The sequence below is a fragment of the Rhinatrema bivittatum genome, chromosome 3, assembly GCF_901001135.1.
Source record: "Rhinatrema bivittatum chromosome 3, aRhiBiv1.1, whole genome shotgun sequence".
In the NCBI taxonomy this organism is placed as follows: domain Eukaryota; kingdom Metazoa; phylum Chordata; class Amphibia; order Gymnophiona; family Rhinatrematidae; genus Rhinatrema; species Rhinatrema bivittatum.
Window position 1 is genome coordinate 493,196,614 of NC_042617.1, and position 288,358 is coordinate 493,484,971.

Consider the following 288,358-nt stretch of genomic DNA (forward strand, 5'->3'; position numbering starts at 1 on the left):
CTGGCCTGCACATTCTCATCGCATTGGGGGCTTATCTGTCCCTGATGCCCTGGATAGCACTGCTTTCACAGCGGCAGCTTCCCGGGGCTGCATTATCTGGTTTCAGCTACTCGGTGATGCCAACTTTTATATACCACTGCCACCTGGCACTAAGGGGAAACCTCAGAGTGGTAGCAGCAGCTAAATCAACTGATTGTTTGAGTGTCCTCCTTTCCCAACTTCCTCAAACATTCTCCCCCCTCAGCTTGCACAGCCCAAGCTTCACCAATGCCGCAGGGAGTTCTCCAGGCTCCCACGAGTCACTGGACCAATGCAGCACTCAGCCACCTCAACTACCCTGCTAATTCCATCTACCCGGGGCCTCCTAAAATCCATTGGGTTCTCTACCCACCAGTCCAGAACCAGCATAGCACCCCAGTGGCAGTTAATTAAAATATTATTTCTATTTTTTATCCCATTCACAAATACTAGGGAGAAGTATGATAGCTATGGTGAGACAATGATTTAACTCAAACAAAAAAAGGGATCTCCCATATATGAAAGTAATGAGTGAAAAATAACAAGATAAAATGATTGTTCATTCAGTATATTTTTTGAAAATACCAAATGAGTTTGTTTGAGGTTTGCAGTAATGGCTTGGAGTTTAATTTTTAAATCCTAGAGGGTCCAGAGCAATTCTCAAGCAGTGACAGATTTAGGGTGTTGCCACTGCTAGGCACTTACCCCCTATAAGATAGGACAACAAGGTTAAGAAGATCTAAGACATGGTCCCTTAATTTGCTGTTGCAGCTCAGGGATAGATTCTGTAGCAAAATCTAAAAACATTTGAAGCACATTGGCAAACATTTACATCCTTTATATTAAGTTATAAACATAAGAACATAACAAATTGCCATGCTGGGTCAGACCAAGGGTCCATCAAGCCCAGTATTCTGTTTCTAACAGTGGCCAATCCAAGTAAGAAATTTCTGGCAAGTACCCAATATTAAATAACCCCCCAAGCTACTATTCCTTACTGATTAATTCCAGTTTATGGACTTCTTCTCCACAAACTTATCCAAACCATTTTTAAACCCAGTTACACTAACTGCCATAACCTCCTCTGGCAATGAATTCCAGAGCTTAATTGTGTGTTGTTCTCTGATTTGTTTTAAATGTGCTACTTGCTAACTTCATGGAGTCCTTCTATTATCTGAGAGCGTAAATAACTGATTCACATTTTACCCGTTCAAGTCCTTTCATGATTTCGTACACCTCTATTATATCCCCCTTCAGTCGTCTGTTCTCTAAGCTGAACAGCCTTAACTTCTTTATCCTTTCCATATAGGGGAGACATTCCATGCCCCTTATCCTTTTGTTTGCACTTCTCTGCACTTTCTCCAGTGCAATTATGTCTTTTTTGAGATATTAAGTAATTTTCCAGCTTTGGTTGTGCTTGTATAATATAATTTTTTTTCTATTGGGTGCTAAAAAGAGATCTCAAGCATCAGTACATGGCGGAGATCTCAGGGATGGGGAGAGGATAACAAAAGAGTAAGTGGATCAGGGATAGAGAAAGAAGGGAGGAGGACCATGAAAGGAGTGAGAAGATGAAAGGACTGGGGATGGAGGGAGGAGAGGGAGAGAAGACTAGAGATGGGGTAAGACTGAGGAAGAGGGCATAAATCAGGAATCTGGTTTGGGAGGAGGGAGGAAAGTTCTGGGATTGAGGAAGATGAGGAAAGAATAGAAGAGGTTGGAGGGTGGATTCCAGGATCCAGTGAGAAGGGAGAGGTAGAAAGGAGGAAATATACCAGTATCTGAGGGATAGAATCTGAAATCAAGGAAAAAAGCATCTGATTTGCACTGGTGGAGCTGGTGGTGGGTGGAGGAGGTGGGAGCAGGTGTCCCTACCTTGCTTCAGTCCTTCTACTCCTTGCATGCCATCTACATCCTCCCACCCAGTCCAGCATACACATAAACACATATACACCCGGCAACAATCCCTTCTTTCTCTCACATACAAAAAGTACCCCCTTGCCTCTGTTTCCTTTCTTTCTCCCTCTTTCTCTTTCTCTCTCTTTCACACATACACACCTGGCAGATTCCATCTTATTTCCCTGCCCGTCTCCTCACCCCCCAATGATCCCTATTCAGCCCATCCTAACCTCCCCCAAATGATCCTCTTTTGCTTTCTCTTCTTCAAGCTCAGCTCCTCTCATCTTCTTCCCTGCGTGCTGCCTGGGAGGAAATGAATCGGGAAGCAGATAGCTCTTCTTTGCTGATTGAGATCCAGTACAAATGCAAGGCAGCAAATCTTCAGCCAGCGTGCTGCTTCCCGATTTTTGCTGCCCTAGACATAGGCCTAATGCGCCTATTGACAAATCCAGGCCTGTCCACAAAAGACTGGCAACCTACTTGGGGGTTGATTGGGGGTGGGGAGAGAAGAAGGATAAAGAAAGCAGCAAAAGGAAGGAAGAGAGAAGGATGATAGGGACAGATGACTTGGCTAAGAGAGGTGTAGAGATGAAAGAAACCTAAACAGACCCAGAGAAATGCAGGAAACAAAAGGGGAAAAAGAGAAGCTGAGGAAATGAGAGGGAAATAGGAAAATATAACACATTGTAAAAGAAAAGAAGGGATAAGGATAAGACATGCAAGCATAGTGTAATGCAGGGTTGCAGTTGGGGTTCAGATGATCCTAGAACTTGACTCATCAGATCCAAACTTGGGATTCCTCCACAATGTCCAGTAGACAACCACCATACCCACTTTCAGGTAAATCTTTACAGTGATTGTGCCACTGTAATGTGTACAGTTTAAAAAGCAGGCAATCGACAATCTGTGCTTTGCACTAACATGCATCTAAAAAAGAGCAAAACAGTTTAATTGTGGATAGTTTTGCCTGTCATGTGATATTTTCCTGTGCTGGTAATTTGGCTCAATTTATGTTTGTTTTTTGGAGCTATGCAAGAATATTAAGAACTTCTCAGGTTTTGTCAGTTGCCTTGCCTACATTTAATCTGATTCAAACCCAGAAGCAAGTAAAATGCTAAGACTGGCCTTTATGAATGTTTTGGAGGGCAAGAAAGATACAATTGCATTTGTTTCTATTATTTTCATTCATGTTTTGCCCATTGGCATATTCAACATGTTTACACAAGTATAATTGCAGATCAAAGGCTTTCTAATTTTTTTGCTTGTATATATTTAATCATTTAAAAATGTCTCTTGGTCACAAAAGTGGAACTTAAAAACGTGGTACAGCACAAATCCTTTGGTACTGGGGAGGAGCTGTGAATCCTGTGTCTGGGGCGATATGCACATGGGTCACACCAGGAGGAGGAAAGAACGTGAACTTCTGAATCAGACTTGTAAAGAAGATGAATAGCTCCATTTTAGCAAGAGTTTCACCAATGCATATTCTCCGACCTTTAAAAGAAATAGATTGTGTAGTTACAAATTTTGAAAGTAAACCAGAGGCACTCTGAAACCTGAATTTAAGTTATGATGGATAAATCACAACCAAAGTTTTACCTAGTCTGTTGAAAGCTTATCAGGGTTTAGCGAAAATCCAGTTTCCAAGATGGCTGTAGTTGGCAAAGATGGCCAGCTAGTTTCCAAGATGGCTGTTCGGATCACTCCCATGCTATTCATGGGAGTGATCCGAACAGCAGGCTGAGAAAGAGGGAAGCCTGCTGTGAACTTGGCAAGTCACTTCACCTTCCACTGCCTCGGGTTCAAACTTAAAGCCCGGTTTGTTAAGCATTTTTCCCATAGGCACAAAATGGGAGAAAATGTTTAGAAAATAGGCCGCTTAGAATGTAAACCCTCTGGGGACAGGGAATATATCTACTGTACCTAAATGCAACTTGCTATATAACCTATCAATGAAGATATGCAAGCAAAATATAAATAATTAAAATAAATAAACAGAATTCAAATTTTCTCATACTGAATGGCAGTTTAGCCTACTGAAAGGACAATCCTGCTCAACCATGCTCAGATTCTGTCTTTACAAAATTACTGTGAGACACCAAGAGGCTGATTTTCAATTGGCCACCAGTAAACTACAATTGATAAGGCATATTTCCTGATAAAAAAAAGATTTTAAATTTGTTTTTATCAACACATAGGATAGAACTCTTAATTAAGAACTTATCTTTCATAGGACAGCATAACCTCTTAAATATCCAAGTTAAGCAGCTTTTATTGTGCAAAACAAATTTAGCCCTTACAATACTAACAATTATGTTACATTAATATTATATTAATAAACTCATATTATAGTAGATTTTTACTTTGGATATTTCATGCATTCCAACTTCCTTATAGGTATTTCCTTAAAGAAAATGCATGTTCATTAGGTAGGTGTATCTTAATTGGAAGGTGGGGTGAAATAGGTTAGAGGACCAGTTTGAGAACCACTGTGTTAGATAAACCATCTCAAAATCAGAAAGAAAAAAATTCTCTGTACCTGCTGAAAAGGGCATGAATGCCTCTCTCTTTACAAACTTGCCTTCTGTGTCAAGAAAACGCTGTGGATTAAATTCATTTGGTTTCTCAAATTGAGTCTCGTCACGTAGTACAGATTCCAACAGTGGAATAATGTAAGTTCCCTGTAGTAATGCCAAATATAAAATTAATCTTGACTCACAGTCCAAGAGTTATAGAATTATGATAATTCAGAAAGAAAACATTCACCATCTCCAATTACAGAATAGTTTAATAACCTGAGAAATTTTGGATGCATTAATGTATGGTGAAATAGGTACGTTACCATGTGCAACCTACCTAAATTATCAAGTGAAAAAAATGTGCTTGCTATGGAAAGTATGAAATTAATGAAATGCAATAAAATTGTGTGGTAATTTTCCCAGGTTTCCACATGGTGATAACTTTTATCATGAAGTTAATAGCAACACTGTACATTATTTGATCTTGGAATACCGGAAAATTATCATGAATTATCCTACTCCTTGGGAACAGGGTCAGTGCCAGCTTTTCTACTGCCCCCCTCCCCTTTTCATTCAGTCTCTGTCTTGGAACTGCTAATAAAAGCCCAGCTCCTTTCCGCAGCCTAAACTTAAAAAATTCCCCCCCACCACCCTCCGGGTCTTTACCTCTTCCCCCAGAACCCATGGCCGGTGCTAGAGTATTAGGTGCCCTATGTGAACCTTGTATCTTTGCACTCCCTACCCTGTCCACACATATGGGGTCATTTATCAAAGGCTTATCGCACATGATACGGCTGTATCGCGTGCGATAGCATGCAAATTAGGGGGAGGGGAGGGGTCGGGGTGGGGAGAGGCGGAGTCGGCGGTGTCTTCTCTGCTGGCGATAACGTAACCATCGTTATCGTCGGCAGTAGCTCGCCGAATAGCATCACCTTTCACTGTGCATTCCGAATTAGGCAATTTTGTTGACATTGCCTAATTTGGGAAAAATGATTGCACATCCCTATTACAGGCAGGAATCTGTGCAGCAACACCCCAAACCAGACCTTGAATCTGCAGCATTCAGTTCAGCACTAAAGAAAATGACCAACTGTTGGAGTGTCCAGGAGAACTACACAGTCTTCTTATGGAAATAGTACACTAAAAGCTCCACATCTGGAAAGGACACAGTTTGAGGGATCTTTGCAATGGATGTCAGCAGCTTGGAGATGTAATGCAGGACTGACGATCATTTCCAAAAAAGCTACCAATACTGCAAATGACTGCTGCAATAGAAAGTGGCAAGGATTTTGGCTCATCAGTAACAGATAGGAAGAGGGAGGCTGCCACAGAATAATGCTCAGAATGATGGAAGGATGAAGGCTTTCCTAGGGCCAGAATGATTCGAAGGTCTATTCAGTGACCATGACTATTCGGTGTCAATGTCCTAACTGCAGAGAAAGAACAGGTGAGAACATGCAATCTATCTACATACTACCATTCCCAGAGCATGGGAGGGTGAGGGGGTTCATGAGACAAACATCTCTGATATAACACATCAACAAATAGCAACAGTAATACAGATAATTAGGAAATATTATGTGCTCTAATTCCATAAATGATCAGGAACATTTTTTAAACTTTTGTATGTCTGGTTCAGGGTGTATCCCATCACATGTGGATTCAAGGTATAGATTGAAAAGAGTCTTAATCTAGATCTCAACTCTTTCCTGCAACTTCATTTAGCACTGAGGAGTGAGGAAGGACAGCATCAAAACATCACAGTTTAGCTTCATATGCTAGTTCATCATAAAGTCTAAGTCAGGGCTTCCCAAACCGGTCCTGGGGACTCCACTGTCAGTTGGGTTTTCAGGATATTCACAATGCATATCCATGATTTAAATTTGCATATACTGAGTCTCTATGAAATGCAAATTAATCTCATATATATTTATTTTGGGAAGGCCTGGTCTAAGTGCTGAGATAAGTAAATCCATGATGATTGATTACTTCTGTCGCCATTTCTCAGGATGTATCAAAGGGTATCTTCTTCCCAGTGCCATTTTGAAAAATGATACCTGCAGGGCAGGAGTATGTAGGGATCACTTCTATTCTCATTGCCCCACCAGGATTTGAAGTGAGAGTTGGGAGGGTCCCATAGGGGAGGGGGAATTTTTCTCTCGCAATGCTTTTAAACTGAGTTGGCGGAAGGATTCAGACTAATTTTGAATTTTTCAATTGGGTAAGATAAAGGAAGGGATTAGAAGACAGGGTCCCACTATAAAAATAGGGATTTTTTTAATACTCCACTGGGATGCGTTAATGAGGCTATTTGTTTACTTTAAATTCTAACTCCAGTGACACTGGAATGAAATGAAACTCTAGTAGGGATGACTCAAAACTAACATCAGGAACTATTTCTTCATGGAGAGGGTGGTAGATGCCTGGAATGCCCTTCTGGAGGAGGTGGTGAAGACAAAAATGGTCAAAGAATTCAAAGGGGCATGGGATAAACACTGTGGATCCCTATAGGCTAGAGGATGGAAATGAAGAAAAGGGTACATAGGAGTAAATTGCTGGTGTGGAAGTTACTACCCTTAACCAATAAGCCTTTATACTTTTGATGCAACTGCAACACTGCTCTCCACTTCAACGGCAGGGGGAAAAGGGGAGTTGGATTCAGATAGCAACCATAGGGAACTGATTTTACAGTCTGGGAAACTGATAAGCATGTGCGTAACTTGCATGGAGCAGCAATTACTACTCTTAACCAATACGTCTTTATTCCTTTGATGCAATGGCAACATCACTTTCTGCTGTGACGGCAGTGGGGGTAAGGTGGGGGGTGGAAGAGGAATTGGATTCAGACAACAACCAACATGTGTCCTGACTTTTATGTTATTTGGTACTGATATGCATATATAAGGGGAAAAAGCTCAGGACTGCTTCTAAGGCCAAGTCCATAAGCAAAGCACATCAAGCAGCTCATCACCCAGTAAAAATGTTAGCAGTACATTTTTAAGGGGAGGCGGGGGGGGGGGGCAGGGGGGGAAGGATACAGAATACTGTCAGTTGTTGATCCACTCAATTACTTGGCTTTCAAGCACCCCATCAATATCCTTTGTTTTCTAAAATGTTATTTTAACTATCCTCATAATGACATCAACCGCAGCCTCTCTCATGCAGTTTTGCTCTTTATCACAACTAAAGCCTTTCTAATAGAGATGTGAATCGTGTGATCGATCGTCTTAACGATCGATTTTGGCTGGGAGGGGGAGGGAATCGGATCGTCGCAGTTTGGGTTTTTAAAATATCGTGTAAATCGTGTAAATCGTGTAAATCGAAAACCGGCACACTAAAACATCCCTAAAACCCACCCCGACCCTTTAAAATAAATCCCCCACCCTCCCGAACCCCCCAAAATGCCTTAAATTACCTGGGGTCCAGTGGGGGGGGGGAGGGCGGGAAAACCGGCACACTAAAACAACCCTAAAACCCACCCCGACCCTTTAAAATAAATCCCCCACCCTCCCGAACCCCCTCAAAATGCCTTAAATTACCTGGGGTCCAGAGGAAGGGTCCCGGTGTGATCTTTTACTCTCGGTCCTCCGTGCATAGTAGAAATGGCGCCGGCGCTACCTTTGACCTGTCATATGACAGGTCAAAGGTAGCGCCGGCGCCATTTTGTTTTTTTGTCCCCCGACGTCAGGAGCGTAGGAGATCCCTCCCGGACCCCTGCTGGAACCCCAGGGACTTTTGGCCAGCTTGGGGGGCCTCCTGACCCCCACAAGACTTGCCAAAAGTCCAGCGGGGGTCCGGAACGACCTCCTGCAGTCGAATCGTGTTGCCGTACGGCCGGCGCCATTTTGCGCAAAATGGCGCCGGCCTTACGGCAACACAATTCGACTGCAGGAGGTCGTTCCGGTTCGTGTTGCCGTACAGCCGACGCCATTTTGCGCAAAATGGCGCCGGCCTTACGGCAACACAATTCGACTGCAGGAGGTCGTTCCGGACCCCCGCTGGACTTTTGGCAAGTCTTGTGGGGGTCAGGAGGCCCCCCCAAGCTGGCCAAAAGTCCCTGGGGGTCCAGCGAGGGTCCGGGAGGGATCTCCTACGCTCCTGACGTCGGGGGACAAAAAAACAAAATGGCGCCGGCGCTACCTTTGACCTGTCATATGACAGGTCAAAGGTAGCGCCGGCGCCATTTCTACAATGCACGGAGGACCGAGAGTAAAATATCACACCGGGACCCTTCCTCTGGACCCCAGGTAATTTAAGGCATTTTGGGGGGGTTCGGGAGGGTGGGGGATTTATTTTAAAGGGTCGGGGTGGGTTTTAGGGTTGTTTTAGTGTGCCGGTTTTCCCGCCCTCCCCCTTCCCCTCCCTTCCCCCGATTTACGATTTTTTAACGATAAATCAGGGGAATTGTTATTGTATCGCAGCTCTAACGATTTTTGATGATTTAAAATATATCGGACGATATTTTAAATCGTCAAAAAATGATTCACATCCCTACTTTCTAATACATATTCACCTCCACACTTCCCCATAAACATACAGCTTCCTATCTTATACATATACATACAGCTTCCTCTCTCATAAACACGTCCCAAACACACAACCTCCTCTCATACACATATACATTCTACCAAACACACATCCTCCTATCTCATACACACATACACACTCCCAAACACACAGACTCCTCTTTCAGACACAGGTGGTTCACTCTCCCTTTCCTTAAAATCTTCCCAGCCTTTCATTTGTGTCTCCCTTGTGCCATCTGTCTCTCAATATGCCCTCCCTCTTGTGCTGCCCTCTTATCTTTAGTCCCCTCCCACCCCATGCTCTTATCTTTATTTCCCTCCTTCTTCCCTTGTGTCTCCCTCTTCTCCCAAGTACCTTTCTCTTTGTCTATCTTGTTTCCTCCTGTGTCCCCCTGTCTCCTTTGTGCCTCCTAATCATTTATAATTACACAGCAAGTCAACCAAACTCACTTACAAAGAAAAAAGAAATGCATTTATACATCCAATACAAAAAGAAAGGCAAATAACCACATATTATATCTTATCATATGCAGTATAAAGCATTCCCCTTTTAAGCAATTCAGTTAGGGGCAGAATATAGGAAGATAATAAAACTAACAAAATGCTGAAATGGCTTTACATAGAATGATGACCATCATTCAAGTTTTTGATCCCTGCTTAAGGCTTTAATCCAGGAGTAACAATTACCCTCCTTGCATTCAAAAATGATTTTAATTGCTCGGGGTAAAAAAAGATATAACATTCTTTTGGTGATTTTACCACAACTTACATGGATACTTAAGAACATATGTGAAACCAAGAGCAATAACTTGTGATCTCATGGCAAGAAATGCCCGTCTCCTATCTTGAGTGACGGGAGCGAAATCTGGAAATGCACGAATCTTAGATCCCCTAAATTGGAGATCAACATTTTAAAAGTATCTTTTCATTATTTCTGTAATATCTTTCTCTGTTATAAATGATACTAAAAGTGTAGCACATTCATAATATTCAGAAGCTGAATCCTCTAGAAACCTAGTCAAATTACCTTTATCCATATCAATTTGCTGTTTTTCTCTATTTCTAGTAGATATAGGTAAATAGTATAATTTATTCACTGATGTTAAATGATGTTAAATTTTAACACCTCTTTGAAATACTTCATAAGAGTAATATAAGGTAATTCTCCAACAATTTTTGGAAAATTCAAAAATCTTAGATTCAAATGTCTCGAATAGATCTCTAAAAATTCCAGTCTTTTAGATACTACATTTAAATCCTTTATAATTTTTACATTGCAATCTTGAATTTTTCCCGTCTCTACTTCTAATGTTTCCAGTCTCGGTTTCATCTCTTTCATCTGCGTGTCGAAAACCACCAGTTTTTGTTCTACACCAACTAAATTATCTTGAAAGTTCCCGATTGATTATATCCCAAATTGCCTCCAAAGTTATTTTGTCCAGCTTACCAGGCATTTGAAAACGGGGTCTAAGAACTGACTCAACCGTTCTCTGCACTGGAGATAATCCTGCCAGCAAAGCTTCCCTTCCAGGGTCAATCAGCACTTCTCCGAACCCCTCAGCCTCCCTCTCCAAAGTCGGGGTAGACGCCGGGAACGCTGACGTCAGACTATCGGCTCGCGCTGTCTCAGGGCCTGCTGACGACTGCTCCAGAATGCTGGCATCTTCTGTCCTCTGGCCTCCTCCTACCCGGGTTGCATCCACCTCGTCACGATCTTGCGACTCGGGTTTCAGAGGGCTCTCGGGAAGCGGAGTTATTTTGGGTTTGTGTGGATCCGGGGGAGTAAGAGTGACTTCTCCAGGTAGAGCCAATGCTTCCTCAGTGAACTCCACAGCAGAGCTTTCTCCTCCCATTTCGATGGCCCTTCCAGGTACGTAGGATGTTATTAAACGATGAGTGGCCATAATTTGCAAATCAGAAGGAAAAATTCGGAGTTTGCCTTTTCTTTTTGCAGGCATAGTTGAGGAAATCTTTGCAGAAAACGAGCTCAACACTTACGTGTCTGGTTACGCCGCCATCTTGCCCCCTCATCCTCCTTTCTGCCTCTTGTCTCTTCTTTGCCTCCCCCAACTATGTCTCCTACCTTCCCTCATGCACCCATTGTACCTCTCTCCTTCCCTGTCACCTTCCTTCCTTCCATACCCTCTCTGTGTCTCTTTCTTCCCTTGCTCCCTAAGTGCCTATTTTCCTTTCCCTCCCCTTTTGTTTCCCCTCTGTCCCTTCCCTTCCCCCCTGTGACTCTGTCTCTTTCTCCACCATCCCCTGCTCTCTTCCTGTATCCCTTGGATATCTTGCTGTAGCCCTTCTCTCATGTCTTGGCCCAGCACTCAGTGTAGAAGGGGAAGGGACCAGTGGGCATTGCTGCAGAGATCTGTATAGTGCCAGGAACAGAGAGCTGTGCTGTGCCCCGCCTCCTCTCTCCATCCCATCCAGTCACAACACAGGAAAGGAGGCAAGAAGGTGGGGATATAGCTCAGCCCTCTGCTCTGTCTTTCCCTGTCACCAGGAAGCTGTGGTAAAGAGGATCCTTTTGCAAAATCCAGATTTTCAGTGTCTGGTCAGTACTTCTAACTGGACACTGTACAGCACAACTGAAAACCTGAGTGTCCGGTCCAAAACTAGGCAGTTGGCAACCCTAACTGAGCCCAGCATCTTGTCTCCAACAGTGGCCAATCTTGGGCATTAGGAAGATCTGGCAGATCCCAAAGAGTAGATACAATTTCTTGTTCTTTCCTTTTCTATGGATTTTTTCATCCAGGAGCTTATCCAAATTCCTTTAAAACCCAGATATGCTAGATATGTTTTCAGACACAATCCAACAGGTGTGTTGCAAAATCAATTGCAAAGGACCATGTAAAACAAACCAGAAAAAACAATTTAAAAAGGAAAAGTTCAATAATTCCAAAATGCCAAATCTTTATTGAAATGTATTCATATTAGTTTGTTTGCCCATCGTTTCTCACTTAAATATGTACAGCACAGCTGAAAATCTGGCTGTCGGTCCAAAACTAGGCAGTTAGCAACCCTAGGGGGGTCATTTTCCAAGGAGATAAGTTTGCAAATTGCACTATCAGCTGTTAATGTGATTGGTGAATGCAAATTTTTAATTTTGTATTCAGGGGGTGGAGCATATGTATAGTTATCATGTGCAGCCTGTTTCAATATCAGAGAGAGAGAGAGAGAGAGAGAGAGAGAGAGAGAGAGAGAGAGAGAGAGAGAGAGAGAGAGAGAGAGAGAGAGAGAGAGAGAGACTTGCTATTATATCTACTCCCTAGACAGGTATTTGTATCCCTATGGGAGGTCCACCTAGTAACTCGAGGTGGGGATTAGGTATGAGTGTAGGGGGTTGGGGCCACTTTCACATTCAACATGAGACGTACAAACAGAACAGTAGTCTCTTGTGAAGATGTGATGGCCTTCGGAGTGAGGAAACTCACTCCAAGATGAGATTTGGCCAATGTTCTCTCCAACTAGCTTGTTGTTGCCCAGGTAGAGTGTCCATCAAGCTAGGTGGAGAGAACATTGGCCAAATCTCATCTTGGAGTGAGTTTCCTCACTCCGAAGGTCATCACATCTTCACAAGAGACCACTGTTCTGTTTGTACGTCTCATGTTGAATGTGAAAGTGGCCCCAACCCCCTACACTCATACCTAATCCCCACCTCGAGTTACTAGGTGGGCCTCCCATAGGGATACAAATACCTGTCTAGGGAGTAGACATTATAGCAAGGCTCTCTCTCTCTCTGTCTCTCTCTTCTCCAGGATACTGAAACAGGCTGTCCAGAAATGTCATGAACCCCAATAAACCTTTCATGAAACAGCCTGTTTCTTGGTTGTTTTATCGTGCACCACGAAGACGTTTTCGCGATTCGTGAATACATTTGCGCAAATCGTGAACACATCGCCGCACGCGAAGTTTCCCCGCTGCACGAAAAAAGCCTCAAATGCATGGGAAACGCCCCTTAATGCATTACCAATGCGATATTGGAAAATGAGGCCCCTAGCTCCCACTCACAGTCATAATATATAACATTTTTCCTGCATTAAGGTTTATGAAAAATCCTCATATCTCAGAATAAAGAAATAGGAAACCGACTGTTAACCTCAATGTGAGCATATTGCACTTAAAAGGGGAAAAAAACAAAGTTCAGTTGGAACTGGAGCCAAGTGAGTGTCAATGGATCGGCCTCAGAAAAAGAGGTAGACATCATAATATTTAAATGCGGTGAGAGTGAATTGACATAAACAATATCATATATCTCAAACGATCATCTGCATAGGTTCCTCCCTATGACAAAATTCAAATATTACAGACCCCCATATATACTAATAAATTTCACTGCAAAATATACATCTTGCAAACTGTTCTTAAATTATATAAAGTGAAAGGTAATGGTTTCATATGTTCTTGAGGCAGGAAACACCAAACTTATCCCGTCCTTATGGTATTTAATCATTAACGCACCCACCTTCCACCTCTTTTTTTTGGAATGTGTAAAATGCTGTGAAATTTATAAAATAATCTAGTGCACTCATAACGTGATTAATTTATTTGTGCCATATTCGGCTTCTTTAATGTATGTTCAGGCCGCCCAAAATGTTACTGCGATTAAATGGCTTCTTTTACCAATTCTTCATTGAACCCGACTTACGCAAGTTTCGAACAAGAATCCTTCTTCAGGAGTTAAACCATCTTTATCTTCGTTGTTCAAACATGACAGTCCAAATATTCACAGTTTTTTTCTTTTGTGCTACAAAAGCCTCCTCGCCAGTGTTTGAAAATGGAGGTCCGAATAACAACCCTGTTCATACAGAATATAAAGTCACCTGGGAATACTTGGAGGACCAACGAAGATAAAGATGGTTTAACCCCTGAAGAAGGATTCTTGTTCGAAACTTGAACAAGTCGGGTTCAAAGACACCATTTAATTGCAGCTAAGTAACATTTTGGGCGGTCTGAACATATATTAAAGAAGCCGAGTATGGCACAAATAATTAATCACGTTATGAGTGCACTAGAATATTTTATAAATTTCACAGCATTTTACACATTCCAAAAAAAGGAGGTGGAAGGTAGGTGCGTTAATGATTAAATACTATAAGGACGGGATAACTTTGGTGTTTCCTGCCTCAAGAACATAATGAAACCACTACCTTTCACTTTTATGAACAGTTTGCAAGATGTATATTTTGCAGTGAAATTTATTAGTTTAAACAATATCATGCAATGTTTGCAGAGGAGATTTCTAAGAAATTAGATGCTCATCTGGGTTAATGATTGAGAAAATCACTCAGTTGTTGAGTTTGATGCAGTACAATGCAGTTCACATACAGAAGCACAAAGTGAAAATAATAGATCTTGAAAAGTGTCCACAACACAAGAGGGCAAATTTGACAAATTGGAAAAGAATCAGATAGCATGCCCTGAAAAATTGGCAATCTTGAAAATAGGTCGAGGCAGTGCAATAGAAGAATATTGGGTGTGCCAGAAAAGATCAAGGGTAATGACGTAGCAGCATTCTTATCAAAATGGCTCCTGGACACTCTCCATGTAACTCACTGCAAAGACTCAATCAAAATAGATAGAGTTCACAGAGTGCTTGCTCCAGCTTCTAATTCTGGGGGCTATGAACTTGCAAACGTTCTCTGCTGATCAGTGTAAATGATGATGGTTAAGTGGGAATTGCAGCAGATAAAAGATATGCGATGATATATCCAGCATGGCTGCATGTGTTCTCAAATGGTACTCTGCTGTTATTTGATACCGTGCAGGTGATTGAAGCTTGATTAAAGGACAGAAAAGCCAAGCATGTATCCAAGGCTCACTAGTGCTAGCAGTTAATCACAAATGCAGTAACCCTTTTATTTTGGCGGGAGCAGCGGCCATGGATTAGTGGGTCAGGTATAACCTACTTGCTGAGACAAAGATAGTTCAAACCCAAGAAAATTATCTTTCAGGCTAGCATATGATAATGTGGAGAATGTTTCTTGCAAAATCTATCATTCGACTTCTTGAAATACCAGTGTTATTTTTCTTAGCATTTATTGCGATTCAGAACTTTGACCATTTCTTTGCCTGCCTTGAAGGTAAATGTAATGCTAATTAGGCTATGCGTGTTAAGTCATTGATCTGTGTGGCACCATTAGTCTGCCAGAGATATTTTCTGCTTCTACTTAATGATTGCCTCATGCTCAGGATGAATCCTTATATGGATGGTACAATAGCTAACATTCCAAAAAAGTGTGGGGTATGAGGAATTTGGTGAAAAAACATATTGACATCCTTGAGAGATTCCTATGTTTGGGATATTTTTACAATATCTTGGATGAATAATGTCCATGCCAGCTTGCTACTTCAAAATTCTGGAAGGGAAGCAAAGGGACATTGTGTATATCTTCTACAGCATCGCTTATTTGGCAGCATATCTTTTCTCATTTTGTATGTTTTTATTGAACATCTCATCTGCTGAACCGCTCACATCTTATTGGTGGTGTGTGAATTCTCTCTCTGCTTTGGAAGTGCTCCAGGCCTTTATATTAATCCAGCATATTCTGAATGTTTTTCTAAACTGGTTACCTTTGTTGTGGGCAAGTTGGGTGAGGAGGAGTGGAATGGGAGGGCAGTTGGGGGATCTGTCCTCATGATCTCAAATATTGTCCCACTAGAGGGATAAAGGATTATTAAGGGGGGTTTAGGGGAGGAGCTACAGGAAAGTTGGGGCAAATGGAAGGGTTAGAGACGGAGAAAAGGGGAGTATGCATTGGGGTAAAGTTTCTCAAAAATTCTGTTTTTTTAGGCTCAGGTGTTGACACCATGACGTAGACTGTGGACCATTGGCCTGAGTTGGTGTTAATGCTACCTGAGGGGGAGACCCCCGCAGGTCACCAACATCAGGAAGCAAGGCTGGAGGAAGACCGGGGCCAGCTGGAGCTTTGCCACTACCAGCCCACGTTCCCCGCAGGTTGAGACCTTGGGTATCGGGGCCGACTGGTCTTAGGTGGACCCCTGTGGTGATACCCCGGTGTATGGTCAGTGGTCCGAGGGTGCTGCCCGGAGCAAGGTTCGGTGGCAGGCGGCTGTCAGGCAGAGTGATGTCCAGAGAGGTTCGATGGCTGGCAAGGTACAGACCAGACCGAGGTCCAATGGCAGGCAACTAGCAGGCAAGGTGAAGTCCGGTCTGAAAGTCAGAAGCCAGAGAGATCTGTCTGAGGGGAGGAGGCACAAGGAGTAGGGAGCTAGAACAGGAATCAGGAATTGGATCAGGAGTCAGGAACTGGAACTGAAGTACTTCAAGGAAGCAGTGCAGGTTCCCAAGAGGAAGCAATGCAGGAGACTCGATGCCAAGCCATTTGGGTACAGCGCAGAGGAGCCTTAAATAGGCCCGAGTTGATGATGTCATCCTCCAGGGCGGGTGCAGGTTTCCCACCATTGGCCCTTTAAATCGCAGCCAGAGCAGTGCTCGCACGTGCATAAGGGAACCCCGGGCAGGGCCGGAAGCTGGAAGCGTCCCATGCGCCAGCGAGGCCGGGGTGGCCCCGGCATCAGAGAGAGCAAGTGGAGTCGAACAGGGGAGGTAGGCGGCTGAAGCCATGGACCAGGGACTGGCGGCACAGCAGGGAGGCGTTGCTGAGCAGGTGGAGCCGGCCTAGGGGTTCCACGGTCGGTGAGTGCAACATCAGGTTGGGGTTGTGGCTTATATTAAATAAAATGAGTTGGCATGATCTATACTCTTAATATTCAAAACAAAAAAAGGCTTGGGAGACTAAATGGATATGTTTACTATTCATCTGTTTTCCATAATATACACAAGCAGTTGCTCTATGGCTAGATCACTCTTTTATTATGATCTCCCAGTGCAAAGGTCTGGTCTGTGGGTACAAGCATGGAATAATAATGTCAACTTTGGTTTAATCTATCTCATTGAATTGTATGGTTTATCTTCTCCTATTAAATGGAAGATAATTTTGCTATTTGCTCATCAACACAAAGCCCAGATATTGATGTTACAAGAAACACATCTCACAGACCTTGAACATGCTAAGCTGAAATTTGGGTGGATGGGGCATATATTTGCATCCTTGTATAACACTAAAAGTAGTGTTGTATGTACGCAAATTGATAAATACATTCCTCTTACAATACATGATTCTATTTGTGACCCTGAAGGTAGATATGTTATCTTGACATTACCTTATATCCAGTGATGTTTGCATTGATAAATATCTATGGCTTGAATGTTAATCAGCAGGCATTCTACCAGTTCTACCAGACTGGAATATTTGTTTGGATCCTATGGTAGATATAACATCTTGCTCCAGAGGTGGACAGGGACTGGTCAAGGAGCTAGGAGGTTTGATTGAATCTTTTCAACTGGTTGATGTCTGGAGAAAATAGCACCCTCACAATAGAGATTATATTTTATATTCTCTAAGACACAAAATATATAACAGGATTGACTTTTTTCTATATTCAGCTAATTTAATATCTTCAGTCTTGGATAGTGATATACTGATCATCATCCTGTAGACATCAAGATAGATCTGGGGATGCTCCTCCCACATACATTATTATGGAGACTTAATTTAGCTTGGTGACATACAGTTTCCTGCTTTACTCAAAGATGTGATTCATAATTTTAATTTTAACCTGCAGAATTCTATGGGAGAATATGAACCTGCTTTGTATTGGGAAGCTTTTATAGCATACCTTTGGGGCAGAATACTCATATTTGCTAGTTCAAAATATATAGATTGTAGGCTAGCTCTAGTCAAATTGGAGTGAGGGATTTATGACCTGGAGTGTAAACACAAGAAAGATTGCTCCCCCACCACATTTCGACATTTAGAGAATGCTAAACATAAACTGAAATTATTAGAGATGGCAGAAATAGAGAAAGTACTTCGATAAACTAAACTTAAATTCTATGCAGGTGGCAATGAGCCGGGAGCTTTACTAGCTAGAGCTGTTAAAAAGAAAGCTTGAGGGCACATATATTGAAAATATGAAATTCAAGAGGTGAGATATCCTATGACTTGAAAGAAATAGGCGATGTTGCAACACTTTCAGTCCTTGAACTCACAACAGACAGCGGTATATATGAGGGAAATTCAGAACTTCCTAGAGATGCTAAATCTTCCTAAATTGCAAGATGGTCACAAAGACAAACAAAGCCTCCATCTCTTTACTGGAGATTCAGATGGCAGTTAAAGAACAACTTCTGGAAAGTGCCCTGGCTTGAACAGGTTCCATATGGACATCTATAAGAAATTTTTGATTGACTTGGCACCCTTTTTATTAGAGCTTTTTAATTCTGCAGGGGTTGGAAAGGGGTCTCTGGGTGACCTAACAGATGTGAATATCTTACTGATACATAAACCAGACAGAGCAGAAGAGGATAGAAGCTCATATAGACCTATATCCCTTCTCGATTTGTGATTTAAAGGTTCTGGTGAAGGTGTTACAAAAGAGATTGGAAGTAGTTTTGCCTGAACTGGTCCATGGTAATCAGACAGATTTTGTTAAAGGGAGATGTTCCATTTTCAACATTAGGAGATTGTATATATGGCTCGAAAGAAGGTCATATCTGTGCTGGTGGTCTCATTAGATGCAGACAAGGCCTTTGACAGACTCTCTTGTCCTTTTCTCTTTGCAGTTCTGGGTAACTTCAGGCTGTTAGATAGATATCTGGGTAAGAACAATGTATGAAAGACCTCAAGGGCATCTATTAGTAAATGGCTTGCTATCTCCTTTCTTTTTTATTACAAGAGGCATTCATCAGGGATGCCCACTTTCACCACTCCTAATTTATTTGGTTATTGAACCCTGAATAGTTTCAATTAAGTAAAATGATGCTATTCAGGGGATGTGATTTGGGGGATGAGAATACAAAATCTCCCTCTATGCAGACAATGTTCTGCTTTATATGACTACCCTATCATATATGACTAACCTATCATATTAATTTGCTGACCAGGTATGGCTCATTATCAAGCTATAAAATCAATTATGAAAAATCAGAACTTCTCCCTATAGAATGTAAGGTGACAATATCTACCTATATGACCTCATTTAAGGTATCCAAGGAAGAGTTTAAATATTTAGAGGTGTATGGAAACCCATTTTGTCAAGACCTACAGGAAAATTATAACTCAAATTAAGAGGGATATTATGGGTGGCAGGATCTGGCTATCATATGGTTGGGTAGATATAATTTACTAAAAATGAACATGTCCAGATTAATTTATCTTTTTCAACATCTCCTATATATTATCCCAGCTAAGGGTTTCATATAATTTCATGGAATTTTCACCAGATTTATTTCTAAAAATAAACAGGCCAAAATTCAGTTGAGTTAGTTGAGGTCATCTAAAAATATAGGTGGTGTGACTTTGCTTAATTTGTACGTGTTCTACTAGGCAGCCTGGATTCTTTGTTTAAAATATTGGTTTAATAATAATGATGATAATTGGCTGCCTTTTGAGCAAGAACAGGCAAGCATAGTAGAACTGGCCTCTGTAGCTTTTCTTCCCAAAGCAACTCTCCTTAGTAGTGTGGTATGTCACTCCAGTACCCTACTAGCTCACACTGTAAATGTTTGGAAACAGGTTTGCTGGTTCTTGGGTATCTTTCATGAAAGGCGACATGGCTTGAGAATTATAGACCAATGATGGGAGGATGGGTGTATTTTTACTTTTTCAGACCTTCAGCAAGAATTAGAGCCGAATAATGAGTCCTTGCAATGGTATTTACAACAGGCAGGTACTGAATGGGATCTGCATCATCCACTATGGGAAATCAATGCAATGGAAGATTTTTTTGAGTGAGGAGGGCCCTCCTATTAAAGGTATTTTGATCATATATTGGGGTTTCATACATGCTAAATATGGTAAGGGTACACCTTCCTCCTTAATTGTCAAATGGAATGCTCACTTTGATTTAAACTTAACTGATTTTTTTCTGGAAGACAATATGGCAAAAGGCATATCAAGTGGATATACTTATAAAACTTTTACACTGAACCTACCAAACACCAATTTTTTTGTTAACCTTTTTCCTGAGGTGGATGTAAGATGCTGTAGGGGATGTGGTGGACCTGGTAAATAGTTTCATATATAGTGGAGCTGTCTGGAGGTGAAGCATTTCTGAGTGGAGGTAAGACAGGACATTTCTGATTTTATTGGGGAAAAATGCATTTGACCCATCTTTTTGGCTTGATAGAGTGTTGGGAGGGTTTGTTTATTTCATGACAACACATGACATTGGTCAGTCAAATTCTCCTAGCAGTGAAATTGACCATAGCAAATTTCAGGAAGTTCACCCGAAAATGGAACACTGGCATCATCAATATAGAGAAACAGCAGTCTGAAAGGTGAAAAGTTCAAATATGACCGTGTGATGGAGTGACCCTATTTCCCCTCTGTAACCTATACAGGACCAGGCTAGATTCCTGGCCAACCTTAAATCCCATAGAGGGAGAGAGCTCTGGTGGGTGGGACCTTGCTGGGCAGGTTGAGGCAGAACCCAGCAGGGATCAGGAGGCCCCCATGTCTCCAGGAGTAGGAGCTCCTGACCCTCACTGAGAGTTGTGTAATGAGTATACTCCAAAGGTAGGCAGTTATTGCTAGTATTATTAGATGATTGTAGGAATAAAAGTTGAAATTGCACTTGAAAAGGCTGGAGTCAGTGTGGTTCCTGCTGCAGCCCACAAGATTTTGCTCACTTATCCACACACAATGGTGTCAGGTCAGGGATTTTCTCTACACAAGACACAGAGAAAAAAAAAGTCTCCAAGGAAGATTGTAAAAGAAAACTTGTTGGGTTTGGCTGCAAGAAGTATGGAGGCAATGTAGTGCTCTTAGAAATTTGCAGAAGAGCACAGAAATAAAGCAGTTGAAAATGCTGGGGCTCAGGGAGCACACAGAAACAAAGCAGAAAAGAGAGAAAAAAAGGTTTGTGTAACCCTGCCTGAGGAAGGGGTCTGGGCAGAAGAAAAGTGCTGCTAGAGCTGCAGAGTACTGGAATTTTAAAGCTTATTGGCCCTAAGATGAGCACACTAGCACACCTGACTGTTCCACCCTTAAAAAGAACACTGCTTCAGAGGAAGCTGAAAGCAGCAAGGCAGCTGATATTAGACCAGATCCTGACTAGAAGATCCCTCGGAGAAGCATGCAATGGGACAAGTAAGTGCTATGAGAAACCAGGTGATCTGGGAAGCAAAAGCAGTGCCCCTAAATCTTTGTCTGCAGGGAGCAAAAACAGGATTGGATTCAATACAATTGTAAACAAAGGGAGCACAGTAGCTCAGTAAGTCACATGACTGCAGTTCTAACCTTCATAGAAATAGCAGGAAGCAGCAATAGGGCTGAGGCAAAAATAGACCCTGAGTGGTAAGAGCCTGCAGAGGAGATTGCAATTGAGCAGAAGGGGTGCCAGAGGAATGATCCTTCAGTGATTGCGTTAAAGGTACCAGAAAACCAATGATGGAGCTTCATAGCCTGGCCTGGAAGAAGCAACACAGACTGCCCAGAAGAGGCAATACCGAATGGGCTGCTAGATGCAGCACCAATTGGTTTATGGAAGGCAGTGTAAAAAGGCCTGAGAAAGACACTGTCGTAGATCCAATGAGTGTACTACAGAACTGGAGGCTGGATGAAGAATGTTTACAGCTGTTGGATGGAATAGAGGAAATTCTGTCAGTCAGAGAGGACCCACATGGAGAGCATATTGTGGCAATTTGTTGAGGAGACCATGGTGTTAAAAAAAAACAAAAAAAGGATGAAAGAATGAAGTAAAGCCAAGAAAGGGCTCAGGGCACCTGGAAGCTGAGGAGGCCCAGCAGCCATTTGAATCACAGGACTGGTGCTTTTTCCTCCAGAGAGACAAAGCTGCAAAGGAAGAGAGAGGTAGCAATGGAGCAGATGCTAGAAGGAAATCCTAATTTAAAAAGGCAGATACAGTAGCAGGCAGAAAAGAGAAAAAACGTCTTCTGAGTGAACTTGCAGTGATTGGGACTGGTGTGCAAGATGGATCACGGTGGAGCTTTGGAGAATGGCCTGAAGATGGCAACATAGATGACCCTGGGGGTGGCAGTGCAGCATGGCCTGTGGGACACCACACTGACTGGTCACAAGAAGCCAGCATGGAGGCCCCAGACAGAGGCACTGCTGAAACCCAGAAGAGGGGCCACAGAAAGCCCTGATAAAGAGGGTATGGAGAGCCTAGAGATAGATGCCATGGAGACCCCAGTGAAAGAGGCTACAGAGGAGCCAATGTGTGCCATTACATAGAAGCCAGAGAGTGGTGCTGTTGAGAGCACAGAAGTAGCCTCTGCATAGTGGCCAGAGGGAGGCACTGCAGACTGGCCAAAGACAGGAATTACCAGGAACCCAGAGGGGGGTCGCTGCAGAGGAATTGGTGGCTGCAAATCAGACTCAGTATGTCTCACTGTGGAAGCACACTAACTTAAGGAAATCATATGAGGTTACCATTGCTGATCTAGAGGCATAGTTGAAAGATGCATCCAGAAAGCATGACCACCACTGGCTAGAAAATGAAACTGCTTTCCTGCAAAGCAACCTGGTACATATGCAGAAACAACTGGAGGAACATGTATGGAACCAGAGCCTAGAGCAAGCCAAGGCTTTGGAATGGGAGGCTGCCAACGCTGATCTGCAAACCTGTGGGCAGGAGGTACTCATCAAGAAGGACACTGATTGAGAGGAGGCAGTCCCTGCAGATCTGGATTGTCTGAGGAAGGAACTGGACACATTACACAAACACTTTGAGCAGGCGGAAGATGAGATGACCAAACTTCCATGGGAGTTAGCCAACAAGGCATACCAGAGTGAGGTGCTGGCTGCAGAATGCAAGCAAATCCAGGTAGTGGCAGATAAGCAGATCTGAGAACTGGAGAATGCATTCAAGGATGTACAAAAACACATGTTTGACTTGAATGGAAATGTCAAGGAGATGCAAAGTCAGTTCCAGGCACTGAAGGAGCACCTGAGCCAGGAAGCACTGGAAGGAGGTGCCTGGCTGGATGAAGAACTGCTGGGACAGCTCTGTGGCATGAAGAGCAAGCATAAGTGGATGTCAACTGAGGTGGACCATTTGTGCTACCTTCTAAGGCTGCAGGAGTTACAAGAATAGCTGAAAGATTTGGTGTCCCAGCTCTCCTTCTGTGACACATCTTACCACTTTGGGAACATGAAGAGGTGCCTGATAACAGAAAAGAATAAGAAGGCCAAACAGGTAGCAGCAATAGAGAGGGAGCTTTCAGAGCAGCATCAGGAGGCTAAGATGCTCAGAGACCAGATCTCCATGTTGGGTACTCAGGTCTGGAGCTCTTGGGCAGAAGTGGAGGATGCATAAGCTGTTGATATAGTGAAAACCCGGATGTGGATCCTTAGGCCGACCGACCCGAAGGAACAGTCGGTAGGCAGAACTCCCACTGGGCAATTGGAGCTTCACCTGGAAACCCGTGACTCCTCCAGAGGAGCTGTGGAAGCCCGGGTTGCTAGGACTTAGGAGTCTTCGCCCTGGAAGCCCGAGGTCCCCCCAGGAGGAGCCCGTAGGGACCCGGGCCGCTGGGACTTAGGCGAGAACGAAGAATCCGGACTGGAGTCTGGGCAGGCGGCGAGCAAGCAGCAGTCGGGGTCACGAACCGGGGTCAAGGCAGGCTGAAGACAACAGGAGACGAAGTCATGGACCGGAGTCAAGGCAGGCTGAAGAGAAGCAGGAATCGTAGTCACGGACCGGAGTCAAGGCAGGCTGAAGAGAAGCGTGGTCAAGCTATCCGAGGTCAAGGCAGGAGACAAGCAAGCGGAGTCAGGCAAAGCGGAGTCAGGCAGGAAACAGGCAATCCAGGAACGCAACTCAGAGCTACCAGAAGTAGTGAACCTCGTTGCAAGGCAAGGAAGGCTAGGAACTGCAGGGCTTAAATAGCCCTGCAGCGTCTGACGTCAGAAACAGGAGGAGCTGAGTTTTCCCGCGCTGGTCCCCTTAAAAACGGAGGTCAGCCGCGCGCGCGCGCCTGGGGGCGGGGCTAGCCGCGAGAGAACGCCGGCGGCAGTGAGGGAGCTGGCGCATGGCGTCTGAAGGCCCTGTAGAGCCGCGGGGGGTCGGAGCGGCAGGAGGAAGCAGCGGCTGAGGTCCCGAGTCCGCGGAACGCGGGAGGAAGCAGTGGCTGAGGTCCCGAGTCCGCGGAACGCGGCAGCTCTCCGGGACCCGAAGAGAAGGTAAGGCCTCGGACGCCACGGTGGCGACCGAGACCGCAACATAAGCAACCAGTGAGCAGCTGGGCCAGGACCATCAGAATGCAAGAAAGTTTAAAACCTGTTGCAGAGGATTATCAAAAGGAAGTTAATGCCCATAAATTAAGGTGGAAAAGATTTCTAGAGAGAAGAAATCTGTGGAAAACAAGCCTGAGTATGCCAACAAGGAGAAGACAGAGGTGGTAGAACTTTCGAAATTAAAGCTGAAGTCAGAACAGTAAAATGTAATGGGAAATTTAAAAATCAGCCAAGAAGATGAGAGATCCATTCAGGCAAAAGAGACTGATGTTCTGAAAAGTATGCCTTTAGACACCATGAAAGGTGTTTTGAGCAGACTGCAGGTGACTGGAATTAAAATAAAGAAACTGGAGACATTACAAGTAAAAGGCAAGTAAAAAAATGGGTGCTACAGACCATTTTGCAACTTAGTTGGAAGCAGCTGAAAGAAAATTGGTAAACCTTGTCCTACTACAGGAAGCCAAATCTGCAGGGAGCTTGCATATTTGGACACCGAAAGAGAAACTCGAAGCAGCAGAGATGTCAATAAAGAAAGTGGAAATGGGAAAGATTTTTCAGAGAAGCCAGGCATCTGAGGTAGGGAGAATAATACAAGAGCAAGATGAGAAGGCTGCTAATCCTGAGAACAATATATCTGCTGAGTGTCAGTTCCAAGATTCTTTGGCAAAAGAGCCCCACATTTGGAAAGAAAATTGGGAGCTAAGAGCCTCCAGGAAAGAATGAAAAGCTGTGAGACATGTAGAAAAGAAACCAGATCAGCAGCACCCAAGAGAAGTCACAAAAGTCCCACGGGAGGAAAAGTGGAACTCAAAGCACTAGAGGGATTCCAATAAAGGACTGTAGGTAGACACTGGGCAAAGAGAGAAGTGGGTGGTATTACTAGTGCTATTTGGGATAACCCTAATGTGTGGGAGTGAGTGTGACCCCAAGCCTAGCTGGCAGGAGGCCAGATGAAAGGGAGTGGGATTATGTGGTACTTCCCTGGATGGGATCAAGGAAGAGTAATAATGTTTGGATTGACAGGTCCAAGCTGAGGGTGGGTGGGGGGGCAATATGCGATTAAGTGACTCTATTTCCCCTCTGTAACCTATGTGGGACCAGGCTAGATGTCTGATCCACCCTAAATCCCATAGAGGGAGAGAGCTCTATGGGCAGGATCCTGGTAGGCAGGAAGAGCTCTTTAATAGGACTCTGCTGGGCAGGTTAAAAGGCAGAGCCCAGCTGGGATCAGGAGGCCTCCACGTCTCCTGGAATAAGAGCTGCTGAACCTCTCTGAGAAATTGTGTTACAAGTATACTGCAGAGATAGGCAGTTATTACTACTATTATTTGCTGATTATATTAATAAAAGTTGAAATTGCATGAGAAAAGCATGAAGTCAGCTGGTTCCTAGTCCAACCTACAAGATTTCACTCAGTCATTCTTACAGACTGATTAAAGAAATGTAACCTGCAATTTTATAATTTAAATGTTCATTTATAAATCTATGTTCATTTTATTACTGTTGGTGATCTTGTTATGTATTTATGTTTGCTATGCTCTTTTTTATGATAATGCATATATCAATTTTCTACAAATAAAGAGTTTATAAAAACAGGTCTTACTTTTGGAATAAAATAGCCTTTGAAAGTAACATCCACAGTAGTCTCACGGGGCAGGTTCAGTGGCACAATATTAGCAATCCTCTGAATTTCATGAATAACAGCATCAGTGTAAGGCATTTGTTTCCGATGCTCAGTGCGAGGTTGGGCCTTTTCAATCACTCTTTCTATCTCTTCTTGGACTTTACCTAGCAATGTATGGGTAAAAAAACCAATATTATTAGAGTAATGGAAGTCCTTCTCTTGTCTTTGTCAAACCCAATATTATTTTGTTCATTACATGATGAAAGCCTCCAGTTAGCAGTAGCTTACCTGTAGGCTCTCAACAAAAGTTAGAAAATTCTGCAGCATATTTTAATACATTTTTTAAAATTTATTTTTATTGATTTACATATCAATTTTACAAGATAAATTCTTGATATAGGAAATACACTTAAACCTAAGTAAATAACTAAAAATAAAGAAAATAATTAATATAGAAATTTCTGTTAATCAGACCACAATAAAGGGGAAATATAAAGAAAATTATAAAAGAAAATTATAAAAGGAAAAAAAAACCAGCCCTTAATTTAACCTTGAAGTCAGTGACTAATTGGATTAAACTTAATCAATATAAAATCCTCCAGTTAAATAGGGTCAAAAAATATATCATTAGAACTTTTAATTTTACCAGACAATTTCATGGGTATTTTAACAAAAAAATGAACCAAAGGGCCAACAACCTTTGGGGTAGATTTTAAAAGGAGTGCACGTGGCCTACATATGCGTGCACACATGTAAGCCCAATTTTATAACTTGCAGGTGCACGCACATTAAAACATCAGGGGTAGGCGCGCGCAAGGGGGTGCACAATTGCGCACCAAGCCGCACTGCCTTCCCCTGTTCCTTCCCAGGCCGCTCCGAAATCCCCTAACCTTTCCCCCATAGCCCTACTCTAACCCCCCCCGACCTTTATTTTACCTTTTGCGCCTGCCTCTGTACCGGGAGCCTGACCCTAACCCGCCCCTTTAGTAAAGCCCCGGGACTTACATGCATCCCGGGGCTTACGTGCATTGCCGGACCTTTTGAAAACAGGCCCGGTGCGCTTAACCTTTTGAAAATCCGGTCCTTTGTTTCTTCTCCAAGAATACTTTCCTTTGGATTTGTGTATTCCTGACCACATCAGGAAATACAAAGATCTTATATCTGAAGAAGTACTATTCTCTGAGATGAAGAAAGACACAAAATCCATTGTTGTTAGATTCTTGAGCATACTCAATAAAATAGCATTATCTTTAATAATGAACTATGAATCTTCCAAAAAGCCAGTAAGATTGAAAGAAGCACCATGAATACTCACATTATCATAATCTAATCTAGAAGAAATTTTAGAATCTGGGAGATAGTACATTTAAGAATGTATCGATGTATATATTTATTTATTTATTTGAATTTTTTTATATACCGTCATTCCAGGTGAGAATCATTAGTTCATAATGGTTTACAGGTAAAACATTCATAAATATAAAAGTCACTTTTGAATTTATTTTTATCTGTTAATGATCGAATATCTTCTGGCATAGAATTTCAGAGTTTTGGGCCAGCAATAGAAATCACTCTGGGGCAGATTTTCAAAGGGGTACGCGCGTAAGATACGTGCGTACCCCCCGAAAACCTGCCCCAAGTTCCCACTGCGCGTGCCAAGCCTATGTTGAATAGGCTCGGTGGTGCGCGCAAGCCCCGGGATGCGCGTAAGTCTGGGGGCTTTCCTGGGGGGCATGTCGGGGGCATGTTGGCAGGGCGTGTCATGGTGGCGTGTCATTCGGGGACGGGGCTGTGGGCGTGGTTTTGGCCCGGGGGTGTTTCGGGGGCTTGGCCGAGGCCTCTGAAGCAGCTCCTGGGCCGGGGAATTGCGCGCCGGCCAGCTGGCCGGCGTGCGCGAGTTACACCTGCCTCTGGCAGGCGTAACTTTTAAAACAAAGGTAGGGGAGGGGTGTAGATAGGGCTGGGGGGGGTGGGTTAGGTAGGGGAAGGTGCAGGGTGGGGTGGAAGGAAAGTTCCCTCCGAGGCCGCTCCGATTTCAGAGTGGCCTTGGAGGGAACGGAGGCAGGCTGCGTGGCTCGGCATGCACAGGCTGCCAATTTTGGGAAGCTTTGCGCACACCGACCCCGGATTTTAAAGGATACGCGCGGCTACGCGCATATCTATTAAAATCCGGTGTACTTTTGTTTGCGCCTGGTGCGCAAACAAAAGTACGCACAGGAGTACTTTTATAAAATCTACCCCTCTATCTCTAGTTAGTGTTACATGAGAATCTCTTTGGTTTGGGATTTCTAGGAGACCTTTGTTCTGCGATATGAGGGGTCGCAGGGGGTTGTGTGAATTATATGTTTTTTCTAGCAAATCACTTTTGTTCAGGTTAATGTTATTGAACATTATTGTTAGAACTTTATAATGTATTCTTGACTGTATAGGCAGCCAATGCAGAGCCATCAATATTGGGGTGATGTGATCAAATTTTCTTGCTTTAGATAATAGTCTAGCTGCAGCATTTTGTAGAGGTTATAGGGGTTTTAAGTGACTAGTCGGAAGACCTAAAAGTAAGGAATTACAATATTCAAGGTTTGAGAAAATGAGAGTGTAAAACTGTTCTGAAATCTGTTGTGCTTAGTAGAGGTTTTAATCTGCTCAAAACTGCAGCTTGTGGAAATCACATCTAATCAGTTTACTTATGTGGGCTTTCATTGTTAAATTTTCATCAATTTGGACTCCTAGATCTCTCACTTGAGCTGCAGTTGTTACTTAACAACTTTCAAGATCCATCCCTGGGGGTATAGTTTTTTATGGGTTGTGGCTCAACCAAATTATTTCATTTTTGGGGGGTTCATTGAGAGTTTCCATTGAGCTTGTTTTTCTTTTCTTTTAATCATAATTTCAGAAATTATAGATGTTGTATTTTCAAATTATTTTGTTAGAGGGATAGAGAATTGAAGATCATCCGCATATAGGAAGAAGTTTAAGTCCAGGTTTGTTAGTAATTTGCATATGGGCAGCATGTAGAAATTATATAATGTTGCTGAGAGAGCTGATCCTTGTGGTAATCCAGTTGTGCTTTGGAAAGTATCGGACAAGTAATTGTTGAGTTTTACTTGAAAGAAAGAGGTGAACCATTTTAGCACATTTCCATCAAGGTCAATGTTGGCATAGCAGGTTATGGTCAACGGTGTGGAAAGAAGCTGTTAGATCAATCAGGGCTAGGTACGTAGTATGATTCATTTGAGTCAAAACCTCGTAAAATAGGATCAGTTAAGGATTGAAGAGGAATTTCAGTTGTGTGGTTTATCCGGAATCCAAATTGGTTAGGATAAAGTATCTTATTGTCTTCAAGATGATTTTTAGTTTGGGTAAGGTCTGCTTTTTCAAGTATTTTTCACAATGAAGGTTAAGATGGAGATTGGATGAAAGTTATTCCAATCATACGTTCTTCCAGATTTAGTTTTTAAAATTGGTTTTATAATTGCCTGTTTTAGACCTTGGGGCATATAACCTTCTGCAAGTGTGAGGCTGACTAGTATTGTGATTGTAGGGGTTAGGGATGTGCATTCATTTTCAACGAATGTGCAATCTGCAATATATAAGTCCCTATTTGTTGTATTCATGGGTTCGCGAAATGCATCGCGATCCCCCATGAATAAAACATATCATATTAGTTTCATTCTTTTGATTCACAGTGATTTCTTAGTGGCTGTTTGAAATAGGAGAAGGCCATGTGGGAGTATCCACAGCAAAAACCAGCCCTTTCCTGTGAGGTCATAAGTGACCTCACAGCCCTGTCATGGAGTGGGTCAGACAGGTTGGCAAGGAGACGAGAATGCAACCTATCAGAGCTAAGCATTTTTCTAATGCAGCCAATCACCGCTCTCACTCAGTGCTCTGTGACGCTATTCCTGATGACACTATACTATTTATACTTTAAGCACGTGGCGTGCCATGCTCTTTCTTTGCGGGGGTGGGCTGGGGAGGTGGCTGTACTCAGAGCTAGTTTGAATGTTTCAAATCTGAAGTCAATTGCTAGCTACTTTGATAGAATTTTCCATTGAAAAATATATTTGTTCGATTTTGCTGCAGTGCCAGCTAGCCAGGCTTTTCTTGACTGCACTTATTTTTATTGATCTCAGACAGTCTCTCTGTCTATGCCACTGAGACAAGCTGCTAGCAGTGGCATTTTGCTGCTTATTTTACCCCCTGGGGTAGGTTGCAAGCAGGATTTGTGTGTTGTGGGTGGGATATATATTCAATTTCTAGCTAGTTTGATAGAATTTTCAATTGAAAAAGATATTTCTTCATTTTTCCTGCTGTGCAAGCCAGGCTTTTTTTTTTAACCAGTTTGTTTTTTTTATTGAACTCAGACTGTCTCTCTGTGCTCTTTTAAGCCAACAAGGCAGTGCACTGGTTGTCAGTGGGCAATTTTGCAGACTCATGAATATTTGTTCAGCAGTGTTCTTTGAAGCCAAATCCCCAGTAGGCCTCTTTAGTAGTTACAAGTTTGGTGTGTGCACATACAGCAGTCCCTGTAATAGTATACATCCAGTCACTGCCTTGTGGGCATTGTGGGCAGTTTTGCAGACTCACATATATTGAGACAGCGGTGTTCTTTGAAGCCATATCCCCTGTAGGCCTCTTTTGGAAATAATTCTTTTAATTGAAATCCCTAGTAGGCAGTGACATTAAATCCATGATGTCAGGGAAAGCTACACATGGTCGAGTGATTGAGAATGGCAGAGAAGGCACTTCAAAAGGCAGTGTCAGTCCCCCATTAAAGTTAAAAAGGGACCTGTTCCAATCTAAAATCTCTGGAGGGCAGGCAGTTCCATCCGGAAAAAACAGAATTTTAATGATGATGCATCGCCACAACCTGTTTCTGACCCTGTAGTTTTAGAGGTGAGGGAAGGGGAGGCTGAGTCATGCAAGATAAAAGGGTGACACCCAAAAGCAGCAGTGCTACAACAGATTCAACTTAGCGTTGAAAATGTAGCACGGGCACTGTTTGCTTTTGATTCCGATGAAGAATCATCTTGTGTGGGATTCTCATCATCAGAAATGGAAGAAGTAATAGCTGAAGAAGGTTTTGGAGGATTAGTTAGTTCTCTCTTAGCCTCCACTTCAATGCTGCAGGGGAGAGATGAAACTGATGATGATGATGATGAGGAAAAGCAGTCAGTGCAGGCACAGAGTGTGACTGATGCCCCTGGCATTGCTTCTCAGGGTGCACCCACTACTTCAGCTCTAATGCCAGCATCCACCCCAAAGGCTATAGAGAAGGGATCACGAAAGAAATCTGCGATCTGGAGCCACTTTAAAGTGACAGAGGACCAGCATTCTGCTCAGTGTAATTATTGTGCCAGAGCCATTAGCAGAGGCAAGCAAATGGGACATCTAACTAATTTTGGCATGATGCATCATATGCAGAAGCAACACCCAACAGTACTGCCATCTGGGGATGGTAGCAGTACTAGTTAGGGGACCCCTTTTTCCAGGCAGCGTAAAGTGGTTGAAAAGGATCAGGGTCACCCCATGCCCTCAGCCCATTCTAGCAGGCAGGTGACAGGCCAGCAGCCCCCTGCCATGTGTCAGAAGTGACAACCCACCATGGAGGAAATGGGGTGGTGTTCGGTAACACTATCCCAGCTTCAAATGTTGTAAACAGGAGCATTGGGGAAATGATTGTCCTTGATGACCAGCCCTTGCAGTTAGTGGTGAATGTGGGTTTCAAGCATTTTCTGAAGGTCGTAGTTCCAAATTGCAAAGTCCCCTTCAGAACCACATTTAGCAGAAGGTCATCCCCAGCCTGTTCAACCAGTGTCACGGTCGCATCCAAGCACTGCTAGCTAAGGCAGAGGGGAGTGTCAATTTCACCTGTGATATCTGGACCACACTGAATGCTGCACAATCTTACCTCTCCCTGACAGCACACTGGTGGGACCTGGTTGAGGCAGGGGCAGGCAGCAGCTCTATTAGTGAACAAGTATCATGGTGGAGGTGGGCTTTACTGCACACCCACCTGATGGACGACGTCCATACCTCAGCCAATATTCTAGCATGCATCAGACAAATGCTGGTGAGCTGGCAGCTATACCAGTGAGACAGGAATCTTCAGGCAGGATTCTTTGTCACAGACAATGGTGCAAACATGGTAAAGGCAATATCAGATGGGGGCTTTCAGAAGATCTGATGTTTTGCACATACTCTGCACCGGGTAGTGAAGTCAGCTCTGGGGTTAGAGTCAAAGCACTAAGAGAATGAATACCTGCAAGACTTAATACACAAGTGCAGGAACATAGCAGCTCACTTCCACAGAAGTGTGAAGGCGGAGCAGGTTCTCCGACAAAAGCAAACTGATTTGGAGATGCCTCACAAGCGTCTCATTCAAGACATTGCCACCTGGTGGAATTACACCTATATGATGCTGCAGAGGTTAGTGGAACAGCAGACACACCTTCATGAACTTTCTGCGGCAATGGACATAGGTATGCATAGTCCCCTAGGGCAGTGATGGCTAACCTATGACACGCGTGTCAGAGGTGACACGCCGAGCCGTTTTTGCTGACACGCGTAGCGTTTCGGGACTATCGATTTTTTTTTTATTGGCTGTGCCGAGCCTTTTTTTTTTTATCGGCTGCGCCAACCCTTTAAAATTAGTTTTTTAATATCCCTCCAGCCCCCCCCCCCCCCAATGCCCCCGGGCGCAGGGAGGCGCAGCGACAGGCAGATAGGCAGGGCCGTGGTGAGGCTCACTTCACCACAGCCCAAAGAAAAAGATCGTGTTGAACACGCTGATGCTCCTCCTCCTTCCTGCCTGTGCGGCCCCGGAAGTAAACGTTGCCGGAGCCGCGTGGGCAGGAAGGAGGTGAAGCATCAGTGCGTGCAGAAGAGGAGCATCACTTGCGCTTACAGGCCGCCATGAATCTCAAATCGCAGCGGCCCGAGAAGAGGAAGAAGCCCGGTAGCAGGGCCTCTGCAGAGCCCATCCTGCGGCGACCCGCGAAGTGGAGGCCCAGAGGTGAGAGAGAGGCTGAGGGTCTGTGTGTGTGCGTGTATGAGATGAGTTGAGAGATTGTGTTTGAGAGTGAGGACCTGAATGTTTGCAGAGACTGCATGTGCTTGAGCAAGACAGCATGTGGGAGTGAGAGAGAGCCTGTGTGTGAGGGTCAGACAGCATGTGCCAGTGAGAGACTGTGTGTATGAATGGTTGTATGAGAGAGAGCATGTGACAGTGAGAGCCTGTGTGTGTGTGTGTGAGAGAGAGAAATGCATGTGAGAATGAGAATCTGACTGTGTGTTTGAGGGAAGAAGATGGAGCGAAAAGAAACAGAAAAAAAGACAATATAAAAGGAATTGGCAAAAAAAAATAAAGGGAAGGTGGAAAAAAAAAGCCTGTGACCAACCAATTAGAAAACTAAGATCAGACAGCAAAGGTTAAAAAAAATATATAGTTTTAGTGATTGGCACATGTAATCTTTGGGAATGTGCAAGAATAGTAACATCCCCAATAGTCATGTGGCAGCAGTGACAGTGGCAGCAGAGGAATGAGAGAGGTTCGGAGTTTGCTGGCAAAAGAGAGGGGGGTCTGCCTTTAGTGTGTACATGTGTATGAATGGGACTCTGCCTGGAAGTGTGTGTGTGTGTGAATGCATAGGTGCCTGCCTGGGGGTCTGTGTGTGTGAGAATGAATTGGTGCCTGCCTGGAGGATGGAGCGGGAGTGGTGTGAAAATGAATGGGAGCCTGCCTGGGTGTGTGTGTTTGTGTGTATGTGAGGGAGCCAGTGAGTGTGAGAGCATGAGTGTGTATGAGAAAATCCAGGGGAGTAAGAGTCTGTGTGGGAGGGGGAGAGAGTGTTTTAATTGAAGATTTAGCCGACAAAATTCAGCAACAAAAAAGTCACTAAGCAGGCAAGGTAAAGAATTATTTGTTTTTGCTTTATTAATAAATACAGTACATATATTAAAATTATAACTTCTTGTTATTAATTAGAGCTACAAATATCACAATTATGAATTTTTCTAGAAGTGACACACCACCCGAGTTATGCTCGGTTTTTTATGAATTTTGACACACTGAGCTCAAAAGGTTGGCCATCACTGCCCTAGGGTATCATGATTGGTTAGTCATGAGTCAGCTGGTAAAATTCCTGCAGCCCTTCCAGGATGCCACGGAGGAGCTGAGATCCAGAAGTGCCACCTTGGCTGACATCATCCCTATAGTTACTTTTCTGGAGGAAAATTTGGAGGGCTTTAAACAGGAAGAGGGAATGACAGCAGAGGTGCTGCATTGTCTGGACTTTTTTCAGAAGCAGGTGCAAGAGAGATTAAGTCCTTTAACAGAAGACCAGACATGCATTCTCGCCACAGTCTGTGATCCCCATGTGAGAGGGAAACTCGCCCTATAGTATGATTGTCTCACATTTGTGAAGGACCTGCTGTTAGTAAAAGTCCGTGAACAGGAGCTCCATAGGCAGAGACAGATTAGGCATGAAGCAGAAGAGGAAACAGCAGGCACTTCAGAGAGTTGTGCTAGCCCAAGTAGGAGCAGTACTCTGTCAGCGACAGCTAGTACTTCCTCCTCCACTTCAGTATGCCAAAGCCATGTTGCCCATAAAAAAAATCATCTGTTCTGGGATGGGCTAGAGAGAAAGCAGCTGGCATGAGTGATTCTCAGCCCACCCAAGCAAAGAAGACACAGCACAAATGTCAGTGACACGGTATCTCTCATAGCCCACTGAGAACATGCAGCAGATCCGTTGGCATATTGGACACACATGTCTACTGTCTGCCACACCTAGCCAAAGTGGCTCAGTGATATTTGTCATATCCACCAACCAGTGTGTCCAGTGAACATGTATTTTCAATGACAGGGGATATCATTAGCTCTCACCACTCAAGGCTGGCATCAGAGTTGATGGAAATGCTAGTATTTTTGAAAATAAACATGCCTTTGCTTGTGTTTCCATATTTTCCCTGTGAATGGCAAGATGAATAAAAGCAATTGAAAGCCTTGTAGCAGCTCCAACTGCCTCCTATGCTCCAGATAATATTAGCACATGTACCTGACCTCAAACGCTGTGCCTGTCCGTCCAGGCCTTATGTCCCTACAAGGGCTAGACCTCTAATGCTGTACCTGTCTGAGTTTAGTTCTAGTATTTCTAATTTCAGTTTCTTATATTTGTGCATCGCTTCTTGCCAGAATATTCTTTTTCCTGTTTTGTAACATTTGGAATGTAAGAACATAAAAAGCTGACTTAAGATGCTTGGAGCTTGCATATTTCATATGCTCAGTAGTTTTCATGACCTTCATAATATGGGCCATTTTCACTAAATTTTTCTTAGGTGCCAACATTAACGTTTCTAGTACTATAGAAAACTGGTGGTAGTTATACTCTGGTTCATCCTCTGTATTCCCATAGTTTACCGAGGCACTGTACGGTACAAAATCAACATAGGTTGATATTGTAGACTTGGACTTGAGTAGCAGTTTTCTTATTTCTAAAAGCTCTTCAAATTCCTTTGTCATCAGCTGAAGTGCATAAATACAGTTAATAGCTTCTGGGTATTTATAAGGACTTGACCTCTAATGCTATGCCTGTCCGTCCAGACCTTATGTCCCTACAAGGGCCTGACCACAAATGCTGTGCCTGTCCATCCAGGCCTTACATCTCTACAAGGGCTAGACTTCTAATGCTGTGCCTGTCTGTCCAGGCCTTATGTCCCTACAAGGGCTTGACCTCTAATGCTGTGCCTGTTTGTTAACTGTACAGGCCTTACATCCCTACAAGGGCCTGACCTCTAATGCTGTGCCTGTCCATCCAGGCCTTACATCCGTACAAGAACTTGACCTCTAAGGCTGTGCCTGTCCATCCAGGCCTTACATCCCTACAAGGGCCTGACTTGAAATGCTTTGCCAGTCTGTCCACTGTCCATGCCTTACTTCAAGGGCTTGACCTCAAACGCTGTGCCTGTCTGTCGAGCTTGGAGCTTGGATATTTCATATGCTCAATAGTTTTCATGACCTTCATAATATGGGCCATTTTCACTAAATCTTTCTTAGGTGCCAACTTTAATGTTTCTAGTACTATAGAAAACTGGTGGAAATTGTACTCTAGTTCATCTTCTGTGTTTCCATAGATTACAGAGGCACGGTAGGGTACAAAGTCACCATAGGTTGATATATTGTAGATTTGGACTTGAGTAGCAGTTTTCTTATTTCTGAGAGCTCTTCAAGTTCCTTTGTCATCAGCTGAAGTGAATAAGTACAGTTAATAGCTTCTCGGTATTCACTAGATGCCAATGGAACCACCACACTGTAGGGGCCAACCCATTTCAGGGAGCCCTTTCCTGCGCAAAGGAAAGGGAACTCTCCTGGGTGTAGCCAGCCTATCTCTTTGCACCCTCTGACCCATATTGAACTGCTGTTCAAATGGAAACCTCCTCCACATCGACTCGCCACGCTTGAAGGCTCGTGCTCCACTCTAGGGGCCAACACTCCATTCTAGGGAGCCCTTTCCTGCCCAAAGGAAAGGGAACTCTCCCTGGCTGTAGCCAGCCTCTCTTTTAACACCCGCTGACCCATGTTGAACTGCTGTTCAGATGGAAACCTCCTCCACTTCGGCCTTTAAAATTCTAATTTGTATATCTGTTACTTCCACCAGATTTTAAAAGACCAACGGAAACACCCCACTCTAGGGCGAACCCATTCTAGGAAGCTCTTTCCTGTGCAAAGGAAAGGGAACTCTCCCCGGGGCCAGCCTGTCTTGCCCCTATCAAAACCACAGGGACCTGAGTACCTCAGCTCTGCCAGCCTGTCTTGCCCCTATCAAAACCACTGGGACCAGACTACCTCTGCTCTGCTAGCCTGTCTTGCCCCTATCAACTGTCTGCCACTCTGCCTTGCTGCCATACACTAGATGACTTACTCCACTCCTTGTGGTTTTCTTGCCACTATCATGGTTCTTCAGTGAGTCTTTCTGCTGCTTTGTCCCTTTATCGGTGCCTTGTGGTTTTTTCTGATACTTTCTGCTTGCTATGTTCCCGCTTCATTGTGCTGTAAGATGTTGATGCCACTTGTTTTGCCGCTTTGCCTGTTGTGCTGCCTTCGAGGGTTCATGCAACTGTTATCGGTGCTCTCTTTTGAAGCTGTAGTGTGTTTTTGACACTCTCGCTGCTGCTTTGCACCTCTGTTAAAGCACTCTTGCCACTCCTGGTACCCCTTTGCCGCTTTATAGTGCCTTGGGCTATTCATGCCACTTTGGTGCCACTTTGCCACAGTCTAAGTACCTTGGAGCTCTTTTCTCGTTCTGATGATTACTCCCCAGAATTTTCATCAGAATTGAAAAGAAAACTCCAATTCTGCAGCCTAAAAGAGACTGCAAATACTTTCACCATTGATTTAATGGGAAAACGGACAACGAATAAAACTAATCAATGAATTGGTTTTTCCCCCTATGAAACTAATGCAATGAATGTGGGTCCCGGCAAAATGAAAACCAAATCGAAACAAATGTTTTCCTTCTGCCCATTCCTAATGTTACATTTACCCAGTCAATATTGGGGTAATTGATATCTCAAATTAATATATAGGAGAGTTTACACAAGTTACCCAGATTAGATCAAATTTGATAATGAAGGGCACAATGTAATATTTTTCATTTTAAACCCGCCTGTATGAAGATGTCAGCAAGCCTGACATTGTGTATCTCCACAGACACCAATCGGTCTTTTAATCATCCACCTTCATATATTTATTTTATTCCAAAAACATTTTTTTGCTTTTTATATATATACAAGCCGTTAAGCCCGTTAAAACGGGCTACATCCCTCTGTCTCTCACCTCCCCCTCATTCTCTCTCCCCTCACTCTTCACCACCCCCTCCCTCACCCACTCCTCCCCACCCTCCCTCTCCTCTCACTCAGTCCCTCCCTCCCACTCAGTCTCATTCACTCCCTCCCCCTCTCTCCCTCCCTCTCACTCACTGTCCCACTCCCTCCCTCTCTCTCCCCCTCCCACTCCCTCCCTCAGTCCCACTCACTCCCTCTCACTCAGTTCCCCCCTCCCTCTCACTCAGTCCCAGTCCCTCCCCCTCACTCAATCCCTCCCTCTCACTCAGTCCCTCCCCCCAGTCCCTCCCCCTCACTCAATCCCTCCCTCCCACTCAGTCCCTCCCTCTCCCCCCAGTCCCTCCCCCTCACTCAATCCCTCCCTCCCACTCAGTCCCTCCCTCTCAGTCACTCCCTCCCCCCTCTCTCCCTCTCACTCACTCAGTCCCACTCACTCTCCCTCAGTCCCACTCCCTTCCTCTCTCTCCCAGTCCCACTCCCTCTCACTCAGTCCCCCCACTCCCTCCCCCTCACTCAATCCCTCCCTCCCACTCAGTCCCTCCCTCTCACTCTCTCTCTCCGTCCCTCCCTCCCACTCAGTCCGTCCCTCCCTCTCTCTCTCTTCTCCCTCCCTCGGTACTGGCCGCTACCGCCGCCGCCGCCGCTACCGCCGTCCGCTACCGCCACCGCCGCCGCTCGCTACCGCCATCGCCGCCCGCTGCCGGTACCGCCGCCCGCTGCTGCCACTGGACGCCGCCATTTTTTTTCTTAGTGTCAGACCGACGTGCTCGCCCGCACATGCGCGGTAGAGCTGGTTTCTACTGCGCATTTGCGGCACGTCGGTCAAGCTTCGTTTATAGGTATTGATTTTTAAAAAGTCCCCAATCCTTAGAGAGCTTGGCAAATAGACAGATATTTTTTATGAAAAAGCCCAATACAGCCAGTGTTTCGCAAAACGCTTCTTCAGGGGCATATGAACAAAAATATCAGAAGAGTCTTAACCAATTCAAACATGGACGCGGCGTCTCATCAGTCTCGTTATCGAATCGGAAGAGACCGATTGGTGTCTGTGGAGATATACAATGTCAGGCTTGCTGACACCTTCATACAGGCGGGTTTAAAATTAAAATATTACCTTGTTCTGTCCCGTTTCTTCCCGTGATTTCCCCACCACTACACTGCTCCTTTTACTAATCCTGAGCTATGCAGTGCCATCCATATTTTCAATTTTCACAGATTACTGACAGAGATGCATTGTCAGAATCTGGAATAAGGGAGAATCATGGCTTCAGGAAGACAGAGAACTGTGATGGGGCAAAGAACAGCAGCAGTGGACACCAGGGAGAAAGGATGGGTCCAGCAGCTGATGTGTCAGTTGTATCATATCAGACAAATTCTATAGCATTCATTTCCATTTCATTTAATTTATTAAAATGTTATATTCCTCACATTACATAGATAGTTCATGTTGGATTTCATCAATTGCCTTAGCTGCAAAATCACAGGAGACTGGAAGCCCTGCTTAAAACCAGTATGATATGCACAAACCTTGGAATTCTCTGGTATACTCTGGAGACTCCAGGATTTTAAGAAAATACCCAGAGACACTTGAGGAATATAAGGGAGGAGCCTACTGCTGAATCGGCTATGTGGGCCAGAAGATGTTGGATATATCAATCCACAAGGCTGCAAGTAGTCCTCAAATTGCAACCAATATGAGCCAGAAAAAGGAACAAACATCAACTTGCACAGGTGATAAGAAAACAGAAATTCAGCAGTTGAATCAGTCTGTGTGGACTAGAAGAATGCAGAAACAGTGGCAGAAGTACAATGTGAAATCCAGAAAAAGTAGGAAAGAAGAAGTGGTTGAGATGGCAACTTCAGAGGTGGAAGGTTAGACGGTGGTGAAATAAGCCAGGTGGCAGTAGTGCTTGAGACTTGGCATCAGCAACTCTTTCAATCTTCATATAACAAGCAAGCTAGAGATGCAAGATTTTATGGTAGAAAAATTCAACAAGTCAGCTGAGAAGTGCTGGGGATAGCTCATGTTCTGCACTTACTCTAAAAGTGTTCAGTGTATGTAATATACAACTGGGACTAACACAGTTTCTTTAAAAAAGTGGATGGGCGATATTATATAAAAAATTTGGCATGGCATCAAACAGGATTTCCTACAAGAAATAAAATGTATTGTGGAATCCTTATAGACTGAAATTCCATGTGTGAAGAGTAAAAGTATAACAATGGGTGTATACTACCTTCCTAAATGAAGTTCTTGGAGGAGAAGTCCATTACCTGCTATTAAGTTCACTTAGAGAATAGCCACTGCCATTAGCAATGGTTACATGGAATAGACTTAGTTTTTGGGTACTTGCCAGGTTCTTATGGCCTGGATTGGCCACTGTTGGAAACAGGATGCTGGGCTTGATGGACCCTTGGTCTGACCCAGTATGGCATTTTCTTATGTTCTTATGTTCTTATGTAAGAAACAGATAGTGAAATGCTAGCAGAAATTAGGTAAATGAAATTGACAAGAAAATAAAAATATGTGAGATTTAAATTATCTAGTATTGATTGAATCAGTATGTCAACATGACATGACAGAGAGGTTAAGTTTCTAGATACCATAAATGACCACTTTATGAAGCAGCTGGTCCTAGAATTGACGAAATGCAGAGCTAATTTAGACCTTGTTCTCAGTGGAACATAGGATCTGGTGCAAGGGATTTCTGTGGACGAGCCACTTAGCAACAGTGATTTTACTGCAATCAAATTTGACATAATCACAGGAGAGGGGACATTAAGTAAAACTACTTCAGTAGCATATATAACTTTAAAAGGGAAACTATGATCAAATGTGGAAATTAGATGGAAAGACACTGCAAGGAATATTTGACAAATATTTGTAGGGATGTACAGTCCCAACTTTTTTTGTTTTTGGAGAGATTCATTTTTCATGTCATTTAAAGTATTTAATTTTTGGTTGAATTCATTTTCTGAATGAAAAATATTAAAAACAGAAAAAAAAAATCAAAAACCAAAAATTGATGAATCTATTTAAAAAAAACACTGTTTCCTGTAGATTTGGAAGCACCCTCATGCCTTGTATAAAGTGAACACAGGGCTTGGGCCTGCCCAGCTGTGATTCCCTTGACACAGAAGAACCTCCCTGTGCCTCTCTAGCCCCACAATCAGCCCAAAATTCTAAACTAGCTCAGGCTCTTGGCCTACCCAGATGGGTGTCACCAGGCCCAGCTAAGATTACCTCTGGCCTCGTCTATCACTCTGTTCTTCTGTGTCAAGGGAATCACAGCTGGGCAGGTCCAAGCTCTGTGTTCACTTTATACAAAGCATGAGGGTGCTTCCAAATCTACAGGAAACAGTGTATTTTTTTAATAGATTCATCAATTTTTGGTTTTTGATTTTTTTTTTCTGTTTTTAATATTTTTAATATGCTGTGTTACATGTAAAGCCTGTTGCTGTATTACGTTCCATTGTAAACTGAGGTGATGTTCCAAACGTGCCGCGGTATATAAAAATCCTTAAATAAATAAATAAAATAAATAAATTTGTCAAGGTTGGGGAGTTATCACCCTGGCCCCAACTTAGCCCTTTCCTGGGTTCTATAAAATTCAAAAGGACAAGAGAGAAGGTCACTCACTCCCACCTAGGTCACAAACCCTTAAAAATAGTGCTTGCTGCACCAGAAAAAGGCAACAAAATGACATCATTTTGGTGCAATTCTCCAGGTAGACAGTGCCATTTTTAAAGTTCTGGGACCCAGGCAGGAGGGAGTAGGCTATTGCCTTTTATGACTTTCCAGGATCCTGAAAATTCCCACCTAGGGGCTGATCCAGGAGCTGCTGGACCCTGCAGATTTAAATGAGGAGGGCAAGAAGAGGCAAGGGAGGCCCCAGCTAGGCCTGGAACATTAGCCCAGGCTCTGGGATAGACTAGTTTTATGGGCCAGAAGTAGGGGTCAGAGACCAGACATGTCTGGACTGCAGGTTCACATTTTGCAAGGCAGGAAGGAGTTTCAGGATCATAGGAGATGCATGTTTTAAAAAATGCATTGAATAGGAAAATACCCTAAAATTTTCAGAACAAGCTGAAAATGACTTAATTTGTTATATGTGTATGTATGTATGTATATATATATATATATATATATATATATATATATATATATATATATATATATATATATATATATATATAATGCAAATTGCATTTGTTATAAATGAATGCATTTCCTTATAAGTTTCCACTAGGAGTGAACATTGTTTAAAAATGCCATCTTGGAAGACCAGATAAAATGTATTCCATGTATTAAAAAAAGGTTTGAGGAAAGATAAAATGACTGTCAACTTGGTTTAATGGGAAGGTGAAAGACAGTTAAAGCCAAAAGGGCATCTTTCAAAAAATAAAAAGCAGACCCTAATAAGGAAAATAGAAAATAACATAAGTACTGGCAGGTTAGATGCAAAACAGTGGTAAGACAATCCAAGAAAGAATTTGAGAATAATTTTGTTAGAGACAATAACAAATACATATTTTAACAGTGCATTTGAAGCAAAAACCTTGTGAGAGAGTCAGTTTGGCCACTAGATGTCCCTGAGTTCCTCATGAGAGTCTTCTAGGAAAAGTAAAAAGTCATGGGATAGGTGGTGATGTCCTTTCGTGGATTACAAACTGGCTAAAAGACAGAAAACAGAGTAGGATTAAATGGACAATTTTCTCAGTGGAAGAGAGTGGGCAGTGGAGTGCCTCAGGGATATGACTTGGGACCCGTACTTTTCAATATATTTATAAATGATCTGGAAAGGAATATGACGAGTGAGGTAATCAAATTTGCAGATGATACAAAATTATTCAGAGTAGTTAAATCACAAGCAGATTGTGATAAATTGCAGGAAGATCTTGTGAGACTGGAAAATTGGGCATCCAAATGGCAGATGAAATTTAATGTGGATAAGTGCAAGGTGATGTATATATGGAAAAATAACAGTGGGCAACAAATTTTCGCAAAAGTCATGTTACTGAAATGGAATTAGTCAATTCTTATACATTTCCGTGTGCTAAACATGAATGTGGCTGTGAAAATGCAAAATTGGCTCTATTTTGTAATATGCAATAATATAATTACATCTTGAATTGTATGCCAATAGTAGGAGACCTACGGTTAATACCATTTGAAAAATGAAGTCATAGACTACGTCTTAGATTTCTTTGCTTGTCTCTTGTACACCTGTTCGGGAGCATCTCTGCGGAGTGTCCAGCAGTAGTCAGCCAGCATGAATATTTCAAATGCTCACCCTTTCTGACTGGGCTTCATATAGAACACTGCTGACGTCAGCTTACTCAGCAGCAGCATGGCAGTAGAACTGCATTGCATCAGAAAATGATGTAATAAACTCTGGATGATGTGTGCATGATGGTATTATGCAATATGATGCAATATTACATCATTCTAGGCTTATTTACAGTCCTACTGGATAAATTTACATGACTAAACATAGAAAGTGAACTATATTAAATATCTTCAAAACGAGAGCCAATAAAAACTTTTCATGGTCATATTCGTGTTCAGCACATCAAGATACTACAGAGTAGGACATTTTTAATGTGGCAGTCAAAAAAGAAAACAAAATGTTGGGAATTATTAGGAAGGGAATGATGAATAAAATGGAAAATGTCATAATGCTTCTGTATCGCTCCATGGTGAGGCTGCACCTTGAATACTGTGTACAATTCTGATCACCGCATCTAAAAAAAGATATAGTTGTGATGGAGAAGGGCGACCAAAATGATAAAGGGGATGCAACAGCTCCCCTATGAGGATAGGCTGAAGAGGTTAGGACTGTTCAGCTTGGAGAAGAAGGCTGAGAGGGGATATGATAGAAGTGTTTAAAATCATAAGAGGTCTAGAATGGGTAAATGTGAATCAGGGGCCAGTCCATGAAGTTAGCAGGTAGCACATTTAAAACTAATCGTTATGGAGGGGGGGGGGGGCAGGAAGAAAGGACACAACCTAAAAACACAACCTGACCCTTTAAAATGAGTTTGTTAGTATCCCCCCACCCTCCGGACCCCCCCAAAAAATGTGGAAAAGTGAAAAAGATAAATAATCCCAACAGTTACACAAAGCCAGGTTCCTATTTAGGAGTCAGCACCCAGAAAAAGAAGTCCCTGTGGAAAATACATGGAAATCCTCAAATCAGTGTGCAGCAGTTATCAGAAAAGCAAATATAGAGAATGAAACTGCTCCCCTATGATGAGATGCTACACAGGGTTCTTCAATTTAGAAACAGATGGCTAAGATGGGACATGAGGAAAGTTTTATAAAATCATGAATGAGATGGAATGAATATGTAGGGGTCCTTTTAGCTTCCTACTAGGATTTAGTTGTATATACCATTTGTCTGGAGAGGAGACATAATAGTAAGTTGTAGAAGCTGATAAATGGAAGGTGCCTTTGGTATGTGAATCTATGCCTCTATCATACAGGCCGATACAATAAATTGCACCCAGCCTTAAGCACAGATGTACACATGGTTGGATGTGCGTTTTGGACATGCTAGACAAGTACCTGATGCAATAAGGTGATTAGCGTGTAGAAAACATGCCACCAAACAAAAGTGTAGTTGATAGTGCTCATCACATATAAATTCCATGTAGATGAGGCTATTAGCTATTAGGGATGTGAATCGTTTTAGGACGATTAAAATTATCGTCCGATAATTTTAATATCGTCTTAAACCGTTATGGAACACAATACAATACAGATTCTAACGATTTATCGTTATAAATCGTTAGAATCGTGAGCCGGCACACTAAAACCCCCTAAAACCCACCCCCGACCCTTTAAATTAAATCCCCAACCCTCCCGAACCCCCCCCCTAATAACTTAAATAACCTGCGGGTCCAGCGGTGGTCCGGAACGGGCTCCTGCTCCTGAATCTTGTCGTCTTCAGCCGGCGCCATTTTCCAAAATGGCGCCGAAAAATGGCGGCGGCCATAGACGAAAAAGATTGGACGGCAGGAGGTCCTTCCGGACCCCCGCTGGACTTTTGGCAAGTCTCGTGGGGGTCAGGAGGCCCCCCACAAGCTGGCCAAAAGTTCCTGGAGGTCCAGCGGGGGTCAGGGAGCGATTTCCCGCCGCAAATCGTTTTCGTACGGAAAATGGCGCCGGCAGGAGATCGACTGCAGGAGGTCGTTCAGCGAGGGTTCCGGCGCCTCGCTGAATGACCTCCTGCAGTCGATCTCCTGCCGGCGCCATTTTCCGTACGAAAACGATTCGCGGCGGGAAATCGCTCCCTGACCCCCGCTGGACCTCCAGGAACTTTTGGCCAGCTTGTGGGGGGCCTCCTGACCCCCACGAGACTTGCCAAAAGTCCAGCGGGGGTCCGGAAGGACCTCCTGCCGTCCAATCTTTTTCGTCTATGGCCGCCGCCATTTTTCGGCGCCATTTTGGAAAATGGCGCCGGCTGAAGACGACAAGATTCAGGAGCAGGAGCCCGTTCCGGACCGCCGCTGGACCCGCAGGTTATTTAAGTTATTTGGGGGGGGGTTTGGGAGGGTGGGGGATTTAATTTAAAGGGTCGGGGGTGGGTTTTAGGGGGTTTTTAATGTGCCGGTTTTTCGATTTTTCGATTTTTCGATTTTTAACGATTTTTCACGATATTTTACCCCCCCAAACGGCAACAATACGATTCCCTCCCCCTCCCAGCCGAAATCGATCGTTAAGACGATCGAGGACACGATTCACATCCCTATTAGCTATTACCCACATGCAGAAAATTGCTAGGCATGCAACTCATGCTTTTTAATGCAGAAAATTTAACTCTAATCCCAGAGCCAGCATTAAGTCAATCCACAAGTGAAGAGCTCAGGAGAAATTTTAAAAACACTGTTTTTGTCATTCCTCCTACTTAGTGTCCTTCTGACACTTAAATCTACTGCTTGCATTGTTTAAGAATAATGGTATAATGCAATGGCTTGATGAAAAAAAAAAATCTGGACTCACAATAGACATACTCCAGGATGGTTATACCCCTTGCTATTGTGCATTTCTATTGTCCGTCCAGAATTTTTGTTTTTCATCAAGCCATTGCATTATATGAACTAAAGTGGGATAAAACAGACACTCTTAATGAATGTCCATTGTAATTCTGGGCACCCAATGCATTTGAGTGCTAGGGACACACAATTATTCTCTAGTGTGTCCTTTTTGCTGCAGCGGCTCATTTAAATATTACATCGGGCACCCAGGAGATGTGGCTGTACATGGCTTAGAAAAACGGGCGCTCAATATGAGTGCCTGTTTTAAAGTGCATCTTTTTGTATTAGCCTGTTAGTGTGTAAATTTCCTACTTTGTTTTGGAGAGTAAGCATGTCTTGGCTATCTTCTAGTTTTCTATGTTGAGTTGCTGTCTCCGTAAAGCATTTTGAGGTAGATCTTCAAAAGATACGCGAGCGCGTACTTTTGTTCGCGCAGCAGGCGCAAACAAAAGTACGCTGGATTTTATAAGATACGCGCGTAGCCACGTGTATCTTATAAAGTCCGGGGTCGGCGCGCGCAAGGGGGTGCACATTTGTGCAACCTGCGCGCGCCGAGCCCAGCGCGCGCTGCCTGTTCCCTCCGAGGCCGCTCCGATTTCGAAGCGGCCTTGGAGGGAACTTTCCTTCGCCCTCCCCCCACCTTCCCCTACCTAACCCACCCCTCTGGCCCTATCTAAACCCCCCCCTTACCTTTGCACGTGTCGGCCGGCTGCCCCGCTCCGTGGTCCGGTCCCAGGGGCTATTCCAGAGGCCGCGGCCATGCCCCCAGAATGGCCCCAGGTCGAAACCACGCCCATGTCGCCGCCCCCGAAACGCCGTGCCCCGCCCCCTAAACGCTGCGTCATTCCACCACGCCCCCGCCACGCCCCTGACAGGAAGCCCCGGGACTTACGTGCATCCCGGGGCTCTGCGCGCGCCGGCGGCCTATGCAAAATAGGCGCACCGGCGCGTGAGGGCCCGGCGCGCGTAAATCCAGAAGGATTTACGCGCGCAGGGGTTTTAAAATCCGCCCCTTTGTTTGGCTGGGAGTTTCATTTTACTCTCTTCATCCCTGTTGTATTTTAATTTGATTTATTTATATTTGAACTCCCCTTAACTAAGGACTCAATTAAGTTAAATTGTTTTCTCCTCTACCATGAAATGGGAGAGGTTCCCTCCATGTAAGAGGAACCTGAGATCATCAAGATCCAAGGAAAAGGATGATTTACAGCCATCCAGGTGAGAAGAAGGAGAGAGAAAAGAGGAGTAGAATGGACCCCCTATTAGGCCCAGGAACATCTACTGGAGATTTGGAGAAAAGAAGCAACAAAAATATCATTCTGATAAGGAAAGGAATAGGAGATGAAGGACTAGTGCATTCAGGTACTGTGAGGAGATTAGAGATGTGATTCGGCCAAACCTTTCGGTTCGGTCTTCGTTATCGGCCCGCCATGGGAAATATCATTTTCCTGCAGTTCGGGCCAATTTTATTTTGGCTGTGCCAAAATGAAAACCAAAACCCACGCCAACCCTTCAAATTTAATTAATTACAACTTCCCCCCCCAAAAACTTGCCAAAAGTCCCTAGTGGTCCAGTGGGGGTCGCGGGGATGATCTCCCATTCTCGGGCCGTCGGCTGCCAGTAATCAAAATGGCGCCGATGGCCCTTTGCCCTTACCTTGTGACAGGGGTATCGGTGGTAAGGGCAAAGAGCCATCGGGGCCATTTTGATTAGTGGCAGCCGACGGCCTGAGAGGGGGAGATCACTCCCAGGACCTTGCTGGATCACCAGGGACTTTTGGTAAGTCTTGGGGAGTCGGGAGAGTGGGGGTTGCAATTAATAAAATTTGAAGAGTTGGGGTGTTTTGTTTTTTTTAATGTGCCCTTACTGTGCCCTTTCTCACCCCCCAAAAAATGATGATAAAACCACACGAAATTTCATGTGTTTTCTTATCATTTTGTCGGCCCCCCAAAACACAACAAAATAGGAAATATTGTCTCTACTTCCTATTTTGTTGCAAATGAATGCACATCCCTAGAGTGTAAGGAGATATCTTGGAAGAGGTAGGATATAAATGACTTTGTAACATGAATTTTGTCTTTGAATTTCACCTTCATTGGGAAGGAGAAGTCATTAACTTGCCCTAAACCAATGGATTGGGAGACAACATTAACTTAAAGACTATGGGGCAGATTTTAAACTTATGCGCGCGGCCTACATTTGTGCGTGCTATCCTGCGCGCAAAAATGTATGCCCAATTTTATAACATGCACGTGCAGCCGCATGCCTGTTATAAAATCTGGGATCAGTGCACACAAGGGCTGCACACTAGTGCACCTTGCGCATGCCGAGCCCTAGGGGAGCCCCGATGCCTTTCCCCATTCCCTCCGAGGGTGCTCTGAAATCAGAGCAGCCTCAGAGGGAATTTTCCTTCAGCCCCCAACCTTCCCCTCCCTTCCCCTATCTTACCCATCCCCCAGCCCTACCTGAATCCCCCCTACCTTTATTTTGTAAATTACGCCTGCCTCTGGCAGGCGTAACATGCATGCGCCAGCCAGTTTCCGGCATGCAATTCCCCGGCATGGCCGCTGTGCTGGAGACCTCGGTCCCGCCCCTGCCCCACCCCCACCACACCCCTTTCACAAAGCCCTGGGACATACGCACCAGGAGTGGTTACGCGCGTAAATCCTTTTAAAATCTGCCCCTATATGAATTGGCTGTAACATCTCAAACATGATCTGACATGGTATCTGTTCTTCTTTCCTTTAAAAAATGAAAACCAATAAACTCTGTTCCATTAAGAATTAATTTAAATTTTTTTGAATCATTTTTTATCCAAAAATGACAGTGCACAAGTTGTATCTAAATGTGAAGCAGGGTCTAGTTTAAAAGACTACATTTTGTTTTCTTCAGCCAGTGCCTTAGGTGTGATTTATGTCCCAGGCACAGCAGTTTCCAGTCACTGCTTTACAATTAATTCTGGACCTAGTTAAATAAATAATTCCTTATAACCTTTTGCACTTAAGAAGAAAGATACTGTATCTTAGAATTGCATGATGGAGAGAGAGAGAGAGAGAGAGAGAGAGAGAGAGAGAGAGAGAGAGAGAGAGAGAGAGAGGAGAGAGAGAGAGAGAGAGAGAGAGAACCTTCCTATAGTGCCTATGCCCTACATAGGTATTTGAATCCCTATGGGAGGGCTACCTACTAACTTGGGGTGGGGATTAGGTATGAGTGTCGGGGGTTGGGGGCCACTTTCGCATTCCACATGAGACCTAGGGACAGAACAGTGGTCTCTAGTGCAGATTTGCTGGCCGTCGGAGTGAGGACGCTCACTCCAAGAAGTGGTTTGGGCAACGTTCTCTCTACCTAGCTTGATGGACACTCTACCTGGGCAACAACATGCTAGGTGGAGAGAATGTTGCCCAAATCTCTTCTTGGAGTGAGAGTCTCTCTCTCTCTCACAATACACAGGTTCCTGCTTTACATATACTCCACCCCCTGAATACCAAATGACTAAATTGCGTTAACAGCTGTTAACATGATTTGCAAATTTATTGCACGCGGTAAAGTGCTTGGAAAATGAGGCCCTTAGTCTGAATTGATCTGACCTAATCAATTAAATTATTTAATTGTATACTTTTCTTATGTAAAATAAATATATATTCTTCTTTAGAGAATATGTCTCGGACTATATATATATATATATATGTGTGTGTGTGTGTGATTCTGATTTAATAATAATTAACTGAGCTCAGTAAAATGCATTAACTCTTAGGAGCTCAAATGTTTTAACTTATGTGGCATGGTGTTTCTAATGCTAGGAGAGTAACTTTTAACAGGTAATCTGTTAATGATGATTCTCCCCTTAGAGATATCTATCAGAACAAGGACTGAGACAGATCAAGACTGTGAGAAGTCACACATTTATTTAAGAGCACTTGTACAATCTAGAATTGAATCAGCTTTAAAGAACTTTACTGCATCATCTTACAAACTATCAGTTAAAGTATTGTTGGAAATTACCAAAGTCGCCTTTGCTTTTCCTTGCTTAATAACTGTGATGCTTATCTGTGCTGTTATCATCACTGCAGTATGCAAGAACTTTAAACTAGGAATTAAGAGTAGCAATGCAAAGACCCTAGTGAATAAAGGATGGTTATTTACCCTTTCAAATAATACTAAAACAAGGGGATTGAGGGAAAGATATCACACTTCCTCCCTGTTACTTCTTTCTATGGAATATCTGCTGCTCGGCTGGGGAGCTCAGAGACACTAACATTGACGTCATTGGAAAGTGCCTGGTCTCCTCTCCAAAAGGTGACACATCTAAGGGGCACACCCCTGGTACAATTTGCTTTTTTTCTTGTCTTGCAGTAGTTTATTTGGTGTTGACATTTTGAGAGGCTCTGTGATGATAGTTAGCTTTAGTCCCTATGCCTCAAAAAGAAGGACCATTTATATATTTCTTTCAATAGGAGCCTATGGGGGAGTTGAAAATATGTTACTAAAAAGGCAGCCAGTAAGAAGTACACCTCCCAGAAGTCCTGCATCAGTAAAAGCATGTAAAGTGACATTTGGAGCATGAAGCTAGGTTGCTAATGGAGCTGGGGCATTCCTGTAATTCCCAAATAGCTTAAAATGAGACAAAATGCACAGTCTTTGTTGGAATAAGATGACTGCAGACAAAAGGGTTAGTTCTGCTGGCTAATACTAAAGAAAGAAGAGGCACTACGAGTGTTGTGGTCTTCTCTTGAGGACATTTGACTCCAGGGTCACTTTTGAGCACAAACATTTCTTGTTTTAGGATGGGATCATGATCAGTATGTCCTAAGTAAGTCATTCCTGACGCAACATTGTTTTTCTCTTGGTAAATGCTTAACTACTTGTCCATGCTGTCACAGAGCCAGCCTTCTCTCAAAAATTACCCTACAGGTCAAGTTTCACAGAACCAAAGTATAAACCTCGAATCTCCCCCCTCCCCCGGCTTTTCACAGGCTCCTGTTCACTTAGGGGCGGATTTTCAGAGCCCTGCTTGCGTAAATCCGCCCGGATTTACGCGAGCAGGGCCCTGCGCGCCGGTGCGCCTATTTTACATAGGCCCACTGGCGCGCGCAGAGCCCCGGGACTCCCATAAGTCCCGGGGTTCTCCGAGGGGGGCGTGTCGGGGGGCGGTCCCTGTCGGCGCGCCGTTTTGGGGGCGTGTCGGCAGCGTTTTGGGGGCGGGTACGGGGGGCGTGGCTACGGCCCTGGGCGGTCCGGGGGCGTGGCCGCACCCTCCGTACCCGCCCCCAGGTCGCGGCCCGGCGCGGAGGAGGCCCGCTGGCGCACGGGGATTTACGCCTCCCTCCGGGAGTCGTAAATCCCCCAACAAAGGTAAGGGGGGGGGTTAGACAGGGCCGGGCGGGTGGGTTAGGTAGAGGAAGGGAGGGGAAGGTTAGGGGAGGGTGTTAGAAGATTCCCTCCGAGGCCGCTCCGATTTTGGAGCGGCCTCGGAGGGAACGGGGGTAGGCCGCACGGCTCGGCGCGCGCCGGCTATACAAAATTGATAGCCTTGCGCGCGCCGACCCAGGTTTTTTAGTAGATACGCGCGGCTCCGCGCGTATCTACTAAAATCCAGCGTACTTTTGTTTGCGCCTGGAGCGCAAACAAAAGTAGGCTATTCGCGCGCCTTTGAAAATCCGCCCCTTATGCTTTATAATTTTGAGTACAGTGAAGAGGGAAGGTCAGATGCATTACCTGACCCTTCCCAGTTAATTTTGAGTACAGTGAAGAGGGAAGGTCAGATGCATTACCTGACCCTTCCCAGTTAACTTCCCAGTTGATGGGAAACATTAAGCAGTTAAATTTGGGTGATGTCTTTCCTACAGCTAGCGCTAAAGGGACAGTGCTTAACCTTCCTGAGGCCGAAACATCATTGAGTCCCGATTTCCGCTTACCTCCTATTGTATCTGAACCAGGATAGAGACAGTCTCATATCATCTGCAACAGCTGTGCCTGGGACTGAGTCTAATTTTGTGACACCGGCTGCAGTGGGATTTTCATCTATTAATTTTCCTAATGCCTTGCGAAAGTCTAACCTGGAGAGACCTGTTGCCATCAGTTTGGAGGATATATGGCAGGTCATATTGATGGGAAATAACAGCGAGTAAAAGACATGAAGAATTTTCCTCTTCAGCTCAGTTAGTGAAAGGACAATGATCTACTGTTCTGCAGAGCCGTAGCCAGGCCATTTGGCACCTATGGCCACATGAAAAAGTGTTCCCGCACCCTTAACACAACATGTAACACCAAGGGGCTGGAAGATTTTGATTTGTATTTCGATCCAGCAGTTTCATCCTGCTTATTTGGGCTTCCAGCTCAATCTGAACCAATGCAGAGATCCTGGAGCCATGAGCCTTCATTCTCAACTTTCAGGGATCTTTCCCCCCCTTATTTTATAGTCCCTCTAAATTTTATTAACTCCAGGTATTCTAGTATCAGTCTTAGGCTGGGGCCATTCACACAAGCTGTCTTCAGAACTATGCAATCATAGGCCCCCAATCCAACCACTAGGTGCCACCCTCTCCCATACATAATTAAAAATTATGCATTTATAATTCCAGATTTTACATTTAACAAGGTCATTCTGAGATAAAAAAAATATCACTTACAACAACATGCATTAATGAAGTGCCAACTGGAAAACTCTGCAAAAAAAGTAAAAAAAAAAAAAAAAAAAAGTAATATGCCATTTGGAACCCATATAGCGGGGTGGCCAACTCTGGTCCTCGAGAGCTACAAACAGGCTAGGTTTGCAGGATATCCACAATGAATATGCATGAGATAGATTTGCATACGTTGGAAGCACTGTATGCAAATTTATCTCATGCATATTCATTATGGATATCTTGAAAATCAGTATTAGGCCATGGTACTATGTGTGGGTATAGGCTTGGCCCTCAGAATGCCATGAATAAACTGAATTACAATATAACAAACCTCCCTTACCAAAACACTACTAACTGTCAGCACTCAAACAGTAACAATCTACCTATGAAAAGACAATATTATAAATATTACACCAGGCCCAACACAAATACACCTCCTATTAGGAAAACAGAACAAGCCAGGCTGCTATAGATCATAAGAACATAAGACGTTGCCATACTGGGTCAGACCGAGGGTCCATCAGTCACAGCATCCTGTTTCCAACAGTGGCAAATCCAGGTTACAAGTATCTGGCAAGTACTCAAGCGAGGTCGCCCGTATGACATAGTGAGGGCAAAGGTAGCGCCGGTGCCATTTTGAAGATTGGCAATACGGCCCGCGTGCAGGAGGTCGCGGCGTTGGGTGGCTTCCCCCACGGGACGGGAATCCAATATGGCTGCCGCCATTTTAGGCACGAGGCCGCACCCACTCACTAGAATTAAAGGGACCTAAGCCATTTAATTACCTACAGCTGCTTCCAATGAACCAGAGCAGAGGAAGTATAAAAGGAGGCTTCCTCTGCTAATTTCTTCACTTGGCAACGTCCCACATAGTCAGGTCTTCTTGCTTCGGTGAGTTCTTCTACTTTGGATCTTTGTTCCTGTCTTGTCTTGGTGTTCCTGGTTCCTGACTTTGGATTGGATAGTGGTGATTCCTGGTGTGTGTGACTTTGGATTGGCTAGCGGTGATTCCTGGTGTGTGATTTCGGACTGGCAAGTGGTGATTCCTGGTGTGTGACTTTGGACTGGCAAGCGACGATCCCTTGGTGTGTGACCTTGGACTGGTAAGCGACGACCCTCTGGCACTTGACCTTGGACTTCTTCTGGACCATCGTTTCCAAGGGCCCACCTAAGTCCCAGCAGCCCGAGTCCCTATGGAGTCCTCCTGGGGAGACTGTGGGCTTCCAGGGGTGCAGCTCCAGTTAGCCCTTGCACCGAACTCTCGACTCCTTGAGCTCTCAAAGGTCCACCTAAGTCCCAGCGGTCCAGGTCCCTACGGGCTCCTTCTGGGGGGACCGCTGGCTTCCAGTGGCGAAGACACAGTTCCTCTCCTTGACGTCACGACTCTTCATCTGCCTCCACATTCGCCTCAGTCTCCAGTGCCGAGGGTCAGCTGGTCACATCTTCTGTTCTGCCTTGCCACCCGATGGGAGAACCTACGGATCTTCCTCCTAAGGTATACCATTCTCCCGTCGGCCCAAGGGTTCACAAGCCTGAACATAACAGCCTATTTGAAAAAAAAAATAACCTGGATGAGCTAGCCTCTTCTCTCTACCTTCTCCTGTTTGTGAGACAGATGCTGTTTCTCCTCCTCCTGAGTACCTACTGACATTGTTTGTCTTCTAGTCAGCCAACATTGTTCCTACATCTTCAGGCTCTATGTGGCTGAAAATTCTGATCTTCCTCTCTTCTGCCATGGGGCCTAACAAGCCAGCACTGCTCCTGTTCCTTTACCCTGCATGGCCTACCGATGCTCCTCCTGCTTCTTCAGGTGGCATTGACCCCATGTGCCTAGAGACAATCCTCCTCTCTTCACTGTGTTACCTATCCAACACTCTGTCTTCTAAAGCCCAAGCCTTTCTTCCTGCCCTGCAGAGCCTATACTAATACTTCCTTCTCCTGCCAGTGAACATGATTTGGCTTCCTTGTTTCTGCTCCCACAGACCAGAGGACAATACTTCTTCCCCAGGCTCTAGTGAGCAGGAAGTGCAATCCTCACGATCCTGTGTCTTCTGCTGGCTTGGAGATCACATCTGAGCAGAGCTGATGGAAGAACTAGATATTCGCTCCCATATCTGTGGTGCTCTGAATGGCTGCCTAGTTTGCCTAGTGCTTCCACTGGCCTTGCATTTGAGAAATAAAATAACCTTGCATTTTCTACCAATTAAAACACAAGAAGCAGAGTAACAAAATCAAATCTGGAAAAAGCTATGTTTGAGAATGGAAATGAAAATCTTGTTTCAGTTTACTGTTCTTAAAGGAAATAATTGAATTTTCAAAAAATAGCTTTAAAACTCAGAGAAAACATATGGGAATATTTTGCCTACCAGGATACATTTTGTGGAATTGTAGGTATATAGTCACTTTTCTGACCATGATCTATAATTGTAGTATGACACACCAAGGTATATGTACAGTCTGAACAGCAGTTATAACAGGCAGCTCAGAATAAATGTCTTACTCTGAATCTCTGGATATACAGCCATAAGCAAAAGTCCCCATCTGAGAGTGCCACTAATGGTGTCTGTCCCAGCCATGAATAAAGCAGACAATAAACTGAGCAGATTTCCATCATGAAAGTATGAATTGGGATCCTCTTTTTCCTGCCAATTAAAAAGTACAATTTTGCTTCATTATCAAACCTGTTTTATATAAAGAAAGAATGAAATAAAGCCGGCATTATTTTTAACTAGATTGACATACAGAAAACTTTAATGATTTGATCTAATTCCACAAAAAGTTTTTAAATTTCTTAGATTGTCATTTTGTGTATTATGAAATAGGATATAAATTGAAATAAAAACTATATTTCTTATTTTCAGTACTTTGGGAGAAAACTCATTTTCAGTTAAAAGTATGTGGGTATGTATTGAGCAAAGGCAAGACAGGGGAAGACTTGAAAAAGCCTAGAAATCAGTTTGCTTCATAGACATGAAATAGTACATTCTTCAGAAAAACAACATGTTAGAAATATATTCAATACAAGCAAAAATATAAATCAGTATGGGACATTTTACAAAAGTGCTACAATTAAGAATTTGGCAAAGGTTCCTTAGTTTTTTGCAAATATACAGGGTCATTCTTTATTGTGTGCAGGGAGCATGTGCACATGTGATAAGGCGCTACCGCAAGTGATACCAGCCACATCGCGCAGTATTATTCAAATTAGGGGAAGGGGAGAAGTGTGGGTGGCATTTGGATGGTGTTATCTCCTGGCAGCGCTGCAGGCGATAATGATTTTCACATTATTTCCCATGGTGCTGCAAGCGACAATGACACCCTTCCCCTATCTAACCTGCTACAATTAAGATAGGGTTAGATAGGGACCCTGGATTTTATAACATGCGCGCAGCAGCATGCGCATGTTATAAAATCGGGCGTAGATTTGTTTACGCCGGGTTGCGCAAAAAAATCTATGCCCACACGCATATTATAAAATCTGGCCCATACTGTGCATACTCTTCCCTGAATACAATGGTGATCATTTTTTCTTTTTTTTTTTTTTTCTTTTAAAAATAGTTTCCAATATGGGACACATGGTAACAGACATGCAAGGTGGTTCAATTAGCACAAATCTGAAACTTCTGAGCAGTAGCGCTAATCATCAAGACTTCAGTCCTAGTCACTGTCCACTTTGCGTATCTTTCATAAATACAATTCATGTACCTTCATGCAAACTTAATTTTATCATCAGTTATCTCATGCTTAGATTAAAAAAAAAAAGGGATGGATGCATTCAGCACCCAAGTGGGCAAATGGATAATGGTTAGTTTTAATGCAGTGAGCAGTGGCGCTGCTGCTCACAATTTTCAAACCTGTGCTAATTCAAACTCTTCCCATGTCTATTTCAATGTTCTATGACTGCTGACATAAGCTATGTTTATTGTTGGTATTGATCCATTCACACAGTAACATTTTATTCTTGTGTATGTCTGTGACTACATTTTAAATAATTTATTTTCAAAGCAAACTTACGCATGTAAGTCTGCTTTGAAAACTGGTATAACTTATGCACATATTTGCTGTGCAATTAGGGGCAATGTTACAGAATTACCCCTACGAGGTAATCACCTGTTATAAAATAACCTGCTTTTAATTACTTATGTAAAAAGGATTTCTAGTCCATATACTATGAAGTTTCTGGTGGAGTGCAATAAAACATATATAAGATAACAACATGTAAAATGCATAAAACATACACAAAGAGGTGAATTTTTAAAGCCCAGAGCATGCCAAAGCTGGAAGATGCGTGCGGCTGTTTCAAAGTTAATGGCAAAATGAATAAACAAATTATCATTAAAATAATGACACAAAAGGGAAACTGAGGATCTCATCCATAACATAGTATAAGATTGCCATGCTGAAGAAGGTCTTAACTGCTAAATGAAAAATACACAAGCCAAAGAAAAAAGAAGATTGAATAAAAGAGTTAAACATATATATGCTGGTAAATTTACAAGTGAATGTCCTGAATGCATGCATTTTTTACCAGGTCTGAGCAGAGGCATCCCTAGAGGAAAATTTGGGGAGCGATTCGGACCTATGCATATACTTTTGGATTTTCAAAAGTATGCATCTATCATTTCCTGAAAACGTTCTATATAATGAAAGTGCAATTGTGTAATTTTGATGTGATAATTTTCAAAGCAAGCATACTTTTGTAATTTCACCTTGAAAATTGGTGTTACATAAGTATTTTTGCCCCTTTTATTAAGCAGCTGTTATAAAATAATGCCCCTACTGCTAAAAAAATAGTTAATGTTCATTAAAAAGGTAAAGATAATGCATGGTAAGCAACATTTGCAAATATCCATAGATTTTCTATGATTCTATATTACTATGAATAAAGATATGAGGAAAAAATGTTATGAAACATAATTGTGAAAATTATAAATTGTAATAAAGGTTGAAAAGCGTGATTTGATTTTTCTTTGGTGCAAGATCATCTTTATTTGAGTGATTGTTAATCTATATGGAAAAAATATTACCTTATGTTGTCTTACTAGGAAGACATCAGTAAAACTTCTCTGGTTATCTATATCTATATCTAGCTTTTGAAGGTGTTCTAAATAGGTTTTCCTCAAGAAAGATTGCATTTCATCCACATACTTCATAACAGTCTTATGATCTCCAGGTAGAAATCTAATGGCTGGAAGCACATTGTAAAGCTACAAAAATAGAAAAAAAATGTGAAAAAACAAGATTGTGAATTTGTGTACTGTGGATAGGCTAACATTGTAAATGATGACAGATAAAGACCAACTGATTCTTTCATTTTGCCTTGTTTTTCCAGTTCATGCTGCTAGTGATATATCCAAGTTATAGAACCTTAGCAGTTTGAAGGATATCATCTCATATCCAAATCAATTGTGTTGCGTTGCTCTTTGATACTTTAAAATTCTGGATAGATATGCTTGCAAGTTGTCATATTTAATCCAATATTTAGAACCCCATCCCTCACTCACCCACTACCATGTCATATCATGAAACTTTGTGATTATCTATGTATCTACCAAACCAATGAGGTTGCTGTCTTAACATTTATTTAGTATAAAACAATTTTTATCATAACATATAAACAGTGGTTACTCAGAAAATCCAATGACATCTCACATGTTGGTAAATATGGAGGCACCACATTTGAAATGAACAGACACTCATTACATAAAACCCTTCTTCCCCTTCTTATTCAGAATGGAAGACATGGTCAACCCGGGCTGTGAACACTCCATGAAGGCGCTAGCGATGTGGAGCTCTGATACATCCCTCAGCACCTCTGAACAAAAAACCAAAGTCCAAGACCATCACATTTCAGAGTACGAACTCTAAGTAAACTTCTCCCCCCCCCCCCCCCCACCCACCCCTCCACCCCAGGTCCAACCAATGTAAACCAACAACAATTCAACAGCTGAAAGCATGGTCATAGCTAGTCCTCGGACTGCGAGTTACTCATCATATCCAAGTCCAGTGGGCTTTCCAGTACAGTCAGTCATTAAGAATCAGACTCTAAACATGGTGTGGCAGAGCTTGGAGATAGACTTCCCAAGTTCCTAAAAAGGATCTGCGTTGCAGCGGTAATAGTTTGGAAGTGAAGTTGTCCATTTGCAATATACAGTGGAAGTGTATACGCCAAATCCAGTATGAGGGCGCCGTTAATTCTTTCCAATTGAGCAAGATAACTTTCTTCCCTACCAGCTAGGCCTTCTTGACCAATAAATGAGGTCCCGCCCCCCGAATCAAGGTCTGGGGAATGCAATCAAATAAAATCAGATGCGGAGTAACCAGGATCTGCACCTTCAATAGTTGTAAATACTTCACAATCTTCCCCCAATATAATTGGATCAGTGGGCAAGCCCAAAAGACATTAGATAATGTCCCAACTGCAAGGTGGCAGAGAGGGCAAGTGGCGTCCAAGATTAGTTGTGCACGCCAGGCTAACTGCGGGGAAATAAAGGCTCTCCGCAGGAATTTGTATTGCATTTCCAGGAACTACGTGTTCCCAGTAGTCTTGGTCAAACTTCTCATACAAGCAGAGAAGGCCATCATTGACACAGAAAACACGCCATCCTGTCCCCAGCGGTCGACAGAGATAGTATAGGGTAGTACGCGACTGGACTTGAAAGAGCCCCTTATAATATCTAGATTGTGAAGGGGAGTGCTGTCTCTCCAATTGAAAAAAAGGTTCTAAGAACAGGGAATGGGCAGGGCTATGAGTATCTAGCTTTAAGGATATAATATAATGCCTGAGCTGCAAATAGCCAATGACATGGGCAACCATTAACCCATATGTACCTTGCAATATTGCAAAGGGTAAGAGATTCCCCTCCAGATCGAGCAAATGGCCCAAGTGTGTGATGGCCCGCTGCTCCCAGCCTTGTAAGCTGGGAGATTGAGAACCAGGCAGAAACTCCGGATTCCCCTGAATCGGAAGGAGGTAAGAACAGCATCTAGGCAGCCCAAGTCACCTCGTGAGGTAAAGCTAGGCCTTTCTAATAGGGACAATTAAGGGATTTTGGGATAGCGCAGTAGGTAGTTCCCTACTCGGGCCCATCAAAACAAATTTAAGATCCAAGGGGGATACCAGAGTTAGTTCTGCCAAAATATTCGTATAAAAGGATGTCCCTAAAATCCACTCATGGACAAGACGGAGGTTAGCCACCACACTAGTGGTTCTCAACCTTTTTTCTGTCGGGACACACCTGACAGATGGTTTTCACATGCATGACACACTGACCCATGTTCATCACAGGGCTAGATGTAAAAGTACAGTTTGCATCCACGGGAACCCCCTTGACCCACAATAATGGATGTAAAGCAGAATTATGACATTCCCCATACAACTCACCCTACATAAAAGATATTCTGGTTCTGGTGTCATCTTAGTAACAGCATCTCAAACACTTTCTACTTCCAGGCTCAATAGCCCTACTTATGAAAAGATAGCAGTTTACCACCAATGCATGTCCTCTTGAGAAAACACAACAAATAAGACTGATAAAACTCTTACATGCTAGTAAAATATCTCATCTCGGTAACAGACACAGAACCGACCTAACATACTCCCAGGATCTGTAGTAATGCACATAAACTAATTCGCACACAGTTACACCTGTATTATGACTGGAATACACTCAAACAGGAGCAACCCTATCTATGAAAAGGCAACACTACAAATATTAAATCAGGCCCTAAAAACCAATATACCTCTTATTAGGAAAACAGAACTAGCAAGCAGCTATAGATCCCCACTGAGAAATAATTGTAAAACTATACTAATAAGCAGAATAAATGTTTCAAAACAGCTATGAACAGAATAACATCCATCAATTAAAAACTCATAAAAACTATTAAAAATTCTCCAAACACCAATAAAATATTTCAAAAAAGCAGACACATCACATAATATTAAATAATTAAAATGGCAGTCAATCAAGAAAAATAAACTTTAAAAGTCACCTTTACTTACCCCCTCCAGCAGCTCTCCTACTCCTCTTCCATGCAGGCCGTAGCACACACCAGAAGCAGCAGTAGAGGCTAAACTCATAGTCCTCTTCCTTAGGCCCATGTCTCTCACACACAAACCATACCAGTCATGCCCCCATGACCAGTTTCTGTCTCTCACACACCAGTCATCTCCCAAACAGTCTTTGACACACACCCGAGTCACTCTGCTGAACAGTTTCTCTCATGCCATACACACACACAGGCTTCCCACTCCCGTGTTCTACTTACATATATGGGCTTCTCACTCTCTGTCTCACACACACACACACACACATACACACAGACACTCACCAGTCTCACTCCCATGTGTGTTCTCTCCACATGCACAGGCTTTTCATTCCCATAATTTCTTTCTTTCTCTCTCTCACACACACACACACAAATGCACACCAGTCACCTGATCTCTCTCATGCATACACACACACACACACACATGCTTCCCACTCCCATGTTCTCTTTCAGATATACAGGCTTCTCACTCCCATGTTGTGTCTCACACACACCCAGGTTTCTTACTCCCATGCTCACTCTTTACATGCACAGGCTTCTCATTCCCATAATCATGTTCTTTCTCTCTCACACACTCACACAAACACACACCAGTCACCTGATCTCTCTCATGCATACACACACACCACACACACAGGCTTCCCACTCCCATGTTCTCTTTCAGATATACAGGCTTCTCACTCCCATGCTGTGTCTGACACACACCCAGGTTTCTCACTCCCATGCTCACTCTCTTCACATGCACAGGCTTCTCATTCACATAATCACTTTCTCTCTGTTTTACACACACACACACACACACACACACACACACACACACACACCAGTCTCTCTCTCATTTCCATGCTTGCTCTCCACGTGCACAGGCTTCTCATTCCCTGAATCACATTCTTTCTCTCACATTCACACACACTAGTCTCTTTCTCTCACACACACCGTCACCTTACCAACCAGTGTCTCTCTAATGCATGCACACACACAGGTTTCCCACTCCCATAATCAGGCTTCGCATGCCCATGCTTTCTTTCACACAAGCCCCCCACAACACCTGGCTTCATACTCCCATGCTTTCTCACATACCCAGATTTCTCACTTCCATGCTTTTTCTCTCTCTCTCTCACACACACACACATCAGTCACCTCCCTGACCAATGTCTCACACTCTCACATACACATCAGTCATCTCCCTGAGCAGTCACTTTCATTGTCTCTTACATATACACACACATCAGCTCTTTGACCAGTTTCTCTCAATGACACACATGCTCTCAATCAAATACATTCTCTCACTTACACACTGGCTGGCTGGCTGCTTCTCTCTCTTTCTCTCACTCACTTCCTCTCCCCCCACCCCCCCGAGCACAAATGGTAGCTGCAGCAGCCTGCTCCTTCAGCCCCCGCAGGCCAAAAAAGAAGAATCCCATCAGCCGCGGGAGGCTCATGTTGCTGTCTCCTTTCCCGATTACCGGCTGCTTCGATTGCTTGGGGGCCGCTGCTGCTGCCGCCGCTGCTACTTTTCCACGCTGCTACTTTTCCACGCTGCATGACTCTTTCTCCTTCCCGCGCACCACACTATGTATCACTTCCTGTTCCGGGTCACGGGGAGGGGAGGGAGGTGCGGGAAGAAGAAAAAGCCAGCCGCAGGTGCCACAGCTTCTTCTAGCACCGCTGCTGTTCCCACTGGGCTTGAATGTGCTGATAGCCCGGCGGTAATGACAGCAGGGAAGGAAGAGGAGCGGGAGAGACAGGGAATACGCGACACACCTGCTGGTGCTTGGCGACACACTGGTGTGTCGCAACACATCGGTTGAGAAGCGCTGCGCCACACAATAGTGGGCTAAATCTGGTACTCCCATACCACCGTCACCCCACCTCAAAGTTAGCCAGGAAAGCTGTATACGTGCTTACCTCCCCTGCCAGAAAAAGACACGCAGCAATTTATTCAGTGTTTCTATATCACGGTGCTTAAGCAATGGGAAATTTTGCAAGACATACAGCCACATTGGTAAGAGGGTCAATTTGAACAGATTGATATGCCCTCCCAGAGATACCGGTAGACCCTGCCAAAGATGCAGCTTTTCCTGGGTATGTTTGAGCAGGCCTGGAATGTTAAGGTCGTACAAAGCCGCCAGGTCCAGCGATGGGTGTATCCCCAGGTATCTAATAGTATCACCTACCCAGTGTAGGGGAAAGGGGCCACCCCACTGCTCCCGAAGGGTCAGTGGAAAAACCAGGGCCTCGGATTTATCCCAATTAATCCGTAGACCCAAAAATGTACCATAAACCTGGACCAACTCTAGCAGTGCAGGCAAAGAGTGATGGGGTTAGTAAGAAAGAACAAGATGTCATCCGCTAAAGCAGCATATTTGAAAACCTTCTTATGTTCCTGAAAATGAAAGAGTCCCTGAATAGCAGAGGAGGCTTGGATGGCAAGAAGCAGAGGCTCCAATGTCAACAGAAAAATAAGGGGGGACAGAGGGCATCCGTGATAGGTACCCCTTAGCACCTGGAAGGGGGCAGAACACTATCCATTCACTAAAAATGAGGCGAGTTGTACAACAACCTAAGGGCTTGATAAAAAAAAACAACCCCAAATCCCATTAAACCCAGGAGATGGAACTTAAAACCCCATTCTACCCGATCGAAGGCTTTTTCGGCATCCAAGCTGGCGATGAGGTAAAGAGCATTATTCCGAGTGCATAGGTCCATGGCCACCGCCAGTCGCTGAATGTTAGTCAAGGCATAACGCTTCTTAACAAAGCCCACCTGTCCAGGCTTAATAAAGTGGGGTAGGATATCACCTAGCCTATCAGCCAGTATCTTCGCCAACAATTTATGATCTACATTCAACAAAGAGATAGGGCGATATGAAGCTGGCAGGAGGGGATCTTTCCCTGGTTTAGGGATAAGAGTCACATGAGCCACATTCCCATGCACCAGAAAAGCTCCTATAGAAATCAAAGCATTAAACACTAAAGGAAGGAATGGAATGAAAGGTTCGAGAAGGCATTTATAAAACTCCAAACTATAGCCATCTGGACCGGGGGCTTTAAACTTTGGAGAATTCCGTATGGCCAGCTGTACCTCCTCGTTGGAAATGGGTTTATTCAGCCATTCATTCTGTGCAAGAGTGAGAGAGGGAAGGTGAAGACGAGCACAGAAGGCCTCACATTGAGTAGGACTCCACCCCTCGGACTGATAAACGGTAAAATAGTGAGCCTGAAAAGCTTTCACTATATCTGAAGTATCATTGACTATCTGTCCCCCTGAGGTTTTAAGGGCTGAAATATGGTGAGACCCCCCGGCCGATTTAATTAAATTGGCTAACAGTTTCCGAGATTTATTACCATGTCTATAGAGTTTGTGTTGGTAAAATAAGAGGCTACATTTAGCTCGCTGGTGTAAGAGAGAGTTAATCGCCGTTTGGAGAGCCAGGTACGCCTCCCTATTGGCTTGGGAGTCAGACCCCAACAATGCCTTCTTAGCTTTGTAAAGTTTCCCAGTGAGGGTTAGCAACCGGCTGTCCAAGGTTTTCCTCCTATGTGCCAAGTGAGAGATGATGTCTCCCCTCACCACAACCTTGACTGTATTCCAAAACAAAATGGGGTCTCCACTGTGTTAGGCATTGAGTGTTGCAAAATCTGTCTATTTCTCCCTTAGAAAATCTTGAACAGCACTGTCCTCAGCCAAAAAGTAAGGGAAGCACCAATGGCCAGCTGTGAGTGTGTTGGGGAGCAACGCCAGCTTCACCCATATCGGGGCATGATCTGAGAGGACAATGTCTCCAATCCTCGCCTCTAAAACTTTGGAAAAGGAATGTGTACTAACCAACAAATAGTCTATTTTGGAGTGTGTCGCATGTGCTCTGGAGTGATGAGTGAAATCTCTCTCAAATGAGTGGAGAGTGCACCATGTATCAACTACATGCAATGTTTCTTCCAACAAGTGGATCCCTCTGCCAGAAACCCCCACCCTGTGGGCAGAAGACTAACTTTCCCACTCAGGGTCTCTAAGTGCCTTAAAATCTCCCCCCACCACCACCAAGTGATCCAGATAAGGAAGTAATAATTTGTGCAAGGTCTGAAAAAAAGAGGCCTGCTGGGAGTTTGGGGCATATATGTTACAGAGCACCAGAGAAGTCTGGTTAATCTTAGTCTCTAAAATGAGGTATCGACCTTTTGGGTCTTTAATCTGTTAGAGAATCTGCAAGGGGAGGTTCTTGCGAATTAACACCACCACCCCTGCCAATCGGGAGCTTGCAGAGGCAAAGTGTACCGATCCCACCTAATTTTGGCGAAGCTTTCTATGTTCGAGATCAGTCAAATGTGTTTCCTGGAGGAAAGCCAAATCTACTGATTTCCATTTCAGGGTCTGGAGAATCTTGGACCATTTTATAGGTGAATTTATTCCACATACATTCCAGGAAATCAATTTAGTTCTGCGACTAGCCATCTATCCTATACCGTTGGATTTTGAGAGTAAAAAAAAAAAATAATTTCCATATTGAGAGGAAGGGTGGCCATCCCATCTTTGACCACCCCCCATCGCCAGTATCTACCACAGCCCACTGACCAGCATCATACCACAACCTGTAAGATGTCCAGGACTTGTACCCACCTCTCCCCACGTCCACCCACCCTTTCTCTGCCCACCCCTTACCTTCCCCCTTATCCCTACTCCCACTTCCCCACTTCCCCAGCCCCCTGACTTCCACCATATCTAACCCCAACAATTGAGATCACTAAGATCCTAAAGGCACCCCCTCCCCCACCATCCCCCATCCCCGTTCATCATGACTATAATATTTGAAACCCTGAGATATCCAAAATCCAAAGAAGAGAAAGAAGGCCTCACAGGTACAAAGAAACAGTCATCACCTATGCAACAGCATATATTCGAATTAATGCATGGAATATAACTTGAACCAGTTACTTACAAAAGTACAGATAGGATACAAGTATTATGTCAAACAGTAAACTATTATGGGAGGTTGAGAGGCTCACCAGGCCTCAAACCCCCCCCCCAAAAAAAAAAAAAAAAAAGACCAATTGTGAGCTTTATCTCTCCCAGGAAAGCAGCAAGCACCAAGTAGCTGCACTTAACATTTATTTAATTTTCTTTTGACATACTTTGCCAATATTTCACTCAAAGCTGGATACAACAAACCAATGAGTAACAGTAGACTCAACAAGGCTTAACAATTGAACCAAATAATACACAATAAAAATCACAGGACCAATATTCAGCCAAAGAGCAGTTAGTCAAGTTATTTGGATACATTTATCCAGCTAACTTAACCGGGTTATTCAGCAGTATGGCAGCGCCACTGAATATATCCAGCTATCTTAAAGTTAATTGGATAAGTATATCTGAACAATATAAAAAAAACCTATGTGTATATTTTTAAAGATTTATTTAGACAAATTGTATCAAAAATTAATTTAAAATATTTAATACATACAAAACAGTATATATTATTCATATAAACTCATACACTCTCCACATTCATACTCAATACAAATTTATAACATATAAATTGCACATAAAAAATTTCTAGAACAGTTTGTTAAACACTCCCCCTTTCAATATTTTTGTTCTCATGTATCTGTCTTCCTCAGTGATACCCTCCTTTCGATTTCTTTTCCTCTTCCCGACAAGAGACTCCTGTTTCACCCAAGGTTTCATCAGGGGATATGGATTTTGGGGGTTCCTGAAGGTAAAGATGGTACCAACATGATCTCTTTATTTATTTATTTATTTGAAACTTTTTATATACCGACATTCATATGCATATCACATCGGTTTACAAGCAACAAGGTGAGTAATGCCTTTAACTGAGAAAGGGAAAAATAAAGTTACATTTAACATGGATATCAAAGGAACAGGGGGAGAGTGAGAACATAAAGGGTCAGGATGACCTAGGATAGACGTTAAGGAGAATGAACCTGATCTAAATTACAAAAACTTATAGGTTTTAGGGGGGTGGGGAGTGAGAGGCGGGGAGCTATAGGTTCATGGGGGGGGGGGGCAGAATTATGTATAGGCTTGTTTGAACAGCCAAGTTTTTAGTTTGTTTTTTTTTTTAAGTTGTTGCACAGTGTTCTTGACATAGTTCAGGTGGCATAGAGTTCCAAATAGTTGGTCCTTCTATGGAAAACACCCGTTCTTTGGTGGAGATATGCTGGATGAGTTTGTGAGAGGGAGTAGACAGGGATCCTTTGTATGGAAATCTAGTGGGTCTGTTGGAGGTGTGGTATTGGAGGGAGTCATTAAGCCAATGAATATTCTTGTTGTGCAAGGTTTTGTGGATGATTGTAAGACTCTTATGGAGGATTCTAGATGGGATCGGGAGCCAGTGGAGGTCTCTGAGGACTGGGGTGATATGGTCTGTTCTGCGTGAGTTGGTGAGGATTCTAGCTGCTGCATTTTGCAGCATTTGGAGAGGTTTGATTGAGATTGAGGGAAGGCCCAAAAGTAGGGAATTGCAATAGTTGATTTTAGTAAATAAGGTGGCTTGGAGGACAGTCTGAAAGTCGTTGTGATGTAGTAGGGGTCTTAATTTCCTAAGTATCTGCAGTTTGTAGAAACAATCTTTGATCGTGTTGTTGATATATTTTTTAAAATTGAGATGATTGTCAAGAATGATACCTAAATCTATGACATGTTGGGAAAAGGGGAAGGGCTGAGATGTTAGGGGGGTGTTGTGGTGAGCTGAGGAGATGAAAAGGAGCTCAGTTTTTGACGTGTTTAGGGCGAGGTTGAGGTTGGTGAGGAGGCAGTTGATTCAAATGAGGCAGCTATGTCAGGTCTTGAGGGCATTGGGAACGGAGTCAGTAACGGGGATGAGTATCTGTACATCATCTATGTAAATATAATGAGTAAGGCCAAGGTCCACGAGGAGTTGGCAAAGGGGCAGAAGGTAGATATTTAAAAGGGTCAGGGAAAGGGAGGAGCCTTGAGAAACCCTGTGTGTTTAATTAATGGAGTTGGATTCATGGTTGCCAATTTTGACTTTGTAATGACGGTTGTTTAGGAAGGATGCAAACCAGCTTAGGGCTATTCCTGAAATACCAATTTCCTAAAGGCGGTCGATTAGTATGTTGTGACTTACAGTGTTGAATGCTGAGGAAATGTCTAGCATGGCAAGGATAAATGATTGGCCCTTGTCAAGGCCTTTGAGGAGGGTATCTGTAAGGGATAATAAGAAGGTTTCCATGCTGAAGAACTTCCGGAAACCAAATTGTAAAGGGTATAGTAGGTTGTATTTATCGAGGCGATCTGTGAGCTGCAAGTTAACTACCCTTTCGATAAGTTTAGATAGTAAAGGGAGGTTAAAGATTGGCCAGAAGTTGGAAGGGACGGATGGGTCCAGGTTAGTTTTCTTTAAAATGGGTTTAAGGATGGCTTGTTTCCATGAGGATGGGACCAGTCATAGGGAAAGTGAGCAGTTTATAATTTCTGATATTGGTTTGGCTATAATGTTAGGGATGGTAAGGAGTAATTCTGTAGGAATGGAGTCCTCAGGATGTGTAGAAGGTTTCATTTTCTTTAGAAATGTTACTATATCGCGGTGGAGGTGGTTTCGAAGGAATCAAGGGAGATGTTTGGGTTCTTATGAATGGTGTAGGTGAGGGGGGAGGAAGGGGGGAACTGTGAGATGAGATTGGTTATTTGGTATGGAAAAAGGTAGCTAGTTCATTACATTTGTTTTTTGCCTCATAATCTATGAAGGGGGGAGGAGCCGTGATTGTGAGCTGTGAAACATATGTGAAGAGGACTTTAGCATCGTATTTGTAATTGTGGATTTTTTGGGCGTAGTAGTCTTTTTTAGTTTTAGGGATGGCGGTTCTGTAGGAGTGGAGAGTGTATTTATAGGTTGCCAGCAGGGTGGGAGTGGGGTTCTTGAGCCATTTCTTTTCTTTGGTTCTTAATTATTGTTTAAGTGACTTAAATTCAGCAGAGAACCAAGGTTTTTTTTTTTATTAAGTGTATTTATTTCTTTGGAGACAATAGGACAGAGTTTGTCTGCGATGTGATTGGTTATTTTGTTCCATGAGCAGTAAGCAGAGTCCACTTTAGTGAGGTCTAGTTTGTCCAGAGCATTTATAAGGGAGAGAATTAGTTCTTCTTGAGAGCATGGTTTTCTGTATTGTATAGTGTTGTTTTGTTTTTGGTTGGGGCAGTATGCTTTATTTATAGCTAACTTTGTTCTTATGAGCGAATGATCAGACCAGGGGACCGGGGTGCAGATGGGTACTTCAGCAGTAATGAGGTGGGAATTTGTAAATATTAAATCTAGGGTGTGGCCAGCTTTGTGGGTGGGGCTGGATATAATTTGCATAAAACCCATGGCTGAGACGGAGGATAGGAAGGTTTCATAGGAGGGGGAGTAAGGGGATGCTATCAATGTGAAGACTGAAGTCCCCAAGGATGATGGCTGGAATGTCCATGTCTATCTTATTGGCTATGAATTCAATGAGAGGGGATGCATTGAGATTGAGGAGGCCCGGGGCAGTGTAAACTAGACAGATTTGTATTTGCAGGGATTTGAAAAAAAAATTAGAAAATTAGGGGCAGTGTTAACTACTTTGGAGATTAGTTTAAGTTCTTTCTTGGCAGTCAGTAGGAGACCTTCCCCCTCTTTTTTTGTGTCTGGGGAAGGAGAAGATATCATATAGGTGGGTGGGGAGTTGATTCAGTAGTACTATGTCCATTTGATTGAGCCATGTTTCTGTTATAGCGCAGATGTCTGGCTGCGTGTCTAGTAGAAAGTCATTCAGGGTAGGGGTTTTTTTGATTAGGGACTGGGAATTGAAGAGCAGGAGTGATAGCGTAGTTAGGCAGAAAAATTGAGATAGTGGGGAGAGCATAATTGGTTCTAAGGATCTGAGGTTGGAGGGAGGCGAGAAGGGAAGAAATTGTTTTCAAAGATAGGGCTGGTAGTTAAGTGTGGGAATGGGGTAGGTTATCATGTTAGGGAGTTGGGGAGGAGGTCGTCGAGGAAGTTCTAGCGGGAAGGAAGTATGGGGGGGAGCCAAAGAGAGTGCTGGACAGGGTTGGAGTGCTTAGAGTGGAGAGACGAGGGAAGGATGGTGAAGAAGAGGCCTGAGGGAAACCTGTAGAGACCAAATAGGTTGGGGGTATAAAGTAAGGATGGAAGTGGTCTCACTTTGGCATGGATTTTAGGTGGATGGGGTAAGGGATATGTCTAAGGGGTGGTTGTTTAGGATGAAGGAGGGTGATGCAGGAGCTTCCTGGGGGGAAGTGAAGTGTAGGAGAGAAGTGGCTGCATAGACATGGCTGCACAAAGGGGCGCACCAAGGGGCAGGCCCCTTTGGTCACGCACCTTCGGCGCAAGACGCCTGGGATCCTGGCCTTGTATTTAAAGGTCCGCAGTGTCGCAGCGATGAGGTAGGTTGGGCGCCAGGCCTCCGAAAGGCAGGGGGTGCGGCGAGAGGCGGGCCTCAGAGCTGGTGCGATCAGGGCCTGGGAAGGCGTGGGGTGACTTCGGGTGGGTGGCAGATAGGCCTCAGCGTGAGTTGAGCATGTCGCATGGAGGGGAAGAGGGACGGCTCTTACCCCAATGGGTGGTGCCGATCGCGCGAGCCAGCGGTGTCCCACTTCAGGCGAGGAGAGGTCGTCTTTGGGATCCTGGCCTTGTATTTAAAGGTCGGCAACATCGCAGTGATGAGGTAGATCGGGCGCCAGGCCTCCGATAGGCCAGGGGACGTGGCGAGAGGCGGGCCTTGGAGCTGGTGTGATTGGGGCCTGGGCAGGCATGGGGCGGCTTCGGTCGGGTGTTGGGCGGCAGGGAGGCCTCAGCGCGGGTCAAGCATGTCGCATGGAGGGGAAGAAGGATGTCTCTTACCCCGATGGGTAGGTTGGGTGCCAGGCCTCTGAAAGGCAGGGGGCGCGGCGAGAGGCGGGCCTCGGAGCTGGTGCGATCAGGGCCTGGGAAGGTGTGGGGCGACTTCGAGCGGGTGGCAGATAGGCCTTAGCGCGAGTTGAGCATGTCGCATGAAGGGGAAGAGGGACGGCTCTTACCCCGATGGGTGGTACTGATCGCGTGAGCCAGCGGTGTCCCACTTCAGGCGAGGAGAGGTCGTCTTCGGGATCCTGGCCTTGTATTTAAAGGTCCGCAGCATCACACCGATGAGGTAGATCTTGCACCAGGCCTCCGATAGGCCAGGGGGAGCAGTGAGAGGCAGGCCTCCAAGACGGTGCGATCGGGGCCTGGGCAGGCGTGGGGCAGCTTCAGTCGGGCGGCAGGTAGGCCTCAGTGCGGGTTGAGCATGTCGCATGGAGGAGGACGGCTCTTACCCAGATGGGTGGTGCCTATCGCGCGAGCCAGCGGTGTCCCACTTCAGCCAGTTCACATCTGAGCCATGCTTGAGATCGAGCACGCCCATTGAGTGCCATCACGGTTGCTGGCTAAGTCGAGATATCCTTGGACAGTGATCTTAAAAATTTTCTGATACCAGCAAGCTCTAAACATCTTGACAGCTGCAAAGGTGAACTCGCAGGTGATGGTGTACAACTCCATGAGGCTGCTTTTCACCCCAGATCTGGCTAAGATAACGGCCATTTGTAAAAAAGGTCTTTCTTTCATTACGGCCGCAGTTGAAGGAAGTTGGCACCAAGTATGGTCTCCTGTACCTGGCTTAGATGCAAGTTATGCATCAGAATACACCAAAACGTATGATTCACCAGAAGATATCCAACGATATCTGGATTCTCTCAAATTGAATTCAGTAATGTATTCTTGATGGGCTGGTACTTCGAGTACTTGAGCTACCTATTCACTCAATGTTCAGTTGTCAGATGGTGTAGTTCTTTACATACACTTTCTTTTTCAGTTGCTGATGGACTTTCAACATTGTTGTACTTTTGTTTCTTTCTCTTGGTGGATAGCAGACGCTGGCAGCCATCCAGACTTTGATGTTTTTAATTAAGACAACAGGATTTTGAGTACTGCCTTCCTCTCTTCAATATATCCTTTTTTCCTACTTGCAGGGATGTTGGTGTGGTGCTTTTTGAATCTGCACTTTCTAATTTGGTTTTCTTTTTTTCTTTTTAGCTATATCATGTTTCTTCCTATTTCTCTAATGCTGCTTCCAGGATATGCTATTACAGACTGATTTTGTGGGATTCCTTTTCAGTGGATACAGTGTTTGTTCTTTGTTCTCTAGGGAACCATGGCCACTGATCTAACTTTCTCTCTCAATGTCAATGGCCTGAATCATTGCATCAAATGCAAGAAAATGCTCACATATTTCAAATCCATTCACCTAGATATTTTATTCTTGCAAGAAACACATTTATCTAATCTGGAATCCCAAAACCTCTGACATGATTGGATTGGACAAGTTATCTTCACTGCAGCTTCCCAGAAAAAGTGGGGTATTGCAATTTTGCTACATAAATCCCAACCTATTACTATTTTAAGTCAGGATGGCAGATGGGTTGCAGAGGCAGTAATATCAAAGTATCACATATGTGATACTTCGATATTACTGCTAAATGTGTATTCTCCAAAGATTAATGTTTCTTCTTTTTTCAGGATTTTCTGCATTACTTTATAAATATGCAAATCTCCAGATGATTATGGGAGGAGACCTTAATCAACCACTGGATCACCTATTATATAGTCAATCAGGCTCCTAGTGCAGACCTATACTTGATATTATTAAAGTTCATGGTTTGGTAGACCCCTGGATTTTGTAGGTAGGATTTCAGCCAGGAGAGTGCAATTCCAGTGATACCAATACTGTTGAGGATGTTAAGGAGGATGGTGTGGTTAACAGTATCGAACGCTGCAGAGATGTCTAACATGGCAAGGAGGTAAGAGGTACCTGTGTCAGTTCCCTTGATAATGGTGTCAGTAAGGGAGAGGAGTAAGGTCTCGGTGCTCAGATGCTTTCGAAAGCCATGTTGCGTAGGGGGTAGAATGTTGTGTTGTTCAATGTAGTCAGAAAGGCAAGAATTAACAAGCTTTTCTAGAATTTTAGCGAGGAGGGGAAGGTTGGAAATGGGTCTGAAATTGGAGAGGGTGGAGGGGTCAAGAGTAGGTTTTTTAAGGATAGGTTTAACTACCGCATGTTCTAGTGAGCAGTTCAGTATGAGTGACAGGGGTTTGGAAATAGTTTTGGGAATGGAGAGAAGAAGTTTAGACGGGATGGCTTCAGCGGGATGGGAGGATGGTTTCATTTTTTTTAGGATGTTTTCTATTTCAAGGGAGGAGGATGCGTCAAAGGTAGACAAGGTTGCCGAGAATGAGTTGAGAGGGGGTAGGTTCACATTAATGGGGTTAGGGGAGAAATGTGCGGTGAGGGAGGAGACTTTGTTTTTGAAGAAGTGTGCGAGTTCATTGCAGCGGTTCTTAGAGGTGGGGACTTGGGATTGCCTTGAGGAGGAGTTGGTAAGGTCTGTGATCAATGTAAAGAGGGCTCTGGGATTATGTTGGAAACCATGTATCTTCTTGGAATAGTATTCTCGTTTAGTGACGAGGATGGTGTTCCTGTATTCATGCATAAGTTGGTAGTAGGTTGTCTTGTGTGCTGGGGAGGCGAGTTTGTGCCAGCATCGTTCAGCCTTTCTAAGGCGGGACTTGAAATTTCTAAGCTCGGGTGAAAACCAAGGTTTTTTATTTGGATGGGCTGCTTTGATTGTTTTTGTTGTAATGGGGCAGAGAGTGTTAGCGATGTTTAGGGTAAGGTTGTTCCATGAGGAAAAGGCATTGTCTGGTGATGAGAGGTCGAGTTGGTTGGTGATGGAAGAGCAAACCTGTGAGAGGGAATCTAAGGAGCATGATTTACGGTATTTGAGGGATAGGGGCATGGTAGGGGTGGCAGGAGTGGGTGTGGGAAGTGCAAGGGTGGTACGAATGATAGAGTGGTCAGACCAGGGTACAGGAAGACATGTAGGAGAATGGATGGTTTTGATGGGTGAGTTTGTAAAGATAAGATCTAGGGTATGTCCAGCTTTGTGTGTGGGGGTGTGTATGGTTTGGGTAAAGTCCATTGCTTCGAGGGAGGAGATGAAGGCTTCACATGCCGGGGCTTGGGGGGTGGCATCAACATGCAGATTAAAGTGTCCTAGGAGGATAGTGGGTAGGTCGGTGAGAGAGAGTTGGCAAAGAATTCGACCAGAGGAGAGGAGTCTTTTTCTAGTAGTCCAAGGGGGGGGGGGGGGGGAGGGGGGTGTAGATAATGCAGACTTGGAGAGATTTAGATTTAAAGAGACCAATTTCATATTGGTTGGTGAGGTTGCAAGTCTGGGGTATAAGCTTAAGGTCCTTTTTTGCAGCTAGGAGTAAACCACCACCTTTTTTGTTCTTACGCAGAATGGAAAAGAAGTCATATGTATCGGTGGTTTATAAGGGGGGTGTCATGGGGCCTGAACCAAGTTTCTGTTACTGCACAGATTTCTGGGTTGGAATCAGTTAGGAGGTCATAGAGGAGATGTGTTTTCTTTTGTAAGGACTGGGCGTTGAACAGAAGTATAGATATTAGTGAGAGGCCTAGGAATTGGGTTAGGGGGGAAATTGATATTGGGATAAGCCTTCTTTGGAGTTGTGCTGGCGAGTAGGCTAAAAGCGGCATCTGGTTTGTGATGTATTTGCGTTGTGGAGGTAGGGGACAGTTGCAGTGAAAGGGTGGCATTGTAAAGGAATTTGGGCGGGAGAGGGGGAGGGGTGTTAGGGGGTACGTAGTACTTTACTGTAAGGGGAAGGATAAGCGAGAGGGGATGTGGGAGAAGAGTGGGAGAAGATAAGAAGAGATATGACGTTGCGAGACGGTGGTGCGAGGCACTAAGGAGGCGCACGAAGGGGCACACAAAGGGGCAGGCCCTTTTGTCGTGTTCCTTCGGCGCGCGATACCCGGCGCGCGACGCCGGGAGGAGAGAGGATTTTTAAGTCCGTGGGATGCCGGTGGATGACGTCGGGTGCGGCTCCAGAAGGCCGATTGGGTGCTTCGTCTGTGGTGGAGGACGGCCGGAAGGAGCGGAGGGCCCAAAGACCTGCCTCGTGGTCGGTGGGTGAGCCCGTGTGGGGTAAGTGCAGAATTTAAAATGGCCTTACCCCGACGGGCTTAAGCGCCAACCGCGCAGGCCTTGTCTGCTGCTGCCCTGAAGCCGCCGGTGCTGAAGAGGACGTCGCCGGGAGGAGAGAGGATTTTTAAGTCCATGGGACGCCAGTGGATGACATCGGTCGCGGCGCCAGAAGGTCGATTGGGTGCATCGTCTGCGGTGGAGGACGGCCGGAAGGAGCGGAGGGCCCAAAGACCTGCCTCGTGGTCGGTGGGTGAGTCCTTGTAGGGTATGTGAAGAATTTAAAATGGCCTTACCCCGACGGGTTTAAGCGCCGACCGCACGGGCCTTGTCTGCTGCTACCCCAAAGCTGCTGGTGCTGAAGAGGACGTCGCCGGGAGGAGAGAGGATTTTTAAGTCCGTGGGATGTCGGTGTGACATCGGTCGCGGCGCCAGAAGGCCGATCGGGTGCTTCGTCTGCAGTGGAGGATGGCCGGAAGGAGTGGAGGGCCCAAAGACCTGCCTCATGGTTGGTGGGTGAGCCCGTGTGGGGTAAGTGCAGAATTTAAAATGGCCTTACCCCGACGGGCTTAAGCGCCGACTGCGCAGGCCTTGTCTGGTGGCATAGATTTAAAGGGCCCACGGCGGGAACCTGACGGCGGACTCGGATGCTGACATCAATTCCCTCAGAGCCTAAATGCTCAGGCCTCACACTAAAGCATTGCCTTTGCAACAGGTCTCCTTGGTCTCCTGTTTCTGGTTTCCTCGTACTCGTTGCTTCTTTGTGAGCTTTGCTTCATGTTCCTGTTTTTCAAAGTTCCTGGTTCCTGTTCAGTGTTTGTCTTGTCTATATGCTGATTGACTTACTGGTTCTGACCATCGATATGCTTGACCTTGCCTGTCTTCTCCAAGCCTGACCACTGCTACGCCTGACCACACCTGCCTTCTCTGTGCCTTGACCATTGCTACGCCTGACCACGCCTGCCCTCTCTGTGCCTTGACCATTGCTACATCTGACCACACCTGCCTTCTCTGTGCCTTGACCATTGCTACGTCTGACCACACCTGCCTTCTCCATGCCTTAACCATTCCTACAAAAGACTTCGCTTCAGACTTTCTTGAGTCCAGAGTTCCACATTGCTTGCTACACCTTCCAAGTGCCGCCAGCTTCCACTCAAGCTTGACAGTGATGCCTCTGTCTCTATCCTCTGGACACGGACTATTAAGGCTTTGGCCTCCCTTTGCTTCAGTTTCTCCTTGGTGCTTGAGTTCCTGTTCCACATCCCGTACGGGATAGGACTATGCCACCTGCTGGCTGCTGTCTCTGGGCTGAACCATCTACTACCTGTACCTAACCTTGAGGCCCGCCTAAGTCCTGCTGGCCCTGGCACCCAAAGGCTCAACCCAAGGGGAACGTGGGCTGGTATAGGTGAAGCTCCACTGGCCTCCAGCTTCAGCCTACTCCACCTGCTGATGGTGGGGACCCATAGGCCCTTGCCTACGGGTTGCATCAACCCCACCTCAGCCCAAGATCTATCTCCTACGCAACAGGTTGCATAGGCCATGGATTCGGTGGAGCTGCATGCCCTCCAGGCCATCCTGGTCCTGGCTTCCAAGGTGCAAGAACAGCAGCAGTTCCTTGAGGCACTGGCCTCTTCCATGGATTGTTTTCATGCCCGGGTCGATGCCTTCATCAATGACTCAGCTTCTCCTCCTCCGCAGCCACCTCCATTGTCACCACGTGCCTTGTTGGCACTTTCAGTGCCTCCACGTTTCAATGGAGACTCCAATCTCTGCAGAGGCTTCATAAACCAGTGCTATAATGCAATTTGCTCTGCAGCCTTCTGTCTTCCAGGACAACTTAACGAAGGTCACGTTTATCCTGTCTCGCCTTGAAGGGAAAGCCCTGGCCTGGGCTTCCCCCCTGTGGAAATGCTCAGACTCCTTGCTAAGAGAACTGGTTCAATTTCTGACTGTATTCAAATGGTCTTTTGATGATCCAGGGCGGCATGCTATAGAAAACACCAGTTTACTACATCTTCGTCAAGGATAACAAAGTCTTTTTGATTATACAATAGAGTTTCGGACTTTGGCTACTGAATCGCTTGGCAAGAGGACTGCCTTTAAGCCATTTACTTGGATGGTCTCTCTCCACAGTTAAAAGATGAGCTGGCAGCTAGGGCGCTCCCTCCCTCCTTGGAGGACCTTATAGATTTGACAGGCCAAATTGACCACCATCTTCAGGAGCGTCACCGGGAGAGTTGGATGCACAAGAGGCCCATACAGGTTGCTCCTGCTCACCACCCATTACTAATTCCACATCTAGTGACATCAGAGTGGACAAGGTGGAAGAACCCATGCAATTGGGTTGAGGGCGACTGATACCGGAAGAGCGCCTCCAGCGAAGACAGGCCAGCTTGTGTCTGTATTGCGGAGCTCCAGGCCACCATCTACAAAATTGTCCAAAATTGTCCCATCCGTCCAGGAATTTCCAGGGCCCAAGTTCAGTAAGGGTCCTGAACTTGGGTGCAACGTCTCCGGCCCCCCAACTCTCAATTCCAGTCACACTAATTTGGAACTCTCGGTCCTTGCTCTGGTAGACTCTGGAGCAGGAGGTAATTTTATCCTCGAAGATCTTGTGCAACTCCTGGTATTAAAACCCATTCGCTTAACCCTTCCTTGTGTATCGCCTCTATCTATGGAGAGCCACTTCCTGGCCATATCTCTTTCACCACGGAACCTGTCCAGTTAAGTACAGGGGCCTTACACCTTGAGGAACTCGAGTTACTGGTATTGGATAAGTCAATCAATCCCATTGTGCTTGGACTTCCTTGGTTACAGAAACATTCCCCCCAATTTAATTGGGCTTCATTACAACTCGTAGCGTGGGGTCCAGCCTGTCACCAATCGTCTTTGACGATTCCTTTGGTTACCACATCTTCTGGCATACCTCCTCCATATGCTGCCTATGAGGATGTATTTTCGAAACAAAAGGCCTATCTCCTCCCACCTCTCTGATGGTTCCATTGACCTTCTTCCTGGAACCACGCTTCCTCATGGATACACCTAACCTCTGTCGTTACCTGAGACAAAGCCCATGACCGAATATATTCGGGAGAATCTGGCAAAAGGGTTTATCCATCCATCCACGTCACCTGCTGGAGCAGGATTCTTCTTTGTGACCAAGAAAAATGGATCACTCAGACTGTGCATCGATTACTGCGGTCTAAATGCTATCAACCATAAGGATAAATATCCCTTGCCATTGATTTCTGAACTATTTGATCATCTACAAGGTGCTACCATCTTCATGAAGCTGGATTTATGTGTGTTATGGTTATTGGTGTTTGGGTGGATCCTTGGACACTGTGGCAGCTGACCATGCCCACGGAGGGCAGTCCCGTGAGGGACCATGGTGTCAGGCTAGACTCTGGACACACAAACATAGATTTGAATCTTTTATTAAACAGTCTTGGAAACCACCAGAGGTGGCAGTAGTGAGTAGTAGATGTGAAGCCCGGCAGGGCGCATCTCCCACAGAATGCTGGAACAGCAAATCCTTTGCAAGGCAGTGCTGTAGTGGAAAGAGACTGAGAGTTATGAGTACACAATGAGAAGCATTCAGAGTCCCAGGTAGAATTAGAAGAAGCTCCAAGACAGGGAGAACAGGTCCTCAAAGAGCGAGGGCCTGCTCCCTTAGAGCATAGAGACTCAGTTGTATTGTACTCATATAGCAGTAACAGAGATTCCACTAGGCGAGAGGTCTGGCACTGGAGCAGAGGGCAGGCCCTCGAGGAGCAAGTACCTGGTTCCAGTGAAGCAGTACTGTGGAACAGATGGTAGCTGTACTCACTGATGGAAACAGTTAGTGAAGTCTTCCAAGTAGAAGGGTTTGAAGATGCAGGCAGTGACTCAGGGAACATGGGCCCTCGAGGAGCGAGTACTAGTTTCCTGATGGCACCTGAAAGAAGCAGAAGAGGCCCCCGAGGAGCGGGTACCCCGTTTAGTAACCCCGAAGGGTGTAAGAGTTCAAGAAATGCTGGAGTGGCAGAGTAGCTTCGGTACGGAGAGCAAATCCCATCCATAAGAGTTCCGTTGCAAACTCCATGAGCTACCAAATGCTATAGGCTTAAATATCTGGGAGGCGTGACGTCAAATCAGGGGGATGCCCCTGAGGTTCACGCCAACATGATAATAAAGATGAGGGCGGTGTGCGCGCGCACGCCCTAAGGACCATGGAGGAGCATGGCGTGAGGCAGCACCAAAGCCGGTCCGGAGATGCCGGAGAGGATGGCAAACAGATGCCGCGAAGGCCATTAGTCTGAGGTGAGCGGGAGGAGCCGCAAGAAGTGAGAGGTAGGTGGGGCGAAGACGTTGTAGACCGACAGTCGCAACAGCACCCCCCTTCAAATGGCGGACTCCAACTCTTTTACCAGGTCTTGGTTTTTGAGGATGCATCTGGTGAAACTGAAGAAGCATCTCTTTATCCAGGATATTAGCCATCCTGGACATCTTCTTGCATCTAGAATAGCTTCAATATTATATTCAAGGTCTTCTTCTGTATTGATAGAAGTTAATTCTGGAGACTTCGAAGAAAACTCACTGAGAATGAATGGTTTCAGAAGTGAAACGTGGAATGCGTTGTGGATTTTCAATCTAGGCGGTAGCTTCAGACTGTATGTAACGTTGCCAAGACGTTGGAGGATTGGAAATGGTCCAACGTAGCGAGGAGCAAATCGAGTGGAGGGTAACTTTAGTCTCAAATGCTTGGTTGATAGCCAGACTGTCACCAGGTTGAAATAAAGGCGCTTTAGAATGGTGATCGTCATAGGATTTCTTGGCTCGTTCACCCGCTTTGATTAGCATATCTTTAGTCTGAGTCCATAATTGATGGATATCATCAGCAGTGGATTGAGCTGCTGGGGACGACACTAGAGCATCAGTAGAAGTGGCGGTGAAGGTAATCGTCCATATACCACTTCAAAAGGTGATGATCCAGTGGCTGACGCTGGATGTGAGTTAATGGCGAATTCTGCCCATGGTAACAGCTCGGCCCAGTTATTATGATGGCAAATCACACAAGCCCAAATGAACTGTTTCAGGGTCCTATTCTTCCTTTCAGTTTGGCCATTAGATTGTGGATGATAGGTAGATGTATAATCCAGAGAGATATCAAATAGCTTGCACAAAGCCTTCCAGAATTTTGCCGTGAATTGAGATCCTCTATCTGAGACTATGTGCTTCGGTAGGCCATGAAGGCGAAAGATGTGGGCGATGAAGAGCTTCACAAGCTCCAAGGCTGAGGGTAGGCCAGGCAGCGCCACAAAATGAGCCATCTTGCTGAAACAGTCAACCGCCACCCACATAGTATTCATTCCTCCAGAAAGAGGTAGATCAACTACAAAGTCTGTAGCAATGTTAGTCCAGAACTGACAGTGCAGCAATCCCCAAGTGGTTGCAGCAATCCCCAAGGCTGACCAGAAGTAGGCTTATGTTTTGCACAGTTGGTACATGATGCTACATAGGAGTATGTGTCTTCCTTGATAGTAGGCAACCAATAGTACTTCTGTAATTTCAGCAGGGTACGGCATTGACCAGGATGGCCAGCCAACTTGGAATCATGAGCCCAGTGTAGAAATTTCTTTCTGAAGTTCTTGGGCAAAATCGTTTTACCGGCAGGCACCGAATGGGTAGCTTCCAAGATGACTTTCTTTGGGTCAATGATGTGCTGAGGTTCTTCAGGAACATCCTCAGAGAGGAAAGAGCGTGACAGGGCATCAGCTCTGGTATTCTTGTCTCCAGGGTGATATTTGAGCATGAAGTCAAAGCGATTAAAAAACAAGGACCATCGGGCTTGTCTGTGATTAAGATGTTGCGCATGACAGAGATAATCTAGATTCTTGTAGTCCGAGAATATGGTAATTTGATGTTGGGTGCCTTCGAGCCATGGCCACCATTCCTCGAATGCTAACTTAATAGCCAGGAGCTCTTTATCTCCAATCCCATAGTTCTTCTCTGCAGGAGGAAAACGTCGCGAGAAAAAGGAGCAGGGATGTAAGGCTTTAGAATCTCCAGTATGGCTTAATATGGCACCTACTCTGACATCCGAAGTGTCAACCTCCGTGATGAAGGGTCTATTGGGGTCCGGGTGACATAGGCATGGCTCAGTGGAAAAGGCAGTCTTTAATTTCTTGAATGCGGTAATGGCCTCTGCAGACCATTTATAAGCGTTGGCCACTTTCCGTGTCATCGCAGTTAAAAGCACTGTCAAAAAAGAATAGTTCTTTTAAAAGCTTCTATAGTAGTTTGTGAACCCCAATAATCATCTCAGGCCATCAGACTGGTGTTGCGGCTGTTGCTGCTCGACGCCCTCACTTCGCCCTCTTTACTTCTGTGGCGACTCCCTCCGGGCCTGATGGACGGCTGGCTGCCGCAGCATCTCCATGCTGTCTCTCCCTCCGGCGTCCCCGGACCGGCTCAACATTGCAGATCCACCATGTTGCCTGATGACCTAGGGGCATGCACTCTGATTGAAGTACCAGCAAGGGCGAGAACCTCAGGGGCATCCCCCTGAGATATCATCTGCTTACAATATTTAAAGGTCTCTAATTCACTATCTAACTGAGTTAGCAAGGGGATTGCTTCTGCTTTGCTCCCAAGCTACTCTGCCTCCTCGGACTTACCAGAGGTACCCGCTCCTCGAGGGCCTCGCTCTTTTCTTTACTTTCAGATTACGGATAGGAACCAGTACTCACTCCTCGAGGGCCCATGTTCTTAGACACTCTGAAGATTCTCTACTGCTTGGAAGCTATCGCTGCTACCAACAATTGTGAGTTACCATCACTCTCTCAGAGCTTTTCCTGGAATTAGGTACTTGCTCCTTGAGGGTCTAAACCATTCCAGCTCCTGAGCTTCCTTGAGACCTTATGTGAGTTTTATCATCTAGTTCTGTTCATAAGAATGCAAGAACATGCCATACTGGGTCATACCAAGGGTCCATCAAGCCCAGCATCCTGTTTCCAACAGTGGCCAATCCAGGCCATAAGAACCTGGCAAGTACCCAAAAACTAAGTCTATTCCATGTTACCGTTGCTAGTAAGAGCAGTGGTTATTATCTAAGTCAACTTAATTAATAGCAGGTAATGGACTTCTCCTCCAAGAACTTATCCAATCCTTTTTTAAACACAGCTATACTAACTGTACTAACCACATCTTCTGGCAACAAATTCCAGAGTTTAATTGTGCACTGAGTGAAAAAGAACTTTCTCGGATTAGTTTTAAATGTGCCATATGCTAATTTCATGGAGTGCCCCCTAGTCATCTATTATCCGGAAGAGTAAAAAACCGATTCACATCTACCCGTTCTAGACCTCTCATGATTTTAAACACCTATATCATATCCCCCCTCAGCCGTCTCTTCTCCAAGCTGAAAATTCTTAACCTCTTTAGTCTTTCCTCATAGGGAAACTGTTCCATTCCCCTTATCATTTTGGTAGCCCTTCTCTGTACCTTCTCCATCGCAATTATATCTTTTTTGAGATGCGGCGACCAGAATTGTACACAGTATTCAAGGTGCGGTCTCACCATGGAGCGAATCAGAGGCATTATGACATTTTACGTTTTATTCACCATTCCCTTTCTAATAATTCCCAACATTCTGTTTGCTTTTTTGACTGCCGCAGTACACTGAACTGACGATTTCAATGTGTTATCCACTATGACGACTAGATCTCTTTCTTGGGTAGTAGCACCTAATATGGAACCTAACATTGTGTAACTATAGCATGGGTTATTTTTGCCTATATGCATCACCTTGCACTTATCCACATTAAATTTCATCTGCCATTTTGATGCCCAGTTTTCCAGCCTCACAAGGTCTTCCTGCAATTTATCACAATCTGCTTGTGATTTAACTACTCTGAACAGTTTTGTATCATCTGCAAATTTGATTACCTCAGTTGTCGTTAGGGATGTGAATCGTGTCCTCGATCGTCTTAACGATCGATTTCGGCTGGGAGGGGGAGGGAATCGTATTGTTGCCGTTTGGGGGGGTAAAATATCGTGAAAAATCGTGAAAAATCTAAAAATCTAAAAATCGCAAAACCGGCACATTAAAACCCCCTAAAACCCACCCCCGACCCTTTAAATTAAATCCCCCACCCTCCCGAACCCCCCCCAAATGAGTTAAATAACCTGCGGGTCCAGCGGCGGTCCGGAACGGCAGCGGTCCGGAACGGGCTCCTGCTCCTGAATCTTGTTGTCTTCAGCCGGCGCCATTTTCCAAAATGGCGCCGAAAAATGGCGGCGGCCATAGACGAACACGATTGGACGGCAGGAGGTCCTTCCGGACCCCCGCTGGACTTTTGGCAAGTCTCGTGGGGGTCAGGAGGCCCCCCACAAGCTGGCCAAAAGTTCCTGGAGGTCCAGCGGGGGTCAGGGAGCGATTTCCCGCCGCGAATCGTTTTCGTACGGAAAATGGCACCGGCAGGAGATCGACTGCAGGAGGTCGTTCAGCGAGGGTTCCGGCGCGATTCAGGAGCAGGAGCCTGTTCCGGACCGCTGCCGTTCCGGACCGCCGCTGGACCCGCAGGTTATTTAACTCATTTGGGGGGGGTTCGGGAGGGTGGGGGATTTAATTTAAAGGGTCGGGGGTGGGTTTTAGGGGGTTTTAGTGTGCCGGCTCACGATTCTAACGATTTATAACGATAAATCGTTAGAATCTCTATTGTATTGTGTTCCATAACGGTTTAAGACGATATTAAAATTATCGGACGATAATTTTAATCGTCCTAAAACGATTCACATCCCTAGTTGTCGTATTTCTTTCCAGATCATTTATAAATATATTGAAAAGTAAGGGTCCCAATACAGATCCCCGAGGCACTCCACTGCCTACTCCCTTCCACTGAGAAAATTGTCCATTTAATCCTACTCTGTGTTTCCTGTCTTTTAGCCAGTTTGCAATTCACAAAAGGACATCGCCACCTATCCCATGACTTTTTACTTTTCCTAGAAGCCTCTCATGAGGAACTTTGTCAAATGCCTTCTGAAAATCCAAGTACACTACATCTACCGGTTCACTTTTATCCACATGTTTATTAACGCCTTCAAAAAAGTGAAGCAGATTTGTGAGGCAAGACTTGCCTTGGGTAAAGCCATGCTGACTTTGTTCCTACTCTACCTACTCACTTTCTACAGTTTCTCAACAGCTCAGCCTTCCTGGATCACAGTTCCAGTGCCTGAGGGACTACAGCCCTGCCGGGCATATCAGCTCACTATAGCCACCTCTGGTGATTTCCAAAAACCTGTTTAATAAAAGAACTAATGTGTGTCTTCCATATTCAAGCCTAGCCGGTGGTCCCCTTCGGGATATCCTCCTGGGGGCTTGGTCATCTGCCACCGGCCCAGGGATTCACCACTACTATCTCAGATTCTTAACAGACTGCTAACTCCTCCCGGAGAACCCTAACCGATTGCTAACTCCCAACATAGCAGAATATACAGAATCTGAGACACTACAAGAAAGCTGACTCCTCTTTCTTAGGAGCCATTTATTCAAATTGCTCCTCCCATATAATGCCCAGCTTTCTTAACAGATTTACATCAGATTGCTATTCCTTAGCAGATTTCCAACAGATATATTACAACTGGCAGGTTGAGACCAATTCTTGATACTCCCTAATTTTTGGGAATCCATCCAGAAGCCTTGATCCGAAATGATATAGCCAAGGAAAGGCACAGATTCTTTGTGAAATTCACTCTTTGACAACTTGGCATAGAAGCGGTGTTCTCGAAGTCTCAGTAATACTTGATGTCATCTAGGTAGACTACGACACTTTTGTATAGAAGATCCCGCAGAATGTTTTTCATCATGTTCTGAAACACAGCGAGAGCATTGCACAGGCCAAAAGGCATTACCAAATATTTGAAATGGCCATTTCGAGTGTTGAAAGCTGTTTTCCACTCGTTGCCGTTGCGAATGCGAACCAAGTTATAGGCTCCCTTTAGGTCGAGTTCTGAAAATATCTTGGCTCCTTGGAGTTGATCAAAAAGGTCTGAGATCAGAGGTAAGGGGTATCGGTCTTTAATCGTGATCTTGTTCAGACCTCGATAATCGATACAAGGACGCAGAGTGCCATCTTTCTTCCCCACGAAGAAGAAGCCTGCACCCTCAGGAGACTTAGAAGGTCTAATGAAAACTTTTTGCAAGTTTTCCTCAATGTACTCGGACATGGCCTTGTTCTCTACTACTGACAATGGATAGACACTTCCCTTAGGAGGTGCAGCATTAGGTTTCAGTCTTATGGCACAGTCATAAGATCTATATGGCAGAAGGATATCAGCAGCTTCTTTAGAGAAAACATCAGAAAATGATGCATACTGAGGCGGAAGTCCTGGCATCACTGGAGTTGTAGGCATGCAGGGGATAGGAGAGACCTCCTTTAAGCATTTTCCATGGCATTCTGGGCCCCAACGGGAGAGTTCCAATGTAGCCCAGTTGAATTGTGGCATATGCAGCTGCAACCAGGGTAACCCCAGAACGATAGGGTGCATGGCCTTCTCTAACACAAAGAAGGTAATTGACTCTGTATTGAGAGCTCCGGTGCGGAGGGATATCGGTTCGGTACAACAGGTAATATCACCCGGTAAAGGCTCTCCATGTATCGATGATAAGAGTAGTGGAGTCTTCAAAATGGTGAGGGAATCCTCAAATGTTCCACTAGTCATTGAAGAATAACATTACCTCCTGCCCCTGAGTCCACCAGGGCAAGAGTCTGAAATTCCAGAGGTCCACAGCTCAGAGAGATAAGGAGAGAGAGCGGAGGAGAGGGCGTAGTAAGGTCTAAGAAGAGTCCTCCCGCAGGACTTAGGCCTGTCCGTTTCCCAGACATATGGGGCATGTTTGGACTGCATGACCAGCTTGTCCATAGTACATGCACAAAGCATTCCTCTTCCGTAGTCTTCTCTCTTTTGATATCAGATGACTGCACCCAAGTTGCATCGGTTCTTCACCACTGGCAACAGACTTCACAGGAACCATCCTGAGTGCAGGCTTAACACGGTCTTCTTTCTGAACAGGTCCTTTACAAAGCTTGAGCTCTTGCACCTTGTCACGAAGCCAGTGATCAGTTCTAGTAGCTAAAGCCACTAGTTCATCCAGCGAGTCAGGTGTCTCACGAGCGGCCAGCTCGTCCTTCAAGCGTGAATCCAGACCTTTGAAGAAGAGAGTTTTCAGGCACCTAGGATCCAATGTCATTCTTTCGCAAGTCTTGAACTCTATAGAGAAATCAGCAAGTGGTTGGTTGCCTTGCTTCAGGTCCACCAATGCAGAACCAGCAACAGTATGTCTGGCAGGATCATCGAAAACGGATTTGAACAAGTCCATAAATCAGTCAATATCCTATAGTATGGGTCTTTGTGTTCCCACAGCGAGATAGCCCACGTCAAAGCCATTCCATTCAGGTACGATAGAATATAAGTAGTCTTGGCGAAGGCTGTAGGGTTGTAATGCAAAATGCATACAACATTGGTTTAAGAAGCCTCTAGTTCTCTGAATCTCCCTAGAGAACTGTACTGGAGCAGCAAGAGGCACAGTAGTCTTTACTGTTACTACAGGTAACTGACCTTCATTACTGGAAGTAGAACCTTGATTCTTCTGTGCGTGCAACTGATGAAACGCAGTAGTTAATTTCTCCAATGCGTCTTGTTGCTCAGCAATGTGCTGGGCCAGGCCTGGAATGGCCTGAGCCAGATCCATGGAGTTAGCAATCTGTTATGGTTAGTGGTGTTTGGGTGGATTCTTGGACACTGTGGCAACTGACCACGCCCACGGGGGGCAGTCCCGAGTGGGACCACAGTGTCAGACTAGACTCTGGACATACTTTTATTAAACAGTCTTGGAAACCACCAGAGGTGGCAGTATTGAGTAGTAGATGTGAAGCCCGGCAGGGAGCCTCTCCCACAGAACACTGTATCAGCGAATCCTTTGCAAGGCAGTGCTGTAGTGGAAAGAGACTGAGAGTTATGAGTACACAATGAGAAGCATTCAGAGTCCCAGGTAGAATTAGGAGAAGCTCCGAGACAGGGAGAGCAGGTTCTCGAGGAGCGAGTACCTGATCCCTTAGAGCAGAGAGACTCAGTTGTATTGTACTCATATAGCAGTAAAAGAGATTCCACTAGGCGAGAGATCTGGCACTGGAGCAGAGGGCAGGCCCTTGAGGAGTGAGTTCCTGGTTCCAGTGAAGCAGTACTGTGGAATAGATGGTAGCTGTACCATCTAATGGAAACTGTTAGTGGTCTTCCAAGCAGAAGGGTTTGAAGATGCAGGCAGCGACTCAGGGAACATGGGTCCTCGAGGAGCGAGTACCGGTTTCCTGATGGCACCTGAAAGAAGCAGAAGAGGCCCCCGAGGAGCAGATACCCCGTTTAGTAACCCCGAAGGGTGTAAGAGTTCCAGAAGCGCTGGAGTGGCAGAGTAGCTTCGGTACGGAGATCGAATCCCATCCGTAAGAGTTCCGTTGCTAACTCGATGAGCTAGCAAATGCTGTAGGCTTAAATATCCAGGAGGCATGACGTCAAATCAGAGAGACACCCCTGAGGTTTGCACCAACGTGAGAATAAAGATGAGGGCGGCATGCGCCCTAAGGACCTTGGAGGAGCATGATGTGAAGTAGCACAAAGCTGGTCCGGGGACGCCAGAGAGGATGGCAAACAGATGCCGTGGAAGCCAGTAGTCTGAGGTAAGTGGGAAGAGCCGCAAGAAGTGAGAGGTAGGTGGGGCGAAGCCGTCGTAGACTGATGGTCGCAACAATGTGGGGCGTATAACTTGGTGAGAATCCACCCTGATGACATCTGGAAAACCGCCTTTAATACTAGAGACAGCCACTATGAATATGTGGTGACGCCTTTTGGTCTTTCTAATGCACCAGCTGTATTCCAGCAGATGATGAATGAAATTTTCAGAGATCTGCTATATATCAATGTCGTGGGCTATCTGGATGATATCCTCTTTTTTTCGAAGGACTTTGACACCCACCAGGCCAATGTACGAATGGTACTACAACGACTACGAGAAAACCATTTGTTTGCAAAACTGGACAAGTGTTTGTTTGAGAGGTCCAGTTTACCATTCCTTGGCTACATAATCTCTCTTCAAGGCTTCTCCATGGACCCAGATAAATTGAGGGCAATCTGGGATTGGCCACAACCAGTGGGACTCAAAGCGCTCCAGCGCTTCTTGGGATTCCTTAATTATTATTGCCCACTTTATCCCGCATTACTCCTCACTGGCTGGTCCTCTGATGGCCCTGACCTGGAAGGGACAAAATACAAGGAATTGACCGCCCGAGGCCGTGACCACTTTCCACCTTTTGAAAGAAGACTTCCAAAAGGGATCCGACTTGTCCATTTTAAGTCGAGGTGGACGCTTCCGCCATTGGGGCTGGAGCTGTTCTAAGTCAGCGCACCGCTTCTGATACCACAGTTCCATGCTCATTCTATTCTCTAAAATTTTCATCGGCAGAGCAGTACTACAGTATTGGGGACCGTGAACTGCTCACCATTAAATTGGCTCTTGAAGAATGGCACCTGTGGCTTGAGGGCACACAACATAAATTCACGGTGTTCACTAACCACAAAAACTTAAAACATCTAAGTCACACCCAGCGCCTCAATGCTCATCAAGCTCGATGGGCCTTATTTTTTTCAAGGTTCGATTTCGAGCTCCTCTACCACCCTGTGGATAAGAATCTCCGGGCAGACACCTTATCTCAGTCTTTTGAACCTGAAGACATCTCTGAAGAGCCAGCTCACATCATCAACCCAGCTTGTATTTCCTTGTCTGCTATCCATCCAGTTCCTACTGGGAAAACCATGGTGCCCCGATGACTCCAGGAAAGAGTTCTTCGCTGGGCACATGACTCCAAATTTGCCGGTCACCCAGGACGTGCGCGAACCGTGGCTCTGCTCCAGAGGTTTTTCTGGTGGCCTACTTTGGTCTCCGACACTAAGGCATAAGTCGAATCCTGTAATGTGTGCGACCCGACCCCCTGGTCGGGTCGCACCTTGGGGACCCTGGTCGGGTGACCTTGGGGACCTTTACAACCACTTCCATCACCCGAGGAACCGTGGACTCACATATCTATGGATTTCATCGTGGATCTGCTCCCTTCTAAGGGTAATACCGTGATATGGGTCACCATAGACTGTTTTTCAAAAACGGCCCATTTTGTACCTCTTCCAGGCCTACCAACTGCACCAGAGCTAACACGTCTCTTTTTTCACCACATTTTCAGACTGCATGGCCTACCAGTGGATATTGTTTCCGATCGAGGTCCTCAATTCCTCGCCAAATATTGGCGCTCCCTTTGCTGAAAATTCAGTATTAATATCAGCCTCACGACTGCCTATCACCCCCAGCCAACGGGCAAGCTGAATGGCTGAACTGCTCCCTGAAGGCATTCCTGCGGGCCTTTATCAATGACCAACAAGACAACTGGTTGGACCTCTTATCCTAGGCAGAGTTTTCCCACAACACTCACATCGCCACAGCTACTGGAACATCACCATTCTCTATAGTCTCTGGGAAACAACCTCGAGCACCATTACCCATTAGGGATGTGAATCGTTTTTCAACGATTAAAATTATCGTCCGATAATGTTTATATCGTCTTAAATCGTTATAGAACACGATACAATAGAAATTCTAACGATTTATCGTTAAAAATCGTTAAATCGTGTTAGTGCGCACTAACTCGAGTTAGTGCGCACTAACTCCCCGTTAGTGCGCACTAACTCGATTTAGTGCGCACTAACTGAAAATGATACAAATAAACACTTTCCAGGTCACGGAAGGTCAGTTAGGAATGAATATGTGTTCCTATTGGCTGGCTGCCCTCTTATCTATTGATATTACCAAGGTTACCACTGAGGTGATGGTTGGGGGGATGGGAAATGGAACTGGAAACTAACGAACACCAACAGAAAATGAAACAAAGTGTTCACACTTCCCAGGTCAGTAAAGGTCACTTAGGAATGAATATGTATGTATGTATTCCTATTGGCTGGCTGTGCTCTTATCTATTGATGTTACCAATATGGTTGGGGGGATGTGAAATGGAAACAGTTGGAAGCTTGACAAAAAAAGTAATGTAATGATCAGCACTCACGTGACTAGAACTTGTTTGTTTATTATTTTTGTTAGCAGGCACCTGAAATGCTAGTGCATGTTGAATTTGCCAATCACTGTGCATTTTAGAAAGGTGGTCCTGGCTGGAACTGTACACAGTTCAAATATATGTAATTGATTGTTGGTAAGTGTATTTTTTAAGTAGCCACACTGGCACCAGTATGTTTACTTTTCCTCCTACTTAACTCACTAGCTCAGCTTTGTAAGAAGGGCTTCTCTGCTTGTGTGTTGTTTTTGTTTGGTGTGAGGAGAGCAGAAACATCAGATCTTTATTCAATCTACTACAGTCATCTCTTACAGTGCCCTATCCCTATTAATACCAGGAGTGTTGTGATCTTCCTGCACACAGTGCCCTAACCCTGATACCAGTCTGAGACAGCTCCCTCCCTGCATTACTAGTGAGAGGCTGGCTTCACAGACAGGGGGGAGCTGCCTGACCCTCACTCCTGACTTCCCCCATGTCCCAGCTAGTGAATGGTGTGTGGGTGAGGGGGGGGGGGGGGGGAGGATGGTGAAGTCTGAGACAGCTCCCTCCCTGCATTACTAGTGAGAGGCTGGCTTCACAGACAGGGGGGAGCTGCCTGACCCTCACTCCTGACTTCCCCCATGTCCCAGCTAGTGAATGGTGTGTGGGTGAGGGGGGGGGGGGAGGATGGTGAAGTCTGAGACAGCTCCCTCCCTGCATTACTAGTGAGAGGCTGGCTTCGCAGACAGGGGGGAGCTGCCTGCCCCTCACTCCTGACTTCCCCCATGTCCCAGCTAGTGAATGGTGTGTGGGTGAGGGGGGGGGGGGGGAGGATGGTGAAGTCTGAGACAGCTCCCTCCCTGCATTACTAGTGAGAGGCTGGCTTCACAGACAGGGGGGAGCTGCCTGACCCTCACTCCTGACTTCCCCCATGTCCCAGCTAGTGAATGGTGTGTGGGTGAGGGGGGGGGGGGAGGATGGTGAAGTCTGAGACAGCTCCCTCCCTGCATTACTAGTGAGAGGCTGGCTTCACAGACAGGGGGGAGCTGCCTGACCCTCACTCCTGACTTCCCCCATGTCCCAGCTAGTGAATGGTGTGTGGGTGAGGGGGGGGGGAGGATGGTGAAGTCTGAGACAGCTCCCTCCCTGCATTACTAGTGAGAGGCTGGCTTCACAGACAGGGGGGAGCTGCCTGACCCTCACTCCTGACTTCCCCCATGTCCCAGCTAGTGAATGGTGTGTGGGTGAGGGGGGGGGGGGAGGATGGTGAAGTCTGAGACAGCTCCCTCCCTGCATTACTAGTGAGAGGCTGGCTTCGCAGACAGGGGGGAGCTGCCTGACCCTCACTCCTGACTTCCCCCATGTCCCAGCTAGTGAATGGTGTGTGGGTGAGGGCGGGGGGGAGGATGGTGAAGTCTGAGACAGCTCCCTCCCTGCATTACTAGTGAGAGGCTGGCTTCACAGACAGGGGGGAGCTGCCTGTCCCTCACTCCTGACTTCCCCCATGTCCCAGCTAGTGAATGGTGTGTGGGTGAGGGGGGGGGGGTGGATGGTGAAGTCTGAGACAGCTCCCTCCCTGCATTACTAGTGAGAGGCTGGCTTCACAGACAGGGGGGAGCTGCCTGACCCTCACTCCTGACTTCCCCCATGTCCCAGCTAGTGAATGGTGTGTGGGTGAGGGGGGGGGGGGAGGATGGTGAAGTCTGAGACAGCTCCCTCCCTGCATTACTAGTGAGAGGCTGGCTTCACAGACAGGGGGGAGCTGCCTGACCCTCACTCCTGACTTCCCCCATGTCCCAGCTAGTGAATGGTGTGTGGGTGAGGGGGGGGGGAGGATGGTGAAGTCTGAGACAGCTCCCTCCCTGCATTACTAGTGAGAGGCTGGCTTCACAGACAGGGGGGAGCTGCCTGTCCCTCACTCCTGACTTCCCCCATGTCCCAGCTAGTGAATGGTGTGTGGGTGAGGGGGGGGGGGGTGGATGGTGAAGTCTGAGACAGCTCCCTCCCTGCATTACTAGTGAGAGGCTGGCTTCACAGACAGGGGGGAGCTGCCTGACCCTCACTCCTGACTTCCCCCATGTCCCAGCTAGTGAATGGTGTGTGGGTGAGGGGGGGGGGGGGAGGATGGTGAAGTCTGAGACAGCTCCCTCCCTGCATTACTAGTGAGAGGCTGGCTTCGCAGACAGGGGGGAGCTGCCTGACCCTCACTCCTGACTTCCCCCATGTCCCAGCTAGTGAATGGTGTGTGGGTGAGGGGGGGGGGGGGAGGATGGTGAAGTCTGAGACAGCTCCCTCCCTGCATTACTAGTGAGAGGCTGGCTTCACAGACAGGGGGGAGCTGCCTGACCCTCACTCCTGACTTCTCCCATGTCCCAGCTAGTGAATGGTGTGTGGGTGAGGGGGGGGGGGGAGGATGGTGAAGTCTGAGACAGCTCCCTCCCTGCATTACTAGTGAGAGGCTGGCTTCACAGACAGGGGGGAGCTGCCTGTCCCTCACTCCTGACTTCCCCCATGTCCCAGCTAGTGAATGGTGTGTGGGTGAGGGGGGGGGGGTGGATGGTGAAGTCTGAGACAGCTCCCTCCCTGCATTACTAGTGAGAGGCTGGCTTCACAGACAGGGGGGAGCTGCCTGACCCTCACTCCTGACTTCCCCCATGTCCCAGCTAGTGAATGGTGTGTGGGTGAGGGGGGGGGGGGGGAGGATGGTGAAGTCTGAGACAGCCCCCTCCCTGCATTACTAGTGAGAGGCTGGCTTCACAGACAGGGGGGAGCTGCCTGACCCTCACTCCTCCGGGGTATTGTGATCTTCCTGCACACAGTGCCCTATCCCTGATACCAGGGGTGTTGTGATCTTCCTGCATGCAGTGCCCTATCCCTATTAATACCAGGAGTGTTGTGATCTTCCTGCATGCAGTGCCCTATCCCTATTAATACCAGGAGTGTTGTGATCTTCCTGCATGCAGTGCCCTATCCCTGATATCGGGATGTGTGCAAGAAGATCACATCACCCCCGGTATCAGGAATAGGGCACTGTGTGCAGGAAGATCACAATACCCCCAGTATCAGGAATAGGGCACTGTGTGCAGGAAGATCACAACACCCCTGGTATTAGGGATAGGGCACTGTGTGCAGGAAGATCACAACACTCCTGGTATTAATAGGGATAGGGCACTGTGTGCAGGAAGATCACAATACCCCTGGTATCAGGGTTAGGGCACAAGTTCTAGTCACATTGACTGATCACATTACTTTTTTTGTCAAGCTACCAACTGTTTCCATTTCCCATCCCCCATATACTGTCAGTGGGAAGCTTGGTAACATGAATAAATAAGAGGGCAGCCAATAGGAATACATATTCATTCCTAAACTGACCTTAACTGACCTGAAAAGTGTCAAATTGTATCATTTTCAGTTAGTGCGCACTAACTCCCAGTTAGTGCGCACTAACTCCCGTTAGTGCGCACTAACTCGAGTTAGTGCGCACTAATCGGAAAAAACGATTTTTAACGATTTTTTAACTAAAAAATCGTGCCTAAGACGATTTTCTTGCCCTGCCACACGATTTCTATCGTTAAGACGATATGGAAAACGATTCACATCCCTATTACCCATACCTCTCTCTGTGCTTTCTCCTGCGGCACAGGCTTATGCGGATACCCTTAAGACATTGTAGGAACAGACAAATCTTTGCCTGTGCTAGACCGCTTCCTGGGCCAAGAAAACTGCTGACAGTCTTTGCCGCACATCTTCTGCTACAGGCTGTGGAAGGGCTAGCAGCAAACAAAAACTTTACACAATATTGTAATACTGGGGTTTGAGACACTCAGTACATGAGCAGCAGCACAACAGCAGAATGTATATGTGAGTGTCTTGGAATGTGAGAGTGTGAATATGTCTTTGCATCTGAGAAAGAATGTGTGTCTGTCTGCTGGCTTTTTCTTTTATACGTGTGTGTGTGGGGCGGGGGAGTATTATCTCTCACCTCTCTGTAAAAGGCACATCAGTTTTCTCCCTCTGTAAATTCTGGTTTTATGGATCTCAAAATGTGAAAGGTTGGCTATCCCTGCACTAGGTAACCCTACTACTGCTTTCAGCAGCTCTGCTCAGATGTGGAAGCAACATTCTTCCTGATGGCAGGAGCACAGTGATTGGGCTTTCTTCTTTCTGATCATAATGGGATAGAAAATTAAGTGTGCCATAGGATCATAAAGGCCAGAAGAAGGCGGCCAAATTGCAATGAAAGGAACAGGAGGCCTGAGTCCCACAGGATGGAAGAAAGTAATATGCCTTGGGACCTCGGGACAACAGCATTTGCATTGACCAGCCTGGCCCTGGTCCAAAAGAGGAGCCAGAACAGTGGCTAGGCCCTCCTGTCTGCCAAAGAGTAGAGTAGGTACAGTGGCTGGGCCCCTTTGGCCAAAGAGAAAAGCAACACCAGATGCTGGCCCTTCCATGTGGCCAGAAAAGGAGGGGAGCAGCTGTCTCTGGTTGCTTCTGGCAGATAGTGTCAGCAGCCTGAGGAACAGGAAAAACCCATGGAACTATCTGTGGAAATTATTCCGCTGGCAGCCAGAAAAATAGGAGAAGCCTAGCCTCAGTGAGTGAGTGAGAGAAAGCATGTATATTTGTGTGTATGTGAAAGCATGAATATGTGCATGTATATTGTGAGCATGCATGCATATGTGCATGTGAATGTGAGAACATGCATGTGTGTGTCTATGTGTGAGAGAGGGATCATGCTTGAATATGTGGAAAAGCATGTGTGCGTGTATTTGAGTAAATGTGAGTGCATCAGGGCCAGATTCCAGTGGCATGCACCCAAAAGGAATTAAGGGAGGGGGAAGAGGATGATATCCTCCCCTTTCAGGGCACACCCCTTCTCCTCCCCTCTCAGCCCCTCAAGTCACAGTGCTGGATCTACAGCAAGTGCAGCAGTAGGAAATTTTGAAAATTTAGCATGAAGCCTCCTGCAGCCCTTACACACTGGGAGAACCCATGGCACCCTGCACCTTATAATGTTTTTCAAGGTAATAAGAATCCCATGCAGGAGGAGAGAGTGGAGTGCAACAGGGTCCTTCAGTATTTGAGAGCTGTAGGAAGTTCCATGCTGAATTTCTTTAATTTCAAGTTGCTGCTGCTATTACTGTGGACTTGGTGCTACTAGAAGAGACAAGCAACTTCACAGTAGCAGGCCCAGATGAAGGCATAGCAGCAGCAGTGATGCTGTGGTGCCTATAAAAATTGGGCACTGGAGGCAGTTGCCTGCTTTGCCTATGTCTAAAGCCGTGCCTGCATAGCGGGTGTGTGAATGTGTGCTTGTGGGTGCTTTTTGTGTGAGACAATGACAAGTAGCGTGCATGTGCATGACAGTGACAGAGAATGAACATGTGTGTGTGTGAGACATCAAGCATATGTCTATGAGAGCGTGGATGTAAGAGTGAAAGTATGCATATGTGTGTGTTTGAAAGCGAGTGCATGTATATGTGAGAGACAGACAGAGAGCATATGTGTATATATGAAAGAGAGCATGTGTGTAAGCAAATTGTGTACGAAAGGGAATGAGCACATGTGGTAGATACTAGGGATGTGAATCGTTTTTTGACGATTTAAAATATCGTCCGATATATTTTAAATCGTCAAAAATCTTTAGGGCCACGATACAATACCAATTCCCCCGATTTATCGTCAAAAAATCGTAAATCGGGGGAAGGGGGAGGGCAGGAAAACCGGCACACTAAAACCCCCTAAAACCCACCCCCGACCCTTTAAATTAAATCCCCCACCCTCCCGAACCCCCCCCCCCCAAATGCCTTAAATTACCTGGGGGTCCAGCGGCGGTCCGGAACGGCAGCGGTCCGGAACGGCCTCCTGCAATTGAATTGTGTTGTCTTCAGCCGGCGCCATTTTTCAAAATGGCGGCGCAAAATGGCGGCGGCCATAGACCAACACGATTCGACTGCAGGAGGTCGTTCCGGACCCCCGCTGGACTTTTGGCAAGTCTTGTGGGGGTCAGGAGGCCCCCCCAAGCTGGCCAAAAGTCCCTGGGGGTCCAGCGGGGGTCCGGAAAATGATCTCCTGCCGCGAATCGTTTTCCGTATGGAAAATGGCGCCGGCAGGAGATCGACTGCAGGAGGTCATTCAGCGGGGGTTCCGGACCGCCGCTGAACGACCTCCTGCAGTCGATCTACTGCCGGCGCCATTTTCCGTACGGAAAACGATTCGCGGCAGGAGATCGTTTTCCGGACCCCCGCTGGACCCCCAGGGACTTTTGGCCAGCTTGGGGGGGCCTCCTGACCCCCCCAAGACTTGCCAAAAGTCCAGCGGGGGTCCGGAACGACCTCCTGCAGTCGAATCATGTTGGTCTATGGCCGCCGCCATTTTGCGCCGCCATTTTGAAAAATGGCGCCGGCTGAGGACAACACAATTCAATTGCAGGAGGCCGTTCCGGACCGCTGCCGTTCCGGACCACCGCTGGACCCCCAGGTAATTTAAGGCATTTGGGGGGGGGGGGGTTCGGGAGGGTGGGGGATTTAATTTAAAGGGTCGGGGGGGGGTTAGGGGGTTTTAGTGTGCCGGCTCACGATTTTCACGATTTTCACAATACTTCAAACACCCAAACGGCAACAATACGATTCCCTCCCCCTCCCAGCCGAAATCGATCGTTAAGACGATCGAGGACACGATTCACATCTCTAGTAGATACTGTGTATATGAGAGAGGAGAAAGTTTGTGTGCCATCCCCTCCCCTCCTCAATGAATCCACAACAATCCCAGGTTATCTGGAAATCAAAAGTTGACAAGTATGGAAAGAGGGATTATTTTTATCCTTATTTGTTTCAGTTATTACATAGTGTTTGTGTTTGCTATTTTGAAATACTTTATTAGTGTTTGGGAAATACGGATATTTAATCATCATTTGTTTTCAAATATGTATTCATTTTATAAGTATGGTTTTACTATTATGAATGGTGTGTTATCGTTCTTGATTTTATTGTTGGATGTTTTATGAGGAATGGTGATGTTTCTGTTTTTCTGTTGTTGCACAGCATAGTGAGTTTAGCTTGTTGCAGTTTCCAATTCAGTTGTGTGCACGTTTCTATTTATACTTTATGGTCACTATTCTGTATTTGGAGAGGGTCTCTTTGTGTTCTTCATCTGTGACTGAAGTGAGGTATTCTGCTAGCATGTAGCGTGTTGCAATATAGCTCCTTGTATTTTTCCTATAGGAGATGAATTGTTTCTCCAGACCCGATGTAATATTGCAGTGCTGACTTTTCCTAGATAGGATTGTTGCTGTTTGATTTCTGGGAGTTAGTTCTGTTATATTATGGCAAGATTGCTACAAAGGTTCTCAGTGTCTTTTTTTGCTGGTTTTGTGTTACTTCACAAACTAACTTGCAGTTGAAGGTATTTGCATTTTTGTTATTGAGGTGACACCAGAATTTGAAAATTTTATTTTTTTGATGCTTGATAAGGGAAAAACATCCAAAGTCTATTGTAGGGGAAATTTATATGGATCTGAAGCATGTTATAGAACTGGAGGTGCAGGGTTTTTGAGGTTCTGTCCCTTCTTGTATAGACTTCAATTTTATTCTCATATCATATTGAAGAATTGATTGAGAATATTAAATAATTATAATTGTAGTTTTACTGGGAAGAAGAAACTGGCTGTTTTTTGTTGTTTTTTTTTAATTAGCACTGAAGGCTTTTGGGACTTTTCTTTCTTTTCTCTTTTCTAGCCAATTTAAAGGGAGGGGACTGTGCAGCAGGGATGGGTATTATTTGTGGGAATGTCATTTTGGCTTTCCATTTTCTATACTTAACTTGACCTCCTTCATCCCAACAAATAATTTTGTCTAGAGATGCCACTGCTGGATCTTGTTTTTTTTTAACTCTCATCCCATTATAGTATATCCGTTTTGGTCTTGCACATTGCATTGAAATGGATGTTAGATATCCTGCACCAAATCATTGCCATCTTTTGAAGATGCAAAATTAAGTCTCCATGTATAATAGAATCTTGAAAAAGTGGTTCTTAATCAGTTAAATTCTTTTATAAATTAAAATAATATCCTTGACAATTTTTAATCTGGGTTTGACTTTCCCATGGTACTGAAACAATTTTATTGTCTATTTCTGATGTTTTTCAGCAAGGCATTGACGCCGGAGCTGATTTTTTACTGTATTCATCTCGGCCTTTGATACTTTCGACCACAAGATTCTATTGCATCATTTTCAAGAAATTGGTTTATCCTCAGATGTTTTAGATTGGTTTCATTCATTTTTATCTGATTATTTTCAATATGTTGTTAACATCTCAGGAAACAAGTCATATTTATTTAGATTGGATGCTGGTGTACCTCAAGGGTCTGCCTTATCAACAGCCCTTTTTTAATCTCAACTTTTAGCCAACTTGTCAGTTGGCTACCACTTATATACAGATGGCATCTACTTTTATTTACCTGTCTCCTCCAACATTTTGGACACTGTAATAAGAATTTCTACCAGTTTGTCAGACATTAAGAATTGGCTTTTTGAAAATAGGCTTTTGCTTAATGTTAAAAAAAACCTGAAATTCTATTTTTGTTCTATTTTGTCCAGTTAACCCCCTCCATCTCTGTTTTTTGAAAATGTTCCCATAGTTATATTTAGGAAACTTCAGAATTTAGGGATTGTATTTGACTCTTCTTTATCTTTTAAATCTCAGGTTAGTAATTTAATCTGTAACTGTTTTTATAAACTCTGACTTTTGCGACATATTCAACCTTTACTTTTGAAAGCTGATCTGAGAACTGTAACCCAGACCTTAATTTCTCAAGTTGACTACTGTAATGTCTTATACTTAGGCCTTCCTCATTCTACTCTTAAGGCCTTACAATCAATCCAAAATGCAGCAGCTCACCTCAATACAGGCACCAAGTTAAAAGACCACATTATGCCTGCTCTGTCTACAAAGGTTCAAGTTCCACTGTCACTCCTTGTGACCTTGGGCAAGTCACTTTACCCTACATTGCCTCAGGTACAAAAACTTAGATTGTAAGCCCTCTGGGGATAGAGAAATACCTACAGTACCTGAATGTAAACCGGTGTGATATCTCAATTGAGATGAATGTCAGTATATAAAAATAATAAATAAAATAAATAAATAAAATAAACTCCATTGGTTGACCATTGCTTGCTAAGTGAAGCTTAATTAATGATATTGCTCCACGATATTATAATTATTTGACTTAAATCTATCTTCCAGTGTGTGCTCTCATATCATCTTCCAAACACATACTTAATATTCCTTCCTTCCTACAAGACCAGTTAGATGAGCTATGACAGAACTTTCTACTTTGCTGGACATATTTTATGGAACACGTTACCAGATGTTTTGAGACAGGAATCTGACATATTAAATTTTCACTAAAGTCGAAATACATACATATCTTCTAGCTGAAAAAAAGCAATTTTTCTCTTTTAGTTAGGTATTATGGGGCAGATTTTAAAAGGTATGTCACCCTATTTTATAACATGCGTGCAAAGCTGCGTGCATGTTATAAAATCAGGAGTCAGCGCACGCAAGGGGGTGCAACTAGTGCACCTTGTGCGTGCCGAGCCCTCAGGGAGACCAGCTGGCTTTCCCTCCGAGGCCACTTTAAAATCGGAGCAGCCTCGGAGGGAACTTTCCTTCCCCCCACCTTCCCCTCCCTTCCCCTACCTGTCCTGCCCCCAGCCCGAAAAAAACCCCGTACCTTTATCTCAGAAATTACGCCTGCCAGAGTCCTCGACCATGTCTCTCACCCCGCCCCCAGACTGCCCCCACCCTGCCCCCAGACCGCCCACTTTGCCCCTGCCCAGCCCCCACCTTGCCCCATCCCACCCCCTGCCTGCCCATTCAGAAAAGCCCCGGGACTTACACGCATCCTGGGACTTTGCTCGTGTCTCCGGGCCTTTACAAAATAGGCCCGGCACATGCAGGCCTGGTTATGCGCATAAATCCTTTGGATTTACGCATGTAATCCTTTTAAAATCCGGCCCTATGCATTTAGGGGTAGATTTTATAACATGCACGTGCAGTGCACATGTGCGCATGCTACCCGGCGCACGCACATGTACACTTTATTTTATAATTTGCACGCGCAGGAGCCTATATAAAATCAGGGGTCGGCGCGCCACATTCCCCCGTTCCCTTCCACCTAGCCTGACATTCCCATCCCTTCCCCTAACCTTTCCCCCCCAGCCCTAATCTAACCCCCTCAAAAATTTTGTTTTACTTTTGTGCCTGCCTTTGGGCAGGAGCAAGCTGCCCAAAGGCAGGTGCGCAATCCCCGGCACAGCGGCAAATATGGCCTGACCCCACCCCCACAACGCCCCACACTGCCCATGTCCCACCCCCTCCCAGCATGCGCAAGGCAGGTTACGCGCGTAAATCCTCTGGATTTCCGTGCGTAACCCTTTTAAAATCTGGCCCTTAGGGGTAGATTTTAAAAGGATCGTGCATGGCCTACATGTGTGCACGCTACCCGGCAGGTGCACATGTATGCCCAATTTTATAGCATGCGTGCGCATGCAAGGCAGTGCATATATATGCACCTTGCATGTGCCGAGCCGCGCTACCTTCCTCCGTTTCCTCCCTGAGAGGGAACTTCCCCATCCCCTAGCCTGACCTTCCCACCCCTTCCCCTAACCTCCCCCCCCCCCCCCCCAGCCCTACTCTAACCCCTCCCCTGACCTTTATTTTATCTTTTGCACCTGCCCGGAGGCACGCAATCCCTCGACACAGTGTCAATGGCCGTTGTGTTACAGGCCTCTGGCCCCACCCCTGCCCAACCCCGGACTGCTCCTTTATCAAAGCCCCGGGACTTATAAGCGTCCTTGGCTTTATGCTTGCTGCCGGGCCTTTTTAAAATAGGCCCCGCGTGCGCAGGACCGGTTACACGTGTAAGTCCTCCGGATTTACACGCATAACCTTTTGAAAATCCGGCCCTTAATGTATATTAGTCTAATTGAGACTGACATTCTTACATGTTATGTTACTTTACAATGTATTATTGTTTATATTGTTTGGTTTGGTTTTGTCAGGTTTTTATTTTATTAGTTTTAATTGTTTTAATACAGATTGTGTTTTTATTGTATAATGTATGTTCAATTTGTGCACTGCTCAGAATTGTAGATGGGCAGGTAATAAATGTAAAAATAAATAAATAGATTAATTAACTAACAAATAAGCCAATTGTCTGCAGTGAAACAACAAAAGTTCTAACTGAAATAGACTCAAAACAATGCTTAGGAAATTATCAAATAAAAGCAGCAAATTGATGGGATGTGTCAGATATTACCTAAGGTAATATCTGGCACATCCCATCCCATTATTTTCTGAAGTTGTATTTTGCAAGCAATATTTTTCTATATATGCAAATAAGCCTGGAGGAAAAATATTGCATTTACTTTTTCCACAGGAAACTTTGCAAAATCCTTAACTATACCTCCTTGAGGAGTAGTTAAAGATTTTGTGAAATCAGCTTTTTGAACCCTATTTCTTGAATAGTTTTACTATGGTTAATGAGCTGCTTGACATCATTTTGCATAATATCAGTCATTAACTATAAATGTAAATAAACTTTCGCTCATGTGAAATTACATGCAAAATTGAACTCTTTGCATAAACTAAAAATGTTGCTAATTCTTCTTTGCATGCTAAAAGGGAACATTTTATGTGCAATTGAAAACTACAAATATTGTTTTCCATTTTATTGAATGAATTGAACATTGCAAAGGTTTTTCTCACTTTAGGACCTTAGCCTCAAGATTTTTGTTTGTGAGAACTCTTTCTAAACAAGATGATAAATCTAGTCACATCAATTCTGCCCATTCATAATTATTTTTAAATTGTATTTATTCTGTATGTATATTTTTGTAAACATCATGTAGCAGTCTTCCTCAGGGAGTCACCAAAAACACCAAGGGAGATATCAGAAAAACATGCATCCATCGGTCACATAAACACAATTGTAAATCAATCTAGTCACATTAAAATGGATTAATGAACCTACAATGTCTGCTTGAAAATTGGCCTCCTAGTGTTATGGCTTACCCCGCCAGGAGGGCAGAGTTAGCAATCTATTATAATTCTGCTCCTCAAGATGGGAGGAGCTAGCAATCTGTCATGCTTCACTCCTCAAGAAGAGAGGAGTTAGCAGTCTGTGAGCGGTCACTCCACCAGGAGGGCAGAGTTAGCAATTTGTTGTGACTAGACTCCTGTAGAAGAGAGAAGTTATCAATCTGTTGTCAATCACCCCGTCAGGAGGCGGAATTATCAATCTGTTAGAGTGTCTGCTAGGAGTTAACAGTCTGTTACAGGTTATGACTGCTGCGTAGCAATCTGTAGTAGAAGCTGTTATGGAGTTGCTCCCCAGAGAGGAGAGGTAAGCAACCATCTAAGATCTGTTCTTCCAGAGAGAAGGAAATAGTATATGTTATGGATCTCCGCACAGAGTGGCAACCTGATATACGAGAGTTCCCCTGAAGGGAGGTGTTGGCCCTCTGTATGGTTCCTGCTAAGAAGTAGCAATTGGTTGTGATACAGTGCCTGAGGAAGAAGATGTTAGCAACAGTTGAGGGTAAACTGCAAGATAGCAGTTTGTTGTACTCAGCTCTTGAAGTGTGAGAGATGAGCACTCTAATGTAGAATGGTGAATCCTTGGGTTGATGGCAGATGACAGCGCCATCAAGAGGATGTCAAGAGACGGACCACCGACTAGCAGGTCGATACAGTAAAGTGTGCTCCGTCGGAGCGCACTGTCAGCCTGCTCTGGACGCGTGTTTTCCCTTACCCCTTATTCAGTGCAAATGCAAATGCATGTTGATGGCCCTATTAGGTATGCCCGCGCGATTCAGTAAGTAAAATGTGCAGCCAAGCCGCACATTTTACTCTAAGAAATTAGCGCCGACCCAAAGGTCGGCGCTAATTTCTTCCGGCGCCAGGAAAGTGCACAGAAAAGCAGTAAAAACTGCTTTTCTGTGCACCCTCCGACTTAATATCATGGCGATATTAAGTCGGAGGTCCCCAAAAGTTAAAAAAAAATAAATAAATTTGAATTCGGCCCGCGGCTGTCGGGCCGAAAACCAGACGCTCAATTTTGCCGGCGTCCGGTTTCCGAGCCCGTGGCTGTCAGCGGGCTCGAGAATCGACGCCGGCAAAATTGAGCATCGGCTGTCAAACCCGCTGACAGCCGCCGCTCCTGACAAAAAGGAGGCGCTAGGGACGCGCTAGTGTCCCTAGCGCCTCCTTTTCCCCGTTTTTCCCGCGTCACCTCATTTAAATACTGAATCGCCCGCACCGGCGAGGGGCCGGTGCGCGCGCAGGGAGAGCGGGCGTTCGTCCGCTCTCCCGCGGTCTTACAGTATCGACCTGTAGGCTGGAGTATGGAGACAGACACAGATAGTTCTTTACAGGTAGTAGATCCACCAGAGGTGGCAGTAATGAGCTGATGTGCCCGGCAGGGCTGAAGTCCCTCAGATCCTGGAACTGCAATCTCTGGGTTTGCTGAGCTGTAGAGCGAGACTCATAGATAGTGAGTAGACAGGGTATGCTGGATACATAACCAGAAGTAGATGATACACTCACATAGATTATAATAAGGCTCAGTAGCTGGAGAGAGTTAGGCCCTCGAGGAGAGAGTACCTGGTTCCAGGAACAGCTCTGAGAGAGCAATGGTAACTCACAGTTAATTTTCTCTGTAATGTTTTCTAGGCAAACTGTAATAAGAACTCACAATATCTGTATATGAAATAACTTCTGAAATAGAAGGGAGTCTTCGGAAGGTTTTAGGAACATAGGCCCTCGAGGAGCGAGTACCAGTTCCTATCTGCAATCTGTAATAACTCATGATCTCCGTACCTGCGATAGCGTCTTAGACAGAAGAGAATCTTCAGACTTCTAGGAATATGGGCCCTTGAGGAGCGAGTACCGGTTCCTATATGCAACTGGAAAAGACACTCACAATGTTCACGTCTGCGATCGCTTCCAGGCAGTAGGGAGTCTTCTGGGCGTTCAGGGACATAGGCCCTTGAGGGGCGAGTACTGGATCCCGTCTTAGCAATCTGAAAACAAGAGGAGAGAGGGGGGCCCCCGAGGAGCGGGTACCCTGGTAAGTTTGAAGAGGCAGAGCAGCGGAGAATGAAGCGGGTCGAGATGATCCCCGCAATCAATCCCTTGCTAACTTGATTCGTAAGCATAAGCAAAGACCTTTTATGTTGGAAGCGGATGACGTCACTACGGGGGGATGCCCCCGAGGTTCACGCCCTTACTGGTACAAACTTTGGAGCGTGGGCGCACGTGCCCTACGTCATCAGGAACATGGCGGATCCGCAGCATCAGGCCAGCCCGGGGACTCCGGGAAGAAACGGCGAGGAGAAGCTGCGTCAGCAACTGTCCATCAGACCCAAAAGGAGTCACCTCAGAGGTAGAGAGGGTGGAGCGAGGGCAAGAACAGGCACGAACGCAACACCTAGGAAAGGCTAAAAGTACACACAGGCTTCCTCAGCATAAATAGTTTTAGTCAGATTAAAAAGAAGTATACTTCCAGGGGTATTGGATCTGGGGAGCAAAATGATGCACATAGTTGGTATTTTATTCTCCTCAGTCACCAACAAATTAGCATACACAAAGGAGAAGTAATTTATGCTAATTTTTGAAGTGAAACTATGTACTCTTTAAAAATGTATATAAAGTACGCATGCTAAAAGCATCCTTGTGTTTTGCAATCATGAGGGCAATCTGAAAATTGCCCCTCATATGTACCATCATAATCACCATAATTAAACCTATAATTACCAGAACCATGGGATTCCCAAGGAGCCTGAAGATTTCTTTGACCAAGCTGGAAAGTCTGCATAACTGGGGATTATCATATTCAAACCGCTGTCCAAAAACAATAGATGTAATAATATTGGCAATAGCTAAATGCAGTGTCACAGTAAAATTAAAGTGGTTTCCTGAAAAAGAACAAATTGAAATGATTAGTGGGCATGCAGAAACTGATACACAACATACAATATTACAATTAAAAAGCTACTGAAATAGAAGCAAGACTAACAAAAGATAATTCACATGTAAGGTAAAACAAGAAAAGTCACTAAAATCACAATTGTATTCTATTTATTTATTTATTTATTTTACATTTAGCTCTTGCTTTTCCATTGGTAGCTGAAGGCAAGTTATATTCAGGTAAATTAGGTATTTCCCATCTCCAGATGGGAAATACCTAATTTATGGGCTCCTATTTACTAACCATTTCCCTATAGTCACAAAATGCAGAAAATGTTTAGTAAATAGGCGGCAAGTTTGTGCCTGAAGCAGTAGAGGATGAAGAGAATTGCCCAAGGTCACAAGGAGCATCACTGGAAAACATGGAATTTGAACCCTGGTCAAACTACCAGGTTAGTCTTTAAAGATACTTAACATTCCTTCTTCTTAAACAGTCTTTCCATAATGAATCTAAAAGGGATGTGCATTTGTTTGAAACAAATAAGGAATATAAATTTTAAAAAATGGCCAAATAAAACAAATCCCTACCAGTTCTGAAAACCCCCAAAATTTTGGGGGTGTTGTCATTTTGTCACATAATGCATGCTAGTAGCAAATAGCATACACTATTTACTAGGGATGTGCAGAGCAAAATGTTATGTTCATATTTTTTATGTCCGAAAGGGGGTCCCACTTGCGGCCAATATGGACATAAAAAAAATCCAATGAGTTGGGTATATGTACATATGTGCAAAAAAAAAATGTAAACCCCCTCACCCTCCTTAATCCCCCCCCCAGACTTACCACAACTCCCTGGTGCTCGAGCGAGGAGTGAGGACGTCATTTCTGCAATCCTTGGCGAGAAGCATGTGACGTCGGTGGCACGTCGAGTGACGCGGCGTCACGTGATTCCCGGCTCGTTCGCGCCGGACGGCTCGTTCGGCCCAAAAAGAACTTTTGGCCAGCTTGGGGGGGTCAGGAGGCCCCCCCAAGCTGGCCAAAAGTTCTTTTTGGGCCGAACGAGCCGTCCGGCGCGAACGAGCCGGGAATCACGTGACGCCGCGTCACTCGACGTGCCACCGACGTCACATGCTTCTCGCCAAGGATTGCAGAAATGGCGTCCTCACTCCTCGCTCCATCACCAGGGAGTTGTGGTAAGTCGGGGGGGGGGGGATTAAGGAGGGTGAGGGGGTTTATATTTTTATTTTGGCTCAACAATCGCGATTTCCCACATATCGAACATATCTATGTTCGATATGTGGGAAATCCGATCGTTTATGTCGAATCAATTTTTTAAGTAAAAAAAAAATATGAGTTGCGTTTTACTAATGCGGTCAATCCGAATGCACACCCCTACTATTTACTGAGAAATAATTTTGATAACATGGCCCATACCAACTCTTTACACTCCTACCCCCATCTCTAATCAGTATTATAGGACCAGTGACAGAGTCAAGCCCATATAGGGCCTACCTGAGCACCTCTGAGCCCCTGTGTCCAACAAATAAACTGAGGCCGAGAACCTCCCTCACCTCCACTTATGCCTTCTATGGTGATTTGGCAAAAAGAAAAGGGAAAAAGCAATCCCTACTCACTCATACCTCTTTTGGTATCTCTTTAAAAATGGTGCCATCTTCCCCTGAAACTGACACAAAAATGATGTCAAAATGGTGCCAGTCTCAGGTCTGGTCAGGGCCATTTATTTGTATGGCAATACAAGAAAATATGCACAAAGATAAGGGTATAACTAATGAGTAATTTGCAGGTAGATAATTATATTCAGTTTATCTCAGTCAGGGATAGCTAGCTGGATATCTAATATATAAAAAGCTTGATGGAAGAACTAGGCTTTCACTTGCTTCATGAAATGCAGGTGGTTTTGAATTAGGTGTTAGTTCTTCTGGGAGTGATGAGGATCAGATTTAAGATAACAGTGCACATAGGCAGAGGTCAAAGGCAAAGTCTTCCCTCCTTGTCCTCCCTCCCCTGGAAATCAGAGAGCAGCAAGTGAAATCCAGGAATCGGGAACTGGTCTCTGGTTTGGGTCCCAGCATTGGGCCTGGGTCTAAGCCGAGGCCCCGGCGTCAGGACCCAGTGTCCAGACTGGGCCACAGTGTTGGGCCAAGGCCCAGCTATCAGGACCCAGATTCTGGGTTGGGCCAGAGCATTGGGTTTGGGTTTGAGCTGAGCCCCGGTGTCAGGAGTTTCTGACCGGGTCCTAGCATATCTGGCCCCAGGCCCTGGCCTAGGTTTTAAGTTAGGCCAGGCCTCGGAGGGGAGTCACGTGATGTGGTAGCTGGGAGGACGTGTTTCTCCTCAGCTCCAGACCAGCCTCAACAATCGCGAGTTATCCACCGCGTAAAAATTTAAACTGAAGCAGCCGCTGCGAACAGGGGATAGAGCTTATGTCCACGGGCCGAGTCCGGAGCAAGACGTCACTCCCGTTGACTACCAAAACTAGCAGAAAAATACAAAGAGAAAATGAGGGAGGTGGAATCCAAGATGGTGACCGCGGCTGAAAGTGAGTCTCCCTCCCCCCCTCCCATTCCTCTTACTCTCGCGGATATCAAAGAAGCAATCCGGGAGGCCTTAGAGGAGAAATGGACTGTACTCACAGCGCAGTTGGGGGAGGTCCGGGATTCTTTAGCAGCACTGCCTCCGCGGCTTGAGATGGCAGAAACAAGGATATCCGAGTTGGAAGATGCCGCGGTGGCTACTACATCTAAGATGGCCGTCCACGACCATGCGATCCGGGCCCTACAAACTAAAGTAGACGAACTTGAAAACCGTGCTCGCCGGGATAACCTACACTTCCTAGGGTTTCCTGAAACCATTGACAAATGTTCCCTGTGCTCTTTACTGGAAGCATGGCTCCCGGAGGCGCTATCTCTGCCCCACTTACAAGGGAAACTGGTTGTGGAATGTGCAGACAGGTTAGGGGTGAGAAAAATGCAGTCAGGGCGCCCGAGGCTGGTAATAGCTAAAATTCTCAACTCAGCTCACAAGGAAGAGATATGGCGAGCCTCCCGGGCAAAACAAGAGTTGTGCTACCAATCTCATTCCATCAGAGTCTTCCAAGACTTTTCTGCTTCGGTGTCTGAGGTGCGACGAGGTTTTTCTCCAATCTGCTCAACCCTGCATAATCGTGGCATAAAATTTGCTCTCATGTTTCCAGTGCGTCTATGGATCTGGCATGCTGACAAGGTCCACAACTTTGAATCGGCTGAGCTAGCTAAGGTTTTTGTGGACCCTTTGGCTACATGACATAATAATCCCTGAGTTGGCAGGTAACACTGCATTAGCACAGCATTAGCCCCTGCTGGGAGCACAGAGGCCTGGCTGTTTCTTTTATCCTGACAGGGCTCTGTGGGATGGAAACTGTTTGTGCCTCCTATATGCAGCCGAAAGGGGATTTATTTTGTCCATTTCTCCCTTTATTTGCTCCGACTATCCGTGTCAAACTGCCCTGAATTATTGGGCTTTTTGGGGGCGATTCCAAAACTGTTGGGAGACGTGTTTAATCCCACTTGGTTTGAGCAGTTGTTGCAAGTTTTTTCTTGTGTGTTGTTTTTTATCTATATTCTCTGCATGCCTAGGGAGACTGCTGTATGCACTTTGGAATATCCCTGGTACATCTGGAACAGTTGAGACTTGGAGGGTATTTCCCACTGTGAACACTCAAGCCTCTGGAATGTCATGAGTCTTCTTGATTCTGTGGCTAATCCTTGGGACCAACTCTGCATCAATTTCTCTAAAACTGTTCTTATTTTTGTCCTTTGGCAGAAGAGGGCTGGAGGCCCATTCACCAGGTTTGAGACTGATCAGCCAGCCATGGACAAATTGGCAGGGACGTTTTTGTATTTTACCATGTGGAGTGACTATATATTAGCTACTGATTAGTGGGGGAAAGGCTCTCCCTCTATATATCCTTAGGGGATTTTATCTGATGCTCTTTTTCATAGCTGCAACACCCGAATTTGGCATCATACCCTTGATTACCGGGGAAAGTGAGGCTTGGTCATGGACACATATAAGCGTGATCTTCTTACTTCCTTCCTCACTGGAAGGTTTATGGGACTGGAAGATGGGGGGTTTCGGGGGGAACAGTCCAGTGGAATTGGGGGGGGGGCAGGAAGGGATGGGGGGAGGTCGGGTGGGGGGTAGGGGGAGAAGGGGGAGGGAAGGGAGACAGGGGCAAGTAATGTGGGGGTGTGGAGGGGTTGATCATACTCTGCAAAAAGCGAGTTAACCTGCCAGGTTGGTCTATTCCTTTCTTTTTCATCAGTCCTTTTGGAGGGGAGATATACCAGGGGGAGCCTCAGCTGGGAGGGCTCCCGTCGGGGAATTTTTGGATACCCAAGCAATCCTGTTTTCTCTTCAGACTAGATCTGAGTAATCCTTCACGGTTTGTATCTTGGAATGTATGTGGGATACACTCGCCGGTCAAGCGCTCTAAAATAGTCGACCCTGGTAGCCTATTTACAGGAGACACATCTTTCTGCAACGGAACACACCAAACTACGTCCTGAATGGGTGGGGGAGGTGCAGGCTGCTTCTGGGTCTACGAAATCAGCAGGAATGGCAATCCTGATACATAAATGCCTTTCCCTTACAATAACTAAAGAAATTGAGGACCCTCAATGCCGCTATCTCATTTTGGTTGCAGAGCTCTATGGTCGAACTGTTGTGCTGTGTAATGTCTACACCCCTAATATATATAACCCCAGTTTTTTCAGAGGACTTTACTCTCATTTGATCCCGTATATCAATGATACTCTGATATTGGGAAGTGACTTTAATATGATACGCGATGAAGACCTGGATGCTTCTCAGTCACGTAGCCGTGAACGGGGTATGGGACAGGGCCCACAAATGTTGGAAAGCACGTTGCATTTGCTGGATGCATAGTGCACTTTGCATCCCCTGGAACGTGATTTCACTCATGTTTCTCATGCCTATGCCTCATTCTCGAGATTGGATTACTTTCTTGTCAGTTGCCATGTGTTCTCCCTTATACAAGATGCGGGAATAGATAATATCGTTATATCTGATCATGCTCCCATTTGGGTTGACTTTCAATTTTCAAGTAGTCAGTTTTCAGTAAAACAGTGGCGCTATCCATACTTTTTGGCCACAGACATGAAATTTTGCTATTATCTACGTGCTAAATGGGAGGATTATGCGACCTTGAATAAAGCACATGTCTCCCAGCCTTCTTTGTTCTGGTATACAGCGAAAGCAGTTTTAAGGGGGGACATTATATCCTATCTCTCCCATCATTGAAAGAGTCTGAATAAGCGTATATTAGTGTTGAGCATACAATTACGTAAAGCCAGGGTACGCTTGACTGCTATAGAGAGCGAGGAAACGCGGGGAGTCTATCGATCGCTACAGGCAGCCCTTAACTCACTGTTACATCAACGAGTGAAAAAAAGTTTTATATACTGTCAGTTCCATCTGTATCAGTATAGTAATATGGCTAACTTGATTCAGCTAGGACGAACAGGTATATATCGGCGTTGAGGGCTCCGAATACTGGGGTGGTTCAAGATACTCCCTCCATTTAAAAAAGTTTCTGAGATTTCTATTCCAGATTATATGTGTTGGAAGGAGGAAGTGAGGAGGGAAGTGCACGGTTTTGCTCCACGTTGTCCCTTCTGTGTCTATCCAGAGACCAACAGGTGAAGCTTAATAAACCCATAACGGATCAGGAGGTTAGTCTGGTTATCTGTCGGCTTAAAAAATTTAAAGCCCCGGGCCCGGATGGATATACGGCTGATTTTTTTAAGCTTCTGGTAGATCGTATATCAGAACCTCTGGCCGTGGGATTTTCGGAGTTGATAACTCATGGATCCTTCCCTATGCACGATAACTTAGCCTTGATTACCCTTATACCTAAAGTGGGTAAAGATCCTCTTTTACCCAAATCCTATCGTCCAATCTCCCTGTTAAATCTTGACCACAAAATTTTGGCTAAAATATTAGTGGACCGGTTGGCTCCTCTTTTCCTCTCTCTGATTGGAGACCATCAGGTGGGATTTGTACGGCAGCGTTATGCGCTAGCTAATATTCGCCGTGTATTGACGGCCATGACAATTTGCCGACAATTAGACAATTACCTATCTGGTAATCAGCTTTGATGCCGAAAAGGCATTCGATAGGGTGGAGTGGCGCTATTTATTTTACATTTTGGACAAAATGGGGATTAATGGTTTCTTCTTTCCACAAGCCGTGCGGTTACTATATTCGGACCCTCGAGCAACCATACTTGCGAATGGGGCACGGTCGGAGCCTTTTGTGGTTGAGAGAGGCACTCAGCAAGGTTGCCCATTATCACCCTTATTGTTTATTTTACAACTAGAGCCTCTTTTATTAGCTATTCAATGCCGTCGTGAGATCCGCATTTTCACCTCGTCCTTCGTCCCAGCGCCTACCTCGCCTCTCTGCCGGGGCTCACATGGTCCTCAGGGACAAGAGCCCGTTCACCTTTTGGTGAGCCGTGCAGATGCGAACAGTGGCAGGAAGAAAAATTTTTTAAAATAAGAACGGAAACAAGAGCGGCAGGAAGAGATTTTAAAATAAGAACGGAACTTCGATGCTGCACGCCGTGAGTACAAGCCACGACCCCGATAGGCACCAGGCCAATCGGAAGCTGGCTGGAGCCCCTTTAAATCCAACGAGGCTCCCGACGGCAGCCCTTTTCACCTCCTCCTCCGTCCCAGCGCCTACCTCGCCTCTCTGCCGGGGCTCACATGGTCCTCAGGGACAAGAGCCCGCTCACCTTTTGGTGAGCCGTGCAGATGCGAACAGCTGCAGGAAGAAAAATTTTTTAAAATAAGAACGGAAACAAGAGCGGCAGGAAGAGATTTTAAAATAAGAACGGAACTTCGACGCTGCACGCCGTGAGTACAAGCCACGACCCCGATAAGCACCAGGCCAATCGGAAGCTGGCTGGAGCCCCTTTAAATCCAACGAGGTTCCCGACGGTGCCGCGCGCTGGGCGTCGCGCGCCCAAAGGAGCGCGACCTAAGGGGCTTAGTCGCGCTCCTTTGTGAGCCTATTTGTGAAGATTCCTAAGTAATTCCTCCCATCGCTATTCAGCCTTACCAGAGTGGCTCACACTACCCAATACCAACACTCCTGCACTCCTCCCGCCTATGCCTAGTTCTGGCCAACGCTCATCATTCTAAGCGCAAGCACTCATCCCGCGTTCACACTTCCACTCCCAGCAAGCATCCAGCAAGCATCCAGCGTTCATCCTTCCACTCCCAGCAAACATCCAGCAAACATCCAGCGTTCATCCTTTCACTCCCAGCAAGCATCCAGCAAACATCCAGCGTTCATCCTTCCACTCCCAGCAAGCATCCAGCAAGCATCCAGCGTTCATCCTTCCACTCCCAGCAAGCATCCAGCAAGCATCCAGCATTCATCCTTTCACTCCCAGCAAACATCGAGCAAACATCCAGCGTTCATCCTTCCACTCCCAGCAAACATCCAGCAAACATACAGCGTTCATCCTTTCACTCCCAGCAAACATCCAGTGTTCATCCTTCCACTCCCAGCAAACATCCAGCAAACATCCAGCGTTCATCCTTCCACTCCCAGCAAGCATCCAGCAAGCATCCAGCGTTCATCCTGCCACTCCCAGCAAGCAGCAAGCATCCAGCGTTCATCCTGCCACTCCCAGCAAGCATCCAGCGTTCATCCTTCCACTCCCAGCAAGCACCCAGTGCTGAACTAGGGGAAGAAATGCTAACTCACTATATACCGGTCAGACATCACCGTCTCCACAACAGCATTTATCCAGCTCTAGAATTACACCAAGAAGGCACAGATCTCTCATACCAATTACGATCACACCACTTACCCAGCTCTTAGGGCTCACCCTACTTTCGGTAACCCTATTCAATGCACAATCCCTGACTAAAAAGACGCACATCCTCAATGACTATCTACTGGACTCTGACCCAGACATCTGTGCCATCACAGAAACCTGGTTAAAAAACTCAGACATTGCGTTAATTAACCAATTACCTATACACAAGTATGATATATTATCAACCAACAGTCACAAAAAACGAGGGGGCGGTTTACTACTAGCTACTAAAAAAGAACTTAGACTTACACCGCATACAATAAGGTCCGAGTCCAATCTGGAACTGGGCCTAGTCAAATCACAACAACTCCAGCTACTATTAGTCTATGCCCCTCCGGGATTACTTGAAGCTGACGCCTCTCCCCTCATTGAATCCATAGTGAAGCACATCGATTCAGACCTCCCTACCATGATCATGGGAGATTTCAACTTACACACTAACGCCTCTCCCCGCTCCTCCAATTGCGAAACTCTCCTCAACTCCCTCAATGCTATGGGATTCACGCAGATCGTCAACAACCCGACACACAAAGCAGGACATACGCTGGACCTTCTTTATTAACTCAAAGTTCACCTGCTCTGTGGCACCCTCTTGTACCCCAGTCCCATGGTCAGATCACTCTCTGATAACCACCAAGGTCTCCACAATACAACAGACTCACAGCCCACAGTACCCGTCTACCATTCATTTCAGGAAATCATGTGCATCCGAGAACCTCAGCGACCATCTTACGAAATAACTCTCAAACCTGGATCTATCCAACCCCGATACAGCCGTTCTCTCATGGAACAACATTACGGAAGCAGTTGCAAACAATTTATGCCCCGTAGTCTCCAAAATAATAAACCCAGAAAAAACAGGAAATAAACCCTGGTTCTCTTCTGAGCTCAAACGGTTGAAACAAGTCCTACGTCACAAAGAAAATAAATGGCGCAAAGCTCCAAATTCCTCTACGCTATCGACATACAAAGGAACTTTACATCACTACAGGACCGCAATTCTAAAATCAAAAAGAGAATACTATGCAAACAAAATCCACGATTTCCAATATGATGCCAAGGCGCTTTTCTCTTATGTGTCTCAAATCACAAAGTCTTCCCCATCGACGATACCTGACGAGCAGGCACAATCGAAGGCCAACGAGCTTGCTTCTTTCTTTCAGCAGAAGATTGCAAATACCCTGGTACACTTACCAACCAATACTACCTCCAGCTCTACATTCATCAACACTCACACCCACACTGGAATCAAGCTCAACAATTTTGAACTAACGTCCTCCGGTGAGATCGAATCCCTCCTCAAGAGACAGAAACCATCTAGCCATCCAACTGACAACATTCCTTCCAAACTGCTGCTACTGATTCCAAACAAGATCTCTGGACCTATAGCGAACATTATAAACTGCTTGTTAACCCAAGGGAGGTACCCAGACAGCTTAAAAACCGCTTCTCTTAAACCCCTCCTCAAGAAACACAACTTAGACCCCAAAGAACTTGCCAACTTCCGCCCCATCTCAAATCTCCCTTTTTTAGCCAAACTAACAGAGAAATTGGTTAACACTCAGCTTTCAGAATATCTAGAAGAACACAATATCCTATTCCCATCCCAATACGGATTTCGCAAATCTCGCAGTACAGAAACGCTTCTCATATCATTAACAGACCATATCATTATGGGATTAGACAAAGGCTACTCCTTTCTACTAGTACTCCTAGACATCTCGGCGGCATTCGATACCGTCAACCACTCCATCCTCCTGACTCGCCTAGCAGACATAGGTATATCCGGATCAGCCCTCAGTTGGTTCACATCATTCCTTAGTAATAGAAGCTTCAAAGTTAAAATTAACAATAAAGAATCTCCATCGACAAGATCCTCACTTGGTGTTCCTCAAGGATCCTCTTTATCACCCACTCTCTTCAACGTCTACCTCCTCCCCCTCTGCCAGCTCCTAACTGACCTTAACCTAACACATTATCTATATGCTGATGATGTGCAGATTCTGATTCCGATAACAGAATCCATCGCAAAATCACTCACGCACTGGAACAACTGCCTAAAATCGATCACCATCCTTCTTAACAGTCTTAATTTGGTTCTTAACGCATCTAAGACCGAACTCCTCCTCATCTCCTCCAATCAAGACAACCAACCCCCACAGACCATCCTCAACATTCAGCTCATGCACCCCATGTAAGAGATCTCGGGGTTCTACTCGACAACCGCCTAAACCTAAAGAAAATGATCAACACCACAACCAAAGATTGTTTCTATAGACTCCAGGTTCTAAAAAGACTCAAACCTCTACTATTCTTCCAAGACTTCAGGACAGTTCTGCAAGCCTTACTATTTGCTAAAATAGACTACTGCAGCGCTCTCCTCCTGGGTCTCCCCAGTTCATCCACCAAACCCCTACAGTTGATACAGAATGCCGCGGCAAGAATTCTGACTAACACCAACCGTGGAGAACACATATCACCCATCCTCCATAACTTACACTGGCTCCCGGTGAAATACAGAATCCTTCACAAATCACTCACTTTAATTCACAAATCCATCTACAATCATCTGCATCTGGACCTCAAATTCCCTCTCAATGTCCATATCACCAACAGACCGACCAGAGAAGTATATAAAGGAACCCTACAGGCCCCACCTACAAAAGCTACACGCCTCACCTCAACCAAAGATCGATCTTTTTCAACAGCAGGCCCAGCTATCTGGAACAACATCCCATATGACCTTAGACTGGAACCCTGCCTATTAACATTTAGAAAAAAACTCAAGACCTGGCTTTTCCGCCAGGCCTTCTCAAATCCCTCAGACACACATTAGACGACCAAATACCCTTTTTGAACAATGGATCTCCATACTAACTTCAAGTTCTGATTAAGAGCCTACCCTGACTCTTTAACTGTTGTTAATATCCTAATCACTACGTTCCTTAGACCTTTCTTTCTAGCAGTCTTTGCTTCCAAGTTTACTACCCTTGTTGAATGTAACTTTGTTCTTCCTGTTTTTACCTACGGTTCTTGTTACAGTTCCCCCTTTCGATGTAAACCGATCTGATATGGTCCTCAACCATGAAGGTCGGTATAGAAAAGTGTTAAATAAATAAATCCGGGGAGTTCGGTTTGGCACACGTCTTTTTAAAGGGGTGGCCTTTGCGGACGACTTGTTAGTTTTTGTGACAGACCCCCAGGCATCTTTGCCCCCATTATTGTGCTTAATCTGGGATTTTGGTGTGTTCTCTGGACTGCGATTAAATGAGTCTAAATCCTCTGCTTTAGCTTACCCTCTTACTCTAAGAACATAAGAAAATGCCATACTGTTTCAGACCAAGGGTCCATCAAGCCCAGCATCCTGTTTCCAACAGTGGCCAATCCAGGCCATAAGAACCTGGCAAGTGCCCAAAAACTAAGTCTATTCCATGTAACCATTGCTAATGGCAGTGGCTATTCTCTAAGTGAATTTAATAGCAGGTAATGGACTTCTCCTCCAAGAACTTATCCAATCCTTTTTTAAACACAGCTATACTAACTGCACTAACCACATTCTCTGGCAACAAATTCCAGAGTTTAATTGTGCGTTGAGTAAAAAAGAACTTTCTCCGATTAGTTTTAAATGTGCCCCTTGCAAACTTCATGGAGTGCCCCCTAGTCTTTCTACTATTCGAAAGAGTAAATAACCGATTCACATCTACCCGTTCTGGACCTCTCATGATTTTAAACACCTCTATCATATTCCCCCTTAGTCGTCTCTTCTCGAAGCTGAAAAGTCCTAACCTCTTTAGTCTTTCCTCATAGGGGAGTTGTTCCATTCCTCTTATCATTTTGGTAGCCCTTCTCTGTACCTTCTCCATCGCAATTATATCTTTTTTTAGATGTCAGCTAACTGGCTGGATTCCTTCACTTTTAGATCGGCCGCTGATCATTTGTGTTACTTGGGGATGTACCTCCCGGTGGACCCGGCCCGCATATACCAGACCAATGTTCCCCGGCAGTTACAGGCCACAGTCGACAGTTTGACCAATTGTAGCCACCTGCCTCTTTCTCTATATGGCAGAGTCAATTTATTTAAAATGGTCATCTTGCCTAAATGGCTGTATATCTTTCAAAACCTACTAGTAATATTGCAGCGGGCAGACCTCCACCGACTAGAGAGTGCATTGTGGTGGTTCCTTTGGAGGGGGGGAGTCATGTATCCCACTAAATTGGTTGAAGGTACGCTGGGGGAGAGGTAGTCTCGGGGTGCCATTCTTGGGTGCGTATAACTTGGCGTGCAATTTAAGGATTATTCGAGATTGGCTGATGGATACCCCTGTGTACACTCCGTTATATGCTGACAATGCTCTAATGGCTCCCCTGGGTCCTGCTTATGCGGTCCAGTCCAGCTCTGCTAATCTCCCATCTTTTCTCATACACACATCCTTGGTGCGCCCGCTTAGGCAGACGTGGAGGAGATTAATCAAGTTACTAAAGATACCCTCTCTATGCGCTTATTTCTTACCGGTGGTGTACGGGAAGCCCTTAAGACCACCACTCCCTCTCGACACTTCCAGCGTTTCACCTGCTGCCCAAGTCACAGCACAGCAGCTGCGGGCACTGTGGCATGGAACCCAGCGCAAACTGCGCCGTGCAGCCGCCTCCGCCAAGCAAGTGGCCGATCGCCACCAACGGCCAGCTCCAGCCTACCAGCCAGGAGATCGGGTGTGGCTCAACACCAGGAACATCCATCTCCGCCTTCCATCACGAAAATTTGCGCCCCAGTTTTGCAGTCCCTTCTGGGTAGCTGAGAGAGTGGGCCTGGTATCCTATTGACTGAGACTGCAGCTCACCCTACGGATCCATGACGTCTTTCATGTATCCCTGCTCAAACCCGTGGTCCTTTCACGCTTCCACCGCGCACCTCCGGATCCCACCTCTGCACCCACTGATGATGACATCCGTTTCCACAACTGCAGGTGGGAGTAGCTCCTAGCCTGGGAGGGTTGCGGTGATGAGGATAATACATGGGAGCCCAGCCGTAACATCCTCGACAAGGATCTTCTGCAACAATTCCACCGGGACCATCCCGAGAAGCCCGGGCCTCTCAAGAGGGGCCGTAAAGGGGGGGGTGGTACTGTTGCGGTCTGCACCGCTTCCCCTCTCTTCCCCGTGCCCAGCGCCTACCTCCGCGTCTGGGGACGCCACACTCCGCGGTCTCCAGGACCCAAGGACGCGCTCAGTTCCATGTGGCATCCGCCATTTGCCTGCCTCTCTCACCGCGGCCTCGCGCGCGTGCGAGTACGGCCACTTTGAGCACCCAGAACCCGGAAGTCAAGCCCCGCCTGCGCTGATGATGTCACGCTCTGAGACAGATATAACCGGCGTCCGGACGTTCCATCATCGCCTTGCAACGAGGTTCACTACAGTCTTGTAGTTCTGAGTTGCGCTTCGTCTTGCTGAGTTCCTGCCGCTGACCTTGGAGTTCCTGACTACGCTCTGCCTGCTGCCTGCCTCGACCCCAGTTCGTCCCTGACTACGCTCTGCCTGCTGCCTGCCTTGACCCCGGTTCGTCCTTGACCACGCTCTGTTGCCGCCTGCCTTTGATCCCGGCTCGTCTCTGTTCCTGCCTCAGCCTTCAGCCTTGCCTTCACCTGCTGGCTGTGGACCCCGCTCCAGGTTTCTACTTGCTCCTACTCACATCTGCTCACTTAGAGACCCTATTATCTTTGGACTTCCTGGTTCTCTATTGCTGGATTCTCTCTAGTACCCAAGTCCCAAGGTGCCAGAACCCTACGGGACCCTCCTGGGGGGTTCTGGGTACCCGGGTGAAGATCTTGTGCTAGACTCAATTACCATTGGACTTCCTGGTTCTCTGTTACTGGACTCTCTCTCTGGTACCTAAGTCCCTAGGAGCCAGGACCCTACGGGCTCCTCCTGGGGGGTCCCTGGTTTCCAGGCAATCACCTGGTGAACACTTGAGCCTTGGCTCCGCCTCCCGGCCTACCCCGCCTCTCGTGGTAGGTCGGCCCAAGGGTCCACTATTCCACAGCAGTACCCAACTGCAACAATATCTCTCTGCCACATTCCCATATCCTTAGAGGTCACATTGATTGCAGCACATCTCAGGCCATGTATGCCATTATGTGCCCTTGTGAAAAATTATACATAGGTCACACTAAGCTCCCTATTCACACACGCATTATTCAACATAAATTTTTATCTGTACTCATAAATTAGAAGCACCTCTTGTCATTCCCTTCATCAATTGAAATTCTTTGCTATCCAGCGTCTAAGCAATCACAGGAGAGGAAACATTTCTTTACAACTCTTAAACTGTGAACAAAGGTACATGGTACACCTTGGCCCTAGATGGCTCAGATTCAATCAGCGAATGGGAGACATTCATCTGATATAACTAATTTGAGCAAAGTCCTTCTGACTTCATATGCCAGTTATGTAAGGATCCTTTCAGTTAATTACTTTTTCTTTTTCATCTTAATAAGGGCAGTTACTTTTTTCTTTTTTTGGGCTCACATTGGTTGATAAAATGATCCCCTTGTTTGATTGGGCATGTCTCTCAACATGCAATTCTGTTTGACACATTTAACATAGTTGAGTCTCAGCATGGGTTTGCCTCGTTTTGTTTCCTGTGAGCAGTTTGGTAGCAGAAGGAAGGAAGAGTTCACATTGTGCTATAGATATTTTCGTAACATCTTATAGTGCTAAATCTCAATTGGGTAGATTTTTATTCGGCCGCACGTGTAAATTCAGGCCTTTATGCGCATGGCCGGGCCTTGCATGCACCAAGCCAATTTTCAACAAGGCCCAGCCATGCACGTAAAGGCACGTGCAGAAGTGCTGGGCCAAAGGAAAGGGGCGGGAAGGAGCGGGGCTGGAAGTGGCTGATACAGTGGCCATTTGCTGATGTACCGGGGAAGGGACTGCCGGCGCTTGCAAGTTGCTACTGCTTCAATGAAGCATATGTAAAGCAGCTACCTGGTCATCAGTCCATACTTTCACTTTCTACTACTAATTTATTTATTTAAAAGTGTTTATATACCGCTTTATAAAAAATAAATTTTTGTCAAAACGGTTTACATTAATTAAAATAAAAATTTTAAAAAAGAACAATCAAGTTAAATTAAATTAAAATATACATAAAATTAATTAATAGCTAGAAAAAGTTCTGGCTTGAAAATAAATCAAATTAATAACTCAAAATAAATAAAGGATTTGTTGCCATGGGACTTACTATTGCAGGGAAATGGGAGGAAGGGGAGGGAGGGGCATGAGAAGAAAATTGATGACGTAACTAATCGAAAAGGAATAAAAAAGTGGTGGAGGGAATGGAGGGGGAGAGAGTGGGATGAGTAAGGTGAATGAGGCAATAGAATGAGATGAGTATTATGTTTGATCTTGAGTAAGTGTTTGAAATGCAAGTTGGAACAAATGGGTTTTGAGTGATTTTTTGAAATGAGAAGGATTTGATATTGACCGGAGAGGGTTTGGAAGTGAATTCCATAGGATAGGACCGGCTACCGAGAAAGCTCTCTTTCTGGTAACATCTAGTCTGGCTTGTTTGGGTGAGGGAATATCTAGGAGATTTTGAGTAAGTGATCTTAAATGTCGTGTAGGTTTGTAGATCCGTAATAATGAACAGAGCCATGTGGAAGTTGGATTGTGAATTAAACGATGGATAGTGGAAAGAATTTTGTATTTTATCCTAAACTTTATGGGGAGCCAGTGTAATGATTGGAAAATTGGAGTGATGTGGTAGTGTAAAGGAGTCCTAGTTAGTATTCGGGCTGCACTATTTTGGATTAGTTGAAGAGGGTATAGTGAGGAATCTGGCAGTCCTAGATAAAAAGCATTGCAATAATCGAGTCCAGAAAAGACTAGGGATTGAAGAATAGTTCTGTAATCACGGTAGAAAAGTAATGGTCGAAGATGTTTTAAAAGCCGTAGTTTGTAAAATGATTTTTTAGTGAGTGAGGAGATATGTTGTTTCATGGAAAGATCTGAGTTTATGATTATTCCTAGGTTTGTGGCTTGACGTGTTATGGGTATAGAGGTGTTGTTTATTGACAGATGTGGTGGTGGACCTATTGAAGAATCTGAGATAGAGGATAAGTGTATAAGTGTCTAGATAGCTAACTTCTGTGGAGTGTGACAGGCAGTCTTGTACCAATTGATACATAAATAGTCTGCTCTCCATTGGGAGCCTGGATTACAAAAAAAAAAAAATAATAATAATACTACAACTCTCACCATGGGACTTCCCACAGTTCAGCCCTGCTTATTAACAGAAAAATGCAAGTTTGCTTACCATAAGCACTGTTTTCTATAAATCGCAGGATGAATTAGCCATGAGATGTCTGCCCTTCCTCTCTGGAGAGCAGACTATCCTTATCCTACTTTTGGAATACACTGAGGAGATTCTAAGGCAACCTTCGGGTGTGGGAACTCCCACACATGCTCAGTAGAGCTCAAAGTTCTATTACCTTGCAAAAACAGTTCCATTGTGTGCCAACTGATGATGTCATATACAGATCATGGCTAATTCATACTGTTATCTATGAAAAACATCATTTATGGTGTGCAAACTTGCTTTTTTCTCTATCTATAGATATACATAGATACACAGATACTGTATATAAAAAAAGAGATAAAGATATGTAGATATATAAAATAAGGTTGGAAAGGTAAATATAAACTGACCTTTGTGAGATTCAAAATCTTTTATCAAAAATGTTGATTCTTCAGCAACTTTTTCCTCTAGGGTTTTCCTTCCCATGCCAAAATCTCTCAAAGTTGATAGGGTAAATCTTCTCATCATTTTCCAGTTGTCTCCATGAGAAAAAGCAACACCTATAATATAGATAGTGATTTTTTTCAGTTTAATAAACATTTTTTTCTTGAAATGAATGGGAGTTTAAAATTTCTGTTTTATTGTTGTCATAGGTATTTTTCTAGTTTGAAGTTTCCCAGAGATACAAACTTCATCATCTGGGTACCAATGTACTTTCCCTTTGAGCACAGAAGTGGTTTTGGCTGAGTGAAACAATGAGCACAACTCTGTGCCTTTTATTTTAAGGGGGAGGGGTTGGGTGGTAATTTTCTAACTACCCACATCGGTGCAATACCTGTGGTCTTTGCAGCAATTTTCAAAGAGAAAATATGGACTAGGGTTATGCAAGTCCAAAAATGAAATCTTGGTTCTTTTTTTATTTTGGGAGTGGGGGAGGGGGGTGTTTTTTAGTTCATTTTAATTTTTATTTCAATTTTGTTCATTTGCTGACCTTAAATAAATATGAACCCCCTTCCTTCTCACAGTGATGGGTCAAGGGGGTATTTAAAGCTGACTAGCAACATTTTTAATTTGATGTCAGTTCCAGGACATAGGAGGCACTTGGCCTTCAACACTAGACCACCAGGGATAATTGTAAATGTATCTGAGGTCTGATGGTGGAGGAGACAGGGGTGCCATACTTTTTTGACAAAGAGGAGAGGATTTCAGGAAGGATTAGGGCTAAGCTACAGACTGTTTTACTATTTGTTACCTTTGGCCACCTCAGGAGGGCACATTAGGTGGGAGAGAGAATCTCAATAAACCCCACTGATTATTATACTCCATCAGAAGAGGAGGAACACTGCCTGAGCATAAAAGCATCAGGATGTGTGATAATGTCCCAGTGTTCCTGGGGAAAGTTAGCTACTCATAAGACATGTAGTTAACTTTCAGTCAAATAATGCAAATTTTGAGGCAAACCATGTTATCTCAGCTGCATTAATTTAGCTTGCATGAGCTGATTTTCATGTATTTGCATGCAGTTTAGCTCTTTATAATACCAGCATTACACTGAGGGGGGGGGGGGGGTGTTAAGAAGATAATATGTGATTTTTGTAAAGATCCATGTTAACTCTGCATGGTAAATGCTGTTTACTGCTCAGTAAAGCCCTAATGCAGCATAGTAAATGATCCCAAGGTTTCTTTTTGTCCCATGGCTTTGAAGTTTGGGGCAAGGTTAACAGGAATCATATTTCAGGGGATCTGGTTAGGTTGCAGCAGAATGGAGGATTCCATGTGTTGCTGCTAGTGTTGTGCAGTTGACACCCACAGATAAAAGAGTAATTACCAAATCCGTTGTGTATATATCTGAATATCGGCACTTCAGGCCTTTCTGCAAATTCATCAGCATGGTTCACCAGAGCATCCTTCACAGTCTCATATCCAGATAGCACCACCATTCTTTTACTCCCTAAATGAATGCTAAATATGGTGCCATATTTCTTGGACATCTTGAAAAAAGAAGAAAAAATATAATTATTCACATAAACAGAAGCATTTTTTTTCCAAATAAGTATGAGAAATGGCATGAAAGTATTTCAAATAGTATATTAATAAAGCCACTTAGTTTCACAGGGGGACTAAATATATAGACAATGGTAGAACTACCACCTTTTAATTTTCTACTTACCCATTTGCTTTAATTTCTTCCTCAATGTTGCATTTGGCTGTTCGCAAGTCAGCCCTACGAACTGCCACTCTTACCTCAAGCCCCAAGCCGTGCTTTCCGGTTCCTGATGCCATGGGCCCCCGCACGGGCTACAGTGCAGCAGGCCTGAAGCAACACGAGGCAGGATGCCTCCAACTCTCTCCAAGGCAACTCCTAGGCATGTGCATACTGGACTGCAGCAAATTTAAAGGGACAAGGCGCAAAATCCCCCATGGTGCCCCCTGATGAAATTGCAGCCTTCCTCCCTGCATTCCACGTCTCAGCAATAGGTCCAGTACCTTGGGTAAAGCAAGTTGCCTCAGCATTTGTTCCTGTGTTCTTGGTCTTCGTTCCTGAGTTTCTGATCTGCCCACCTGTGCTTCTCCTTGCCTCCCTGCCTCCTTCCCTGTCTTGTCTTACCTCAGATAGATCTCTGTTGACGAACTAGTGATTCTCACATGGAATGAAGGTATATAAAACACTCAAATAATAATAATAATAATAATAATCTCTGGTTTTGACTTTAGCCTGTGACCTACACCTGCCACTGACCACTGCCTGCCTCTCGACCTCGTGTGAATTCAGTCTACCATCAACTACTGCCTGACGCCTGACTACATCTGAACACTGCTTGCCTTGACCACTGCTTGTCTCCGACTACGCCTGACCCTAGTCTGCTCCAAGACCCTGGCCTGTGACTTGATCTTCTCCCTGGACATCCAGCTTGTCTGCAGAAGCCCCTGACTAAGACCTGCCAGCCCGAGCATCCAAGGGCTAAACTTAAGGGGAACGAAGGCTGGTATAGGTGAAGCTCCCACTGGGCCACTGCCATAGCCAGCTCTACCAGCTGACAGTGGGTACTTGCAGGGCTCCTCCCTGCAGGGTGTGCCAAATCCACCTCGGTCCAAGGGTGCATGCCCACAACACTCAAATTGTCTACTGAAGAATCTATCTTTCTAGTTACTATTTACTATCCATCACCATTATACATTATTGTTTTTCATCAAGTATTTAGAAATGAAATGTGATCCATATTGGATAGAAGGTGATTAGAGGCACTGATCAAAGATCCTTCCAAGGAGTGAATAGCAGAGATGTGCATTCATTTTTCCTGAATTAGACAATTTCAACAAAATTGCCTAATTCGGTATGGTTCGGGAGAATGAAAAACGAATGAATTTTTTCCGAAATGTTGGAAAAATTCATTTTTCGGGTTAGTGCTCACTATCGGGAGTTAGCGCGCACTAATCAGAAAATCGGGGCCCCCGAAAAAAAAAACCCTGAACCATGGGAAAAATTAAATTCCCGTTGGAGGGCCCTGTAACGAAGCCCGACATGATAGCAAAACCCAAAGCACATCTCTAGTGACTAGATGTGTGCAAAACTGTTTTTGTGTGAGCAACAAATTATTTAAAGCAAGAAATTTTGAGCACCAATATTAGCATTACATTTCTGTATGTAGTACAAATGAAAATTTATGTGAGCAACCATGTAAAACCTGTGAGAAAAACTCCAAACTTTATGAGTAATCACTTAATGTTGTGCCAGTGAGTGGACCCTTGGTCTGGTGCAGGGTTGGTAGGCCCTCCGGTTGGACCCAGAGAGCACCTGCCACCAGGAGGCAGAGCCCTGGAGGAGACAGAGACTGGCAGGAACTTCGCCAATGGCAACCCAGGGTTCCCTTGGGTTGAGCCCTTGGTTACCCAGGCCACCTGGTCTTAGGTGGGCCTCGCAGGATCTCCTAGAGAGGAAGCACAAGGCCTTGACAACCATGAACAAGGGTGCAAGGTCAAGTCTCAGAGAAGGGTAACCAGATGTCACAGCAGGCCAGAACAGGAAGTCCGAGTGGATAGTGAGAACCAGGGCCAGAGTAGGAGTCAGAGTAGTCAGCCAAAGCAAGGGCAAATACCGAAAAGCAGTCCAAGCATAGACGGTCAAGCAGAGGTTGGTTCCAGGCAGTGGTCAGATGAAGTCAGTGGACAGGCAGAGGTCGGTTCCAGGCAGCAGTCAGACGAGGTCAATGGACAGGCAGAAGTTGGTTCTAGGCAGCGTTCAGATGTGGTCAAAGGACCGGCAATGGTCAGTACCATGAAATCAGTCTGAAGGGTACTACCGGGAGAGATGAAGGAACAGGAGACACTGGAACAGGAGATGCTGGAACAGGAGACGCTGGAACAAGGAACGCTTGAAGGCAAACTAACGACACTGGAGTATACGACCCGATTGCCAAGGCAAGGAACAGGAAGCAGGGTCTCGACTTAAATACATGGTATCATTGACGTCATAGGGAGGCATCCCTGCGGGTTTTCCCACCGTTGGCCCTATAAAGGGCTGCAGGTCAGCTGTGTGCGTGTCTAGGGGCAGGACCGAGGACGCCGATGACGCGGAGCCCCAATGGGAATTCCGCTGTGAGGCCTGCATGGGAGACGGAGAGCAGGGGAGCCAGGGATGCCACGAACTGGCTGCGGTTGTGGAGGAGGAGTGCCTTGAACTCGTGGACCGCATGGCGAGGTGAGCAGGGCCAGCCACAGAGCGGATGTGGCCAGGACTCGCAACAAAAACCCCCCTCCTAGGCCTCCCCCTTACCAGCTTGGGCTTCTCAGGGTGAGCCCGGTGGAACTCTGCAAGGAGGTCTTTGTCATAGATGTGGTTCTCCTCCGGTCTGAAGCCCTCCCACGACAGGAGGTATTCCCAATGGCCTCTTCAGCACCGGACATCCAATACTTCCTTTACTTGTAGAGTATTCTTGGGTTCAACCGCATACTGGGCCTGATTTTAAAAAGTATTTACTCGAGTAAAAACCAGGTTTACTGGAGTAAATTCACTTTACTTGAGTAAGTGGGTTTTTGAAAATTGCTACAATATATGCCATTGACTTGTCTATAGGATTTACTCACATAAGTGCACTTTACTTGAGTAAATGGCTTTTGAAAATTGCTACAATAGTAGCTGTATTTACACATGTAACTCCTTTTGAAAATTACCCCCACTGTGTTGTTGCAGGAGATTGTCAGGAAGGCCAGGACAGGACTAGTGGCTTTAGCAGCGACATGTGAAACATGTTGTGTATTCCCATGGAGGCATGAAGCTGTAGTTGATATGTAACCGCTCCTATGCATCGGGCGATCAGGAACAGCCCGATGAACCTGGGAGCCAGACATTGCGACTGAAGGCGTAACTTGATGTGTTTGATATTTATTTATTTATAGGCTTTTCTTTGTCGACATTCGTAAGGCACATCATGCTGGCTTACATTGAACTGAAAAGGAGGAAAATACCTTCTGGCCAGGACGTAACAGGTGAGCAGTGTGACGATGAATGTCCGTGAACTATTTGGCCCACTCTGCTGCTTGGGTTAATCGCTCCTTGACTTGGTCCCACAACCTTCGGATTGTCTGTGCAGTAGACTGGGCTGCTGGTGATGGGTCTGAGAGTGGTACTGGGAAAGGCAGATGTGGCTGGCGGCCAAACACCACTGAGAAAGGTGAGACATCGGTAGCTGAGGAGATATGGGTATTGTGTGACAGCTCTGCCCATGGGAGGAGGTCGGCCCAATTGTTCTGTTGGTCATTCATGTAGGATCTCAGGAAGGTTTTCAGTGAGCGGTTTGTCTGTTCGGGTGGCCGTTCGCCTAAAGATGGTAGGCCAACGTGAGGTTCAAGGCGATGTTAAACTTGGAGAATAGGGATCTCCAGTACTTGGCTGTGAACTGTGGGCCACGATCAGAGATTATCTCTCTCAAAAGTCCATGTAACCGGAAGACCTCTTTTAGAAAGAGTCTTGCCAGTTCTGGGGCCGAAGGAAGATTCAGAAGAGGGATGAAGTGGCCCATCTTCGAAAAACGGTTAATAATGACCCAGATGACTATGTTGCCTTTCGGGGGCAGATCAACTATGAAGTCTGTTGATATGCTTGACCAGGGTTTGGTGGGAGCTGGAAGAGACTGGAGGAGGCCCCAGGGACGGCTGGTTGGAGGCTTTTGTTGCGCACATATGGGACAGGAGTCTACATAGCTGCAAGAGTCCTTGACCACCGGGCCATCAGTAATGTCTTATAAACATTTCAAGGGTTCGGGCTCGGCCCGGATGGCTGGCCAGCTTTGAGTCATGGGCACAGCGAAGGACATGCTCTCGAAGGCAGCATGGGACCACCGTCTTCCCGGCTGGCACCATCTGGATGGCTGCAAGAGTTATGCACGTTGGGTCAATGATATGCCTTGGAGTTTCAGGCATGTCCTCTGGCTCAAAAGAGGGGGATAGCGCATCCGCTCGAGTGTTCTTGGCTGTGGGACGTTAGTGGAGTTCAAAGTTGAAACATTCAAAGAACAGCGCCCAGCGGACCTGTCTGGGGTTCAATAACTGGGCCTCCTTTAAGTTCTCAAGGTTTTTATGATCTGTAAAGATCGTAAAATTATGCTGTGCTTCTTCTAACCAGAGGCGCCATTCCTAGAGAACCAATCTTACCGCTAAATTTGCGGTCCCCGATCGTGTACTTCTGCTCTGCCAGGGAAAATTTGTGCGAGTAGAAGGAGCAGGATACTAAGACCCCCTTGGAGGAGTATTGACTCAGGACCGCCCCAGCCCCAATGGCGGAGGCGTCCACCTCGACGACAAAAGGCCGGTTCAGAGCAGAAGGTCCAGAGCAGAAGGCCTCTTTTAAGGCATGGAAGGAGGCTTGCACCTTAGGACTCCAGACTTGGAGATTACAGCCTTTCCTAGTCATAGCTGTGAGTGGAGCGGCTAGCATGGAGTAGTTCGCGTTGAACCTTCTGTAATAGTTCGTGAACCTGAGGAACCATTGTAGGGCATGGAGACCCACTGGCTTGGGCCAGTCTTGAATACCTTGCAGTTTCTCAGGATCCATGGTGAATCCGCTGTTGGAGATAATGTAGCCTAGAAATGGGAGATGTGTCTGTTCAAAGATACATTTTTCTAGTTTGGCGTAGTCGGTTGTCTCAGAGACGTTGCAGATTGGTGCGTACGTGTGCGCGATGGGACTTCAGGAGAAAAGATCAATATATCATCTAGGTATACCACGACTGACGAATATAGTAAGTGTTGCGACCATTGCTGCTCGACGACTTCACTCCGCTTACCTTTCCTTTCTTGCGGCTCCTCCTGCTGTTGATGGATGCCTGGCTGCCGCGGCATAAGCCTGCCATCCTCTCCGGCGTCCCTGGACCGGCTTGGGCACTGCTCTCCAGATACCTTAGGGCGTGCATGCCACACGGACCTCATTCTTATTTCCTCATTGGCACATTCCTCAGGGGCATCCCCCTGTGATGATGTCACGCTGCCTGGATATTTAAGCCTACAGTTTATTGCTAGCCGTTGAGTTAGCAAGGGTGATCTTATGGATGTGATTCATTCTCCATACCCAGCTACTCTGCCTTCCAACTCCTATTGGAATCTTTCTGCTAACGGGGTACCCACTCCTCGGGGGACTCATTGTTTCTTTCAGGTCGCTATCAGGTAACCGGTGCTTGCTCCTTGAGGGCCCATGTTCCCTGACTCGCTGCCTGCATCTATCTCCTCTTCTACTTGGAAGAATTCGCTACAGACACCATCAATGAATACTACTATCATCTACTCCTCAGAGCTGTCTCCCTGGAACCAGGTACTCACTCCTCGAGGGCCTGCCCCCGTTCCAGTGCCAGTGCAATCTCCTATGTGGAACTGCTGTGTGAATACTTTGCCAACAAGTCTCTCTACCTCCAGGGATCTCGTACTCGCTCCTCAGGGCCAGCTCTCCCTATCTCGGGGCTTCTCCATAATTGGGACTCTGTGAATGTTCTATTGTATTCACTTTCTCAGTTCTCTCCACTACAGCACTGCTACCAGAGAAACTGCTGTTCCAGCGCCCTGGGGAATACTAGCCCAGCCAGGCTACAACATCTACTCACTACTGCCACCTCTGGTGGTTTCTCAAACTGTCTAAATAAAGAACTATCTGTGTTTTTGTGTCCAGAGATGAGCCTGACCTGTGGCCCCTCACAGGACTTTCCCCCGTGGGCATGGTCAGCTGCCACAATGTCCAAGGGTCCACCCAAACCTCACTAACTATAATGATTGCTAACTCCATGGATCCGGCACAGCTCAATGCCTTGCAGGCCATTCCCGGCCTGGCCCGGCGCTTGGCTGAACAACAAGACGCATTGGAGAAACTCACTTCTGTGTTCCATCAGCTGCACGCACAGAAGAATCAAAGTGCTGCTTCCAGTAATGAAGGTCCGTTACCTGAAGTAACTATAAAGATTACTGTTCCTCTGGCTGCTTCAGTTCGTTTCTCTGGAGAGATTCAAAGAACTAGAGGTTTCCTAAATCAATGCTGCATTCATTTTGCATTACAGCCTTCTCACTTCCCCACACCCTACTCCAAGACTACTTATATTCTATCTTATCTTGATAGAAGGGCCTTGTCTTGGGCCTCAATGCTGTGGGAACGTAAGGATCCAATTCTGTATGATATTGATGGATTTTGGATTTGTTTAAATCCGTTTGTGATGATCGTGCTTGAGTGACTGTTGCTGGTTCTGCTCTGGTGGACCTGAAGCAATCAACCGACCACTGGCTGACTTTGCAATAGAGTTCAAGACTCTTTCTACCAATTTATGCTGGGATTCTAAATGTCTGAAAACCCTCTTCTTCTAGGGATGTGCAGCCAAAACGTTTTCGTTGCATTCGTGATACGTATTCGTGGATGGTCGATTCCGTTTCATGCGGAAGTATAGAGAATTCCATACTTTGTCGATCTGTCAATACGTTTCCCGGTTCCCATTAAAGTCAACGGGGAAAGGATTTCCTAAATAAAAATTTAAACCCCCCCCACCCTCCTGACCCCCCAAGACTTACCAAAACTCCCTGGTGGTCCAGCGGGGAGTCCCTGCACTCGTTTGCCGGTTCATTATGGCGCCGATAGCCTGTGTCACAGGGGCTACCGGTGCCATTGGTCAGCCCCTGTCACATGGTCACCGGTGCCATCTTGTGCTCCTACCATGTGACAGGGGCTGACCAATGGCACCAGTAGCCCCTGTGACATAGTATGGGCAAAGGCTATCGGAGCCATTTTGAGTCCTGGCATCGGAAGGCCGGCATGCAGAAGGTCGCTCCGGGACCCCCGTTGGACCCACAGGGACTTTTGGCCAGGTAGAGTGTCCATCAAGCTAGGTTGAGAGAACATTGCCCAAATCTCAGCTTGGAGTGAGTTTCCTCACTCCGAAGGCCATCAAAGGCCATCAAATCTTCACAAGAGACCACTGTTCTGTTCGTACGTCTCATGTTGAATGTGAAAGTGGCCCCCAACCCCCTACACTCATACCTAATCCCCACCTCGAGTTACTAGGTGGGCCTCCCCTAGGGATACAAATACCTGTCTAGGGAGGAGGCACTATAGCACGGCTCTCTCTCTCTCTCTCTCTCTCTCTCTCTCTCTCTCTCTCTCTCTCTCTCTCCTCTCTCCTCCTCTCTCTCTCTCTCTCTCTCTCTCTCTCTCTCTCTCTCTCTCTCTCTCTCTCTCGCTCTCTCTCTCTCTCTCTCATATACTGAAATAGGCTGTCCAGAAACATCATGAACTGCAATAAAACCTTTACCAGCCTCTAGCGCATAACACACCACAAATGAAAGAGGTGTAGCTATTGGTCGCATTAGGAGCCACGCTAACACTGCAGCTGTTTCGCTGCACACCATACCTCTTTCCTACTTTACATATGCTCCGCCCCCTGAATACAAAATTAAAAATTTGCATTCGCGTTAATGGCTGTTAGCGCGATTTGCGGAATTATCTCCCGCGGTAACTCCTTGGAAAATGACCCCCATAGTCAATGACAACCACGATGTAATGTTCTGCTATTAATTCATTGCTATTGCTATTAATTCATTGCTACCCAGCTTCGTTACATGCTAATATCGAGCGCCAAATTCGAGTAGACTATAACCTAGATTATCAGACAGCATGTTTGCCTAGAAGACTATCTGATCCGCAATACTAAAATAATATATTCACGATTCTTGAATTGTTACTCCGGCATGAATTTTTTCACTGCTCAGTTCCACTAAATACCGACATTTGACGCCAATTTTGAGATATCGGCACATTAGTTACACAAGCACTACACCAAGCTTTTAAGTCTGTTTGATAAGTTTATACAATATATATATTGTGTTCTTTGTGTGCAGTGATCAATCATTGATTTTTAATAGTTCACGTAATTAGCAGACACATTACTGGCTCAGGTGCTTATATAGACTGAAAAAACAGTTTTTTAGACAGTTACAGTTACGTTGTAATGCTGCGCTAGAAGTTAATTGCACCATTTTTGGTATATGCCGTTATTTAGCACCAAATTTGTGTTGATTGTGACTGAGATTAATGGACATCATACTGGTCCACAGATCTTTGAGTAGTTTGTCTGCAATACATATGAAATTGAATATATTCATGATTCTTTAGGTCAATATGATAATCATGTTTAATATAATTTTTGGATGTTACATCATCCTAGCTTTTATAATTCATATTAACTTATTTATTTTATAGTTCATTTCGCTCTTTTGAAAAAATATATATCCTGCACACTATATAACAGTTCTTGGTTTTTTTTAAGGTATGCAATAACGATACTTTTAAAGCTCTGCTTTGAAAGTAATAGATTTGAATATCATTCCAACAAAACCTCCTGTGCTGATTTTTCCTGATTGCACCTTGCGATGTTTTGAGCCAATTCATCTGGCTAGTAAGGTTCCTTTTCATTTTATTTTGTTTTTTACTTTTAAACCATCCATACACCATACTTAGTTCTTTCAACACACACCTATTCATATAATATTTTGGTTTTAAGATCCCATTATCCTAGGGTTCATTCATTGTCTTATTTTGTCTATATGTACACACTATTGAGCTTATATCTCCATTTCAAGTGTATGCTTATGTAAATAGTACACACATATACATACAATACCTTGTACAAGTCGTGATACAATATATAGTGCTGACCCTTATAGCTCAGCCTTCAATATTGATATTAAGATTCACTCCGTTTTGTTATGTGCTTTAATATGTTTTAATATTGTTTATTGATTTTAGTAAATATAATTTATAGAGGTCAGATGTACATTTTATTTGTGATTTCAATTTTATATGTATGTATGTCATTTTATATGTTTTTAATAGGCCCTGAGGCAGCTCTTTGAGCGAAACTCGGACAGAGTTGGGCAAACTTCAATAAAATCCTGTTCACACCGATCCATCTACTTGTTTTCATTGCAGACAGCCATCTTGGATCGGCTACCGATTTGTTTTCAAGGAGTTGATTTGTACAATGCAGCTAGTATCAGACTAAACCTTATAAAGAGTCTCTCTCTCTCTCTCTCAACAAGGAGCAGTGGCATGCATGCTGGCTGAGGAAAATTAGAGACTAAGGGGTAGATTTTTAAAGGTGTGCGCGTCCATGTACGCATGCTTCCCAGTGCGCACACATGGACGTGCCGATGTTATAAAATCCGGTGCCGTGCAGACATTTTCACCAGATTTTATAATCCGCGTACATGTGCAGGCCTCGGGCACAGGGAGCCTAATTTTAGAAAATTACGCACAGTGACAAGAAGGATCCTCTCCCAGTTCTCTCCCAGTCTGCTCCAATTAAGGAGCCCATACTCCCTCCCTCTTCCTCTGTCCTTCTCATCCCCTAAACCCGTTACTCTTTTTTTAAAAGGGTACCATTTTTTTTAAATTTTGTTGCTTACTGCTTCGTTGGAGCAGTAGCAACTTGTGCTTGCCATCAGTCCCTTCCCCGGTACAGCGGCAAATGGCTGTACTGGCTGCCTCCAGACCTGCCCCTCCCCACTCCCGGACCGCCCCTTTCCTTCAGTCTGGCACTTTTGCACATAACAGGAGTTACGTGCATGGCTGGGCCCCTTCTAAAATGCACTTGGTGAGCACAAAGCCCGGCCACGCGCAAAACCTCCAGATTTTACGCATGCGGGGGTTTTAAAATTCGCCCGTATATGTGTTAGTGCTGGCTCTGCTTCTGGAACTCCCATGTTCTGAGCATGTGTTCATCAATGTATGTGTGTCCTTCCTGGCTATTTAAAATTCACAGGGCTCCCACTCAGGCCACTTTTTGTGTAAATGGCCATTTTTGCGCATGCAATTCTTTTAAAATCTACCTTTAAGCCTGTTTCTCACACAAACAGGCTCTCTCTCTCTCCCTTGTTCACACAAAGACTTTCTCCCCAATATAGGCTCACTTTCTCACACAAATACACTGGCCCCTTCTCTCTACACCGTATACACACAAACACATAGGGGCGGATTTTAGAAGGGTTACACGCGTGCCAAACCTATTTTGCATAGGCCCAGCGACACGCGCAAAGCCCCGGGACGCACGTATGTCCTGGGGCTTGAAAAAAGGAGTGGGGCGTGGGCAGTTAGGGACAGGGCGGGGGCGTGCCCAGAGGCCTCCGTATGGTTGCTGGGCTGGGGGATCGCGAGCCGGCACTTGGCCGGCAGGCGCAACTTATAAAATAAAGGTTAAGGGGGGTTTAGGTAGGGCTGGGGGGCGGGTTATGTAGGGGAATTGAGGGGAAGGTGGGGGGAGGCAGAAGGAAAGTTCCCTCCGAGGCCGCTCCGATTTCGGCCTTGGAATGAACGGGAAAACCATCTGGGCTCCTCTAGGGCTTGGCATGCGCAAGGTGCACTAGTGTGCACCCCCTTGCACGCATCAACCCCGGATTTTATAACATTTGCGCGGCTGCACATGCATGTTATAAATCAGGTGTACATCTGTGCACACCGGGTAGTGCACACAAATGTAGGCCACGCGCATAGGTTTTAATATCCGGCCCATAGTCTCTTTCTCTCTACCACAAACATGCACAGACACTCTCTCTCTCCTCCCCGAAACATATGATCTATCTCTATCTTTCTCCCACATACACAGGCTCTTTTTCTATCCCCCACACATACAAGTTCTCTCCCCACACACTCACACACACAATAGCTGTGATATGATGGTTGCTTAAATGAAACCACTGCTGCCTAGAGATGTGTAGGGGTAAAAAAATTCATTTTGTTTTTTGGTTCGTTTTCAGGAGGTTTTGTCCCCACAAATTTCTCTTCATTTAATCTTTGATTGGTTTCTTTCATTTAAAAGAAAAAAAATCAAGCATTAAAAACTAAAAAAACAAAAAAAGAACATGGGGCCTCCCAAGCCTTATCAACCCCACCACCCATCCATCCCAGCCAGAAAAATGCTTGGGCAAGGATCCCACTTGGCCCCCATTTATCCAGTCTGGTGGGTATCCGCTGGTAAGACCTAGACTCAAGCCAAAGTCTTGGCCTTGTGTAGGCTGAGGCTGCAGTATGTCACCACCACCTAGGCCTAATGTTTATGCAAGGTCGATACTTGGAAGTCTGGTTCCGACACCTTAGCCTAAGCCTGAATCTGGGGCTTAAGCCAGACACCAAGACCCCAGCCAAAGTCCAGGCCCAGGCCTGATGCTGGGGCCCCGTCCAGAAGCCAGATCCTGATACCTGGGGCTCGACCTAGACCATAGCTTAGTCCCAGGCCCAGTCCTGATGATGGAGTCTCAGCCTGGACCCAGGCTGACCCAGAGACTGATCCAGAGGCCATTTCCCAACACCTGGGCCTCAGCCTCGGCCATGCACAAGCCCAATGCCATGGCCCGGCCCAGCAGCCGAGTCCTGGTACTGGGTCATTTGCCTGGACCCAAGACTCATCTCAGGGCATGGTCTGGAGACTAGATCCCGATACCTGGGCTTTGCTGTAGGGTCAGGCCCAGGACTGGAGCCATGGCCTTGGAAGTTCTCTTCTTAGGCCTTTTGTCTTCTTTCTTCTAATGTCGCAATCCACTGGGGTCACACTGGAGTAAATTAACTATGGTGGATCTGCCTCTGCAAAGGGTGCTATTTTGCTGTATGGCTTAGGACCTCAGCCTGTGCCCTAGGAAAGGCCCTGAATTCAGTCCTAGGCCTAGGCTGAGATACCGGCATCCAAATCGAACATAGGCCATGGTCCCTGCTTTGGGCATTAGCCTATGATTCTAGGTGAGGCCCAGGCCTCATGCCTAGGCCCAACTAGAAGAATTAAATTAATTAAAGAAATAAGATTTGTTTTATTCAGGGGCCCCCTCAATTAATTTTGTGGTCCCCCATATGAAACTTATTGCCCCTTATTTGTTGCATTTTGCAAATTTATTTAAAATGAATGCACATCCCTACTGCTGCCTGGAGCACCAGGGGTTAGTGGTTCCTTTAGAGGTAAAGACCTGTTGTGCACACAAAAGACTTGTTTCCCAAAAAGGGGCAGGGTGTGGGTGTGGTCTGGTTGTAGCATAAGTGTTCTTGTATTTCACAATGAAATTAATGCGTGAATACTTACTCACACAGGCATGCACTGGGGTTCCTGCAGCGTAACTTTACTTCTGCTATGGATGATGTTTAAGTAATAAAATTAAAAAAATAGTCATGTCAGCAGGGTTTTAAGGGTTGGGACTAACGGAGGGTAGGAGGGCTATTAAACCGGAGGGGTTTGGAAGTCGTATCCCTTAATTGGGAGAACTGGGAAAATGGCCAATTGCGTTAGCATGTGTGTCTTTTTATAAATCACCCAACTTATATGACAGAAGCAGCATTTGCGCACATAGGCACCCACCCACTTAAAATTGCATGGACCTGTGTGCACACTCAGGGCCTCATTTTCCTAAAGTATCGCACGCGGTAAGGGATGTTTCGCACGCGAAATGTCCCTTTTCGCGTGCGATACCAAAATGGGGGCTGAGTCGGCCCCAGAAGAGGAGGAGTCGGGGCGTCACCAGGGCCGACTCCGTGATGACAGCGCGCACAGCGAAAAGGTAAGTGCCTTTTCACTGCCTATTTTGCTCCCAATAACTACACCTCCTATGGTGGCGCTATTGGGTACGAAACCGGCAGCAATCGCACCGTGACGGTGCGATCACTACCGGCTAGCGCAGGCCTGCCCCCAGTTTTGGCCCCCCGCCCCTCATCTTCTAAAGTATCGCAGGCCTGCGATACTTTAGAAAATGAGGTCCTCAGTCTACTTTATAACATGTGTTCATATACATGCGTATTTTATAAAATAGCAGCATCCCTGGCAAATGCACAATATGTGCGCCTGCACTCCTGTTTGACTGTTACCATTCTTGAGTGCAGTGCTGTGTATGGCTATGTGTAGGGTAAGTTCCTGGTAATGGGTACATATTGGATGAGGGGTTTTCAGACTTGTCCTGATGACCCCAGAGCCAGTCTGGTTTTCAGGAGACCTGCAATGAATGGGTCTCAGGTGTATGCAAATTTATCTCATGCATATCTGTGATGGATCTCCTGAAAATTAGACTGGCTTTGGGATCACCAAAACAGGGCTGGGAAACCCAGAGTTGGAGTGGCTGTGAATAAGAGGTACAAATGGAGGAAACAGAAATGTGAGGATAGTGTATGGAAATACTTATGTAGTAGGTATGGACAGTTGATGCTACTTTTCTAGACACAAAGACACAGGTGCCTCACTTTGCTGTGGTGATAATGGGATTTTATCTTCAAAAGTAGTGAGAGAGGGCATGTGAAAAATCACTCAGATAGGGTTATTGGATGCTGCAGGCCATCAGGGATAAAGCGAGCTTGTTTTCACAACTATTGAATGAAATGGGATAAAAGATAAAACAAAAGAGTAGTAAACAAAGGCACGGCACAATATATAACAAAAATAAATCATAAATAATATACAAAAAATATTCATAGATTTTCCATATAACAGGGATACAACTACCCTTGAATCCTTTTGCAGTATTGTTGTGGTTACCATTTGGGTCTTCTCTTCCTGCTGTCAAGAAAAGTCTTTCTGTGCATATGCTGGGAGAAGCTAGGTACAATGTGGCCTGCCACTGGAGATGCTCCTCCAGCCCCTTGATTTTGGCTTGTCTAAAGTTCCTAGGGCAAGTCTATACAATGGAGACCATTACCTATTAGATGTCATATTTTTATCAGAATGAACCTGAGATATGGGAACCATTTTGTTCCAAAGTAAGCCTTATTTTTGCCACAACATCAGGGGTATAAATGCTCTATCAAACATACACAAGCGTCCTTAAGAAATGTCTTTTATAGGAAAAGAGGAGGAGTGGAGCAACTTTATGATGCAATAACTTTTGGATTGAGATGCTTGTGGTCCACATATTAAATGTAAACATGTTGCATAAACCTGTCTAAGAACATTGGTATTTGGTTATTTAAAAGGAAAACATTTATTGGGCACTAGTGATTTTGAAGAAAAAATCAAAGTGTATAATCACTTGTCATACAGCTTCTCTCTATCTCTTCCGTGACCTCACATCCACAAGTGACAGCTACTATTTCAGGGAACTGAATGGTGTTAAATCAAATCATGACTGGTTCATCCTGTCCCTGGTGATCTAATAATATCCTCAAATAGAAAAGAGTTAAATAAATAAAATAAGTACCTTATCCTGTCTGTCATACAACTGGATTTTTGGTTGTCCACTTTGTCCCTTGACAGTAAAAAATAGACCACCCCTCCAGCAATTTGTACATTTGCGCACAAGGATTTTTATCTCTCAGAACTGCATTGTGTTAAGGTAATTTTGGGCAATGTTCATGCCAAAAAACAGCACATCTCTATGAGGTCAATATTTCAAGCCTAAATCGGGGTGGAGTTGGCCCTGGAAGAGGAGGAGTTGGGGCATCACCGGGGCAGACTCTGTGAAGACGGTGCCGTCAGCAAAAAGGTAAGGGCCTTTTCGCGTCCTATTTCGCACCCAATAGCTACACCTTCTATGGTGGCTCTATTGGGTGCGAAACCGGCTAGCGCAGAACCGCCCCCCCGGGTCGACCCCCTGCTCCCCATTAGCACAATTTTCTAAAGTATCGCAGGCCTGCGATACTTTAGAAAATGAGGCCCTTAAATAGATAACTGATAACTCAGAAGTTAGTTATCCTTCTAACTCCATGTTATCCATCTAAATCCAAGTTAGCCATTTAAATATTTAGTTATAAATACTGACCTCTGTATAGTTCATCTAACAGCATATCTACTAAGCAGTTTTTCCATATACAAAAAAATTGGGAACATTTTTTAGTATCAATCCCCTAGAGATGTATATGACCACCAGCTATCCTTTCTATTGAAAGGGTCCAGCTAAACCTGTGAATGTTTCACAGTGCTTAATTTTTGGAAGGTGAACCTCCTGTGCTCTACGATTTTATAAGTCTTAAAAAAAAACTGATACATTAGGTATTTGATGTTGAATATTCGAAAAAGCTTCCATTGAAAAATTATATTACTCAAACCATATTTGACTGATATATGGATCATTTCTTTTAGCTTTGTCAATTAATATATTGTCATTCTTCAAATATTTTTTATTAATTATTCTTCTTTTCCATAATTTTCAATAGATCGATATGGATAACAAAGTCACATTCACAAATAAAAACAATATACTCCATTATTATATATAACACATAAATAAAATTATATAAAATACTAAACAAACACCATTAAACATTAAAACATCTTAAGAAATGAAAAACAAAGCACAAAAATAATAAAAGATCATCATAAGATAGCTACCATCACAAAATGCTATTAATCAAAAAATATCCTGCATAAACAAAAAAGGCTTTTAACTTCTTTCTGAACTTCAAATATGATTCATTGATTTTGCCTTTCAAAGGAAACTGAACAAAATGAATTGATCTGTGCAATTAATTTAGGAGATTTTGTTGAATGAATGTCTACATTTAAAAGAACAAAGAGTGTATTAAGTTAAAATAAAATTAAATACAATTACTGGAAAGGTTATTCAAATTTGGAAGAAAAATATTTTGGGGATTATATAAGTGCTTTTCAAACATTAAAAGTGAAAAAAATAGTTGTACCTCTTCTAAGGACTGCTGAAGTTTCTGCAGATTCACAATGTGCAAGTTTCCAATGATTGGTAGCGGTCTGGGTCCTGGGATAATGTTCTTGCTGGAGTTTACATTTGAGCCACTACTAAAGGTTTTAACACAAATAAAAATCAGAATAAAAACCAAAAATATCACAGGGATTGTCCAATTCATTTTCTATGATGGTGGCTTTCAGACTGGAAGTTCCTGAAACTGCTGTACAAAATGGTTCAGAGCTTAGAGCAGCTTCTGATGTGAAATAGTTATGCAAATAGTTGCGAAATTAGTTTTAATGAAGTTTAAAGATTACATTTTCTGAGGAGGTCAGTAGTTTTCCTCCCCCTGTCATCCAGCTGTTACAGTTATCTGATTCAATAAAATAAAAACATTTCTATTTGCATAATGAATGCAAGAATTATCTCATGAATGGATCAAAGAAAAATAGTACGATCTGGCTGGATCATAAACAGGATCCAGAACATTAATGATAAGATGTCAAAAACAATTGATCTGAAAAAGCTAGAAGAGTTCTGTAATAATTAAAAGTCTAGCAGAAATGCAGGTACTCATATAGGGCCTTATTTACCAAGGCTGTTAGCGCAAGCCTGCGAAGGTAGCGCACGCCTGCGCTACCTAAATCGGGGCGGAGTTGGCCCCGGAAGAGGAGGAGTCGGGGCGTCACCGGGGACAACTCCGCGAAGATGCTGCGGACGGCAAAAAGGTAAGGGCCTTTTCGCATCCTGCGATACTTTAGAAAACTGCGCTAATGGGGGGCGGGGGTCAAGGTGGGGGGCGGTTCTGCACTAGCCGGCTAACAGCGCAAGCCTGCGATTGCCTTGGTAAATAAGGCCCTTAGGGAACCAGTTTATCGTGTGCGGCGAAACAGCCGCAGTGTTAGCGAGGCTGCTATCGCGGCTAATAACTACAACCCTTTGATTTACGTTACGGAGTGCGCTACGGGCCAGTAAAGGGTTATCGCGGTCCACGATATGTCCAGACAGCCTGTTGCAGGCCCAGAGAGAGAGAGAGAGAGAGCCTTCCTATAATGCCTATGCCCTCTCTCTCTCTCTCTCTCTCTCTCAAACGGGCTGCTGGGAATATCGTGGACCGCGATACTCCTGGCTGGACACTTTCGCGAAAACATCGTGCACCGCGATAAAACAACCAATGAATCATCGCGGTGCACGATGTTTTGGCGATTTGCGACTCCAGTTCCGCGAATGGCGAAAACATCGCGTGCGGCGATTTTTCTCCACTGCACGAAAAATGCCTTATTTGCATAGGACACGCCCCCTCATGCGTTACTGCTGCGATATTGGAAAATGAGGCCCTTAGTTAGGTCTGTCTGTCAGACTACTCAGGAGAGCTAGCATGTTTGGGCAATGCCCATGCTAGTATTGCTGGCTCTTTTGATTATCAAACAGCTGTATAAGGAGTAAGATGGGCATTCTTCTTCCTGTCCCAATGTGGATAATAGGGAAGTAGCCTATGTTGCCACTAGTGTCTCTATGAATGATGTTTGGGTGAATGATTCAAGGTTTATACTTTTAAACTCATTTTTGCTGCCCAATTTAGTGGGTTTGGAATAAAAATTGTTTTACAGGGCTCCTCAAATTGCAGCTTTCACACCTATCTGGTTTCTTAAGAAAACTGTTTTCTTTTGGATCTTATTAGCTGGATAGTGGATGGGTCACTAGCTTTGAATATTTTTCCTTCTGAATATAAACATGCAATTGTTCGTACAACTTCAAAAAAAGTCCACATCTGTAGAGTAGCTTGTCAATCTCACATCTGTAGAGTAGCTTGTCAATCTCACGCGCATATATTTGCTACATCCTGCATACGCGAGCAACTGCTTACTTTCAGGTTTCTTCGGGCATTTTTTTTTCTTTGGCTCTTCACTCTGGATGACTGGATTCAGGAACAAGGCAGAAGGTGGGAGTGAGAGCTTGTGGGACTTACTGGTGATAACTGGGAAACTGTAAAGAGTTTAGGTATGCACCTTTGATTTTCGTCTAACAGGAAGAGACTGGAACAGGAGGTAAGAAATATAAGGAACAGCTATTGAGTGGGATATTCAAATTTTCTGTTTTACAACATGAATATAATAGCTGCATGGATACTCAGAACTATATGGTCAGAAGAGAAAGAGAGAGGAGAAGCAGAATGCAGAGGAGGATGTACCCTTTATATAGAGTTTAAAGGACTTGGACATATTTTCTGGATCTGTCTGAAGAGGAAGTAATGCACAGGTTCAGATTTAATAAGGAAACCATACTGTACCTCTGCTAAATATTAGAGCCTGAACTTCAACCTACCACGCAAAGGGTCCATGCCTTGCCAGTACACATCAAGGTGACTACCGCCTTGGCCTTTTTAGCTACCAGCACCTTCCAAACACTGCTAGGAATAACTTCTGGAATCACTCAGTCTGTCACCTCAAGGTGTCTAGAGCAGGTCCTGGCTGCCTTGCTCAGGAAAACACAACACTTTAACTCCTTCCCCTCCAGAAGACAGGAACAACAACAAATAATGACTGATTTCTATCAAATTGCATGCTTCCCCTCAGGCTTGGGAGCTATAGATCGCATGCCCATAAAGGCACTAGGAGGAGACGAGGCCACCTACCACAACCGCAAAGGATTCTAGGGATGTGAATCATTTTTGAACGATTAAAATTATCGTCAGATAATTTTAAAATCGTCCTAAATCGTTAGAGTGCACGATACAATACAAATGCCCCCGATTTATCGTCAGGGGCATTTGTATTGTATCATTAAATAGGGCACGGGAATTATTTGGGGGAGGGCGGGAAAACAGGCACACCAAAACAACCCCTAAACCCACCCCGACCCTTTAAAACCAATTCCTTACCCTCCCCCACCCTCCCGAACCCCCCCAAAATGTTAAATTACCTGGTGGTCCAGTGGGGGGATCCCGGTGCGATCTCCCGCTCTCGGGCCATCGGCGCCATTTTGGCTGCCACTAATTAAAATGGCGCCGATGGCCCGATAAAAAAAAAAAACCACCCAACCCTTTAAATCAACCCCCCTTAGCCTCCCCCACCCTCCTGACTCTTTTTTTTTTAGGGAGGCCCACGCCACTAAAAAAAACAAACCCACCCGACCCTTTAAATCGACCCCCCCCAAAACCTTTTAAAATTACCTGGTGGTCCAGGGGGGCCTTGGGGAGAGATTTCCCGTTCCCAGGCATCAGCTGTTCTAAAAAAAAATGGTGCTGATGCCCCTTTGCTCTTACCATGTGACAGGGTATCCGTGCCATTGGCCGGCCCATGTCACATGATAGGAGCACTGAATGGCCGGCGCCATCTTTAAAGATGGCGCCGGCCATCTTTACTCATCAGCCCCTATAATAGAGTATAGTATAATAGGGGCTGATGAGTAAAGATGGCACCAGCCATTCAGTGCTCCTACCATGTGACAGGGGCTGGCCAATGGCACAGATACCCAGTCACATGGTAAGGGCAAAGGGGCATCGGCGCCATTTTTTTTTAGAACAGCTGATGCCTGGGTACGGGAAATCTCTCCCCGAGGCCCCCCTGGATCTCTCCTCTCCCCGAGGCCCCCCCGAGGCTCCCCTGGACCACCAGGTAATTTTAAAAGGTTTTTTTTGGGGGGGGGGGGTCAATTTAAAGGGTCGGGTGGGTTTTTTTTTTTAGCGGCACGGGCCTCCCTAAAAAAAAAAATTAGCGATGTGAATTGGAATCGGAAACGATTCCAATTCACATATCTTAACGATCAGATTCCCCCCCCCCCCCCAGCCGAATCTGATCGTTAAGACGAACTGGCACACGATTCACATCTCTAAAGGATTCCACTCCCTAACCATGCAAGTGGTCTGCCACGCCAAGGGCATCATCATGAATGTGGTGCCCCGCTTTCCAGGATCCACTCACGATGCCTACAATTTTTCACAATCAAGAATCCATGATCACTTCCAGCAAGGACACATCACTGGGGGATGGTTTCTAGGTAGCAAGATTCCCACCACTTCTAACACATATCAATTTCCCTGCTTTCTTTTTGTCACCCTGATATTTAGGGTGCCACTGCAGGGCTTCTGTAAACTAGCCCTGTGAGCTGTGCCACTAAGAAACCCAGAAGGTATATATAACTCAGATTTTCTGTGTCTTATCCTACAGGTGACAGAGTCTATCCACTGAAAACTTGGCTCATGATCCCCATTGCCACCACAGCAACTGCAGCTTTGTGTCGCTACAACAGGGCACACCGTAAGACCAGGGCTGTCATAGAGCAAACCTTTGGCTTACTTAAATCATGCTTCCGCTGTCTAGAAAGACCTGGAGGCTGCCTTCTTTACAGCCCTCCTAAAGTGTGTGAGATCTTTCTAGCCTGCTGTATGCTACATAACCTTACATGTCTTCACCAGAGGAGGGCCATCAAGAGAATGAGGAGGAAGAAGAACATCTGACTCTGGATGAATTGCAAGAAATCATTTGCTTGAGTCAAAGGCAGGCTCTACAACAAGGGAACACTCTCATAGAAAGACATTTCAGAAGATGATAATGGTTTTATTTACAATACAGTGTTTTTATGTAAAAAAGTACATGTATTTACAAAAGAGTACAGAGAAATAAAGGATAAGACACTAAAATATCACTTTCTTGGCCATCTGTTAATTAAGTTGACTTAGAAAATAGCCACTTCTATTACTAGCAACAGTAACATGGAATAGACTTAGGGGCGGATTTTAAGAGCCCTGCGCGCCGGTGCGCCTATTTTACATAGGCCTACCGGCGCGCGCAGAGCCCCGGGACTCGCGTAAGTCCCGGGGTTCTCCGAGGGGGGCATGTCGGGGGCGTGTCGGGGGCGGTCCCGGTCGTCGCGGCATTTTCGGGGCGTGTCGGCAGCGTTTTGGGGGCGGGTACGGGGGCGTGGCTACGGCCAGGGGCGGTCCGGGGGCGTGGCCACACCCTCCGTACCCGCCCCCAGGTCGCAGCCTGGCACGCAAGAGGTCCACTGGCGCGCGGGGATTTACGCCTCCCTCCGGGAGGCGTAAATCCCCCGACAAAGGTAAGGTGGGGGCTTAGACAGGGCCGGGTGGGTGGGTTAGGTAGGGGAAGGGAGGGGAAGGTGAGGGGAGGGCAAAAGGAAGTTCCCTCCGAGGCCGCTCCGATTTCGGAGCGGCCTCGGAGGGAACGGGGGTAGGCTGCGTGGCTCGGCGTGCGCTGGCTATACAAAATCGATAGCCTTGCGCGCGCCGATCCAGGTTTTTAGCAGATACGCGCGGCTCCGCGTGTATCTACTAAAATCCAGCGTACTTTTGTTTGCGCCTGGAGTGCAAACAAAAGTAGGCCTATTCGCGGAGTATGAAAATCCGCCCCTTAGTTTGTGGGTACTTGTCAGGTTCATATGGCCTGGATTGGCCACTATTGGAAACAGGATGCTGGGTTTGATGGACCCTTGGTCTGACCCAGAATGGCATGTTCTTATGTTTTTATGTTCATCCTCTTTTTCTGGCTTCAGGAAGCTTAGGCTGCCCCATCCTGGAGCTCCTGCACAATGGACTCTTGCCACTGCTCACGATACCCTCAGAGGGCAAAGGAGGTTGAGGCAGTTCTAGTTCATGGCTGCAGGAAGGGACAGCTGCAGGCAGCAGCGGCTCTGGTGGTACTGGTGGCGGAACATGACAGGTGGTGTTGGTGGGGGTGGTGCCATCCATGAATAGCCTGGTGCAGGCTGAGGTGCAGGTGGCTGGACCACAGCCGGCTCTTCAGAATGAGCAGGTGCAATCCATGGGTATGGTGGCCCATAAGGTGGAGGATACTGCATTCAGGGCACCATGAAAGGCCATGGGGCCATTGAAGGCTGCGGCTGCACAGGGGGCATCTGCTGCAGCATCTCACTCCACATTGCAGTTTGTTAATCTGTTGCCCAGCAAAGGTCCCGTATCGCCTGCTCAATCCCCTGTCCTTCCTCACTGATGGTAACACAGAGAACTTGTGATTCCTCCCTGATGGTATCATGGAGGGACTCTGCTTCCTGCCTCACCACATCATGCAGGTCTGAGATAGCATCCAAGAGGCTGGTGCTTTGCTGTATTAACAGTTTCTCAGCCTAAGTGGCATCCAGTTCAGGTTCAGGCTGGTCAGATGCACTGCTGTCCTGCGGGTGATCCTGTGGCAGAACAGCTAGTGTGTTCCCAGCTCCTCTTCCTGCTGCTACTGCATCTCTTCCTCCTTAGACTGTTCTAGCTGTTCACAGGCTCTCCCCTCCTCCTCATCTGAGCTGTCGGGGATTACCCGCAGATGACGGTACCACTTTTGGGGCCTTCTAGGTGCAGGTCCTGGATGCTCACCATCTGGCTCCTCTACAAAAAGAAATACAAAAATGTCAAACTCTGCCATTCAGTGTGTTCTATACATTGGTTCATATGGGATGCATGCTCTACTAGATAGATCTAATTACTAGTTCTGTGGTATAGAGATATTAATGGCCCTAGCATTCTATATTGCCACAACCCTGCTTTACACTCCAGCTGGTATTTCTTGCAGCAGAAGGAGGACTAAAGCCAGGCTGCAGAGTACTTGGGTATTATGAATTTCTAAGGAGAGAGCACTTTTACTGTGGTCTACATATTTGGGTCACAGTCTACCATTAACACAAACACAAGGCCCTGTCCTTTGAAGAATAATGAAAGTGGCGAGAAGCAGAGAAAAACCACAAAGACACCCCAAATGTTATTTGCAGTTCTGGGACACAAGATACATTTCATATCTGTTGGGGTACTTGTGAGGTAGAAACTGGCAGAGGAGATAGGCCTAGGGTGACCATATAGCTCCATGTCAAGGGGGACAAGCCAATCCAGTCCTGGTTTTACCCCATCGCTTCCATGGAACTGTGGTTCTGATTTCTCTATTGATTTCCATAAGAAAAGCAGAGCTATGTCTCATTGCATGCATTGGGGTAAGCCAGGAGCTGGTTCATTTTTTTTTTCCTTTGACAAGGAGTTACTTAGTCACTCTACATGCAAAGGAAAATTTAAAAACAACCAGTGCAAAAGTCTTGCTTTTCTTATGGAAATCAATAGAGAAATCAGAACTATATTTCTATGAATGCAATGGGGTAAAACCAGGACTGGATTAGCTATTTGGTCACCCTAGATAAGCCCCAACAAAGAACATCACTTGTGCTTTTTAATATACAGGTTATGCAACTACACCTTAAACATTCTACTTTATTTGGCCATGTATATCATGCATTCCTGCAAATTTTTTATATAGTTTGAAAAAAACCTGCCCCTATGTTCATTAAAGAGATTTACAGAAGCTGCTGTACTCTATACTGTGTACATACGGATAGGCAGAGATGTTACCAATAATGTTTTGCATACTGTTCATGAACACATTTACTATGGCAGTAGCTTTAAGAAGACTTGTTTATAAAGAAGTGCCTGATGGATATCTGTACAGTCTACTTTTAAAAAGCAAAATACAATGCTCACCTTCCTGCCGTACATGTTGCATGGTGTCTAGCTGGCCAACTCCACCCACAGCTGCCTCAGATAAGGTGATGAGTACCAGCTGCTCAGAGGAAGTGAAGCTGATGTGGCTGCCTTCTCCCTCTGCATTCCTCCTGGCTTGTGTCTGCTTTACATGTCTCCTCAGGACCCTCCACTTGTGCATCAGCTCTCCAATGCTATGGTTGTGGTGGAACACTGAGTTGAAAGCGTGCCTGATCTGCTTCCAGATCTGCTTCTTCCAGTAGGCACCCACCCTCTTAGACTGGGGACCATACAGCAGATGCTGGTACCACATGACATGCTCAACAAGCATGCCAACCTCAGCTGGCAAGACGTTGGGCTTGCAAATCAGAGCTCCATGTGCCTGAGACATGGTGAAGTTGGACAATGAGTGGGCCAATAGATACTTTTGTAGGCAGTATAATTTATGCCCCTCCCAGTATAAATTACATGCACAGGTGGGTCTTATCTGTGCGCATAGCAGATGAGTACACAGGCTATTGAAATTGATGTGGAGCATATGTACGCTGACTGATTTGTGCGTGCTGCCAATTAACATTGATGGGCAAGATGTGCTCGCAGGTCAATTTGTGCATATAGCAATTAGAATTGATAGCCGACATGTGCGTGCGGGTTGATTTGAGCACATTGCAATTTAGATTGCTGGCGCACATTGTGTGCTGTTTCATTTCAGCCTGTGTACAGAAGATTAATTACCTACACGAGTTAATTGCAATTACACTTAGGAATTAACATTGTGCAGGACCTGCCTGCCTTACCGTATGGCAGAGTGGGTTGATTAGCACCTGGCCATTATTGGGTTGATCTTCTCTCTGACCTTGCAATCCAGATCCTGTAGTGTTCACAAGTCTGTGCACATACTGGAGTTTGGTATGCTGCTCCTATAGAAACAAGAGTAAAACATTTAGGTGAGAATGGTTTGCTAATTTATGTATAGGGGTCATGTTAATAATCTTTATCAGGTCAGGGATATTTACGTTGAGAGTTTGTATCTCCTATTTTGACTTTTCAGTGTTTTCTCAGTAAAAGGATCCATGCCAGATGTCAGCTTTCAAACATGTCTTGTCTGCTTCTCACTCAAGTCAATAATCGATGTATTGTGGCTGCTCACATTTCTTTGTCACTTGACTCTCTTCCTACTATATTAGCTCAGCTAAATATCTTGTAGCAAGACTGTGTTCTACAGCTTTGCATGTTGAAGCTTTTTGAGAGGTAGAGGGGACTTGTATTACATACCAGGGACAACATAGCTTATTTTCAAGGCTGGGGGCTACATGAAGCTCTATAAAAGTGGTGAGGTAACAAAAACTATTTTGCTTTTCATGTCCTAAACAATGAGTATGTGGATGGGTGTACAAGTTGAAAAATGTGTATGTGGAAGAATGTTAAATAGATAGGTAATGAGTACTCTTTTGGCCTCTGCCTGCCCCCATGCATGTTGTCACAGTCTGTATAGTACTGCAGAGTAGGCATTCTGTCTAATAGTAGAAAAAGGTATAGAGCTGGTAAGTACAATGGTATTCTGTGCCTCAGCAGTTCATCCCTTACCCTGTGTTATTATTTATTTATTTAACTGCTTTTATATACCGGCATTCGTCAGAAATATCATGCTGGTTCACATTTTAACAAAAGGTGTGGAAAATACAGTGTAACAAGGGAAAGGGAAAAACAAGGATAACAAAACCAAAGACAATCTATGAAGATACAGATCTAAAAAACTGAGTTAACGTAGCAGAATTCAACCATAGGTTAAATGAACAGGCTTAAAAATAAAACAATTGCAGAAATCAACAAAGCTTACGACGGCTGTACATATAATCAAATTTACCGTAAGCAACAGTGCATAAAGAAACCTTACATCGGAATGGATAATCAGGGAGCAACATTACGTGAGGCAACATTACAATGCAACAGTACATAAGGTAACATTACATAAGGCGACAATACATAAACTAACTAAAGATGACATTACATAAAATAACAAGATGACAAGTGTCATTCTTGTTCATTATTAATGAACAAAAATGATTATTATTATTAATGATTATTATTAATTATTTTTTTATAATAATTATTATTAATAATAATTATTAATGATCCATATGTGCACTACACCTACCACCTCTGTCAGCCATATTACAGTTAAAATGTCTAAAAAAACATTTCCAAAAATATAACAAAAAATGTTTGCTACACAGCCCTGAGTGCCTCCCTGGGGCCCAGAGCTATGAAGAAATAATGAGAAGAAGATTGTAATGGAAATCTTAGTAATATGTTTTTCTATATGTGTTGCATGTCTTTGTAGTTGGACATCACAGCTGTATGTGTAGCTGGTGATAGTGCTGCAGATCTTCATTCCAATGCTAATGATGCTGACTATGCCACACCTCCTTGGCTTGCCAGCTGGTTGTTCCTCCTTAATTATTGGAAGATTTATGGAAGTTTAACAAAAAAAGAAATCAGTCTCATTTTCTTTGTGCATGGTAATTTTAATAAGTATACTCCCTTTACCCCCTTCCTTCCATCACCCCCTTCCTTGACCCCCTTCCTTCACCCCCATCTCCTTCCATGACCCCCTTCCATGACCCCCTTCTCCCTTCCATGATCCCCCTTCCTTTACCCCACCCTTTCCATCACCCCTTCCATGACTCCCACCACCTTCCCTGACCCCCATCACCTTCCATGACCCCTTCCCATTTCCATGATCCCCTCTTCCATGATCCTCACCCCTTCCTTGACCCCACCCTCTTCTATCACCCTCCTTCCTTCACCCCACCTCCTCCCATCACCCCTTTCCCCTCTTCCCCCTTCCATGACCTCTACCAGCTTCCATGATCCCGCCTTCCATGATCCTCTTCCTTCACTCCCACTCCATTCCATGATCCCCCCTTCCATGATCTCCCCTTCCTTCCATCACCCCCTTCCATGACCCACTCCCTTCATCACCCTGCCTACATCTACAATAAACACACCAGTTTAACTGAACACATTTTTAAAATACTTTTTTTAAAAAATGTAACATTTTTTCCAAAATCTAGGTTGGCAGCTGGGCCTATCTGGCTGGTACTACCCAGGCCCCTCCAAACTTCATTGCTGCCCTCTCAAAGATTTACAGGGCTAGGGACTTACCCAGCTGCCACATGACCTGCCTAGTGACTAGGGATGTGCATTAATTTTAAACAAATGGGGAAATGAAACAAATAGAGGCCAAATTGTTTCTTTTGGGGCACCCCAAAACAAATTGAGAGTCCTCCAAATTAAACAAATCTTATTTGTTTCATTTGTTTTGGATTGAATGATTTCTATAAGTCATTGCAGTCAATGGACCCATAGAAATTATTAGAAGAGCAAGATCTACATCATGTACATCTACATCATCTCCTTCTTATGGATCTAAGATGAAAAGCCAGACAACAGGCAACAGACTACAAAGACTTTCAGAAATAATTTAACCACTTTGTATAGCAGTAGGATTAACTTCAAGAACTCAAGAGTAAAGGTGAACTTAACAGATGGTTGCTTTGCGGTGAGCAATTAACAGAACATTGTGACTTCTTAACAGAGTTTTGGCTATTTGAAAAAAGTTATCAACTAACATTTACTGGCATGGTCATATGAGTGAGGAGGAGGGTAGCAGTATGTACAACCATTGGTAAATTACTGTATATGATCAACAAACCTATATCAAGGGTCATTTACGATGTGAGTTAATCTGTAATAGTACTAAACTAATTTCAATTTAAAATGGCACATGAACTGAGGCCTCTCATATAAGTCAAATAATTTAAGTTACAGCTGGATTTGTATTTATATAATTCAATAGATGAACAATTTGCCTCAAGACCAAGTTAATGATGACTCAGTCTGTGTTAGCACTCTTGACCTTCATTTTGTAGGTTAAATATTGTTGTCCAACTGCTTGAAAGTCACTAGAAAATTATCTGATGAGATGGTAGTTGATACCTTGAAAAGTTGACCTATCCATTTCTCACTATTGGTAAAAACAATTCATTTTAGGCCTCTTATATTGAAAATATTGGCCAAACATATAAAAAATCTGAATCATGGTAGATGTGTATGATTACCCTTCATCCTCTTCCTGCAGTCTCTTGACTGGTACTGTGGGGGTCCTCCTGAGGAGTCCTGTGAATCCCTTATCTAAACAATCAGGGCTAAAGTCCTTCAGTTCTACTGGCTGCCACTGGGTGGCAATTAGGGAAGGTCCAGCCTCAAGCCTGGGGCTATGGTTTTGTCCCAGAAGGGTCACACTTAACAAATTTTCTCAGGGCCAGTGCAACAGTATTTTGTGCCCTAAGTGAATCTTCAGTCATTTACCCCCCCCCCCCCACAACACACAGTCACACACACACACACACACAGCTTACCTCCAGCATAGCATGCATTCCTACTAGTGGCAGTGGCTCTAGTACAGTGCTCCCTTCTTTGGTGGTATTGGCTCTGGCACAGCTCCTCTTTGGGCCTCTTGTTTGTGGGATTTAGCTGTTGCCCAAATTTTAGAGCTCTAGCTGTCAGCCTAGTTATCCTAATGAAAGCACCAACCCTGGTTTTCTATCCACTGCCTCTCTAGTATGAGTAATCCTTGGGGGTCTGTTTTTTATTGCTGCCTATAGGATATGCTCTCCTGGGTTTTTGCCTGCTATTCTCTGAAGTCTGCAGTCAATCTTTCTCCTTTGGTTGCCTCCCCGCATACTGTGCCTCCCTGCCTCTTATTAATATAAATCACTTGGGGTGTGAACTGTATATCTCACGCCACGTGGGTAGCTTAGGTGTACAAGGTAAAAAGGGTTTCCTTAAAAGAATCAGATGGTTACATTGTGTTAATACTTATTATATCTCTTGGTTTTCTTTGCAAAGTGAATTTTGTATTATTTTGAAAAATTTAATAAAGTAAAAACAAAAATCTATTGGTAAATTACCAGTTCACCAGATTTTCCCAGATAATTTACAACAAAATAAGACAAAAATAAAAGGAAACAATATAAGTTTTATTTTAAGTCAGAAATAAACTGGCAGGGGAGCTTGCATGAGGAGAGATGCCCAGGAAGGAGCGAGGACAGACGGGACTGTTGCTGGTGAACGGAAAAGCTTGTCTCCTGCCCCCATTTGATGTCATTAAGAACTGACGGCTGCTGTGCTGATTTAAAGAGCTGCACAGCGGTGTGCAGCCGCTGGTGTGCTGCCAAAGCTGCGCGCCAAAGGAGCGTGCCCCTGGGGAAAATTTTGAAAAGGAAGACGGCTGTGTTTTTTCGATGGGGAGAAAAAGAAAGATAAAAGTTTTAACATCAACTCCTGTGGTTAAAGAGCTGAAAGGCCTGATGGATACCCATATCATTCGGAGGGTGAGCCAGGCAACCAGGGAGGTTGCTCAAGTTATCTCCTTTTCATCAGGGGCAACTGCTAGTCCTGCCCAGGATCAGAAATCCATTAATGCTCTTGGAAGTGAAGGGGTAAGTGTTTCAAGTACCCCTAACTTAACAGAGGAGTTAACACCTAAAGAGGAGGAGAAGAAATCTATAGAGATGGCTTTAAGAGAAAAGAGAATGGAGGAGGATGAAATGTCTGAGCCTGAGAATATCTATCTAGTAGACATTTGGAAAGCTATTACTAAGATGGAGAGGAGGTTATCCCAATCTATAACCCAATCCACAATATTTTCCAGTGAGATAAATGGAAAAATGGAGGACTATGGTAAAAGAATAGATCAAGGTGAAGCCTCAAGTGCAGTTTTGGGCAGACAGATTACATCCTTACAGGCAACTGGGACTACCTTCATAAAATATACCTTCATAATATACAGAAATCTGGAAGATTTGGAAAATAATATGCGTAGCAAAAACTTACACTTTTTGAATTTTCCATTTACAAGGTTATTGTCAGCACAGGAATTGTTTAGAAAATATATAAATAAATTTTATGTATATCTAATGATTTAATAATTGCAAAGATGTATTATATATCTAAATTGAGGAGGGAATGTATAGTACATTACAGGAAGACCTTGCAAGACTGGAAGATTGGGCATCCAAATGGCAGATGAAATATAATGTGGACAAGTGCAAGGTGTTGCATATAGGGAAAAATAACTCTTGCTGTAGTTACACGATGTTAGGTTCCATGTTGGGAGCTACCACCCAGGAAAGGGATCTAGGCATCATAGTGGATAATACTTTAAAATCGTCGGCTCAGTGTGCTGCAGCAGTCAAAAAAGCAAATAGAATGTTAGGAATTATTAGGAAGGGAATGGCTAATAAAACAGAAAATGTCATAATGCCTCTGTATCGCTCCATGGTGAGACCGCACCTTGAATACTGTGTACAATTCTGGTCGCCGCATCTCAAAAAAGATATGGTTGCGATGGAGAAGGTACAGAGAAGGGCAACCAAAATGATAAAGGGGATGGAACAGCTCCCCTATGAGGAAAGGCTGAAGAGGTTAGGGCTGTTCAGCTTGGAGAAGTGACAGCTGAGGGGGGATATGATAGAGGTCTTTAAGATCATGAGAGGTCTTGAACGAATAGATGTGACTCGGTTATTTACACTTTCGAATAATAGAAGGACTAGGGGGTATTCCATGAAGTTAGCAAGTAACACATTTAAGACTAATCGGAGAAAATTCTTTTTCACTCAACGCACAATAAAACTCTGGAATTTGTTGCCAGAGGAGGTGGTTAGTGCAGTTAGTGTAGCTGGATTCAAAAAAGGTTTGGATAAGTTCTTGGAGGAGAAGTCCATTAATGGCTATTAATCAATTATACTTAGGGGCGGATTTTAAGAGCCCTGCTCGCCTAAATCCGCCCAAATCCGGGCGGATTTAGGCGAGCAGGGCCCTGCGCGCCGGTGAGCCTATTTTACATAGGCTCACCGGCGCGCGCAGACCCCGGGACTCGCGTAAGTCCCGGGGTTCTCCGAGGGGGGCATGTCGGGGGCGGGCCCGAACCGCGCGGCGTTTAGGGGGGCGTGCCGGGAGCATTTCGGGGGCGGACCCGGAGGCGTGGTTACGGCCCGGGGCGGCCTGGGGGCGTGGCTGCGCCCTCCAGACCTGCCCCCAGGTCGCGTCCCGGCGTGCAGGAGGCCCGCTGACGCGCGGGGATTTACGCCTCCCTCTGGGAGGCGTAAATCCCCCGACAAATGTAAGGGGGGGCTTAGACAGGGCCGGGTGGGTGGGTTAGGTAGGGGAAGGGAGGGGAAGGTGAGGGGAGGGCAAAAGGAAGTTCCCTCCGAGGCCACTCCGATTTCGGAGCGACCTTGGAGGGAACGGGGGTAGGCTGCGCGGCTCGGCGCGCGCCGGCTATACAGAATTGATAGCCTTGCGCGCGCCGATCCAGGATTTTAGTGGATACGTGCGGCTCCGCGCGTATCTACTAAAATCCAGCGTACTTTTGCTTGCGCCTGATGCGCCAGCAAAAGTAGGCCTATTCGCATTGTTTGAAAATCTACCCCTTAGGGAATAGCCACTGCTATTAATCGCATCAGTAGCATGGGTTCTTATTAGTGTTTGGGTAATTGCCAGGTTCTTGTAGCCTGGTTTTGGCCTCTGTTGGAAACAGGATGCTGGGCTTGATGGACCCTTGGTCTGACCCAGCATGGCAATTTCGTATGTTCTTATGTTCTTACCTGAAGGTGGGATAGATATATTAAATAATACAAGCCCAAATTTAACATCTTTTCTGGAGGCCTCAACAGATGATATTCCTACAAGAGCCACATTAATAGTGGCTTTTGTATTGGAGCAGGATAAAAATCTTGTCTTACAAAAGTATTTTAAAAATAAAAGTTTCTTGTTTTGTGGTAAAATAGTCCAGGTTTTCCTAGATGTGTCGAGAAATACACAGCTAAGAAGGAAACAATTCCTTACGATGAGGCAAAGAGTGTTGGCCCTTTGGGCTTCATTCTTCCTCAAGTTCCCTTGCAAGTGTCTTATTACACTTCAAAAAAACAAATTTGTTTTTCTTGATCCTTCTTATCTAGAGGTATTCCTTTCTGATAAAGGTGGATGAGGGATTTGTAATAGTAATTGGATTTTTAGACTGATCAATAAGAGTATTAGTCTCTGATTATTCATATAGGATTATGAATGTTTCTTTTATATTTTCTTTGTTAGTAACAGGCTACCCCAATTAGTGTGGCTTTAATGATTAGAATAACATATTGGGTTTTTTTCTGTTAAATTCAATATCTGAAATATTGTGTTATGTTATCCAAGTTACTTTTTCATTGTAAAATGTATGAGAAATTTAATCTATATAAATAAAAATGTAAAATAGTTTGGACGTAATCGATAATCTCAGAAACTACTGCACCAATTGCTTTCAAATTTGGACACAACCTTGCTTTCAGTTTCGGCAAGGTTCTTCTCTATCTAGATTACATAGATGTCACACGGTTACAGAGAAAAACATGTTTTTACATGTGTGTGGGGAAAACAGCGACATCTGTTGGACAGGCATGCAATACACGCTATCTACCTTGGGAAATGAAGCTGCTGTACTGCGCATGCGCAGGTGGGAGCGCACGTCGGGCACAGCGGGACCAACATGGCGCTGGGAGGAGCAGCAGTGGTGCACGTCAGGCACAGCGGGAACAACATGGTGCTGGGAGGAGCAGCAGCGGCGGACCGGCGGCGATATCAGGCGTGGTGGTGTCGGCCGGCCGAACTTCAACACCTGGGAAGAGCTGCAGCGGCGATCTGGTACGGCTCACGTGCACAACAGGGAGGGATCCTCGCTGACCTCACGTCTTCGGGAGAAGGCCACACAGAACCGCACAAGAGGGAGAGGGACCGGGGGGGGGGGGGGGGGGGGGGGATCAACTGGAAGGGCATTGCGAGCGGGAGGGGATCAGAGTCAGGGAAGGAGATTCAGAGAGGGTGTGCTGTCACTGACGAAAGGGTGGGGAGTAGGTGGGGAGAGGTGACAGTGAGGGGAGGGAAAATGAAGGGGGCGGTGAGTGTCAGGGGAGAGACACAGAGGGGAGAGGTGAGTGTGAGGGGTGAGAGTTGGAGTGGGGACAGGGGAGTGAAGGGGGGATTAGTGACCAAAGGGGAGGGGTGAGTGTGAGGGGAGAGAGCTGGAGTGGGGACAGGGGAGGAAAGGGGGGGGGACTGGCCAAGGGGAAGGACGATGTGTGACTGAGGTATATGAGCAAGGGGAAGGGAGAGGGGGGGGGGGGAACCTGACTCTGCCACTGCAACGCTTGGCGGGCCACCATGACACAGAGGGGAGAGGTGAGTGTGAGGGGGTGAGAGTTGGAGTGGGGACAGGGGAGTGAAGGGGAGGTTAGTGACCAAAGGGTGAGGGGTGAGTGTGAGGGGAGAGAGTTGGAGTGGGGACAGGGGAGGAAAGGGGGGGGGGAGTGACCAATGGGGAGGAGGGGAAGGGGGAGGGGGGAAAAGAATCTGACTCTGCCACTGCAACGCGTGGAGGGCCACTGCTAGTAAAGTATAAATTAAACAAACAAACAAAAAAAAAAAAGAAATAAACTGGCAAAGACAAATATTATTAATGTCTAGTTACAAAAATTTGTTATATTTCAACAGATAATCAAATTACCATGGAAACGGCTTGCCAGAACAAAGAAAGTGAAATATTAAACATTCACAGTCTTTCATATAAGTAACAATTTTTTTACTCTTTTAATGTGTTTTGAATATTTTAAGTAATGTAACCTTTAGTATTTTAGAGAACTGATTCCTCGTGTGCCTTTCTTGTTTTACACAGAGACTCAAGTAGAACAAGAACGTCATCTAACGATGAAGGATTCCCTTCAGGTAAATATTGTTTCATGCATCCCTTTTCTTCTCTTTACTAACTAATTTCTCTTTTGTAGGTGTGCACTTAGTATTATATCTTTGCAGTTGAGACTAAAGGGTGGGGCTAGTATTCATTACTGGTGAGTGTGGGACTAATACACCCCTAGAAGTAGAGCTGCTTTAGCTGCTCAATTCCCAGGCTAGGGCTCGCTGATAGAGGGCGTGGCTTTATCTTATGGATCTCTCTCACTACTTCTTCACGCTGTTACTGCCATCAGGGAAGGCCTGCGCTATCGGCGCCGAGCCCTGCCGGGGGAAGGTAGGCAAGATATCAACACACTCCCCACCAGGCAGTCTCTTTGCCGACAGCGCGGCTTCATTCGCAGCAAGTCTGTTTTAAAAACCAGCTCTACTAATTAAAAGATAGCGCCGCGAACGGAAGCCCCGCCCACCCTCCAATAGGAGCCAGCCTAGAGGGGATTTAAAAAAAGCCTCTGCCCAGCGCCATCTCCTTCTTCACGCTGTTACTGCCATCAGGGAAGGCCTGCGCTATCGGCGCCGAGCCCCGCCGGGGAAGGTAGGCAAGATATCAACACACTCCCCAACAGGCAGTCTCTTTGCCGACAGCGCGGCTTCATTCGCAGCAAGTCTGTTTTAAAAACCAGCTCTACTAATTAAAAGATAGCGCCGCGAACGGAAGCCCTGCCCACCCTCCAATAGGAGCCAGCCTAGAGGGGATTTAAAAAAAGCCTCTGCCCGGCGCCATCTCCTTCTTCACGCTGTTACTGCCATCAGGGAAGGCCTGCGCTATCGGCGCCGAGCCCCGCCGGGGGAAGGTAGGCAAGATATCAACACACTCCCCACCAGGCAGTCTCTTTGCCGACAGCACGGCTTCATTCGCAGCAAGTCTGTTTTAAAAACCAGCTCTACTAATTAAAAGATAGCGCCGCGAACGGAAGCCCCGCCCACCCTCCAATAGGAGCCAGCCTAGAGGGGATTTAAAAAAACCTCTGCCCGGCGCCGCGCGCCGAGCGTCGCGCGCCGAAGGGGCGAGACAAAGGGGCCCCTTTGTCTCGCCCCTTCGGCTCAGCCCCGAGGGAGCCCCGAGTTAACTTTACGGTCTTTAGTCTTTAGTCCCAGTCATAGTTCCTAGCAGATCCTTCAGTGGAATTTCTTTGATCCTTTAAAAAGGGACTATGTTTTGATTTCCCTCACCCAACATTCTTCTGACTGGATTCGCCCAGCTGCACACAGCATTCTTCTAACCTCCAGCATTTCTAGCAGCCAACTTCTACAAGTAACATTATGCATTCCTACAATATCCCAATCATCCAATACCAAAGGAGAATCTCCATAATCAACCCCACTCATAGCATACAAAAAAGAATTATTCCAATCATGACTTCACCATTGAATCAACTACTAGGCCTCACACTACTTTCAGTCACCCTTTTCAACGCACAATCTCTAACCAAAAAAACACACATACTAAACGACTATCTCCAGGACACAAAACCAGATATCTGCGCTATTACAGAAACCTGGCTAAAAAATACCGATATTGCTTTAATCAATCAACTTCCTATTCATTTATATGACATCTTCACCTTCCACAGACACAAAAAAAGAGGAGGCGGCCTTCTTCTAGCTACCAAGAAAGATCTTAAACTATCCGCACATTCCATCAAGACTGAGTCTAAATTAGAATTAGGCCTAGTTAAGTCAAAACAACAACAAATTCTTCTAGTCTACGCTCCCCCCGGAGTTCTAGAAACAGACCCCTCGCCACTCATAGAATCCATCGTGAAACATATCAACTTAGACCTCCCAACTATGATCTTAGGTGATTTCAATCTTCATACAGACATTATACCTCGCTCATCAAACTGCGAAGCGCTCCTCACTACCCTCAGTGCGATGGGATTCACGCAGATCATTAATAGTCCTATGCATAAAGCAGGACACACTCTCGATTTAATTTTCATCAATTCTAATTTCTCATGCACATCAGTACCTTCTTGCACTCCAATCCCCTGGTCAGACCATTTCTTGATAGAAACCTCCTTCTCCATAGATAAACAGACTCACACCTCTCCTCAACGTTCTACCATTCAATTCAGGAAATCATGCCCATCCGAAATACTTAGTGATCAACTCTCCAAAGAACTCATGAACCTAGATCTTTCCAATCCTGACTCAGCCCTATCCTCCTGGCACAAGATCACCGAAACAGTTGCTAACAAATGGTGCCCTATAGTCTCCAAAACTATCAATCCTACAAAAAAAGGCAATCAACCCTGGTTTACCCCTAAACTAAAACAGATGAAACAGGAGCTACGTCACAAGGAAAATATAAGGTGAAAAACCCCTAACACAACTACTCTGTCTACTTACAAAGGCTTTCTACATCATTACAGGACCACTATTCTTCTAACAAAAAGGGAATTCTACGCCAAGAAAATTCATCATTTCCAATACGATGCCCAGGCCCTATTTGCATACGTTACTCAAATCACGAAATCAACCCCCCCGTCTATCCCAGACGAACAAGCCCTATCTAAAGCAAATGAACTCGCTTCATTTTTTCAACAGAAGATCCTGAACACACTCGCCCTTCTACCTCCAAATACGCTACCTCTTACCTCAGACAAGAATCCTCAACCACCCAAAGGAGCCAAATTCGACAGTTTCGAATCAATATCATCCAAAGAGATGGAATCCCTTCTAAAAAGACAGAAACCATCTAGCCACCCAGCAGATAACATCCCTTCAAAACATTTGCTTCTCATTCCAAACTCGATCTCAGGACATCTGACAAGCATCATAAATTGCCTTTTAACCCAAGGGATCTACCCTGACAGGTTAAAAACCGCATCACTCAAGACCCTAATGAACCAGCCAATTTCAGACCCATCTCCAATCTCCCATTTTTAGCCAAACTGACGGAGAAGTTGGTAAACACCCAGCTTTCAGAGTACCTAGAGGATCACAATATCCTACACCCTTCACAATATGGTTTCCGCAAGGCTCGCAGTACGGAAACTCTACTTATTTCACTTACAGATCATATTATAATGGGTCTAGACAAAGGCTACTCCTTTTTATTAGTTCTACTTGACATCTCGGCGGCATTTGACACCGTCAACCATTCCATCCTTCTGGATCGCCTAACAGATATTGGTATCTCCGGATCAGCCCTCAGTTGGTTTAAATCCTTCCTCTGCAACAGATCTTTCAAAGTGAAAATCAATAATAAAGAATCACCTTTAACAAAATCCACCCTTGGCGTGCCACAAGGATCATCCCTATCTCCAACCCTTTTCAATATTTACCTCCTCCCCCTATGCCAATTACTGACCGACCTTAATTTAATTCATTATCTGTATGCTGATGACGTGCAGATTCTAATCCCCATTACAGAATCTATTTCTAAGGCGATCACCCATTGGAATAACTGCCTTATATCTATCAACAACCTCCTCAGTAGTCTAAACTTGGTCCTTAATACCTCAAAGACGGAGCTCCTCCTCATCTCTTCAAAAGATGAAAATACTCTCCTATCATCCCCACACAATGCACTCATCACCCACAAACATATGAGAGATCTAGGGGTACTGCTGGATAATAGACTAAACCTAAAGAAAATGGTCAACACTACATCCAAAGACTGCTTTCATAGACTCCAGGTTTTGAAACAACTCAAACCACTTCTTTTCTTCCAAGACTTTAGGACAGTCCTCCAAGCACTACTATTTGCTAAGATAGATTACTGCAGTGCCCTTCTCCTCGGCCTCCCCAAATCGACCACCAAACCACTGCAGATGATACAAAATGCGGCAGCGAGATTACTAACCAACACCAACCGCGGTGATCACATTTCACCCATCCTCAGAAAACTACATTGGTTACCAGTAAATTTTAGATTCCTCTACAAATCAATCACCATAATACACAAATCTATCCATCATCAACTCCATCTTGACATTGAAATCCCCTTCAAATTACACTCTTCCAACAGACCAATTAGAGATATTCACAAAGGCACATTGAATTTCCCCCCCACCAAAGCCTCACGCCTTTCCTCTACAAAAGACAGAGCTTTTTCAATAGCAGGACCAGCTATATGGAACAACATTCCTTCAGGTCTCCGATTAGAACCTTGTCTAACCACTTTCAGAAAAAAACTCAAGACGTGGCTATTTCATCAAGCATTCGATGACCCCCCAGACAATCTCTAATCATATTTTAGTTCTCATGGACGTGGAGGATAGAGGTCCACTATCCTTTTTGAACGAAGAACAATCACAGATTAAAGTATATTATGCTCTAACTTAAATTCCTTTTGTATTATGTTATAATTCCTTCTGCCTTCCTTTCTTCCAGCTTTAAGCTTCCCAAGTTTTTACTCCTTGTTAAATGTAACTTTGCCTTATTCTTCTCTTGTTAATTACTATTTTATTTATTGCTTCAGTTATACCCTTGTTCTATGTAAACCGATCCGATATGGTTATTACTATGAAGGTCGGTATAAAAAAAAAAAATGTTAAATACTTGACCCTGTGGTCCTCTGGATGATTTACCACACTAACTTTAAAGACCTAAAAGAAATAACTCCCTATTTCAAAGTGTACTTCCGCTTACTACTAGTTCAATTAAAGTTCAGGTAACTATAAATTACCACTTCCAACTAAAAAAAAACCCAAAACAAAAACAAAGAATAATTAATTCCCTAACTAACACACTGGAAAGGAGCTGTGATATTTATTCTAGGGAAGCTACAATGTTTGGTTGCTCCAGAATTGTTGAACATTTAGTCTTCTTAAGTAGTGAATGTAATGCTGTGAAAACTCACACATCACAGTTACTATTTGTCACTCACATACTTTCACAACACTCTGATGGGAGAATCATATGCAGATAATAGAAATATTGTTGGTAGAGATCTCTTTAGAGAGAAGTAATATATATATTTTCAATTCTATAATATATTCAAATGTACAAGCAGCTAATACCCATGAATCTCTGTTACTAACAATTTATTATACTGTTGCAGTTAAAATGTAATCAAAGCTGGATTATATTTATCAATATCCCTATCCTTTATGTACAGGATAGGCCTGCTTTCATGGTTAGTCCTTTTACGTACAGGAGGGACAGCTTGAACATTTAGTAAATGTTCCTTAAAGAACTTAAATTCCTTCAATTATCTTAGTGTGTGCAATGACATTTAAATAGTTGTCCACTTTCAAATGCTTTTTTCAATACTCTAGTAAAGCCAAAGTAAAAACTTGCAGACTAGCTATTTTTTAAACTTTTATTCCTATTTCCGTACCTTTTGCAAGGTTATTTTATATTTAACATCTATTTCTCAGTCACACATACACATTTAATTGTGTCCAGGCCCGGTGCTACCGGGTGTGCATACCGTGCAATAGCACAGTGTGGCAGACCTGGAGAGGTGACAGAAGAAGCAGCTCACAAGGCTGCCAGAAGACCTATCCCACTGGCAGCCGAGAAGAGGAAGAGGCCAGTGGAAGCTGTTGGTAGATCGCATCCTACTGGCAACCCGAAAGTACAGAAGGCCCATGAGGCTGTCGGTGGACTCTATCCCACTGGTGTCCCAGAAGAGGAAGAGGCCTATGAGGCTGCTTGTAGACCTCATCTCACTGGTGTCCCGGAAGAGGAAGAGGCCTATGAGGCTGCTGGTGGACCTCCATCTCACCAGCTACTCAGAAGAGGATGAGGCCTCCAAGGCCGCCGGTAGACCCCATCCCACCAGGGCCGAAGAAAGAAGAAGGAGCTCCTTCTCGGTGCTGGTATACGCTGTTTAAAACACGTGCAGCTAGCACATTTTCTATGCTGATCTCATGATGCACGAGATCAGCATAGAGGAAGTGCTAGGCTCACATGGTTTGATTAGCGCTCAGGCCGGCACATGAGGAGGAGCAGAAGAATGCCTCCTGTTGTTATGCGTGTATGTGTGTGTGTGTGTGTGAATGAATAAATGAGACCCTGACCTGACCCTGGTGTGTGTGAATGAGAGCCTGACCTGGGAATGTGGTGTGTGTGAATGGGAGCCTGATTGGGGGGGGTTTAATGTGAATGGGAGACTGACTGGGGGGGATAATATGAATGGGAGCCTGTCTGGGAGGGGTGTTTAATATGACTGGGGAAGGGTTGTAATGTGAATGGGAACTTGACTGGAGGAGGAGGGATATGTGAATGGAAGCCTGACTGGAGAGGGGTATGTGAATGGGAGCCTGATTAGAGGAGGAAGGGTATGTTAACGGGAGCCTGACTGGAGAGTTTTGTGTGTGTGTGTGTGTGTGTGTGTGTGTGTGAATAAGAACCTATCTAGGGTATATATGAGTGTGTGTGTGTGTGTTTTTCTGTGTGCATGTGATCCTGACTGGGATGTATGTGTGTGTGTGTGTGTGTGTGTGTGTGTGTGTGTGTGTGAGTAGAAAATTGTCTGGTATGTGTGTGTGTGTGTGTGTATGGGAACCTGTCTGGGATTGTTTGTGTGTGTGAATGGGAATCTGCCTCTGTGTATGTGTGTGTGTGTGTTTGTGAAGAAAATGTGTGCTGCCTCACTAATCCATGCCTTACTCAGGATGACTGGAAAAAAAAAGTTTTCAGGTTTGGAGAGCAGTGAATTTTCTATTCTTATACTTTTCAATATATTTATAAATGATCTGGAAAGAAATACGACAAGTGAGGTAATCAAATTTGCAGATGATACAAAATTGTTCCGAGTAGTTAAATCACAAGCAGATTGTGATAAATTGCAGGAAGACCTTGTGAGACTGGAAAATTGGGCATCGATATGGCAGATGAAATTTAATGTGGATAAGTGCAAGCTGATGCATATAGGGAAAAATAACCCATGGTATAGTTACACAATGTTAGGTTCCATATTAGGTGCTACCACTCAAGAAAGAGATCTAGGCGTCATAGTGGATAACACATTGAAATTGTTGGTTCAGTGTGCTGCGGCATTCAAAAAAGCAAACAGAATGTTGGGAATTATTAGAAAGGGAATGGTGAATAAAACGGAAAATGCCATAATGCCTCTGTATCGCTCTATGGTGAGACCAACCTTGAATACTGTGTACAATTCTGGTCCCCACATCTGAAAAAAAGATATAATTGTGATAGAGAAGGTACAGAGAAGGGCGACCAAAATGATAAAGGGAATGGAACAGCTCTCCTATGAGGAAAGACTAATGAGGTTAGGACGTTTCAGCTTGGAGAAGAGACGGCTGAGGGGGGATATGATAGGGGTGTTTAAAATCATGAGATGTCTAGAACGGGTAGATGTGAATAGGTTATTTACTCTTTCAGATAATAGAAAGACTAGGGGGCACTCCATGAAGTTAGCATGTGGCACATTTAAAACTAATCAGAGAAAATTCTTTTCCACTCAATGCACAAACTTTGGAATTTGTTGCCAGAGGATGCGGTTAGTGCAGTTAGTATAGCTGTGTTTAAAAAAGGGTTTGGATTAGTTCTTGGAGGAGAAGTCCATTACTTGCTATTAATTAAGTTGACTTAGAAAACTGCCACTGCTATTACTAGCAACAGTAACATGGAATATACTTAGTTTTTGGGTATTTGCCAGGTTCTTATGGCCTGGATTGGTCACTGTTGGAAACAGGATACTGGGCTTGATGGACCCTTGGTCTGACCCAGCATGGCATGTTCTTATAAGTTTTATTTATTGGATGTCTATGTCTGCCATTTTGAAATAATTTATTGTTCTTTGGGAGATTTTTAAAATTTTGTGTTGGCTCTTAATTATTGGATGTTATTCTGTTCCTTAGGTCATTGGAAATATTATTTTTATAAGTATAGCTTTACTAATATCAAACAAAAAACTAACTGTATTATGCGGAGGCAAGATGGCCGCCGGATAGGAACCATGGGTAGCGAGCTCCACGGCATTTTTCCTTTCACATCTAAAAAATAGAAAATGCCTCACACAAAACGTAAGGGGAAAATCCGGGGAGCACTGACAAGCTCTCCAGTTTTGGACCCTTACCAGCGCGTATTGAGGGCTTCCTAGTAGGAGCAATTGGGACACCAGTTGGGCTGGTCGCTGTAGGGGAGCAGGTTGAACGAGTAGGCTTCCTTCTGACCCCGGATGTTACTATGATCCCAGGCGAGCCGATCAGGCCCTCGCACCCAGCGCACACTATTGAGTCCCCACCCGAAGCGGCGCAAGGCGATTTACAATGCGCGCCAGTGGAGTCAGTACAGGTGAGCCCTGGGATGAGAGGAGATTGGGTGTGCATCCCACGAGGAGAGAAATCCCGTGAAGTGCTGGGATGGGCCAGGGAGGAGAGGAAAGGACCCGTGTTGCTGATAACTTCGCAAGGAACATGCAATGCGCGAGGGGCACAACAGCAGCGGGGTGAGTCTCACATTGAATCCACATCAGTGAAAATAAATATTGGGCAACCGGAGGATATAACACTTGGAAAAGTTTGGTATGCTCTTAAAGCAATAGACACTGCTTTAAAATCAATAGCTCAGTCGATAACTGAAGTAAAACAGCAAACACAAGAGAATAATATATTGATCGGGACTTCTAATTTGAAAATTCAAGATCATGAGGAAAGGTTAAAGAAAATGGAGTCTCTACATCAAGATTTTGTGAAATCAGAGATAGCCATAGAAAGACGAATGGAAAAAATGGAGAATAACTTAAGAATGTTGAACTTAAGAGTGATAAACTCTCCTGTGTTGAGGCTAATTTCCCTGGCAGAACTATTTAAAACATACATGAAAGAAGTTTTAAAGATACCTGAGAATGCGCTGCCTGTATGCACTAGAGTGTACTACTTGCCCCAGGGTGTTCCTGAGGCTGCACAAGAAAATATACCAGAAATGGACATTTCTGAGATATTGGAATTGTCTATCGACACAGAGGTGAAAGAAAGGAAAGCAATGTTAATATATTTTGCGTTTATTTCTGACCGCAACTATGTGTTGAAAATGTTCCTAAGGAATAGATTAGCTCTATTTTATGGAGCAAAATTGTGGATTTATCCTGATGTAATTAGAACAATGCAGCAACGCAGAAAGGAATTTCTTACAATGAAGCAAAGGGTATTAGATATAGGTGCCCAATATGTTCTAAAATTTCCATGCAAATGCTGCATAAGATTCCAAGGGAACAATTATGTTTTCTTTGACCCCAAACAATTGAAGGATTTTCTGTTGGGACACCCCCAAGAAGCTACTGATGTGTGATTGGCTAAGTAAATAATAGTTGCTCACCTATCTATATGTTAATATATTTTGAAATGTGTTAAATATTCGTTCAAATTTGTTCTTGCCTCTGTAATACTTATATTTAGGTGTGTATTCAGAAGGAAATTTACCTATCTTTGTTTCTCAAATATATGTATTGTAATATGATGCTCTAGAATATGTACCAAATTTCCATAAGAATATTTCATTTCATGATTGATTGTGAAAATTTGAAAATAGAAAATAATAAAAAAAAAACCTAACTGTATTAATTAGTCATAAGTTACCTTAAATAAGTTGACTGTTAACATTTTTTTCTTTATTAATAATATCAACAATTTTTTTATTGAGACACAAAGACCTCAGAACTGGTAAAAAAAAAAAGTGTCTTCAACGACCACTGATTTCAAAACCAGTAAGTTCAATCACTGGTCTTTTATTGTCTCCTATTTTTTAATTTTTGATAATTGTTTCCCACTTCTTACGGGAAATAAGTATTGGCAGATGTTGGGAGTTATCTCATCTGACAAAAACACGCCGATATCATGGCAATATAATAAGAATTGTTGTAACCAGCCCGATTCTTTTAGCTGGATTATTAGCTGAATTTTTATGACGTTCAGTCACGGCTTTATAACTCCGGCAACTTATGCTCTTATGGTCAGCCGTAAACTTTATATCTTTCGGCTTGCAAACAAAATGTGTTGTGGTTTCCAAGATTTTTAACCCTGAAACCTGCCTGACATCATGAAAAATAGCACTTGTCTCAAATTCATTGCATTCTTGTATTTTACCAACGAATCTGTGCTGTAAAACTGCCAAAAGCACTTATCTTTAACTTGTTACAGTTGTTCTCCTTTTTTTAACAAGTCTGTGCCGCACATCACCACCAACGTTAACGTTTCGCCTAACGCTTCCTAAGGGCGGGTTCTGTAAAAAATGCGGTAAACATATCATATAATGATGTCCAAGTATAACTTCAAACTTAAAAAACAATTTTTAATCGGTCTGTACTCACGTTCCTCTCTTGGCCTTTGAGTGATCGGCACAATGTAGCCAACAAACATGGCTTCTGCATTTTAAACTCTCCCAAACTTTAAAATGTGACCAATCTACTATCACGTTTTGTCGTGACACGTTCTTACGTACAACGTTTTTTAATTGATTAAATGAACCACCTGCTGATATGTCAATCAATGTCTAAGGCTTTAAAGAGGAGGACTAGGTAGAATATCTAGTGGATCAAACTGATCCATTCAATTGTACTGTTAAGTCCATTGGGCTCTTCTGAACGTCATTTGTAGATCCATTCTTGTTCTCGTCGATAAAGTAATTTTTCCTGGTTGCCTCCTCGTGAATCTGGACGAATGTGGTCTTTCACGAACCATTGCAATTCATGTACTTTATGATCTTTAAAAATACAATGTTCTACGATCGGTGCTGTTAGTGTCTCAGAATGTTAGTTAGGACCAGTATTTTTTTTACTAATGGACCTTATTTTTATCTTGACCCCATTGACATTAATGGGAAAGGAAAAACCCATTAAAATAAACAGAAATAAACTACCAGAAAGAAATCCAAATTAAAACAACTGAATGTTTAAAAGTACTTTGACATCAGTCACACTCTTCACAAACACCACACTGCCAAATAAAGCTGTAAACCATCCAGCGCAACTTCCCACAGATCTATTTAATTTAATAATTCAAAATGTAAAACATTTTTAAACAAACTAAGGATCCCTCAAAATTTTGTATCTCCTTCTCTGGTGACCAAACCCGCCAAATTCAGTTTATGAAAAGTTTTATATTACTTTTAGGTCCTTAGAGTGTTGTTCATGTTACTGACTTCCCTTTTTCCTGAGCACTAATTAAGCAAACTTATATTAATTGACATAGGGTTCACAATGATGCTTTCTGGGGGTCCAAATTAATGTGGCAGCATTTACTCAGAATTGCCAGTAATATTGCAATTTTTTTAAATTGCTCAAATCTTTAATTTTTAAAATAAAAATAACCCTCAGGCATTGTGCTAGGCAGCAGCTGATATCACTGATGACATCAGCATGGCCTTCTCTCCACTAGTGTTTCAGGAGCTTTCCCAGGGCGCGTGGAGTAATGTTATCTATCCCCTTGTTTTGCAATGCAGTGGCAGATTTCACAAGCATGCCACTGCCATTTGGGGTCATTACTAATTTATTGTTTTATGATAATTTATAGTTTGTAATTTTGTTAACTTATTGTTTGATTACTTAATTCTGTCCTATCTTCCGACATCCATGTTTTTACTCTCCCTGTTTTAATGTAACTTCTCATTTCCACTTATACGTTAATTGGTTTTCCCCTTGTTCTAATGTAAACCGGTACGATAAGACCTGGTCTTGAGTGTCGGTATAGTAAAAGAAGTTAAATAAATAAATAATAAATTAACAGAACAACATGCTTTTTATTTATTTAATTTTCCTGCATCAGACCCAGAGGCGGCATGGCAGACATGAAGCAGTGACATCTTCCATCTTAGCTGCCTGGTCTGGCCTCTGCTGCACTCGTGGAATTTTTCTTTCGTTTTCTTCTGTGCCAGCGAGAGTTCCCATACTCCAGCAGCACTCGTGGCAATGTCAACTGTCCTTGGCTGTGTCAGAGAAGCTGTCCCAGAGAGGCCTTGGCATCCACCAGCTGCCCACTTTGGCTTCCCCAGCGCCTGCTCGGCCTCCTGACATTGCCTTCCTCAAGAGTGGCAGTCATAGCTTTCATCTCCAAAATGCAGCTTGAGATGCTGGAGCCTCCCCTGCTCTATCCTCATCTCAGATCAATTAAAACTAATAAAAATCATCTAGCCAGGCTCCCGGGCCTCTCACAATCTTGCCTGTAACCTTGGGCTATTTTGTAAATAAAATCATTTCGGGCCATCTTGTTTCTGGGTCTCAAAGCCCAGCATCACAGCAGGGACAGAAAACCAACAAAGCCTAGCAGGACATCCCTTGCAGCAAGTAAACTAATTTATTATTTTTTTCTTTACCATATTTACATTAAGCTCTGTGATATGGATGGCTTGAGTGAGAGATCCTCTCTTTTCTGGGCATGAATGTTTCCAGGTTTTCTTTAATTGTCTTTATTTCAACTTGCTTACCTTTTCCCCTGCACTGTGGTGTTGGCTGTATTTTTTGGCCCTTTCTTATTAGGGTGGGCATTCAGGGGAAAGAAAATAGGAAATGAGACAATGCTTCCTATTTCACTTCAGATCATTTTCAAAATGGTATGAGTTAAATTTTGATTATATTTTATTAGAATCTTGTTTTCTATTGAAAACCTTTAAAAAAAATATATTGGTCGGGCCTAGGTCCATGACCCAACAAGGGGGCCGCTGCCTACACCCAAGCAAGATGCTGGGGTCTCATCCTGGTCCTGGTTCAAGGCTGGGGCCTAGGCCAAGACCTGAACAAAGGCCCAGGCCAGGAAATTTCCTGATGACTCCCTGCCCCATAGTTTACAAATACAACACCGAATCCTGGCCTGGTCCTGACACCGGGGCCTCAGCCCAGAACCCAACCCAATACCAGAGCCCAGCCAGGAGGCTGAGTCCTGACGCCATGGCTTTGGCCCAGATCCAGACTCGACATTGGGACCTGGCCATAAGGCCGTGTCCTGATGCCGGGTCCTCAGCCTGCATGCAGACCCAATGTTGGGGCGCAGCAAAGGGGATGGATCCAACACCGTGGCCTCAGCCCAGACCCAGATGCAACACTTGGGCCTCAGGTCCCAAACTCAGGCCCGATGCTGGGGCTTCAGTTCTGACCCAGGGACAGCTCAGAGGCTGGATCCTGACACCTGGGTCTCGGTCTAGGCCAGTGCAAGAGCCCAGGCCTGATGCTGTGGCCCAGCCTGAAGGCCAGGCCCCAATGCCGGGGCTTTGGCCCAGGATGTGGCCCAGGCCTAAGCCAAGGCTTCGGAGCTCCTCTTCATGTTTTCTTTTTTTGGTTCTTCTTCACCAACTCTGGTGTTGTTAGAACGCTAGAGTGCTAAAGTTTTGGAGCTGTCAAAATGCAGGCAGTGTGAGTCCCAGAAGGGTGCAATGCCAGAACATATACAACCAAACAAAGGAACACTGTGCTGGAGCCATTGTCACTGGTAGGTGGGAACATTGTGCTGGAGCTGTCACTAGTAGGTAAGTAGTGAGAAGAGGTTCATGACCGAAGGATTACCTAGGTTGATTCAAAAACAGGGCCAAATACTCTTAAACTGGCACTGTTTTTGGATCATATATTTTGGCTTTGCTTTGTTTGTGCTTTCTCTTGTCTTTTATGTTAAAGCTCATAGACATTAAACTGCCTTATTTACCTTTGTTGCTTTGTTCAGTTTTTGCTTTTGCAGATATTCTTCCAGTAAATCACAGGGTTCTCCTAGACTGAGGGCCGGATTTTAAAAGGGGTACGCGCGTAACCCTTTTAAACCCCCCTGCGCGCACCAAGCCTATTTTGTATAGGCTCGGCGGCACACGCAAGCCCCGGGACGCGTGTAAGTCCTGGGGCTTCACAAAGGGGGAGTGTCGGGGGTGTATCGGGTGGGCGGCGCGATTTTTGGGGCATTCCAGGGGCGTGTCGGGGGTATGGCGCCGGCCCGGAGGCATGGTCGAGGCCTCCGGACCAGCCCCCGGGTCGGGAGGGCGCGCCAGCAGCCTGCTGGCGCGCGCAGAGTTACGCCAGCCTCTGGCCTGCGTAACTTTAGCAACAGAGGTAGGGGGAAGGGTTAGATAGGGCTGGGGGGGGGGGGGTTTAGGTAGGGGAAGGGAGGAGAAGGTGCGGGGGGTAGAAGGAAAGTTCCCTCTGAGGCCGCTCCGATTTCGGAGTGGCCTCAGAGGGAACGGGCAGCGCGCGCAGGGCTCAGCACGCGCCAGTTGCACAAATGTGCACCCCCTTGCGCGCGCTGACCCCAGATTTGATAAGATACGCACGGCTACGCGTGTATCTTATAAAATCCGGCGTACTTTTGTTCGCACCTGGTGTGCGAACAAAAGTACGCGTATGCGTAGATTTATAAAATCTACCCCTATTTGTGCAGCTTAAGGCTCACCTCAGGGAGATCCTATTAGAACCCTGATAGTAGTCAGATCTCAAGAATCAGGTTGGTGCAAAGTTCTACATACCAGTAAAGGAGCCAGAGAACTTAGTCTCAGGAAATGGAGGCAGTGAAGTTAGAAGAAAGGCAGTTTTATTCCAAGCAGAACAAATTTAGGGCAAACAATCATTTCAGGCCTCCTGGATCAATACAACAAAACACTTTCTGGCACCTGGCATCTTGCTCTTTTAAACAGAAGCATTTACTGAGATCTGACTCAATGACAGAGCTCTAGTCTCTTAAGACAGCTCAGTCAAGTTCTACCTGCTCCTATCTCAGGATTGAAGATCTTCAGGAGACAGATCTAGAAAAGACCTGACTTCTATGTCAGGACTGAGCAGTTACAGAAAACAGCACAGCCCTGCCCTTTTTTTTTTAAAACATCAGACTTTAAGCAGTTATAATGCTTCAGAAGAACTGTGTCCCTTACCCAAGGGAGAACCATGACCAGGAACTCCACTAGCCTAGCTGATAGTAAAGATAGAGAATAATGAAGCAAAAACCTCTCTCTCTAATACCAATCTGCAGCTGGCTTACCTGGCTCTCTGGGTTCAATACAAATGTTCTGCTGGAGTCCTGTTATGCTGGGCCCTCTATGGATTCTGTGGAAGACCAGTGTTTCAGAGAGAAAGCTTGTGGTAGCTACATGAATCAGCACTTTTTTTTTTTGTACTCTGTCTCCTTGGTTGCTTGGCTTGCCTAAGGCAGGATTGGAAATGCTATGATCGGTCAGATCAAGGTCCATCAAACCCAACACCCTGTCTCCAACAGTGGCTACTCCAGTACAAAACACCCATCTAATCCCCAAAAATACATCTGTTTCTTGTTGCTCACTCCCAAAGATAGCAATGACTTTCTCTAGTCTACAGGGCTAATAATGTTTTATGAACTTTTTCTCCAGAAACATGTCCAAACCTCTTTTAAATCGCACTATGCTGGACCATGTCCTTTGGTAATAGATTTCACAGCTTGATATTATGTTGAGTGAAAAAGCACTTTCTACAATTTTTTTTTATAAATATTCTGGTTGTTAGTTTCATGGAGTTTCCCCTTGTGTTAGCATTATATGAAAAGATAACTGTCTTTTATTTACCCATTCCACCCCATTCATTATTTTATTAGATAGTGATATGTCCTCCTCAGCTGTCTCTTTTCCCAACTGAATATTTCTGACCTGTGAAGCCTCTTATCATAGGGGAGCTTTCCCCTTTATCCTCTTTCTAAAACAAATGCATGGACGCGCTGATTTTGTAACATGTGCTTGCCGATGTGTGCATGTTAAAAAAATTGACTCCCCGTGTGCACACGTGCGCCCAATTTTATATCAGTGTCCACATGTGTGCATGAGTGGCGACTCGAGCATATAAGGGGGTGGGAAAAGTGTAAAAGCTATGCAGCGATGCGATTGGGCCTTTCCCCAGTTCCCTCCCAGTCCACTCCAATAAATGAGCGGACTGGAAGGGAATTTCCTAACCCCCTAGTTAACCTGCCTCCCTTTTCCCCTATCCTCCCCAACCCTTAAAACCTAATTAACTTTCTTTTTTTTTTTTGTTTATTTAACTTACCTGCTCTCCTGAGCAGTAGTAAGTTGTGCGGGTCGGCCAGCTGTCGGCATGCACTTCAGAATGTGTGTGGCCCAACTGGCGATGTTGGGGACACAGCAGGACTCAGCATTGGTGTATTGTGACCCTGTGAATTGTTTCTCAGGCCTAGGAGGCAGCAGAAGTATATTTCTGGAAGTGTGGCCCAACTGATGCTGTTGGGGACACAGCAGGACTCAGCATTAGTGTTTTGTGGCCCTGGGAATGGCTTCTCAGGTCTGAGCAACAGCAGCAGTGTGTATGTGAAAGAATGGCCCAACTGAAGGTGTTGGGGACACAGCAGACAGATGCAATCAGTCACTGGATGTTGCTAGATGCTCGATGTAAGCCCCATTGCTGGTAATGAGGTATGGCAGGCATAGTACCTTCAAATTATTTTCATTCATCTTGCCATTCACATGGTAAATCTGGAAACCCAAGCAATGGCAGACTAATTTTTCATCAAGTTTGGTGTTAGCCTGGAGTGATGAGGGCTCACAATGTCCCCTGTCACCAAAAACAGTTTCACTAGGCACCTTTGTTGGTGGGCAAGAGAGATAGTGCTGAGCCACTCTTGCTAGTTCTGGCCAGATGCTCTACTTGTGGGACCAATTTGCTTGTACATCTGTGTCCATATACTTGGTGGTCTCTGCGAGATAGTATGTTATTGAGATTGGAACTGCCATCTCCTTTGCTTGTGTTTGATGTGTGGCTTTCTTCCCTGCTACTTTCATGTTCATCTGGGACAGAAGTGAGGAATGTTTCCATTTTATAGTGGAGAAGGGATTAAGTATTGATGACAAGGTGCTACTCTAACTTGCACTACTGTCTGATTGTTCCAATAATGCTGTTTCCTCCTCTGCCACATCCCTCCTCTGCCTCATCCTGTGGCACTCTATTTGATAGACCTCCTCTATCAGCATGCTCTTCATGTGTGTTAGATTGTTGGTCTGCAGTGTGAGTTTCCCTTTCACACATGGATCTCTAAATATAGCATGTATGTATGTGGGGTTTGTGGTCAGAGGTGCTAATCACTCTGGCATTTGCTTTTCCAAGGATGCCAGACAGTGCAGCATCTTGGCTTTCATTCCCTCTTCCTGTTAAAAGCCCTCAAACTTTTCTAATAGGATGTTTACTGTGGCTATGATATTTCCTAAGGTAACACTTCTGGCACTCAGTTCTTCTGTGGCATCATTAAAGATCTTCAGGATTTTCATAAGCTGTCCCATGACTGAGCAATCATGATGCCCTAGGGAACCCTGCACACCTATAGTATCTCCATTTTCTGAGACAGATCATGTCTTCTGCTCCACTAGCCTCTGCAGAATCATGTAGGTAGAATTCTAACGGGTGCCAACATCTTGAACAAGACGCTTGTGAGGCAGCTCTAATTCCACCTCCTTTGCACAGAGAAGCTCCCCAGCCTTTACACTTTGGTGGAAGTTCCAACCTATTTTCCTACCTTCTCTATTAAACCATACAGGTAGACATTCTTTGGGTTCCTTCACTCTGTACCCCCAGAGCCTTCTTCATTGCTAGGTGCACGGTGTGAGCAAAGCATTGAACACCCTGGTATCAACCATCGGATATTGCCTACTGACCCCCACAAGACTTGCCAAAAGTCCAGCAGGGGTCATGACGGTTGCCCGTATGACATAGTGTGGGCAAAGGTAGCGCCGGCGCCATTTTGAATATTGGCAATACGGCCCGCGTGCAGGAGGTCGCTCCCGGACCCCCGCTGGACTTTTGGCAAGTCTTGTGGGGGTCAGGAGGCCCCCCCCCTGAGCTGGCCAAAAGTCCCTGGGGGTCCAGCGGGGGTCCGGGAGCGATCTCCTGCACGCGTGACGTCAGGAGCCAGGAACCAAAATGGCGCCGGCGCTACCTTTGCCCTGTCACATGATAAGGGCAAAGGGCCACCGGCGCCATTTCTCTTAATGCAGCCTTGGCCAGAGAGCGGGAGATCACGCCGGGACACCCCCCCCCCCACTGGACCCCAGGTAATTTAAAACATTTTGGGGGGGTTCAGGAGGGTGGGGGATTTGTTTTAAAGGGTCGGGGTGGGTTTTAGGGTTGTTTTGGTGTGCCGGTTTTCCCGCCCCCTATTTAACGATACAATACAAATGCCCCTGACGATAAATCGGGGGCATTTGTATTGTATCGTGCACTCTAACGATTTTGGACAATTTTAAAATTATCTGACGATAATTTTAATCGTTCAAAAATGATTCACATCCCTACTGACTACTGCTACTACCATACCCAGCTGTATACTGAAGGGCATACTGCTTCTTCACGTGATGCTCCATCCCAGAATTACTTAAATTGCCCAGTTGCTTCCCTCGACTGATCTCCTTTGTGCAATAGTTACTATGAGAAAAGCATGAATCCTCCATCATTAGAAAATGCCTCCAAATCACATATTTCTTTCATGAACCCTTTCCTCTGTCTGCATCCTTAGACAGTGGAAAATGCTGGCACTGAAATGGCGGTGGACCAAGACGGACCCTGAGAAACTGTGGCAGAGGATTCACTCATCCTCTATTCCTGCACTGTCAGTATGTCCTGCTCTCCCTCACCAACCTCAGCTCCTACCTCTCTCTCCTCCATCACTGAAGTGGAGGCTATCGCAGTACTGACTAATCCTCCTAATACATGGTTTTCAGCTAACACCTCTCCCATCTCCGCTGCAGGATATCCTTTCAAGGGAGGTTCTTCTAACTCTGAATGAGAGGAATAGGATGGCATGTTCTTATGTTCTTACTGGTCATGGCATGGACATGCACCTGTTATAAAATCCCCTCACTCGTGAAGCTCAAACTCAACTTTATGCTGCTGTGTGCATACAAGCTTAAAATTAGGCACACACATACATACACAGCCTGTTTTATAACATATGTGTGTACTCACTTACAGAATATAAAATTCCAACACATCTGGCCGCATGTTCATATAAACGTGTTATGTGCACCTGCGTGCTCATTTGAAAGTTACCGTCTCAGGGTACAAAAATACAGAGGAGCAGTACATGATAGGTGAGGTGAGACATTGATATGCACCTAACAGAAAAGTGATCTCTGGGAGATCATATGTGTATGTGTAAGTAATGCGTGACTAATAACAAGATAAATCTGATTTTTCATTTAAATTTTTTTTTGAGAATTCCAAATGAGTTTGTTTGAGCAGTGTTTGCAGCAGTGGCCTAAAGTTTAATTTTTAAATCCTAGAGGATGCAGAACAATCCTCAAGCAGTGACAGATTTAGGATTTTGCCAAGCCTACTGTTGATGCTGTCGCACCTTTCCCCCTATTCGGTTGGACAACAGGGAGAAGAAGGTTTAAAGCACAGCCCCATAGTGTGCTGTAGAAGCTTAGGGATAGATTCTGTGGCAAAAATTTAAAAACTCTAAAGGACATTGGCAAACAGTTACATCTTTTGCATTACATTATAAAAATTAAGTAATTTCCAGCCTTGCTTATGACCTTATAATATAGTTTTTTCTATTGGGTGAGAAATAAAGATCTCAAGCATCAGTACATAGAGGAGATTTCAGGCATGGGGGAGGATAACAAAAGAAGGTCAGAGAATCAGGATTGGGGAGAGAAATGTGGAAGATCAGGAAAATAGTGAGAAGACGAAAGGACTGGTTATGGAGAGAGGATAGAGAGTGAGGACTGGAGATGGGTAAGATTGAGGAAGAGGGGAAAGATCAGTAATCTGGGATGGGAGGAAGGAGGGAAGTCCTTAGATTTAGGAAGGGGAATAGAAGAGGTTAGGGTGGGTTCCAGGATCAAAGGAGAAAGGAAAAGCTGAAAGGAAGGAAGAATGCAGGATCTGGGAGATAGAATCTGAGATCTGCTTTACCAGAGGCTGATAGAAGAAGGGGAATAGATGTACTAACTGGTGATAAGTGGGAGGAGGGAAGTAGTGGTAATGGTGGTAGGTGGGTGGAGGTGGGGGGCAGGTGTCCCTATTATACTTCAGTCCTGCTCCCCTTTGCTTCCCATCTATATTCTCCCACCCAATGTGGCTTACACCTGCACATATACACATCCCACACTAATCCCTTCTTTCTCATACACACAAACATTACCCCTTTCCCTCTGTTTCCTTTTCTCTCTCTTGCTCTGTCTCTCTCTCTTCACATTCCCCAGCCTGTCTCCTCACCCCCCAATGATTCCTCTTCAACCCATTCTAACCTCCCCAAAATGATCCCCTTTTGCTTTCTCTTCTTCAGGCTCACCTCCTCTCTTCCTCTTCCCTGTGTGCTGCCTGGCAGGAGAGGGAGCTGGATTAGGAAACAGAGGGCTGTTCTCTGTTGACTGAGATTCAATTCAAATACAAGGCAGGAAATCTTCAGCCAGCATGCTACTCCCAGATTTTTGCCATCCTCGGCATAGGCCTAATGTGCCTATTGACTGTACGCAAAAGATTGGCAACCCCACTGGGGGTTGATTGAAAGGGAATGGTGAATAAAATGGAAAATGTCATAATGCCTCTGTATCACTCCATGGTGAGACCGCACCTTGAATACTGTGTACAATTCTGGTCCCCGCATCTCAGAAAAGATATAATTGTGATGGAGAAGGTACAGAGAAAGGCGACCAAAATGATAAGGGGAATGGAATAGCTCCCCTATGAGGAAAGACTAAAGAGGTTAGGACTTTTTAGCTTGGAGAAGAGACGACTGATGGGGGACATGATAGAGGTATTTAAAATCATGAGAGGTCTAGAACGGGTAGATGTGAATTGGTTATTTACTCTTTCAGATAATAAAAAGACTAGGGGGCACTCCATGAAGTTAACATGTGGCACATTTAAAACTAATCGGAGAATGTTCTTTTTCACGCAACACTCAATTAAACTCTGATATTTGTTGCCAGAGAATGTGGTTAGTGAAGTTAGTATAGCTGTGTTTAAAAATGGATTGGATAAGTTCTTAGAGGAGAAGTCCATTACCTGCTATTAATTAAGTTGACAGAAAATAGCCACTGCTATTACTAGCAACAGTAATATGGAATAGACTTAGTTTTTGGGTACTTGCCAGGTTCTTATGGCCTGGATTGGCCACTGTTGGAAACAGGATGCTGGGCTTGATGGACCCTTGGTCTGACCCAGCATGGCATGTTCTTATGATCTTAAGAAGGATAAAGAATGCAGCAAGGGGAAAGAAGACTTGGCTAAAGAGAAGAGACCTAGGGGTTATTTTCCAACTTGCATTATGGCCTTTTTGCTTGCAAAAAACACCTTAATGCATGGTGCAATACTAATTTGGAAGAGGGGCAAGATGTATGTCAAAGTGGGCTGGCTTTGCAAACTGCATCACACACTTTTAAATACACTTTTTTTTATTAGCATTAAGCTGTGTGATATGGCTATATCCCACTTTCCAATTGTTTCAGGAGGGAGAGGGAGAGGGAGAGAGAGAGAGACTAGCTAGAAAGCCCATCTAGTAGTTAGGTGAGATTTGTACAATGTTCTCCCAACTTAACTTGATGTTACCCAGGTTGAGAGTCCATCAAGCTAGGATGAGAGAACATTGTACAAATCTCATTTTTTTGTGAGTTTCCTCACTAAGAAGGTCATCAAATCTTCACAAGAGAGCACTGTTCTGTTCGTATGTCGCACTCTACATGTTAAAGTGGCCCCTAATCCCTACACTACTACCTACACCTCACCTTGAGTTACTAGGTGGGCCTCTTATAGAGGTATAAACACTTAACTACTAGCAAGGCCTTCTTGCTAATCAGTCTCTCTCTCTCTCTCTCATTGTGATATTACTGCAAAGTGTGAAAAAGTTATTGCACTCTGCAGTAATACCTATGCAAAGCACTAAGATAGTGCATGTTGCCATAAATAGGCTATTACCATAAAACATACCCCCTCTTCCTATCACATGACAGTTTTCATTTAAATTATTACAGTGATTGTGCCACTGTAATATGTGTTCAGATTAAAAGACAGGCAATTGACATCCAGAGCTTTGCACTGATGTGCATCTAGAAAAGAGCAAAAAACATTTTAATTTTGGATAGCTTTGCCCCTGATGTGATATTTTCCTGTACTGGTTTATTTGGCTCAACTTATGTTTGTTTTTTTGGAGTTATGCAAGCATACTAAGCAGGCCTCAGATTTTGCTGACCTACCAATTGCTGCAAGTAAAATACTAATGTAACTGTTTTAGTTTGATAAGGAATAATTCACAGACACCAATTTAATAATAATTTTTAATAAGCAAATTGGTAAAAGTTGATTTGCTATATCCTTTTTAATGTTTCTTTAGTATACACTTAGAATATACAGTAAAGTATATAATTCCTTATCCAGTTATCTCTAGGGATCTTTTCAGAGATAATGAAATAAACGTAGAGACTTTCCCATTGATATCTATACTTGATTAATATTGTATCAAATACTTACGATGTAAGTTGTAGCTGGCCAGGCTATTGATACTCACAGTGGGGAGGGAATGTAGCACTGTGATACAGGATATCTTCTGGGCATGTGTTTCTCTCTCTCTGCCTCCAAAGCGATGATAAAGTTTTACTCTGTTTTATAATGTCCCAAGTGAAATCCAAGACAAATGTTATTTTCTGATTGGTCACAAATTGGAGCTCTTTTCCTCAAATATGGTTTTGTACCAGAATAACCAAGTTCTCTTGTCATATATGGTTTTGTGCCAGAATAGCCCCAGCCAACTAAGAATCACTTATTAGCATGGCTCTTCCCTATAGAAACAGTTGTTCCTTTCTATTATAGAAACAGTTGTTTTGGAGTTATTTCTGACCCAACCAATCAATGACTACAGCAATGACTATATCCAGGACTTCAGCTCCGGTTGCTAGACAGACTCCAAATGTACTCTATTTTAACTGATTCCATACGTTGTTGTCAATCTTCCAATCCAGCATCTCTGAGCAAAATGCGAAGTCAGCAAAGCTTCAGCCTGTCACTAGTAGCTGGTTTACTAGTTAAATCCACTGTATCCAATACAATATTAATTCAAATAAGGAAATCAAAGAAATAATCTCCCCATCATCCCACACTAAGAATGGCAGTTGTGGATGTTTTGGAGGGCAAGTTTTAGGTTTTTGACATATACAAAAGATACAATTGTATTAGTTTCTATTGTTTCCATTCATGTATTGGCCTTTGGCATATTCAACATATTTACACAAGTATATTTGCAGATCAAAGATTTTCTAATTGGTTTTTTTTTTTGCAGTATTTGTACAGGGCTTGTATATATTTAATCATTGAAAAATTTATCTTGGTCACAAAAGTGGAACTTAAAAACGTCGCACAGCGCAAATCCTTTGGTACTGGGGAGGAGTTGTAAATCCTGTGTCTGGGATGACATGCACACGGGTCACACCAGGAGGAGGATGGAACATGAACTTCTGAATCAGACTTGTAAAGAAGATGAATAGCTGCATTTTAGCCAGAGTTTCACCAAGGCATATTCTCCGACCTTTAAAAGAAATAGAGTAGTTAAAAATTTTGAAAGCAAACCAGAGGCATTATGAAATCTGAATTTAAGATACGATGAGTAAATAACAACTAATGTTTTACCTAGTGTGTTCACAGCTTATCAGAGTTTAGTGAAAATCCTGATTTGAAGATGGCTGTACTTGAAAAACTTTTGAATTAGATATAAATTCAGTAGTATTCCAGACATTTTATTCATGGGAGTGGTCAGAACAACAGGCTGAGAACCAGGGAAGCCGGGGTCAGATCTAACTGACACGCCGTTGTGATCTTGGCAAGTCACTTCAACTTCCATTGCCTCAGATTCAATCTTAAAGCCCGATTTGTTAAGCATTTTTCCCATAGATCCAAAGTTTTTTTCTTCTTACTGCACTAACACCATTTATTTAAAGCATCTAATTAAAGGTATGTATTATTTAAACCCAATATCTATATTAAAATTGAATACTTAGCCAATTTAGACGATCATCGCTCAAATTTCTAACTTGAAAAATGTCAAACTTTCACCTGACATGGGCCATGTTTCGACTGAAACAGTCTTCTTCAGGGGAAGAAATAAACTTTGAAAATTGAGCAAGAGACAATAAATGATTATATGAGAATTGCTCAGAAGGCTGAAGACTGCCTGCGGCCCATTGCGGGCGAGAGACAGTAGATTACAAACCTTGAGCATATGCCGATGATATTGTCTGAAAAAATAATGTGGTAATAAGATTGCATTCTATTCCCTCTCATTTTGCTTTTTGTTTTGAGTGATTATATTGAGAGGAGGTCGCTTCTGTTTTTGTAATTTCTTAAGAAGGTTATGTATAGCCAATCCTATGTAAATAGTTTACATAGGATTGGCTACTGAAAAAGTAGTCAGCTGCAATAAAATATTTGCATCTTTTTGAAAAGTGGTAAATGTGAAGCAGGAGGCCTGGGACCCTAATGCAGGTCCTGTGGCTCCTGCTTCACATTAAATACAAAGAGTAGTGGGAAACAGGGGAGGTTGAATGGGGGTCAGTGCTGACCCAATTGTAAACCTGGGACTGCCAGTTGAGGAGGCCCCAACACCCTCAAAGTGAAAAAAAATCTTAAAACAGTAGGTGCCTGGCAACAGCCCCCCTTCCTGCCCTACAACCCCCACATGTCAAAGATTGGCTCCCGGCCCCCACATAAGTAAAAGATAGGCTCTAGGCCCACCTGCCCAAACCCACCATCTCCCCCCTGGAAGCCAGAGAAATAAAATATAAGGGTACAGGCCCCCAACCCCCCTCTCACACACTCCAAACCTTGCCCATATCGGGTGCACCCTTGCACCCAGCCCAATCAGCACATCTTTCATAATGGTGACAACCTGATCTTACCCCAGCAATGTGACTTGTGGGGCATGGGGATGGTAAAGGGGGCCAGGAGCTGATCTTTTACTTATATAGGGCTGGGGGATGTAAAGTGTGTGATGGGAGCCAATCTTTTACTTGTGGGAGAGTGGGGAATAGGAAGGGGGGCCAGTAGCTGATCTTTTACTTGTGGGATGGGTGGGTGGGAGAACCATCATCTCTACGGTGGAACCCTCATTGGTGTACCCCGCTCTGTGGACCATTGCTGTGTCATCTCTACAGAGGAACCCTCATTGGTGTACCCTGCTCTGCGGACCACAGCCATATCATCTCTACTAAGGAATCCTCTTGGGTATACCCCACTTCACAGACCCCATGGCATCCCTGTGTCTGTGTGACTTTACTGCTACATGCCCCACGCCATGGGCAGTGTCTCTCTCGCTCTCTCCAGTACCTGCTGTTCCTCACACTCAGCAGCTGAGACCTAGCCTCCTGATGGTGAGGCTCATGGGGCTCATCCCCGTGGGTGGTACCATCTCTCACCTCGGCCCAGGGCCCACATACCCACAAACTCTAACAGATTGTCAAGTCCACAGACGTGGCATAGGTCTCGGCGCTTCAGGCCATCCCTGGCCTGGTCTAGCGAATTACAGAACAGCAAAAGATTCTGTAGACTCTGGCTAGAGCCATAAATCAATTGAACAATCAGCTGGACTGTGCTTCGACGCCTGACAAGCCAAGCCCTGCTTCATATGCGTCACCATTCCGGCCTACAGTGCCTTTGCTGGCACCTCCTCATTTCGCAGGTGACCGCTTGTTGTGTAGGGGCTTCTTGAACCAGTGCAACATGAACTTTTCCTTACAACATGCCTATTTCTCTGATGTAGTTTCCAAGACAACATATATCTTATCCCTTCTAGATATTGTGAATATGCTGATGGTAGAAACCTTGGGTCAGAAACCTTGGTCTGAACCCACTGGGCAAAATGCACAAGTTGCAAAAAGATCTTACTGTTTCAGCAATTCAAGCCTGAATTGAGAAAGTGAATAACAGGAAATAAAGTGAGACTACGCTTCTGAGTACGACCATAAATAAATCTGTGAAGTCAAGGACGTGCGTACTAGGAACTGATAAGGGGAACAGAAACTAGGCCATGTTGACAGTTGGCAAGATAAGGAAAATGTGACCTGGAATGTAGGTATGGAGCAATAACGAGCTGATTAAGAGCAATAACATTTCTAGCTTGCAATGCATAATAGGAAACCTATAAAAACAGTTGGAAAGGAGAAGTAGTTAAGCAAAGCTGTACTTTGACTGAGCTGTGTACTTAATGTGAGTATAGCAGTAAGGTGTTTTATATTAATTTGCTTGCCATTTATATGTTAGATTCTTTGCTTCCTGTATAGGCCATTTGTAGCCTATACAGTTTTATAACAGTAACCAGATATTAATATAGCGTGTAACAAACTTAGACTAATAAAGATTTTTTATTGCATTAAGAAGCCCTTGTAATTGGCAGTTTGTTCAGTGTCATTGGCCTGGGCATTACCGCTTTGGGAGAGAATGGATCCGATCCTTCAGGACTTGTCGGGCTTCCTCACCCTATTTCGCTCCGTATTCGACGACCCAGGCCAAAAGGCCATCTCTGGGTCTACGGTCCTGCATCTGCAACAAGATTCCAGATCACTGACCGATTATGTCATCGAGTTTAGGACTATCTTGTCTGAATTGCACTGGAACCTGGGCTGCCTGCGTGCTATATTTCTCGAAGGTCTGAGCCCGCATATCAAGAATGAATTAGCAGCACGAGAACTCCCTGAGGCATTGGATTCTCTTATAGACCTCACCAGTTGCATTGACCGCCGTCTTCGTGTGCATTCGCATGAGGCCAGAGGATCCAAGAGGTTGACTTCAGGTGCTCCACGCATTCGCTGATGTCATCCACTCAGACCCCTACTACACAAAGCACCGAGGAAGAGGAACCAATGCAAATGGGCCGTAGTCATCTATCCTCAAAGGAGAAGCATCGTCGTCAAAGATCTGGCCTTTGTATGTATTGTGGTCAACCATGTCATGAGGAACCTTCTGTTGCGTCCGTCGGACTCAGACGGCTTCGACCTCTGTGCCTCACCTTTCTTCCTTCTCTCTCCTCAAGCCTTGGGAAGATGGCTGCTGCCGCGTATTCATGCCGCTCTCTCCAGCGTCCCTGGAACGGCATCGGCGACGGTGTTCACCATGGATTTCCTGAGGGCCTCCTAGGGTACGCGCGCGCACGCCACCCACATCTTTATCCATGTCATGGCGGGAACCTCGGGGGCGTCCCCTCTGAGTGACATCACGACATCCAGGTATTTAGCCTGCCCTTCATTTGCAACAAACTGAGTTAGCAAGGATTGGATTTGCCTCCGGTCTAAGCTGCTCTGCCACTTCCTTGCTGCCGCTGGACGTTCTCTCTGCCCTCCGGGGCCATTCACCTCTAACCTAGGTACCCGCTCCTTGGGGGCCCTATGCTTTCTTTCAGGTGCCTATCTGGGATACCGGGTACTCGCTCCTCGAGGGCCTGCTCTCCCTGCCTTGGTGCCTGCAAACCAACTACTGCCTGCCACAGATCTTCAACAAATACAGCTATCTATTCAGTGAGTAAACTAACCTTGTCAGCTTGTCTCACCTCCAGCTTCAGCGCTGCGAGTCTATAACCGAGACTCTCTCTTCTACCCAGCGCAGCCTACCATCATTGAAGTGTTGGATGGGTCTCCTCTACTGAGGACCCGTGGACTACTCTATTGGGGTACCTCACTGCTGCCACCCCCTGGGCAGTACCATCAAGCTGTATAAGAGGCTGAACGTAATTATGGAATCAGGGACAACGAGTTTCTGGCAATTGAACTGGCCTTCAAGGAGTGGCAACCCTGGCTCAAAGGAGCGCAGCACCAGATTATGGTATATACTGACCACAAGAACCTTGAGTACCTGCACCATGCTCAATGCCTTAACCACAGACAGGCCCACTGGTCGCTGTTTTCTACTTGTTCAATTTTCTACTACGATACTGGCCAGCCAATAAGAATGCTCGAGCCGATGCATTCTCTCATTCCTTCACCACAGAAGATGTTCCGGATATCCCATGGCACATCATCGATCCAACTAAAGTTCTTCTCTCCACCATACTTACAGTGCCATCTGGGAAGACAGTGGTTCCCCAACCACTTCAAAGGAAAATCCTCTGCTGGGTGCATGATTCCTTGCTGGCAGGCCACCCTGGACAAGCTAGAACTCTTTCCATTCTTCAGAGATTCTATTGGTGGCCAATCATGATGAAAGACGCTCAAGCATATGTGGAATCATGTCCCACTTGCGCCCATCAGAAACCACCGACGGACCGTCCTTGGGGTCTCCTACAACCTCTTCCTGCACCTAGTGAGCCGTGGACACACATAGCCACAGATTTTATTGTGGACCTACCTCCTTCCAGTGGCAACAACACCATTTGGGTTACTGTGGACTGATTTTTGAAGATGACTCACTTCGTGGTGTTACCTGGTCTTACTTCAGCCCCAGAATTAGCAAAATTATTCATTCATCACATCTTCTGCCTCCACGGACTCCCGAGACATATACTCTCTGATCAAGATGTTCAATTCATAGCCAGGTTTTGGAGGTCACTGTGTAAAAAGTTTGATATTGCCTTGAACCTCACATTGGTCTATCACCCACAGGCCAATGGTCAGAGAGGATGAACCCTGAAACAATTTCTTCAGGCGTATGTGAATTCTCGTCAGAATGACTGGTCTGAATGACTACACTGGGTCGAGTTCACCTTAAATTCCCACAGGTCGGCATCTACCGGGTCATCACCTTTTCAGCTAGTATATGGACGCCAACCTCTGCCTTCTCTTCCACTACCTCTGTCTATGTCTTCTCCAGCAGCGCAAGCTTTAGCACAAGAGTTACATCAACTCTAGGAACACACCAAACAACTTCTGCAGCAAGCCGCCCAGAAGTCAAAGAAGTTCTACGATGCCCATCATCGGGCAGTTCCACAGTTTAACCCTGGAGACAAGGTGTGGCTCAGCACTTGTTTTATTCGCTTGAAGCTGCCTTCAGCCCGCTTCGCTCCCAGATACATTGGGCCTTTTCTGCTACTTTGTCGGTTGGGCCCAGTCACTTACAGCCTTCGCCTACCTACATCGCTCAAAATTCATAATGTCTTCCACATCTCACTATTAAAGCCTCTCATCTTGTCCGAGTTCTCCAAGAAACTTCCTGAACCCCAACCTCTGGCGTCAGAGGAGGATATTACTTACCAAGTACAGGACATCCTGGATGTGAGGAAGCGTGGGAAGCAATGGGAATATCTCATCTCATGGGAAGGATTTGGCCCAGAAGAAAACAGTTGGGAGCCTGCAGTCAATATCCTTGACAAAAAACTGATCAAGCAGTTCCATGCCTCTCATCCAAGAAAGCCCAAACCCCCGGGAAGGGGCCCTAAGAAGGGGGGGTACTGTTACGTCCGTCGGTCGCAGATGGCTGCAACTGCTGTTGCTCACCTCTTGCTTCACTGCACTGACTCATTTTGGTAAACTCGTGGCCTCCGCTAGCTATCGCCGGCATGCCTGCCCCTGTTCCCGGTCCTTCATGGACAGCGTGGATACTGCCACTGCCATCTTGCCCTCGGAGTTCCTTAGGCATGCATGCTCTCGGGTCAATCTTATCCATGTCATGGCAGGAATCTCGGGGGCGTCCCCCCCTGTATGATGTCATTCTCCATGGACTCTTAAGCCGGCTGGCCCTGTCTGCCTATGAATTGGCAACGAGTTCCCTCATTGCTGAATCTGCTTCGCTCATATCAGACTTCCGTTCCAGCTCCTGCTTCCTCAGCATGAGACATCCTGGGTACCCGCTCCTTGGGGGCCCTTTCCTCGTCTCTGGCTATCCACTCCTCGGAGGGCCTTCCGCCTAGGACTGCTGACTGCCCCATTCTCCGGGGCTTCCTCTGGAACCATCACCACTGTTCCTCTGGAACCATCACCACTCTGCTTGCGGACCATTACCACTTCATCTCTACAGAGGAACCCTCATCGGCATATCCCGCTCTGCGGACCATTGTCGTGTCATCTCTACTGAGGAACCCTCTTCGGTGTACCCCGTTCTACGGACCACTGCCATACCATCTCTACTGAGGAATCCTCTTGGGTATACCCTATTTCACAGACCCCATGGCCCCTGTGTCTGTGTGACTTTACTGCTACACGCCCTGCTCCATGTGCAGTGTCGTTCTCTCTCTCTCCAGTACCTGCTGTTCCTCACATTCAGCAGCTGAGACCTCACCTCCCGATGGTGAGGCTCACGGGACTCTTCCCCGTGGGTGGTACCATCTCTCACCTCAGCTCAGGGCCTTCATACCCACAAACCCTAACAGCATTAAATGGCTGTTGGGCACATTCTTTTGGCCTATGGTGTTTAGCTGCAATACCAGAATATGCTACACAGCTGCAATATCTTTTCAGGGGAGGAGTCCTACTGTCACGGTGACACCTTCCTGTGATAGAATTTCGCGGCTTAGTGGCTCTAAGCCTAAGTTAGTTGGATAACATTAGATCTGCTTCCAAGCAGGTCTAAAGTTATGTGGAGTTGTGAGGCCAGATAACTTGTTCCTTATCCAGATATTTTCAAAAGAGTAACACTTTTGCCCAAAAGAAAAGAAGGGGCCTATGGTATGATTTTCTCTCTCCCCCCCACCTAATATTAAATATGCCTTATTGGGCCTTGCATCCCCCTGAATTCCAAAATGTGCTGGGATTTTCCCCCCTCCTGCTGACAAACCTCTTCCCGAATGCAAAATTCATCATCCAGGCCAGGCCCTCCCATCCGCCATCCCCTCCGCAATCTAAACTAGCGCCCCCCACTGAACCCCCCTCATCCCTCCCCGGACCTTCTCCCCACTTGCCAAGGCCTAAATTCCCTGATGGGAGCAGGGTCTTCACTTACCTACTTCTGGCAACATCTAGCACAACCTCTGTCAAACTGCACTGGAAGCATAAACTACACTCGGTTTATGCTTCCAGCGCAATTTGACGGAAGCCACGTTGGACATAGCTAGGAACCGGTAAGAGTAAAGCCCGCACCCAGCAGGGAATTTAGGCCTCGGCAAGTTGGAGGAAGGTGGGGGGCGGTAGGGGTGGCTGGATAATATATTTTTCATTGAAGAAGGAGTTTGTTGGGGGGAGGGGGGTAATTGCAGTGATCCCCACACATTTTGGAATTTAGGGAGATGCAAGACCCAATAGGGCATATTTAATGTTAGGTGGGGGAGAGAGAGGAAATCAGGCCATGTGTCCCTTTTATTCTTCTTTTTTTTTTTTTTTTTTGGGGGGGGGGGGAGAGACAAAAGCACTATTTATCCAGATATCTTTTCAAGATATCTAGAAAAGTAGAAAATTATCTTACTACACAAGACTGGATTACTTAAAAACTTAAATTGTTATATTCAAACATAGCCGTCTAGGTTTTTAAGTTATCCAGCTATATGTATCCAGATAACTTTAAGCAAGTATATTCAGTAGGATGTTTATGCTGCTTAATTATGAATATACAGGACAAGTTATATGGCTAAATTTAGCTGGATAACCTGTCCACTATATGGCCTACTGATTATTGGCTTCCTTGTGTATCTTGAAAACTAGGTTAGTTGAGTATGGTGAGAGGGGGCTGGAATACATCAGAGGACCAGTTTGAGAACCACTGTGTTAGATAAACCATCTCAAAATCAGAAAGAAAAACATTCTCCGTACCTGCTGAAAAGGGCATGAATGCCTCTCTCTTTACAAACTTGCCTTCTGTGTCAAGAAAACGCTGTGGATTAAATTCATTTGGTTTCTCAAATTGAGTCTCGTCGTGCAGTACAGATTCCAATAGTGGAATAATGTAAGTTCCCTGTAGTAATGCCAAATGTAAATTAATCTTGAATCATGGGGATCCAAGAATTATAGAATTATTATAATCCAGAAACAAAATATACATCATCTCTAATTATATCATAGCATAATAACCAGAGACAGTTTGGAATAGATGCATAATTACATGGTGAAATAGGTAGGTTGCCATGTACAATTTACACAAATTATCAAAAGAATAAAATGTACCTGTTATTGAACTAAGCATGAAATTAATGAAATGAAATAATATTGTGTGCTACTTTTCTGAGGTTACCACCTGGTGATAACTTTTTATTATGAAGTAAATAGCCATATTAGATAGTGTTGATCTTGGAAGACTGGAAAATTATCATGAGTTACCCTACTTTTCAAGAAACATATAAAAGGCACTCAGTTCAGTGAAGAAATGGAGGAGAGCTACTGGACCCAGATATTGAGGACTGGTTTTAGTTATAAGAGATATTAGGAAAAGAGATCAGTGATGTTTGAGTATGAACTTTTTGTGATGATGTTTTCTTATAGTTTCAATTCCTTTTTGACTTGTCTTTGCTGGATGCATATGTGAAAATATCTGTTGCTTTGTCTTTGGTTGGATTTTTTTTCCCTTTAAGGAAAAAAGAAGTCCTTGGCGGAACACCTAGCTAGGTTTTCAGGATATCCACAATGAGTATGCATGAGATAGATTTGCATACAGTAGAGGCAGTGCATGCAAATCTATCTCATGCATATTAATTGTGCTTATCCTGAAATCCTGACAGGTTAGGTCTGCCCCAAGAACTAGGTTGATAGCCATTGCCTTAGGGTGAAAAGGAGTATGTTTGCTTGATTACTGAGATTGTGTGTTTGGGAATGGAAGAGCAACTATGCAGTAGACTGTGTGAAAGAACTTTGAGTGGTGAAAGGGAGAAAGATAAAATGGAGGAAAATAGATGAAAGAGAAGAGGAGGAGCAAAGAAAAACGGAGGAGATGCAGATGTAGAGGAAGGTGGAGAGATAGAGAATGGAGAGGAGGGAGGGGAGAGGGGAAGGAGTTAGATTAGCAATGTTAACTATTGAAAAAGGTATTACAGGCAGGAATCTGTGCAGCAACACCCCAAACCAGACCTTGAAAATACAGCATTCAGATCAGCACAAAAGAAAATAACCATCTGTTGGAGAGTGTTGAGGAGCACTAAAAAGTCTTCTTATGGCAATAGTACACTAAAAGTTCCACAGCCAGGAAGGACAAAGTTTGAGGGGTCTTTGCAATGGATGTCAGCAGCTTGGAGATGTAATGTAGGTCTGACAATTGTTTCCAGAAAAACTACCAATACTGCAAAAGACTGCTGCAATATAAAATGGCAAGGATTTTGGCTCCTCAGTAACAGACAGGAGGAGGGAGGCTGCCACAGAATAATGCTCAGAATGATGGAAGAAAGGATGAAGGCTTTCCTAGGGCCAGAAAGTCTCAGAGGTCTATTCTGTGACCAATGACACTGTCAATGTCACAGCTGCAGAGAGAACAGGTGAGAACATGCAATCTATCTTCATTCCCAGGGGAATGGGAAGGGGTACATGAGTCAAACTCTACATTATACATCAACAAGTAGCTATAGGATTTGAAGGGAGCATTAGGAGGTAGGGATGTGAATCGTTTTTTGACGATTTAAAATATCGTCCAATATATTTTAAAATCGTCAAAAATCGTTAGAGCCGCGATACAATAACAATTCCCCCGATTTATCGTCAAAAAATCGTAAATCGGGGGAAGGGGGAGGGGAAGGGGGAGGGCGGGAAAACCGGCACACTAAAACAACCCTAAAACCCACCCCGACCCTTTAAAATAAATCCCCCACCCTCCCGAACCCCCCCAAAATGCCTTAAATTACCTGGGGTCCAGAGGAAGGGTCCCGGTGTGATCTTTTACTCTCGGACCTCCGCTGCATTGTAGAAATGGCGCCGGCGCTACCTTTGCCTTGTCATATGACAGGTCAAAGGTAGCGCCGGCGCCATTTTGTTTTTTGTCCCCCGACGTCAGGAGCGTAGGAGATCGCTCCCGGACTCCCGCTGGACCCCCAGGGACTTTTGGCCAGCTTGGGGGGGCCTCCTGACCCCCACAAGACTTGCCAAAAGTCCAGCGGGGGTCCGGGAATGACTTCCTGCACGCAAATCTTTTTTCTGTACGGAAAAACGATTCGCGGTAGGAGATCGCTCCCGGACCCCCGCTGGACCCCCAGGGACTTTTGGCCAGCTTGCGGGGCCTCCTGACCCCCACAAGACTTGCCAAAAGTCCAGCGGGGGTCCAGAACGACCTCCTGCAGTCGAATCATGTTGCCGTACGGCCGGCGCCATTTGCGTATGGAAAAACGATTTGTGTGCAGGAAGTCATTCCCGGACCCCCGCTGGACTTTTGGCAAGTCTTGTGGGGGTCAGGAGGCCCCCCCAAGCTGGCCAAAAGTCCCTGGGGTCCAGCGGGGGTCCGGGAGCGATCTCCTATGCTCCTGACATCGGGGGACAAAAAACAAAATGGTGCCGGCGCTACCTTTGACCTGTCATATGACAAGGCAAAGGTAGCGCCGGCGCCATTTCTACAACGCAGCGGAGGTCCCAGAGTAAAAGATCACACCGGGACCCTTCCTCTGGACCCCAGGTAATTTAAGGCATTTTTGGGGGGTTTGGGAGGGTGGGGGATTTATTTTAAAGGGTCGGGGTGGGTTTTAGGGTTGTTTTAGTGTGCCGGTTTTCCCGCCCTCCCCCTTCCCCTCCCCCCCCACTGGACCCCAGGTAATTTAAGGCATTTTGGGGGGGGTTGGGAGGGTGGGGGATTTATTTTAAAGGGTCGGGGTGGGTTTTAGGGATGTTTTAGTGTGCCGGTTTTCGATTTACACGATTTACACGATTTACACGATATTTAAAAAACCCAAACTGCGACGATCCGATTCCCTCCCCCTCCCAGCCGAAATTGATTGTTAAGACGATTGATCACATGATTCACATCTCTATTAGGAGGGTCCCAGAGGGGGAGAAGGTATTTTTGTCAAGGTGGCAATGCTTCTTAACTGGGTTGTTAGAACCTGAAGAGGCTTCAGACTAATTTTTCATTTTTCAATGGGTCAAGATGGATGAGGGATTAGAAAATGGGGATCTCAATATAAATAGGTATTTTTTAAACACTTTAATGGGGGTACTTTTATGAGCCTATTTAGTAACTTTAAATTCTGACTCTGGGGGCATTGAAACATGCATTAGTGTTCTGGTATTCCCAGAGGAAAGTTAGCTATACCCCTTTAGGTGTAACTAACTTTCCGAGAGTAATGCAGCAAATGAAGATTTTTTTGCTAGATACACTACTCATTTGCACATCAATAAGCTACTTTGTACACATTTGCATAGAAAACAGCTCATTTGCGTAACCTCAATTCTCTGGATTTGTGGACTAGGAAATATTACACAGAATTTGCAGCTTCACCATCGTATTGTCATTTTTGCTGCATTTATAAATGTTAATGTACAGTGAATGCTGTTTACCACACTTTAACATTTTAGCACAGCTTAGTAAATAAGGGGTAGATTTTAAAAGAAGCGCGATCAGCCTACTTTTGCTTGCGCATCAGACTCAAGCAAAAGTACGCTGGATTTTAGTAGATACGCGCGGAGCCGCGCGTATCCACTAAAATCCTGGATCGGCGCGCGCAAGGCTATCGATTTTGTATAGCCTGCGCGCGCCGAGCCGCGCTGCCTCCCCCCGTTCCCTCCAAGGCCGCTCCGAAATCGGAGCGGCCTCGGAGGGAACTTTCCTTTGCCCTCCCCTCACCTTACCCTCCCTTCCCCTACCTAACCCACCCACCCGGCCCTGTCTACACCCCCCCCCTTACCTTTGTCGGGGGATTTACGCCTCCCGGAGGGAGACGTAAATCCCCGCGCGCCAGCGGGCCTGCTGCGCGCCGGGCCGCGACCTGGGGGCGGGTACGGAGGGCGCGGCCACGCCCCCGGGCCGTAGCCACGCCCCGTACCCGCCCCCAAAACGCTGCCGACACGCCCCCGCAATGCCGCGCGCTCCGGCCCCGCCCCCCGACACGCCCCCCTCCGAGAACCCCGGGACGTACGCGAGTCCCGGGGCTCTGCGCGCGCCGGGAGGCCTATGTAAAATAGGCTTCCCGGCGCGCAGGGCCCTGCTCGCGTAAATCCGCCCGGTTTTGGGCGGATTTACGCGAGCAGGGCTCTGAAAATCCGCCCCTAAGTCTCTTAAGGCTGGATTTTTATTGGCCCTTGCGCATAAAACACAGGGGTTACGTGTGCGGCTGGGCCTTACGCGCACCGCACTCATTTTAAAAGGGGCCTTGCTGCATGCGTAACCCCTGTTACATTCACAAGAGCTGGGCCTCGGCAGTGGGGCAGTCCGGGGGGCAGGGTTGGGATAGAGGCGCCTGGTACAGCGGCCATGTGTGCATGCAACTTGTTCCTGCTCCTTTGCAGGAGCAAAACGTAAGTTTAAAAAATGGGGGTGGGGGTGGGGCTAGGATAGGAATAGGGGGCGGGTTGGGAAGGGGAAGGGAGGTTAGAGTAGGGTGTAGGGAACTGGGGAAGCCCAACGATGCTTCGCTGTGCAAATTTGCTAAATTATATCCCCCTTGCGCGCAATGACTGTTATACCCCCCTTGTGCGCGTGCATGTTATAAAATCACACATCCATGTGTGGGCACTGGGTAGCACATGCACATGGATGTGTGTGCATTCTTTTTAAAAATCTATCCCTTAGTGTATTGGCCCTTAAATGTGTGATATGGCTGTGGAATTTGGTCAATCTTTGGTCACTCCTTCTAGAGTACGGGACTTTCTTATTGGCACTAATACATTTCTGGTACAAACTTGCTATTTTTTAATGGATGTACTAAAGCCTAGTCCTTTTTAACACAAATATATTGTAAGCATTGTTATTAAATATCTTACTTTTGGAATAAAATAGCCTTTGAAAGTGACATCCACAGTTGTCTCATGGGGCAGGTTCAGTGGCACAATATTAGCAAACCTCTGAATTTCATGGATAACAGCATCAGTGTAAGGCATTTGTTTCCGATGTTCAGTGCGAGGTTGTGCCGTTTCTATCACTCTTTCTATCTCTTCTTGGACTTTACCTAGCAATGTATGGGGAAAAAAAATCCCAGTGTTATTGGATTTATGGCATTCCTTTTCCTCCTGTCTTTGTCAAGCCCTTTATTATTTTATCCATTACATGATGAAGACCTGCAATTAGCAGTAGCTTACCAGTAGATTCTGTAGCAAGGGCTAGAAAATTTTGCAGCATATCTTTTGAGATTGTGCTACAGTTCGTAGCAAATTTGAATACATTATTTCAATGTATTTTAATTGTTTTACATAACAATTCTACCTGGTCAGCAGATGATTACATCTTTTGTGTCTTCTGGGGACCCTGTTTTGCTTGGAGGCGAGTTCCCCATTGAAGTTGCCGATGAGGGAGCATCGGTGCTTCCAGGAGATGAGGTTCCCTCAGCCTCTGAGAACTGAATCCTCCACTGCCCGAATGATGTGTTTCCTCTGTGGCAGCAACAGAGACACCAACAGATTAACTAGTTCTGGCATTCATTCAGGTGGGAGCTGATGAGGCTACGGCATCTTCCATTCCAGCTTCAATGGCGTCTGAAGGTTTGGCTACGGCTGGTTCAGTTTCTTCTCCTTCTCCTTTTGAAGGCTTTGTACCAGTAGGAGGGTTGGAGATTCTAAATCTCTATGCTGCCTCTTCATCAGCGGTTCCATCATTACAGGAATTTTTTCAGATGCCTCAAAAACTGGTGATTATTACACTTGAATCTCTTTGGGAACTAATGGAAAACTTTTCAAAGATTTTGTCTTTGTCTGTTCTTCAAGTTGACTCTGTGGTTTCCAAATTAAATCTTTTGGTGGATCAGCATGATACTATTCTAAATGAACACTCTTGAAAGCTCACAGCAGTTCAACAGGATATTGCTAAAATCTAGGAGGTTCAATCTATGTCTATTTGAGACAGTAGCATGCAGTCTTGTAGGCTTGAATTGTTGAAGAAATTGTTTTTGTCGATTGAATCTCAGGATTTTGAATTTTCTTAAGATATTGGGTGAATTCCCTATGGTTACATTAAAAAATATTTTTCTCAAGTCTTGGGTATTATGCATAAAGAATTTCCTTCCATTATTAAAATAACTTTTTTGCCTTCATCTCCTCAAGCCTGTTAAGCCTGTCGGTCGCAGATGGCTATGACCACATGTACTTACTTCTTGCATCACTCTCCTGCCCTCCTCCGGTCTGCTCGTGGCGTGGGCCAGTCTACACTGCCGCGTTCCCTGGGACTTCTCTTGGCAGCATGGAAGCCGTTACCACCCTCTGCGACTTTGGGCCTTCCTAGGCGGGCGCACGTGACACTGACCCAGTCTTTGAAGCTTCTTCGGTGGGAACCTCGGGGGCATCCCTGTTTGATGACATCACGGGACTGCTGTACTTAAGTTCTGCCTTCACCCCCAGCTAGCTGACTTGGCAACAAGTTCTGTACAATTCTGCAACTGCTGCTTCATGTTCCTGAGACTACGATGCCTAGCCTTTGCTCCTGGATCCTGTCTGGCACCTGCTCCTCGGGGGTCAGTGTGTGCTCCTATGGGGACTCACTTCCCTGGCCTACCCCACTCCTCAGGCTGGCTCTGCTCCTCCTGGGTTCTATCCTGCAAGGCTTTCTACTGCATGGAATTCTCCCTGGAACACAGCGGCAACCTGTGAGTTCCACAACAGGGCATCCCGTTCCTCGGGGTTGTGCCTATGTTCTACATAAGACTGTCTGCTGCACCTCCCCGCTCCTCAGGGCCATGCCTACAAGTATCAAGAGACTCTCAGAGCTTCCCCTTCTCCTCGGGGTTGTGCTCTCAGCCCTGCTCCTCGGGGTTGCGCCTACTCTAAACTGCCAGCATTTCCCTGCTTTCCAGGACACTGCCTACATCTGCAACAGAGATCTGGCTTGGGCTTTCCTGCCCCGTGGGTTGGCCTGATTGTTTGCATCATCGCTCTCTATGCTGCACATGCTCCGTCCCTCAGGGCTGCCTTCCTGGGGAATCTCCTGCACGGCTAGTCTTGCACCTTCCGCTCAGTGATCTGTCTGGCACCTCCTCCCTTCAGGGTCTCAGCCCAGGTACTGCCTCTAGCCAGCCATCCTACTGGGGTAACCTCCTGGTCCCTGGGGTCCTCTCCATCACTGTGCCCAGAGCTCCCTGCTGTGCCTATACCTCGCCTCCCGATGGTGCGGATCTGTTGGGCTCCTCCCCACAAGTAGCAACAACTCGCATCTCAGGCTGCAGATATACAAATGAGAATTTTGAAGGCTGAGGCAGAGGAGGTTTCCATGTGAACAGCGGTTCAACATGTTCAATGGGTACTAAGAGACAGGCTACACCCGGGGAGAGTTCCCTTTCCTTTGCACAGGAAAGGGCTCCCTGAAATGGGTTCGCCCCGAGAGTGGGGCACGAACCTTCAAAGTGTGGCGAAGTGAAGGAGGTTTCCATGTGAGCAGCGGTTCAACATGTGTCAGCGGGTACCAAGAGATAGGCTACACCCAGGGAGAGTTCCCTTTCCTTTGTGCAGGAAAGGGCTCCCTGGAATGGGTTCACCCCAGAGTGGGGCCTGAACTTTCAAAGTGTGATGAAGTAGGGAAGGTTTCCATGTGAACAGCGGTTCAACATGGGTCAGTGAGTGTTATCATGTGACAGGGCAAAGGTAGCGCCAGCACCATTTTGGTTCCTGGCTCCCGACGTCACGCGTGCAGGAGATCGCTCCCGGACCCCCGCTGGACCCCCAGGGACTTTTGGACAGCTTGGGGGGGCCTCCTGACCCCCACAAGACTTGCCAAAAGTCCAGCGGGTTCCATCACTCCAAGATGAGATTTGTGCAATGTTCTCTCAACCTAGCTTGATGGACTCTCTACCTGGGTAACATCAAGCTAGGTGGAGAGAACATTGCCCAAATCTCATCTTGGAGTGAGTTTCCTCACTCCGTATGTCATCAAATCTTCACAAGAGACCACTGTTCTGTTCGTACATCTCATGTTGAATGTGAAAGTGGCCCCTAACCCCCTCCACTAATACTTAACCCTCACCTCGAGTTACTAGGTGGGCCTCCCACAGGGATACAAATACCTGTCTAGGGAGAAGCCACATAAGTAACTCTCTCTCTCTCTCTCTCTCTCTCTCTCTCTCTCTCTCTCTCTCTCTCTCATATACTGAAACAGGCCTGTCAGAGACATCATAAACCTATACCGGCCTGTAACACAAATGAAAGAGGTGTAGTAGTTATTAGCCACACTAACTTCACAGCACATGATAAATCTTCCCTACTTTACATTAACTCCACCCCCTAAAGTAAAAGTTTGCGGAATTATCACAGGCAGTAACTCCTTGGAAAATGAGACCCTTGGTCAGGTGGGAGGAGTGTTTAATGTATGCTATCACTCAATTTAAATCTGGAAATAACTATGCCCTTTTTTCCCTGGCATTATGCTCTGTGGAGAGAGAGAGGCTCTTATATAAGTACACTATTATACCACTGTAAGAGGGGCAACTAGTAACTCAGTGTGAGGTTTTGGTGGTGGTGTAGGTTTTGGGGGGCAGTGTTACATACAGTCAGAGTTATGAACAGCATAGTACATATCACTGAAGATTTGATGTGATGGCAGGTACTAGGGATGTGAATCGTTTTCCATATCGTCTTAACGATAGAAATCGTGTGGCAGAGCAAGAAAATCGTCTTAGGCACGATTTTTTAGTTAAAAAATCGTTAAAAATCGTTTTTTCCGATTAGTGCGCACTAACTCGAGTTAGTGCGCACTAACGGGAGTTAGTGCGCACTAACTGGGAGTTAGTGCGCACTAACTGAAAATGATACAATTTGACACTTTTCAGGTCAGTTAAGGTCAGTTTAGGAATGAATATGTATTCCTATTGGCTGCCCTCTTATTTATTCATGTTACCAAGTTTCCTACTGACAGTATATGGGGGATGGGAAATGGAAACAGTTGGTAGCTTGACAAAACAAGTAATGTGATCAGTCAATGTGACTAGAACTTGTGCCCTAACCCTGATACCAGGGGTATTGTGATCTTCCTGCACACAGTGCCCTATCCCTATTAATACCAGGAGTGTTGTGATCTTCCTGCACACAGTGCCCTATCCCTAATACCAGGGGTGTTGTGATCTTCCTGCACACAGTGCCCTATTCCTGATACTGGGGGTGTTGTGATCTTCCTGCACACAGTGCCCTATTCCTGATACCGGGGGTGTTGTGATCTTCTTGCACACATCCCGGTATCAGGGATAGGGCACTGCATGCAGGAAGATCACAACACTCCTGGTATTAATAGGGATAGGGCACTGCATGCAGGAAGATCACAACACTCCTGGTATTAATAGCGATAGGGCACTGCATGCAGGAAGATCACAACACCCCTGGTATCAGGGATAGGGCACTGTGTGCAGGAAGATCACAATACCCCGGAGGAGTGAGGGTCAGGCAGCTCCCCCCTGTCTGTCAAGCCAGCCTCTCACTAGTAATGCAGGGAGGGAGCTGTCTCAGACTTCACCATCCTCCCCCCCCCCCCCTTACCCACACACCATTCACTAGCTGGGACATGGGGGAAGTCAGGAGTGAGGGTCAGGCAGCTCCCCCCTGTCTGTGAAGCCAGCCTCTCACTAGTAATGCAGGGAGGGAGCTGTCTCAGACTTCACCATCCACCCCCCCCCCCCTCACCCACACACCATTCACTAGCTGGGACATGGGGGAAGTCAGGAGTGAGGGACAGGCAGCTCCCCCCTGTCTGTGAAGCCAGCCTCTCACTAGTAATGCAGGGAGGGAGCTGTCTCAGACTTCACCATCCTCCCCCCCCCCCCCTCACCCACACACCATTCACTAGCTGGGACATGGGGGAAGTCAGGAGTGAGGGTCAGGTAGCTCCCCCCTGTCTGTGAAGCCAGCCTCTCACTAGTAATGCAGGGAGGGAGCTGTCTCAGACTTCACCATCCTCCCCCCCCCCCTCACCCACACACCATTCACTAGCTGGGACATGGGGGAAGTCAGGAGTGAGGGTCAGGCAGCTCCCCCCTGTCTGTGAAGCCAGCCTCTCACTAGTAATGCAGGGAGGGAGCTGTCTCAGACTTCACCATCCTCCCCCCCCCTCACCCACACACCATTCACTAGCTGGGACATGGGGGAAGTCAGGAGTGAGGGTCAGGCAGCTCCCCCCTGTCTGCGAAGCCAGCCTCTCACTAGTAATGCAGGGAGGGAGCTGTCTCAGACTTCACCATCCTCCCCCCCCCCCTCACCCACACACCATTCACTAGCTGGGACATGGGGGAAGTCAGGAGTGAGGGTCAGGCAGCTCCCCCCTGTCTGTGAAGCCAGCCTCTCACTAGTAATGCAGGGAGGGAGCTGTCTCAGACTTCACCATCCTCCCCCCCTCCCTCACCCACACACCATTCACTAGCTGGGACATGGGGGAAGTCAGGAGTGAGGGTCAGGCAGCTCCCCCCTGTCTGCGAAGCCAGCCTCTCACTAGTAATGCAGGGAGGGAGCTGTCTCAGACTTCACCATCCTCCCCCCCCCCTCACCCACACACCATTCACTAGCTGGGACATGGGGGAAGTCAGGAGTGAGGGTCAGGCAGCTCCCCCCTGTCTGTGAAGCCAGCCTCTCACTAGTAATGCAGGGAGGGAGCTGTCTCAGACTTCACCATCCTCCCCCCCCCACCTCACCCACACACCATTCACTAGCTGGGACATGGGGGAAGTCAGGAGTGAGGGTCAGGCAGCTCCCCCCTGTCTGTGAAGCCAGCCTCTCACTAGTAATGCAGGGAGGGAGCTGTCTCAGACTTCACCATCCTCCCCCCCCCCCTCACCCACACACCATTCACTAGCTGGGACATGGGGGAAGTCAGGAGTGAGGGTCAGGCAGCTCCCCCCTGTCTGTGAAGCCAGCCTCTCACTAGTAATGCAGGGAGGGAGCTGTCTCAGACTTCACCATCCTCCCCCCCCCTCACCCACACACCATTCACTAGCTGGGACATGGGGGAAGTCAGGAGTGAGGGTCAGGCAGCTCCCCCCTGTCTGTGAAGCCAGCCTCTCACTAGTAATGCAGGGAGGGAGCTGTCTCAGACTTCACCATCCTCCCCCCCCCCCTCACCCACACACCATTCACTAGCTGGGACATGGGGGAAGTCAGGAGTGAGGGTCAGGCAGCTCCCCCCTGTCTGTGAAGCCAGCCTCTCACTAGTAATGCAGGGAGGGAGCTGTCTCAGACTGGTATCAGGGTTAGGGCACTGTGTGCAGGAAGATCACAACACTCCTGGTATTAATAGGGATAGGGCACTGTAAGAGATGACTGTAGTAGATTGAATAAAGATCTGATGTTTCTGCTCTCCTCACACCAAACAAAAACAACACACAAGCAGAGAAGCCCTTCTTACAAAGCTGAGCTAGTGAGTTAAGTAGGAGGAAAAGTAAACATACTGGTGCCAGTGTGGCTACTTAAAAAATACACTTACCAACAATCAATTACATATATTTGAATTGTGTACAGTTCCAGCCAGGACCACCTTTCTAAAATGCACAGTGATTGGCAAATTCAACATGCACTAGCATTTCAGGTGCCTGCTAACAAAAATAATAAACAAACAAGTTCTAGTCAGGTGAGTGCTGATCATTACATTACTTTTTTTGTCAAGCTTCCAACTGTTTCCATTTCACATCCCCCCAACCATATTGGTAACATCAATAGATAAGAGCACAGCCAGCCAATAGGAATACATACATACATATTCATTCCTAAGTGACCTTTACTGACCTGGGAAGTGTGAACACTTTGTTTCATTTTCTGTTGGTGTTCGTTAGTTTCCAGTTCCATTTCCCATCCCCCCAACCATCACCTCAGTGGTAACATCAATAGATAAGAGGGCAGCCAGCCAATAGGAACACATATTCATTCCTAACTGACCTTCAGTGACCTGGAAAGTGTTTATTTGTATCATTTTCAGTTAGTGCGCACTAAATCGAGTTAGTGCGCACTAACGGGGAGTTAGTGCGCACTAACTCGAGTTAGTGCGCACTAACACGATTTAACGATTTTTAACGATAAATCGTTAGAATTTCTATTGTATTGTGTTCTATAACGATTTAAGACGATATAAACATTATCGGACGATAATTTTAATCGTTGAAAAACGATTCACATCCCTAGCAGGTACACAAAGATGAGATTTGTACAATGTACTCTCGACCTAGTTTGAATAGCTCTCTCTCTCACCCAAAAAGCCTGTCCGGTACTGTTTTTGTTATAAATATAGCAAAATGATAAAGCTAGGTCTCAGTGTGCTGCATTCACCCATTATTGCTCTATGGAATATTAAACTGCTGATACTTTTTAGTTTTTAGTATTTTAAGAATAAGTATAACTTTTAGGGACGATTGAGATGATTGTACTCATCCTTAGTGGTTCATTGTGATGGCTAATTCAGTTCTTCAACTAAACAATGTATTTCAGCTTTTTTTATAAACTTGCAGTCAGGATTAACTGTGGAGATTCTTGTTACTTATGTTAAAATCCTCTTCAATTAAAAGTTAACTATACTGGTTATCATCTATCCACATTTACTAAGGATGTGTGGGAATGTACTATGTCACAGGGGCTACCGGTGCCATTGGTCGGCCCCTGTCACATGGTAGGAGCACAAGATGGCACCGGCCGTCCATTGCTCCTACCATGTGACAGGGGCCGACCAATGGCACTGGTGGCCCCTGTGACATAGTAAGGGCAAAGGGCCATCGGCACCATTTTGATTACTGGCAGCCAACGGCCCTTTGTCCTTGCTATGTCACAGGGGATACTGGTGCCATTGGTCGACCTCTATGACATAGTAAGGGAAAAGGGCCGTCGGCGCCATTTTGATTACTGGCAGCCGATGGCCCAAGTGCAGGAGATTGCTCCCTGACCCCCGCTTGACCACCAGGGACTTTTGGCAATTCTTGGGGGGGTCAGGAGGGTGGGGGGTTGTAGTTAATTTAATTTAAAGGGTTGGGATGGGGTTTTGTTTTTTTTGTTTTTCCAACTTTAATGGAAAATGAATACCGAATGTAACTAATGGATGAATCGGGTAACTAATGGATGAAAACGGATGCAATGGATTTGGGTCCCGGCACAACGAATACCAAATAGCAACATATCATTTCCTTCTGCACATCCCTAATAAAAATGCTGTTTCTCTTTACTGTTCTTAAAGAAAATAATTGAATTAAATTAAAAAAATGTCTTTAAAACTCAGGGAAAATACAAGGGAATATTTTGCCTACCTGGATACATTTCAAGAAATTTTAGGGAAGCAAACATTCTTGACCATGGTCTATAATTGTAGTATGACAAATCAACATGTCTGTCCAGTCTGAACAACAGTTATAACAGGTAGCTTAAAATAAATGTCTTACTCTGAATCTCTGGATATACAGCCATAAGCAAAAGTCCCCATCGGAGAGTGCCAGCAGTGGTGTCTGTCCCAGCCATGAACAAAGTAGTCAATAAACTGATCAGATTTCCATCATGGAAATATGAATTGGGATCCTCTTTTTCCTGCAAATTGTACAATTTTTCTTCAGTATCTTAAATATATTTTATTGAAAGAAAAAAATAAAATGAAGCCTGTATTAATTTTTGCTAGATTCTAATCTTATAATCCAGAAAACTTTAGCGATCAGATCTGATTCCACAAAAACATTTTTGTAAACTATCTTAGGGGCGGATTTTAAAAGTGTTGAACATGCAAAATGGCCTATGTATGCAAGTACATGGGCCACATGCAAGCAACATGTATTTTAAAAGCCGGAAAATATGCATGTATATGCATGTGCATGAGTAAAAAAATGTGGGTGGGGCATGGGCGTTCCACCGTGGGACTAACAGTTATGCAGGTAACTCCATATTTTAAAACCAGCTTCAACAGCGCAACATGGCCTGTTATCCACATATATGTTGTCTAATGAGGAGTTAAGTCTGCAGAAATCTTTATTTAGGCCTAATTCTACTGGGAGAACTGGGAAGACTGCAGCCTGAAGAAGCATGGAGGTCAGGATGACTGAGATGGGTTAGGCAAACTGGTAGAATAATTGGTAAAACTGGGAATACCCTTCATGCGAGCATGTTTTAAAATCCATTTCCCTGTGTGCATTAAAGCAGACAAAGTCCTAAGGAAGATACGTGAATTACATTGGCTTGAGTAAACTCTTACTATTAAAAGCATACATACATGCGGTAGGCATATTTTAAATCTTATGTATGAAATTGTGTACAATATTTAATTGTATATTCAATTGCATGCTCATATGTGCATTTGTGGGCACCCGCACACTTGTTTTAATGTTACCATCTTAAAGGTGAATTTTAAAAGCCTGATGCTCGCTGAAATTAGGGAATGCGCAAATAAGTCAAGCCGCAAGAGCCAAGCGGATTTTAAAAGCCTCCAGATTTTAAAAGCCTCCAGGATACGTGTGTACATGCCTCTGAGTTTACAAATAAAAAGTTTCCAAAAGGAGCGGGAAATTGATGTAGTCGGGGCATGAGCATTCCTAGATTATAACAGGAAATTTGCATGAAAAGTACTTACATGCACTGGCATGCACTGTGGTCCCTTCCCACGTAACTTTACTTCTGCTGTGGATAACGTGTAAGTAATCAAACAAAAACATCTAGACAGATCAGTGGGGTTTTAAAGGTTGGAGCTAACAGGGGGAAGGGAGGCTATTAAACTAGGAGAGTTTGGAAGTCCTATCCCTAAACTGGATCAGCTGGGAATGAACTGGGAAACTGGCAATGGCGTCGGCATGCATACCTTTTACAATCTACCCAGTCACATGGTCGAAGCATCATTTGTGTGCGCAGGCACGCACTCACTTAAAAATGAGTGCACATGTGTGCACGGTCAGGCTGTTTTATAACACACATGCATATATGTGCATATGTTATAAAATGGCTGCGTCCCTGCATGGGATGGCAAACGCACGCACATGTGTGCCTGTACGCTGCTTTGAAAGTTACCATTCCTGCCAGTAGTTTTGTGTATTATGAAAATAGGATGTACTGCAACTTCAATAAAAAAAAACATTTCCTATATTCAAGATTTTGGGAGAAATTTCTTTTTCAGTTTTTGGCCAGCTTGGGGGGGTCAGGAGGCCCCCCCAAGCTGGCCAAAAGTGCCTTTTGAGCCCAACGAGGGGTCCGGGAGCGAACCCGAGGGGAATCACGTGACGCCGCGTCACTCCGACGTGACGCGGACGTCACGTGCTCCTTGCAAAGGAGTTCAGGAATGGCGTCCTGACCCCGCTGGACCACCAGGGAGTTGTGGTAAGTCTTGGGGGGGGGGGGGGAATTAAGGCGAGTGAGGGGTTTAAATTTTTATTTGCACATATGGACATAGACTCAACTTATGGAATTCTCCATATGTCCATATTGACCGCAAATGACCCCCCCTTTCGACTTATGGACTTATGAACTTAAACTTTTGGTCTGCACATCCCTAGCCGGGACCCTACTTTAATTTTCTTTAGCTCTTGGGTATGAGGGGTAGCTATGGGAAGGGAGCCCGGACTCTAATTACATGTTTTTAGCTCTGGGAGGGCCAGAAGCAGGAAAACCTTTTAATTTTATGGACTGGGGGGACCACGGCTGCCACTGCGTGGGCTCATTTTTTTATTTTTACACGTTGGTGGAATCGGGGCCTTCACTCAAGGTGAGCCCTGACCCCTCGTTCTCCTTCCCTATTTGCTGCAAATTTTTTTTGTTTGCTGCCACTTCAAATGTGAAGTGAGATCCTTGGGACCAGCATTAGGGTTCCGGGCCTCCTGTCTCACATTTACTGCTTTTCCAATAGGTGTTGTTATTTTATCATGTCTGACCACCTGATCAGTTGGCCACGATAAAATATTAGCATAGGATTGGCTACTAGTAGTTACTTTCTTTGCTAGCATTTGCATTATTCATGTATGTAAATCACATGTAAAGAAGGTGATTGTAATAGGTGAGAGAACCTGGGTGGGGAAATGCAAAATATTATATATATCATGTGATGATATGTGATGTAACCTGCTTTAGAGCTTTACATCTTCCTGTTAGATTGCATAATTTTACATCAAATTTCTTCCTTTGTAGAAGTTACAGGAAATGAAATCCTTATGCATTGGATGCATGAATTCAAAATTCTGCAAGCTAACTTTTTTTCCTGGATGTTTACATTTTAGGCGTAATTTTGTAGCAGCTCGCAAAAATTTGCAGGATGGTACACTCTTAAATTACATCAATCCTCAAAGTAAATTTACATGCATAATTTTGCTTTGAAAATTACCCTGGCAAATCTACCCTATACAATTGCTCCTGTATTTTAGTGTTGATTAGTTTTCCTCGAAAATGTACGCACTATGAGGTAGATTTTAAGAGCCACGTGTGGGCGCACCTATGCACACATTTGCTGGTGCATGCACATGAACACGGAAATTTTAAAACATGCGCATGTATATGTGCATGTATGCATGTTTCTTTTAAAACTTAGTCACACGTACATGTTCGATTGATTTCATATTGATGCCCGCATGTGCGCACAAATGCTGCCTTGCTTGTGTAAGGGGGGGGGGGGGGGTTTACTAGACACGTGCACCAACGCTAGAGCCTATTTTCCCAGTTTGATCCCAGTTCGCCTGGTTAACCAATCAGCCTTCTCAACCCCCTCTTTTACTTTGCCTACCTTTTATCCTGTTAGATTAGACCCCCCTTAACCTCGGTAAGTAGGCTATATTTTATTACTTACATGCCATCTATAGCAGAAGTAAAGTTACGTGGTAGGGGACCTCGGCGTGTGCTTGTATGCGTAAATAGGTACATGCAGAAAGCATGTCTCAGCCCAGGCCCACCCTTGCCCTGCCCATGCCCCACCCAGACCATGCCAACAACCCGCCCCTTTTTCCCCAAAAAATGTTTTGTATTCGTAACAGGAGATACATGTGTTGTCATGGGCTTTTTAAAATGTGCAGTTTTCGTCTGAGACATGCATGTATCTCCCAGTTTTGGCATGCACAAGGCTTTTAAAACAGACCAATTAACATTTTAAAATCAAACAAAGAAATTATACATGTAAATAAAAACCTTACCCAGATCCCGTCACCCCCAGAATGCTTCTCCTGAATACAGGTAAAAGGGGAGCAGGGATAGAAATCTTATGAAATGCAAAGTATGCAGGATAAAGAACAAGCAGGGATTTTTTTTAAATGAAATCTCCCATATAATTCATTCGATTTGTCCTAACTTCACCCAAGTGCATGCATACATGGCCACATACGTGCACTAGTGGGCCAGATGGGAGGTAAGCAAATTTTAAATAGCTGGGAAGGGTGCGAGTACATCAAAAGGTAGGCAGAAAAGGGGCAGGCCATGGGCATTCCAGAGGCAGGGCCAGCACTGACGCACCTAACTCCTAATTTTCCTCAGCCGGCGCACTTATGTTGTTACGCACTCCACTTTGCTACAACTGAGAAAGCAAGAGAGAGACTCTTAAGACTCAGTCTGATACTCTCTATATATGGACCATTGTAAAGGAGCATGTTGATTAGGGGTGAATTTTCGGGAGGTGCGTTGGGGGTTAGGTGGGATGGTGTTACAGACACATGCAGACATATCTATCATAAAACTGACATCATTATCATACTTTTGACCTTATAAGTGATGAAAAGGAGTTGCTTTGTATAATGCAGCTAGCAGAGCTGCAGACACATGTGTGTGAAGAGTGTTTTATAACCTACACATAAATGGGGGAATTTCCAAAGGGCTGTGTGCATAAAAATCGTGAATTATGCATGTGGACAGGCCCTGCGCACATTTTCATAAGGACCAGGCCACATACATAAGTCCCGATACATTTACACTGCCGGGCCCTGAAGAAGGAGTGGGCTGGGGGCGTGGTCTGGGTGGGGCTGGATGGAGGCCGGCCAGGACAGCGGCCATTAGCCGCTGTTCCGGGGAAGCACGCGCCGACCGACTGTTGGCGCACGTAACTTACTTCTGCTCCGGAGGAGCAGTAAGTAATAAAATTAATTTAGGGGAAGATAGGTTAAGTTTAGCGGAGGGGTGGGAAGGGGAGGGGAGGAAGGAGGAAGTTAAGGTAGGGGAGGGTAGGGAAATTCCCTCCCAGTCCGCTCCTTAATTGCAACCCACTGGGAGGGAACTGGGAAAAGCACGACCGCATCACCACACGTATTTTATGAAAATTTGTTCCCCCCCCCCATGCGCACCGCCTGCACATGCACACGGCCATCCGATTTTAGAACATGCGCGCATGTTATAAAATCGGCAGGTCCATGTGCATGCGCCGGGAACTGCACGCACATGGACGGCTGCACACTGCATTGAAAATCTACCCCATAGATTATAAAATTGTGTGTATCTTTGCATGCAGCGGCCCTTTTAAAATCTAACCAAGTGTGTATACTTTTCCATTAGTATGAGGGTGGTCAATTTTTACATTTTTTTTTCATTTTAAAAAATAATTTACATATTGGACACATGGTGGCAGACATACAATGTAGTTCAATTAGCAGTAGCAACAATCATCAAGATTTCAATCCTAGCCATAGTTTATTTTGCACAAATACTCACAATTCAGTTATCTTAAAACTATTTTACACTTTGTGCTAGATTTTAAGAGTGTAAGTCTGCTTTGAAGATAGCTGGCCTGTTACTTATATGCATATATGCTGTGTAATTTAGGAGTGATGTTACAGAATTCCACCCATAAGGTAAATTTTAAAAGCACAGCATACACATCAATTGGTGAATATGTGCATAAAATCGGGGAGGCACTAGGGATGTGCAGAGGGTATGGATCCATCCGATTTGGTGTTCGTCAATGGGCAAATACATTGCATTCATTCAATGGCGCCCCCAATACGTTGATGTGTGCATTCGTTTTCCGGTTCCCATTAAAGTCAAAGGGGGAAGTATTTACAGCCTATTTGTGGCTGCAGAATTGTGGTTTTCTTATCAATTTTGATGAAACTTCTGGGGAGCAATCATCAGAACAACAAAAGAGCTCCAAGTGGCAAAGTGGCACCAAAGTGGCAGAATACCTAAGGTACTTTAAAGGGGCAAAGGGGTACCAGGAATGGCAAGAAAAGAGCTTTAAAAGAGGTACAAAGCAGCAGCAAGAGGGTCAAAAACACACCACAGCTTCAAAAGAGAGCACCGATAACAGATGCATGAACCCTCGAAGGCAGCTCGACAGGCAAAGCGGCAAGACAAGTGGCATCAACATCCTACAGCACAATGAAGGGGGAACATAGCAAGCAGAAAGACTAGCACTAACACACTGAGCAACTATGATAGTGGCCAGAACACCACAAGGAGTTGAGTGAGTCATCTGTGTATGGCAGCACGGCACAGAGGCAGAGGGTAGATACAGGCTGGCTACACCTGGGGAGAGTTCCCTTTCCTTTGCGCAGGAAAGGGCTCCCTAGAATGGGTTTGCCCCTAGAGTGGGGTGTTTCCGTTGACGTCTAGTGAGCTCTCGCTGGTCTTTTAAAATCTGGTGGAGTTAGCAGATATACAAACGAGAATTTTCAAAGCCGAGGTGGAGAAGGTTTCCATGTAAACAGCTGTTCAACATGGGTCAGAGGGTAGATACAGGCTGGCTACACCTGGCGAGAGTTCCCTTTCCTTTGAGCAGAAAAGGGCTCCGCGGAATGGGTTGGCCCCTAGAGTGGATCACGAGCCTTCAAAGCATGGCGACGTGGAGCAGGGTGCCATGTGAATAGTGGTTCAACATGGGTCAACCGGTGCTAAGAGATAGGCTGCAACACCAGGGAGAGTTCCCTTTCCTTTGAGCAAGAAAGGTCTTCCTTGGAATGGGTTGGCCCCTAGAGTGGAGCATGAGCGTTCAAAGCATGGTGACCTGGAGCAGGGTCTCACTGTGAGCATAGTCTCACTATATTTGCCACAGTCTAAGTACCTTGGAGCTCTTTTCTCATTCTGAACATGCGTCAACAGGTCCTAAGAGATGAGCTGCTAAACAGGGAAAAGTTCCCTTTCCTTTGAGCAGGAAAGGGTTCCCTGGAATAGGTTGGCCCCTAGAGTGTATAATGGTACAAATTGTTAGGATTTAAGCATTTGCAAATAGATCATGACTTCATAAGCAAGACGGAGGAAGTTCTCTTCTCTGCCCTGAAACTAAAGAAAACTGTTTGTTTTATTTAAGGATCCATGCTGTGAAGGATTACTAGTTTGAATTGCCAGAGACTGAGGTTTCCCTTTGCAACGAGGGCATAAGGCCGGGACGAACAGACACAGCAATAGAGGACAGAGTCAATCCCACGTAGGGACATAAGGCCTGGACGAACAGGCAAAGCAATCAAGGACAGAGGACAATCCCACCTAGGAACATAAGGCCTGGATGGACAGGCAGAGCAATCAAGGACAGAGGTCAAACCGTTGTGGGGGAATTAAGGCCTGGAGGGACAGGCATAGCAATCGAGGACAGAGGTCAAGCCCACATAGGGACATAAGGCCTGGCGAACAGGCAAAGCAATTGAGGTCAAATCGTTGTAGGGACAGAAGGCCTGGATGAACAGGCACAGCAATAGAGGACAGAGTCAATCCCACGTAGGGACATAAGGCTTGGATGGACAGGCACAGCAATCGAGGACAGAGGTCAAGCCTACGTAGGGACATAAGGCCTGGAAGCACAGGCACAGCAATCGAGGACAGAGGTCAATCCCACGTAGGGACATAAGGCCTGGATGAACAGGCAAAACAATCAAGGACAGAGGTCAATCCCACCTAGGAACATAAGGCCTGGATGGACAGGCACAGCAATCAAGGACAGAGGTCAAACCCTTGTACGGACATAAGGCCTGGTGGGACAGGCACAGCAATCGAGGACAGAGGTCAAGCCCACATAGGGACATAAGGCCTGGCGAACAGGCAAAGCAATTGAGGTCAAATCGTTGTAGGGACAGAAGGCCTGGAATGACAGGCACAGCAATAGAGGACAGAGTCATTCCCAGGTAGGGACATAAGGTCTGGATGAACAGGCACAGCAATAGAGGACAGAGTCAATCCCATGTAGGGACATAAGGCTTGGATGGACAGGCACATCAATCGAGGACAGAGGTCAAGCCTACGTAGGGACATAAGGCCTGGAAGCACAGGCACAGCAATCGAGGACAGAGGTCAAGCCCACATAGGGACATAAGGCCTGGATGAAGAGGCAAAGCAATCTAGGTCAAACCCTTGTAGGGACATAAGACCTGGAAGAATGGGAACAGCAATCGAGGACAATGGTCAATCCCACCTAGGTACATAAGGCCTGGCCGAACAGGCACAGCAAAAGAGGACAGAGTCAATCCCACGTAGGGCCAGAAGGACTGGACGGACAGGCACAGCAATAGAGGACAGTCAATCTCACGTAGGGACATTAGGCCTGAATGGACAGATACAGCAATCGAGGACAGAGGTCAAACCTTTGTAGGGACATTAGGCCTGGAAGGAGAGGCACAACAATAGAGTACAGAGTCAATCCCACGTAGGAACATAAGGCCTGGACGGACAGACACAGCAATCGAGGACAGAGGTCAAGCCCACATAGGGACATAAGGCCTGGACGGACAGGCACACCAATCGAGGACAGAGGTCAAGCCCACATAGGGACATAAGGCCTGGACGTACAGGCAAACAATCGAGGTCAAACCCTTGTAGGGACATAAGGCCTGGACAGACAGGCACAGCAATCGAGGACAGTGGTCAATCCCACCTAGGGACATAATGCCTGGATGAACAGGCACAGCAGTAGAGGACAGAGTCAATCCCACATAGGGACATAAGGCCTTCACGGAGAGGCACAGCACTAGAAGACAGAATTTATCCCACATAAGAACATAAGGCCTGGACGGACAGGCACAGAAATCGAGGACAGTGGTCAAATCCTTGTAGGGACATTAGGCCTGGATGGACAGGCACAGCAATTGAGGACAGAGGTCAAACCCTTGTAGGGACATTAGGCCTAGATGGGCAGGCACAGCAATCGAGGACAGAGGTCAATCCCACCTAGGGACATAAGGCCTGGATGGACAGGCACAGCAATCAAGGACAGAGGTCAAACCCTTGTAGGGACATAAGGCCTGGATGAACAGGCAAAGCAATCGAGGACAGAGGTCAAACCCTTGTAGGGACATAAGGCCTGGACGAACAGGCAAAGCAATTGAGGTCAAACCCTTGTAGGGACATAAGGCCTGGATGGACAGGTACAGCAATTGAGGACAATGGTCAATCCCACCTAGGGACATAAGGCCTGGACGAACAGGCACAGCATTAGAGGTCAGAGTCAATCTCATGTAGGGACATAAGGCCTGGGCAGACAGGCACAGCATTCAAGGACAGTGGTCAAACCCTTGTAGGTACATTAGGCCTGGACAGACAGGCACATCAATCGAGGACAGAGGTCAAACCCTTGTAGGGACATAAGGTCTGGACGGACAGGCACAGCAATCGAGGACAGTGGTCAATCCCTTGTATGGACATAAGGCCTGGACGAACAGGCATAGCATTAGAGGAAATAGACTTGTCTGTGTTTTGAGTATGGTTCTATTGATGCGGTTGAATTGGTGATTGTGATTGACACATTTGACTTCCGGGGAGGGAAGTGGAGATATAAATTAGGAGGAAGTGAAGGAGGTGGTTTGAACACTAAGGGGCGGATTTTAAGAGCCCTGCGCACCGGTGCGCCTATTTTACATAGGCCAACCGGCACGCGCAGAGCCCCGGGACTCGCGTAAGTCCCGGGGTTTTCCAAGGGGGGCATGTCGGGGGTGTGTCGGGGGCGGGCCTGATCCGCCCGGCGTTTTCGGGGCAGGACGTAGCGTTTCAGGGGCGGGCCCGGGGGCGTGGTTACGACCCGGGGCGGGCCGGGGGGCGTGGTTACGACCCGGGACGGTCAGTGGGCGTGGCCGCGCCCTCCAGACCCGCCCCCAGGACGCGTCCCGGCGTGCTAGCGGCCCGCTGGCGCGCGGGGATTTACGTCTCCCTCTGGGAGGCGTAAATCCCCCGACAAAGGTAAGGGGGGTTTAGAAAGGGCCGGGGGGGGGGGGTTAGGTAGGGGAAGGGAGGGGAAGGTGAGGGGAGGGCAAAAGAAAGTTCCCTCCGAGGCCGCTCCAATTTCGGAGCGGCCTCGGAGGGAACGGAGGTAGGCTGCGCGGTTCGGCGCGCGCCGGCTATACGGAATCGGTAGCCTTGCGCGCGCCGATCCAGGATTTTAGCGGCTACGTGCGGCTACGTGCGTATCTACTAAAATCCAGCGTACTTTTGTTGGCGCCTGATGCGCCAACAAAAGTACGCCAAATCGCGCTTTTTGAAAATCTACCCCTAAGGCGTCATTATATAGTGGAAGAGAATATGTGAAAGAGTTAGTTGGAACGCTGCGGCATTTACTATATTATATAAATAAGAACATTTTGATTGTTCAATCGATAGTTATAACTCTTGTTGTTAAAGTAAGTAATAGAAGAGATAGTGGGTGGTTATATATGGTATTTGATGGAAGATGTGTGGATGTTTTTTGGTGAGAATGTTTTTAATGGTATATTTATCCTAGGATGATAAGCATGGGTAAAGGAGGCATCTGGATTGCATGCTGATACGAGATGTCCCCTGATGAAGGCTGGAGACAGCCGAAACATGGTCAATGTTGGGGCGGTGTTTGGAACGCTACAGTGGGAGCTAAGTATTTTTTAATATAAAATATGTCCGTTTAATAAAAATAAAAAATTTATTGTTGGTATGTGAAAATTGGGTTGAGGAGATGGGTAAATGGGTGGTTAAAGGTTGGGGTACAACGTCAAGTGATTACATTACAGTGCTTTTAAGCAGCTGATGCTGTTTGCGGCCCATTGCGTGGCGAGAGACAGTGGATTAAAAGTGTAGCACTAAAGTCTGATGACATTGTCCCTTTTTGTTAAATATTTTTTTGCTAGTGGTTATTGAGAAATTGGATTGTTTCCTGTCTTTGGATATTGTTAATAGTGAGGGGCTTGTGCTTCTGTTTTGTGAGTAAATATATAAAATATACATAAAATGCATAACTAAACAAATTAACATAAAAACAATGAAACAAAAGAGAAAGTATCTCATCTGTAACATTTAAGACTGCCATGCTGAAGTAAGTCTTAATTTCCTATTATTCTGTTACCATGAAAAAAGTTATAAGAAAAAAAAGGTTTATAAAATGTAATTGTGATGAATATAAACTATATAAAAGGTTGAGAAATATGAGCTAAACTGTCTTTGGTGCAAGATTGCTTTTATTTGAGTGATTTTAATCTATAAAGAAAAATGTTACCTTCTGTTGTCTTACTAGGAAGGCATCCGTAAAACTTCTCTGGTTATCTCTATCTAGCATTCGAAGGTGTTCTAAGAAGGTTTTCCTCAAGAAAGATTGCAATTGATCCACATTCTTCATAACAGTCTTATGATCTCCAGGTAGAAATCTAATAGCAGGAAGCACATTGTAAAGCTACAAAAATAGAAAAGTTTGTGAAAAAGCAAGATTGTGAAATTGTGTACTACTATAGATAGGCTAGCATTGTAAATGATGGAAGGTAAAGACCAATTGATTCTATCAGTTTGTCCAATTTTCCAGTTTATACTGCTAGTGATATATCCAAGCTCCCAGTTACAGAACATTAGCAGTTTAAAGGATATCACTTCTTATTCAAATTAATTGTATTGTTTTCCACTTTGATACTCTAAAATCCTGGATAGATACACATGCAAGTTCTCATACTTAATCCAACACATAGCACCCCACCCCCTCCCACTCACTGCTATATCTTATCATAAAGCTTTGTGATTATCTATAAATCAAACTAATGAGGCTGCTGTCTGAATATTTATTTTCTTATTATTCACTTTACCAAAATTTTACTCAAAGCTATATACAACAAAACAATTAGATAACAGCAGACTCAACAATGCAAAACAATTGAACAAAATAATAGGAATGTAGAGAAGTAAAAGTTTTATGTTTTTTGCTTTGTTTTTGCTGTCACATGGTAGGAGCATAAGATGGCGCCGGACCCCCACTGGACTTTTGGCAAGTCTTGGGGGACCCTTCTGACCTCTACAAGACTTGCCAAAAGTCCCTGGTGGTCCAGCGGTGTTCGGGAGTGACCTCCTGCACTCGGACCGTCAGCTGCCAGTAATCAAAATGGCGCAGATAGCCTTTGCCCTTACTATGTCACAGGGGCTACCGGTGCCATTGGTCAGCCCCTGTGACATGGTAGGAGCACAAGATGGCGCCGATGGCCATGTGACAGAGGCTGACCATTGGCACCGGTAGCCCCTGTGACATAGTAGGTCAAAGGCTATCGGCGCCATTTTGATCGAGGCAGGCCACTCAGCCCGATGGCATGGAGGGAGAAATCCCTCAAAGGGACCCCACTGGACCACCAGGGATGTTAGTAAGTCTTGGGGAGGGATTGGAATGGTGCGGGGGGTTGTATTTAATGTATTATAGTAAATTTTAATGCATGGGGTGGGTGTTTTTGAGCTTCGTTTTCCCGCATCATTTTTTGGGCCCGTTTCGTTTTTCCCCATTTAGTTTTTGTTCGTTTTTTTCCAAAAAACGACCTGGTAGAAAAAAACAAAGCTCATCTCTAAAAGACATGGGTAGCATGCGCGTGCGCACCCCCTAAGAGGCCCTCAGGAGAAACATGTCGCCATAGCCGTTCCAGGGATGCCGTTCCAGGGACGCCGGAGAGAGCAGCAAGATGTCGCGGCAGCAGCCATCCTCCCAAGGTATGTGGAGAGAGAAGGAAGAAAGTTGAGGCACAGAGGTCGAAGCCATCTGAGACCGAAGGAAGCAACAATGCCTAGGCGAAGCCCCAGTTTCAGGGCAAGGCCTAAGTCCAACAGGTGACTTTTTTCCTCCCGATTTTCAATACGAAACAAAATTTTGATGAAATTTCATCTGAATTTTAATTGTTCCATTTTGAAAATGATCTAAAATGAAATAGGAAATTTTGTCTCATTTCCTTTTTGTTTTTCTCTTGAATGTCCATCTCTACAAAATAATACACAATGAGGCCAATATTCAGTAAACTGTTTATGGACAAGTTATCTGGCAACAATTAGCCGGCTAATTTGTCCCATATATTCAGTAGAACAAACTTCCTACTGAATATGGGGCCGATTTTAAAAGTCTGCACATGTAAATCTAGGTGGATTTATATGGGTAGGGGGGGTTACGCACGCTGGCCCTATTTTCAAAAGGCCCAGCGGCACGCGTAAAGCCCCGGGATGCATGTAAGTCCCGGGGCTTGAAAAAATGGGTGGTCTGGTGGCAGGGCATGGCCGGGGTGGGGCAGTCTGGAAGCGAGGTGTGGGTGTGGCCAGATGCCTCTTCACTGCCGCTGGGCTCGGGGATCGTGCGCCGGCACTTGGCCGGTGGGCGTAACTTTGGAAATAAAGGTACCAGGGGATTTTTTGTTCGGGCTGGGGGGCGGGACAGGTAGGGGAAGGGAGGGGAAAGTGGGGGGGGGGGGGGGGAGGAAAGTTCCCTCCGAGGCCGCTCCAATTTCGGAGCGGCCTCGGAGGGAACCGGGAAAGCCAGCTGGTCTCCCCAAGGGCCCTGCACGCGCAAGGTGCATTAATGTGCACCCCCTTGTGCGCGCCGACCCCTGATTTTATAACATGCGCTTGGCTGCACAAGCATGTTATAAAATCGGGCGTACATTTGTGTGCCAGGTAGCATGCACAAATGTAGGCTGCATGCATAGGTTTAAAAATCTGGCTCTATGCTTTCTTAAAGTTATCCGGCTGTATGTAACCGGATAATGTAAAAACCTAAATGGCTAGGTTTGAATAAACCCATTTAGATTTTTAAGATATCCTGCCTTGTGTGATTGGATAACTTGCTGTTTATCCAGATATCTTAAAATGATATCCGAGTAAGTAGTGCTTTTCCTAAAAATATAAAAGAAGATTTCAAGCGGCCTATGGCTGCTTTCCTTTCTCCTCCACCTAAGAATAAAGATGATCAATTGGGCCTTGCATCCCTTCACCCCCAGCTCATAAAAACAAATATGTCGTGGGATTGCAGCAGCCATCCCATTTCTCCACAATTCCGCGCTGCCCACGTATTTTATCTCCTAGCAATGCAGTTTCACTAAATGCAGATTGTTGAAGTGACAGTGATTTTTTATGCCATATCCTCTCAACATGCCCGAAGCGTGGCAGAGTGGCAAATTACTGATTATTATAAGGCGGCAGGAGAGAGCGATCTGGCATTGGTGAGTGGGAAAGTCCAGCCCGAGGTTCTCAGCTCAGAGGAAGAGGTGGCAGATAAAGATACAATGTCTCTTATATTAGCTGAAATCAAGCAACTCAGAGAATATTTCTCTAAAGATTTGTTTGTGGTGCATGTGACTATTGGGGAGTTGTATGAGATGCTGGAGGGTATTAACCTGAGAGGGGAGGAATTGGAGTGCCACATGTTTTAGAGGACTGGGAGACTTCAACTACAAACTCCCTAGTTGCATTGTGAAAGCAGGCCGCAGGATTGCAGGACAAGGGCAGATCTAAATTGTGAGTGATCGGTGTACCCCAAAAAATGGAGGATACTGATGCTGTTTCTTTTTAGGTATGGATGTTTGCAAATTTGTTTTCTCTGGAATCGGGGGATCCTAAACTGACTGCTGATCAAAGTCACCGCTCTCCTGGTCAGCTACAAGCTTGCAATAACACACCACTATCCTTTTTGGTAAAATTCAATCACTTTCGGGCCAAAGAGTGGTGTTATAGATGCTCAGGAGGCTATTGGCCTGTAGGGATGTGCAGACCAAAAGTTTAAGTTCATAAGTCCATAAGTCGAAAGGGGGTCCCATTTGCGGTCAATATGGACATATGGAGAATTCCATAAGTTGAGTCTATGTCCATATGTGCAAATAAAAATTTAAACCCCTCACCCGCCTTAATCCCCCCCCCCCCAAGACTTACCACAACTCCCTGGTGGTCCAGCGGGGTCAGGACGCCATTCCTGAACTCCTTTGCAAGGAGCACGTGACGTCGGCGTCACGTCGGAGTGATGCGGCATCACGTGATTCCCCTCGGGTTCGCTCCCGGACCCCTCGTTGGGCTCAAAAGGAACTTTTGGCCAGCTTGGGCGGGCCTCCTGACCCGCCCAAGCTGGCCAAAAGTGCCTTTTGGGCCCAACGAGGGGTCCGGGAGCGAACCCGAGGGGAATCACGTGACGTCGGCGACACGTCAGAGTGACGCGGCGTCACGTGATTCCCCTCGGGTTCGCTCCCGGACCCCTCGTTGGGCCCAAAAGGAACTTTTGGCCAGCTTGGGGGGGCCTCCTGACCCCCCAAGCTGGCCAAAAGTGCCTTTTGGGCCCAACGAGGGTTCCGGGAGCGAACCCGAGGGGAATCACGTGACGCCGCATCACTCCGACGTGACGCAGACGTCACGTGATTCCCCACGCGTCCGCTCCCGGACCCTCACGGAACTTTTGGCCAGCTTTGGTAAGTCTTGGGGGGGGGGGGATTAAGGAGGGTGAGGGGTTTAAATTTTTATTTAGATCAACAATCGCGATTTCCAACATATTCAACATAGCTATGTTGAATAAGTTGGAAATCCGATCGTTTAAGCCTCATCTTTTTTTTAAGTTAAAAAAAATAAATAAGTTGCGTTTTCCATTTAAGTTCAAAACGAATGCACACCCCTATTGGCCTGCAGTATAATGGCCAGTGAGTGACAACTTACCTGGATTATAGTTTCAAGACTCAAAAGAAAGGAGCTGCTTTTTTAGGCGTTAAAAAGCTTTGAGAAAGGAATAAAATGTTGCTGGCTTTACCTGGCAAGACTGGTCATACAGGAAGACTATACTTGGAAATATCTTGGTTCCTCAGAGGAGGCCCATGTATATGTACAGTTAATGGCTAAAAATGGCAGCTCGCCAACATTTGGGCATGTGCCTCTCCTATAATCTCATCTAAGCGTGCTTCAGGATCTGCTCGGAGAACATGTGTTATCAGAGAAAGAAAGAGCAGCAGAACAGTTACATAACCAGAACTAGCCGGCGCTATCCAATTGTGCAGTGTATATCACAACCAAGTTGCAGGATTGGTCAGTTGGGACACGTGGTACGAGAAGGGAGCAGACACAGCTACAGAGTATAATCCCCTCATTCGGGAGAAGATGACTGTGGGTGTAGTGGCTGACTGCTGATTATTTCTTGGGTCATTCCAATAGGGCCTGATTTTAAAAAGCATTTTCTCGAGTAAAACTGTGTTTTATACATGTAAATGCACATTACTTGAGTAAATGGCTTTTGAAAATTGCTACAATAGGGCCACATTTTAAAAGTAGGGAGGGGCAAGATAAGCCATAGCTGAGCTGGCTGGAGGCAGGCCACAGGGTTATATGACGGCTCCGGTAGTCGACCCAGCACCATCAAGCATACAGAGCATGGTGGTACAGACATCGATGCCACTCGCAATAGCTCGAGTGGCAGGTTTCGACACAATACCACATGGCGAGGGCAGCAGTGCACCAGGAACTGAGACAACAATCCCAGGTGCAGCGCCAGGCAGAAATGCAAACCTAACCGGACAGAGAAAACATGGGTGAGCCATCGGGTTTGTCTGGAGAAAGTCAGATTGTGAGTAAAGGGGCAGAAGCGCAGAAAGAGGGCAAGCGAAAACGCAAAAGCAAACACAAGGTCAGGATAGACTCCAACTCTAGCAGTTCCTCCGATTCCTCAGATGCAGAGTCATCTTCGAATGATAGCTCCAAGAAGCATGAAGTAGGGCCGAATCCTCCAGAAGCCCACCAGTGTTAATGGCCTTATCGCAATTGTGGGAGAAAGTCCCCAGGGACCTATGCAGGAATATTAAGAAGTGGACATACATTGATAATTTCAGGATTTTGGAAGGGCAGACAAAAGGAAGCGACAAGAGAACCAGCAAGAGCCGTGACGAAGCACACAACACAGACGAAAGGATACCGAGGAACATAATCAACTGGACAAGGGCTTTCCTACGGTTGATAAGCATGGTGAGACAAAATGACCGTTCTCAGTATTGCCTAATGTTGAGCTATGCAGACATTATATTAAGAACATAAGAACATAAGAAAATGCCATACTGGGTCAGACCAAGGGTCCATCAAGCCCAGCATCCTGTTTCCAACAGTGGCCAATCCAGGCCATTAGAACCTGGCAAGTACCCAAAAACTAAGTCTATTCCATGTAACCATTGCTAATGGCAGTGGCTATTCTCTAAGGGGCGGATTTTCAGAGCCCTGCTCGCGTAAATCCGCCCAAAACCGGGCAGATTTACGCGAGCAGGGCCCTGCGCGCCGGGAAGCCTATTTTACATAGGCCTCCCGGCGCGCACAGAGCCCCGGGACTCGCGTAAGTCCCGGGGTTCTCCAAGGGGGCGTGTCAGGGGCGTGTCGGGGGCGGGCCCGGTCGTCGTGGCGTTTTGGGGGCGTGTCGGCAGCGTTTTGGGGGCGGGTACGGGGGCGTGGCTACGGCCCGGGGCGGTCCGGGGGCATGGCCGCGCCCTCCATACCCGCCCCCAGGTCGCGGTCCGGGGGCGTGGCCGCGCCCTCCGTACCCGCCCCCAGGTCGCGGCCCAGCGTGCAGGAGGCCCGCTGGCGCGCGGGGATTTACGCCTCCCGGAGGGAGGCGTAAATCCCCCGACAAAGGTAAGGGGGGGGTTTAGACAGGGCTGGGCGGGTGGGTTAGGTAGGGGAAGGGAGGGGAAGGTGAGGGGAGGGCAAAGGAAAGTTCCCTCCGAGGCCGCTCCGATTTCGGAGCGGCCTTGGAGGGAACGGGGGTAGGCTGCGCGGCTCGGCGCGCGCCGGCTATACAAAATCCATAGCCTTGCGCGCGCCGATCCAGGTTTTTAGCAGATACGCGCGGCTCCGCGCATATCTACTAAAATCCAGCGTACTTTTGTTTGCGCCTGGAGCGCAAACAAAAGTAGGCTATTTGCGCGCCTTTTAAAATCCGCCCCTAAGTGAACTTAATAGCAGGTAATGGACTTCTCCTCCAAGAACTTATCCAATCCTTTTTTAAACACAGCTATACTAACTGCACGAACCACATTCTCTGGCAACAAATTCCAGAGTTTAATTGTGCGTTGAGTAAAAAAGAACTTTCTCCAATTAGTTTTAAATGTGCCCCATGCTAACTTCATGGAGTGTCCCCTAGTCTTTCTACTATCCGAAAGAGTAAAGGCATATAAGGAATACAATGGTTGGCCCTAGTTGAATTATGATGAGCGATTCAGGGATAAAATGGAGGAGAGTCGCTTTATTTCGTAGGACCCTCAGGATGTTGGGCTGTGGCTGAAACAAATGAAGAACACAGCGGTGGAATGGGAGTTCCCATCTGAGCCTCACAGAAATCTGGCCAATCAACTGCTCAAGCGGACAGGGGTCATGGGCACATGGCACATGTTGGAGATTCAACAAATCATTCTGCAGCTTCAAGGACTGGAAGTTCAAATATGCTTGCTCCATCTGTCTCACCTCTCACCTAGCCTCCAGATGTCAGAAGAGGAACAACTCAGGGAGTAATGGAGTGGAGGAGTAGCCTAGAAGTTAGAGCAGTGGGCTAAAACCAGCAGACCAGGGTTTGAGTCCCACTGTCACTTCTTGTGACCTTGGGCAGGTCACTTTATCCTCCATTGCCTCAGGTACAAACTTAGATTGTAAGCCCTCTGGGGATAGGGAAATACCTACAGTACCTGAATGTAATCCACTTTGAACTGCTGGAAAAAGTGTGAAAAGTGGAATATAAATCTAAATAATGGAAAGCCATAGAGAGAGCAATGTTTTTTGGAAGGCCTCATCCCTGAAAAAATTAGGCACAATGTTGGAACGGCTCAACCGCTACCCGAAAAGGAAAGAGGCAAGAAAATTTACTGTTTTCGTGAGGGTTTCATCATAGCCCTGCTTGAACCTTCTATATTGCCCAGAAAGTGTAACATCCCATCGGCCACTAGGCATGCTGACATAGTGCAGGAGAAGCTGGATTCAGAGCTGGAAAAGGGTAGAATGGCAGATTCCTTCAAGTTACCACCTTTTGATAGGATGATTTTGTCCCCTTTGGCAATTGTACCTAAGAAAGAGCCGGGCAAATAACGATTAATACAGAACTTGTCCTACCCAGACACCATCACCTGCCTCACGTGGCATGCAAGGTGCAGTATACCTCCTTTGACAACACCATAGTGATTCTTTGTTGGTGTGGATGAGGGGCCCTCATGGCGAAGACTGATATTGAGTCCACTTTTTGACTTGTCCCCGTACACTCCGACAGCTTCCCACTACTGGGTTTCCACTTCAGAGGTGCATATTACTTCAACAAATGCATGCCAATGGGGTGTTCTGTGTCATGCACATACTTCGAGTTGTTTAGCTCCTTCCTGCATTGGGTCACCATGCAGAAAGCAAGGCTAGATAACATCATACATTATCTCTACAATTTCCTGTTCATGGAGCCTCACAAAAACTCAGCATGTGTTCTTCTATTGAACACATTTCATGGTCTTGCAAATTAGTTTGGAGTATCTCGGGCACACGAGAAGACGGAGGGTCCAACCACAACAATCAAATTTCTTGGAATCAATTGGACTCAATGGAGATGGTATCCCAGCTGCCCCGTGATAAACTTCAGAAGCTCCCAACCCTTCAGATATCTCATCGGTGGCTTAAATTTTGCTTGCAAAGTGATCCCGATGGGGAAGGCTTTTTTGAGGCAACTGACGGCATCGACAGCTGGAATCAATTGTCTGAATCACCACATCAGAATCACACAAGAAGTGAGGGACGATCTGGCCATCTAGGTATCATTCTTGACAAGTTCAACAGAATATCTGTATGGCCAGATCTGCCTATTTCTAACCGTGACCTGGATGGATTATACTTATTATTCTCCTCCTCATAAATCATACTCTCTATTGACATGTGGTGGATTGGGGAGAATATGTGGTGAGTGCTATACATGTTTGTACCTTAAATTTAGATGCTGACACACAAGGGGTAGAAACTTGGATTCTGAATGAATCATATCTGAAGGATTCCCTAGTACAGGAAGGAATCAAGAAATGGGAGGAGCATTTGCAGTTTAATTATACATCAGAAGTTCAATCAGACACGCTATGGAAGGCAGCTAAAGCTTCTTTAAGAAGACATCTCATCTTGCATGCTAAGGAAGTTCTCTCCTACAATTTCTTTTGAGTTTTTTTTTTCCTAAATTAAAATGCCTCATAGTAAAAGAAAGGTGAGATTAAGGGAGATTTTGAGTTCATCTCCCTTACCTGAACAACTTCAGCCTCGGATTGAGTCTTTCTTCATGTCCCTCCTGCAAGTTGCATGAAAAGGGAGAGCCGCTTCAGAGTCTGACGCCGAGCAATCACCAGCTCCGATGGCTGAAGATGTGTCACTCAGCCCCAGTACACCGACAGTGCCTTTACCTCCATATGCTGCTTTTTCCAACATTTTAGCAGCTCAGTCAGCGCTTCAAGATATGGGACAAGCAGGAGAGGTTAGAACTGAGACCCCAAGAAGGGATACAGTGGTGGTATCACCTTTGGAGAATCTGCGTGAGAAGGATTCCATGGGCCTCCCTGACGTCTCATTAATGCTTGGAGCAGAGGATGGCAATAATAACTAGGGATGTGCATTTGTTTGCGACAAAATAGGAAATATAGATGATATTTCCTATTTCATCATGTTTCGGGGGGTCCCCGAAATGATAGGAAAACCCACAAAATTTTGTGTGGTTTTCTTATCGTTTTTTGGGCGGAGGAGAATGGGTACATAAAAAAAAACCCCAAACCTACCCCAACCCTTCAGATTTAATTCATTACAATCCCCCACCCTCCCGACCCCCCCCCCCCAAAGGTTTCCTAAAGTCCATGGTGGTCCAGCGGGGGTCCCGGGAGTGATCTCCTCTTCTCAGGCAGTCAGCTGCCACTAATCAAAATAGTGCCAAAGGCCCTTTGCCCATACCATGTGACAGGGGCTATCTGTGCCATTGGCCAGCCCCTGTCACACGGTAGGAGCAATAAATGGCCCATGCCATTTTCTAGGATGGCGCTGGCTGTCCATTGCTCCTACCAAGGGCCACTGGCGCCATTTTGTTTACTGGCAGCTGACGGCTTGAGAGGGACCCCCGCTGGACCACCAGGGACATTAGGCAAGTTTTGGGGGTTTGGGGGGGTTGGGAGGGTGGGGGATTGTAACTAATGAAATCTGAAGGTTTGGGGTGGGTTGGTTTTTTTTCGGTTCAGGACAGCCGAAAAATAATCGGTCTGAACCGCGGGAAACAAAATTTCCCGCGGCGGGCCGATAACGAAGGCTATACCAAAAGGTTTGGCCGAATCACATCTCTAATAATAACCCTGTAAGTGAAGGTGATGGAATACCCAAGGTATGCCCGACTAGGGGTGTGCATTTGTTCCCTACAAATTGGCAATCTGCAACGTATAGGGCCATATTCGTTGTATTCATGGGGAAGCAAAACGTATCATGATTCCCCACGAATACAACAAATCTTCGCCAAATTATTCGGCTGTCTAAAGGAGCAAATTTAAACAATCCCCCCCCCCCCCTCCTGACTCACCTAAGAATTACCAAAACTCCCTGGTTGTCCAGCGGAGGGTCCGGGAACCATCTCCTGCACTCACGCCCTCGGCTGCTGGCATTCAAAATGGTGCCGATAGCCTTTGACCTACTATGTCACAGGAGCTACCGGTGCCATTGGTTACTTTTGCCTTTGCCTGGGTTGGCAGCCAGGGTAGGAGCAGGTAGTGTGAGGCAGGTACCACAGCCACCTCAAAATTCTGCCACCTGTAGCGTTCACCTCACCCTGCCCCATTAATAAAATAAGCCAGTTGTCTGCAGTGAAACAACAAAAGCTCTAACCAAAATAGACGCAAAACAATACTTGGGATATTATTAAATAAAAGCAGCAAATTGATGGGATATGTCAGATATTTACTAAAGTATGCAAAATAAAATTTAAAAGCAATATTTTTCTATACATGTAAATGAGGCTGGTGGAAAAAATATTGCACTTACTTTTTCTACAGGAAACTTTGTGAAATCATTAACCATACCTCCTTGAGGAGTAGTTAAAGATTTTGTGAAATCAGCCTTTGGAAGCAAATTCATGAATAGTTTAACTTTGAACAAATAGTTAATGAGCTGCTTTGCATAATTTTGTATGACAGCAGCCATTAACTATAAATGTAAATAAAATTGTACTTATGTAAAATTATATGCAAAATTTTACTATTTTCAAAAACTAAAAAGCTTGCAAATTCTGCATCACATGTTAAAAAGGAAAATTGTACGTGGATTTGCAAATAAACACATGCTGTTTTCCATTTCATTGAATGGATTAAACATTGCAAAAGCTTTTCTCACTTTAGTACCTTGGCATCAAGATTTTTATTTGTGAGAATTCTTTATAAACATGATGATAAATCCAGTCACATCAATACTGCACATTCTTAATTCTTATTTTTAAATTATATTTATTCTGTATGTATACTTTTTTTTAAAGATGATGCCTCAGGGCATCACCAAAAATCACAAGGGAGATATTAGAAAAACATGCATCCATCAGTCAGATAAACACTAGCAGGACAATTTTCAAGCAATCTAGCCACATTAAAATGGATCAATGTGCCTACAATGTCTTGTCTGAAAATTGCATAAGTACAAAAAGGCTTCCCCAGCATAATTAGCTTTAATCAGGTTAAAAATAATTGTTCATCTGGGGATATTGGATTTTTTACTCCTCAGCGGCTAACAAAACGTAGCTTGCACAATTTCCTCAGGCACATTTAGGGCATGAACTTTATGCTAATTTTCAAAGCGAAACTAGGTGCTCATTAAAAAGTTACATAAAGTACACATGCTAAAATTATCTTGTATTATGCATTCATACAGATGATTTGAAAATTACCCATCAAATATATTATCATAATCACCAAAATTTAATTTATAATTACCAGAACCATGGGACTTCCAATGAGCTTTAAGGTTTCAGTGACTAAGCTGGAGAGTTTGCATAATAGGGGATTCTCATAGTCAAACCGCTGTCCAAATAAAATAAATATAATCACATTGGTGACAGCTGAATGCAGCATCACAGAAACATTAAAGGGATTTCCTGAAACAGAACAAATTGAAAGGTTTACAGGATATAGCAGAAACTGATGCAAAATAGTATATTAACAGGATCAATCATCAAATCGCGTTAGGGCATTATTGCGGGCGTTAGGGCCCTAACGCCCATGATAAAAGGAGAAAAGGAGAAAAATAGTTGAGCGATAAGGATGCACCAAGCTAGAAGTTTTTAGTAACCTACATAAGCATTTTAATGTTAAAATCAAACTGCCTAATTTGTTCCTAACAATCATGTTTAACTTACACAACTAGTTTATTATTTTAAAATTGTTACCGTACTATGATGGCACACGAGTAATTTGTAACCTATACCACCCATATTTCTCTTTATCGTGCCCTTCTGTAAACCGTTGTGATGGTATTTAACTTGATGGTATAGAACATTTTTTAAATAAATAAATAAATAAATAATGCCCTAACACCCGTGATAAAAAATGCATTATGAGATGCATATGCAAATTTTTTAATTTTAGTGAAGGGGAGGAGTTTGGGTGGAGTTTATGAAAATGAGGGTTGTTTAACATTGCATGCAATAGATAAATCAATCAGGCAAATGTGCAGAAAAATTCAATGTCCACACATAATTTTTTTTTTTTTTTTTGTAAATCTTTTTATTAGGCATTTTCCATTTTAACAACATATGCAACGAACAGAATCCAGCAAAGAGCATGGTAATACAAATAATGGACGGATCTATGAACCAGTAATAGCAGATACAAAGTTGAGAACATGTGACACTCTGGTCCACTTAACAGGTATGCCAATCTCCCTTAGTCCCCTCCCAACCCATCCCCCCCCCCCCCATCCCAACCCTTCCCGTCCCAGATGCTTGTGTACTAGTAACAACAGTTACAACAAAAACTGTAGTCTGAGTACATATCTGGAATAATCTACTCACAATATATATTTGGCAATCGCTTTCCATCTTGTATACTGCACAATGCATTTGGGTATTATAAAATTACAGATAGGAGCAACGACACGGAATCTACTACAACAACATTCAACAAATGCGAGCTGGGTAAACGACAGCTAGGTAGATGAGTAGGAAAGCAAGATGTTATGATACAAGCTTGTCTCTGTCAGCCAAATTTGTGGAGGGTGTCAAATATGTTAAGAATGGAGTCCATGTAACATCCCCACCACTTGGAATGGAAGCATGTTGGTGTTTGCGAAAATGGAGCTCGTGTGTACAGAACCTTAAGAGCCGACGGAACCATTGGTCCACTGTGGGGGGCTTAGTATCCAACCATTTTATTAATATAGCTTTTTTTCCAATAAGCGCTGTTTTCGCTATGAATTCAGGCAGCCCCTTTTTCCCGCCGGCTGCCAATAGAGCCTTAGAATTAAATAGCCATAAGAGCGGGTCTAATGGGATGGCGCAGTGCCAGATGGAAGCACAAAATGCCTGTATTTCCCACCAGAACCCCTGGATCTGAGAACACTCCCAGAAAACATGGTAGTACGTGCCAGTCGTATTTGTGCATTTCCTGCAATTCGGGGACCCATCAATCCCACATCGGAAGGCTCGTTCCGGTGTTATATACCCCTGCCACAGAAATCTGAACTGGGTTTCCCGCAACTCCTCATTGATGGTAATGAGCTGAATTTGGGAAAAAGTGCTCAAAAATTCTTGATATGACAGGGTGAATGGTGGCCACAACTGCCATTTCGCAAATAAAGCTTGAAGGTGTGAGTGGTCTCTGCTCTTTTCCCTGAGTTCTCGGTATATAGTAGATATAGATGAGTCTTTAGCGGACGTACCTGAAAGGACATCTAACAGGGAATTGTTTCGTGGAAGGTCCTGCCAGTGTTGGGAGTGTTTCTGCATAAAGTGGCGGGCTTGTAAGAAGGCATAAAAGTCCCTTCCAGGGATAGTGTATTGTTCTTGGAGTTCTGAAAACGTGTAGCATCCCCGTGAGAGGGTTAATCAACTGGTGGAGACGGCAAAGGCCTTTACCATACCAGTGCAAGAAGGGCGTTACCTCGGCACCTGGAGGGAAAGAAGAGTTATTGACTAGTTGCGAGAGACAGGTGATTCCCCGCAACTGTTGTAGTATTTTGCACAAGTGGGCCCATGTGATCCTACAGGTGCTTACCAATAGGTGACTTTTTAGTAGACAGGGGACTTGTTTTTGCGGCATATGAAGGAGATCATTAAGAGATGAAACGTTATACCATGCCATAAAAAGTGGTATGGGAATATAAAATGATGTCCCAAAGATCCAATCCCTTACAATACGTAAATTACACGCTATATTATAATGATCCAAGTTAGGGCACCCCAATCCTCCATCTGCCGGGGGCTGGTAGAGCATAGTCAAGGGAACTCGAGCTTTACGACCCCTCCAGAGAAAAAGGCGTAAGCTCCGATTAAGGGCCCTAATATCTTGTGCTGTGAGCCGAATGGGTAACATTTGTAGCGTATATAGCCACTTCGGCAATATGACCATTTGATATAGATGAGTTCTGCCCTTCAAAGAGAGGGGCAGGTTACCCCACCTTCTCAAGGTGTCTTAAGTGTAAGTCAATTTAGGCGAGATATTACAATGGTAAATGTCAGTCAGTACGGCTGGGATCTGAATCCCCAGATATGTGAGCTCCCCAGGCGCCCATCGTAATGGAAATGCCCCTTCCCATGTCTGTTGAACCGTTTGGGTGACGTCGAGGGCCTCAGATTTATCTCTATTAATTTTTAGCCCCGCAAATTCTCCAAAGCACTCCTGTAAGGATAATAAAGGGCCTAGTGAGTTTAGGGGGTCAGTCAAAAACACTAATATATCATCGGCGAATGCCGCCACTTTAAACTCATGGCCCGCTCTCTCAAAACCCTGTATATTCTGATCTGCTAGTATTTTTCGTATCAGCGGATCTATAGTAAGTATGTAAAGGAGTGGAGACAAGGGGAAGCCCTGTCTAACCCCTCGTTGAAGAGAGACTTTTTCTGAACATAGCCCATTAACTATTATACGAGAGGCGGGGCTATCATACAGTAGTCGGATATATCGTAGAAAATCCCCTTCAAAGCCATATCGAGACAATACAGAAAACATATAAGGCCATGACAAACTGTCAAAGGCTTTCTCAGAATCAAAGCTGATAGCTATTGCTGGGATGTGTAATTGTTGACAGTATTCCATGGCGGTTAATAATTTCAAAATGTGACTAGTGGATTTCCGGCCTTTAACAATGCCCACTTGAGGAGGCGAAATCAGGTGGGGGAGAAACACATTTAAACGTTCCACCAGCACCCTGGCCAGAATCTTAAGGTCGCTATTCAGTAAAGAAATAGGCCGATAAGATTCCGGTTTTTCCGGGTCTTTTCCTGCCTTTGGCTAGACTATAATGTGGGCATCATTAAAATCCCCTGGAAAGGAGTTCAAATTTAGGCCCGCTTTATAAAACTCCATCAATGGGGCCACCAGGTGGACCTTTAACATCTTATAAAAATCGTAAGAGAATCCGTAGGGTCCAGGAGACTTACCCGACACCATGGTGTTAATGGCTTGTAAGACCTCATAGGATTGTATAGGGCGGTTTAGGAATTCTCTTTGAGATGCGGTAATAGTGGGAAGGTGAAGATTAGAGAAAAAATCTGGCTCCTTGCTCGGCGGAGTAGATGAGTCTGCCTTGTACAGGGTGCCATAAAAATTACGGAATACTTCACATATCTCTGCGGTCTTAGTAACAAATGTGTCCTGCATAGTACGCATTTTTGACACTACCGTTCGTGGTTTATGTGCACGAATCAAATTAGCTAGAGGTCTGCCCACCTTTTTGCCAAATTTGAAATAATTATGTTGAGCCACTTGTAAGGCCTTATCTGCCCGTTTGTGTAGGGCCGTATTATATTGTGCCAATATGCTAAAATAGGATCTCTTGTTGCTCTCCGAAGGAGAGTGTAGCCACGTGCTTCTAGCAGTTTTAGTTAGGGCATTTAGTCGCACGATTTCCCTATGAATACGCTTGTATCTCGCCCCCATATAGCTAATAATCTCACCCCTCATTACCGCCTTACCAGCTGCCCAATACAAGAGGGGGTTATCTTCATGCTGGCTATTGTTGCTTTTATAGTCCAGCCATTTATCTCTCAAGTATTTTTGAAACTCCAGATCCCCTTTCAGGCCCTGGGGAAAACGCCATGCGGTCCCTTCCTTACCCTGCCTCCCTAATTTGAGCAAGAGAGATACAGGGGAATGGTCCGAGATAACTTGTGTTTCGATATCCGTCCTATCAACTCTAGGAAAAACCTCTTCTGCTATGAGAATATAATCAATTCTTGAAAAGGAGTCATGGGGGTGAGAATAAAAAGTGTAGTTCCTCTCTGTGGAGTGCAGAATGCGCCAAATATCCAAGAGTCTCAAGTCCCTAGCTAAACCCTCCACGCCCTCTTTTTGGGATCCTCCCCGCTCTCCCCTTTGTATCGACCTATCCAAAGTGTTATCTGTGACACAATTCAAGTCACCAGCCAAGAATTAGAAGCCTGTTCTATGGGTCATCACTATGTTGCTAAAATGTTATAAATACTGTTGTGGATTGGCGGTGGGAACATATACATTACAAATAGTTACTAGTGTACCATTCCATTCGACAGTTATAATTACATATCGCCCCACAGGGTCTACTATGGAAGTATCCAGTGTGAAATCTGCTGTTTTGCTGATAAGGGTGGCTACCCCAGCCTTACGATGCTGTGCTGGCGCAAAAATACACTTCCCCACCCAATCTCGTGATAACTTAAGGCTCTCTTTTTTCATTTAAGTGCGTTTCTTGTAAGCACACTATTTCTCCCCGGATGCGTTTTAAATGGGTTAGCACTTTCTTGCGCTTGACAGATGTACCCAAGCCGTGTATGTTCCACGTTATTAATTTAGCCATGCCCCATCGCTTCTGTGTGCATGCCACACACATTAGTGCACAGCCAGGCAGCGAGACAGTGGGCAGTGGGCATTTTAAACAGACTGAACATTATTATTGTGGAACAGTGGGCAGTGTTACAGTGACATAAAATCCATTATGTCAGGGAAAGAGAGATGCAATCAACTTATTGGGACTGGCAGAGGAGGCATCCCAAAAGACAGTAGTGCAACACCACCAGTACAGCTAAAAAGGCAAATGTCGCAATCTAAACTCTTTGTAGGGGATGGCAGTTCCATGCCAAAAAAAAGGAAATATGACCATGATACATCACCATCGCCACCACTTGTTTCTGGCCCTGTAATTTTGGAGGAGAGGGAAGGGGAGGCAGAGTCATGCCAGACAAAATGTAGACACCCAAAATCAGCAGGGGGACACAAGTCTCGACTAACACTTAGCGTTCACAAGGTAGCGCAGTCACTGTTAGCTTCTGATTCAGATGAAAAACCTTCTTGTGTGGGATTCTCATCAGAAACGGAAGAAGTAATAGCTGATGAATCTTCGGTAGAATCAGTTAGTCCTGTCTTAGCCTCCAGAAATGTGCAGCAGGGGAGAGATGACAGTGATATCGAGGAGGAGGAAGAGCAGTCAGTTCGGGGACAGAGGGTGACTGATGCCCCCTCTGGCATTGCTTCTCAGGGTGCACCCACTGTCTCAACTCCAGTGCCAGCATCCACCCCCAAGGTGTTAGAGAGGGGAGGATCACGAAAGAAAACTCCGATCTGGAAACACTTTAAAGTGACGGAAGACCCGCGTTATGCTCGGTGTAATTACTGTGCCAGGGATATTAGCAGAGGCAAGCAAATGGGACATCTATCTAATTTTGGCATGAACCAGCATATGAAGAGGCAACACCCAACAAGATTACCACCATCTGGGGATGGTGGCAGTTCCAGTCGGGGGACCCCTTCCAACCAGTGTGCAGTGGTAGGAAATCAGCATAGTCTGCCCACGCCCTCATACCCTTCTAGCAGTCAGGCGGCAGGCCAGCAACCCCCTGACATGTGGCAAAAGCGACAATCTACCATGGAGGAAATGGGGTGGAGTCTGGTAACACTATCCTGGGGTAGGAGGCAGGCAGCCTCAAAAGTTGTAACCAGGAGCATTGGTGAAATGATTGCCCTTGATTACCAGCCCTTGCAGCTAGTGGAGAATGTGGGTTTCAAGCGTTTTTTGAAGGTCGTACTTCCAAATTACAAAATCCCATGCAGAACCACATTTAGTAGAAAGGTCATCCCCAGCCTGTACAAGCAGTGTCGCAGTCGCTTGCAAGCACTGCTAGCTAAGGCAGACGGAAGAGTGAATTTCACCTGCGATATCTGGACCACCTTGAATGCTGCATACTCTTACCTCTCTCTGATAGCACACTGGTGGGACATGGCAGAGGCAGGGGCAGCCAGCAGCTCTATTACTGAAGAAGTATCAGGTTGGAGGTGGGCTTTACTGCTCACCCACCTGATGGACCAGGCCCATACCGCTGCCAATATTCTAGCATGCATCAGAAAGATGCTGGAGGGCTGGCAACTACACCAGCGAGACAGGAAAACGCAGGCAGGGTTCTTTGTCCCAGACAATGGTGCAAACATGGTTAAGGCAATAAGCGATGGGAGGTTTAAGAACATCCAATGTTTTGCACACACTCTGCACCTGGTAGTGAAGTCAGCTCTGGGCATGGAGTCCAATGACAAGGAGAATGAGAACCTGCATAGGTTAATACAGAAGTGCAGGAACATAGCAGCACACTTCCACAGAAGTGTCAAGGCGGGGCAGGTTCTCCGACAAAAGCAGACTGATTTGGATATGCCTCACAAGCGTCTCATTCAAGACATTGGCACCCGGTGGGATTCCACCTTTATGATGCTGGAGAGGTTACTGGAGCTGCAGACACCCCTTCATGAACTTTCTGGTACAATAGACATAGGTGTGCAGAATCCCCTAGGGCATCATGATAGGTTAGTCATGAGTCAGCTGGTAAAAATCCTGCAGCCCTTCAAGGATGTCACAGAGGAGCTGAGTTCCAGAAGTGCCACCTTGGCTGACATCATCCCTACAGTTAAATTCCTGGATGAACATTTGGAGGCCTTTAAAAGGCAAGAGGGAATGACTGCTGAGGTGCTGCAGTGTCTGGACGTTTTGAAGCAGCAGGTGAAAGACAGATTAAGGCCTTTAACAGATGACTGCACATACATGCTCGCCTCTGTCTGTGATCCCCGTGTGAAAGGTAAACTTGCCCTGCAGACCAATTGTCATTTGTGAAGGAGCTGCAGTTAGCAAAGGTCCGTAAACAGGAGCGCCATAGGCAGAGACAGATTAGGCTTGAAGCAGAGGTGGAAACAGCAGGCACGTCAGAGAGTTGTGCTGCTAGCCCAAGCAGGAGCAGCACTGTGTCAGCGACAGATAGTATATCCTCCTCCATCTCAGAACGCCCAAGGCATGTTGGTCATAAAGATTAATCAGTTGTGCAATGGGAGAGAGAGAAAGTAGCTGGATTCAGTGACTCTGAGCCCACCCAAGCACAGGAGGAGATAGCAGCACAGCTGTCTGTGACACAGTATCTCTCAGAGCCGATAGAGAAAATGCAGACAGATCCGCTGGCATATTGGGCACACAAGTCCACTGTCTGGCCACACCTAATCAAAGTGGCTCAGCGATATCTGTCATGTCCACCAACCAGTGTGCCCAGTGAACGTGTCTTTTCAATGACAGAGGATATCATGAGCCCTCACCACTCAAGGTTGGCACCAGAGTTGATGGAAATGCTAGTGTTTTTTAAAGTAAACCTGCTTTGCTTGGGTTTCCAAATTTTCCCTGTGAATGGCAAGATGAATAAAAGCTATTCAAAGCCTTGCAGCAGCTCCAATTGCCTCCTATGGTCTAAATATTGTAAGCACTGCAGCACATGTACCTGACATGAATCGCTGTGCCTGACCATCTACTGTCCAGGCCTTGTGTTCCTAAAAGTCTTTGACCTCGATTGCTGTGCCTGTTCATCCAGGCCTTGTGTTCCTACAAGTGTTTGACCTCCATTGCTGTGCCTGTTCATCCAGGCCTTGTGTTCCTTCAAGTTTTTGACCTCGATTACTGTGCCTGTTTATCCAGGCCTTGTGTTCCTACCAGTGGTTGACCTCGATTGCTGTGCCTGTTCATCCAGGCCTTGTGTTCCTACAAGTGTTTGACCTCCATTGCTGTGCCTGTTCATCTAGGCCTTGTGTCCCTACCAGGGCTCGACCTCTAAAGCTGTGCCTGTCAGTCCAGGCCTTGTGTTCCTACAAGTCTTTGACCTTTATTGCTGTGCCTGTTCATCCAGGTCTTGTGTTCCTACCAGTGTTTGACCTCGATTGCTGTGCCTGTTCATCCAGGCCTTGTGTTCCTACAAGTCTTTTACCTCGAGTGCTGTGCCTGTTCATCCAGGCCTTGTGTTCCTACAAGTGTTTGACCTCGATTGCTGTGCCTGTTCATCCAGGCCTTGTGTTCCTACAAGTCTTTTACCTCGAGTGCTGTGCCTGTTCATCCAGGCCTTGTGTTCCTTCAAGTCTTTGACCTCGATTGCTGTGCCTGTTCATCCAGGCCTTGTATTCCTACCAGTGTTTGACCTCGATTGCTGTGCCTGTTCATCCAGGCCTTGTGTTCCTACAAGTGTTTGACCTCCATTGCTGTGCCTGTTTATCCAGGCCTTGTGTCCCTACCAGGGCTCGACCTCTAACGCTGTGCCTGTCAGTCCAGGCCTTGTGTTCCTACAAGTCTTTGACCTCGATTGCTGTGCCTGTTCTTCCAGGCCTTGTGTTCCTACCATTGTTTGACCTCGATTGCTGTGCCTGTTCATCCAGGCCTTGTGTTCCTACAAGTCTTTGACCTCGATTGCTGTGCCTGTTCATCCAGGCCTTGTGTCCCTACCAGGGCTCCACCTCTATCGCTGTGCCTGTCAGTCCAGGCCTTGTGTTTCTACAAGTCTTTGACCTCGATTGCTGTGCCTGTTCATCAGGGCCTTGTGTTCCTACCAGTGTTTGACCTCGATTGCTGTGCCTGTTCATCCAGGCCTTGTGTCCCTATCAGGGCTCGACCTCTAACACTGTGCCTGTCAGTCCAGGCCTTATGTTCCTACAAGTCTTTGACCTCGATTCCTGTGCCTGTTCATCCAGGCCTTGTGTTCCTACCAGTGTTTGACCTCGATTGCTGTGCCTGTTCATCCAGGCCTTGTGTTCCTTAAAGTCTTTGACCTTGATTGCTGTGCCTGTTCATCCAGGCCATGTGTTCCAACTTCCTACCAATGTTTGACCTCGATTGCTGTGCCTGTTCATCCAGGCTTTGTGTTCCTACAAGTGTTTGACCTCGATTGCTGTGCCTGTTCATCCAGGCCTTGTGTTCCTACAAGTGTTTGACCTCGATTGCTGTGCCTGTTCATCCAGGCCTTGTGTTCCTACCAGTGTTTGACCTCGATTGCTGTGCCTGTTCATCCAGGCCTTGTGTCCCTACCAGGGCTCGACCTCTAATGCTGTGCCTGTCAGTCCAGGCCTTGTGTTCCTACAAGTCTTTGACCTCGATTGCTGTGCCTGTTCATCCAGGCCTTGTGTTCCTACCAGTGTTTGACCTCGATTGCTGTGCCTGTTCATCCAGGCCTTGTGTTCCTACCAGTCTTTGACCTCGATTGCTGTGCCTGTTCATCCAGGCCTTGTGTTCCTACAAGTCTTTGACCTTGATTGCTTTGCCTGTCAGTCCAGGCCTTGTGTTCCTACAAGTGTTTGACCTCTACGGTACAAAGTCAACATAGGTTGATATTGCAGATTTGGACTTGAGTAGCAGTATTTTTATTTCTGAGAGCTCTTCAAGTTCCTTTGTCATCAGCTGAAGTGCGTAAGTACAGTCGGAATTCACTAGACACCAACAGAATTCACTAGACGCCAACAATATTCACTAGTCGCCAACGTAAACACCCCACTCTAGGGGTGAACCCGTTCCAGGGAGTCCTTCCCTTCACAAAGGAAAGGGAACTCTCTCCTGGGCCAGCCTTTCTTTCCCCTATCAAAACCACAGGGTCCAGGCTACCTCCACTCTGCCAGCCTGTCTTGCCACTATCAGCTTTCTGCCACTCTGCTTTGCTGCCATACACCAGATTACTCACTTAACTCCTTGTGGTGTTCTTGCCACTCTCATGGTTCCTCAGTGTGTTGGTGCTAGTCTATCTGCTTGCTATGTTCCCCCTTCATTGTGCTGTTGGATGTCAATGCCACCCGTCTTGCCACTTTGCCTGTCATGCTGCCTTCGATGGTAGGGATGTAAATCATTTTTTGACGATTTAAAATATCGTCCGATATATTTTAAATTGTCAAAAATCGTTAGAGCCGCGATACAATAACAATTCCCCCGATTTATCGTTAAAAAATCGTAAATCGGGGGAAGGGGGAGGGCGGGAAAACCGGCACACTAAAACAACCCTAAAACCCACCCCGACCCTTTAAAATAAATCCCCCACCCTCCCGAACCCCCCCAAAATGCCTTAAATTACCTGGGGTCCAGAGGAAGGGTCCCGGTGTGATCTTTTACTCTCGGACCTCCGTGCATTGTAGAAATGGCGCCGGCGCTACCTTTGACCTGACAGGTCAAAGGTAGCGCCGGTGCCATTTTGTTCTTTTGTCCCCCGACGTCAGGAGCGTAGGAGATCGCTCCCGGACCCCCGCTGGAGCCCCCAGGGACTTTTGGCCAGCTTGGGGGGGCCTCCTGACCCCCACAAGACTTGCCAAAAGTCCAGCGGGGGTCCGGGAGCAATCTCCTACCGCGATCGTTTTTCCGTACGGAAAATCAATTCGACTGCAGGAGGTCATTCCGGACCCCCGCTGGACTTTTGGCAAGGCTTGTGAGGGTCAGGAGGCCCCCCCCCAAGCTGGCCAAAAGTCCCTGGGGGTCCGGAATGACCTCCTGCAGTCGAATCATTTTTCCGTACGGAAAATGGCGTTGGCCATACGGCGTATGGCCGGCGCCTTTTTCCGTACGGAAAAACGATCGCGGTAAGAGATCGTTCCCGGACCCCCGCTGGACTTTTGGCAAGTCTTGTGGGGGTCAGGAGGCTCCCCCAAGCTGGCCAAAAGTCCCTGGGGTTCCAGCGGGGGTCCGGGAGCGATCTCCTACGCTCCTGACGTCGGGGGACAAAAAAACAAAATGGCGCCGGCGCTGCCTTTGACCTGTCATATGACAGGTCAAAGGTAGTGCCGGCGCCATTTCTACAACGTACGGAGGTCCGAGAGTAAAAGATCACACCGGGACCCTTCCTCTGGACCCCAGGTAATTTAAGGCATTTTGGGGGGGTTCGGGAGGGTGGGGGATTTATTTTAAAGGGTTGGGGTGGGTTTTAGGGATGGTTTAGTGTGCCGGTTTTCGATTTACAAGATTTACACGATTTACACGATATTTAAAAAACCCAAACTGTGACGATCCGATTCCCTCCCCCTCACAGCCGAAATCGATTGTTAAGATGATTGATCACACGATTCACATCTCTATTCGATGGTTCATGTATCTGCTATCGGTGCGCTCTTTTGAAGCTGTGGTGTGTTTTTGACATTCTCACTGCTGCTTTGTGCCTCTGTTAAAGCACTCTTGCCACTTCTTGTACCCCTTTGCACCTTTCCAGTGCCTTAGGCTATTAATTCCACTTTGGTGCCACTTTGCCACAGTCTAAGTACCTTGGAGCTGTTTTGTTGTTGTGATGGTTGCTCCCCAGAAGTTTCATGAAAATTGATAAGAAAACCCCAATTCTGCAGTCAAAAATAGGCTGGAAATCCTTCCCCCATTGACTTTAATGGGAACCGGGAAACGTATTGACAGATCGACAACGTATGGAATTCTCCATACTTCCGTATGAAACTGAATTGACCCCCCACGAATACGTATCACGAATGCAACAAAAACTTTTTGGCTGCACATCCCTACCGGGCATATCTTATCATAAAAGACTAATGATTTTTCTCTTTCTGGCTTTGGTATTCAGTATTTATTTGTGCCCCCAACATGATTGTTGCTTAGTGTTGGGCCAGGCTAGGGAAGGAGTTGGAGAGTGCTAGGATCAGACTGGGGGGAGGAGGGAAGAGAGTGCTGGTATGGGCTGGGGAGAAGAGTCATTCAGTCAAAGAGTGCTAGGATAGAACACTGGGATTCAGATGAAAAGGCATGAGAAGGAGTACTGGTGTCAGCCTTTGGTTATCTGCTAGTATATATGTATAGTCAATAAATATAGATATATAAACATTTTTCTCTATTTATAGACATAGTTACACAGCTAGGAGTAGATTTTTAAAGTTATGCGCGGGCGTAGCTTTGTTCACGCAACCGGCACGAACAAATCTACACCCAATTTTATAACATGCGCGCGCTTCCACGCGCATGTTATAAAATCCAGGGTCGGCACACGCAGGGGGGTGCACAATTGTGCAACCTGCACGCGCCGAGCCGAGCAGCCCGCCTCCGTTTCCTCCGAGGCCGCTCCGAAATTGGAGCGGCCTCGGAAGGAACTTTTTTCTGCCCCCGCCCCCCCCCCACCTTCCCTTCCCTAACCTAACCTACCCCCCAGCCCTAACTAAATCCCCCCCTACCTTTGTTCAGAAAGTTACGCCTGCCTGAGGCAGGCATAACTTGCGCGTGCCAGCTGGGTGCCGGCGCGCTATTCCCCGGCCCCGGGGCTGGTTCGGAGGCCTTGACCATACCCCCGGAACATCCCCGGACTGGGCCGACTTACGTGCTCCCAGGGATTTGCGTGCGCCAGCAGCCTATGCAACATAGGCGCGCGTAAATCCGGCTGGATTTATTCGCGCAGGGCTTTTAAAATCTGGCCCATATTGTATTTATACAATAAAATCTGCCCCATATTGTATTTATTTGGAGCGTCTTTGGAGGGAACGGCGGCAGGCTGCTCGGCTCGGCGAATGCAGGTTGCACAATTGTGCACCCCCCTGCGTGCGCCGGTTCTGGATTTTAAAACATGCGCGCGGTAGTGCGCGCATATTATAAAATCGGGCGTAGATTTGTTCACGCCGGGTTGTGCGAACAAATCTACGCCTGCGCATAAATTTAAAAATCTACCCCTATCTGTGCATCTATGTCTATAAATAGAGAAAATATGTGTATATATCTATATCTATTGACTATACATTATTCATAAAATAAAGTTTGAAGAGTAAATATAAACTGACCTTTGTAAGATTCAAAATGTTTCATCAAAAATATAGATTCTTCAGCAATTCTTTCCTCTAGGGTTCTCTTTCCCATGCCAAAATCTTTCAGAGTCGATAGGGTAAATCTTCTCATCAATTTCCAGTTGTTTCCACGAGAAAAAGCAATGCCTATAATATAGTGATTTTTCATTTTAATAATCATTTTTTCCTGAAATTAATGAGAAGTTTTAAATTTGTTTTATTATTATCAAAGGTATTTTTCTTGTTTGAGGTTTCTCAGAGGTACACACTTCATCATGTGCAAACCAATAAATATCCCCTTTGGGCTCAAAAGTGGTTCTGGCTGAGTGAAACAATGAGCACAATGCTGTGCCTTGCATTTTAAGGGGTTTGGGTGAGGGGAAGGGTTGGGTGGGAATTTTCTAACTGTCCACAATGGTGCAATATCCACTCATACATTTTACCTATGGTCTTTGCAGCAGAGAATATGGTCCAGATTTTAATACCTAGGCGTGCGGGGTACATTTTTGCGTGCTACCCGGCACATACAAATGTACACCCGATTTTATAACATGTGTGCGCAGCCATGCGCATGTTATAAAATCCGGGGTCAGCGCATGCAAGGGGGTGCACACTAATGCACCTTGCGTGCGCCGAGCCCTAGGGGAGCCCTGATGGCTTTTCCCGTTCCCTCCGAGGCCGCTCTGAAATCAGAGTGGCCTCGGAGGGAACTTTTCTTCGGCCTCCCCATCTTCCCCATCCTTCCCCCTATCTAACCTGCCCCCCAGCCCTACCTAAACCCCCCCTACCTTTATTTTGTAAGTTACGCCTGCCTCTGGCCGGCTGCCGGCGTGCAATCTCCTGGCTTTGCTGCTTTGTCGGAGGCCTCGGTCTCGCCCCCACCCCGCCCCCAGACCATCCTGTCCGGCCCCTGCCCCTTTTTTCAAGCCCCGGGACATACGTGTGTCCCGGGGCTTTGTGCGCATCGCCGAGCCTATGCAAAATAGGCTCGGTGCGCGTAGGGCTTTTAAAATCTGCCCCTATATGCACTAAGGATATTCAGATCCAAAAATGTCATTTTGCTTTATTTTTGGAGGGAAGGGAGTGGGAGGGGGAGTGTTTTTTTAGTTCATTTTAATGCTTATTTCAGTTTTATTCATTTGCTGACCTGAAATAAACATCAGCCCCCTCCCTCCCATTCTGAAGAGGTGAAGAGAATAGCCCCAGAACATAGGGGGTGCTCTGGCCTTCAACATTAGACTACCAGGAATAAGTGCAACAGGGGCCAAGAGAATAGGGGGCCCAAAGGGGCCTGGAAGGGTGGGGGAGACAGGGGTGCTATATGTTTTTGATAAAGAGGCGGGGTTTCCGGAGAGGTTGGGGCTAAGTTACAGACTATTTTATTATTTGTTACCTTTGGCCAACTCAGGAGGATTCTTTGGGTGGGAAAGAGGTTCTCAATAAAGCCCCACAGATTATTATACCCCACTAGAAGAGGAGGAATTCTGCCTTAGCCTAGGAGCACCAGGTCGTATTTAATGTCCCAGTGTTCCTGGAGAAAGTTAGTTTCATCTATCAACATATACTTTATTTTCAATCAAATAATGCATCTTGCAAATTTTGAGGCAATCCATGCTATTTGAATTGCATTAATTTAACTTGTATGAGCTAATTTTCATAAATTTGCATGCATTTGTGTTACAACAGATTTTTGGGGGGGAAGACAATGTGTAATATTTGTAATACTTCATATTATCTCTTCGTTAAGGCATTTACTGTATGGTAAATGCTGTTAACCACACAGTAAAGCCCTAATGGAGCTTAGTATTTTTATTTATTTATGTATTTATTTAGATATTTTATTTACCATTGTTCCACATAAAGACCACAGCAGTTTATAAACGTAATATTCATACTATAAATCAACAATTAATGATAGTTTATGGAGGTAGTATTCATAAACATGGATTAGTCTAAATCTAAACGATACTAAGGTTTGTTTTTTGTCCTATGGCTTTGAAGTTTGGTGCAGGGTTAACAGGAATCATATTTCAGGGGATCTGGTTAGGTTGCAGCAGAATGGAGGATTCCATGTGTTGCTGCTAGTGTTGTGCAGTTGACACCCACAGATAAAAGTGTAGTTACCAAATCCGTTGTGTATATATGTGAATATTGGCACTTCAGGCCTTTCTGCAAATTCATCAGCATGGTTCACCAGAGCATCCTTCACAGTTTCATATCCTGATAGCACCACCATTCTTTGACTTCCTAAATGAATGCTAAATACAGCACCATATTTCTTGGACATCTTGAAAACAGAAAAAAATATAATTATTCAAATATACAGAAGTATTTTTTTTACAGAGGGATAAATATATAATCACTGGTAGAAATAACATCTTTTAATTTTCTATTTACTGGCTTACTTTGATTTCCTCAACACATTAAGTTGTCTATTGAATACCCTATCTTTCTAGTTGCTTTTTGTTATCCTTCACTTATCCACTATCTCACATTACTGTTTGTCATCAGGTATTTAGAAATGAAACGGGCTCTATATTGGAGAGAAGGTGAATAGAGGCACTGAGGCACAGTGGGGAATACAACTCCTCCTTTATCCACCAATTTCTGGTGGTCATTTTTTCTAGTACCTATTTATTTCTGGTCTGTCTCAAAATGGTTAAACACTAACTGGTAAATTTTCAGTAAGTCACTCAGTGGCAAGCTAGCCATCTATATTATAGTTGTCTAATTTTAGGAACATTTTCAACCACAATCTAACTAGGTAAGTTGTAATTGAAAAATTGCTTAACAGCTGGCTATGAGATAGACAGCTAATACTTTACCACACATAGCAATCCCTCTCAATCTCAGCACCCCATTTCTCAACAAAAATTCACTCTACCTCAGGCCTAGTGATCCATCTCTCTTCAATCCTGGTACCCCAATCCTTAATAGATACCCCACCAAATATGGTGATCATCCCCACAGATTCTTAATTCTCCTACATCATTACCTCCCTCCTTCCTCCATAGCTCATCTGTCCCCTTCTCTGAATCTTGGCAATAGAAGGAAATATGCTCATCTACTTCCTTCTTCAATACAAAGTCCAAAATGAAACTGGCTGCTGGCACTATGTCGATCAGCATTATTGTGAATTCAGTGATGGTGCAGGAAGGAGGTAATCATACCTCCCCCTGATTCCATGGGAGTGAGGGAATAAATGGACTGGAATGTAGGGCCAGAGGCCAGGGTGGTGGAGATATTCAGAGATTGAGAGGAACAGGGTGATTGCTGGATCTAGGGGTTTCTATTGAGCATTATGGTGCTGGAGTTGAAAGAGGGCTCTCTGGATACAGGTTATTTATTCTACCTACTGTTTGCCTAGAGAGAAATACCACAGGAGCCTAATGGGTTTTCCTCATTTGAGCTGCTTTATGGCTGTAGGATGAGAGGATACATTGACCCAATAAGAAGACATTGGGAAGAGAAGGTTGTTACCTCAGACACTCCTGTGATTATATGTTCAATATGCGACAGTGAATAGAAGACCCCCATGGGCTTTGTCTACAATAACTTCAGGCAGACTAACCTAAAGACTTGGCATGAATATAAAATGTAAAGAAGAAAGTTTATAGAGGGCCAGTGGGTACATGTCCTAGTCTCAGTGTATTAGAATAAACATCAGGCAAATGGGGCAGGATCGTATAAGGTCATTCAATGCTTGAATGGCAGTAATTATTTTATATCTATGGACTCTCAGGATAGAATACAGCATACCATATTAGGGGTGTGCATTCGTTTGCAACATATTGGCAATCCACAATGTATATGACATATTCGTTGTATTCGTGGGGGTTATGAAACGAATGGCGAACCCCCAAGAATACAACGTATTACTAACAAATAAACCCCCACCCTCTTGACCTCCCCAAGACTTACCAAAAGTCCCTGTGGTCTAGTGGGGGTCCTGGAGTTATCTCTTGCACTCGGGCTGTCGGCTGCCAATATTAAAAATGGCGTTGCTAGCCTTTGCCCTCACTATGTCACAGGGGCTACTGGTGCCATTGGTCGGCCCCTGTCATATGGTAGGAGCAATGGACAGCTGGCACCATCTTGTGCTCCTACCATGTGACAGGGGCCGACCAATGGCACCGGTAGCCCCTGTGACATAGTAAGGGCAAAGGCTATCAGTGCCATTTTTGAATACTGGCAGCCGATGGCCCGAGTGCAGGAGATCACTCCAGGACCCCTGCTGGACCACCACGGACTTCTGGCAAGTCTTGGGGGGACTCCTGACCTCTCTAAGACTTGCCAAAAGTCCCTGGTGGTCCAGCGGGGGTCCTGGAGCGATCTCCTGCACTCGGGGCGTTGGCTGCCAGTATTCAAAATGGTGCCGATAGCCTTTGCCCTTACTATGTCACAGGGGCTACCGATGCCATTGGTCGGCCCCTGTGACATAATAAGGGCAACGGCTATTGGTGCCATTTTGAATACTGGCAGCCATCTTTCCATTGCTCCTACCATGTGACAGGGGCCGACCAATGGCACCGGTAGTGCCTGTGACGTAGTGAGGGCAAAGGCTACCAGCACCATTTTGAATACTGGCAGCTGACAGCCCGAGTGCAGGAGATCGCTCCAGGACCCCCGCTGGATCACCAGGGATTTTTGGCAAGTCTTGGGGGGTCAGGAGGGTAGGGGGTTGTAGTTAATTAAATTTAAAGGGCTGGGATGGGGTTTTTTTGGGGAAACAAATTCATATGTAACTAATGAATGGATCGGGGTCCCCCGAGAACGGATGCAATGGATTTGGGTCCCGACGAATACGAATACTGAATGGGACAAATCCGTCTCTACTGCACATCTCTATACCATATATATTCATGTATAAGTCAAGAAATTTAAGCTTCAATATTCATTTTGAAAAATAGGGTCACCTTTTCCATGGGTTAGTGGTCCATTCACTCCTTCCCTGCCCATGGCTATTCCCAATCTATTCACCCATTGGCTGAAAACACAACCAAAAAAGCTAGAAAGAGGCCAAGGCAGTAGAACAGATTCTCCTTGGCACTCCCTGGCACCCCCTCCTGATCTCTTAACTCACTCGCAAGTAGCAGGATGACAATAGGAGTTCCAGTTGCTCAGGTGCATCCTACCTCCTCCCTTGCCAGGGCCTGATTGGTGGACTGAGAACCATGTGGTTCAAAGCAAGACACTGAAACATCATGGGGAGGAGGAAGGACACACCCGAGCAACCTCAACTCCCATCGTCATCTTCCTAGCAACAGGTGAGTTAAGAGATCTGGAGGGCATATGATGGAGATGACCTGCTGCCACTGGCCTTTTTCTAGCTGCTTCAGTTATGTCTTCAGCCCACGGGTGAATAGACTGGGGATAGCCATGTGGGGTGGGGGGGGGGGGGGTGGTGGAAGGAAGGTGTGAATGGACTGGGGATAGCTATGGAGGAGAGAGAGAAGGAGTGAATGATTGGGGATAGCCTTGGGAGAGGGAGGGAAGGAGTGAATGACTGGGCATAGCCTCAACTTATCCATGAGTCATAGCAAATTTCTTAAATTTTGAACTGCCCTCGACTTATCCACGAGATCAACTTTTACACAGTGGGGCAGATTTTTAAAATTATGCGTGGGGGGCACATTTGTGCGTGCTACCCGGTGTGCACAAATGTACATCTGATTTTATAACATGCGTTAAGAGTTAAGCGCGTAACTCTTTTAAAATCCACCCCAGTATATATAGTACCTTTCATGTAAATATGATAAAAACTTTTGCTGATCGCAAGCAATAGTGCTGGCTATCTGCAGAGCACCAGAGGAGTGTCAGGATAGAAAGCCTATACCTTATTTCCTATCAGAGACATTGTCTGAAGGGTCTGTATATCAAGTTATTGTGGGAGAGCAATTAACCCCTACACAGAAACAAAAGCTAGAAGGAATATTACAGGCATATGCTAATGTATTTTTTACTAAACCAAGAAATACTCACTATTTTTTACAATATTGACACTGGCAACCTAAACCACTTAAGCTCAGTGCTTTGCTGAGGTTGAGAAACACATGAAAAAGGAGGATGATGTGATCATAGTTCTAGGTGTTATAAAGAAGTCTCATAGTTCGTGGGCTTCTCCTGTAGTTCCTGTTCCCAAGAAAGATGGTAAAATCCCTATCTGTGCAAACTACTGGAAACAATGAATTCACTGTATCTGATGCATATCCAGTGTCACAGATGGATGAATTGCTAGACCATTTAGATGGGGCCCAGTACCTGATCACCATGAACCATAGTTGTAGGTATTGGCAGATACCCTCTATTGACTGCTGCTCAGGAGTGATTTGCCTTTAGTACCCAATCTGGCCTTTATAAATTTATTGTAATGTCTGTTGGCATGAAAATTTCTTTTGGGACATTCCAGCACCTGACTGGTAGATAGACTTCAGGAAGATGCTAGATCATATGTAGATGACATTGCCATATATAGTTAGACATGGGATAACCACCTGACCTGTTTAACAGGAGTATTAGGCAAGATCTGGGAAGCAGGCCTGACTATCAAACTCAGTGTAACCCTTAGCAGGATTTTAACCCCAAGGGCACACAAACATATTTATTTTTCTTCAGGGGCTGCTCAGGATAGAAAATTACTCCCACACTTTACTCTTAATCGCTGGGTGGATTCTTTTTATGGTGGTAAGCTCTTGTTTGTGGCCCAGACGATATTGTGCTGCTTCCACTGTGTGTATAGACTGTAGATGCATCTCTTGTGGTAAGAGGCTATGAGAGATCAGACAGGACCAAGATCTGGATATTAAATAAAAGTTTACTGATTGGTAATCATAAATTAAAGTCCATTTGTCAATAATGTTGAAGTTAGACCTGATTACTGGTACAAATGTAATTCTAGGTAGGTGTCCTTTTATTCAGGCATCAGGGTAGAGTTCCCATGGTAGTTTTTACTCATGCAAAGCTCACCCAGCAGCTATTCGGGAATCCTAGTGGGAGGGGTCTTCAACTTCAAGCAAAAATCTTACCTTAGGATATCTTCTCCTCGGACACCCAGCTCATCCTGGTCCCATAGGTGTGGAGATCCGGTTGGGGTCTCCTAATCTTGGTCTTCTATCCTTAATTGTTGTTTCTAGGAGGACTTCTCATGAGGTAAAGTCAAGTGGGATAAGGCTAGTTCTCAAAACTACAATCTCTGTGGGGCGGGGAGATCCAAAAACCTCGCCATTCTGTTCAAGTCCAAAAACTACTTCAAAAGTTAAACTGGATACATCTTCTACCCTCACTGTCTTTCACAGCAGGATCCATCTCTGGTGCTTGCCCACCTAGGGTTTAGAGTGGGTTTACAGGTCTTTGGTCCCCTGGTGAGAGCCCTTTTGCCCCAAAAGGGTCTGAGGAGTAGAAATGTAATTTTTCTGTAAATTATTAGGAGAAGGGCCCTCTGGCAGGGAGTGCACAATGAGGTGTCACTTGTAAAAGAAATTCCTTCTGGGTGAAACTGGAAGGCCTCACCAGAGTGTAAAACGTAGACATTCTTATTGTTTGAAGGCTTTCTCAAATTGATACCAAGGTGTTGTAAAATGGCTGGGCTAAATTTTGTTCAGGCATCCAATCCAGACTCTCCAGGTGGGAGGGACTAGGGTACAGATGGCTCATAGATAGTGTGTTCTAAACAGGGACAGTGACATCTGGTGGTCAAACCGAGGGGGGGGGGCATTGCCACACCAGCAAATGTCAGGTGGTAATGGCTGAATTTCAGTATTTAGGACACAGAATGGGAGGTGAAAAGGTAAAACCTGAAGTAGCTAAAGTAGAAGCGATACAAAACTGGCCCACTCCCCAAACTAAAAAGTAGATACTAGGCTTCCTTGAGACAGCAGGGTATTACAGAAAGTTTGTGGCCCAGTATAACACAATAGCCAAATCCCTAAATAACCTGACTAAAAAGAGACTACCACGAAAGTTTTCCTGCTCACCAGAATATAAAGCATTAAAGACAGCTTTGGCTACTGCTCTAGTACTGGCTGCCCCAGACTAAGATCAAAGATTTGTGGTACAGACTAATGCATTGGAGCTGTGCTCAGATAAGTGGACAGTAAAGGGGAGAAACACCCCATTGGGTATCTGAATCGCAAGCTCCTGGATAGAGAGGTGGCCTATGTCACAACTAAAAAGGAATACCTGGCCTTAGTCTAGGCTCTTAAAAAGCTACAACCATATCTGTATGGATCTATCATCACAAACCATAATCCGAGGGCCGGCTTAAAAGAAAGGAGGACTTTAAATGAAACGATGTATAGCAGCTATGCTATACATTTAGAGACTGAATCCAGAGTGGTGTTAAGCAGCCTTGAGGAGGCTGATGGATTGTTCCTGGAATGCTATTTGGTACCTTTATTGGATTAGTGAGTAGAGTTGAAGCATTATGCATTAAAATAGCAGTCAATAGGCACCCATTATGTTTGTGTCTAGGACAGCAAACACTTAGGGGCAACAGGTTGGCTATGATTTGTTGCCTTCCAGCTCTGTCAAATCTCATTAAGCAGAGAACAGCCCTATGCTACTCTACAACTGGGGCTGGCGGAAGCATTAGGTGGGGTAGGGGGTGACCTAGGCCTAGGGTGCCGGAAGTGGGCGGGCGGCAGAGTAGCTGTAAGGTTAGCAGTTTTGAAAGGGCTGGTGAAAAGTAGTGCGGATGAGGCACTGAGATGGAGGGCATTTTCTGTTTTTTTTGTGTCTGTATTTCTTTGAGGAGCTGGGTCATTTGTCATCTGCGATTTGAGAAAGAGAGAGATCACGTGACAACATCACCGCTTAAGTCACTGCCTACAACCGACTCTTGCAGGAGGTGGGACAAGAAGAGGGAGGGGAGGGGAGGGTGAGGGGAGAAACACCCAAAGTGCCTAGAGGCAGTAAAAAAACAAAATTCATCTTTGGCAGTGAATTGAACTGAACTTTAGATAAGTACAGATCACTGTGCCTTGGATTATCTGAGACAAAGGCTCCTTCCTATGCATTAAAGCCACTATGCCTCATTATATTGGAAGTTTTAGTTTCCCTCTTCAAATATTGTCTTCAACCATGTTTGAAGATGTTGAGAGGTATATGGACATGTGGCAGATTAAACTATAACAACAGATTATGCTTCCGAGAAGGAACAGAACTCTGAGCCAGCTGACTACCTTTTTTTAGAAAGCACCTCTATCACTGATGAAATAGATTTGCCATTGCCTACAGGAGATACCAACTCTTGCAGCAGGAAAAGCAAAAGAAGATTCATAAGACCATTATGGCAGAAGGCGAGAGAGAGGGAGAGCACCAGTGAGACAAACAGAGCCAATAGCTGATACCCCAGATGCTGCCACTATGCAGGATAGCAGGAAGGAATGGGAGAGGTTGTGGCAGAAAGAGACACAAGTAGGGCAGGTCAGGACACGGTGCATGAATATACTGGCCCCACAGTGACAGCTAGCAGCATATAATAATGTAAACATTTCTCCTATTTCTTACAATTAAGTTATTATTCATTTATTGTGAAGAAGATGAACAGAGTAGCCCGTCTCATCAAACTATAGAATGAAGTACATCTTAATACAACTCAAGACAGAAAGAAGGTGGACAATCATGCGATTTATTTATCTATTTATATACTGTCACTCTAATTCATAATCACAGTGGTTTACAAAATAAACATACTTAATAAAACAAAATACATAGGTATTTAAAACAATAAAACAAAGGAAGTAACACATATACTTGTTCTCCAAGGAAAGTTCTGCTTCAAATCATTTATGGACAGTCAAAGGATTACAAATTATTCTTATTTTATGGATAACTCCTTCTCTGTATTAAACTCCATATGTTTAAGTAACCTCAAAAACTAGTTTAAAGAACCAAAAGATTAAGACATATATTGATCTCATAATGGTGAGTGACTAAGTACATAAGAACATAAGAAATTCCATACAGGGTCAGACCAAGGATCCAACAAGTCCAGCATCCTGTTTCCAACAGTGCCAATCCTTACTGGTTATTCCTCTCTCTATGCAGCCCAGCATTCTTCTTGCCTTGTCACATTGCTTTGCCATTTTCAGTCACTAGACACTATCACTCTAAGGTCCCTCTCTTGGTCCATGCACAACAGTCTTTCACCCCCATCACATACATCTGTTTGGATTACTGTACCCCAGATGCTTGACGCTTCATTTCTTGACATTGAATCCCAGCTGCCATATCTTTGACCACTGATAAAGTTTTCTTAAATCATGTTTAATCTCTCTATTCTTCCGGCGGGTTCACTCTGTTGCAGATCTTAGTATCATCTAGAGATGTGCTTCGGGTTAGAATTTTGTGTCTGGCTTAGTTTCGGGGGCCCCCCATGGGAATTTCATTTTTCTCGTGGTTTGGGGTTGTTTTTTTCGGGGGTCTCAATTTTCTGGTTAGTGCGTGCTAACTCCCGATAGTGCGCACGATCCCAAAAATGAATTTATTCAGAAATTTCGGAAAAAATTCAATCGTTTTTCAGTTCTCCCGAACCATTCCGAATTAGGCAATTTCATTGAAATTGCACATCCCTAGTATCATCCACAAATAGGCAAACTTTACCTTCTATCCCTTCCGCAATGTCTCTCACAAAGATATTGAACAGAACCAGTCCCAACACTGATCCCTTTTTATACATCTTCATCCATAAGTCTCACAAACAGGTTCATTAGAATTGTTATTAGACTGTAAAATTGCTGGGGGTGCAGTTATACCCTCTATAGAAAATAATGAGATCAAATTATCTTGGGCAAATTTGAACCCTCTCAATGTTTCATTTACAGAGTCCAAATTGTTTATTATTTTGATCTGCAGTTTGGAGGTTTTGTACAGTTGACATTTGTGACAATGTCCTTAAAAGGCAAAGTTTTAGAACCAGGAACAAAAAAGTTAAGGTTTTCCTTCTGAAGGGCTGTAATTGCACCCTCTTTTTACATACTAGCATTATGTCATGATTCCGCCTGCTATGCAGTCTCTCCTTGCCATGGTTTTACCTCCTTTGCTGCCTCCCCACCAGCAGAGGCCTTTAGTGAACCCTGCTCATAACTGCCCTAGCCACCCACACACTAATCACATGACACAGCAATTCCAGGTCTACTTAACCCAACTTGTCTAGTTCCTCTTTTCCTCATCTTGGCTCCTTGAACTGGCCAATCTTGTCTTGCCATATTTTTCCATGTGGCCTACCCAGGCTACCCAGGCCTACCCACGCTATCTTCCTTCCTTCCTTCCATGTGGCCTACCCAGGCTACCCATGTGGCCTACCCAGCCTACCCAGGCTACCTTCCTTCCATGTGGCCTACTCAAGCTATCTTCCTGACCTTGAAACCTATCTTGGCCTCCTGCCATGCTCTGTAGCGTACCTTGGCTTTCTGCCTTGCTTTGTGGCCTATTCTGGCCATCTACCTTTGTGTCCTGCCTTTATCTGAGGTCTTCTAGGCTTTTCTACATTGTTCAGAGGCCTTCTGGGTCTATCTGTCCTGCCTTGTGGCCTTCAAGCCTACAAATGTTATCTAGCTCTGTCTCATGGCCCATTGGGCTTCCTATTTACTATTGTATGTCCTAGTCCAGACTTTGTCTAATCCTTGTTCTGTCCTGTCTAGTCCAGTACTTGGAAACAAACCAGAAACTGATCCAATATTGCAAGTCGTGACCAAAAGTAGAAGATTAGTAAAACACCAAGGATTCTTTATTAGCACAAACCATAATAAAAAGCCCGACTCAGGTCGAGTTTCGCTCTATTGTGAGCTGCTTCAGGGGCTATTGTGAACAAAACAAATGCAGTACATTGCATATAAACATTTAAACCATTCAGATATAATTAATTGAAATAATATTAAATAAAATATATCAAAAAATAAAATAATGAACATAATGCCTTAACATTCTGCAAAGGTTAAAAACATAAATATTGAACAAATAGATAGACAAGTGATGTGACAAAAATTCGAGATAAAATTATGAAATCTGTGATTCAAGCATATATTGTGACATATGGTAAAGAAAAAAGAGAAGAAAGAAAGAATAACTATTGAGCAGGGTTTACTAGGAATGTGCAGCAGGGATGGATTCATACAATTTGGTATTCGTATTCGTTGGAACCCAAATCCGTTGCATCTGTTCTCAGGAGATCCCGATCTCTTCATTAGTTACATATATATTCGTTTCCACCAAAAAAACTCCATCCCAACCCTTTAAATTTAATTAACTACAACCCCCCACCCTCCTGAACCCCCCACCCAAGACTTTCCAAAAGTCCCTGGTGGTCCAGCGGGGGTCCTGGAGCAATCTCCTGCACTCGAGCTGTCGGCTACCAGTATTCAAAATGGCGCCGATAGCCTTTGCCCTTACTATGTCACAGGGGCTACCAGTGCCATTTGTCGGCCCCTGTCACATTGTAGAAGCAATGGACGGACGGTGCCATCTTGTGCTCCTACCATGTGACAGGGGCTGACCAATGGCACTGGTAGCCCCTGTGACATAGTAAGGGCAAAGGCTATCGTCGCCATTTTGAATACCGGCAGCCGACAGCCTGAGTGCAGGAGATCGCTCCAGGACCCCCGCTGGACCACCTGGGACTTTTGGCAAGTCTTGCGGGGGTCAGGAGGGTGGGGGTTTATTTGTTAGTGAGACGTATTCGTGGAGATTTGTCATACGTTTCGTGACCCCACGAATACAACAAATATGGCATATACGTTGCCAATACATTGCAAACAAATGCATGCCCCTAGGGTTTACCTATGATGGTATTGCAGTGTACAAGGGTGTCTACTTGTTGCAATCATGTATGTTTGCAGCAGATTAGACACAACTTAATCAATAACCTTGAGCAATATGTATGTATGAAATAATGGTGTCAACAAAATTACCCAACCATTAGTATATTTATATATAAGATGATATATTATGTTTAGGGATGTGAATCGGGCTTTGGACGATTGAAAATATCGTCGATATTTTCAAAATCGTCAGAAATTGGGGGCTCCTCCAAAACGATAGGAAAACCCCACGATATTGATTATGGGGGTTCCCTTATCGTTTTGGAGGAGGGCGGGAAAAACGGCACACAAAAATAACCCCTAAACCCACCCCGACCCTTTAAAAGTAAACCCTTAGCTTCCCCCACCCTCCCGACCCCCCCAAAACTTTTTTACAGGTAACTGGTAGTCCAGTGGGGGTCATCGTCTGCCACTAATCAAAATGGCGCTGATGGCCCTTTGCCCTTACAATGTGACAGGGTATCCGTGCCATTGGCCGGATCCTGTCACATGGAGAGCACTGGATGGCCGGCACCATCTTGTGCTCCTACCATGTGACAGGGGCTGACCAATGGCACCGGTAGCCCCTGTGACATAGTAAGGGCAAAGGCTATCGGCGCCATTTTGATTACTGGCAGCCGATGGCCCAAGTGCAGGAGATCGCTCCCAGACCCCCACTGGACCACTAGGAGCTTTTGGCAAGTCTTGGGGGACCCTCCTGACCCCCACAAGACTTGCCAAATGTCCAGCGGGGTCCAGGAGCGACCTCCTGCACTCGGACCGTCGGCTGCCAGTATTCAAAATGGCGCCGATAGCCTTTGCCCTTACTATGTCACAGGGGCTACCGGTGCCATTGGTCAGCCCCTGTCACATGGTAGGAGCACAAGATAGCACCGGCCATCCAGTGCTCCTACCATGTGACAGGATCCGGCCAATGGCACGGATACCCTGTCACATGGTAAGGGCAAAGGGCCATTGGCGCCATTTTGATTAGTGGCAGCCAACGGCCCGGGAGCCGGAGGATGGCCCGGAGCGGGAGATCACGGGATATCGCTCCCGGGACCCCCACTGGACCACCAGGTACCTCTAAAAAGGTTTTGGGGGGGGGGGGTTGGGAGGGTGGGGGAAGCTAAAGGGTTACTTTTAACAGGTCGGGGTGGGTTTTTTGTTTATCTGCTGGGGCGCAGCCGATAAACAACACGCGATCGGGCCCGATGGAAAAAACCCCACATGTGAATCGGAACCGGAATCCGAACCGATTCCGGTTCCGATTCACATCTCTAGTTATGTTCATCATTACTGGAATACCCTCTCATAATAAATAAATATTTGTCTAGTTAAAAATATCAAACATCTGGTGAAATGTAGTCTTCCATGTTATTATTCTCTTTTGTTCAGTGAAAAAAACAACTTATTGAATTTCTTATAACATCGGTGTGGTGTAACCACACTTATGACTTCTTGGAAGATATCATCTTCAGTACTTAAATAAATCCTATTCTTTATCCAGGCTTTAAGATTCAAGCCTCTGAAGCAGCCCTATTATAAAAGGGCAAAACTCAGACCTTGAGACAGGCAAATTCTTAATAAATATTTTTAAAGGACATTCGGTGTTATCCCATTTTTTTGTTTCCCCTTCACTCTCTCCCACACACACACACAAACACACACACACACACACACACACAGACACACACACACACACACACACACAGGCTTTGTCTCTCTCTCACAAACACATACATATAGGCTCTTTCTTTCTCTCTCACAAACACAAACATTCATACAGGCTCTTTCTCTCCTCCCCATATACACTGACTCCTATTCTCTCTCTCTCCCTCATACACATCCCCTCTTCCAGAGACATAATTCTCTCTTTCTCTGTCTGTCTCTCTCTCACACACACACACAAATACATGCACACTTTCTTACACACACACAGGCTCTCTCTCTCACACCCACACCCACCCACCCACACACATACTCACAACACAGAGGCTTGCTTTCTCTCCACATACAAGAGCTATGAGATTGCCCTGTGGTAGCAGGAGATGATGTTTGTTTAAATGCAATCCCTGCTGCCTGGAGCAGCGGCAGTTAGTGGCTCCTTTAGAAGCAAAGACTAGGGATGTGAATCGTGTCCTCGATCGTCTTAACGATCGATTTCGGCTGGGAGGGGGAGGGAATCGTATTGTTGCCGTTTGGGGGGGTAAAATATCGTGAAAAATCGTTAAAAAATCGTGAAAAAAATCGAAAAATCGAAAAACCGGCACATTAAAACCCCCTAAAACCCACCCCCGACCCTTTAAATTAAATCCCCCACCCTCCCGAACCCCCCCCCAAATATCTTAAATAACCTGCGGGTCCAGCGGCGGTCCGGAACGGCAGCGGTCCGGAACGGGCTCCTGCTCTGAATCTTGTCGTCTTCAGCCGGCGCCATTTTCCAAAATGGCGCCGAAAAATGGCGGCGGCCATAGACGAAAAAGATTGGACGGCAGGAGGTCCTTCCGGACCCCCGCTGGACTTTTGGCAAGTCTCGTGGGGGTCAGGAGGCCCCCCACAAGCTGGCCAAAAGTTCCTGGAGGTCCAGCGGGGGTCAGGGAGCGATTTCCCGCCGCGAATCGTTTTCGTACGGAAACCTCGCTGAACGACCTCCTGCAGTCGATCTCCTGCCGGCGCCATTTTCCGTACGAAAACGATTCGCGGGGGGTTCGGGAGGGTGGGGGATTTAATTTAAAGGGTCGGGGGTGGGTTTTAGGGGGTTTTAGTGTGCCGGCTCACGATTCTAACGATTTATAACGATAAATCATTAGAATCTGTATTGTATTGTGTTCCATAACGGTTTAAGACGATATTAAAATTATCGGACGATAATTTTAATCGTCCTAAAACGATTCACATCCCTAGCAAAGACCAAACCCTCCAAAGAGAGAGGGTTTTTTTTAGATACAATCCCAGATTACCCCTAGGGAGGGACTACAAATGAAAAGAAAACTATTTTTCCCTGTGTATGCCTGAGTACAGACTGTGAGTGCAGGAATGACAATGCCTATGTGGAGGGTAAGTTTATTGTAATGGGTAGATATTAGAGCAGGGATTTTCAAACCTGTCCTGATGATCCCACAGCCCGTCTTGTTTTCAGGAGATCCACAATAAATGGGTCTTCAATGTATGCAAATGTTTCTCATGCATATTTGTGGTGGATCTCCTGAAAAATAGACTGGATATGGGGTCACCAAAACAGGTCTGGGAAGCCCAGAGTTGGAGTGGCTGCGAACAAAAGGTACAAATGGGGGAGGAGGAAATGTGTGGCTAGTCTGTGGAGATACTGATGAAGTAAGTATGGACAGTTAGTGCCACTTTTGAAGACACATGTGCCTCACTGTGCTGTGGTGGCAATGGGATTCTATCTTCAAAAATGGTGAGAGAGGGCATGTGAAAATTCATTCAGGTAGGTTTACTGGATGCTCCAGGCCATCTGGGGTAGGCTGAGCCAGTCCTGGTTTTACCCTTATTGAATAAAATGGGGTAAAAGATCAAAGTAGTGGTAAAAAAGGGCATGGCACAATATATAATAAAAATAGATTTAAAACAATTAATAATATACAAAATATATTCCTAGATTCACTGTGTAACAGGGATACAGCTACACCGGATCCTTTTGTAGTATTGTTGGGGTTACCATTTGGATTTTATCTTCCTGCTGTCAAGAAAAATATCTGTCCTACTATGCATATGCTGGTGGCAGCTAGATGCAATGTGACCTGCCACTGGAAATGTTCTTCCACCTCCTAGGGCAAGTCTATACAATGGAGACCACCACCTTTTACATTTTTATCAGAATGTACCCGAGATATGGGAACCATTTTGCTCCAAGGTGCATCTTATCTTTGTCGCAACAGCAGCTATGGGGAAATGATTTCTAAGCAATAGTGTTTGTAGAAGGATTAAGGATATATGAGGGGAGATGGTCCTCAGATTTCAGATTATTCTATCCTTATCAGATAGTAAGGAGTTAAGAGTGGTCTTTGGGATAGGTTTCATTTACACAGAGTTCAACTTTTTGTAAACTGTGATTTTTCTATTCATACTTGATAAAAGCTTTATTTTTAGTATGATGTATAGGTAATCTCATATGTCCCAAAGGATCTATTATTACTTTTTGATGGGGTATCTACCATGTATATTGATGCTTGCTTAGTTGCTGTTACAAATTATTTATTTATTTATTAACTTTTATTTACCGACATTCGTGAAACACATCATGCCGGTTTACAAAAAAACTCAAAGGAGGAAAGTTACAATATAACAATAAAACAGTAAAACTGATAAATAGGTAAAACAATAGCATAGTAGAGCAATAGTAAAGGGGAGGGGAGTGGGAAAGGGAGGATACCGGGGGGTGGGAGAGGGGAGGCTAAGGGAAGGGCAAAGGCTGGACAGAAAGGAGTGAAAGAACACAAATAGATGCAACTATATACAGTTGATGATAAGTACAGTCATTATTAGCAATAAAGTTATTTAAAAAAATATACCAAATAAATACATAAAGTATATAAAAAGACAAAATCTGAAAAAACATGAAATATAAGAGCTCCACACTAAACAACAAAAAAAGGAAATAAAACCACATTTTAGAAAATAAAACCCAACATGGCCATGTTTTAGCTAACTGCCTGTATCAGGGGTATAAATGCTCAGTCAAATATATTCAAGCAACCTTAAGAAGTGTCATGTAGGTAAAGAAGGAGCAACTTTATGATGTAATGACTTTCGGGTTGAGATGCTTGTGGTCCACATATTAAAGTGAACATATCGTATAAACTTGCAATTAGGAACAGTGGTATTTGGTTTTCTGAAAGGAAAGCATTTCTTGGACACTAGTGTATAACAAGAAAAAAACAATCACTTGTCAGTCATACAGTTTCTCTTTATCTCTTTTGTGATCTCACATCCACAAGTGACAGCTACTCTTTCAGGGAACTGAATGCCTCTTTTGTGTTCTGTTGCAAAGTGGTACAACCAGGACTGGCTCATCCTGTCCCTTATGACCTGATAATCAGGCCGATACGGCGCGCGCACCGGTCACTCGCCGGTGCACGCGATTCAGTATTTAAATTAGGCCCGGCAGTAAAAATGGGCAAAAGGAGGCGCTAGGGACACTAGTGCGTCCCTAGCGCCTCATTTTTGACAGGAACGGCAGCTGTCAGTGGGTTTGACAGCCGACGCTCAATTTTGCTGACGTCGGTTCTCGAGCACGCTGACAGCCACGGGCTCGGAAACCGAACGCCGGCAAAACTGAGCGTCCGGTTTTCGGTCCGACAGCCGCGGGCCGAATTCAATTTTTTTTTTTTTTTAACTTTTTTTACTCTTTGGGACCTCCGACTTAATATCGCCATGATATTAAGTTGGAGGGTGCACAGAAAAGCAGTTTTTACTGCTTTTCTGTGCACTTTCCCAGTGCCAGAAGAAATTAGCGCCGACCTTTGGGTCGGCGCTCATTTCTGAAAGTAAAATGTGCGGCTTGGCTGCACATTTTACTTTCTGTATCCCACGCGCATACCTAATAGGGCCTTCAACATGCATTTGCATGTTGAGGGCGCTATTAGGTGCTGCGGGTTGGACACACGTTTTCCTCCCCTTACTGAATAAGGGGTAAGGGAAAACGCGCATCCAAGAGCAGGCTAACAGTGCGCTCCATCGGAGTGCACTATACTGTATAGACCTGAATACCTGGTAACTCTGTCCTCAAATACCTTATCCTCTCTGTCTTACAATTGGGTTCTTGATTGTCCACCTTGTCCCATGACAGTAAAATAGAACACCCCTCCAGCAATTTGTATAATTGTGCACAGAGATATTTTATTTCTCAAAACTGCTTTGTGTTAAGGTAATTCTGGGCAAAAGTCGTGCCAAAAAAACAGCAAATTTCTATGAGGTCAATACTCAAAAGCCTTGTAGACAGATAACTCACAAATTATCCATCTAAATGGCAAATGTGGCATATTCATGTTACGCGCCCCACCCGCGGCCGTCCCGCGCACAGGACCTCTCACCTGCATAGTTCCCCAGCGGGTCCCGGGACGACCTCCCTCGCGGTAGTTGCTAGTCTGGCTAGGCCCCGGCGGTCCACGGCGGCAGTCGCCGGGCCTTCCACTGTACGCCAGGTCTCATGCCGAGGTTCGGCATCTTCCTCCATGCTAGCCATGCCCATACGCGTGCACGCACAGCCTGCCCCGAGACTTGTAGGGCCGAGGGCGGGTCCGGGTTCCGCGGCGCGCCCTGATAGAGCTACGATATAAGGAAGTTCCTGACTTCACTTTCTTGCCTTGGCAATCAGGTTGGCTTGAATGCTAGATTGTCACTGTGCCTGTTCCTGTTTTTTCCTGCTTGTTCCTAATCTCGTTCCAGGATCCTTCTGTTCCAGTTCCGTTCCTGACTTGTTCCTGTATCCTTGTTCCTGCATCCTGCCTGTTCCTGTGTTCATCTATCTGCCTTCCCGGGTAGTACCCTGGTACTGACCTCAGCTTGTTCCTGACCTGTCTACCTGCCAACTGCCTGTCTACGACCCTCTCTAGTTCCTGACTCGTCTGCCTGCTTGCCACCTGCCTCAAGACCCAGCCTGTTAAGAACATAAGAACATGCCATGCTGGGTCAGACCAAGCGTCCATCAAGCCCAGCATCCTGTTTCCAACAGAGGCCAAAGCAGGCCACAAGAACCTGGCAATTACCCAAAAACTAAGAAAATCCCATGCCACTGATGCAATTAATAGCAGTGGCTGTTCCTGATCTACTCTTCTGTCTGCCGCCTGCCTCAAGGACCTCAGCCTGTTCCAGATCTACTCTTCTGCCTGCCACCTGCCTCTAGACCTCTGCTCACCTCTGACTACATCTGACCTCCGGTATCTGACCCTTGCTTCGGTAACCAATCCTCGGACTGATCTATGGACATTGACCTTTCGCCTGTCTGACCATGACCACTCCACCAGATTCTGGCTCTGTTCCTCGCCTTGTTGTTACCAACTCTGTTCTGGTTCTCCCTGCTCCAGCTCGAACCTGACCGTGCTCCTTCTGTGTCTGTGGGCATGCCGGACTATCACTCTCCCAGGAGACCCTGCGAGGCCCACCTAAGTCCAAGCGGCCCGGGTCCCTACGGGCTCCTCCCGGAGGGACCGCAGGCTTCCAGTGGTGAAGCTTTACCTAGCCTCTGTCTCCTTCAGTGCTCCATCCCCTGGGGCCAGTTACCTCCTGTTCCCTTTCAGGAGCCACTCCACCCTTGCCCCAGGCCAAGGGTCCACCCCCGAGCTCAACAATTCAGCTACTTATCTAGTTAAATTATAGCCGAATACCTACATATCCATCTGCAATTTATTGGCTAAAAAAGGGCATTTCAGGGGCTTTCAGGAAAGAGCTGAGTTATCCAGCTAATGTAACCGAATATTGCATATATCCGGTTACATTAGCCGGATAGCTTTAGACCTGCAGGTCAAAAGTTATCCAGCCTTAAGTGGCCAGATAACTAGCAACTTATACGAATATCTGTAAAAGATATCTGGGTGCGTAGTGCCAGGAAAGTTAAAAATAAAAAAAAGAAGTATAGCTCCTTGTGGCCTGATTTCTTCCCACCCCCACCTCCATCATCAAATAGCAAAGAGGCCATAGTGGCCTTCAATCCCCACCCCATATCACCTCCTATATTTATCAAATTAACCTTTCTCTCTGCAGACCTCCCCCCCCCCCCCCTCCGGATTTCTAATTATTCCACCAGAGGCTCCCACCCCCACCCCCCACTATCTTGATAAACATGCCACTGCAACTTCCCAACCTTTCTCTCAAACCTCCGAACTTACCCGCTCCCAGCTGCGCTGGAAGCCTAAACTACACACAGTTTACGTTTCCAGCACGAGAAATATGTAATATATATAACACATACTAAAATAAAATTATATAAAATACTAAACAAACACAATAAAACATTAAAGCATCTTAATAAATGAAAAATAAATATAAAACTGAAAAATAGTTAAAGATAATAAGATATCTACCATCACAAAATGTTGTCAATCAAAAGAAAGGCTGCATAAACAAAAAATGCTTTTAACTTCTTTCTGAATTTCAGATATGATTTAGTATTGATTTTGCCTTGCAAAGGAAACTGAACAAAATTAATTGATTTATGCAATTAATTACATATGTAAGAGATTTTGTTGAATATATGTCTGCATTTTAAGGAACAAATTGTGCATTAAGTTAAAATAAAATTAAATACAGTGTACCAGGGTGTAAGAAAATATTTTTAGGATTACATGCATGCTTTCCAAACATTAAAAGTGAAATAAATAATAGTTGTACCTCTCTTAAAGACTGTTGTAGTTTCTGCAGATTCACAATGTGCAAGCTTCCAATGATTGGTAGCGGTCTGGGCCCTGGGATAATATTCATGCTGGACCTTGCATTTGAGCCATTGTTTAAGGTTTTAACACAAATGAAAATCAGAATAAAAACCACAAATGTCACAAGGATTGTCCAATTCATTTTCTATTATAGTGGCTTTCAGTCAGGAAGTTCCTGAAACTGCTATACAAAATGGTTCAGCCTAGAACAGCTTTTGATGTGAAATAGTTAAGCAAATAATTGTGGAATGAGTTTAACAGAAGTTCAAAGATTAAAACTTCTGATAACGTCAGCAGTTTTACTCCCCTATCATCTACCTGAGCAATGTACTATAGTTGGAACAATTTATCTGATTAAGTAAACTAAACTAAAAACATTTCTATTTGCAAAATGAATGGTAAGAATGATCTCATGATCGAATCAAAGAAAAATTGTGTTCTGTCTGTATCATAAACAGGATGTACCACATTAATGATATAAATAAGATGTCAGAAACAATTGATTATTGAAATAACAAGAAGATTTCTATAATAAGTGGAAGTCTAGCAGAAATGCAGGAACTCATATATAGTAGGTGAGTCTGTTTGGCAGACTACACAAGGAAGCTAGGATGTTTGGGCAATTTCCATGCTAGTATTCCTATTTAGATTATTCAACAGCTGTTTATGGAGTCAGATAGATACTTCTTTTCCTCTCCCAGTATGGATAATAGGGAAGCTGCCTATGTTGTCACTAGTGTCTCTATGAATGATCTTTGGGTGAACAATTCAAGGTTTATTTTTTTTAACTCATTTTTGCTACCCAATTTAAAGGGGAATAAACATTGTTTTCGTGAGTTCCTCAGCTTACAATTTTGACCCCTATCTGGCTTTTTAAGAAAATTGTTTTCTTTTGGAGCATATTAGCTGCTTTGGGTATTTTTCCTTCTGAATGTAAACATGCAATTGTTCATCCTACCTTAGAAAAGGTCACAACATCTGTAGAGGAGGTTGTCAATTTTAGACCAGTCTCTAATCTCTCTTTTATTGAAAAGGTTATTGAAAAGGTGGTTGCTGACTAGTTAACAGATTTCTTGAATTTAAACAGTCTCCAAGATCCTCTGCAATAAGGGATTCATTTTAAAAGCTTTCCTCATGCAAAAAGGCCCATATACATGAGTATGTGGACTATGTGTGAGCAACGTGGATTTTAATAGTTTCAAATTATGTGCATATTAGGGATGTGAATCATTTTTTGATGATTTAAAATATCGTCCGATATATTTTAGAGCCGCGATACAATAACAATTCCCCCGATTTATCGTCAAAAAAATCGTAAATCGGGGGAAGGGGGAGGGGAAGGGGGAGGGCGGGAAAACCGGCACACTAAACCAACCCTAAAACCCACCCCGACCCTTTAAAATAAATCCCCCACCCTCCCGAACCCCCCCAAAATGCCTTAAATTACCTGGGGTCCAGAGGAAGGGTCCCGGTGTGATCTTTTACTCTCGGACCTCCTGTGCGTTGTAGAAATGGCGCCGGCGCTACCTTTGACCTGTCATATGACAGGGCAAAGGTAGCGCCGGCGCCATTTTGTTTTTTTTGTCCCCCGACGGCAGGAGCATAGGAGCATAGGAGATCGCTCCCGGACCCCCACTGGACCCCCAGGGACTTTTGGCCAGCTTGGGGGGGCCTCCTGACCCCCACAAGACTTGCCAAAAGTCCAGCGGGGGTCCGGGAATGACTTCCTGCACGTGAATCATTTTTCCATACGGAAAAACGATTCGCGGCAGGAGATCGCTCCCGGATCCCCGCTGGACCCCCAGGGACTTTTGGCCAGCTTGGGGGGGCCTCCTGACCCCCACAAGACTTGCCAAAAGTCCAGCGGGGGTCCGGAAGTGACCCCCGCTGGACTTTTGAGTGCAGGAGGTCACTTCCGGACCTCCTGCACTCGAATCGTATTGCCGTATTGCAAAATGGCACCGGCCATAAGTCCATACGGCCGGCGCCATTTTGCAATACGGCAATATGGCCATACGGCCGGCACCATTTTGGGTTGTTTTAGTATGCCAGTTTTCCCGCCCTCCCCCGATTTATGATTTACACGATTTAAAAAAAAAAAAACAAAACCGCGATGATCCGATTCCCTCCCCCCCCAGCCAAAATCAATCATTAAGAAGTTCGATCACACGATTCACATCTCTACCATCCATTGCTCCTACTATATGATAGAGGCCGGCCAATGGCCCTGATAGCCCCTGTCACATGGTAAGGGCAAAGGGCCATTGGTGCCATTTTGATTAGTGGCAGCCGATGGCCCAAGAGCGGGAGATCACTCCTGGGACCCCCGCTGGACCACCAGGTACTTTAGGAAAGTTTTTTTGGGGGGGGTCGGGAGGGGGGATTTTAAATAATTAGATCTAAAGGGTTGGGGTGGATTTGGGAGAGGTTCTGTGTGCCCTTTCTCTCCCCCCCCCCCCCCCAAAATGATAAGAAAACCACAGGAAAATTTTGTGGTGTTTTCCTATAATTTTCAGGGACCCCCGATACATGACGGATTAGAAAATATTGTACAATATTTTCATCCGTCAAAAAATCAGTGCACATCCTTAGTAACCACATTCTACTTACACCACTTCAGTAAGAAGCCCACTGGATGAAGGACTGCTGCAGGTCCCTCCAGGCCCTTCTATCTGCTGCAGGTTCCTCCTCTGATGAGGCCCTGGGAATAGGTGTTCCTCATTAGCCAACACCAGGGATGTCAGATGGGCGACGTCCCTGGTGGTGAAATTTGGTTGCCTGACTCGTTGGCATTTTTACACTTCGCATCCAGAAACAGGAAATCTCACCCTTGCGTTTGTGTGCACTTGTTTTTAGATCAACGTGCACCTATGTAGAATGTGTGTGGATATGTGCGCATATACACAGGTGGAGTGGCTGGATGAGAAACTTGGTAAGAACAGGCTCGATGAGTCGTACTGTGTGGCATGGGGAACCTGTTTTTGGCTACTGCCCTTAGACATTCAGCAGGGGTTGCTTATACTGGGTATGTTGCTTCTTGGAGAGTTTAGTTGCTGCTCTTCCTTATCCTCTAAGACAGAGCTTCCCAAACTGTGGGTTGGGACCCCAAATGGGGTCACAAAACCTCCAGCTGGGATCACAAATGCCTCAAAGGGTAGTCCTCTCCAGACATCACCAGCAGCAGAAGTAGTGGAAATCAGCATGGGATCTTTGAGCTAGCATGCACTCTCATGTCCTGCAATAGTCCCGCCCTTGCTTGAGTTTCCACATTAACAGGAGGAGGGACTGGGGTCACTGCAGGGCCTGTGAGCTTTTATTGGCTTACAGATCCTGTGCTGATTTTCATTACTAATTCTGCTGCCAGTTGCAGATCAACATCAGGCATTGGACCAACCATTGAGGAAGAGTGGGCACTAGGGATGTGAATCGTGTCCTCGATCATCTTAACGATCGATTTCGGCTGGGAGGGGGAGGGAATCGTATTGTTGCCGTTTGGGGGGGTAAAATATCGTGAAAAATCGTGAAAAATCGTGAAAAATCTAAAAATCTAAAAATCGCAAAACCGGCACATTAAAACCCCCTAAAACCCACCCCCGACCCTTTAAATTAAATCCCCCACCCTCCCGAACCCCCCCCCAAATGAGTTAAATAACCTGCGGGTCCAGCGGCGGTCCGGAACGGCAGCGGTCCGGAACGGGCTCCTGCTCCTGAATCTTGTTGTCTTCAGCCGGCGCCATTTTCCAAAATGGCGCCGAAAAATGGCGGCGGCCATAGACGAACACGATTGGACGGCAGGAGGTCCTTCCGGACCCCCGCTGGACTTTTGGCAAGTCTCGTGGGGGTCAGGAGGCCCCCCACAAGCTGGCCAAAAGTTCCTGGAGGTCCAGCGGGGGTCAGGGAGCGATTTCCCGCCGCGAATCGTTTTCGTACGGAAAATGGCGCCGGCAGGAGATCGACTGCAGGAGGTTGTTCAGCGAGGCGCCGGAACCCTCGCTGAACGACCTCCTGCAGTCGATCTCCTGCCGGCGCCATTTTCCGTACGAAAACGATTCGCGGCGGGAAATCGCTCCCTGACCCCCGCTGGACCTCCAGGAACTTTTGGCCAGCTTGTGGGGGGCCTCCTGACCCCCACGAGACTTGCCAAAAGTCCAGCGGGGGTCCGGAAGGACCTCCTGCCGTCCAATCGTGTTCGTCTATGGCCGCCGCCATTTTTCGGCGCCATTTTGGAAAATGGCGCCGGCTGAAGACAACAAGATTCAGGAGCAGGAGCCCGTTCCGGACCGCTGCCGTTCCGGACCGCCGCTGGACCCGCAGGTTATTTAACTCATTTGGGGGGGGGGGGTTCGGGAGGGTGGGGGATTTAATTTAAAGGGTCGGGGGTGGGTTTTAGGGGGTTTTAGTGTGCCGGCTCACGATTCTAACGATTTATAACGATAAATCGTTAGAATCTCTATTGTATTGTGTTCCATAACGATTTAAGACGATATTAAAATTATCGGACGATAATTTTAATCGTCCTAAAACGATTCACATCCCTAGTGGGCACAGTGTTCACAGGTCTGTGCAGGTTGTCACTTCTTCTCTATCCTCTCCCATCACTGAACTTACCTAAGAGAAAAATGTTGCCCCTGTCATCAGTCTGCCCTCTCTTCCCAATAGCTGTCATCCACTTATCGCCTGAGGCCCAAAGGAAAATGTTGTTGCTAATCCTAGTAAAGGGGATCTTTGGATGGGGGCTGTTTTAAGGGAGGCATCAGATACAGGAAGGGTTTGGCTGTGGAAGAGGGACAGTGGGAGAGGGATTGGCTGTGGAAGGTGAGAAGGGAGATGCAAGAGAGTTGCTAGAGGTGAGCGTATCAACTGGGGGGGGGGGGGGGTATGTGAGAAAAGAGAGAAGGGATGACAGATGATCAATTGGGGTTACAAAAAATGGCTTGGAGGTGAGAGAGGTTCAGTGGGGAGGATGTAAAAAGCTGGAGTGGGTGAGCGAGAGGCTAGGCTGAAAAGGGGAAAGGAACTGGGAGATATAAGAGGGAATTAGCTGGAGGGGCAGAGGTTGAGAGGCCCTTTGGAGGGGGATGGTTGTTGATAGAGGGGATCAGTTGGAGTGCAGGAATGGTGAATGGAGGGATTGCAGAAGGCGAACTACTCCCCCGCTAATTAGGTTTGGTTGTTCTCTGGGGTTGTGTGAATTTTTAAGTGCCAAAATGGGGTCACATTGGCTAAACATTTGGGAAGCCCTGCTCTAAGATATCACCGCTTTGTAGTGTCTGGGGTATTTATCTACTACATGCAAAGAGTGGGCTGGATCTTATTGGTTTCTATTCTTTAAGGGGGTGGTACCTGTTGTGCGGAGACTATTCTTGCTTCTATTTGTATATTTTTTTGTTGTTATCTTTCCCTTCTCATATCTTAATTGGATGCATGGGGGGATGGGCTTTGAACATATTGGAGGGTAGGTTATTGGCTTGGGGGGTTTGGTGAGTATGTTGTGGTGTGTAGTACGTGTTGTTCACTGAGCTGATGAGATGGTATGCTTTGTGGGAAGAACCTTAGAACAGAGAAAGGGGATGTCTTTAGTATTTTTTTAACTCTGTTCCCTGATATGTGTATATATTCGTCTTTGCTTGTTCTGGGTTAATGCTAGATTTCTGTACTTTTCAAGAGGCCTTTTTGGCTTGATCTGTTTTATAATATTTGGCTTGTTAGATTTTTGTACTTTCTGTTTAAGCCTGGGAGAATTGGGGACTCAGTCTTGTTTGTTTAATTATATCTCTCTTTTTCTTTCAATAAGCAATATTTTGAAAAAAAAAAAAAAAAAAGAAGGAATAGAGAGATTCTTTCGATATTCCCAACAAAAATTGTACGAACATGGACATAAAGTTGGGGCTTTACTAACTAGAGCAATCAGGAAGAGGAAGGCTTGAACATTAATCCACAGCATTCATATGCCACAGGGAATGGTTTCCAGTGAGATTGAGAATATCAATGTTTTATTTAAAGCCTTTCATGAAGCTCTGTATTCACAACAAAAAGATTGTATTCTAGATGACACTGATAACTAATTAGGCACTGTTAATCTTTTTTTTTGTTCCATGGAAACCGATGTGATGTTTTCTTAACGAATGTCGGTATACAAAAACTTTAAATAAATAAATAAATAATCTTCTGGGTTTATCTGAGTAACAAATGGAAAAGCCTGTGGCTCCTATAATGCTTGCAGAGATCTATGCAGCAATTACTGGCCTGACTAATGGCAAGTGTCCTGGGCCAGAGGGCTTTCATCTGGACTTTTAAAAGAGATTTTCAGGGATCTTGGGGCCATCACTTTTGAAGACATTTGACTATTTACAGCAGTTCTCTGATGCTATAGCTCCCTGTTAGACACTACTATCAGGGCCAGCGTGACCATTAGGCAGGACTAGCTGAACACCTAGGTGGCATCAGTGCACCACTGGGGTACACAAAGCAAAGCCACCATTTTCAAAATATGAAAAATGGTCAACAAACAGCAGTCATGGAACACTTGCTAGGTTTGTGTGTGTGAGAGAGAGAGAGATGGACATTCTAGACCCCGCAGAAGGAAGGGCTGCATTTGAATGAAACCTCCCCATTACAACCATCTTATACTAACTAGCTGGACTTAACACCTTGCTCTTACTGGTAGCATGGCCATAGGTTCTGCTACAGTTATATTAGAACATAAGAACATAATAACATAAGAAATTGGCATGCTGGGTCAGACCAAGGGTCCATCAAGCCCAGCATCCTGTTTCCAACAGAGGCCAAACCAGGCCACAAGAACCTGGCAATTACCCAAACACTAAGAAGATCCCATGCTACTGATGCAATTAATAGCAGTGGTTATTCCCTAAGTAAACTAATAGCCGTTAATGGACTTCTCCTCCAAGAACTTATCCAAACCTTTTTTGAACCTAGCTACACTAACTGCTCTAACCACATCCTCCGGCAACAAATTCCAGAGCTTTATTGTGCGTTGAGTGAAAAAGAATTTTCTCTGATTAGTCTTAAATGTGCTACTTGCTAACTTCATGGAATGTCCCCTAGTCCTTCTATTATTTGAAAGTGTAAATAACCGAGTCACATCTACTCATTCAAGACCTCTCATGATTTTAAAGACCTCTATCATATCCCCCCTCAGCCATCTCTTCTCCAAGCTGAACAGCCCTAACCTCTTCAGCCTTTCCTCATAGGGGAGCTGTTCCATTCCCTTTATCATTGTGGTTGCCCTTCTCTGTACCTTCTCCATCGCAACTATATCTTTTTTGAGATGTGTACACAGTATTCAAGATGCGGTCTCACCATGGAGCGATATAGAGGCATTATGACATTTTCCGTTTTATTAACCATACCCTTCCTAATAATTCCTAACATTATGTTTGCTTTCTTGACTGCTGCAGCACACTGAGCCGACGATTCTACAGTATCTAATCAGATTTTTCAAGTATGCCATTTGAAGATTATGCCAGTGAAATGTATCCACACACAATTACACCTACTACAATATCTGCATATATTTACAGACAAAATGTACACACATACTTTTGAAAATCCAAAAATTTGCACATAAATGCAAACCCCTCTCCAACTTCATCCCCGGGGATATGTCCACTCAGTCCAGATAAATTTGTGTGCAAGCAGGACATATGTGTGTGTACATTTTCCCACATATCAAGAATGAAATTTTGCAAAAATTCTGTAAAACGTAATGTGTTATAATCTACTTTAAAAATGGCATCAGCAGCTGGACGCTGGTCATAAAACATAATGGCTCACCATTCTTGGAGGAGTCTTTGGACATAATTGAGAATAGGGCCACTCTTTTTATTTCCTTTTTATCTGAGCAAGACAAAGAAAAGCTATTCAGGAAATTTTTTTCCTATAAGGATGTCTCTTTTTGTGGATACAAGATCCAAATATTCCCGGATGTTGCCAGAGCCACCCAAGCAAGGAGGAAAACCTTCCTGGCATTAAAACAGCGTGTGGTGGCTCTAGGGGCAACTTTCTTTTTGAAATTCCCATGCATATGTTATATAAATTATAAAGGGAAGAAATTTGGATTTATGGATCCAGTTCATTTGGAGACATTCTTGTTAGATAAGTTGGGATCTGAAATTGAAATATTATGAGTAAAGGGTCCTTAAGAGTTAAGTAAAATAAACTCCTTTACTCCATTTATTGAATAATTAATGTCTAATTGTAGTCTCAAGTGAGAAAATTGAGACTATATAGATATTATATTTCTTTAAAAACTATTTGTTTTTCTCCCTCTATTATGTTATATGTACCCATTTAGATATAAATATACTTTATGTATAATTGATTTATTTTTTTTTTCTGTTTCTTGAACTACTGGGATACATATTTGTATATGTTTTTCATGATGTAATCAGTGAAAAATTAATAAAGTTTAAATTAAAAAAAACAAAAAACATAATGGCATTGGCCATGTCTCAGACAGAGGCCAAATTGATGTCACTTCAGCATCAATATCTGGCCACAATTTTTAAAGGAATTGAAGGCAATGCAGGAGTGAGTGAGCTTCACTCCTTCCTTTTGGACTTGCAAACCTAGGGATGCCAATGAGTGGGTTATGTGGCAGCCGGGGAATTCCCTGATCCTGGAAATCTTTGAGAAGACTACAATGAGGTTTGAAGGGGCTTGGAGAATACCAGCCAGATAGGTCTAGGCCCCAGCCTAGATTTTTGCATGGTTCAGAAGGTGGACCTAGAGAGGCCCAGCTTGGTACACCCTAGCCTTGTGGATATCTTGAGAAGTGGTAAGGGAGTTAAAGGTGCTCAAGTTTTGTTTTTTTTTTGGGGGGGGGGGTTCAGGGGTTTGTTTTATTTTTATTTTTTGTTTGGGAAACAAACAAAAGTAAAAAAAAAAAAAAAACCCTGCCCCCCCCTCCCCCCCGAAACAAGAAAACAAAATGAACTAATTATTTTGGGACTGCACATCCATATTGTGTCTTTCCTATAAAATCTAACATGAAAAGCCAGACAACAGACTACAAGGACTCCTTGAAATATTTTTTTAAGTACTTTGTATAGTAGCAGGATTAACTTCAAGATCTCACAATAAAGGTAAATTAACAGATGGTTGCTTTGCAGTGAGCTATTAACATAACATTGTGACTTCTTAACAGAGGCTTTGCTACTTGTAAAATGTATCAACCAACATTTACTGGCATTGTTATTTATGGTGAGAAGAAGGGTAGCATCATATAAAACCACTGGTAAATTACTGTAAATGGTCAACAAACCTATGGCAAGGGTCATTTATGATGTGAGTTAATCTGTAATAGTATTAGATGAACTTATTCTAACTTAATTGAATGACACTGGAACTGAGGCCTCTCATATGCATTAAATCATTAAAATTGCAACTGGCTCCGTGGTTTTATAACTCAACAGGTGACCAATTTGCCTCAATAAATCAAGCACAAGTTAATGATGACTCAGTCTGTATGCCCATTCTTGACCCTGATTTTTTAGGTTAAATGTCCAACAGCTAGAAAGTCACTGCAAAAAAGTCTGCTGAGATGATAGTTGATATCTTGAAAAATCAACCTACCCATTTTCCCACACAGAAAAAACTGTGCATTTTAGGCTATTTATATTGAAAACAGGGCCAAACATTAAAAATCTGAATCATGGTGGATGTGTATGATTACCCCTCATCCTCTTTCTTCACTTCAGGTGGTACTGTAGGGTCCTCCTGAGGAGTCCTGTGAGTTTCTTATCTAAATGATCAGGGTCAAAATCCTTCAACTCTATTGCTTTCCACTGGATGGCAACTTAGTCTGGTCCTAGCCTCAAGCCTGGGGCCATGGTCTTGTCCCAAAAGGATAAAACTTATCAGCTTTTCACACACACACACACACACACACACACACACACACACACACACACACACACACACACACATACACACACACACACCTCATGCTAGTGGGATTTTGCCACACCCAAAATGTTGGTGCTCTAGCAACCGCCTAGTTTGCCTAATGGAAATACCAGCCCTGGATTTTATATACACTGCCTCTCTAGTATCATTAATCCTTGGGGTCTGTTTTTTTTTTATTGCTGGCTGCAGGATATCCTCTCCTGTGTTGTTGCCTGTTATTGTCTGAAGCCAGCAGTCAGGTTTCTCTCCTTTGGTTGCCTCCTGTGCCCTGTGCCTCTCTGCCTCTTGTTAAGCCTTAGGATGTGCCTAGCTTGCCTTGGACAGACTTGCTTTCTGGGCAGGAATGTTTCCAGGTTTTCTTTACTGTATTTCAGCTTGCCTGCATTTTCCCCTGCATTTGCCTGCATTTTCCCTGTGTGGGTTTTTTTTTTTTGGCCCTTTGTTATCATTAGTGCTGATTCTATGATTTTGTCAGATGTTATCAATACCAAGGATAGATAACTCCAGTCCTCAAATGGCACAAACAAATCTGGGGTTCAGGATATCCACAATGAATGTGCATGATTATACTTGCAAATATTGGAGGCAATACAAGAAAATCTATCTCATACATATTCATTGTAGACATCCTGAAAATCAGACCTATTTGTGGCACTCCAGGCTTACCCCTGGTCAGTACAACAGTGGTCTAGATAAATCTGAGTTAGATCAGAAAATTCAGAACTTGATTCAAATTTTATTATTATTTAATTTTTTATATACTGAAGTTTCATGAGAACATATCACATCGGTTTACAATAGTTTACACATATTCGTTTAATAATATTTGCGTTTCCAAAATTAAAAGGTGAGAAGAAATTACAGACTTTCATAATAAACTACTAAAACAAAAAAATAAAATAAAATAAAAAACACAATTTAAACAGTTAAAGAGGCAGAATAGTAAGAGCAGAAATAAAATAATTAATTAATTAAGTGCTTATAATAAAGGGGAGTATAATCCTTAGGTTAAAGCTCATGGAAGGCGTGATTGAATAGCCATGCTTTAATACCCTTTTTAAATATTTTAATGTCAGATTCCATCCTTAGTTCCTGGGGTAGTGAGTTCCACAGCTGGGGCCCTGCAATGGAAATAGCCCTTTCTCTGATATTATTAAATGAGCAATTTTTGGAGAAGGTATGGGTAGCATCTCTGTACCTGCTGATCTTGTAATTCTTGATGGGATATGAAAATGTAATATTGAGGTTAACCATTCTAGGGATGTGAATCGTGTCCTCGATCGTCTTAACGATCGATTTCGGCTGGGAGGGGGAGGGAATCGTATTGTTGCCGTTTGGGGGGGTAAAATATCGTGAAAAATCGTGAAAAATCGTGAAAAATCTAAAAATCTAAAAATCGCAAAACCGGCACATTAAAACCCCCTAAAACCCACCCCCGACCCTTTAAATTAAATCCCCCACCCTCCCGAACCCCCCCCAAATGAGTTAAATAACATGCGGGTCCAGCGGCGGTCCGGAACGGCAGCGGTCCGGAACGGGCTCCTGCTCCTGAATCTTGTTGTCTTCAGCCGGCGCCATTTTCCAAAATGGCGCCGAAAAATGGCGGCGGCCATAGACGAACACGATTGGACGGCAGGAGGTCCTTCCGGACCCCCGCTGGACTTTTGGCAAGTCTCGTGGGGGTCAGGAGGCCCCCCACAAGCTGGCCAAAAGTTCCTGGAGGTCCAGCGGGGGTCAGGGAGCGATTTCCCGCCGCGAATCGTTTTCGTACGGAAAATGGCGCCGGCAGGAGATCGACTGCAGGAGGTCGTTCAGCGAGGGTTCCGGCGCCTCGCTGAACGACCTCCTGCAGTCGATCTCCTGCCGGCGCCATTTTCCGTACGAAAACGATTTGCGGCGGGAAATCGCTCCCTGACCCCCGCTGGACCTCCAGGAACTTTTGGCCAGCTTGTGGGGGGCCTCCTGACCCCCACGAGACTTGCCAAAAGTCCAGCGGGGGTCCGGAAGGACCTCCTGCCGTCCAATCGTGTTCGTCTATGGCCGCCGCCATTTTTCGGCGCCATTTTGGAAAATGGCGCCGGCTGAAGACAACAAGATTCAGGAGCAGGAGCCCGTTCCGGACCGCTGCCGTTCCGGACCGCCGCTGGACCCGCAGGTTATTTAACTCATTTGGGGGGGGTTCGGGAGGGTGGGGGATTTAATTTAAAGGGTCGGGGGTGGGTTTTAGGGGGTTTTAGTGTGCCGGCTCACGATTCTAACGATTTATAACGATAAATCGTTAGAATCTCTATTGTATTGTGTTCCATAACGGTTTAAGACGATATTAACATTATCGGACGATAATTTTAATCGTCCTAAAACGATTCACATCCCTAAACCATTCTATTAGATCCAGCTTGTAGAGCAAACTCTGAGTTAGCTATATGCTGGCCTTTGGATTTGGGAGGTGTAGCCTAGTGGATAGAGCAGTGGGCTATAACTCAAGGAAACCAGAGTTCAACTCCCACTGTTGCTCCTTTTGACCTTGACCAAGTTACTTTACCTTCTATTGCTTCACTACAAAATTATGGGCTGATGTAATATGATACACTGAAGCTGCTGTAGGTTTACGTGTGCCTGTACACATGTTTTCCCACACAAAGCCCTATACGGGGATGTAATAAGGGTTTTGTGCATGGGAAAAATGCATGTACAAATGCGCTTACAGACATGTGGGTTTTCCTATGTGAATGCATGCTAACGGTAAGCAAAGGAGGCTAGCTAATCATAGGCAATGCAGGGAGCCATGCTAGTGCAGTTATTTTACTGTGGTTGTCAGGGCACGAGTTAAGTGTCAGCGCCAACTCAGGAGAGCTACGTTGGCATCCGAGCTTCCTGAAAACCACCTAGCTGACTGCCTATCTTGGCGTCCAAGTGGCTAGCTTAGCTAGGCACTTTTCTGGGCACCTAATTGTATAGAATTGCGACCAAGTAAGCACCAAGCTAAGTGCCTAAGTGGCAAGATTAGCTAGGCGTCTTTCTGGGCGCCCGTTCATATAGATTTGCCACCAATTAAGCACCTAGCTGAGCGCCTGAGTGGCAACATTTGCTAGGCACATTTCTTAGCACCAGAGTGTCCATATTCGCTCCTGGCTGAATGCCTGTGTCAGCACCTGAGCATCCAGATTGGTGTCCAAATGAGCACCTATCTCACTGCTATGCCAGTGTGAATTAGCATCCATGAAAATATTTGTACGTTTTCTGCAGCACAGTTATTTGAAATATTAAAAATACTTTCCAGGGTCATACTTTCACTTAATAGGGAGACCTGTTCGCTCGCTCGCTTTTATGAGCGGATTATCAGCACGGGTTTTGAGTGCGGATGCAGCCGCTTATTACTTAGGCCCTTACCGCACTTAGATACGTGCATTTTTCCATATGTACGCAGATTTCTGCGCACAAATCATTTGCATAATTTATTTTTTTTACATCCCGCAGAAGCAGCAGCTTCAGCCACGCACGGTGATCAAAACCCACACTCATAACTAGTGCCTGTTTTGCCGCGGTTCTTATTACATCGGCCCCTTAGATTGTAAGCCCTGTGGGGATAGAGAAATACCTCTAGTACCTGGATGTAATCTGCTTTGATGTACACTTTGAAGTGCCAAAAAGTGGAATATAAATATAAAAAAAATATATCTCATACACATGTTCATGATCTGCTATCTTAGTCTGGTCTGGGGATTGTGAGGTACCGCCTTCAGCCAGTAGGTGGTACTTGTGGCCTATTGGATTATCTGTTCAGTCATTCTACCTCTGTGCCCATCAAGTCCATCCAGCAGCTGTCTTGCTCCTGACTGGAAAAGCAGTGGACCAACTCCTACTGGGATTTGGTATACCTACCTCACCTTAGTCTGGCCCCAGTGCTAGCTCATTTTTTTCCTGGTCTTTATCATTTCTGCCAAAGATCCTTGTTACAGTCAGTTTTGCCATGAGCTGGAAAACTTGCTACTATTTGGACATCTTTAAAAAATATTTGGATAAGCAGTAGTTTCAGAATAAAAAAAAGAAATAAAAGGGCCTGTGACCCTTCTCCAACCTAATGGAATAGATGGCCCTATTGGACAGTGCCCCCCACAAACCCCTTCAATGTTAACCTTGTGGTCCCAAGGTCGGGCCCCCCAATACCACCCCTTCTCCATTGTCATAGAGATTGTGAAAATCATTCTCCCCCCTCCCCAGGACCTCTCTCTTTTCCCGACCTCTGCAGAACCAATTGGCCCAGTCGCACCCCCACCTCCCTGAACATATCTATCCCATCCTCCCCAATACCCAAAAAGATCCCAGCCGGGAGCAAGGTTTAAACTCACTTGCTCCCAGCCACTGCAACGCTGCTTCTGACACCTCTGACTCAGTTTATGCTTCAGTCACTAGAAGTGTAATCTGATTTTGCTTACTGTGCAAATTGAGCACAGTTTGCACTAACAGTGCTACCTCTGTGTAAGCAAAAGTACACAATAAGCAACCAAATGTCCGCTCTTATACAACTTTATTGTGTAGAAATAATGTATGCAAATGAGCCCGACTCCAGCCGAGTTTCGCCCTCTTTCAATAGGGCTGCATCAGGGGTATTTGCATGTATAGATATTCTATCCTCATCAATGTTGTATATATAAACAAAGGGCATTGCAAGAATGCTCCAGTCTGTGTAGTGCAAGAATCAATTTCTTCAGAGATAACACTCCGGACCTCAGTAGTGCACAAATGCTGTGGTCACTTTAAGTGACCACAGCATTTGTGCACTACTGAGGTCCGGAGTGTTATCTCTGAAGAAATTGATTCTTGCACTACACAGACTGGAGCATTCTTGCAATGCCCTTTGTTTATATATACAACATTGATGAGGATAGAATATCTATACATGCAAATACCCCTGATGCAGCCCTATTGAAAGAGGGTGAAACTCGACTGGAGTCGGGCTCATTTGCATACATTGTGTCTACACAATAAAGTTGTATAAGAGGGGTTGCTTATTGTGTACATTTGCTCTCACGGCTTTATTAAGCAACCTTCCTTGCTGCTTTTTTACTACCTCTGTGTAAAGCAGCTCTGGAGGGACCGGGAGCACTGCTACACACGGTTTATGCTTCCAGCATTAGAAGTGAAATGTGATTTGGTTTATACTTCGAGCACTAGAAGCACAAACTGTGTAGTTTACACTTTCAGTGCTACCTCTATCAAAGACAGCTCTGGCGTGGCCGGGAGCAATAGAGTTTAAACCTCGCTCCTGGCTGGGATCGTTTTGGATATTGGAGTTGGGGGTTGGTAAGCAGCAAGGCCTATTGGTTCTGTTGGGGAGGGGGAGGCAATGGTTTTCACAATCTTTATGACAACAGAGAAAGGGTGGGGGGAACCCAACCTTCGGACTGCAAGGTTTAAACTAACGTTGGGGTGAAGAGGGTCAGGGCCTGACAGGGTCTTCTATTGCATTAGGTTGGGGAAGAGAGAGAATAGGGCAGCAGGTCATTTTGTTTCCTTTTTTTTTTCATTCTGCCGGTGTTACTTATCTGGATATCTTTTGAAGATATCAGGAAAAGTGGTAAATTACCTGGCCACACAAGGCCAGACATCTAAAAAGCTTAAATGGCTATATTTAAACGTAACACGTCAGAGGCGTAGCGAGGGTCTCCGGGGCCCGGGGCCAATGCATTTATTTTATATTTAATCCAGTTTATAAATGCACAAATATATCATGTAAAAAGCAAAGAAAACGAGCAATCAGATCCAATCATGTAATAAAGCAAAAAGTAATGTATTCTTTTATGAATCCTTTTCGCAAAAATCCAGAAATCATCATAATTACAATAATATATAATTAATCATTAGCACAGATGCAGAGCAGAGCTAGGACAATTCACATTACAACTAACATGAAAAATAAATATTCAAATTCTGGTGTCACCTCAGCAAAAAAATATCCCTCCACTGCTATTGTGTGAAGTAACACAAACTCCTGCAAAGAAAGCGACATCTAGAACCCTGCCATACAGTCACAGCACTGACTCTCAGGATTCAAATAACAGCAACCTTATGAAAAAGCAGCAATGCAAATACTCACCAGGCTCTGGAACATTAATACATCACTTACTGGAATATCATAATAAGCTGGACTGCTACAAATTCCTACAGAGAAACTACGCGCTAGCAGAAATACTGCACTTTTCACACACACTCAGGCAAAACAGAGACCAACCCTTACCTAATACAGAAATAAGAGACTACAAATTAGAAACAGAAGCATGCAGACAAAACCAAAATAGAAAGCTTGAGAAACTACACTCTGAACAGTGGAATACTGAAGAAAGAGAAAAGTATAAAAATATAATAAAATGCACATTCCCAAAGATGGCATATTCCAATTGCTAACAAAGCACAAGAGCAATGTCTGCACTCAAAATTAAGAACATAAGAGCATAAGAATAAGAACATAAGAAAATGCCATACTGGGTCGGACCAAGGGTCATTCAAGCCCAGCATCCTGTTTCCAACAGTGGCCAATCCAGGCCATAAGAACCTGGCAAGTACCCAAAAACTAAGTCTATTCTATGCTACCATTAATGGCAGTGGCTATTCTCTAAGTGAACTTAATAGCAGGTAATGGACTTCTCCTCCAAGAACTTATTCAATCCTTTTTTAAACACAGCTATACTAACTGCACTAACCACATTCTCTGGCAACAAATTCCAGAGTTTAATTGTGCATTGAGTAAAAAAGAACTTTCTCCGATTAGTTTTAAATGTACCCCATGCTAACTTCATGGAGTGCCCCCTAGTCTTTCTATTATCCGAAAGAGTAAATAACTGATTCACATCTACCCGTTCTAGACCTCTCATGATTTTAAACACCTCTATCATATCCCCCCTCAGCCGTCTCTTCTCCAAGCTGAAAAGTCCTAACCTCTTTAGTCTTTCCTCATAGGGGAGCTGTTCCATTCCCTTTATCATTTTGGTAGCCCTTCTCTGTACCTTCTCCATTGCAATTATATCTTTTTTGAGATGCGGCAACCAGAATTGTACACAGTATTCAAGGTGCGGTCTCACCATGGAGCAATACAGAGGCATTATGACATTTTCCGTTTTATTCACCATTCCCTTTCTAATAATTCCCAACATTCTGTTTGCTTTTTTGACTGCCGCAGCACACTGTACTGACGATTTCAATGTGTTATCCACTGTGACACCTAGATCTCTTTCTTGGGTTGTAGCACCTAATATGGAACCCAACATTGTGTAATTATAGCATGGGTTATTTTTCCCTATATGCATCACCTTGCACTTATCCATATTAAATTTCATCTGCCATTTGGATGCCCAATTTTCCAGTCTCACAAGGTCTTCCTGCAATTTATCACAATCTGCTTGTGATTTAACTACTCTGAACAATTTTGTGTCATCTGCAAATTTGATTATCTCACTCGTCATATTTCTTTCCAGATCATTTATAAATATATTGAAAAGTAAGGGTCCCAATACAGATCCCTGAGGCACTCCACTGTCCACTCCCTTCCACTGAGAAAATTGCCCATTTAATCCTACTCTCTGTTTCCTGTCTTTTAGCCAGTTTGCAATCCACAAAAGGACATCGCCACCTATCCCATGACTTGTTACTTTTCCTAGAAGCCTCTCATGAGGAACTTTGTCAAACGCCTTCTGAAAATCCAAGTATACTACATCTACCAGTTCACTTTTATCCACATGTTTATTAACTCCTTCAAAAAAGTGAAGCAGATTTGTGAGGCAAGACTTGCCCTGGGTAAAGCCATGCTGACTTTGTTCCATTAAACCATGTCTTTCTATATGTTCTGTGATTTTGATGTTTAGAACACTTTCCACTATTTTTCCTGGCACTGAAGTCAGGGTAACTGGTCTCTAGTTTCCCAGATCGCCCCTGGAGCCCTTTTTAAATATTGGGGTTACATTTGCTATCTTCCAGTCTTCGGGTACAATGGATGATTTTAATGATAAGTTACAGATTTTTACTAATAGGTCTGAAATTTCATTTTTTAGTTCCTTCAGAACTCTGGGGTGTATACCATCCGGTCCAGGTGATTTACTACTCTTCAGTTTGTCAATCAGGCCTACCACATCTTCTAGGTTCACCGTGATTTGATTCAGTCCATCTGAATCTTTACCCATGAAAACCTTCTCCATTAATATATCAGCAAGAAGAATACAGAAAAGGTTTACATAGTCCGTTGTAAATATTCCAATAAATTTTTCTATTATTCATATGGCAACTCCACTATAATTATTGTAACTTTCAAAGGGGTCCCCCGACACGGACCCATGTTTCGCCGAGGCTGCGTCAGGAGGGACAGGCAATTAATGTCAACAGTTCTAAAAACAAAACGTAAGAAAGGACTATGTCAATCAATGGGAACATATACCGATAACAACTTTTACAAATCAAACATTAGAACATACCTTTATGAAGCTTACAATTGTGTGGCAGGGAGCACATACAACATTATCATCAAAGTATTTTTAAACACTATCAAAAAAGGCGCCAAAACATGTGGACCAATCAACTGCACAGGAGAACCAGCCAATTTGTGCAATACCTCTGGACTGTGCTTCTAGGATGGTATTTTTTTAACAATGACCGTGCCTCTTGCACACTTTTAACCTTTGTAGCTGCTCCTTTCAGTTTTTTCTATCAATTTTTCTCATTTTATCAAAGTTTCCCTTTTAAAAATTTAGCACGAGAGCCGTGGATTTGCTTCCAGTCATTAATTCAAATGTGATCATAATATGATCACTATGCCAAGCGGCCTTACCACTGTTACCTCTCTCACCAAATCCTGTGCTCCACTGAGAATTAGATCTAAAATTGTTCCCTCTCTTGTCTGTTCCTGAACCAATTGCTCCATAAAAATGTCATTTATTCCATCCAGGAACTTTATATCTCTAGCATGTACCGATGACACATTTACCCAGACAATATTGGGATAATTGAAGTCTCCCATTATTACCGCACTACCAATTTGGTTAGCTTCCCTAATTTCTCTTAGCATTTCACTATCATTCTCACCATCTTGACCAGGTGGACGGTAGTATACTCCTATCACTATAGTCTTCCCCGACACATAAGGTATTTCTACCCATAAAGATTCAATTGTGCATTTAGTCTCATGCAGGATGTTTATCCTATTGTACTCTATGCCATCCTGGACATAAAGCGCCACACCTCCTCCCAAGTGCTCCTCTCTGTCATTGCGATATAATTTGTAACCCGGTATAGCACTGGCCCATTGGTTGTCCTCTTTCCACCTTGTCTCTGAGATGCCAATTAAGTGTATGTCATCATTCACTGCTATACATTCTAATTTTCCCATCTTACTTCTTAGACTTCTGGCATTAGCATACAAACATTTCAAAGTTTGTTTTTTGTTTGCATTTTCATTCTGCCTTTTAATTGATAGGGATAAGTTAGAATTTTTTAGCTCAGCTGAGTTTTTAGTTACAGGCACTTGGACTACTTTTCTTATAATTGGAACCTCACTGTCGGGATGCCCTAATTCTAATGCATGATTAATATCCTTTGAAGATACCTCTCTCCGAACCATGCACTGCTGAGCGACTGTCGGCTTTCCCCTTTGTTCTAGTTTAAAATTTGCTCTATCTCCTTTTTAAAAGTTAGCGCCAGCAGTCTGGTTCCACCCTGGTTAAGGTGGAGCCCATCCCTTCGGAAGAGACTCCCCCTTCCCCAAAAGGTTCCCCAGTTCCTAACAAAACTGAATCCCTCTTCTTTGCACCATCGTCTCATCCTCTCATCCACACATTGAGACTCTGGAGCTCTGCCTGTCTCTGGTGACCTGCGCGTGGAACTGGGAGCATTTAAGCTTTCTACCGTAGAGCCTAAATTTCACTTCCAGAACCTCCCTCCCACATTTTCCTATGTTGTTGGTGCCCACATGTACCACGACAGCCGGCTCCTCCCCAGCACTGTCTAAAATCCTATCTAGGTGACGCGTGAGGTCCGCCACCTTTGCACCAGGTAGGCATGTTACCAGCGATCCTCATGCCCACCAGCCACCCAGCTCTCTACATTTCTAATAATTGAATCACCAACTATGGCAGCTGACCTAACCCTTTCTTCCTGGGCAGTAGGGCCTGGGGAGATATCCTCAGTGCAAAAGGACAATGCATCACCTGGAGAGCAGGTCCTTGCTACAGGATCCTTTCCTGCTGAATCAGGTTGATGCTCTCCAATCATGAGACCTTCCTCCAAGGCAGCACCAGTCTGAAGTTGGGAGTTGGCTACTATGTCCCTGAAGGTCTCATCTATATACCTCTCTTTCAGGCCTGCCACTCTAGCCTCCAGAGATCAGACTCGTTCTCTGAGAGCCAGGAGCTCTTTGCTTCGCATGCACATGTGCAATTTCTCACCGGCAGGTAAAAAATCATACATGTGACACTCGATGCAAAAGACTGGGAAGCCCCCCTCTTGCTGCTGGACTGCTGCCTTCATCTCAAATTTGTTCAGTTCCTATTTAAGTTTTAGGTTGCTATGGGAGTAGGAATGTGTCTAATTAATGTCCTTTAAATGTATTAGTGAATTCACTATATGTCTAGTAGTGGCCTACACGGGAATGATCAAACTCTCAATAAGGTGTTTTTTTTAAAAGTGGAACCTGCCTATAAATTAAAGGATGAGCTAGAGCTGGGTGGGCGAGGGGTGGGAGGGTTGGGAAATACAAACAGTCTAACTTAAGTTAGTCAGCCAGAGTGACTCACTGTTCTCTTGATTAACAAATGTTGTAACTAATCAAACCAAATCACACTACCTCAACACCTTTCCAAGGTGAGTAACTGAACTGAACTTTTCAACCTTTTTACTTAGGTACACACTGCTCTTGGCTTATTTCTAGCTTCTGGCTACTTTTTTTTTTTTAATATACAAACACTCTAACTTCTGCTTACTAGCTGCCTTACAAACTATTTAAAAATACAGTCTAACTTCTGTTTATTTGCTGCTTTACTGACTATTAAAAACACATACTAAATAATATTACCAAATAGTTAACTTTGCCCCAATAATTTTAAAAAAGACAATGTCCCAAGCAAAAACTTACTGATTCCTTTCAGCCACCAGCAAGGTGATCCTCTTCTCTCAGTGCTCCCACTGGATTACTACCCTTAAGGGAAACATGAGGGTAACCTGCACAGAGCAGCAGCTTGTTAGGCAGACTAGATGGACCATTCTGGTCTTTTTCTTCCGTCATTCCTATGTTACTATGTTACTATTTTGACAATACTTTGATGCCCATTTTGATATAATGTAGACCAACAGTTCTCAACCAATGTGTTATCACATACCAGTGTGTCACAAAGCACACATATGTATGTCACCACACTTCCTGCTCCCCTACTTGCCCAGCTACTCTCCCTGCCCTTGTCTGGGCTTGAAATGCTGATAACCCGGACAGAACGCAGCAGGAGAGCTGGAAGAAGCACTCAAGCAGCAGCACTAGCAGCAGGGTCTCTTCTTCCTACCCCACGGCATGGAAGAGGAATTGGTGTGCAGCAGCCATGCATGTGGGAAGAAAAGACCATGCCAAGTTATGAGTGCAATGCATGCAGCATTGGCCTAAAGGAGAAGAATAGCATGACCCAGAGAGAAAAAAGGAGTGAAGTCAGCCTTCGTGGCAGATGCAACAGTTTCCTTGAGGCTGCAACGGTTGGAAGAGGAGGGGCCTGCTGCTACCACAAGTTGTTCTTCAGTGGGGAAAGAGAGAGAGAGAGATAGTAAGTGAGTGAGCATGTGTGTTTGAGACTCCTCATGTGTATGGCTGTTTGTGAGAAAGACAGCATGTTAGGTATATACAGGGAAAAAAATTGTTTTTGTTTTCGGGAGGTTTTTATCCCATAAATTTCGGTGCATGGATTGTGTGATTTGTTTCATTTGTGTGAAAAAAAATGAACCAAACAAAAGAAAAGGCCAAGAAAACAAAAATGAGGCCTCCTCCCCACCTGCCCAAAAGATGCCAGGGCCAGGATCCAGCCCAGACCCCACTTACCTGATCTGATGGGATCCGCCTGAACCCTGGCCTGATGCTGTGGCCCAGCCTGGATGCTGGGTCCCGATGCCAGGACCTCGGCATGGACCTAGGCTTGATTCTGGAACTCAGCCTGGAGGCTGAGTCCTGATGCCTGGACCTCAGCCTAGGCCAGAGCCAGGACCCAAGCCCAAAATCATGGCCTGATGGCTGAGTATGGATGGTGGAGTCTCAGCCCAGACCCAGGCTGGACACCAGAACTTGGCCTTGAGTCCAAGTCCTGATACCTGGGCCTCAGCCTAGGCTGGGGCCCAGACTCAACCCTGTGGCTGGGTCCCAATGCTGGTGCATCAGCCAGGATCCAGGCAATATACACCGAACATTGTATGGACACTGAGTCCCTATGCCTTGGCCTCAACCTAGACTGGAACCAGGACCCAGGCCCAACCCTGCAGCCTGGTCCAAAGGATGGATCTAGATGCTGTGGCTGTGGCCCAGGTCCTGATGCTGCAACTTAACCTGAAGGCCAGGTTCCAACACTGGGGACTCAGCCCAGACTCATGCCCGATGCTGCAACCTGACCTGGATGCCAAGTCCTGATACCTGGACACAGGCTCGATGCCATGGATCGGCCAGAAGGCCAAGTCCTGATGCCACAGTGAAGACCCGGACCCATGACCTGGGTCTGGATACTAGGGATGTGAATCGTTTTCCATATCGTCTTAACGATAGAAATCGTGTGGCAGGGCAAGAAAATCGTCTTAGGCACGATTTTTTAGTTAAAAAATCGTTAAAAATCGTTTTTTCCGATTAGTGCGCACTAACTGGGAGTTAGTGCGCACTAACTGAAAATGATACAATTTGACACTTTTCAGGTCAGTTAAGGTCAGTTTAGGAATGAATATGTATTCCTATTGGCTGCCCTCTTATTTATTCATGTTACCAAGTTTCCTACTGACAGTATATGGGGGATGGGAAATGGAAACAGTTGGTAGCTTGACAAAACAAGTAATGTGATCAGTCAATGTGACTAGAACTTGTGCCCTAACCCTGATACCAGGGGTATTGTGATCTTCCTGCACACAGTGCCCTATCCCTATTAATACCAGGAGTGTTGTGATCTTCCTGCACACAGTGCCCTATCCCTAATACCAGGGGTGTTGTGATCTTCCTGCACACAGTGCCCTATTCCTGATACTGGGGGTGTTGTGATCTTCCTGCACACAGTGCCCTATTCCTGATACCGGGGGTGTTGTGATCTTCTTGCACACATCCCGATATCAGGGATAGGGCACTGCATGCAGGAAGATCACAACACTCCTGGTATTAATAGGGATAGGGCACTGCATGCAGGAAGATCACAACACTCCTGGTATTAATAGGGATAGGGCACTGCATGCAGGAAGATCACAACACCCCTGGTATCAGGGATAGGGCACTGTGTGCAGGAAGATCACAATACCCCGGAGGAGTGAGGGTCAGGCAGCTCCCCCCTGTCTGTGAAGCCAGCCTCTCACTAGTAATGCAGGGAGGGAGCTGTCTCAGACTTCACCATCCTCCCCCCCCCCCCTTACCCACACACCATTCACTAGCTGGGACATGGGGGAAGTCAGGAGTGAGGGTCAGGCAGCTCCCCCCTGTCTGTGAAGCCAGCCTCTCACTAGTAATGCAGGGAGGGAGCTGTCTCAGACTTCACCATCCACACCCCCCCCCCCTCACCCACACACCATTCACTAGCTGGGACATGGGGGAAGTCAGGAGTGAGGGACAGGCAGCTCCCCCCTTTCTGTGAAGCCAGCCTCTCACTAGTAATGCAGGGAGGGAGCTGTCTCAGACTTCACCATCCTCCCCCCCCCCTCACCCACACACCATTCACTAGCTGGGACATGGGGGAAGTCAGGAGTGAGGGTCAGGCAGCTCCCCCCTGTCTGTGAAGCCAGCCTCTCACTAGTAATGCAGGGAGGGAGCTGTCTCAGACTTCACCATCCTCCCCCCCCCCCCCCTCACCCACACACCATTCACTAGCTGGGACATGGGGGAAGTCAGGAGTGAGGGTCAGGCAGCTCCCCCCTGTCTGTGAAGCCAGCCTCTCACTAGTAATGCAGGGAGGGAGCTGTCTCAGACTTCACCATCCTCCCCCCCCCCTCACCCACACACCATTCACTAGCTGGGACATGGGGGAAGTCAGGAGTGAGGGTCAAGCAGCTCCCCCCTGTCTGCGAAGCCAGCCTCTCACTAGTAATGCAGGGAGGGAGCTGTCTCAGACTTCACCATCCTCCCCCCCCCCCCCTCACCCACACACCATTCACTAGCTGGGACATGGGGGAAGTCAGGAGTGAGGGTCAGGCAGCTCCCCCCTGTCTGTGAAGCCAGCCTCTCACTAGTAATGCAGGGAGGGAGCTGTCTCAGACTTCACCATCCTCCCCCCCCCCCCTCACCCACACACCATTCACTAGCTGGGACATGGGGGGAGTCAGGAGTGAGGGTCAGCCAGCTCCCCCCTGTCTGCGAAGCCAGCCTCTCACTAGTAATGCAGGGAGGGAGCTGTCTCAGACTTCACCATCCTCCCCCCCCCCCTCACCCACACACCATTCACTAGCTGGGACATGGGGGAAGTCAGGAGTGAGGGTCAGGCAGCTCCCCCCTGTCTGTGAAGCCAGCCTCTCACTAGTAATGCAGGGAGGGAGCTGTCTCAGACTTCACCATCCTCCCCCCCCCCCCTCACCCACACACCATTCACTAGCTGGGACATGGGGGAAGTCAGGAGTGAGGGTCAGGCAGCTCCCCCCTGTCTGTGAAACCAGCCTCTCACTAGTAATGCAGGGAGGGAGCTGTCTCAGACTGGTATCAGGGTTAGGGCACTGTGTGCAGGAAGATCACAACACTCCTGGTATTAATAGGGATAGGGCACTGTAAGAGATGACTGTAGTAGATTGAATAAAGATCTGATGTTTCTGCTCTCCTCACACCAAACAAAAACAACACACAAGCAGAGAAGCCCTTCTTACAAAGCTGAGCTAGTGAGTTAAGTAGGAGGAAAAGTAAACATACTGGTGCCAGTGTGGCTACTTAAAAATACACTTACCAACAATCAATTACATATATTTGAACTGTGTACAGTTCCAGCCAGGACCACCTTTCTAAAATGCACAGTGATTGGCAAATTCAACATGCACTAGCATTTCAGGTGCCTGCTAACAAAAATAATAAACAAACAAGTTCTAGTCACGTGAGTGCTGATCATTACATTACTTTTTTTGTCAAGCTTCCAACTGTTTCCATTTCACATCCCCCCAACCATATTGGTAACATCAATAGATAAGAGCACAGCCAGCCAATAGGAATACATACATACATATTCATTCCTAAGTGACCTTTACTGACCTGGGAAGTGTGAACACTTTGTTTCATTTTCTGTTGGTGTTCGTTAGTTTCCAGTTCCATTTCCCATCCCCCTAACCATCACCTCAGTGGTAACCTTGGTAATATCAATAGATAAGAGGGCAGCCAGCCAATAGGAACACATATTCATTCCTAACTGACCTGCAGTGACCTGGAAAGTGTTTATTTGTATCATTTTCAGTTAGTGCGCACTAAATCGAGTTAGTGCGCACTAACTCCCCGTTAGTGCGCACTAACTCGAGTTAGTGCGCACTAACACGATTTAACGATTTTTAACGATAAATCGTTAGAATTTCTATTGTATTGTGTTCTATAACGATTTAAGACGATATAAACATTATCGGATGATAATTTTAATCGTTGAAAAACGATTCACATCCCTACTGGATACAGGTACCTCAGCCTAAGCCAGAGCTCAGGTCCAGGCTCAATACTGCGATCCAACCAGAATGCTGGGTTCCAATCTCGAGGTCTCACCCCAGTCCCAGATTCATCGCCAAGACCTGACCTGAAAGCCTTGTCCTGATGCTGGGGCCTCAGCTTAGGAAAATACATGTGTACTCTCAATGCTTATAAAATAGCATAAATGCAAGTACATTCTACTTACTCATGTATATACTATTTTTATGTGCGAAACCCCTTTAAATTTTACTCCTCTTTCTTCTATTTGTAAAGAATATTGCCCAAACTTCACAATGCACTGCAAGTTATGGTGTCATGCTTACAAAACTGAAGGAGGTATATGTATTTATTTATTTATTTATTTCACATTTTTCTATACCGAGCTTCATGGTTGAATACCATATCAGATCGGTTTACATCAAACGAGGGATAGAAACTTGTAACAAAAAACAGAACAATAAGTTATAATCAGAAAGAGAGCAAGAAAGTTACATTGAACAAGGACTATAAACTTATAAATATTATAAAATATTATAAAATATAAACTTATAAAATATTAGATATAGGAGAGGTTTGTAAAACCAAGGGAGACGGAAAACAGAAGCTTGGTTTTTTTTTTGTTCTGTGATTCATATCAAATAGCTGAATTTCCAAAGCTGTCTGTCAAAAATGAAAAACACTGTAAAACTACAACTATATTGTACAAGATTTGTCAGTCAGTATAGTTATGGTATTATTAATGGTCTATGGTGGTGTTTTTTCAAAGCTGCAAAACAAATAATTAGACCGGTGGCAGAGTTCTGAAAATATTTTATCAGTACATGTAATTATTTTTATCATTACATATTTTGTAGATGTTTCCAATAGAACTTAGGTGGTTCAAATTTTTCAAAAACTCAGATATGGAGTAGGTGAGATAAGCGCACTAATCAGCCAATTGCTTGAGCACTTTTTTCACTCTTTTTCAAAACAGAAATTCTGGTTTCTCTCATCCCAACAGAATTTACTGCTTTTTGTTTTGTAGACCACATTGAAATAGATGACAGATATCACAGAACAAATCATTACCAGCTCTTGAAGATATGAAATTTAAGTCTCAATGTATAATAACTTTATCAACAATTCACTTACACATATATAAATGACTTAGGTAGCAGAGCTTATATGAAGAGAAGAGGTGCACCCTCTGGGACCTGGGGACTTTCATCTGTTACATAGATACTTATGGAGAGAGATCACAGTTCATGCTTCTTCGATGGATTGGAGAAGATGATAGAACTAAAGAAGAAGACAGGCTATCTGCTGTCTTTGGAAGTATCTCCTCATGGATCCAGAAAACATTTGATTGAGAGATCAGGAATTCTATTTTTTGGAACTCACTTATCAATATGCCTACAGTTTTCTAATGGGAGCAGCTTCAAATGGTCAATAAGGGCAAAGGTTTGACAAAATTCTCTGAAGCCGTCCCTTCAATGCCCTAATAATGAATCTCTAGGCATCGATGTGACTATAGAGTTTATTGCTATTTCTGGAATGAGCTAAAGCCTGGTCTGCTGTGGGTCTTTAACAGAAATCCTCAAGACAAGAGTTACAACTGTTATGCCACTGTACAGTGTTAACCCTTTTGCCATAGAAGGGATACCTATGTGATGTGAAAAACTGAAACCTGGTCCTGCTACTTTATATAGACCTCAAGATGCTAGCCTAAGTTATCTCTTTGAGGCTCAAGTTTGTACTGGCAGACATGATTCACTCTGATCAGTCCTACATGATCCCAGATTGGACGATATTTAACAATATCTTCCTGTTTTTCAATCTGAGTCATCTTGCGCAAGGACTGGTATGTCTGCTGCATTTCTTGCCATAGACAAGGAGAAAGTGTTCAACAGTGTAAATTGCAATTACCTTATATACAGTTTGTAAGCATTTCCATGCCGCTCATATCTCATGGAGTTTCTACAACTTTTATATGACTCTGCAGATCACCTGATAAATTTCAATTGGTCCCTGACAGTGCCTCTTTCATTCAAGTGGGATGTGGATCAAAGATGTCCCTTGTCAGGACTGGATGCACTGGCCAACAAGTCTATTTTGTAGACTCAAAGGCTCCCCAGGACAGTGCTGTAGGAATCCAACCCGAGGATAATTCTCTTGATTTATGCTAATAATATACTCATATTAGCCTTGAACCTGGTTGATCTGGAGAAGGTACAGACCTTCCAGCAGATCTATCCTGCTGTATCAGCCTAGATTTGGACCAACGTTCCCTGGAAGGCAGAATGTTCTCTGACACTTGCCAGGGCCTGCCATGGAGCATGGAGACCCTGAAATAACTAGGTATTTATCTGACTGAAAAGACCCATAGCCTCTGTAAACTGGTAAAAGCCGGAAGACAAGGTTGCTGCCTTCCCGAGGTTGTGGATGGGCCTGATGAAGCTGCTGTCCGTCAGGGGAATGGTCTTGCTGATAAAAAAAAAAAGATGGCAGCCAGCATGCTCTGGCACTAGTTGTTCACTCTGAATCTCACCCCTGAATTCTTGACATAACTGAGATAAAGGAGTTGGATTTCTTTTGGGCTGGGAAACACTGGGTTTCTCTTGGTGATTTTTGGCCTTTCTCTGGGAAAAGACAGACAGGTCCTGGTATGTGTCCACAGCCATGCCCATACCCTCTTACTAGTTTAACTCCCCTCATAAAGGGGGACAACCTTCTCAACCTGGAGAATGCTGCAGAAGTATTGTAGGCCAGGAATACATCAGGAGGGCCACAAAGAGGTTTTCATAGTCCATAAAATAAAATAGTCCACTCCCAAAATTTGTGTTCCAAACAGAAAAAAAGTATATGTCTATCAGGTACCAATAAAAAAAAAAAAAAAAGAAAACATACAGGAATTAATTCTGTTCAACCATAGCTAGCACAATAAATCAGACACAGAATTTAAGCACTTCTCAAGTTCAAAAGTCAAATCCTCATGCACCTGGAAGAAATCAAGCCATAAAAATTTAGACTTTTCTAGCCTCCTGGAAAGCTTTTTTTTCACCTCCAGATACCCTTCAGAGCTAAGGAATCCTCTTCTCCCAATTCAGAAATGTTTCTCAAAGAGCTTTTGGTAAAAACTGCCTCATGGGCAAACTCCCAAGCCTGAGTCCTGCTGATAGCAACCTTTCTGGATCAGCTCCAACACTCAGGCAAATGAGAGAAACACATGTTTCCAACAGATATAAACCAACTTCTGTTCTTTCCTTCAGAGCTCTGGAAAAGCATATCCCCTCTGCTGCCTCTCATAAACTCCCTTATCAATGATCCCTCTCTAATGAATTATGGAGTTATTTATAGGCGGTTGCATACTGACCTACCCTTTATGGAATGGACCCTCCAGTCACCCCATAGAACCAATACACGGGGATGGTAACTTTTAAACAGCCACATGAGTATACATGTTCTTGCATATGCCAGCTTGCGCCAATGGACACAGGCATTTATTACCATACATGCGTATATACGCGTATGGTATAAAATTGGCAGTACGTGCGTACATGTGCATGCAATTTTATATGGATGCACGCAAATTCCACCTTTACTACGTAACCCCCCTAGCTAGATAACCTCCCTTTTACCTTATTAGCCCTGACCCTTCAAACCCTGCTGACTAGGCATGATTTTATTATTTTAAAACTTACATGCCATCCATAGCAGAAGTAAAGTTACGTGGTAGGGGATACTGGCATGCGCTTCTGCACATAAATACTTACACGCAGACTTTGTTAAGGACCCAGATCACCCATGTCTCTCCCATGTCCCAACCATGTCCCGCCCCTTTTTTTGCCTTTTCGATTTGTGTACATACTGGGAGATATGCATGTACTCGGGCACTTCTTAAAATCTACGCAGCATGCGCCAGCCTGAGAAACGCGCGTATCTTCCGCCCTTGGCACACATAGGGTTTTTAAAATTGACCTTAATATGAACTCCTTATGAATCCACTATTGCTGAAAAATTCCCCTTATGCTAGTAAAGGTTAGGTCTCATACCCTAGAGATCCTGCAGAGGCTTTTATATGCATACCCTTTTCAGCTGTGGCACACAGTGATGTGTTAT

At 45.1% G+C, this 288,358-nt stretch overlaps 2 protein-coding genes across 4 annotated transcripts; both read right to left on the bottom strand.

Moving 5' to 3' along the window:
- Window positions 1-1,911: 1,911 nt before the first annotated feature.
- On the bottom strand, window positions 1,912-139,197 carry LOC115088127 (cytochrome P450 2K6-like). 2 transcript variants are annotated; one of them, XM_029596103.1, is made up of 9 exons: window positions 138,922-139,196; window positions 122,632-122,794; window positions 121,214-121,363; window positions 104,440-104,600; window positions 57,414-57,593; window positions 54,887-55,028; window positions 25,856-26,040; window positions 4,457-4,598; window positions 1,912-3,411 (listed from the first exon to the last, which is right to left on the bottom strand). In XM_029596103.1, the coding sequence occupies exons 1-9, from the start codon at window positions 139,102-139,104 to the stop codon at window positions 3,230-3,232; spliced, it is 1,488 nt and encodes a 495-aa protein (XP_029451963.1). In that variant the 5' UTR covers window positions 139,105-139,196; the 3' UTR covers window positions 1,912-3,229. The 2 variants fall into 2 exon arrangements, with proteins under 2 accessions (XP_029451963.1, XP_029451964.1); XM_029596104.1 differs by lacking the exon at window positions 57,414-57,593 and having other exon boundaries at window positions 138,922-139,197.
- A 39,214-nt stretch (window positions 139,198-178,411) lies between these two features.
- LOC115088128 (cytochrome P450 2K6-like) lies at window positions 178,412-258,712 on the bottom strand. Of its 2 annotated transcripts, XM_029596105.1 has the most exons (9): window positions 258,449-258,712; window positions 239,424-239,586; window positions 237,297-237,446; window positions 224,022-224,182; window positions 212,327-212,500; window positions 201,393-201,534; window positions 192,844-193,028; window positions 187,771-187,912; window positions 178,412-179,639 (listed from the first exon to the last, which is right to left on the bottom strand). In XM_029596105.1, exons 1-9 carry the CDS (start codon window positions 258,629-258,631, stop codon window positions 179,458-179,460), a joined length of 1,482 nt encoding a protein of 493 aa, XP_029451965.1. In that variant the 5' UTR covers window positions 258,632-258,712; the 3' UTR covers window positions 178,412-179,457. The 2 variants fall into 2 exon arrangements, with proteins under 2 accessions (XP_029451965.1, XP_029451966.1); XM_029596106.1 differs by lacking the exon at window positions 187,771-187,912.
- Between the last annotated feature and the right edge of the window lie 29,646 nt (window positions 258,713-288,358).

Coding starts and splice junctions, on each gene's coding strand:
- LOC115088127 (XM_029596103.1), bottom strand. CDS start 139,104: ATGAATTGGACAATCCCTGTGATATTTTTGGTTTTTATTCTGATTTTT. Junction 57,594..104,439: donor TTGGGAATCCCATGGTTCTG/GTAATTATAGGT, acceptor CTATTTTTGTAG/CTTTACAATGTGCTTCCAGC. Junction 55,029..57,413: donor TCCTAGTAAGACAACATAAG/GTAATATTTTTT, acceptor TTTAATTGGCAG/GAAAAAGAGGATCCCAATTC.
- LOC115088128 (XM_029596105.1), bottom strand. CDS start 258,631: ATGAATTGGACAATCCTTGTGACATTTGTGGTTTTTATTCTGATTTTC. Junction 239,587..258,448: donor TACAACAGTCTTTAAGAGAG/GTACAACTATTA, acceptor TCTGTTTTCAAG/ATGTCCAAGAAATATGGTGC. Junction 187,913..192,843: donor AAGGCTATTTTATTCCAAAA/GTAAGATATTTA, acceptor GCATTACTACAG/GGAACTTACATTATTCCACT.